The sequence below is a fragment of the Notechis scutatus genome, chromosome 3, assembly GCF_049901735.1.
Source record: "Notechis scutatus isolate UNSWTSFEM ecotype Mainland chromosome 3, rNotScu1.2, whole genome shotgun sequence".
Classification (NCBI taxonomy): Eukaryota; Metazoa; Chordata; class Lepidosauria; order Squamata; family Elapidae; genus Notechis; species Notechis scutatus.
This window is the reverse complement of record NC_142011.1, coordinates 24,950,496-25,172,615: the sequence shown is the minus strand read 5'-3', so window position 1 is coordinate 25,172,615 and position 222,120 is coordinate 24,950,496. Positions and strand designations below refer to the sequence as shown.

Genomic DNA, 222,120 nt, shown 5'->3' with positions numbered 1-222,120 from the left:
AGGTAATGTATAATTACATCTAATGCTCCAGTTGTACTAGAATTCCTCAGAATGGGTCAATTCGCCACAGCCAACTTGCCATGGGACAAGTTGCTGCAGGACAATTCAAGAAATTGAAAGGTTTAATTAATTTCAATTGAGCTGTGGACAATAATAATAAAAAAATCAATCCAGAAATACAAGAGTTGCAATATTTTTGATGAAAACATGGTCACCAATAATAAAAATAATTGAAGGAAATGATTAATACAATGTTGAATTGTCCCGTGGTAAGTTGGCTGTGATGAGTTGGCTGCAGTGACTTGTCGTAGACCAGGGGTGTCAAACTGGATTTCTTTGAGGGCTGGATCAGCATTGTAGTTCTCCTACATAATTTTTCAATTAACTATAATGTATGCTGTCTTGGGCCTCATGTCTTATATCTTGGTATCTAGTTGACTTGATTAGAGGAAAGATGGGGAAAAATCGGGCAGTGGTGGGATTGAATTTTTTTTACTACTGGTTCTGTGGGTGTGGCTTGGTGGGCGTGGCAGGGGAAGGATACTGTAAAATCTCCAGCCAGAGGAGGTATTTGCCAGTTCTCCGAACTCAAAATTTCTGTTACTGATTCTCCAGAACTGGTCAGAACCTGCTGAATACCACCTCTGCTCTGCGGGCTGCAGGAGGAGACAGGACAGACACCTGCTGCAGCACCCTACTGGCCAAAACGGGGTATGCTGGCCAAAATGGGGTACCCCATTTTCAGCCTGGACTGTGTCCTGCAGCACTTTGCCGGGCTGTGTGGAAGCCGCAGGAGCCATGCCCCATTTTGCCTGTCAGATGCACTGTGGGCCATTTGCTATTTCTAGGCCAGCCCCATGGGCCAGATTTAAGATCTGGCCTGTGGGCCTTGAGTTTGATACCCCTGTCCTAGACCCACCATTCCTTCTGCTGATTGCTGGCAGTTTGGCAGTTCAAGGTTGACTTAGTCTTCTGTCCTTCTGAGGTCGGTAAAATGAGGACCCAGATTGTTGGGGACAATATGCTGACTCTGTAAACCGCTTAAAAAGGGCTGTAAAGTACTGTGATGGTATATAAGTCTAAGTGCTATTGCTATTGCTATTCCTAAGTCAGAAATAAACACGTTGCTGAGGGTCCTCTTCTTGAAGAAATACTACCTCCAGAGGTTTGAGAGTGAGCCTTTTGTTGGGTAACGGCTATAGAAACACTTACTCCCAGATATCCAGGCCCTTTCCTTTTCAGAGATTGTGGTAGTTCAGTTTACATCTAGCAATGATGTAGTCATTAGATGTTCATTAGTGATTCAAAATATTTAACTTTATGTTCTGCATTCTGTAAGCCACCATAAGCCAATCATAATTAATGACATGGAAGTAGGGGTCAGATCCGACCGGTATAACTACTGGTTTGGTGATTTATGTTTTGCAATATTGTTTCCAAAGGTTCTGGGAAGTTCTCTCTCTTTCAGCTAGAAAGAGAAATAATAAATGCTTACCTATTCATATTTTCTCTCTCTCATTGCCTTTCATCCTATTTTGTCAGCTAACTGTTTCGATATTAAACATTAGAGCTGACAGGAAGTGTGCTCCGTGCAAACTAAACTCGAAATTACCCACAGGAATTTTCCAACCTCTCTGATTCTCATAACTTATGCTTACTGCAGTTTTAGTAGCTAAATCGGAGGATGTTTATTATAGAAATTAAGGAATCATGTTCAACCTTCATGGGTTTAATTAACAATTTCATTTTTTTCTATGAAGCCTGAAATAATTGAGCACCTGCTCAACTAAACCAGAATTTTTCAATTAACTATAATGTATGCTGTCTTGGACCTCATGTCTTATATCTTGGTACCTAGTTGACTTGATTAGAGGAAAGATGGGGAAAAATCGGGCATGAATAAAACATATGCAAGTAGTGGAGAGAGAGAGAAAGACAGGGAGAGAGCCCTGCAATAACAGAGAAATATTGCTTTGGTGTGGAAATATAACAAGAACAACCGTCTAGTGGCTTCCAGTGGTATTTATTTATTTAATTTTTTTATTTGATTTGTCAATTGCTTACAAGATAATAGGTATAAGTATAAACATATCTATGAATACATGAAATGGATATGAATAAGAAAAAAAGAAACAATAGGATAGGGTAAGCACGTTGGTGTGCTTATGCACGCCCCCTACAGACCTCTTAGGAAAGGGGTGAGGTCAATAGTAGTCTAAGGTTAAAGTTTTTGGGGTTTAGGGAAGAAACCACAGAGTCAGGTAGAGTATTCCAGACATTGACCACTCTGTAACTGAAGTCGTATTTTCTGCAGGCAAGTTTGGTGCAGTTAACCTTGAGTTTGTATCTATTGTGTGCTCTTGTATTGTTATTTATTTTATTTATTTATTTATTTATTTGATTTGCCAATTGTTTACAAGATAATAAGTATAAGTGTATACATAGTTGTGAATACATGAAATGGGTACATATAAGAAAAATAAAAGAATAATAATAAGAGAAACAATAGGACAGGGACGGTAGGCACGTTGGTGCGCTTATGCACGCCTCCTACAGACCTCTTAGGAAAGGGGTGAGGTCAATAGTAGACAGTCTAAGGTTAAAGTTTTTGGGGTTTGGGGAAGAAACTACAGAATCGGGTAGAATATTCCAGACATTGACCACTCTATTGCTGAAGTCGTATTTCCTGCAATCAAGTTTGGTGCGGTTAACTTTGAATTTGTATCTATTGTGTGCTCTTGTGTTGTTATGGTTGAAGCTGAAGTATTCATTGACAGGTAGGACATTGCAATGTATGATTTTATATACCATGCTTAAATCAGACCGAAGACGGCGTAATTCAAGGTTTTCTAGTTCTAGAATTTCAAGTCTGGTGCCATAAGGTATTCTACAACGAGTGGAGGAGTGGAGAACTCTTCTTGTGAAATATTTCTGGACTTTCTCAATTGTGCTAATATCAGATACGTAATGTGGGTTCCAGACTGATGAACTGTATTCGAGTATTGGTCTAGCAAATGTTTTGTATGCTCTGGATAGTAGTGTGATATTACCAGAGAAAAAGCTACGTAGGATTAGGTTAACAACTCTTAATGCCTTTTTGGCTATGTAGTTACAGTGGGCTCTAGCACTTAGATCATTAGAGGTGAGTATTCCAAGGTCCTTTACAGAGCTTGGGTCATCAACAAGATCTTGACTATTCAGCTTGTATTTTATTTTCTGATTTTTTTTTGCCAATATGTAAGACAGAGCATTTATTTGTTGAGATTTGAAGTTGCCATTTGTTTGACCATTCTGATACATAGTCAAGATCTTTTTGTAGGGTAGCAGTATTGTCTGTGGTATTGAATAGCTTTACATCATCAGCGAAAAGAACGCAATTGCTCTTAATATGATCACAGAGGTCATTTATGTAGAGTATGAAGAGAGTTGGTCCTAGAACACTGCCTTGGGGGACACCACTATTGACAGGTACAGAATTTGATAGGACGCTCCCAATTTTGACCATTTGTTGTTTGTTTGCCAGGAATGCTTCTATCCAGTTGTGCAGTTGTCCAGAGATACCATTGGATTTTATTTTTAGGAGTAGTTTGTCGTGTACCACTGAATCAAAGGCTTTACAGAAGTCTATGTAGATTGCGTCTATTGCTTTGCCCTGGTCGAGTTGTGTCGTCTATATGTTTTTGCAGTGTAAGAGTTGCAGATTACAGGATAGTTTTTTTCTGAAACCAAATTGTTTATTGGAGAGTAGGTTGTTTGTCTCTAAGTGGAGGATGATGGATTGGTTAATAATTGATTCCATGACTTTACAGGTGACGCAGCATAAGGAGATTGGTCTGTAATTTTCAACTAGGCTTGGGTCTCCCTTTTTGAAGATGGGGATGACTGTGGCTTGTGACCATAGGTTAGGCAAGGAACAGGTCCTGAAATATTTTTCAAAGATTATGCTTAGAGGTTTGGCTATGGCAGTGGATAGCTTTTTTAAGAAGTAGGCACATATTCCATCCGGTCCAATAGATAGAGATGGTTTTAGATTGCGTAGTGCTTTTTCAACATTGTCTTCTGTAAAATCGATATGTATTAGATCATTGTTGTTATCTGTGGTACGGCTAGGAAATACTGGGCATGATCCATTGCTGTTTACAAATACTGAGCCAAAGAATGTGTTAAAGATGTTGGCTTTAATGGTGTCGTCGTTGCAGTCTTTACCATCAGGTCCTATCAGGGGTGGGATGGACCTTGAGTCTTTTAGTTTGTTGTTTACAAAATTGTAAAAAGCACGGGTGGAATTGGTGCTTACAAGGTTTTCCTCTTGTTTAATGTGATAATTGGTGCATTCGGTCTTTATCTGGTGGCATAAATTTTTGTATCGGCTTTTGAAATTGGCAACGTGACCAGATTTGTTTTTCCGCCAGAGTGATCTCTTTTTGGATTGAAGTTTCCTTATTGTTATGGGTAATCTGCTTTTTTGTTTTGTTTTGGGAGTTGTTGTTGGTACATATAGTTTGATGACTCTTTTGACTTCAAGTAAAAATATGTTGTAATGGTCTTCAACAGTATTGCATCCAGTGAATAGAGATTGCCAATCAAGGGATGAGAGATCGTTGTCTATAAGATCATAGTTGCCTTTTTTGAAGTTACAATTGGGGATTACATCATTGTGGTGATTTTTGTGTGGGCGTATGTTGAGACAAAAGTCAATCATATTGTGGTCACTGCTGGAAAAGGGTTCTTTAGTTTGTATTCCGTAAATTAAATTCAAACTATTGCAGAAGATGAGATTGAGGCAGTTGTTTAGTCTAGTGTTGTTGGTTACTAGTTGTTCCAGTCCCAGATTTGTAATAGCATTGTAGAAGGTTGTGTGTATGATTTCAGTTGTACATGATTATTTTATGTTATGATTGAAGCTGAAGTATTCATTTGCAGGTAGGACATTGCAATATATGATTTTATATACTATATTTAGATCGGACCGGAGACGGCGTAGTTCTAGATTTTCTAGGTCTAGAATTTTGAGTCTGGTGGCATAAGGTATTCTGCAATGAGTAGAGGAGCGGAGAACTCTTCTTGTGAAATATTTCTGGACTTTTTCAATTGTGTTAATATCAGATACATGATATGGGTTCCAGACTGATGAGCTGTATTCAAGTATAGGTCTAGCAAATGTTTTGTATGCTCTAGTTAGTAGTGTGCTATTACCAGGGAAGAAGCTACGTAGGATTAGATTAACACCCCTTAATGCCTTTTTGGCTGTGTAGTTACAGTGGGCTCTAGCACTTAGATCATTTGAGATGAGTACTCCAAGGTCCTTGACAAAGTTTGGATCCTCAACAAGATCTTGACTATTTAGCTTGTATTTTATTTTCTTATTTTTTTTCTGCCAATATGTAAGACAGAGCATTTATTTGTTGAGATTTGAAGTTGCCATTTGATTGACCATTCTGATACATAGTCAAGGTTTACATTTAATCTGCACAATTGAGTTATTAGTACTGTTTAAATATACCTCTTTTATATTATGATATTCAGAGAGAAGCAAGTCTGATTTGATCTGATTTCACTTTAAGCAATGGCTTTAACTTTCACTAGCTGTAGTATATCTCAATAAAAATATATCAGTTTATATTTTGTTTTATTGGTGTATTGGTTTCAGCCTCCTTGAAGGACAGGGAGCTACTTCCTGCCTAAAAAGTGGTAGTGGTGTGTCTCTTCTTCAATAGGCCCTCCTTGGCTTGAACAATTTTCAATAGCTATTGACCAGTCTACAGTTTTCTGTTTCTGGGAAAGGTTGTTGAGAAGTCCACAATACATGAGAATCCTGAAGGATTATCTAGCGCCATTTCAGTTAGGTTGCAGGCCAGGACATAGCGCTGAGGCAGTTTTGGTTGTGCTGTCCTTGGTTGTAGATGACCTTTATCAGAACTGGGACAGAGGTGATAATCTATCCTTGTCATCCTTGATCTCTCAGTGCCTTTTGATATCATTGTCCATAGCTTCTGAACCAGCTCTGTAGGATGGAGTTTAGAGGCACTGTTCTATAGTGGTTCTCTTCCTTTCTCTGTAACTCATTCCAATCAAGTTTGGGGGGATATGTCATTGCACAGACTCTCCTTTCTGGGTTGCTTTAGAGTTCTACTCTCTCTCTCCCCTCCTTTTCAGCATCTACATCAAACCACTGGGTGAGGATATCTGCCAGTTTGGTGTTCAGTATCATCAGTAAGCTAATGATATCCAAGTATATATTTTTATTCTGAGCCAGACAAGAGAGCCCATTGAAGTTCTGTCCCAATGCCTGGGAGTTTTGCAAGTTTGGATGGGAGTAAACATATCTTACTCAATCCTACCAAAACCAAATGATTGTAAGTATTTAGGATATATATATATATATGGCATTCAGCTTAGTTCGGGTATTTTCCCACGTCATTGTAGTTGTGCTTTTAAAGTTGTAGCAACGTTTCGGCAGAATCTCATCTCATCAGATGAGATTCTGCCAAACGCTCTACAACTTTAAAAGCACAACTACAATGACGTGGAAACCCTAACAAAGCTGAATGCCATACATGTAAGTACCAGCGAAAACTTAAGAATATATATATATATATATATATATATATATATATATATATATATATATATATATATATATATATATGTGTGGATCTTTGGTTATTCGGGTTTTCTCCCGCGTAAGATTCAAAGTATCTAGGCAACGTTTCGGCGAGGTCCCACTCGCCATCTTCAGGCTGGTGCTTTCGGCTTAGTGCCAGTGCAAGCAGTGTGTGACCGGAGCTGCCATCTCTCTATATATACAAGTGGTGGGGGATGGTGTGCTGGGCTGGTTGGCTGTGCTGCAGCCTCTTGATTGGTTGATGGAGTTGATGTTGGTATAATGGGCTGTGTAATGGCCTTTTGTTGTAGAGATATCCTGGATCTTGTGCTGTCATCTCCTGGGTCGTTAGCCTCTTGTGTTTTAACGGCTTGGGTAATGGGTTGTGTGATGGGCTTGTGAGTTCTTTTGTTGTGGTATCCTGGGTCTTGCGTTGTAATCTCCTGGGTTGTTTGTGTTTTGATCTCTTTTCGATTAGCCTCCTGTGTAGTAACAGCTTGGGTAATATAATTCTAAATATATATATTTAGAATTGCAATTTGTTAAATTTCATTAGGGTCTTTAGAAGTTTTTGTAGGAATCTTTTTTTTTTTCATTGTTTGGTTCAGTTTTTAGTTTGTTGCTGTTTAGCAACTGTTTTTAGTTACCACTGGAAAGACCAGTGCTTTTACTATTCTGATTTTTGCAATCATTGAGATGTTCTTCTCTTTTATGTTCTTGTTTAAACTGGTCATTCCTTCCCTATATTCCCTTATATTCCCTTGAGAGGAGCCTAAGAAAAATAATATAATTCCACCATCATTGCTTTGCCAGAAATGCTAAGTTCACTAACCACGGAGGCTATCCTTATCATTGCCTTTTTTCATGTATTGCATTTGCTGGCCATGTGCAGTATATACCTGACCTAGTGATTTAACCCAGGTTTTTCTTTACTTTCATTCTGAGCATTTCTACTTTTTCTTTATTTTAGTCCAACAAGTGATGTTACTAGCTCAATACTCATGCTTCGCTACAAAACTATGTGGTCGGGCTTAGTGGGGAGGAAAATAAGTGGGAAAATTGTACCTCTGCCTACTAGCATTCATCGGTATTCATCTGGCTAGCATTCTGTCAGTTTGTGAGAGAATTCAGGGCTGTTTGGAAACTGAAATATGGAAACTGAAACAGTATTTGCTGTGAGCAAGAAGGAGACAGCAAGGAGCCTGGGTGTGGCTTAGCTCAACTGTTCTGTACTAAAGCTGGTTGCTGCTGTGAAACTGAAACTCCTCTCTTCTGCTTGTGTTTTGCATTTGGAACAGATTTCTTTTCAGGTGGGGAGGGGAGTAGAACTCCTTAGCATCAGAGCGTGTTAATAATATACAAAATACTAATGCTCTGATGGTTATTTTGAAAAATCCTTTCTTAGTGAGCACCTAGAAGTCAAGAGGAACATACACGCCAAATTTCAAGTTTCTAGGCTTTATGGTTGTGGAGATTTTGTGATGATGTGTGAGTGGTATTTTGCTTTTATATCTATAGAAGATAAAGATTGGCTTGTGTAGGTAAACAAAGTTATAAGTTTGAGGTTGAGGTTGATCAAGATGATTTCACATAATTGGTTTGACTTAGCCTATTTTTATGCTGTTTTTCAGGGGTGAGATTAACAGCAGAGACTCTTCAATAGATGGCAAAGGAGCATTGATGGCCATTGATTTTGAAAGTGTGCTTTCAATAGGAGTTGGGAGGCCTGGTGATGAGCAGAGCAAGTGACTCATCTTTGTTTTCCTACTAATCAAGGGGAGGAGATGGATGAGAGACAGGTGTGCAGCAAAAAGGCAGTCTGTGTCAAAACTCAATATAAATGGAGGTATAGAGAAGGATTTGCTCTCTGTAGTATATCCATTGAGACTTTAGATTCCATTTCAGATCTGATGGAATCTCTTAGAAAGTGCTTAACCTGCATATATGTGCTCAGCCTGTCATGTGCATGCTTATTTAAAGACCTTCTGAGGTAGCAGCTGAACATTCAAAGAACACACTTGAAACCTACTGCTTGGATGTGAGATGCCCGGGCCTAGCAATCTAATTTACAATATTAAGTGTTTGTTCATAGTGCCTTCTATATATTTTGGAAGGAAGGATGCCTGTAACGGAGCAGTCCATCTTTACATCTAATACAGCCCCTATCTGTATTTTTGCTGAATGAGCATACTGAAATGTGTAGAAAGCTGTATCAGCAGCTCTACAAAATAGAGGAATGTTCCTATGGCGAAGCCCCTGATGGATGCTGAATCTAAGAGCCAGCCTTGTACTTGATATAAACCTTGATATATATTGTCCTTGGTAGTGCCAAGAATAAATTGCTCTATGAGCTATAAGATAAGTGACATTTGTTGTGGGGTACTTTGTTCATTTGGAGAAGGGGGGATGCACATTCAAAGGAGTGTATAAGTGAGGTTCTCACAAGAGTTATAGCAGAAGAGATTCACTTGTTATTTTGAAATAGATACTCCATGAAGCATACAAGAGAAACTGCAAATATGTAGTAAGGAGATTCATGAATGGCAATTCAGTGGCTGGGTTCATATAGTATCTCATATCAAACAATGGTTGGTTTTAATCAATAAACTATGTTAATCATTGTGGACCAGTTTGCACATAATGCTAATATATAAACCATGGTTTATAAGCCCGAAAAGATTACTGCATACAAAACTGAAATCAAATACATATTTAGTGCCTTGTGCAGTCCTGACATGCAATAATGCAATGAGATCAAGAGTTGGGAGGATTTAATGCTTAGACAGTTCTTAGACAATGAAATTGCTTTCATTGAGTTGTGCATCGTAGGACTTCCAGCAGAATTTTACAAAACATTACAAGAATCATTGAACTTTCCTTTGCTAGAAGTTATGAATGAAGTTATGTTAAAGAAGAGGATACCTAAATCATGGTCAGAAGCTTATATCACACTTGTTCCAAAAGAGGAGACCGATCCATTACAAATCAAGAACTATAGACCTATTTCCCTACTAAACACAGATTATAAAATCTTTGCTTCAATATTGGCAGAAAGACTTAAAAAATACTTAAATAATTTTATCCATCCTGATCAAAATGGATTTCTGCCAAAGAGACAAATTAAAGACAATATGAGAGTAATCTTGGACACTTCGGAATACTACGAGGCACATCCTGAAAAACAAATGGTTCTGATATTTCTAGATGCACAGAAGGCATTTGATAATGTGAATTGGAGATTCATGTTATTACTGCTGGAACAGATGGGCTTTGCTAGAAAATTTATTCAAGCAATAGAAGCTATATATAACAAGCAGACGGCAAAGGTAATGATAGAGGGAGAACTGACAGACTCTATCAATATAAGAAAAGGAACAAGATAAGGGTGCCCACTATCACCTCTGTTGTTTGTGTTAACTTTGGAAGTGCTAAATAGAAATATTAGAGATGAAAAGAATATAAAAGGGATGAAAATTAAAAAGGAAGAATTTAAGTTGCAAGCATTTGCAGATGATCTGGTTTTTATCTTAGAAGACCCACTAGAAACAGCATCAAAACTGATAGAAAAGATAGAGACATATGGAAAGGTGGCTGGTTTGAAAATAAATAAAGATAAGACAAAGATCTTGACAAAGAATATGCTATCAAGACAAAAGGAAGAACTGGCAGACCTATTGAAAATTCAGGTCACGAATAAGATCAAGTACTTGGGGATATACTTGACAGCAAGATGCAGTACACTAAAAGAGAATAATTATATCAAACTTAAGCAGCAGATAGTGCTAGATTTGGCGAAATGGGAAAATTTACAACTGTCATTAATAGAGAGAATATCAACAATCAAGAAGAATATATAACCCATAATTTTATATTTGTTTCAAACAATTCCAATTAGGCTTGGAAAAGACTACTTTGAAGATTTAAATAAAATTGTGTTGAAATATATATGGCAAGGTAAGAAAGCAAGAATAAAGTTAAAACTTTTGTAAGATGCTAGAATAAGAGGAGGATTTGGTTTGCCTAATTGGGAGTTGTATTACCAAGCTACAAATTTGATGTGGGTTAAGGAATGGATAACATTAAGAAATACTAGATTGTTGACATTAGAAGCACATGATCTGTTGTTGGGGTGGCATGCTTTTTTATGGTATAAAGGAACTAAAACACAGGGGTATTTTAGAAGACATTATATACGGGAGTCTCTGTGGTTAAACTGGGAGAAGATTAAAAGACAATGTTATTTGAAAATTCCAGTCTGGCTATCGACTATTGAAGCATTTTCTTATCCTATAATATACAAAAAGGAACAAACAGTTAGATATGGTGAAATATTGAATGAAAAGGGTGAACTTAAATCTATACCAAAACTAGAGGAACAAGGTATAAAGATGAATTGGTTTTCATATGCGCAAATACATTCAAGGTATGATAAAGATTTTAAAACAGAAGGTTTCTATGATAAACTGACTGATTTAGATAAGATTTTGACAGGTACTGATGAAAAGGTGATTAAAAAATTGTATGGATATTTATTAGAAATTAAACTAGAAGAAGAACAGGTTAAAGAAACTATGATTGCTTGGGGGAAGAATTTTGGATATGGGATTGATCTAGAGAAATGGCAAAAATTGTGGTCTCAAAATTATAAAATGACAATGTCAACAGCATATAAAGAAAATTTGTATAAGATGTTTTACAGGTGGCATTTCCCCCCCGACAAGAATAGCAAGAATGTTCAAGAATAAATCCGAAAAATGTTGGAAATGTCATCAGACACCTGGCTCATATTACCATATGTGGTGGACTTGTGCGGATGCTAAAAAATACTGGACTAAAATCCACATGTGGTTGGAAAAAATGACAAAAAAACATATAGATTTGAAACCAGAGATATTTTTATTGGGAATTTTACCTGAAACATATAATAAAGACTTGAAATACCTGATTGTAAATGTATTAACAGCGGCTAGGATTGTATTTGCTAAAAACTGGAAAAATGAGAAAATACCATCACAGGAGGAAATCATTAATGTGGAATGTGCTGAAATTAGCAGATTGACATTTGAGATTAGAGAACAGGATGATAAACAATTTTATAAAGTTTGGGATCTATTCTATCAATGGTAAGACAATAAAATATAGTAATGAAATATGTAGACTTTTAGAAAATAATAAATATATAAAGATGTATTCTTTTCTTATTATATCTACAAAATGATTCTAGGATAGATCTGGGATGATAATATGAATTGTCATAAAACAAATTAAGTAAAATATGATCATTTTGTAAAACATGAATGAATAAAAGTATAGTCCAATGATTGATTAATAATGATTTTAATGTATTTAATATTTGATTGAAAATACGAGATTATGTACAATGTAATTATAATTGAAGACTATGAAATGGAAGCACAAAACAATTTGTAAACCAACCGGCACACTGTATGTACATATATGGAAGATGACTTGATGTTTTTATGTTTTGTTTGTTTATGTTTGTTTTAAAAACCAATAAAAATTAAAAAGAAAAAAGAAATCCCTGCAAATTACCAGAGAGCCATTAAAAGTTTTTAATGGATGCCCATCTACCAGAGCAGGGGTGTCAAACTCAAGGCCTGTGGCCCACAGGGCTGGCCTGGAAATAGCAAGGGACTGGCCCGCAGTGCTTTTGGCAGCTAAAATGGGGTGCGGAGGGGATGGCCTGGATGGCCTCCTGCAGCCAGCCAAAATGGCTGCAGCCCCCCCTTGCCCAGGATGCTGCAGGAAACCGTCCAGGTTGAAAATGGGTTATGGGGAGGGGGGCTCGCGTGCCCCCCCATGCCCTGTTTTGGCCGGCAGGGTGCTGCAGGAGGCATCCGTCTGTCTCCCCCCACCAGCCTGCAGAGGAGAACTACAATGCTGATCTCGCCCTCAAAGAAATCCAGTTTGATACCCCTGTATTAGAGGACCTCTGAACAAGGATATAAAAATACTACAATTATCAAATAAAACCAATGTAAAGGGAGAAAATAATAACACAAGAAAAAGATGAGGCTCCAGATTTTTTAAAAGAAAACACCCTCTTCAATCATAAGGTCACACAGAAGGCTGATCCCAAGGTAAATTTAACATCCTAGTCCCAGTGGCATAAAAGACCATCACTTTCCTGAAGGCCAGTATTGTTGGACCATCCACATCTTTGGGGGAAGCTGCTCTATAAGACAAATACAAAACCTCAGCTCTCGGAGACAGTGGTTGAAAATAGACCAGAGGCAGCTATATGTTATATCAGCCAGCCATAAGGAGGTGGCCTGTGGTCCATGAGGTGGCTTCAGCTACTTTTAAGGAGCTCCGGTGTTCTCCTCTCCTGTAGGCAGAGTTAGCCTGCAATACTGCATTCTAAACAATTTGCCACAGGGGCTCATATGATTATTTGGATGATTTTTAATTTTGTACTATAAACATTTTATTGAATTGTTTACCATAAGGTTGTATTGTTAATCATTTCAAATTTTTGGGCAGGTTGTGGCAGGTATGAATCAAATGTATAATTAATGTGACACTATCATACCTCTCCTATCAATGAATGAAACATTAGATAACAGCAGAGAATTAGACTTCTATGATGCCACTTATTTTCCTTAATATTTTTAAGATTTAAAAAAAATAAACATTAACTTTCAAACAGCTTTTTAAAATATTACAGTGACTGTTGTAGTCCTCTGGGCAATAATGAATAATAACAGACATAATTAATTAATTATCAAGAGTTCTAGCTTTTTGTTTAATTCATTTCATTATATTTTATGCATTCATTTAAAAGAAGGTTGCTCTGAAAAGCTCATTAAAAGCAAATACTGGAAACTCTCCTATGCTTATATTAACCACGTTAATTCCTTTTTTTAATTCTGAAAGCACCCAGTATCTCAAATAGACCACTGTCCAAATATTTAAAACTTTGTAACCACAGATGGTCACTAGCTTCCAGCATCAGAGTACGAATCTCCAAAATGAAAAATTGTATTAGCCCCAAGCTTTTAGTACCCTTTGCCTATTTACATTTAAATAGCTATTTTTCCTTAGCTTTTCTCGAAAAAGTAATGTTGTGTATTTATCATCCTTAGATCTGTTTGGCAGACTTCCGGCATGACTATTGCAAACCTACTATAAATTTGATGTTCAAAGTGGATTTAGCATCCCATCAGGTGGATGTCCAGTTCACATTAACAGAGCTATGCATAAATAATGTTTGAGTATAACCAGTCTATTCCAGCTTCTCTAAGGAAATAAAGCTATTCCAGAAATTAGCTTTCCCATGGCTTTACATTAAAACAGTAAGGAATGCAGTAAAGTTAATATGAGCTTTTTCCTTGCAATCAGTAAAGTCAGAGACATCTGCAGCGAGGGAGATGGGGAGTTTTAAAAAGCCCTCCCTCCTTCCTTCTCTTTCTTTCTTTCTTTCTTTCTTTCTTTCTTTCTTTCTTTCTTTCTTTCTTTCTTTCTTTCTTTCTTTCTTTCTCTTTCTTTCTTTCTTTCTTTCTTTCTTTCTTTCTTTTCTTCTCTCTCTATTTCTTCTCTTTCTCTCTCTCTCCTTTCTTTTTCTCTTTTGGTGCATCTCAGCAGTAGCATGAGCAAGAACATAGGGAGGGTCACAGGGTGGCAAGAGCCATAAAAGCATAGATGGGGGGGGAGATGGATGAGGGCAGTTGCCAAGGGCCCAAACTTTTATCACATGACCACAAGGGTGCTGCAATGGCCATAAGTCTGGGTACATTCTTGAACACCATCATGACTTCAAATGGTCACTGAACAAATCATCATAAATTGATGGGGGTTTTGTATTATTTTTCCTCTTGTGAATTTATTCACTGGTTAGTACTTCTTCGTAAAGTGTTCCCAGCCAATCAAGAGTCAGATGTGGAATTGTCTTTGTTTTCAGTAAGTATAATATTTCTCAACAGGCAACCACAAGCATGACTTTCACATAAATCTCCCCATAGTTGTGGAAATGATGCAAATGTTCACAATACTTCTCTCTTTTACCCAAAATGTATAGTATTTCTGTTACAATTACGCAACTGTGTCTTTAGATGGACAAAGCTGCAAACAAAATGTTCTTATACATGAAGCTACCTGTCTAGTAGATTCAGTATTTTAGCCTGTCGCCTCCATCAATTTTAAAAGTTGAGGAAATGTTTTTTAATAAATGTGTTTTGCAAGAAAACACATTAGTCCAGCATAGCTATTTTCACTCTGAAATTGGTAAAATTAAGCAATATACCTGTTAAGGCAGGGTTCCCCAACCACCGGTCCACGGACCGGTACCGGTCCGTGGAACAAGTCCTACCGGGCCGCTGATTTGCTGGGCGCCGCCATCTTTTTTGATGAAAAAGTGCTTCCGGTGAGCTTTTCCGGGTAGAAAGCTCACCGGAAGCACTTTTTCATCAAAAAAAGATGGTGGCGCCCAGCTAATGCCGGTACCGGGCCGCGCCATAAAAAAGGTTGGGGATACCGGGCCGTGGCATAAGAAAGGTTGGGGATCACTGTGTTAAGGCATACAGTATCTGCACAATTGTCTCTGATTGCTAAGCAAGGCAGTTCTTAAGTAAATTGTGCCCAATTCTATGACCTTTTTCAACCATGGAGATTACATGGCCCCAGGACACTGCAACTGCCTTAAATTCATGCCGGTTGTCAAGCAGATGTATTTTGTTTACATGACTGTGGGGATGCGGTGACAGTGGTAATCAAAGGATTGATTGTAAATCATTGTGATCAAGAGCCATTGTAACTTCAAAGTCACTAAACAAATCACTATAAGTCAAATACTACCTATATTTGGTTTTTTAGAGGAATAAAATGGAGTAGCAGTTGAACGGCAAGCTGCAGAAATGGCTTTTCTGCTTTTGGAAGACAGCTATTTTATAGACATATCATTTTAATGTGCCCAGCAGTTCTCAGGCATTCTAGTCATCTCAGTTAATTCCATTGTACTTGAACATGTTTTGCACTGGCTGTTGAATTGTACTATTTTGCCTATTCATAAATTCCAAATCAGAGATAACATGGATGGGGCCAAAATCAATCCAGCACTTGGCCCGGTGCTACTGGTCCTGGTCATAACCCCTGCGGCTTCAGCAAGTGTTGAACAACATTAAACAACATTATTTCCCTCCCATATTCAATAACTGGTGACAGTATTCAATTAAAAGATAACTTCAAATCAATGAACATAAATTTCATAATAACATGAAGTGACATGCCCAAGTTGTTACTGTGGTTATTTAAAAATTTATTTTGCTTTAGTGGCTACCAAGAACTATTAAGAAAAAATAGTTTGTGAGTAGAAAATTAATTGATAACCCATTTAGCCAGAATTCAACCTATTTTACATTATATCTCCTGTAACAACAAAGTCCCAACCCAGCCTAGAAATCAGGTTTGGCTCCTCTCTAGATAATATTTTCCTCTTATTTATACCTTCATGTTAACACTGACAATCAGAATAGTTTAATAATGGTTTAAATCCTGGAAAAACTTCTAGAACAAGAAAGAAGAATCAGCATGAGCAAAATCAATCCAGCACTTTGCCCGGTGCTACTGGTCCTGGTCATAACCCCTGTGGCTTCAACAAGTGTTTTAGCCATGCATTTCCCTCCCATATTCAATAACTGGTGACAGTATCCAATTAAAAGATAACTTCAAATCAATGAACATAAATTTCATAATAACACGAAGTGACATGCCCAAGTTGTTACTGTGGTTATTTAAAAATTTATTTTGCTTTAGTGGCTACCAAGAACTATTAAGAAAAATTACACAATCTATAATTTTGTTTGCCTTAGTGATATAAATTACATAGGTGCTGGGTCAAAAAAAATTAATACAGCTATAAACAGAACATCACATTTCAATCATGCACAATGGTTAGGTAAGAATTGCCAGATGCACGTCATATTTATACTACTCAATGTGAAAGTGTGAGAATGCCTCAAAACAGGAAAAGGGTATCTAGTTGCCTTCAGCTAAATCAGCATGTCTCGGATTGATACTGTTAACCCAAAAGTTTGGAAGTCTTCATTAGTCTCCTTTTTGAAGAGGCTTATTTATTTATATTCCATCTTTATTTTTCTAAATAATTCAAAACAACAAACATTACAAATACTCCGTCCTCCTCCCATTTTTCACAAAACAACCTCACAACCTGTGAAGTAGCAAGACAATGATTTGCCCAAAGTCACCTAGTTGGCTTTCATGCCTAAAGCAGGACTAGAACTCAGTGTCTTGGTTTCTAGTCTAGTGCCTTAATTGTTGGACCAAATTAGTTCTCATAATAAGCAGATGCAGACAAACACAGTGTGATTTTTCTGTGAGTAGCCCAATTGAAATCTGTTTGATTTAGTCAGCTCTGATTTAATTCCCATTGGTTTTTAAAACAATCCATTATCAAATCTAATATTTTCAATGTGCTCTGTTACATAATGATTTTCTACTTTTGGGGGGGAGGGGGGATGAATGACTTATAATTTAGTGCAGCTTGGCTTAAAGACTTACTTCTTCTCCACGTGATTTCCTTCCTTTTCTTCAGCTGGTCAATAGAGTGCAAGAAATCTCCATAAATGGGCACAAATGTGCAAATCAGTTCAAAATCCCAGATGGCTGTACATATAAAAAGAATTGCAGGCAATTGCTTTTTTCTCCCCTTGCTTCTCAATACACACCATAGAACTCTAGACTACTTCAGAGCTAGTTTTAGGACTTGGATTCTCAAGATTGTGTCCAGGATGTCAATGTGCTTCCAGATAATTTTCTTACGTCTGTCTGGCTGTTTACATTAAGAAATGGGTAGCTGGCATATTGTAAAGCATCAAGCTAAAGTACCACCTTTATTTCCTGAATACTCTGGACTCCCAAACCATGAAATATGATGAACAGGTGAAGCCCATTTCACTGATCCAGAAGGCAGATCTGTAAAGGTTCACATCAGTTGCAGTCATTGAAGTAAGGAGTAAACACTGCTCAGCCTGTTCACCTCTTACCCCAGCATGCCAAGATTGTTACTCTATATGAGCTATTTACAGAATGAAGGTCAGGGCAATGCCCTTTATCCACTACTAGAAAATGCTAGTGGAGAAGAAGAAAGCAGCAGGAGCCACATCACAAGCAATGAGAAGGAAGCCAAATTATGCTCTTTCTTGGGGAAAATGGGAAAGGATTCCAGCTGCAAATCATAACAAAAGCAAAAAAGCACCTATTAGAAAGAATTGAGACCTCTCACTAGGTGACTTTCTCTAGGAGGAAGAATTGCCATCATCTTTCATGGTAGGGAATGACCCCTTGAAGAACAGAAGTAGGACTTGGGGGTGGAAGAAGATGGATTCTACTAACTGTAAAACACATTGTTATTGTAAATAAATTTTATAATACTCTGTTGTAAATAATAGACTATAGGTTAGTGTGAAAGCTTCAGGCCATTTTATTAAGAACAAACATGATATTAGAACTCTAAACCATCCAGCAGTTTTGGGAATCTCTGAATGAAATGTGTGCCTTGCAGTCTGACAAATAAAGATCTTCACTGGAAGCCTTTGGTTTTATTAGGTCTTCTGAATGTCCTGCTTGAAAGCAGAGGTTCTTCTGTTATCTTATTTTTAGACTAAAGGGAAATGATTTATTTATTTATTTATTTATTTATTTGATTTGCCAATTGTTTACAAGATAATAAGTATAAGTGTATACATAGTTGTGAATACATGAAATGGGTACATATAAGAAAAATAAAAGAAGAATGAGAGAAACAATAGGACAGGGACGGTAGGCACGTTGGTGCGCTTATGCACGCCCCCTACAGACCTCTTAGGAAAGGGGTGAGGTCAATAGTAGACAGTCTAAGGTTAAAGTTTTTGGGGTTTGGGGAAGAAACTACAGAATCGGGTAGAGTATTCCAGACATTGACCACTCTATTGCTGAAGTCGTATTTCCTGCAATCAAGTTTGGTGCGGTTAACTTTGAGTTTGTATCTATTGTGTGCTCTTGTGTTGTTATGGTTGAAGCTGAAGTATTCATTGAATGATGAATCTTTCCCAAAAAGTATGGAGATTTGGGTCAGTTAGATGGCTTATTTTCACCAAAGATCCTAGTAACATAGGAAATACGTTGAGATCTATATCATGTGCATCAGAAAAATGGTATCTGAGTTTTCAGAGAGCAGAAATAAATGTGTACAGGCAGGCACTTTGACAGAGCTCTATCTCAAAAACTACAGATTTAAACTTCTGTAATCTATAATCTTAGAAGATGTTGTAAAGATGATCAAGGACCAGATTGAGGAACCTAGCAGGGATGGGGGAAATTTATAAAAGCTCCAACCACCCAAATAACCCTTTAGAAGGAAAACGACCACAAAAGAAAGCCAATTACATAGTCCTACTTTTTTCCCTAATAGTTCCAAATGAAATTAACTGCTACAATATCTGCTGGGCTTTTCAACATTTATCAAGAAATTTTTTAGTTTACAGTCTTATTAAAGATATTGAAGACCAAAGACTGCCTATAGTCCTGCCTAAAGAAAATTGAATGCAGAAAACAATCATATGTATCAAACATCCCATCACATATAAATGGTATAAGTCCAAACACGAAAAAGTTGGAAGCTGATTTACTAATTAGCCTTCCTGAATACATAAATTCAGGGCTATGTTCCAATTATTTAAAAGATTTGCCACAGTGAGTAGAAGTCCTTTGTCTTTTAAATAAATCGTATAGAAGAGATTCCATTTGGCAATCATACAGTATCTGATGGAAGCTTTCAGGACATTTGCAAGATGAAGTTTTTAGGAAAAATCAGATGATTTTTAGCTTTAGCCCCAATGCTGCATTCTGTGATATCTACCATATTTGTGTTTTGTATCCAGCAGCATGCAGTATCCAGAACAGATAGTGCATTGCCTCAAGATTATGACTGAAAACAGAAGTCTATAGCTTATTCCTTCAGAAAGTCAGCCCAAGCTAAGAAACTTGGGTTTATACTTCATATAACAGTATAAACACATCTGTACTTTTCAAACTAGCTGTTTAATCTGAATCTTCCCGATTATAGACCTGAAGTAATTGCTTGCCCTTATATATTCCAAAGAATATAAATTTGAACTAAGTACCATTGAGATACTAGAGATCACAGATGTATTTTAGCTTTCAAGTGAATAATAAGATTATTATTATAATTGGTTGCACAGTTAGCAAGATGTTTAGACTATATTGGCCATTTTTATTATTTCTTCCTAAGGTTTTCCTGCAAATGCAGGTGTACTTTTTTCTCTAATAACCCAATGTTGATCCACTGGTTGTGACAGGAATTATTACTATTGTATTTTTATTGCACTTTTGTCATATATAACTCAAGGTACCAAACATGTCCAAATGCCCACCTCCTATTTTCTCTACAATAATAGACCTATATAATAACACAGAGACAGAGAGACAGAAAGAGAGACAGAGACAGGGACTAGCTCAAAGTCACCCAGTTTTTCATGTTTAAAGCAGAACTCACAATCTTCTGGTTTCTAAACCAGTACCTTAACCAAACTGCCATTGTTATTGTTGTTGCTAGACATATGCAAGTCTGTGGTCCCAGAAAGAAATTACTGTTAGTGCTCCTTTCCAGATTGCTGAAATGATAAGGTATTTCAATATCTTAATAAGTTTAACTGATAAAAACTTGCAGGTATTCAGCAGAAATCATTACTTTCAAGCAAATTTCAGACCCCATTTGTAATTGGTCTGTTTGACATACATAGCACATCACTATTTCTGGTTCAGAACTGTAGAGAATTTATGTAAAATAGTTGCCATCATATACATCCAGCTTGCAAAGAGAAGATGAATAATGTTACAACAATATGGTGCAATTAGTATTCAGCTGAGATACAATAAATACTTTGTTAAAAATCACGATAGCATCACTAAATGTAGAGGTCATGCAAAACTATATGTCCAATTACCACCACTAAGTCAAAATCTTAAAGCACTTTTAGCAACCAGGAATGTATTATTCTTATTGTTCTTCATATCACTATTAGACAAAAAGAAGTACTGGTAGTTATACCATTGGCAGATAAATCACTGAAGATCATTAGAGCTAGTAATGGTAAAATTACAGGTCACAGTAACTGAGTTGTTACAGACTGTTTTTTCAGATATCTTCAGTTTTCAAATACAGTAAAGTCTACTGCTACTAATTGCTTGGAAATATAGAAAATAGTTAGAGATGGATAGTGCGATGAACTTATTATAGCTAAGGATCTTCAAGTCACAAGAAAACCTTTAGTCATATTACAACCAGTCCTTCACCATCCACAAGGTAAAGTAGAGACATTGAAACTACATTTTGAAATTTACCACAGGAACATTATTGTTTATGTTTAAGTTCTAGAGTGACTCCCATCGATGCCAAATTGTAGCTTAGAACTAATGATAGGTTAACGGTCTTCGAAACAAACATGAACCTTCACTGGTCTGATTTCCAAGATACCTGTGCATCAGATGTAAAATAGGCCACAATTCCATTGATACACATCATACAATGCAGACTTTCCTAGAACTACATATTAAATTAGATATTCAGAAGGGATGTTCAGCCAAACAGGAACAGCATCTGATACTCCAAACCTATATTATTAAACTACTGGTATACAGCTATTTGGATCTGAAGTGAAAAAGGTGTCTATGATCCAGTATTCATTTGCTATTCTTTAGCTGAGTGAGGCCAGGAAAATAGATGTTTGAGTTGCAGTGACCTTGAGGGCCCTTTCAGCATCTCTTTTGCTGAAGTATACTTTGGATCCAAATAACTTCACATCACAAATTAATAGAAACACTGTGAAGAAGAATGGGCCATAGTTGGAATTCCAGAGATGTAGCAGTTCTTGCATTCTGGAAGAGAAAAAAAAATCACAAACAAGGTCAAGCAAAATCAATTTATCAAAATCTAAACTGGAACTGAGTTTGTGCCACCAAAGGAGTATGACATTTAATCACTATTGCTGAATGTTTATACTGTTAGAGGTGCATCATCTCAGAGTATGGAAATGAAAATATTAATCTCCTTTATTATGCTCTTCAGGATTTCTGTAGTTTATATGAAGGGGAAAATATAGTAGAATGTGATTATAGTTAATGATTAAGAAAAGGAATAGAACAGAAGCAAGAATTATTTTAGGAATTCTACTAAGAAAATCAAATTAAGGTTTCTGCTATAATTGAACAAAGTTAATGTTGTTCAACTAAACTTCTTAGGCTCTTTTGTAAAGAAAAACAGAGCTCTGGAATGTCTAAATAGTGCTGCTCATCCACTGAATATTTAAATATATGTTAGCTTGGGGGGAGGGGGAATAACACAGGTATAACCAGATCAACACATGGGACAATATTTCAGTTATTTCCAGCACCTTGTAATATGTTATTCGTGTTATATATGCAGTGGCTGGGCTTTTCTATCAGAGTATTTCCTAATCTGGATTCTCAGAGTTTTGGACATCAAGTTTTCAGATATCCCAACCTGCTTACACTTCACTTTTACCTATTAAAATTAATAATATACTTTCAAATGCCTCCTCACATTCATAATAAACTAGACAGTAAACAATTAGCTAAGTAGTAAAACACATATTGACATGCAAAATATTGTAGATTCAATTCTCAATATTTCCTGGGATAATCTCTATCCTGAAGAATTGGAGAACAAGTGTCAATGCAGAAGTATCAAATTAGATTACCTTAATTCCATTGAATGAAAAGGCAGCATCTTTCCACTGATTCTGTTTTAACAGCAAGGAAGCCTGTCTCCTATCTCTAGAGCATGTCCTGTAAAAGCAGCTGTAGTAGCCAACAGACATCATGGAAAGTCCTAGAAAGGCTCCATATGCCGAATTTCACTTGAGCCAGCAAGATACTGTACATAATTTAATGTTTAAACTAGTGCATGAAACTTAGAGAGTCATTTCAGAAGATTTAGACTTATTCATGGAAATTTTCTTTGTCTCCATTTCTTCTGCAAGAATATCTGTCACTTTCATTAGTGAGATATTTCCCTACTTCAACCAGATTTTAGAATAGACAAGGGACATTTGAAGCTCATAGATCCAATCTAGTCCAATTATTTCCATAAGGCCCCAAAGAAAGATAGAGAGGTTTCTTTGTCTAGCCTTTTATCCCATAAATGCCTCTCTTCCTGATCCAGGAGAAAAGTTTTAAATGAGGGAGCTTCTCATTCCAGATCCTCTTCTTCTAAAAGCATGGAGAACAGTAAGTTTGCGTTGGTGGGAATACAATGGACAGAGTGTATCCAGTGGATTGCACACATGACTATTCTGAGAAAGTATTGTTCAGACAAGGCTACTTGACACCAAGTGAGAGATTTCATTGTACCACAACAAATTTTAGCCACAACTAATATGTGACACAGGTGAGCTCAGGTTAGCATTAAAATACAGATAATGTAGATAACTTTATGAAAATATTACACCCAAAAGCAGAAAAAAAGAATATTAGATCTTTAGCATGCTGATCAGATAATTCCTAAAATGATCCACATTGACGGTTCCTGCAACCAAAGACAGTGATTATGTGCCGTGTTTACTTGGAAAGATTAACTTTTTCCTGACTATTGGAGGGCAGCCATTGAGATCTTCTTGTTCTGTTACATTGTGATCTGAACTGTCATGAGAACAGTCTTTCATTGTGCTGTAGAAGACAGGGGTGTTAAACTGTGTAGCAATTTCAGTTCTCTTCTGCTCGCATTTGCATAACTTTCGGAAGGCAGCTCTAAATTTTTGGGACATCAAGTTATAAATGACTGGATTGATAGCACTGTTCAGGTAAATACAGAGTCTACAGAAGAGAACAAACCAGCTGTTCAGGTAAGGAGGGTCCATGAAAGAGTTGACTACTACTAAGGTACGGTACGGCATCCACAGAACGGCAAAGAGAATCACCACCACAGCCAGCATCTTGGTCACCTTTGAGTTATAAAGAGACAAAGAAAGCGATTTTACATCTTTGCTAGCAGTTTCAGGATTCTAATTATAGTGGAGGGGAAAAACACACCCACAAAAATGCACACATGGATATAACATTAACAAAGTAGCTACAATATTTAAACAAGACTAGAAATTGTGACTGAATAAATATTTGACTACCATTCTGGAGATCAGAGCTCTATCATTTAAAAAAGAAAAAAAATTCTTTTCTTCCAAATTATCATAGCTGTTCTTTAGAAGGAGTAACATTAGATTTACCCACCAGACCTAATGAAAATGGCATGTACAGCAGCAGGTGTGAAGCCTTCTATTTCACCTGCTGAATAAGGGAATATATGTTCAATCAATCAATCAATCAATCAATTCTTTTGGGGCCAAGTGTGATTGGACAACAAAAAATTTGTCTTTGGTGCATATGCACTCAGTGTACATTAAAGAAAATATACATTTGTCAAGAATCATAAGGTACAACACTTAATGATATTCATAGGGTACAAATAAGCAATCAAATCATACTAGGAAACAATATAAATTGTAAAGATACAAGCAACAAAGTTACAGTCATACAGTCATAAGTAGGAAGAGATAGGTGATAGGAACAATGAGAAGATTAATAGTAATAGTAATGCAGACTTAGTAAATAGTTTGACAGTGTTGAGGAAATTATTTGTTTAGCAAAGTGATGGCGTTCGGAAAAAAAACTGCTCTTGTGTCTAGTTTTTCTAGTGTGCAGTGCTCTATAGCATCGTTTTGAGGGTAGGAATTGAAACAGTTTATGTCCAGGATGTGAGGGGTCTGTAAATATTTTCACAGCCCTCTTTTTGGCTCATGCAGTATACAGGTCCTCAATGGAAGGCAGATTGGTATTAATTGTCTTTTCTGCAGTTCTAATTATCCTTTGAAGTCTTGCATAGATGGGCACTAACATTTTCCTCCAATAATTTAGAGATTGGTGTACTGGGTATGGCAATGGGGAAAGCCGATCAATGGGATGGGCATTAAATCTTAGCAAAAACTGGCATTGGAGAATGGTTTTCCTGTCAAACTATTCCAAGCAATAAGGGATTTGTGCTCAAATTGCTCTTGAGATCATTATTAAACATCTGTTGCTTCAGTTCCAGTGAGGCCTTCTTGAAGATCAGTGTGGTTAAATATTGAACTGATTTTATATTTGAAACTATGCTATGCTAATATGTAATTATGCTGCAAGGTCAGGAAAGCTAGGAAGACTAATTTGTCCAAAATTGAGGTAGCTGAGTTACAAGACTCGATAGAACTTATTCCAGTTTCCAAGTACAATAAAGTATTGGAGATACTCACAACAAAATTCTTTAAAATGTAGAGTGTATTACTGCTAAAAAGATTGATTCATAGGGATTATGAATCTGCATTGTGTTTAGCAGATGGCTAATTACATTCCATCTAAAGATATTCGTTGCAGCCAGTGTATAATTGCTACCATTAAAATTTCAAAATGGAATTTGCAAATCTGTGGGCTCTGAGAGAAATTATTCTTAGTGTTTCTTTTCACATTGTCAGTCACTGAAATGAAATGCTCAGATATTTCAATATCTTAATATGTTTACTAGAAAACCCATTAATGGATAACTAGTTGAGTGATGGTAGGTGATTATTTTTTTGAGAAAACTGCTTCTTTCCTTTCCTCTTAATGAATTATTAATCATTTCTCTTTACAATAAAAGGAAAAGGCTTGGGGTTCGATCAGAGGGTTTTTTTTGTATTATAGGCAGGGTAACTGTATAAATAGGGGGGGGGGGAACCAAAACAAGTTGTTGAATAAATTGGGTTGGCACTAAAATCAGGGATAAAACTCAAGAAATTGTGCCTTCCCAACACTGTTTGCTACTTTATGGAAGATCTTAAGGAGAATTGGAGTAATTTCTACAGAGATTACTCCAGGCTTGTATGTGGCTCTGTAACCTCAATTTTTAACAAATATCAACAGCGGCCTTTGGATGGGAATTCAAACAGGAACAGATTAGCAGTGTCACAAACAAATCTGCACAAAACATTACTGAATAATATCATGAGCAAGGAAAGAAGGCAGTGATCAGTGGAGAAGGTAGTGAGACCCATTAACATTGTCTGATGACTAACATCAACATCTCATAGGCATTTGCGGGAGGGCAACAATCAAATTTGCTTAGTGACATTAATTCCAGACATTCATATATTTCTGTGTGATGATGTAATATAAGTATAAAATAAAATGATGCAATTAGAATTTGAATCATGATTCACAACACATCCACTTTGGTATCAGTTTGGTTAGAAATAGATGCATACATCCCTCCCTCGTGTGATTGGTCAGGACTCATTGGCAAAGAGAATAAGCACTTTCTGGAACTGCTTAATGATAAAAAGGATGTTAGATTGGACATTATTTCTGTGGTCTTGTGTTCACTACTTCCACATATATGAAGCAGTGATGAAGATTGCACACAAATATGTTTTAGAGTAGATAAAATGCTTCTTTATCTACTCTAAAACATACTTGGGTGCAATCTTCATCACTACTTCATATGAGGTAAAAGGTGGTGAACACAAGACTACAGTAATTTCCTCCCAGTCAGGGAAAAAGAACAATTGGCACATCAGAAGAAGCAGTACAAAGGCCTTTCTGATCACAACTTTCACCTGAGCATTGAATAGGAGTTGTGAGCCCTGGGGGAAAAAAACCAGATTGCACACCACTCTTAAAAGGAGAAATGCAAATTCAGAAATGGAACGTCCCTGAATCTAGATAGCCTAAATACTTACAATCATTTGGTTTTGGTTTGAGTAAGAGATGTTTACTCCCATCCAAACTTACACAACTCCCAGGCATTGGGACAGAACTTCAATGGGCTCTCTTGTCTGGCTCAGAATAAAAATATATACTTGGATATCATTAGCTTACTGATGATACTGAACACCAAACTGGCAGATATCCTCACCCAGTGGTTTGATGTAGATGCTGAAAAGGAGGGGAGAGAGAGAGTGGTACCCTAAAGCAACCCAGAAAGGAGAGTCTGTGCAATGACATATCCCCCCAACCTTGATTGGAAAGGAAGAGAACCACTATAGAACAGTGCCTCTAAACTCCATCCTATAGAGCTGGTTCAGAAGCTATGGACAATGATATCAAAAGGTACTGAGAGATCAAGGACGACAAGGATAGATTACCACCTCTGTCCCAGTTCTGATAAAGGTCATCTACAACCAAGGACATGACAACCAAAACTGCCTCAGTGCTATATCGTGGCCTGCAACCTAACTGAAATGGGGCTAGATAATCCTTCAGGATTCTCATGTATTGTGGACTTCTCAACAACCTTTCCCAGAAACAGAAAACTGTAGACTGGTCAATAGCTATTGAAAATTGTTCAAGCCAAGGAGGGCCTATTGAAGAAGAGACACACCACTACCACTTTTTAGGCAGGAAGTAGCTCCCTGCCCTTCAATGAGCCTGAAACCAATACACCAATAAAACAAAATATAAACTGATATATTTTTATTGAGATATACTACAGCTAGTGAAAGTTAAAGCCATTGCTTAAAGTGAAATCAGATCAAATCAGACTTGCTTCTCTCTGAATATCATAATATAAAAGAGGTATATTTAAACAGTACTAATAACTCAATTGTGCAGATTAAATGTAAACCTTGACTATGTAACAGAATGGTCAATCAAATGGCAACTTCAAATCTCAACAAATAAATGCTCTGTCTTACATATTGGCAGAAAAAAAATAAGAAAATAAAATACAAGCTAAATAGTCAAGATCTTGTTGAGGATCCAAACTTTGTCAAGGACCTTGGAGTACTCATCTCAAATGATCTAAGTGCTAGAGCCCACTGTAACTACATAGCCAAAAAGGCATTAAGGGGTGTTAATCTAATCCTACGTAGCTTCTTCCCTGGTAATAGCACACTACTAACTAGAGCATACAAAACATTTGCTAGACCTATACTTGAATACAGCTCATCAGTCTGGAACCCATATCATGTATCTGATATTAACACAATTGAAAAAGTCCAGAAATATTTCACAAGAAGAGTTCTCCGCTCCTCTACTCATTGCAGAATACCTTATGTCATCAGACTCGAAATTCTAGACCTAGATAATCTAGAACTACACCGCCTTCGGTCCGATCTAAATATAGTATATATAATATCATATATTGCAATGTCCTACCTGCAAATGAATACTTCAGCTTCAATCATAACAATACAAGAGTACACAATAGATACAAACTCAAGGTTAACTGCACCAAACTTGAGTGCAGAAAATACGACTTCAGGAACAGAGTGGTCAATGTTCGGAATACTCTCGCTGACTCTGTGGTTTCTTCCCCAAACCCCAAAAACTTTAACCTTAGGCTGTCTACTATTGACCTCGCCCCCTTCCTAAGTGCACCAATCGTTCCTACCGTCCCTGTCCTTTTGTTTTTTATTTTTCTTATAAGAATCTCATGTATTCAAAACTATATTTATTCTTATACCTGTACCTTGTAAGCGATTGACAAATTAAATAAATGTAAATGTAAGTCCTGATAATAGAATTTTTTATTATTTCTACTTATATAGTTTTATAGTTTCAAAATGTATCTAAGAAATTCTATACTTTTTCTTTATCAAATTGGGTTTGCTATAAACCAAGCTACGTTTCATGGTTTTAATTGGCCATCCTAATAAAGTGGAATTACAGTGTTTTATCATCACCTCTCAGACTTCAAAGTAGGTTTTCACTATGATTTATTGTCTATCAGACCTTTCAGTGAAATAAAGGTTCCCGCCAACTCCATGTTTCAGTTGATTAGAGAGGCCAATAAGTTTGTTTTATGCAACTCTTCCAAGCAACCCTCTCTAATCCAGAATTGGCTCAGATCCAGGTTGTAACAGGTCTTACCATCCAGTACTTTTGATCCCTTGTTCATGGAAACTTTAAAATGTCAAATTGAGTTCAAATGAAGTCTAAGCTATTCCAGTTGTCTTAGATTTCATTTCAACCACATCTTGCCCAGCCCTACTTGTGTCGCATATTTGACATTTACAAATGACTAGTGGTGCTTCAGTCATACAGCTGAGTGAAAGAATAGGCAACCAGTCCACTGGAATCAGCAAGGCCAACAATTTTTGAACCTTTGTCTTGGGATGATGAGTGGGGGGATTTTAAAAAACCACCCAGATGCCCTAAACCTTCAAGAGGCTTAAGGTTGTTATTCCACTCCTTAGCTCCTTCATCCCAATTGTTGCTATTTTCCAGAACTTCAACCTCAGAAGTCAGAAGTTTAGTCTGACCCCCTCTACTGATAATATTATATAATTAGACATCAATCTTGCAATCCTCAGACAGAATGTAAAGGCTACATTATAATAAAGTTAATTCTATATTAATAAATTATAACTGATATGTTTAATAGTTTTGATACATTTTCAACTACTGGGATATATTAAACATATTGCAAATTATGTTGCAACCCGCTCATTTCACTGAAGCCATTCAGAAGTATTTATAATAAATAAATGCATAAAATACGGGCTCACACTTCAGCTGGAAAGAATCCTGAGTAGTATATTATATAAACTATGATATTTCTGCTTCGTACATTTTGGCAGATAAAAGCAGGGGTGGGATTAAACATTTTTAACAACTGGTTCTGTGGGCATGGCTTAGGTGGTGGGCGTGGCTTGGTGGTCATGTGACTGAGGGGACGTGGCTTGGTGGTCATGTTATTGGCTGGGTATGGCCAACTCAATATCACTCACATCGAGGCACGCATCTCCTCGCCTGGCCTCTCATGACTGTGGGGATGCTGCAACAGTGTGAAAAATGGTCATAAGTCACTTTTTTCAGTGCCATTGTAACTTTGAATGGTCACTCCACACAAGCAAAGTACCAGCAAAGGAGAGGAAAAAAACTCCTGAGACAGGAAGTCTAGTCCTGCCAAGAATGCAATAAGGGTTAACGGAGAGGCAGTTTCTGTAAGCAACACCAGAATGTTTCCTTTCTGCCTTCCTTACAGGATTAGGCCAGTGATTTCTTCTAATAACCGGTTCTCTGAACTGCTTAGAATGTTAACAACCGGTTCTAGCGAATAGGTGCAAACTGGTAGAATCCCACCCCTAGATAAAAGCAAGAACAAAATCTTAATCAATTCTCCTTTTTATTTTCGGAATCTCCTTGAATGAAATCTAAAGGTGTTCTACCTGTAGGGCATTCCAAATAATGAGACCTGACTAGCCTAAGACTATAGACTGCCCTTATGAAGCCATGATTCAAATAGAGAATTTTGGTCTGTGTGGTATTAATTCCTCAATGCTGGAAGTTTGATATGCAGATTCCAAGACTTCGGCTTACTTTATTTTAGCAATGACTTTTTTTAGAATTCACAGTGAAAATGGAAATCTCCATGACAGAAATGAAATGGCCTAGTCTCTGCATTGAACTAGTGCTTTGATAATAATAGATTATCTTGCTCCAGATTTTCAAGAAAACTATCTGAATATCCTGAATAGGTATCAGTACTGTTTAGCTCCTTCCATCTGCCTTAAACCGCTTAAGAAAAGAAGCTGAACTTAAATTAAGAACAGCATCTTGATTGCTCTTTGTGTATTTAGCTGGAAATTGTTTTCACTGTGTTAATCAAATGTAATGCTTAATGTGTTTTCTTTTTAACTCCCAAAGTGATTTTTTTTCTGCCAAATATATTCAGAGAGAGAGAGAGAGAGAGAGATAGATAGAGAGATTTTGCACTTGATTTGTCTGTCTGATGCACTGCCAGTATTTTTTGAACAAACTGAGGGCATCATTTTGAATTAAACACATACAGTGGGATACCATCACTGATTCATCTACAAGATTTTGTAGAGATAGCAATGACTAGGAATTTTTACTACCATGAAATTCATATTTTTAAAGGTGGGGGGATCCGGTTACTCTGAATAATATTTTACTTCCCAGACATAATGCTCCATTGTTCTCAGAATACTAATGAAGTATTGATACGCATATTTTCAAATATTGCACTGTATATTTTTAAAATAATTGCAGTAGAAACTTATGTTAGCAAACCAGGTCTGAATTCAAGTCTGGAAAGGTTTGAATAACCATTAAAATATGTGTTTATTTCTGTAATTGCTGTCAAAATTTTCAACAAGATCGCAATAAATCACTCACTAGGCTGATTTTGTGGGAAGCCAAGAATGAGGTGTAGAATAGACTGATAATCACAGTTTGCAAATTGTTTACAAAATGATCCTGTCTGTTCTGGGTATCTGTCTTCCTGCCTTGCTAGTTTCCTCCTTGACATTATATAGAATGAAACAACCTGTAAAATCCATAAAGAAATAATTTTAGAAGTATACAAACTTCCGTACAATACTATAATAAAAAACCCTTTTTATGAGACAATGGAAAGGAGTATAAAAAACTGCATTTGCCAACAGTAAAAGTTGACACCTGTGTTCTTTTCATTTCCAACCATTGTTAGTAGGAAATAAATGTCAGGAAAACCTGTATCGCTGAGGATATATTGGATCCTCCCATCTTTTCATTTCGAGAAAAGGTCCCAGAATTTCATTTAGAATGACCCTCCAAATGACCTTGGATGAGGTTAATACTTGAAAATCCTGGAATTCCAACATTTTGGGGGCATCTAGCAGAGGAAGGCAATGTTAGGTTAGGGGAAGGGACAATAATTTTGAATCATTTTCTTAAGGAGGATATCATTTAAAAACAGAACTCTATTTCCATGGCATTCTTCGTATGTTACACAAGTACCGGTAATTCCATTTTTTTCTAAAGATAAAGTTAATCTATCATGCCTTCTTTCTGCTAGACCCATTCTAGATCTTGTCAATTGTTGAATTCCTATACAAATACAAATATACTCTTTAATAAACCGTTTGAGGAACTTGCCTAACAAAGCTAACAATTGTGTAATTTCCTAGCCCTTTTTTCTGTTTTTCCAAGAGAGAAAAAATATTTGCACTTTTCCATTTTGTTTGGACTTTGCCAATTTTCCTGGAATTCTCAAATATTATAGTTAGTGGTTTGCAATCAACTCTTCTAGTTTACTCAATGCCCTAGGATAGCATTTATCTGGCCCTGGAGATTTGAATTCACTTAAATTAATCTGAAAAAGTTTTTTTTTTATTGTTTGGGACATTTTTTTTTTGCAAGCCTTATCTTATTCTGAGCTCTAGTTTTCCTCACAAACACTCCTAAAAATTCTGGAAATTGATTCTTATTCATCTTTGATTATATACCTTTCTTTCCATTTCCTATATGGTCCCCTTTCAGGATTTTAAAGTGGTCTCTATGTATCCATACTTCAGATGTTTCCCATTCTTCCCCCTCCTAGGAATTGTTTGTGAGTAAGTCTTTGGTATTTCCTATTTGCAAAATTTGCCAACTTTTCTATTTCAGAATAGTGAGCTGTTGGATCTGAATTATCTTCTACTTCAGCTCACAAAACCCACTCTTTTGAAGTTCAGTACATTTCTGATTTTCTCTCTTTCCCCCTTTTTCATTAACATCAACAATTCAATGATAATGTAGTCAATTTCCCCCAAGATTCTGCTCATCTTCACTTCTTCAATCAATTCCTCTTGATCAATGAGGACTGGGTCCAGAATAGGAGATCCCCTTATTCCTTCTTCCACTTTCTAACAAATATAATTGCCTACCAGAGAGGACAACAATTTGTTGTACTTCCATTTGAATGCTCAAATGTTATTTGAAGAATAGGACTAGCAAAAGTTAGACCTTTATGCATAGTAGAATACTGTCAATACATATCTACGCACACTTAAAATATTCAGGTAATTCAACTGTTCTTACTGCCAGATAGAGAATAGCAGATTTAACTTTGAAAACAATATTTGTTTTAAATGGCAGGGGAACATTAAAAAAACTGACTTTCTTGCTTGCCAGAAGGGTGCTTGTTGAGCAAAATATAATGTTGCAAAGAACAGATATTAGACGAATGATGTTTTAAATGAAAATTGGAAGGGAATATTCTTTATCACTTCATATGTAACATTTTGGATACCTTTTTAAAAAAATCATTATAATAATTGCTTTTAATTATTCTATCTCTCCCACTGTAGATACAAAAGTAAGATATACATGTTGTTCAATCATTCAGTTATTTCCGGCTCTTCATACATTGTGGCTCCTCTTTGTTCCTCTGTTGTCTCTGGGTTATTTTTAATTTCTTCTTATTGTTGACTTTTTCTTATATCACGAGCAGCTAAGAATCTATCTATGATTGCAGTGGGATATAATTGTAATAAATACATCAATAACCCAATGGACATCATTTTTTACGTGTCAGTATTTGCTTCACTGACTTTTTGTAATGTCATACTTATGTCATCAATAATAGAATTTAGCCCCCTTGGCTTCTGCAGGTCACTTTTTCAACTACCTATGATTTTTCTAAGCTGGATAGTATTTCCAATGATCCCTGCTGCTGCATTTTGTAACAATATTACCTAAGCTTTAATTTCCTTATTAATGCTTACAATTAACAATTCTGCTTTTTAAGACATCAAGTATCCAGTTTTACTCTTCTTGCAATCCAATTTTTTTCCCAACCATTTGCTGCAATGGTAAGTTTTTTCTTCATCCAGCCTTATTCACTCTTCCTCTTTGTATAGAGAGAACAGCAAATCCACTTCCACTTTTGCCACCTACTTTAATACTTCATGTTTCCCCCTTCTTTTTCTGACCTTGCTGTCAAGGAGAGGTAATGTTTCAGCATCCAACTCAGGTAGGTCATGCAACAATATTAGAGAGTCAATTCTACTCAGCTTTCACTGCTGCTTGTCCTTCAGGGGTGTCTGTAGGGAGGGGGGGTTGTTAAAAGAGGGTTGCCGCCACTATCATCTCATCTTCTTTTAACGATCCCATAATCCCTTGCGGGGTGGAGTCTGGGCAACTAAATGGAGCTCGCAGAGTGTTTGATGGCCGGATGCCCTTCCCATCACCAAAGTAGTTCAGCAGGTATATTCTTAGTGTGCCTAGAGAGAGAAATATCTGCCTCTACCTAGGATCAAACTCACAGCCTCCTGATTGTGAGGTGAGAACTCCACCTCTAGGCCATTGTACCACTCCATGGTAGCCACCACTATGTAACCTAATATTTCCCCTTTCTTTTTAAAAAAGCACACATATATGTAAAAAGGGAAAAGATTCTGTCTGATATCCTAATTTTTTTACACCTCTGTTATCCCCACCACCCTCACCCCTCCAAAAGCACATCAAATGTATTTTCTAAAAAAAATCATGAATAATATCAAATGTAGCTTTGCCTTCAACCATACAAGATGACAAAGAATAACAGACTGCCCTGTATGGAGAAAGAAAAGTTGGGTATTGTGTTGTAATCATCAACCAGGAATCGATTTTGAAACCCTTTATTTGTTTGTAAAGATTGAAAGTATTCCAATGGTGACACTCTGAAATAGCTTCTTGAAAATTTCATCCTCCTCCAGATATTGAGTAATTTTCTTTTTGAGCATTTGGAAAGTATTAGACAACCTATGACATATTGGGTCGTCCTTTCAGAAATATTTCCTGATCAGATTTCTCAATGCTTTCAACAATGACTGAACTTCTAATGGATTGACTTCACTGGATGCATTGTTGGGATACTTTCAGAAATTTATTTGCCTTGAAAAAAAAGCTTATGTTGAATTAAATAGCATAGTCAAACATCAGTACAGGAAATGTTTTGTGACATTTTTTATTACGTTATAAACTGTTTTATAAAATTTGCCAAATTTTAATTCCATGGGCATCATGAGTGTCAGATTTTGGACATTTTCTGTACCTTAGCTCATTTGAGATACCTTGGTTCAAAAATTGCTGCCTTTTGACATCCCTTTTTGCCCAGTTACAGGTTAAGAAACAAGAATTTTAGTGGTATATTGATTCCTCTTTCTCTACTGAACTGATTGCAGGAATGGGTTTCATTTTTTGCTTATTGATAATTGACAACATTGCTTCTCATTTCTTTGACAATGCTAAGAAGTTGAATAGGGTTAGGGAAATGACACAGCAATCAAATGAAAACTGCAAGAGGAAGAAGCATCATATCATACTTTTAGAGTGAGATGTTTGAACTGATTCTCTGAACTTTCAGTATATTCAGAAGTAAAACAAAATAAAGCCAGTTCAGCTTTTGAGAGGAAGGTACACAATACTTTCTAATAAGAATGAAAGCAGTTTCAAAAAGGGAGAATTTCCTATGGGATACACCAACTAATGTCTGCCAGATACATATATTGGAACAATTAATCTCAGAGATTCTGTTGCTCAGCTTTGAGGTCTGGGAATTGCAGCCAAATATATATGCAGGATAGCAGGCTGCCAATAGCTGAAATATACAGTTTTGTCTGGTACCATCTCATCCAGGAGTGTTGGCAGAACATCATCAAAAATGTCATGTTGCAGTCAAAGCTCTTCCTCTTTTAACAATGGGAGAAGATTTGATCAAACCACAGTGGTCATTACCTTGCTTGTTTATTTTCCTGTCTTTTAAAAAATGTCCCAAACTTCATAGATGAAAGAATATCTAAGTAACGATGACATTGATTGCTCAAAAAAGGGGATCAGAAAATGGGGAGACAGAGTTTCTAAACTGAAATTGGCAATTTTCAAAAGAGGATTCAAATAATGCTTCAAGCAGTTAATCTTACATGAAATGACAGCAATGTCTGCCACAGGTTTTCTTGGATTCTCATTGAAAATTACAGTCGCCTTTTTAAATCACTGTAAAATGACAGATCTATATTTTAAGGCTTAGTAGAGGACAATCCCCTATTAGAACCATCTCCCTTTGCCTAATGGTTCCAAGTGTAGTCCAAAGCAGATAGCAAGTATAAGATATGTGGAGTTCAGCTTCCAAAATTCCCCAGCCATCATTGGATTGAGAAACACTGGTCTAAAATTCAAGAATTGTTCAAGGAAAGGAGAGATACCCATCTACAGACTTATGACCACAACTGAATCAAAATTTCTGTTGTTAAGCGAGATAAATGTTAAGTGAATTGTGCCTCATTTTACAACCTTTCTTGCCACAGTTGTTGAGTAATTCACTGCAGTTGTTCAGTTAGTAACACATTTATTAAGTGAATTTGTCTTCCACATGGACTTTGCTTGTCAGAAGTTTGCAAAAAGTGGTGACCTCAGGACACTGCACTGCCAAGCATCTGAATTTTGATCATGTGACCATGGGGATGCTGAAATGGCCATGTGAAAAGCAGTCATAAGTCACTTTTTTCAGTGGTGTTGTAACTTCAAACTGTCACTAATCAAATGGTTCTAAGTCCACGACTATCTGTACATTTGCTGGCCAGCAGATTGAGAAACTACTCAAGCCATTCGGTCCAATTCTTCTTCACTAAAAGGAAGGGTAGATCTTTTCTTGAAATAAAAAGAGTACCACCTATTTTTGATCATTTGTCCTTTAGCATAGATAGGATATTCTGGGCAAGAAATTTCTCACTCCTGTTAAGCATATTCCATACTAATTCCCCCCCCGCCCCCTGAGACCGAGATGTCTATTTAAATGTGGAAATGAAAAATTGGAAGGAGGTCTGAGTCCAAAACATGGATATCAGAATAAAGGATGAATTTTGGCAGTACTAGAAACAACATGCAAATCTTCATGCATTATATGAAAGGCTTGGAGTCACTAGCACAGGTAGCACAGCTTTCTGATATAGCCTTATGCTATCATCAGTCATTGCTAAGAACTGCTTCATTTTTTCATTATACCAGTTACTGAGCTGCAGAACAATCTTCTGCCCTCTTTGATGTGTCTTTTGGATGATATATTGTTAATTAAGCTCTGTCCTTTAATGAGAGAGAGATTGTTTTCTTCCATCTCGTCATTCACGTCTTCAGACTTTCCCCTCACAGTGAGCCTCAAAGCAGCATCCAGAAGCAGGAATAAGAAATCAGTTTCTAAAATGGAAGGAAATATTCTAAAGTCTGTTTGCACAGTATTCCAAGCAGGCTTTGTCTGGCTTTAGGAAAAATGAGAAAATATTTGTCTTCACTAACCTTCATGAACATTAATATAGTCATTCTGGTATATCCTTGAAATATAAGCAAATTTCTCATTGTTGGAATAAGAAGCCATTGTTTTGCTTTATAATGCAGAATAAAGAGTGTAGAGGATTGAAGGAAAGAGATTGAACAACTGGTTTGAGAAATGGAGGGAGACTGAGTCTCCACATATGAAGATTAGGCTCTGAAGGATGGATTGAGCTGAAACTTGTCTAAGCAACTACTATATGTCAACTTCCTACCCCCATACTAAGAATTTAAAAAGCTTAATTATATTCTCATCTTAAAAATGGAAGATTCCACAGAGAACAATAAACAATGTGAAATATTTAATGCAAATATTTCATATATTTTTAACTGTTGGGCTAAAAATATAAATCAAAGATAGTGATGGTTCACACAGTTAATAAATATTTTAGTCCTCTGACTCAGTCCTTGGTTTTAAAGAAGAAATCTTACTTGTGTACCTCAAAGATTACTATACTGCACACAGGAAGTTAGTTCATTGGATTTTGTTTTTTTGTTAGTTGTATGAAGCTGTAATTTTCCTTATATATTTCAAAGAAAAGTACACAATAGACCTTTATAAAATGATGCTTTTACTAGTAGAAGAAAAGATAGTTAATTAACAGGGCTAAAATTACTGGAACCCTTCTCTGTGTTTTTACCCAAACAGAACTTTGATTTGATTTGATTTCTGTAGCAATTCATCTCAACAAATGACTCTAGGCGGCATACATCATCAAACATAAAAACAATAAAAAATAAATTAAAAGAACATGATTTACTTTCTACAAGTTTACCTAAGCCATTAGTAATGCACGGGTGAGTTATGAGAGTGGAAAATTAAGATCCAATCAAGATATTAAGAAAAAGTGGGAGGCCTCCCTCTACTGGATAAAAATGCCACTGATTTCACTCTCATGCATAAGTTCTACTAAATAAAAATAGGATTTTTTTTCCATGAATAAAATTAGTCTCTACCAATTTTTCTTAGTATATTTTTATATAATACAATTATAACAGCATCACATTCCTTCTATATAGAAATTTCAATAATAATAATAATAATAATAATAAGTGTGGATCATCGACATTGCCATACTGGTGACAGCATAATCGACGAGAAACAACTTGAAAAAGTCACCAGATATCAAGACTTGAGAATCGAACTGCAGAGACTCTGGCATAAACCAGTGTAGGTGGTTCCAGTGGTACTCGGCACACTGGGTGCTGTGCCTAAAGACCTAGGCAAGCACTTAAAAACAATTGGTGCTGACAAGATCACCATTGATCAGCTGCAGAAGGCCACCTTACTGGGATCTGCTCGCATAATCTGCCGATACATCACGCAGTCCTAAACACTTGGGAAGTGTTCAACCAGTGATTTGTGATGCGAAACCCAGCATAGTTACCTTGTTTGCTGTGTATACTGTCATTTTTGTGTAGTATAATAATAATAATAATAATAATAATAATAATAATAATAATAATAATAATAATAATAATAATAATAATAATAATGATGATGATGTCTACATCAGGCATGTGTGATATAGTCAACAAAAGAATGTTGTAATGTTTTAATTCTTCTACTAAATTGTGTCTTTTGATTTCTCTGTCTTGCTTGTGCTGCTAGAAACATATCAACAACCACTGCAAGAGGCAAATATTTTTTGTAAGATATGCATTTACCTAGATAAAAAGGGGGCATGATTATTTTGGTCTTTCATATCTTGTTTTTATATATCTTCTACCCCTTCTGATTGTTTTTGGAGTTGAATTATTATGGTAACTTTAACTATATAAAAGTTTACTGATCTGATGTGTGTATGTTGTATATATAATTACACACACACACACACACACACACACAATACACATTGACATATTTTTTACTCTTGTCTCCTTTCTGCATTACTCATAGCAGTAATGCATTACTCATTGGTTTGATTAACAGATACTGTAGTTGGACAGATTAAACCTTATCAAGCAATTAACTCTAATCTATTTCCACAAATTAGATATCAACATTTGCCAATCTCAAATTTATGTGACACGGCTTCTCTGAAATCCAGAAACCTAATTCTAGAGGCTCCACAACCCAGAGAAGCCTATGGGTATGGTGATTTACATTGATATCATTTCTACCTGTAGATGTTGCATTTAATGCCCAGCCTAATTGCATACCTTTTAAGACAGGACCATCAACATAGCTTCACTAACCCCTAACTGAAAAAAACATGTAGAGAGAGAGAGCCACTATCAATTATAGTTTTGTTTATAGATCCTTTGGACTCATTGTAGAAAAATGGCATATAAAACATTGAATTTGGTGTTTTATTTTAAACTTTCTAAATCCTAAATGTTTTCCTTTTGGCTGATCAGGAAACATAACAATAAAACTATTTCTTTTGAGAAAGATTTGAGGACCTCCTACAAGGAATATATCTACTGTACAATGCATTCATAATCAGAAAGACGTTTGAAGAATACAACTGGTAACTGCATTCTATATTTCTTTGATTATGCTTCTGTGCAGGTATATATGAATCTTTACAATCATTCTGAATTAGAGGAATTAATAAAACTTCATGTAAAAGTAAGAGCTATTTTATAAGAGGTGGCAGTGTAACACTCTCCATACCTGGATATAATAGTTGGCAATTACAGAGTAACACCACTTATTTTTGATAACAACCTTCTTTTTCCTTTCTTGTTTTGTGGGGAAAGCAGTTTTCCTCTTTAATCTTGGACAGGGAGAAAATCAATTTACTCTCTAAACAAAGCTAGGTGTTTATAAGGCAGTCTGTTGGGGAAAATCTTTATTGGACAGGTGGGAGGTATACATAATGTACGTGACTGGGTTATCATTTCCTTCAATTGCTCTGGGTTTGTATAGGGGGAAAAGCACAATCCCAGTAGGAAAGCATTTTGTATAAGGTGCAAATGGGAAAGAAAGGGAGAAACAGTAGGGGAGAAGTCAGAAAGCTGGGGTGGCACACAAAGGAAGGATTGGGTGACACAGAAACGAGAAAGTCAGTAATGTGCATTGTTGTAAACCCACATCTAATTTCCCATTCTGGGATGCCAGCTTGGCATGACAGTAAATGATGATCACTGATTTGCCCTTTGCTGCTTCTGATCAGGAGTGCTAGGAGGGCTTGTAAAGCAGGTCATAGTCTCTTATAGTCATAGTATCCCTTCATCATTAGAACGCAACTCTTATAGTATCTCTTCATCATTGGAAGAATTCAGGAAAACCAAGATTCATGCTTACTAACATGCGTTCTACATTTATTAGAAAAATAGTAGAAGCAGTTTGGCATGGTAGTTACAGAGATAGGCAGATCACAGAAGAAAGTAATATCTGGAGTCTTACCACTCTGCAGTTTTTCTTAAGAAAAGCATATACTTAGATATTCCTGTTCATAATTTCTCAGTGACTTGATGAATAGTAAAAATCTGGTTGGTATGCTTCCTCCTGCACTGCACTTCATAAATCTATCTCATTATCACCTCTTGCATTGTTTCAGACAAAATTCTGCCTAATAAGTTCTCAAGAACACTAAACAAATTCCCTCTGTAATTGTTACAGTCATTCTTGTTACCTTTTCCTGAGATAAGGCAACAATGAGAGTATTTTTAATCATTAGGCAAGGATCCATTCCTCACACAAATTACATATCTACCCTACAACCAAACCACATTAGCAGTTGAACATGTATTCAATTACACCATCTATAACTATGGCCTCATCATCTACTGTATTCTCAGAACAATTCTATCCGTTTTTTCTTGGTCACTAATATTTATAGCATCAGGGGTGCAAGTTGTTCTGCAGCATGTATTCCATCTCCTAGATTCTGGAATGCAGGCAACAATACACTGGCTAGCAAGTAGTCTCTACATAACAAATCCTAACTTGAATAGCATTTAATAACTGGAACTTTGGGGATAAAACTGAACATTGGTTGTGTTTGTGGCATAGTATCAAAAATGTCCCCACACTGCCTAGTCCCATTAGTAGGAAAAGCTGTGTATGGCATGGATATGATTAAGGCTGGTAACTATGTCTATTCCTTCTCTATATTACTGTACACCTCCATACCATTGCTGAAAATTTCCAGAATATTTTCTTTTACAAAAGAGTTTGTTAGACTGCTTATAATTTCATTGGAAAATTGTTTATGTGGTGGGTTTTGAGCTCACATTTTACTGCAAGGTTGTAAAGCACATTGGAGCATTTTATACTTAGTTGTTTATCTTGCTACATCACTTCAGCATCCTGTAGCCTCTCTACTTATTCATCTTCATGCTCTACAAAATCCACAGTGGGGGAATTCTTTCCAACATTTGGATTTAATTGGAATATGTGGGAATCCAGGAGGGTTTCACAATATTGACAGGATGGCTCTCTGAAAGATGAAAGGCAAGACCAATCGCAATTCCCTACACTTTGTTAGCCTGCCTGATAAGATCATGCAAACAACCTATGTGCAATCTTATGGAAATTTCACTGTTTTTATTTCATTTTTGGAGTGTTTTTTCAATAAAATTAATGTAAATAATTTTTACTACAGGAAAATATCAGGAAACTTTCATCCATCGCATTTTCCATTTTGTATGTGATGCACAGTTTGCCATTAAATTGTTACAGGTGGTGATGAAGATTCAAATAGTAACAACTCTTGGAAGTTTTAAGAGCTGGACCCCTTCTCTGTTTATTGAACAAAAGTAGATTATCTGAAGACCTCAGCCTGGAATACCCTTAACATTCATCACTAATTGTAATTTTCCTACTCCAATCAACTCAAGGAGCCTGGTTCACAAGGAAGTGTATATAAAATTATCTCAGAAATTATTTATAATCGCATGAATCAGACATATATCACACCACATACAATGGACTTTGCACCCTTATTAAATAGGGTTAGAATCACAACCTTCAATGTACAATGATTAATAGAACATCAGAGTTCTGGATCACAGGAATTGTTGGTTCCTTTGGAACCTGGACAGGCAACATTTTAGAACTAGCAATAGATTTGTTTTACTATAATGTTTTCATAGCAGGAGGATACAGAGAACTGAATATAATTATAGTCATAACTGTAACTATAATGCATTCTATTTTTTGCTTATCTCCAGTAAGATGGGAGTCATATCTCAGATATTTGTTTATCACTTTGGCAATGTCATTAGAGCAGGGGACAGGCTCCCAGGGTTGCAAAAAAGAGAGTTGATACCTCCCATGGCTGAACATTCATTCTCCTTTGTTTGATTCTTACTCTCCTTCTGTGATGACCAAGATAGCGCTGACAACAGCTGCCTCAGTGAAATGCTCTCTAATGGTTTCTTTATTCCTTATTATTATCTGCAATTCACTATGGATTGCATACTCACAAGACCATCTGCTAAGAATTAGGCAATGTTTCCTTAACCCCCACCTGTCTTTGCAAATGCGGAGGAGATTCTAACCAATTCCCCGGTGCTATGGATTACAACAAAGAACGCAAAGAAGCGACCACGCCGGAAGAGAAGATGAGGTAAACGAGCGGGAATTTTAAACAGACTAAGGAATGGGGGGGGGGAACTCCTCTCCCTTCAATCTTTCTGACTAATTTACGCTCATTGGCTAACAAGATGGATGAAATTCATCTCTTAAATAGATGGAATTCTGATTTTCATAATTCAGCTGTTCTTTGTTTTATTGAAACCTGGCTTAATCCACAAATTCATGGGGATTCACTATACACATCCCAGGATTTAGATCAGACAGAATTGAAGAGACATTTAGATCAGATAGAATTGAAGAGACATCAGGTAAAACAAAGGGTGGAGGATTATGTTTATATATCAACAACAGCTGGTCTCAGGATATAACTCTAATATATAAGTTTTGTGATGAAAACTTAGTGTCATCACATATCAACTGCAAGCCATTTCCACGTGAGTTCTCCTTTCTCTCCTTTCCACGTGAGTTCTCCTCATTTCTCCTAATAGCTGTGTATGTTCCTCCACAACCCTGTGTAAACAAGGCATTACGAACTCTTGCTGATCAAATTATGGAGGCTGAAGCCAAACACCCAGCTTCCCTTCCCATCATTTTAGGAGATTTCAATCAAGCAAATTTAAGGAAAGAGCTCCCAAAAGAGCCACCAGAGGCAAAAATACTTTAGACCAGGGGTCCCCAACCACCGGGCCGTGGACCGGTACCGGTCCGTGGATCACTTTGCACTGGGCCGCAAAGAAAATAAAAATAAAATAAAAATGGCGGCTTTCTTCGCCTTCAGTGAATGCTGCTGGGATCAGGGATCAAGGACACAAATGAAAGAAGGGGAGGGAGGAAGCAACCAAAGCCTGTCCTACTCTCTGGCTCAGTGGCTTCGGTTTCCTCCCGCCTCGTTCCTCTCTCAGTCTCTCTCTCGCTCCTCCACCAGCCCAGGAAGAAACTGCTTCAAAGAAGCCGGCAGGGTGACTTTTCCTGTCGGCACAGCTCCCCCGAAGCGCCCGTTCACCCCCACCCCACCGCCAATCAATCCAGGTTCAATCCAGTGCTCCGTTCTGCCTGCCTGCCTTTGTTTCTGTTTTTTTCGGAGCAGCTTCGGCTGAGAATAATAACTATTCGCCTCTTTTACTCAGCCGAAGCTGCTCCGAAACCACCAGAAACGAAGGCAGGCAGGCAGCAACGGAGCACTGGATTGAACTGCGGGCGGCGGGTGGGGGTGAACGGGCGCTCGGAAGAGCTGCGCCGACAGGAAAAGCCACCCTGCTGGCTTCTTTGAAGCAGTTTCTTCCTGGGCTGGTGGAGGAGCGAGAGAGCGACTGAGAGAGGAACGAGGCAGACACCTGAAGGATGAGGCTGAGGGAGGGAGGGAGACACCTGAGGGATGGGGCTGAGGAAGGCAGGGCCGAGAGGTGGGGCTTCTCAGCCGTCCTGCAGGGACTTGTCCTGAGCCGCGGAGACAGCCGTGGGCCGCCACCGCCCAGCGCTCAGTTTTGAAGGTGCTCCTCAGCCCGGTGCAGTTCCTGAATCTGCAGCTGAAACCCTCCGTTTTAAATGTCCCAATAGAAGAGAATATCTGTCGCTCAGGGTTGCAATGAGGAGGCATTGGCGCTCCCTGAACTTGGTGGTTTGCTGGCAGACGTTTTATTACCCGACTAGGTAACAACATCAGATGTTACCTAGTCAGGTAATGAAACGTCTGCAAGCAAACCACCAAACTCGGACTCCCCGTCCTTGAAAAAGTGTTTCTGCGTGAAACTGGTCCCTGGTACAAAAAAGGTTGGGGACCACTGCTTTAGACCACTGCTACACAACAGTAAAAGATGCTTATAGGTCTTTACCATGAGCAGCTGTGGGACACTCTGACCACTGCATGATTCACCTTGTACCTGCCTACAGACAAAGACTTAAAACCATTAAACTAACAACTAAATCAGTGAAGACTTGGTCAGATGAGGCAAAGCTGAAACTCCAGGCCTACCTTGATTGCACTGATTGGAATGTTTTTGAAGATGCCTCTGCAGACCTAGATAAGCTCACAAATACTGTAACATCATATGTTAGCTTCTGCAAAGACTTATGTGTACCAACAAGGAACCTGCAAATATATAGTAACAATAAATCTTGGTTCACAGCTAAACTTAAGCAGCTACGTCGTTCCAAAGAGGAAGCCTACAGAAAAGGTGACAGAATGCTATACTACCAGGCCAGAAACATATTAACAAGAGAGATCAGAGCAGCAAAAAGAAGCTACTCTGAAACGTTAAAGAATCAATTCTTAACAAATGAACCAGCAAACATGTGGAAAACTCTTAAAAACATTACTGGCTTCAGCAAACCTCCTTCCCAGGCAGAAGGAAAACAACGACTAGCAGATGACCTGAATGTGTTTTACTGCAGGTTTGAAAAGAAACTACAGCCACCTATCTCCACAACCCCCATCTCAAACACACCAACAACAGCCAAGCCTCCTACAACTGGCCCCAATCCATTGGGCTCACAACCTCTGGTGATCACAGAAAAAGAAGTGCAAGATCTATCACACAGACAGAAGCCAGAAAAAGTACCAGGGCCAGACAAGATAACTCCTTCTTGCTTAAAAGTCTGCGCTGACCAATTGGCCCCATCCTCACCCCAATCTTCAATAGATCACTAGAGATGTGCTATGTTCCTTCCTGCTTCCTCCTTCAAACGTTCTACCATCATCCCAGTGCCAAAGAAGCCCTCCATCAAGGAACTGAATGACTACAGACCAGTTGTTCTAACATCTGTAGTTATGAAAATCTTTGAAAGGCTTGTGCTGTCCCACCTGAAAACCATCACGGATCCACTGTTAGATCCCATGCAGTTTGCATACCGAGAAAATAGATCGACAGATGATGCTGTTAACATGGCTCTGCATTACATCCTACAACACCTTGAATCTCCAAATACCTATGCAAGGGTTCTCTTTGTAGACTTCAGTTCAGCATTCAATACTATCATTCCAGACACTCTTCTAAGTAAATTAAATCAACTAGCAGTACCTGAACACATTTGTAAGTGGATCATAAGCTTTCTAACAGACAGGAAGCAGCAGGTTAAGCTAGGCGGAATCACATCCGATACCTGTACAATCAGCACAGGGCCCTCCCAAGGCTGTGTGCTATCTCCACTTCTCTTCTCCCTATATACCAATGACTGCATCTCAAACGATCCATCTGTTAAAATACTGAAGTTTGCTGATGACACAACAGTGATTGGTCTCATTTGAGACAACGATGCATACAGACAGGAGGTTATACAACTTGTCTCGTGTTGTAACTGGAACAATCTGGAACTGAACACACTCAAAACAGTAGAAATGGTGGTAGACTTTAGAAGAAACCCTCCTATACTACCACCTCTTACAATACTAGACAACACAGTATCAACAGTAGAGACCTTCAACTTTCTAGGTTCTACTATATCACATGACCTAAAATGGACACCTAACATAAAAAACATCATCAAAAAAGCACAACAAAGAATGTTCTTTCTGCACCAACTCAGAAAGCTCAAACTGCCCAAAGAGCTGCTGATACAGTTCTACAGAGGATTATTGAGACTGATGCGCTTCGTCTAAAGCTTTACGTGCAACCGGCCAATTAAGTTGAAGTTGAGATATCCAGTCGCTCAACGATTGAACACTGGGGTTTTCGCCAGGTAGTTCAGGTATGGGCACAAAATCTTGCCCTGTTGCTATTTTGAAAGGAGTAAACCCCGTACTGCTGTGAACAGAGTTATTGTATGCCACCTCCGCAAAAGGCAGTAACTCCACCCAGTTGTCTTGCTGATAATTTATGTAACATCTGAGGTATTGCTCTAGCACCCCGTTAGTTCTCTCGCAAGCCCCATTAGTTTGAGGATGGTGGGCGGAGCTTAAGCTCTGGGTGGAGCCTATTAACTTCAAAAATTCCCTCCAGAAGTTCGAGGTAAATTGGACTCCTCGGTCAGAAACTACACGCTCAGGTACATGCAACCTGTAGACATGAATAATGAACAGTCTGGCCAATGTCTTCGCCGAAGGGATTTTGGAGCAAGGGATGAAGTGGGCTTGTTTGGAGAACAAGTCAGTCACTACCCAAATGACTGTGTGTCCACTGCTTTCGGGTAGGTCTACTATAAAGTCCATGGAAATTTCCTTCCAAGGAGCAGTTGGCTGAGCCACATTTTGCAGCAAACCTGGTGGTTTACCAGGAGGTCTTTTTGCTGAAGCGCAAACTGGACAACTCGCCACATAAGTGTCGATGTCCTTTTTCAACGAAGGCCACCAGAACTGCCGTTTGACCAAATGTAGAGTCTTTACAAACCCAAAATGACCAGCCACTTTGGAATCATGAGTTTGTTGTAACACTTGGCTTCTCAGGTTTTGAGGTACATACAATTTCGCACCTATCCAGGCTAGACCATCTTGAACGATGCAGTTATTCGAATTTGCCAGGAACCACTCATCCATTTTCAAAGCCTCCTTAAATTGTTCCATCAGGTCAGTGGACAAATCTCTCTCCTGTTTTCTCTTTTGTGCGCGGGTAACTACGGGGGCAGCCAGCTGTGTAGTGGACACGATTGGCCTTATCACTTCTTTACGAATACTGTTGTATTGAGGCATTCTAGACAAAGCATCTGCCATAAAAATTTTTCCCCCTGGAATATATTTCAAGGAGAAATTGAATCGCTTGAAAAACTGAGCCCACCTAACTTGCTTAGGAGATAGCTTCCGAGGAGTTTTTAAAGCTTCCAGATTTTTATGGTCAGTCCATACCTCAAATGGGTGCTTCGCTCCTTCCAGAAAATGCCTCCACGCTAGTAAAGCCCAGCGGACTGCAAACGCTTCCTTCTCCCAAACGGCCCATCTCCTTTCAGTGTCAGTCAATTTACGAGAGGTGTAAGCGCACAGTTGTAGTGTCCCTTTCTCGTTTAACTGAAGTAAGACCGCCCCCACCGCCACATCGCTCGCATCAGCTTGGATCACGAACGGGGCATCCATGTCTGGGTGTTTCAGTACTAGTTCTGCAGCAAAAAGTCTTTTAAGCTTTTCAAATGCAGCTTGGCACTCCATGGTCCAATTCAACGGTTAACTGGGCTTTGGTTTTAATTCCCCCTTTGTTTTCAGGAGGTTGGTGATGGGCATGGCTATTTTAGCAAAAGACGGGATGAATTGCCAATAGAAGTTGGCAAAACCAAGAAAACTTTGAAGTTGTTTACGGGTTCTCGGTGGGGCCCAGTCCAATACAGCTCGCACTTTCTCTGGGTCCATCTCAATGCCCTCGAGGGAGATACGATATCCCAAATAGTCGATTTTTTCTTGATGGAACTCACATTTGGACAGTTTGGCGTACAATTTGGCTGCCCTCAGCTTGTGCAACACAGAGCGTACCAATTTCACATGTTCGTCTCTAGTCTCCGTGTAGATGAGAATATCATCAAGGTAGACTATAACCCCCTTGTATAAATGTTCGTGAAGCACTTGATTGATCATTTGCATGAAAACAGCAGGCGCCCCCGTAGGCCGAAAGGAAGAACATTGAACTGGAAACAACCCATTGGGCAGTTGAACGCAGTCTTCCACTCGTCCCCCTCTTTAATCCGGATTCGGTAGTACGCCTCCAACTTTGTGAAAATCTTCCCCTTTGCCAAGAGGGCTAACATGTCCTTCATCAGAGGGAGGGGGTACACGTTCTCCACAGACACTGCGTTCAGGTTTCTGTAATCAACCACCAGACGTTTGGAGCCATCTTTCTTCTCGCGGAACATCACAGGGGCCGCCACTCGAGGTCTGGCAGGTGTGATGAAACCACGTTTCAGGTTCTTGTCGATAAACGCTCTCAGTTCTTCCAGCTCCCCCGGTGTCATCGAATACAGCTTCGGTTTCGGGAGCGTCACCCCCGGTAGAAATTCAATACTGCAATCGGTTGACCGATGGGGAGGGAGCTCGTTGGAAGCCTCTTCACTAAACACCTCTCTTAAGTCCCAGTACTCCTTCGGGATTTTCTCCTCCCCCTCCATGCGTTCGACACCTGCGGAAGCTGCCTCGGCCGGAACTTGCGGCTTCGGATGGGATTTCTCCTCCCCTTCCGGATAGTGTTGCTCCTCCCCTTCCAGTGGCTGATTGGTGCGGATGCGTATCCACCCCTCTCTCCAGTTCACCTGGGGATTCCACTTCCAAAGCCAGGGTAATCCCAATATTAGAGGCTGTTCCATCCCAGGGGCTACAATAAAACATAGGATCTCGCGGTGAGTTCCCATGGTCATCTCTAAGGGTTCCGTTATAAAACGTGCTGGGCAACCTCCCGCCACAGATCCATCCAGTTGACAGAAAGCTATGGGCGTTCTTAAAGTTCTCAGTCCAATGCCCATACCCTTAACTACTTTCATGTTAATTACGCACCTCGTGCACCCCGAGTCCAATAAGGCCAACATCTCTCCCTCGGTCCCAGAGGTAGGCTCCCTTAACTTTATTGGGATGGTCATGGGCCCTTGGTTAGGACTTACCGGGACATCATCTTCCGAGTCGGTCTCGCTCTCGTCGAGTGGGGTTGGAGGTCCCAGCTCCTCTCCCGCCGAAAGGGCGACCTCTACAACCTCTCTCATCTTCAGCCCGGTTTCGCGAGGCTTGGTTGAGGGGTTTTCGGGCTTCCTCCCTGGGCCCCGCGCTTTTGGTAGGTCCGACTTGACCCGGCAATCCGCCATCCAGTGGCCCTCCTTCCCGCAACGGAAACAGGCTGTGGTCTTGGCTCTTGCCACCATTCCTCCCCTTTGGGGGGTGGAGGTCTCTCGGAAACGTGGGGGGAGTGGTTTTCTCCAGACTGGACCTCCTCTGTGTCTGCTTCGAGTTAGATCAATATCCACCTCTTCCGCCAGCAAGTACCACGACTGCAAATCACGTGGGTCCCTTCGGGAGATGCACGTGTGGTATACATCTTCATTTAAGCCATCTTTGTAGGCTTCTACCAGGGCTCCTTGGGACCAACCTTGGATGTGGTATGCCAGCTGCCTGAACTCTTGGCTGTAGTCTGCAACCGATCTTCCCCCTTGGGTTAGAGTCTTCATTCTGATCCTAGCCCTTCTCTCTGCCAAAGGGTCCTCAAACCTTCTCCTCAATGCAGTCATGAAAACATCGAGGCTCCGCAGTTGGGGGGAGTTATCATTGAACAAAGTCACCACCCAGTCTGCTGCCAACCCTTCCAGGGTTCTGGTAACACATCTCACTTTGGCTGCTTCAGAAATGAACTCCCTTTCAAATTCTGCCATATAACTTCCAACTTGTACCAGGAAAAACCCCAAGTCTCTGGGATTTCCTCCAAATTTCACATCTAAGGGAGGCAGGTGGCGTCTTCCAGGAACCACACCTATTGCTGGGGCTCCCCGGGCGGCGGCGGGTGGCTGCGCCGGCGTAGGCTGGGCTAGGGGGGTGGGGGTAGCTCGAATTCCCCGGGCTGACCTCGCTCCCTCTTCCCCCTCATACCTTGGAGCTGTGCCGAGCTTCTCAGAAACGTCCATAAGGAATTTCCCGGCTTGATCCAGCCTGTATTCCATCTCCTCCCCCTCTTGCCACAGCCGTTCCCTCGCACCTCTTCATCTTACAGTGATCCTGGGAGGAGGGGGGTCTTCAAGGTCTCTCCAACCAACCCCCAACGACCATCTGGGCATCTCAGCTGGGGTTTCTTCCAGAGTCAGGTCGGCCAGTAGGTCAGCAGCCGGCATCTCTGGTAGCAGCATCGGCTGCCCCCCCGCAGCTCCCTGGTCATCTTCATTGCTGGCTGGAGACGACATGAGATGAAACCCCTTCGGAAGAAAAGTTGCTGTTTTCTCCGGGTGGGTTGATGTGGGAGTTTCGGAATAATGTCAGTCTGTGCTCCCTCTAAATCCCAAGAAAGAAATACTCAGACTCCATGGTGTAGAGCAAAGTCATCCTTTTACTGGGAAATAAAGTGGAAACGACAGAGCCAATTCCGAAACTAAGAAATTGGCGGGTAGAACACATATACAAAGGAATAGAATTGCTCCCACCCCCCAAAGTTCAAATGATTCTTCCAATTAAAACTTCTGAATATGGTCATGTGGTCATCTCCAGGTGGTGATGAGGCTACTGTCAGTTGACCTTGACATATTTTGATAAAAGTTTGCAGTTGCGCAAAAAGGGACAGAGGCTAGCGAAGAAATGGAAAGTTAAAGAAAGGAATCCCCCCTCCCCTTGCTAACCCAGCAAAGGAATGCAAAACACCTCCTGCCTTCTTCCCCTCCAAGATTCCCCCTCCCACCGTTTCATGACAGCCGAAAGAAGTAAATTGGCATAGCAGCAGAGATGCAATAGTTAGAAGACAGAATATACTTCAGATGCAATAGTTAGAAGACAGAATATACTTATTAAGAAGATATCTTGAGGCTGACAGTAATACTCAGTTGTCCAAAGCCTCAGAACAGAGACTTAGCATCTCAAGGTCCAAAACAGGGGTCATCAAAACAAGAAACAGAGTGTAAACCCTTGCTCACTGATTGTTTTCAAACAGCCCAGGAAAAGAGACCTCCTGCCAGTTTATTAGGGGTTATAAACCTATTCTCAGATATCAGCAACAGCTAAGCAAAGCAAAGCAATATCCCTTTACTTACTAACTCTCAATACTACTTCATTATTTCATTATCTCAAAAAATCAATTTCTTTAATTTTTTTATTGATTAGTATGACTGAGTGTTTAGTGCATATAGTGTAATTACTGAATATCTGATTAGTAAAATCAGTGATTTAGTGAATTTAATTGACCAGTGTGTTTAGTAATTACTGTAATAAATTAGGCTGTTTGTTTCTTAGAAAAATTATTTAATTAGAGTGATTTGAATAACCAATTGATTGATTGATTGATTTTTAGTAATAAGTAACCTTACTTTTGATTTGTTCTGTAACATATCAATTAACATTTATTAATTACCAACATTCATTAAGTAACTGTCTACCTATCACATTCACTAGCTATTGTAATTGATTATTGTACTATTGCCATTGACCATGCCAGCCAAAAACTCCAAACCAAAACAAAAGAAAAATATCTCTACCAATGACCTCCCAGACTCCTGCACATGTTTCAGATGTCTTGAAACCATCAATGAAAGTGAAATTTACATCAAATGCCGCCTTTGCGATAATCTAGCCCACCCTGCCTGCTTAAACACAAACAAAAGCCTAGCTGATATGGTTAAAAATTCAGATACATTCTTTTATCCATCATGTTCTCCTAAGCTAAACAAACTGAGCACCCTACCTGACAGAGTTGAAAGCATAGAATCACTCATTCACTCAATAGAAGAACACTTAGCAACACATTTTGAAACAACTATACAAGCAAGCCTAATCTCTCTTGAAAAAAGAATACAGCACAGATAAGTGAGTACCTATCAGCTCAAAATCAAATCCCACAACAACCACAACCACTACCTCAACTACAATCACAACTACAAAAAAAAATAACCACCAAACCACAGCCACAAACAATTACTATCCCTTTAAATAATTCCACAAATAATATCTCTTTACTCATCAGAGACACTATGGAACATGAACAGAAACGTCCAAATGCCATCTTATTTGGTCTCAAAGACACCAACGAATCAGACAACATCACCAAAGTTCGTGGTAACATAAGCAACTCAAATACAACAAACATCTCTCCTGAAGATATCATTGAAATAACCAGAGATGGCCCTGAGTCCAAATACAATGATGGCTCTGTGGCACAAAGATTTTGTAGAGTTGTATGCAAAAATGAGTCCAGCAAACACATATTCATTCATACAATAAATGCCATTGCAAAAACCAATCCCAACCACAAAAAACTTCCCTCAAGACCAGACTTATCCATACTGCAAAGAATCCCCTCCCGTGGACTCTGCGCAGAACTCAAAAACCGTCTAGACAATGGAGAAAAGGACCTATACATTGACTACAGAGCTGATTGCATCAAAAGAAAGTCACACAACACACAACTTCGCATCCAACCCCAACCCATCCAATCCAACATCACTCAAAACTAGGCATGCACACCCCTAACTACCTCTATTCCAACCACAACTGGCCTTAAATGCAAACTACTCAATGTAAGAAGCCTTGTAAATAAAATACCTGAATTTTTCCTCCTACTAAATATGGCTAAATTCGACATTATATTTGTCTGTGAAACATGGCTCAATGCATCTCTCCCTGACTCCATTACCACAGTAAGAGACTACCATGTTTACCGATCAGATTGTGAAATCCGTAGAGGAGGTGGTGTTGCTATCTTCTATAAAAAGTCCCTAAAAAACATCCAAGTTACTCAGGAGCTTGCTATTCCTGAGGCCATCATCTGTGAACTGTCCTTAAATATCACATTTCGGTTCTTACTATGTTACAGAGCCCCTGATTATGACATCGAACATGCAAACAAGCTAAATTCACTACTAACATGGGCAGCATCCTGCCCACACGCTTTTATCTTTCTTGGTGACTTCAATCTACCTCATATTAACTGGAACCTTAACGAATGTACAACTGAACCCACACATGCAACCTTATACAATGCAGTAACAAATCTGGGACTAGAGCAACTAGTAACCAACAACACTAGACTTAACAACTGCCTCGATCTCATCTTCTGCAAGAGTTTGAATTCAATTTATGGAATACAAATTAAAGAACCCTTTTCCAACAGTGACCACAACATGATTAACTTTTGTCTCAACATACGTCCACACAAAAATCATCACAACAGAATCCCCAATTATAATTTCAAAAAAGGCAACTATGATCTTATAAACAACGATCTCTCATCCCTTGATTGGCAATTTCTATTCTCTGGATGCAATACTGTAGAAGACCATTACAACATATTTTTACTTGAAGTCAAAAGAGTCATCAAACTATATGTACCATTAACAACTCCCAAAACCAGAAAAAACAAATTACCCATAACAATAAGGAAGCTTCAATCCAAAAAGAGATCACTTTGGCGGAAAAACAAATCTGGTCACATTGCCAACTTCAAAAGCTGATTCAAAAATTTATGCCACCAGATAAAGACTGAATGCACCAATTATCACATTAAACAAGAAGAAAACCTTATATGCACCAATTCCACCTGCGCTTTCTACAATTTTGTAAACAAGAAACTAAAAAACTCAAGGTCCACCCCACCATGAAAGGACCTAAAGACTGCAACGACGACACTATTAAAGCGAACCTCTTTAACACATTCTTTGACTCAGTATTTGTAAACAGCAATGGATCATGCCCAGTATTTCCTAGTCGAACCACAACTACAATGATCTGATACATATCGATTTTACAGAAGACAATGTTGAAAAAGCACTACACAATCTAAAACCATCTCTATCTATTGGATTGGACGGAATATGTGCCTACTTCTTAAAAAAGCTATCCACTGCCATAGCCGAACCTCTAAGCATAAACTTTGAAAAATCTTTCAGGACCAGCTCCTTGCCAAAACTATGGTCACAAGCCACAGTCATCCCCATCTTCAAAAAGGGACACCCCAGCCTAGTTGAAAATTACAGACCAATCTCTTTATGCTGCGTCACCTGTAAAGTCATGGAATCAATTATTAACCAATCCATCATCCTCCACTTAGAAACAAACAACTTACTCTCTAATAAACAATTTGGTTTCAGGAAAAAACTATCATGTAATCTGCAACTCTTACACTGCAAAAAAATATGGACTACACAACTCAATCAGGGCAAAGCAATAGACGCAATCTACATAGACTTCTGTAAAGCCTTTGATTCAGTGGTACACGACACACTACTCCTAAAACTAAAATCTTATGGTATCTCTGGACACCTGCATAACTGGATAGAAGCATTCCTGTCAAACAGACAACAAATGGTCAAAATTGGGAGCGTCCTATCAACTTCTGTACCTGTCAACAGTGGTGTCCTCCAAGGCAGTGTTCTAGGACCAACTCTTTTCATACTCTACATAAATGACCTCTGTGATCATATTAAGAGCAACTGCGTTCTCTTCGCTGATGATGTAAAGCTATTCAACACCACAGACAATACTGCTACCCTTCAAAAAGACCTTGACTATGTATCAGAATGGTCAAACAAATGGTAACTTCAAATCTCAAGAAATAAATGCTTGGCAAAAAAAATCAGAAAATAAAATTCAGGCTGAATAGTCAAGACCTTGATGATCCAAACTCTGTCAAGGATCTTGGAGTACTCATCTCTAATGACCTAAGTGCTAGAGCCCACTGTAACTACATAGCCAAAAAAGCATTAAGAGTTGTTAACCTAATCTTACGTAGCTTTTTCTCTGGTAATATCACACTACTAACTAGAGCATACAAAACATTTGCTAGACCAATACTTGAATACAGCTCATCAGTCTGGAAGCCACATTATGTATCTGATATTAACACAGTTGAGAAAGTCCAGAAATATTTCACAAGAAGAGTTCTCCACTCTTCTACTCATTGCAGAATACCTTATGCCACCAGACTCGAAATTCTAGACTTAGAAAACCTAGAACTACACCGCCTTCAGTCCGATCTAAGTATAGTATATAAAATCATACATTGCAATGTCTTACCTGTCAATGAATACTTCAGCTTCAACCATAACAACACAAGAGCAAACAATAGATACAAACTCAAGGTTAACCGCACCAAACTTGATTGCAGGAAATACGACTTCAGCAACAGAGTGGTCAATGTCTGGAATACTCTACCTGACTCTGTGGTTTCTTCCCCAAACCCCAAAAACTTTAACCTTAGACTGTCTACTATTGACCTCACCCCTTTCCTAAGAGGTCTGTAGGAGGCGTGCATAAGTGCACCAACGTGCCTACCGTCCCTGTCCTATTGTTTCTTTTATTTTTATTTTTTATTTTTCTTATATGTAGCCATGTATTCATAACTATGTTTTTACTTATACCTATTATTTTGTAAGCAATTGACAAAAACAAACAAACAAACAAACAAATAAAATGTATCGGGACTTTTTTCCCCTTTGCTAAACCAGGCATGGGCATGGTCAGTGTATGATGCATCCAGCCATAGGCCAGGAGTTTGACAGCCCGGGTCCAGAATAACAACAGCCAATGAATAAATAGGAAAAAGGTAGCATTTAGCAGCTGCAACTGAAATTCAATTCTACACTTAGTAACTCATGCCTACAACTAACTTGGCACAGCTTAGGGACTGCCCTCTAGAGTATTTTCAAATAATTTTGCTTTGGCTCCACTCTTCCAAATGCCAAGATGTTCCTATTAATAGGCCTTTGGAACTCTACTTTTTCTTTCCCAATTTTTAGATATTACCCAAGAAAGAGAAAAATAAAACATCTGTTCTTGTTCACATTCGAAAACCTGTAATGCAAAGTACATCATCCAAGATGCTTTGAACAATTTCTCACCCCAGCTCCATCCAATATGACAAATGGTTAGGATTGATGGGAATACTAATCGAGCACATCTAAAAGAGTCCAGTCTGGAGAAGCTGCTGTCATGCAGATACCCATTTCAATTTAAAACCACTCTTTCCAATTTGCCATTCTGCCATCCCCAGAATTTCAAACTGATACTAGCTCTCTGATGTCAGAAACTTCTCTTAAATACACAGGCTTGATGAATATGTTAAGCCCATTTATCTGTAATGATCCATTCTTTTTAGTATGAGAGATATTAAATATCATATAGTATGTTACAGCAATACTCCTTGAATATGTTATGGAAAATACTAGTCCGTGTGTTCTACCAGTTAATGGCAGAGTAAAGCTGGGAAAATCCATCTACAAATCTCTTTTTACTGGGTGACTCTGAATCTGTTATTCTTACTTTCAACCTAGCCTACCATGCAGATAGATTGGGAGGATTAAACTGGGGAAAAGAAAAGAATTATCCTTGCCTGCTTGAGTTTCTTGTATGATATAAAATTATTTGAAAAGACTAGAAGGATGACATAAATTAGGTTACATCTGCAAGAGATTCTAGAATGAAATGAACGGTGTAACTTAAATTATATAGTTAAATAGCTGCATAATGCTCATTCTGCCTGACAATTTTTACCTTCACTACAAATATCTAGGACCCCTAAATACTCCGTATTTTTTCTTGTTTTTTCTTTCCCATCATGCCACCTCTTTCCTATTATTCCTCTTTCCTACTTATTTCTATAGCAGCACCCACAAATAATTTTTTTATATTCTGACTATATCTTAATTAAATACTCCATAATTTCCTACCTTTCACCAAAGGCAAGCTCAATAGCTGAGCCAATGAACAGTTCCAAATTTCATTGTTGGTGACCCTCAATTTAAAAATCCAGATGATGGGAAAGACTTTTTTGGCTCAGACACTCCAGAAAGATTGGGAGACCAAAGGAGATAAGCAAAGAGCTTTTTCTGATAGAATGGAGACTCTTGGTGTCAAACAAATACCTATTTGTTTAATGTTATACTCAGAACAAGTTCAGAAAACACTAGACACCAGTTGGGTCCTGAAATGGAAAGTGGCTTATAGATTACATGGGGTTTGCGCTACATTTCTATAGTGGAAGAAATGGATATGGATCAATACATTTGTAATGTTAACATTTCCTTTAATATTGCTATTGGTCAATATTCACAGCTATGGCACAGCACAACACATTTCATAGCAGCTTTCCTTCTTCTCCTTTTCACTAGGCAGCAACATACTTCATCAAGGTGAAGCTACATTTAAGGAAATACAGGTAGTCCTCGACTTATAATAGTTCATTTAGTGACCATTCGAAGTTACAATGGCATAAATGAAATAAGTGACTTATGACCATTTTTCATACTTAACAACTTGTTGCAGCATCCCTGTGGTCATGTAATCAAAATTCAGGCACGTGGCAACTGACTCATATTTATGATGGTTGCAGAGTCCCTGGGTCATGTGATCACCTTTTGCAACCTTCTGACAAGCAGAGTCAATGGGGAAGGCAGGTTCAGAACAACTGCGTGACTAACTTAAAAACTGCAGTGCTTCATTTAACAACTATGGCAAGGTCATAAAATAGCACTGGCAATAGCACTAGCACTTAGACTTATATACCACTTTACAGTGCTTTACAGCCCCCTCTAAGCAGTTTACAGAATCAGCATATTGCCCCCACAATTTGGGTCCTCATTTTACCCACCTTGGAAGGATGGAAGGCAGAGTCAAGCTTGAGCCTGGTGAGATTTGAACTGCTAAACTGCAGGCAGCTGGCAGTCAGCAGAAGTAGCCTGCAATACTGCATTCCAACCACTGCACCACCGAGGGTCTCATGGGGCAAAACTCACTTCACAAATGTCTCACTTAGCAACAGAAATTGTGGGCTCATTTGCGGTTGTAAGTCAAAGACTACCTGTATTAAACAGCACCAAATGATCAATTATTGGTACCTGGGGTGAATCACCTGAGCTTCCCAACCATTGAGAAAAATAGTGAGTGATACTAGACTTTTTTTTTTATCTGACACCAGAGTTCTTACTGTAAGACAGTTTAGGAATGACCATAGCTCAGTAGCAGTAGAGGCTCCTTTACCATCATCATTATCACCCCATGAAAGATTCATATGAATTGTGTTGATTGCTCTGCCTGAAATCCTAGAGAGTGGTGTTCATAAGAGGAGGGGAAGAAAACTGGACTAGTTGGGCAAAGGCTTCCTAATCTCCCTTGCATCTACACACCTAATTTGCATCCTGACCTAAAAATAGGCAAAAAGAAGAACCTGTTTCCTGGAGCTCAAAGCACCCTTGTTTCCCCGGCAAGAGAGCTTCATGGAGCTGGAGGTAGTGACAGAGCTGCTGCGTTTGCTCATCCGGCTTGCATGCTGAGGTGTTGCAGGCAGCGGGTTCATGAAGAGGATGCGGGCAATGAGACCGTACAGGATAGTGGCCAAGCCCAGGGGGATGACATAGAATATGGTGAAGTCTAAGAAGTAGATGGGCATATAGAGGTTCCTGGAGACACGGTAGCCACAGCTGACTTGAGTGCCATCAGCAAACATGGCTTTCGAGGTGTCCACCAAAAAGAACCACATGAGACAGTAGAGCGAAGTGCAGAGCCATAGGACAGCGATGATGCGTTTGGCCCGGGCTACGGTGCAAAGCAGCTGTGCCTTAATGGAGTGGCAGATGGCAATGTAGCGCTCCACCGTGAAGGCTGTGATGGAGCATGCTGAGATGTTGATGCCCAAGTACTGCAGGTAAGTAATGCAGAGACAGCCAGCGTAGCCATACACCCAGGAAGCCACCACCTCAGAAATGTTGGGCAGCCCTGCTGCCAGTAGCACAATCAAGTCAGCGATGGCCAGGCTCACCAGGTAGCAGTTGGTGGGAGTCACCATGTGCTTGGTGCGAAGAACCACCAGGACTACCATAATATTGCCTGCAATCCCTACCCCGCAGATCAGAAGGACCAGCAAGATAGTGACCACCTGCACCTCCAGCGGCAACTGAGGCATCTTGTTCAGAAGAGTCTGGTTGGTGCTGATATTGTCCATGAGGGCTTCAAAGAAGTCCCAAGATTGATTCTCCATTTGTGGCTCTCACGTGGATTGTTTCCAAGCCAAGAACTACTTCAACAGGCATTCTAAACCACAGGAAGAAAGAGAGTTCAGATTGTTAGATTACAGCCCACATAATCTGATTTTTAAGAATGTCACTGTTGAGCAGGGACTCAAACCCTGGATTCAACTCTTAGGCAAGTTATTATTTCACAATCCTACTACCTATCTTTCAGGATTGCTGAATGTATTATAAGATGCTTTAGATCAGGGGTCCCCCAAACTTGGCAACTTTAAGACTTTAAGCTATGCTGGCTGAAGAATTCTGGGAGTTGAAGTCCGCACGTCTTAAAGTTGCCAAGTTTGGAGACCTCTGCTTTAGATAAATATCTTTGATTCCATTTACATAATTTTTAATTTAACCTGGATACTGAATTAACCTTTTTTTTTTCATTTGAACAATATATTGAACTATAAGTGAATTAAATGGTGTAAATGCATATGACACATGAAGACTTGGGCCCTTTCTTCACTTCTAATTTACATTAGCCCCAGGACTGCTTGGTAATACCGATGTAGATCACACAGTGCTAGCCTTATCTTCTCCCATCTTCTACCAGGCTTCTGCTGTTTCTTCAAATTCTGGATTAAGTTTTCCTTCTTTAAATTGGCAACTATAGCCACAGTTATGGGCAAAAAAAACCCTAGCATTTCACCATACAGATAATAACAGATAATCAGAGTTGGAAGGGACCTTGTAGGTCATCTCGTCCAACCCCCCCCACCCTTCTTCAGATGATCTGTGGCGGAGTATGACTATTTGCTTTTGGCATGTAGAAAGAGGTGGTTATACCTCCCCATTTCCATAATTTAATAATAAGATATGCTAGTAGGACATACCAACCATACCCCCGAATACAATTTGATTTGATCACTGACCAGAAAATCTTGACATGCAATCCATAAGTCTATTGAAACATAGATAGAAAGTCACAATTCAATTTATGGTAGCAATTCTTTTAATGACACTGCATAGTGTGGATGGCACATTTAACCAGAAGCACACTTATTTATCATTCTCATTTCCAAAGCTCTAGAGGCAAGGACCTTTGCAGACACTGCAACTAGAGATTAGGCTCATCCAAGAGTTGGAATCAAGATATTGACTTAATATTTGCTACTGGATAAATGTAGCTTACCCATACACAAAATGACATATTCCATATGAAAGGGGTGACACTGAATTATCTCTTAATATCTACTGGTCATTAGGACTGTTCAAAACACCAATAATTTATTTAATCCAAGGGGAGTTTGATTGAATCAACCCACTGCAACAGGCATGCTTAGCATCGTGGTTCTCCCTTGTCTTAGATCAGAGCAATTGAACCAACTAAGCAATTACAATTTCTTGGGCCCTTCAGTGGTCTTCAGTGTGCATGTAAAGCAAGTGGTTGAGGCAGATCCTTGGTGTGGTGAAAAACGCAATCTCTGACACTTCATATTAACCACAGCACTGTTGCCTTCAAACCTTGATCGTGCCTGCTTTGTACAAGCCATCGGGGATACAGTTGCTTCTCCCAATCCAGGGTTCTCCAAATTGGTTGGGACTCTTGATAACGCCTTGACATTTCTCCCAAACAGGGTGATGATGGGTGGCTGGGGAATTCTAGGAACTGATGTCTAACCATCTCCCTGCGAGACTACAGCCTGCAGAAAAGGCTAACGAGGAAATGATAGCAGCCACATTACCAGCAGCCCCAGACTGCCCCAAACTATCCTTGCAACTGAACCCCGTCCTTCTGAGCCAGCCTTTTTGCTCTTCTGCAGGCAGCCTTGCCGAGCAGATTTAAAACAACTTGTCACACCTTCAAGAGGCGCGTTTGGCCAAAGCCCTAAAGCGGCCAAGGCATCGTTCGGGAGGTTTTCGGTCTCCTCGCCTCAGATGCTGAGGCACAAAATGCGGTCGAGAGCCTTCCTTAATACAGTTAAGTAAAAGGACCACTATTTGCACAACGCCGGCTTTAGCGGGCAGGTGGATAATCTCCGACCGGCACCTGTTGGAGTGGACTGGAACCAGATCAGGTCCCCTCGGCTTCGAAGAAACAACGGACTGACCTCACTCACCGGACCCTTAGAAGCTCAGGGCACCGGCTGTTCCTCAGCCCCCAATGGCTGCTGGTCTGGAATCAGGTCTTCGTCGCGGGGCTTTTCGCGCGCACCCCCCCTCCCCCGCCGTTACCATCCTCCCTGCTTCTTTGATCTCTACAGAAATTCCCTTGTGGAAGGCAATTGATGCCGGCTGGGGAAGGCAAAGAAGGGAAGACCCGGAGAAGGATGCAGAGCCTCTCTCCCTCCCAGGGTTCGCGAACGGTGGGACGGGGGGGGGAGATGAAACGGGACGGGGAGGAGAAGCGGAGAAAGACGCGGGATACTTTACCATCGCCAAGCCGAGCGGAACGCGGGAAGCGCCGAGCCGGCTCGTTCTCCACTCAGCCTCGTGGATCGCCTGCCAGCTGCCTTTCTCTCTCTCCGGGGATTTATTTCAGCGAGCCGGCGTTGCTGAGGTCTATCTGTCCCGCCTCCGCTTACCGTCCGCGAGTAGGTAAGCGGCAACAGCGGGGTCCTAGCGCTCCCCCACCGCCTTGCGAAAGGGAAGGGGGCTCCGGAAGGGGGAGGGGGGGGCAGCGATCACGCCAGCCGGAGATCCTCGGGACTCCCTGGGAGGCCTCCCCCTACCTTCACACACACCCCCACCCCACCTCCCGCTCCCTCGCCAGGACTTCGTGCTCCGGAGTACTCCGGAGTCCACGGCTCCTGAGTGGGGTGTGGTCCAATGCTCTAAGTTTACGCTCCAGCCAAATTAGCTTGTAAAATGCCGCCGTTAAATTCGTGATGGTTTTTTTTTTTTAAATTAATTCGCCTTAAAGAAGTCACATGTCTCCTCTCCTCCTACAGTAAAAAATCTGTTAAGCCTTCGAGGTGCGACAAGACTGGTGGGATGACAGCTGGATGACTCTAGAACGCAAAATAGCCTTTGGAACTAAACCATTTAATGTTTACATGATTCCCACCAGTCGACTAATCTGATTATTTTCGGGCCATCTCTTCTCTGGCAAGACTCTAACAACCACCTGCCAAGCAGACAGGCAAAACTGAGGTGCGAGGTACAGCTCCTTTCCCTTCCCCCTTGCTGTGGCTTCTTGCCAGCAAAAGGATCACCTGTTGAATGTATACCTGTCTCCCAGCACACAGAGATGTAGCTGTTCTAATGCCCGGAATGACGATGCTCAGTTTCAGGCTGCACAGGAAAGCATGTAGCATGGTGGACTGGGTGTGATGGAGACTGATCTGATGGGAAACAAACTCCAGTTTCATCTGGGGAGAGGAGAAACGTGATAATTATTTCAGTGTTAAATGATTGTGTTCCTTTTTTGTATTATTAAACTGTTTAGTACGACAGAGTGTTTGGAGCATCTTTATCAGAATATGTGTGTGTGTGTGTGTGTGTGTGTGTGTTATTCAGCTTTGTTCGGGTATTTTCCCAGTCATAGTTGTGCTTTTAAAGTTGTAGCAACGTTTCAGCAGAATCTCATCTGCCATCATCAGGCTTCTACAGAACATAAATGTAAGTACCCGCGAAAACTTAAGAAAACATTAGATAGATAGATAGATAGATAGATAGAGATAGAGATAGAGATAGAGATAGAGATAGAGATAGAGATAGAGATTAGATATAGATATAGATATAGTATTCAGCTTTGTTCGGGTATTTTCCCACGTCATTATAGTTGTGCTTTTAAAGTTGTAGCAACGCTTCGGCAGAATCTTATCTGCCATCATCAGGCTTCTGTATTGTGTTCCTCTGATGAACACTATACAGAGGCCGATAGTGTTCTGTATAGGAAAGCACTTTTGGGCATCCTGGTAGTGATGGGAGCCTCCTGTTAGCATCATTGATGCCTGTGAAATCAAAGGAGATGCAATGAAGTTAAGAGGAACCCACAAAGGAGATGCAAACAACTCTGGCTCTTCAGACATGAGAGAAGTCAGACCACCTAGTAGAAGAAATCAAAATCCAGAATCACATCCAGAAGAAAAAACAATGGAAACTCACTTTGATATTGTTGTGAAGAAAAATCTATTGATGTGCCTGAAACATTTAAAGCAAGTTTGGTTACCAAATGATGAGCTAGCCCACTCCCTCAGGTCAGAAGGCATCCTCTTGTTCTTGGAGAAGAACACTGAGAATAGAATAGAATAGAATAGAATAGAATAGAATAGAATAGAATAGAATAGAATAGAATAGAACAGAACAGAATTCTTTATTGGCCAAGTGTGATTGGATACACAAGGAATTTGTCTTGGTGCAAATGCTCTTGGTATACATAAAAAGAACAGATACATTCATCAAGAATCATAAGGTACAACACTTAATGATAGTCATAGGGTGCAATAAGCAATCAAGAGTCAAGAATCATCAAATACAACACTTAATAATAATCATAAGGTACAATAAGCAATCAAATCATACTACGAAACAGTCAATAAAAATCATAAGGATACAAGCAACAAAGTTACGCTCATGCAGTCATAAGTGGGAGGAGATGGGTGAAAGGAAGGATGGGAAGATTAATAGTGATAGTAATAATACTGCAGACTAAGTAAATAGATTGACAGTGTTGAGGGAATTATTTGTTTAGCAGAGTGACGGGGGTGGGTGGGTGGGACTGTCCTTGTGTCTAGTTGTTCTGGTGTGCAGTGCTCTATAGTGTTGTTTTGAGGGTAGGAGTTGAAACAATTTATGTCCAGGATGTGAGGGGTCTATAAATATTTTCACATCCCTCTTTTTGATGCATGCAGTATACAGGTCCTCAATGGAAGGCAGGTTGGTAGTAATTGTTTTTTCTGCAGTCCTAATTACTCTCTGGAGTCTGTGTCTGTCTTGTTGGGTTGCAGAACCAAACCAGACAGTCATAGAGGTGCAGATGAAAGACTCAATAATTCCTTTGTAGAACTGTATCAGCAGCTCCTTGGGCAGTTTGAGCTTTCTGAGTTGGTGCAGGTAGAACATTCTTTCTGTGCTAGGCTGCAAGAGACTCTGTTTATTGATAGAGTGAGGCACTTGTAACCAGAACAGAAATATGAGGTACATGAACCTGAAAATGTCAAAAATAATTGAAGTATTCTGCATTGGATGCTTCAGGAAAAAATTAACTTAAGTGGATCAGAATGGGCCACTAAATCAGATTGTTACTTAATACTTTGTTTGGGGCATAATAACATCATATAAAGGAATGGAGTGACAATGATATTCAGACATAGCAAAATATGTGTTCAGAAATAATGCCCAAATTAGTTCCACTCTTTTAGAATTAACAAGAACTGAAAGAAGCCATATAACATCAGAAAATGTGGTGAGAGCTAGTTAATAAAATTGCTGAAAATCAGATGGATATTCAACTGTCATTAGATTTAGTTGATTGTCACTAGATTTGATGGATATACAGTGATTTTAGACACATTTATGCAACTACCTCAGATGAAATAAGGGATGATATTGAGTTATTCTGTGGCAGTGCTAAATGATACATTGAGAATGGAACCATGACTATTAATGGATAATTGGGATGCAAAAAAATGGAGAAATTGAGGAGAATTTCAGGAAGATTTGTACTGGATAAATACAACAAAGTAAGTGGAAAATAGGGTAACAGAGTTTTACAAACAGAATTCTTTGATAATTGTCAACAACAATTTCAATATATAAATGCAAACTCCATACATGGATATCACTGGGTGGAAAAAATCAGAATCCAGTCAAATACTGTATAAAGGGAGCAGGGGAAATAGGAGATGGGGAATGCAGTCCAAGAAAATTTCAGGTGCAGAATTCATGCAAAATTTTAGTAACGTAAGAGTTGGTGTACAATACTAGCACGATTTGACTTGGCAACAATAGAAGGAATAAACTCAGTATCCTTCATTTATGTGAAACAGAACATTATCATTGTAGAAAGAGATAAGACACATTGTGATTACTGAATATTCAAAATTAGAAGAGAAAAAGATCTATTTGGTTTTGAGAACAGTCAAAGAAGATGAAAGGTCTTGGGCAATAAGAAGGAAACAAAATGATTGAACACACTTCCAGATGAACTTTTAAAAAGTACAAGGAAAGATCTCAGTCAAGAATGTTAAAAATAGAGAAAAATGAGACATGTTTCTGTTAAAGTAATCATATCTAGACTACAAAAATTACATGGAATCAATGACTAAGCTTTCAGTATCTCATTGCTGTCCCCCTAGTGGTGATTTGGACTTTTTCAACTCATTTGCAGAATGGCAGCCTTTTCTTTAAGATCTGAGAAATTACAGGAAAATGCACAGCTAAGGTAGGAATATAGTGAAAGATGAAGGAAGATGAAAATGTTATATTGAAGCATTTACAAATAGGATATCAAAATGACAGAAATAATTGCAGAATATGTTCAGAAATCACCTTTGCTAAAAAGTGAGGTTCAACAGGCAATAGAGGGAATGGTGATTTCTGAACATATTCTGTAATTATTTCTTTCATTTTGATATCCTATTTGTAAATGCCTCAATATAACATTTTCATCTTCCTTCATTTTTCACTGTATTCCAGTATATTGACAATTCCAGGTACAAATGAAATACTCTTTGAATTATTTAAAAGTATGAAATAAGAGAAATTAAAGGGGTAATAGCTCATTGTCAAAAAGTATATGGCACAAAATATGGAAAATATGGGCTGCTACCACCTGGAGACAGGAAAAGGCCAGCATATAAATCTGTACTGAAGTTGGGAAATGTAAGAGCAATGCCAAAGGAACAATAGATTTCAGAGATGGGAGAGAGATGCCAGCAGCTAAAATAAGATAAGTAATTGAAAGAGCAAGAGAAATATTTGAGAAATATTACATCAGTTTTTTTGAGGGCAATATAGTCTTTGACTACATAACTCAGGTTAAAATGTGGAATACATTAAGGCTATCAGAGATGTCAAAACACTTGATTTCCATCTAAGGAATGTTTACAATGAACAAACAGCTCAGAGAAAGTCTGGAGTTTAGAGAAAAAAGAAGGAAAAAGTATGTGACAAGAATATATGTTGTTCCCCTGCCCTTTTAACATACAGTACATGGAATGCATCACAGAAATAAATGAATTGGAAAAGATGACAGCTGAAATCAAAAGGAGAAATCAAAACACTAAGAATAGAATAGAATAGAATAGAATAGAATAGAATAGAATAGAATAGAATAGAATAGAATAGAATAGAATAGAATAGAATAGAATAGAATTCTTTATTGGCCAAGTGTGACTGGACACACAAGGAATTTGTCTAAGAATGTATGCAGTCTGTTCACTAAAAGCAAATAATATTTATTATGAAAAAATAGTAAGTAAAAAATCTGGGATAATCTTAGGAAGAAATACAAGGTCAGCAAACATTAGGAACTAATGGCAAAGAAGTGAAGGTGAGAGATAATTTTCTAGGGCTTAAAAAAGATCAGAATGGTACTGTTTTGGAGGAGATCTATGTTAGGAAAGGCTGCAGTGAAAAAGCCAGGCAACATCATGAGAAACAGATATTCAAATGTGTACTTTAAATTACAGTAACAAAAGCTGTGATCTTATAGACTGTAATATGTTGTTACAACAGTAAACAATTACAATTCTATATTTAATTATCTAATGCAAACATTCTGCAAGTGTGTATATATAACCCTAACATACATGCATGCATACATACATATAATTGCAATACTCTTTAAGAATCAATTAGCTTAAAAGGCAACATAATTATTATGTTTGGATATTAAATGAAGCTTTAAACCAAAAACTAAGGATTTATCTAAAAGAAGCTTATGCTGTTCATTGTTGTTGAAACAAAAAATAAGTGTAATTCAATTTAAACCCAACATTGCATAATCTGTATTAAAACAAATTAAAACTTAAAATGTCACAGATTGAGTAGTTTGCTGTTTTTTAACAAGGATGAAGCATATCGCGTTCTTTAAAGGGCTGTTTTCTTTCCATGATTTAAAGCATTAATAAACTATAATGGATTTCATTTCTCCCAAAAAGTTTACTTGAATGTATCTATGCTTTTTACCAGCAATGATTTTATATTCATAAAATTAGACTGGAAAAGAGATTAATCCTAGGAGTATATCTGTCCTCTATCTTTTCTGTGTTTCCTCTAGTACAGTTTTTCTCAATCTTAGCCACTTTAAGATGTGAAGATTTAAATTCCTTTGCTAGCTGGGGAATTGAAATCCACACATATTAATGTTGTCAATATTGAAACACAATAATACCTCAAATAAACATCTGCTTTAACTAAAACAGGAATATTTATAAAGGTGGTCTGCACAAACAGCAAACATTTGGATACAAGATAGGTAGCAAATGTTAGGACTAGGGTTGAAGTTAGTGTGAGGATGAGGATTAGGATCAGTGCGAGAGTTAGAGGTGAGGATTAGGGATAAGGTAAGGCTTAAAGTTAGTCTTAGTCTTAGGCTAGAGTTAGAGATAGGGTTAGGAATGAGGAAAATGAAACTAGGGTTAGGATTAGGTCTACTTGGAGTTCAGGTTGAAGTGTGATGTCACAGATAGATTGTTAGAAGTTCTCAAAAAGAAGGGAAGGTGAAAATTGTTTGTTCTGACTTCTTTGGGAAATCACAGTAAAATACATTGGAAAATCCCATTGCCAAAGAAAATGAAACTAGAACTAGGGTTTGAGTAAGGGTTAGGTCTACTTGGGGTCCTGGCCAAAATCTGATGTTTGGGATAGATTGTTAGAGATTCTCAAAGGAAAGGAAAGGTGATACTTGTTTGTTCAGTCTTCTTTGTGAACCACTGTAAAACACATGGGAAAATCCAGTTGCCAAAGAATATCAAACTAGACCTAGATTTGATTAGGTTTAGGCTTATGTCTACTTGATGTCAGATTTGAAATGTGAAGTCAGGAACAGATTCCTAGAAGTTGTTTTTTTAAAGTAGGTAAAAATTGTTTCTTCGGACTTCTTTGTGAGCCATAGTAAAATACACAGGAAATTCACATTGCCAAGGAAAATGAAATTAGGGTTAGGGTGAGAGTTTGGTTTGGGCTAGTGTTAGGGTTAGGTCCACTTGGAGTCCAGGTCAAAATGTGATGTCAGGGATAGATTGTTAGAGATTATATAAGGAAAGGAAAGGTGAAAAGTGTTTCTTCAGACTTCTTTGTAAACTACAGTAAAATACATGGGAAAATCCTATCGCCAATGAAAATGAAACTAGGATTAGAGTTAGGGTTAGGGTTAGGTCCACTTGGAGTGTGCACTGAATTGTGATGTCAGGGATGTATTCTTAGAGGTTCTCTATGGAAAGGGAGGGTGGAAATTGTTCAATTTTTTTTGTGTGAAATACAGTAAAATACATGGGAAAATCCCATTGCCAAAGAAAATGAAACTAGAGCTAGGGTTAGGTTTAGGATAGGGTTAGGTCTCCTTGGGGTCTGGGCCAAAATGTGATGTCCGGGATATATTTTTTTATGGGAAGGGAAGGTGACACTTATTTGTTCGGACCTCTTTGTAAATCATAGTAGAATATATAGGAAAATCGGATTGCTAATGAAAAGTAATCTAGGTTTAGAATTTTTATTTTCATTGGAGTCAGGGCTGAATACCTATATCAGGAAAAGATTTTTATAGGTTCTATACAGAAAATGATTGTGGCATCTTTTCTTTTGGACCTGTTGTGGACTAACCTGAAACTAATAGAAAATCCAATTTACAATGAAAAGGTTCTGGTTAATGTTATTTATTTCTCTTTGGATTCAGATCCAAAAACTGATGTCAGAGATGTGTTCTTAGAAGTTCTCAGGGGAAAGTGACAGTGACAGGTTTCCATTCGAATTTATTTGGGTATGTTTGTCTTCAAATCACTTTTGACTATTGGAGACTATTTGGACAAGTAGCTACAGTTTTCTTGGCAGCATATTTCAAAAGTGATTGCCATTGCCTACTTCTTGGGTTTGAGACAGAGTGACTGAGACAAGGACACCCAGTTGGCTGCATGTCTAATGCATAAGTATAATTCATGGTTTCCCAGTTTCTAGGCTGGTGCCTTAACTCCTAGACCAAATTGTCTGTAACTTTCAGAGAACCAGTAAAGCTGGACCTAAGAGGAAAAATAGATGTGTCTCTATAAACTTTCACCTAGATTTTTTTTATAGATTATATGTATCTATGTGTCCTTTTTGGGGGTGATGCATTAAATGAACATCTTCAAGAAATATCTAACTTTTAGCTTTTTTTACTCCCTCTTCTGGTGTTTGTGTATTCTCTCTCTCTCTCTCTCTCTCTCTCTCTCTCTCTCTCTCTCTCTCTCTCTCTCCCTCCCTCCCTCCCTCCCTCCCTCCCTCCCCCTCCCTCCATCCCTCTCTCTCTCTGTAGAGAGAGTCACTAAATATTAATTATGCCTTCTGAAATCAGGTCTTTAACACTTTGCTAGAAAGTGCAAAAGCCAGTCACTTCACTCACATGAAAATTTTTTTTGGAAAGAATTATCTTACCCACTGCTTTCCATGCTGTGGTTCCTTATGGAAACTTGCTGCTCACAGCAACTCTTTGAATTGAATGGGAGTGAAGAGATTAGGAATATCATAGAAGATAACTGTATTTTTACCTCAGAACCATTTTTGAAGGCACATATTGTGATTTTAAAAAAAGACTCCATTGAGATCCTATCAGAAATGAGAAAAGGAGTGAAGCTAGACTAGTTTCTATGATAGGATTTTTAGAAATGTATTACTAGAATGGTTATATAACTACTGAAATGTTAATTACGTTTGCTGTTTCAATACTGTGGCTTAGAAATGGCAAGATTACTTTATTAAGGCAAAGAAGGAAAGAGTTGCCAACATTAAATGACTGCAAATCTATGCATTAGGAATTAATCATACTGAATGGAGACAAATGTTAGAGCAAACATTCATAGGATTAATTGCATGTGAGTTTATTTAGCAGTTATTTCATTATTAAGTATTATCAAGATGTTTTCAAAATATAGATGGTAAATAGTTGTTTCAAAACCAGATGGTAGATAGCAGGAGTTGGCTGGATGTCTTTGTTACCATTTAGTGAATATCTGCCTTTTGCTGCCAAGATTTGATAGTTATATTTTAAAAGAAAAGAGACTTCAGATCTAATCAGAATTTTATTCATGATGAAAATGGTGATGATGGGCATCCAAGAAATAGCATGCATTTGGAATAAGAGCATGATGGAGTTAGAGGAGTTTTGTGGAGCATCTAATCCATCTTGTTCTTTCAGTTTTATTTATTTGTTTAAGAAATTTATATTGCAGCCTAATTGTACTATGGCTATTCAAGATGGCTTATAAGAATATAAAAACTTCATATAAAAAACAATAAAACTAAAGAGAGAACCATATAATAAATTAATAAAATAATAAAATAAAATAACCCCCCACCCCCTACCCCACCAACAACACATCACATGAGCCATTTAAAGGGCTCCATCCCACTCTGGGTTCCCCAGGCCCGCTGGCAGAACCAGGTCTTCAGCACCTTCCGCAAGAGTGTTAGAGTTGGAGGCCATTGTAATCTCTGGGGGAATGATATTCCAGAGAGAGGGAGCCACTATGAAGAAGGCTTCGGGGTCCCACCAGGTGTATCCCCCTAGGGCAGGGGTGGGCAAACTACAGCCCGCGGGCCACATCCGGCCCGTTGGTCTTTTTAATCCGGCCCGCCGAAGATTGGTACAGAATTAAGGTTTGATGTGAATGATTGAATGATTGCATTCATTTGATTTTGACTTGTAATGACAGGCATTTCGACACCAGGTGGTGCATTAGGCGCAGTGACTTGATTTTGTGGAGATTTTGCAGTTTTTTATATGTATCGTATCTTGTGCTGACCCGGCCCGTCTGTCAAATTTTAAAAGTCAATGAGGCCCCTGAGCCAAAAAGTTTGCCCACCCCTGCCCTAGGGGATGGGACCCACAACATTCCTTGCCTCCTCGCACTGGTGGGTCAGATAGATGTGACCGGCAAGGGACAGTCCCTCAGATAACCATGCCAAGAAGGGCTTTAAAGGTGACAACCAGCACCTTGAATTGCACCCAGAAGCAAACTGGCAACCAATGCATCTCTCGCAGGAGAGGTGCATACAGAGATCTACACAAAACATGTGGGCCACTGCATTTTGTACCAACTGGAGCTTCCCGATGCTCTTCAAGGGAAGCCTCATGTAGAGCATGTTGCAATTGTCAAGATGGGAAGTGACCAGGGCATGAGTGATCTTGAATAGGGATTGTCCATCCAGGAAAGGGCCAAAGTTTAAGCTCCCCAAACAGGGGTGGGCTGCTACAGGTTCTCCCTGGTTCAGGAGGACGTGTTGCTAACGTTATGGCTGGTTCGGTGAATTGCCAAATTCCACCATGACTGGCTCCACCCCTCCCATCCTGCCCCTCCCTCCCAGGAGTCTCCATGCAGCCAGTTTTGGATGCCAGGTAAGTGCAGGGCCCACACGGAGGCTCGGGGAGGGGCAAAATGATCCTCCCGGAAGTTCCAGAAGCCTGGAAATCGGCCCGTTTCCAACCTCTGGAGGTACTCTAGATCCCAGGGGAGACCATTTCACCATCCCAGAGGCTTGAGGAAAGCCTCCGGAGTCTGGAGAAGGTGAAAAACAGCCCCCCCCCCCGAAGTTCCATGGCCACACCCACCCAGCAACCGGCCGAGAACCCACTGCTGAAACTTTTGAAGCCCAGCCCTGCCCAACAACGTAAAAAGGTGCAGGATATGCAAACAACAAACAATGCAATTCAGTTATCAGTTTCATTCACTATAAACTGATGAGAAAAATGTGCCCAATAAACAGCGCATAGTTTAAGCTATACAGGGGAGTAACTTTCTGAAGTAGAGTATAATCTCAGCAATAAGCAACATTCAGTTCTCCAAGAATTCAGTAACAAATTGCAGGTTCAGGGCTCGAGGGATATAAGGAAAGCTTATTGCTACAATTGTTTAAGGGATTTACTCATTCATAAGCAAGGCTCTATCAAGAAAAAGCTTCATTGCTTCCAACCATTTCTAGTGCTAAATAGATCTTGAATCAACATGCAGAGTTACTTAGGACAAATTAACTGGTTCTTACTTTCACAGTTCATTCCTTGAAGTCTGGCAACCTACCAGTTCCTTGTTCTTAGACCCTCGACTCAATGCAGCTAACATTTTTATAGACTTGCCAGATGTGCAGACTTGTCAGGATTTGCAGTTGAAAGCCACTTCACAGGTGGCAGGAGTTGGTCCTGCCATGAGTTCTATGTAAGAGCCTGATATATATATGGTTGACTTTGGGTGGGGGGCGTGGCTGACTGGGTTGGCATGGCCAGTCTGACGCCACACCCTAAACTGCTGGCATGTTTCCTCTTCGCATTGGGTAGACCGGGCCAAAGCCAGTAACACCCCACATACACACATGTCAGTATGACAGTGCATCTGAAAAAATAAGAGTAAATATGAGGTGCAATATAAAACAGAGGAAGGCTCTCCAAAATAGCTCGCTCTTCAAAAGTTTTCCCCCCAAAAAATCAGTATGAAGGATCTAGCCTGTTTCAGTGTCAGAGAAAATCTGTGCCTCCTGCCTTCAATCTCCTAAACCTTCTGAAAAAACTGTATGGGATTCAGTGCAGTTTCTCCCTGTTAGATTTAATCAGTTGGGTGGATACTAACAAGAAGCGGCAATCCTATAAATATCAAGGCCATAATTGCCTGTTCAAATCTGTTTTCTCCTCTTCTGATTGGATGGGCCTCACTGGGACTGCCCCAATCCAGGATGGCAGGTAAAATTCTGACTGGAATTCTCTAAACCCTAGAAAGAGCATGAAATGCATCAAGAAAAGGTATATTGAGTCCTTCATTACAAACACTTGCATGGGGCAAATTCATGCAAGTTACTCTTACTTGGGACAATCAAGAGATGGTACCAAAGATGTTTTTCCAAAAGGCAACTGGACTTCCTTGGTTTTTTCCCTTTTGGAAATGTTTGATTTTTTTTAATCCTAATAGCTTCTTCAGTTCTTCAGTTTCTTCACTTCTTCACTGAAGAGGCAGCTTGGATGAGAAGTGAAATGTTTTCAAAGGGAAAAAAATCCAGTTGCCTTTTGGAAAAACACCTCTGGGACAGCCATGACCTGGATGATAATCAACATAAATCAAGAGATGGGTTAGAAATTCTCTTGGGAGAGATATTTTAGCCCCTAAGTGGCTCAAGACTATAACACCTGACTAAAGATGCACCACAAGAGATGAGTGGTCACATAATCTCTGGAAATCTCTTGTTTTAGAGGAGGGATCGCAAAATGTTCCCCCAATAATTTCCAAGTCAAAAGTCATTAACTACTACTGAGAGAAATAGATTGGAGAAGATTGAATGGAAATCTTGTGAATCTGCATTCAGCCTGTATTTATGTGCAAATAAACCATTATCACAATAATGCTAAAAAATCTGTGGTAATTCATTCCAAGGAAATGAAAACTTGAAATAACATCTGGATAAAAGTCAGAGTTTTCATGCTTGCAGAACTGAGAAAGGGCTGTGCATAATATTGCAAATCAGAGCTCAGTCAGTCAGATTAATAAAGAAAGAACATGCTTCCTTAACCAAAATAAACGATTTCAATCAATTTATCAAGCCTGAACACATTATCTCTTTTGAGTCTTGCAATTTCTAATTAATTCACTTGCTTTTGTGGATTTTCCTCTCATCCATAATTTGTTTTGGCCTTAATGGAGAATGTGAAATAGGGAACAGATAATGCATCTCACAATAAACACAGAAACACCCTACAACTCCAAAACAATATGCTCTATAAGATAGCACAGAAATCCATACAATAATGGGCCAGGTAATATTTAAGACAGAAATTTATTTTTATGCTTTTTCAGCAGCGGGCATGTAGACTAAAGTTTTGTTGCAGTTGGGCAATAAATATAATTAACCTGCCAGTGCCTGCTGCTATTAAAGACACAGGAGTGGGTCCAATAGAGATATTGGCAGCCCTAGAGGTTTCACTTTACTGTTCCATTAAAAGAGCAGCATCTGGTCAATTGTATATGGGGGGGGGGAATTACCACTGCAATGTCTCAGCAGCTAGCAACCCTTGGGTAGGCTTGGTTGAACTCACAAACTAAGCAGAGTGAGGTTTGGTTAGGATATGGATGGGAGACTAATGGGGAATCATCTGTGGGCTTGGAAATATATAGGAAAAATTGGGAAAAAGTATTTCAGAAGACAACGATAGACCATGTTGATGTTGCATCAATGCACCTGTATAGACATCAGGTGACTCAAGGGCATCCATTTCATTTAAATAGTACTGAGTTCCCAAAACATCACCCACTATGATAGGTCTACTAGCCAAACTATCTCTCCTACACCCCAATCCTTCATGAGTCAGGAGATGAAACTGATCTTCCTACTTTGGCTCAGGTGAGGATATAAGCCGTGATATATGAAGCAGCTGTATCTGCTTCCAAACTTTCTAAATGTCAAATATTGAGGATGTCAGTACTGGGAGCAGGGAGAGTCAATTTTTATTCTGTCACAACAGTGCCTGAAATGATGAATAATTAATTTTAAGAAGCATACTCAGAGTTAGTCATTGCTTCTTTCCTGAACTTACATCTGACACATCCTGCATTGTAAAAGAAGTACTTCCTCAAGTGTTTTGTGAAACTGGCTGAAAGAAATGTTAAAAGGCAATGTAGGAAAGAAAAAGAGCCAAGAAATTATTTCTCAGATATATGAGGTACAGACAACGGACATGGCAAGTTGCTTCTCCTCATACATCCCAGAGGTGCTTTTCCAAGAGGCAAGTGGACTTTCTGGTTTTTCTTTAAAGATGTTTCGCTTCTCATCCAAGAAGCTTCTTCAGCTCTGACTGGATGGTGTACAGGTAGTCCTCAAGTTACAACCTCAACTCAGCCCAAAATTTCTGTTGCTAAGTGAATCACTGTAATTGTTAAGTTAGTTAGTTAGGTGAATCTGGCTTCCCCATTGACTTTAGGATTTCCAAAAAAAAAAAAAAATACTACCAACCTGCCTTCAATTGAGGACCTGTATACTGCACGAGTCAAAAAGAGGGCTTTGAAAATATTTACAGACCCCTCACATCCCAGACATAAACTGTTTCAACTCCTTTCCTCAAAACAACGCTATAGAGCACTGCACACCAGAACAACTAGACACAAGGACAGTTTTTCCCTGAATGCCATCACTCTGCTAAACAAATAATTCCCTCAATAATTCCCTCCAACTATTACAAAGTCTGCACTGCTATTACTATTAATCTTCTCATCACTCCTTATCACCCATCCCCTCCCACTTGTGACTGTATGACTGTAACTTGTTGCTTGTATCCTTACAATTTATATTGACTTTTTCCTAGTATGATTTGATTGCTTATTGTACCTTATGACTATTATTAAGTGTTGTGTCTGATGATTCTTGACTCTTGACGAATGTATCTTTTCTTTTATGTACACTGAGAGCATTTGCACCAAGACAAATTCCTTGTGTGTCCAATCACACTTGGCAAATAATTCTATTCTATTCTATTCTATTCTATTCTATTCTATTCTATTCTATTCTATTCTATTCATTTTAATGCAGAATTTCAGAAGATAAGTTGTAAAATAGAAAGAAATCTGAATTATATCAATCAGACTGAATCAACTAAATAATTGTTCTGCACATGTTCCTATACTAAACAAGTTATACACAAAGCTGTGGTAATGAAATATGTGTAGTAAATTCAAGGTTTCTACTGAGCAAACCATTTGCTTGGCAGGCTGTACCCAGCTATACTGTATTGAGTTCCTGTCTTATAGTCATGGGGGAGTACCATGTTAAACAGAAATATTATGTCACAGAAAAATGTATAGTATTTTTTTACTTTGTTTATAGATAAGAGATGAGATGTGGGAAGAAGAGATCATTTGTATTTCAAGAGAAGGTGATAAATTACTAAAATTGTTCATACTTGTGATGATGAAGGGAAAAATCATTTATTTATATATATTTCTTTGTTTTTTCTTTACTATATTCTTGTTTTTTTCTGTTTTCTTTTTTAAATTTTCTATACTTTTTTCTTTTTTAGTTTGTATCTGTTTTTATCCTTTTAACTGTAACTTTTAATTAAAAAGAAGAATTCCTCCTATTTCCCCTGCAAGCTATCTTCTTATCATTTTTCAAACCAGTTGTTCATTGTTTATTTGCTCAATTAACTTTCTGTTGAATTATATTAGGAAAAAGCATTTATTCCACTGCTTTGAGCAGCGGAATGCATTTATACTTCTTTCTCTCTTTTTGCATCTCTCTCATCCCTGCACATGTTTCAAAAGCAGAGCCAGGTGTTTGAGCAGATTATGGCAGACAGCTCAATGCCGTGGATGAATGCTTCCTCGAGATATAAAAATCATGAATAAGGAGGGCAACCAAATATTTTGTGTTGCTCCAATCAAGCATTATGCAGACACAACCCAGTGCAATCTAAAGTGAGAATGATGGGGCTGGAGAGGAACTCTTATAAAGTGCCACAATTTCTGTAGAAAAAATGAGGCAGGTGTCTTCAGGAGTGCTACTTGGGTAGGAAAAAAGAACACACCAGAAGAAATGGAGAGGGCAATCTGTTCTCCTTAAAATAAAATTCATATATGTAACTTCAGTAAACAGCAAAGTTTCCAAGAAATGTTCTTTTGGAACTGATGGAAACTAGTTGGAAAACAAGACAAAACTTTGGATCAAATTGCATTCATTTTCTTTCCTTGGTCTGTTTCTATTTAGTGCAGTGGTTCCCAACCTTGGCAAGTTTGAAATATGTAGACTTAAGCTCTCAGAATTCCTCAGCCAGCATGGCAACTGGGGAATTCTGGGAGTTGAAAATCACATATTTAGTCTGTTAAGGCGAGGCAGTCCTAAATGGGCCTGTGGGATATATTCTCCCCATTTTGAAGCTAATTTTGGAATAATCTTGATAGGGCTGTCTGGCACCTTACAGTAAAAAGGTAAAAAGAGGGCTTGGACAAGCAGGAGGCATGCACACCACCTATCTCCAATTCTCAAAGATGCTTTTTCAAGAGGCAACTGGAAACTTCATGGATGAGAAGTGAAACATCTTCAAAGAAAAAGCAGAAAGTCCAGTTGCCTCTTGAAAAAGCACCTTTGGGACAACCATGACCTGGATGACTAAGAATCTCCATAGACATCTATTTCCAATTCCTTAAAGCATCTACTGATTGCTTTCAGAGGATCATGAAGCTGTTACATGTGATAATGATTCCGGGAAAATATGCCTTTGGTTGAAGAATCTGCAAACTAGTGCTATGTGTAAGTTCCCACGTGTTCTGAAGCTCCCTTTTGCCTTGAATCAAAAGCACTGAATGGTTCTCAACCTATGAGGTTGAAAGAATACTCTGCTTTGCAAAGTTCATCAAGAATACTCTAAACTTTGCAAGGTTAGATGGGCCTCAAAAAAGTGAAGCCCATGTGTTTGAAGCCCTGCCCCTCCAGTGCATAAAAAAAAACATTCGGCTTCAGTTGCACAGCTGCCAATCTTGACACTTTTTGCCCCATTCCTTATAATAACCACCCAGGACCATTCTGGAGAAACAGAGAGACAAGGTGTTTCTCACAAACAGGTCAAGCCTCTTTTAGTACTAATCATAAGGAGAATTCCGTGTTTCAAACTCTGTCTGCAGATTATTTATTTAATTATGCCGGCCTGCCAAAGTGAGATTGGCTCAACAAATCCGTTATACTTCCCCTGGTTACTCCCATCCAAGCTCAGTGACTTGCACTAGAAATTCAGAAGTCTCTGCCACTTACATCAGTGTTGGCAGTAGGTGTGAGCTAAATCAGTGCTTGTGTGATTGGGAAATCATAAGTATTTGGCTTTTTGTTGGAGTGTGTTGCATGAAATAATGTCTACAGCAGTATTTAAATCGCCATCTCTTCTTCTGTCCACACTATTCCCTCCGAGTGTCATAAAAAATAAAATAAAACCTGCTCTCCAATCCTAGATCACTCTTTCTGAAGCCTTCTTCTTCAGGGACAACCATGAGAAGCCCTGCCTCTATTTTCTCCTCAATGCTGCAACATCGCTATTATGTACTGTCACCATCTGCTGTGGCTCTATCCTCAAATGTCATTTGAGAATAATTTCTCTTCCTTTTCTGAGCTGAGCACAACTGTGGGAAAAAAAAACACTTGCAGAAATCCAGATGACAAGTCTAATGGAAGAATGCAACTCTCTACAGATATGGTCCAAATATGAAAGGCCCTCTTTTGGAAATTAAGTCTAGATGAAAAGAGAAACATGATTACGTAAAGCAATTTTTCCCTTCCACATATTTATGTAAACCTGAAAGCAGTTCTGGAGAATAAGTTATGGTTGGGTTTTTGATGTTGCCTGAGACAACCATCCACTGATCTGGTTTTATGGAAGAGTAGCTAGATGGAAGCCTCTCCTCAGTGCATAACACATGAAAGCCCATTTAGGGTTTGCAAAAAAGTCCCTGAAGGATTCTCAGACTGTGAGGAACAAACTCTAAGTGGGCTTTCATGTGTTTTGCACTAAGAAGAGGCTTCCATCTAGCCACGCTTCCATAAAGCCCAGATCAGTGAATGGTTGCAGTGATTGTTGTCTTTCTGGAACTCTGTCCCATCTCCACACAGTGACCATCAGCTTCTTGGTCACTTCTCTTACTAAGGCCCTTCTCCCCTGATTGCTCAGTTGACCAGGTGACCAGCTCTTGGAAAAGTACTAGTTGCGCCAAACTTCTTCCATCTGAGAATTATGGAGGTCACTGTGCCTCTTAGGAACCTTCAGTGCGGCAGAAATTTTATTGTAGAATATATTCTCCCCATCAGATCTGTTCCTTGCAATAATAAATATATTCTCCCCTCCAGATCTGTTCCTTGCAATAATCCTGCCTTTGAGCTCTGTGGCAGTTATTTTGACCTGATGGCTTTTGCTCTCCTACAATATGCATTCTATAGAGAGATGTGTGCCTTTCCAAATCATGTCCAATCAATTTAATTTACCACAGGTTGACTCCATTTAAGGTGTAGAAACATATCAGCAAGGATCAAGAGAAATGGGAGGCATTACAGCTAAATTTCATGTGTTCTTGCAAAGGGTCTGAATACTTATGCCAATGTGATATTTCAGTTTTTTTTCTTTTTAATAAATTTACACACATTTCTAAAATTATGTTTTCACTTTGTCATTATAGAGTACTGAATGTACATTAATGAGAGAGAAAAATAAATTTCAACAACTGTGGAACCAAACTGCAGCACAACAAAATTGACAAAAGTGAAGGGGGTCTGAATACTTTCTGAATGCCCTATATATTCTCCATTATTGCAATAAGATTTGAACAAAGAAATGAAGGACATATATCCTTCAGTATTACACAATATAAATACTGACACCTTTGACTTTGTAATGGTTACCTTTATTATTTCTGAGGTCTAAATTAGACAAAACATTACAGCTCTACTGTTATATCAATAAGCCTTCCTCATCAAGTTTTTTTTTTTAAAAAAAGAAGTTTTATTCAGTTTTCCACATGATTATAGGTTTCACATATACATACAAATATAACCATAATTACATATTCAATTTTTGTATTCAATTTCTTATCTTAACAATGCTTTTATACATTTTCTACTTTATTATATTATTCCAAATGCTTATCTCATTATTTAATTCACACATATTAACTTCATAATTATTATACTTTAGTACTTTTAACTGTCACATTTGTATATTCCTCTTAAATTCTGATTAGTAACACCCCTTCTATAAATTGGTTTCCCCCAAAAAATATCAGTTTAAGTGCGCCACCTCTAAGTAACATATTCATTAATTATCTCCCCTTTTAAATCCCATTAAATGTTTAACATTTTATTACCTAAAACATTAAAATTAATAATCCCATTTAAAACTAAATAACATATATAAATCAGATTCTGCATAGTTTCCCCTTTTTAATTTCATAAGGTTTATCTACAATTTCAGGAAAAAAGGACATATTAATCTACTCATTTAATCCTAAACCCTGATCTTAATTCCATTTCAGCTCTCCTATATCATTTCATTTATTTCAGTATATTTAAAATATTTCAATATATTTAATAAACATATTCCATTATTTGTTACAATTATCTCTATGCATAAAGGAAAAGAGCATTGAATTCCATTATCAAAAAATAGCAGTTCTATTTTCCATTTTATCAATCTATATGTCCCCATTTCACAACAACAAATTTATTTATGTTACCCCGCCCAGCACCTTGCAGAATCCCCTCTCCAAATATCAATCAGCCATCATCTCTATGTCTAATTAAACAATTTTTCTCATTTTTAAAGAATTCCCATATATCTTTGTTCCCAAGTCCTGTTTCTTATCCCTTCTTTCCCCTTGTATTTTCCCCTTTATTCTTTCACTCCAGTTTTTATCCCTCTCTCTATTTGTAACTTCCTTCCACCCTTCGAATTTCTGCTGATTCTTTTCCCCCTTTTTAATTTTCTGAATATTTCCCTCTTTATTCAATTTCCCAAATCTCCAATATTTATTTCCAACTCCTTTCCTCTTTCTTTCCAGAGTTCTTTGTTCTCAATGGTAATTAAAGATGACCCCTTCTATGATTTGCTCCACCTCCTCTTCTGTCCTTTGTTGTTCATACTCTGCAATCACATTTTCAATGAATTTTGAAGCAAAGCCCAGCATTTTACCTCATTCTTGTAATATTTCTTTCGTGTTTCTAAGTTCCATTTTTAATGTCAGAAGAGATATCGCCATTTTACAGCTTTCTAATTAGCAATTTAGTCCAAATAGTGTCTTTAAAGTTAATTTCCAACAGTCAACTTTTATTTTCTTCCTCTCAAGTTTTAATCCTCAGCTAATCCAATGCCAAATCCATATCAGAATCAACAATTAATCCAAGGGCAGAATCTTCCTGTTTCTTTCTTTGTTTCTTTGTTTCAATTTTTCAAAGTTCTTATTTTATTGTATCAAATTTTCCTTACAGTTTTAAGAAACAGAGTCTTTTGAAGGAAAAACAAGTTAGATTTAACTCAGATGGCACTCTTTGTTCTGACAAGTCCACACCCCCTCTTTTCTTTTTTTCTTCCCAATTATTCAGAGCTTTTTAAACTACAATCTTCCAAAAAGGTCAAATCTAATTGATATTAAATTTTCTCTTTAACAAACAAGTTCAGCTTTATTAGTGCCTATATAGAAACAAAATATACTTATCTAAATTGATTAGATGTTTCCTTCTCCAGCTTCTACCTTTCTTGGTTCAAAGCCCCGCCACTGTCAAAAGCAATTCACACCTTTTTTTCCTCTTTCTATTCACCACTTTAAGTCCTTTCATGAAAATTCTTTGAAATGTTAATCCTGGGGGTAACTTCCATTTAATTATATTGTCCTTCTTTCTTTCTCTCCTGCACAAACTTATTCCAGTCTAATCTTCCCCTTCAGGGTGGCCATTTTAGACCACCGCTTCAGGCGTCTTCAGGAGGGAGCAATCTGGTTATAACCAGATCATATATGTGCATATTCCTCTCTTTGCACCTCAAGCACTATTTTATGTCCCTTGCGGTTCTTCCCCTTATATATTTGGTCTGTGGCATGGATTTAGACTATGGGCTATGCTATAAGATGCATGACAATTCTGTACTTATTGTATACTTCCAAACTGTGATACTTTCCACTTTAGTTTACACACAACACAATTTCTATATTCCACTATTCTGTACCATAAAGAAACAGTTGGATGGACCTTAGTGATTATATACAACTCTTGCTAATATAAGAATTAAAGAAAATAAACCCACCACTGCATCCCCTTTCTGCATTGTGATTATTTTGCCCAAACAATAAAATGTTCATTATAAAAATGAAAGTTAATACTATGAGAATAAGTGTGGTTTGCTAACAGTGCTCAAAAGTAAAGAGGGGGGAGGGAGGGAGGGGGAGGGAGGGAGGGAGGGAGAGAGAGAGAAAGAGAGAGAGAGAGAGATTTCAAGCCAAAATATTCACTGTGGGAAACTTCACAATTTACATCATGCTGATATGAACTGGCAGTACATAAGAATCACACCATTTTTTTACATATAGAAAGTGTGAATAGCTAGAACGTAAAAAAAACAAAAGAGGAATCAAGGGGGAAAATAAATTTATGAAACAGATTAAGATAGATACAATAACAAACAGGAATCGTTAATGTCAGTCTTTGACTCTCTCGTACTTTAAACAATCAGTAGAAGGAATTCATTGGTAAAAATAAATAAGTATAATCCAACAGCAAATATTAACAACAGAACATTATGTTTGATAGAACATAAATAACAGAGAACCCATAGGAAGTAAGAAATAACTGCCACATAATATAATTTAGGAATATTTAACTCACTGTCAAATGTATTAAAGGAAAGTTTAATTAGTTTTAGCACAGAGATTATGGTAATGTTTGTCTGTATGAATCTTTGTTTTTTGAGTCTGTATATTTGTATATTTTAATTTTTTGTATTCAATAAAGTTGATTTAAAAAAAAAAGAATGCAACAGCCTAGGGCAGATAGAAGAACTTCCTGAAAATAGATATCTGCAAGGTGAATTATGGCAGCAAATGATTCTGAAGAGATAATGATAGAGATGAAGCAGATAGGAGACAAAAAGAACAGGTGCTTTCTTAGGAAAACAGAGATCCCTGGGAGAAAAAGGCAGTTGTAATTATAGTTAAGCTCAAAGCCTATATCTGCCAACTTTTTAGCACCACAATTACAAATGCTTCAGCTTTTATTATTGTGTAATTTTTGTAATTATGTAATTTTTGTACAAAGTCAGGACATAGTGCTGATTTATTACAACCCTCTGGGAATGTGGAAGTGTAGTCATTATTCTTCAGTTTGGGCTTATATTAAAATGTACAAAATTGTTTAAAGTCTCCTTGTCATACTGCTAATGAAAACTCACCATTGACTCTAAATGAAACTGCAAAGAATGGCTGTTATTTAGTGATCTATGCACAGAAAGGGACTGTCTCATTCTTCAACTTCTCTTGCTATTGAGATTCTTTTGTTCTGCTGCATAATAACAACTTGCTGGATCAGACAAAAGTTATATCTGGACTTCAAATATCTGGATGGACACTTAATGCCAGCAAACAGTCAATGTTTTCTTTATCTATCTAGGTACTCCTATGGTGAATTTAGTCCTCATCCTAATTTTTAGAGCCCAAGTTTATGATCTCCAATTCATCATCATTTTAGCCATTGTCTATGTACTGCAGGATGGAGGCTTCATCTACATGATTCCAACCTACACAGTCTTGAGCTTTAATATCTTCTGCCTTTGGGGACATCCCCCCACTGCCGAGAGCAGTTGCTCTAGGGCCTCCAGGGAATGAGGGCCATTTTTGAGGTTGTATTGGCATGTGGAAGGAATAGACCATAATCTGCCATGCTGGTCCAGTGCAGATTGGCAGGTGTAATTGGTGTTAGTTTGGGGTATCTATCATGGCCTGTTCACCTTGGGAGAACCTTCTGGACATATACATGTCTGACGACTTAGTCCACCATTTTATTTACCCATACAAGCCCCTTCACCTTGTCAAGGCCTCAGTCATAGAAGGAAGATCTCCAATTATAACAGGTAAGTTGGTTCTGTGTTTGAGAGGTGATTCCTGTACAACAGGCATATTTGCAGGATATAGTCAAAAAAGTCAAGACGACATGAGGTGTATTAAAAGAAAAAGCTATCACATTTGCCCACCAGTGAGTTTTGAACATCAAACAAATCTACAATGTTTTATGTGTTACACTGCAACATGACTTGAGAATATCGCCAGTGACTTTTGCCAGTTGCTTTGCCACATTAAAAGTTGCAAATAGCATCTTCTACTATTGCTGGAAATATGTCAGAAAGCCCAGCATTCAAATAGTTGGAGGTGTTCAGTTGTTATTCATTGTCAACATATAATTCACAGTAGAAGTGGTTGATACATTCTAATCCAGCGGTTGCCAACTGATGGGCTGCAAGAAAATTTTGGTGGGCTGCAGAGAAATCTCACCCCCAGAGCACCACCCCCCCAAAGCAATTAATCCAGGCTGTGCAGAAACACAGGAAATGGTTGGATTTCTTGCTTTCTAGCTAGTCTTTAGATCTTCAACTCTGCTTTTAAGCACAGCCAAACCTCCCTTAGGACTGAAGTTTTTGTTATTCAGTGCAGACTCATGGCAAGCAAATTTTATGTGACAGACTGAGCTAGCCAGTGGCAGATAGATAGATCACTGAATGATTCTGTGAGCAACTCAATCTGCCTGCCTGCTTTGCCTGATTTTGAATAAAAGTTGCTCTTTTTTAATAAAAAAAATTACATACATGGCGTGTTGTGAGTTAATTTTGTGAGTTTGCTTGCTAGCAGCTGCATGTAGGCCTTGTGGTGATGAAAAAAACCAGAAAAGGACCAGTAAACAGAAGTATTTCTTTTTTCTTATTGAATGAGTGAATATTGTTGAACTGAGAACAAGTATGTTCTGACCCAGCTCCCCAAACACGACCAACCCTCTGACATGAACTCAAAAGATTCCTTTTTTAGGAATGCCAGTAGCTCCGGCAAAAAGTTTCTCTCGCAGGCTAACAAGTCCGTCCAGCAGGGCAATGTATAGTTGTCTGGCACACCTATTCATCTCTGCCCCCTGCCTTTTATCCCAGAGCTACGGGGTGCTCATTAGCAGCGGTGGCTCTTCCTTCCCCAGGATCAGCCTATGGCTTTCCACTGCTCTTCTCTTCTCTGCCTTCTGCGAAATTGTGTGACAGGCACTGGACCCAGCTGTTCCTCTTCTTCTTCATCCATCACCTTCAGAACCGGAGGCTGTTGACTCTCCATCTGAGGGCTGGTGGATGGCCCAGGCTCCGCCTCTGTCTCTCTCTGCCAACTCCATTTCCTCTTCCCCCTCGGAGCTCTCAGGTTGCCCTGATGCTGACCTTGACTCCCATGCCGCCTCCTCCTCTGATTTAGCTGCTGGAGGGGCTGGCGGCCAACAGGCCACAACAAAGTACAATTCTAAAAAAATTTGGAGAAAGACGGAGGGACTACTCAGAGAGTGATGGCATGCAGTTTATTTAGGATGTGATGCAACTGATTTAAAATATGGAGCCAATTTAAAGTCATGGGCCAATGTAGTAATGTAGAGTTATTATGTATATTATATTGTAGCTATTAGAGGACCAAATTCTATTTGACCTTTAATTTTAATACTTTAAATTATTAAATTTAAATAATCTAAGAATAGAATGCTAACCTTATCTCTCCTGGTGGCAAAGGACTTGGAAAAGTGTTGTTGAAGGAACCTGAAAAAATTATTAGATCAATAAGATCTTTTATTACCATTAAAAAAACCCAGATTTTGTTTTGAGAAAACAAAAGATTAGTACTGTAGACCTACTTATAGTTTGAGCCCTGAATGGTTGCCGATAGCACAGTGGTTAGAATGCAGCATTGCAGGCTGGTTCAATATCCTGATGGACTTGAGATTGACTCAGTCTTCCATCCTTCTGAGATCAGTAAAATGAGGACTCAGATTGTTGAGGGCAATATGCTGACATTGTAAACTGCTCAGAGGGTGCTGTAAAGCACCATGAAGTGGTATCTATGTCTAAGTTCCAATATCTAAGAGACTGCCATGAAGAAGAGGGGGTCAGCCTATTCTTCAAAGCACCTGAAGGCAGGACAAGAAGCAATGGATGAAAATTAATCAAAAAGAGAAGCAACCTAAAACTAAGGAAAAATTTCCTGACAGTTAAAACAAAACCAATGGAACTACTTTCCTTCAGATGTTGTGGGTGCTCCAACACTGGAGATTTTAAAGAAGAGACTGGACAACCATTTGTCTGAAATAGTATAGGGTTAAGCAGAGAGTTGCACTAACTAAGAGACTTCAAGGTCCCTTCCAACTCTGTTATTTTGTTATTCTAATAGTCAAATGGCTATTTCTGACTCTTTGCTGATGGATCTCTAGTGGGATATGATGGCTATTAGACATCAAAGAATATTGTGTTTCAATAATCTCACAATAGCCCTTTCCCTTTCTTATTCCCTAAATTTCAACTATAATCCCAAAAGTCCTAGTCAGATTGGAACTGAGTACAACTAAATTAGTAGAGATGGCCATTTGCCCAAACCTACTCATTTTTCCTATTTTTCAGTTTATTTTTTTTGTTTTACCCGGTAGTTGTATATTCAACTTACAGATTGGCTTATTGACTGAAATATCAATTCACCTTGCATACAACTATGACACTGAAGAACCTAGAGTAGTCTTTTTTAGAAGAAGAAAATTAATTGTTCAGTTTTGTAGGTGACTAAGCACCCAAGATTATAAATATCTTGGAAGGTAAAAACTCACACTTTCCTTGGAAATATTATATGCTCACTCTCTCTTATCCAAATCTATCTCTGACAAATTATCAAATATGGAAAGTAGTAAAGCTTAGTTTTGCATTTACAAAGTGACATTAATACAAAAAGGATAATAAAGCAGTTACACCTGGTCTTTGTTTCCAAATGAACACTGTTTATCAATTAGGTTCTGAAAGCAATAAAAGTTGGATGTGACTCATGGAATAACAATAGATTTATGTTCTGTTAAAATAGCATTAAAGTATCTTTTTCTCATAATATGTATGTTCACTGAAATCCCCAAAGACATGAAATCTTAATCCAATATGTCAAATGTAGAATCTTTTATGAACAATAACTGAATTCAGTGCAAAGAAGAGTGACAGACTTTGAAGTACACAAGAAGAGTCTTTCAATACCTTAAAAAGGTTGTCAAATATATTGCAGCACAAGTTTTTGTGAGGCACAAAAATGATCCACTCTGTTAGGCATCCAGAAATTATCCATAGTAATCAATCACTCCTTTTTTAAAAAAAAAAACAAGTTTTATTAATTTTTAAAACACACAAATTATCATTATTCATTACATGTTTAAACCTTTTTTCATTGTCAATTTAACCAGTCAGATAAATTATAATTCTATTTTAAACCATTTCCATACAACATACCAAAACCTCTTATTCAATTTCTCTTTACTTCTCTTTACTCTTATTCAATATCATTATTATTATTTCATCTGTTTCTTTCTGACTTAGTTACCATTATTCTCATTCTATATTTCTACAAGTTTTAACTAATTCTCCCCCCCAAAAAGACATATACACACAACACACAAAACATAAAAAAAAATCTTTTTGGGAAAGTAACTTGGACCCAGGTGTCTCTCTCTTCATGGACTTCAATTATATTCATGCTCATCTTACATATCATTACTTATTTTATTTACCATTCTAAGCCTTCTATATTAACTTCCCCACATATTTCACACTTCTTACTTCTATCTTAATTAATCATCTTAGCTTGAATCATTATATTTATATCTTTTGTCCATTTTTTATCATCCCTTTGTCTCATTCCTTATAAAAAAAAAAGAAAATAAGTTTCTCCTGAAATCATTAATCAGAGTATGATGCCTTTCTATCTCCCCCCTAAGTTAATCAAATTAATCTTTAAAATAATATCTAATACCCAATCCGACTTTGCTTGGTACATTCTATCTAACTAATACATCCAACATAATTAAGTACATAATTAGACAATAAATCCAAATATTAAAAAAGATACTATAATAAAAATTTTATAATAACATCAATACCATAGTCTTATTAAACTCTTTAATTAAAACAATATTCTAAACCTCCCCTATTATTAAGTTTTAAAGGCAATCGTTTTTAAACATTTTAACATTTTAATCTCTTATCAACTCTTAAGTCATTACAATACTACCATCTCATCTTATGTACCTTGCAAAATCTTTTTTTTTTTTAAAAAAAAATTATACTTTATCCATTATCCATAAAAAATTTCTTTTTTTCATTTAATTTCAAAACATTGTAGCTTTTCTCCACCTTTTCCCTTTCTTTCTTCTCCCAACAAACCTTTCTACCCCCCCTTCTTCTAGCCTCTGCCTTACCAGCTTCCCTTCTCTGTCGTATTCCTTTTCCCTTTTGTTTACTATCATCATATTGGTTTTGCACCTTATTTTTCCCTTTCTTAAATGTTTTTTTAGATCTTAAGTCCTTAAGTCCTTTAGTTTTCTTCTTTTCTCTTCTTTTCTTTTCTTTCTCCCTTCTTTCTGGATCAAATTCTGAGATTCATTAAAAATGGCTCCTTCCTTTCTTTCTTGTTCCTCTGCTGTCTTCATCTGTTGTAATGTTTGTTGATAATTAGTAAGCGCCATTTCTAAGAAAAGGAAAGCTTCTTCCACACCATCTTTACCATTTTTTTTTTGCTTGTTCATATTCTTTTCTTAGTTCCTCAACAGAAAGAGCCATTATAAATCTTTTCTTTTCTTTTCCCCTTCTTTCTTCTTACAACAACCAGAATATTCAAAAGAAAATAAAAAAAATAAAACAGTCCCAAAGTTATCAGTCAGTCCAAACCAAGGCAGAGTTCTCACTTTCTCCTTCTGGGGTAATATCAATCCAAGAGAAAGAAAGTCCAAATCTGTTTAAAATCTTATTGCAATATATTCTTGTCTTCAAATCCTTAAGGCATCTGCTCCAACAAAGTCTTAGCATACAAATATTTTCTTTTTAATCCTCTCTCTTCCCACTCATCGCTTAAAACCAATTTTCACCTAAAAGAAATAGGTTTCTTAATATCCAGTTATTTATTCCGTAGGAAAAGAGGGAAAGCTATCCTTTCAGCACCTTCAAACAGCCGCTTTTTTCCTCTTCTGGCAGGTATTATTCAGAAAGTCATACTTTTCAGGAATTTTATTAAATATGTCTTAGAGTCCTAGGAGCCAAGAAAAACTTTCTCCTCTCAATCACTTTCTCCACTTCCTCCTGCGCATTCTTACCCGGCTGCCAGCTTCTTTGTGGCGGCCATTACAGACCGCCGCTGCACCGTCCTGGGAAAAGGGAGTTCTGCCGGCCAGGGAGGGAGTCTGCAACACCCCCAAACCCTTCTCCGGATCCCCCCCTACCTTCAGCTGCCCCTGCAGGGCAGCCTAGCTCCGTACCCGTCTGGGTCGGAGCCCCAAAAACGGCTAGCGGCAGGGATCGCGCAGCTTCGCAAATCCCTGCCGCTCGCGAAGCCGACAAACCGGAAGTTCAAAAAAAAAAAAAAAGTAATCAATCACTCCGAGACAAGCATAATATCCAATTGATTTGTTAGGAACAGCTCTGGTATGTCTATGGAAATTTCCAAAACTGAAGCTCATTCCCAGCGCGACAAACTCCCTCACCCCCACTTCATTGTTCACTTATATTATTGTGGCAGCTGAATCTCAGAGCTGACCCACTCATTGGGAAGACAATTTATCAGAAGTATCGATATTGTGACAAAGCTTATATGAAATACCAACAGAGATGGAACAGCTTGCCTTCAGAAGTAGTGGGTACTCCTTCACCACTGGAGGTTTTTAAGAAGAGATTGGACAACCATTTGTCGGAATTTGTATAGGGTCTCCTGATTGAGCAGGGGGTTGGACAAGAAGACCTCCAAGATTCCTTCCAACTCTGTTGTTCTGTTATTCTGTTTTGTTATACTGCAAACATTCTAGGCACATATGTTTAACTTCCCCCCCAAAAAAAATTAGATAAGCAAAGTGGAGCTACTATAGGAGTTGCTAAAAAGATTTATGACTCCATCCATTTTCCATTTCCTGCACATTTCCCAGGAGTAGCAGTAGCAGCACTAATGACAAATAAATTACTCTGAAGGGGATTATCAAATCTGCACTGTGAAAAAGCCATGTTGCAGGCAGAGGCCACAGCTAGCTCTGTAGGCATCACTCTGATGAACTCATAGCACACAGAAGGTGAGTAACTAGCAAATTCTGACCTCTGGCTGTGCTTCCTAAAGCATGTTGGCATGAATAAAACACTTCTCCTTCAAATGTTGAAACAATTGCTTCTTTATTTATTTATTTTTATTTATTTATTTTTTCAAGTTATTATAAGATTACAGGTATAAGTGTAGACATAGTTATGAGTACATGAAATGGATGCATATAAGAAAAATAAAAAGAAACAATAGGACAGGGATGGTAGGCACGTTGGTGCGCTTATGCACGCCCCCTAGAGACCTCTTAGGAAAGGGGTGAGGTCAATAGTAGACAGTCTAAGGTTAAAGTTTTTGGGGTTTGGGGAAGGAACCACAGAGTCAGGTAGAGTATTCCAGACATTGACTACTCTGTTGTTGAAATCATATTTCCTGCAATCAAGTTTGGTGTGGTTTACCTTGAGTTTGTATCTATTGTGTGCTCTTGTATTGTTATGGTTGAAATTGAAGTATTCATTGACAGGTAGGACATTGCAATGTATAATTTTATGTACTATACTTAGATCGGACCAAAGGCAGCATAGTTCTAAGTTTTCTAGGTCTAGAGTTTCAAGTCTGGTGGCATAAGGTATTCTGCAATGAGTAGAGGAGTAGAGAACTCTTTTTGTGAAATATTTCTGGACTTTTCAATTGTGTTAATATCAGATACATAATGTGGGTTCCAGACTGATGAGCTGTATTCAAGTATAGGTCTAACAAATGTTTTGTATGCTATAGTTAGTAGTGTGATATTACCGGAGAAAAAGCAACGCAGGATTAGGTTAACAACTCTTAAAGCCTTTTTGGCTATGTAGTTACAGTGGGCTCTAGCACTTAGGTCATTAGAGATGAGTACTCCAAGGTCCTTGTCAGAGTTTGGATCATCAACAAGGTCTTGACTATTCAGCTTGTATTTTATTTTCTGATTTTTTTGCCAATATGTAAGACGGAGCATTTATTTGTTGAGATTTGAAGTTGCCATTTGTTTGTCCATTCTGATACATAGTCAAGGTCTTTTTGAAGGGTAGCAATATTGTCGGTGGTGTTGAATAGCTTTACATCATCAGCGAAGAGAACGCGGTTGTGCTCTTAATATGATCACAGAAGTCATTTATCTAGAGAATGAAGAGAGTTGGTCCTAGAACACTGCCTTGGGGGACACCACTGTTGACAGGTACAGAATTTGATAGGACATTCCCAATTTTGACCATTTGTTGTCTGTTTGACAGGAATGCTTCTATCCAGTAGTGCAGGTGTCCAGAGATACTGTAAGATTTTAGTTTTAGGAGTAGTTTGTCATGTACCACTGAATCAAAGGCTTTACAGAAGTCTATGTAGATTGCATCTATTGCTTTGCCCTGATCGAGTTGTGTAGTCCATATGTTTTTGCAGTGTAAGAGTTGCAGATTACAGGATAGTTTTTTCCTGAAACCAAATTGTTTATTAGAGAGTAGGTTGTTTGTCTCTAAGTGGAGGATAATGGATTGGTTAATAATTGATTCCATGACTTTAGAGGTGACGCAGCATAAGCAGATTGGTCTGTAATTTTCAACTAGGCTGAGGTCTCCCTTTTTGAAGATGGGAATGACCGTGGCTTGTGACCATAGTTTTGGCAAGGAGCTGATCCTGAAAGATTTTTCAAAGATTATGCTTAGAGGTTCAGCTATGGCAGTGGATAGCTTTTTAAGAAGTAGGCACATATTTCGTCCGGTCCAATAGATAGAGATGGTTTTAGATTGTGTAGTGCTTTTTCAACATTGTCTTCTGTAAAATCAATATGTATTAGATCATTGTAGTTGTCTTTGGTTCGGCTAGGAAATACTGGGCATGATCCATTGCTGTTTACAAATACTGAGCCAAAGAATGTGTTAAAGATGTTGGCTTTGATGGTGTCGTCATTGCAGTCGGTGTTTGTTTAACTTCCCAGTCCAGTCTACAGTCATGAGATTTTTGATTGTCTCCCATTCAAGTACCAATTAGCTCCTACACTCATGATCATATTTTTATTAGTCCAGATCAAAAGGCCTGAGTGAGGAGTAAAATCTTAATTCTTATCCTAAAAGGAAAAGAAGAGCCTCAGGACACAACCGCAGGTGTGAATTCCATAGTTTGGAAGGAATTCTTTTTTGCATAATAAATACATGAGTTTTTGACAGCAGGAATCCCTTTAAAAACAGCTTGCAAAGGAGTGCAGGTGTTGGAGAGAGGAAGAATCAGCAAATTAGGGAATAATTCAACACTCCTTCCCATGTACAATTTTTCTTCGTAAATGACCTATTGTAACAGTACAACATGGCAACGAATGTGTAGTTTGGTGCCCCAAAATGATATGATTAAAACCATGCTTGCTTGAATTTGGTGCTGTAGCCAGGGGTGTCCATGGGGATAATGAAATAGTGGGCACACCAGGGCAATCATACACTATTGAGTGTACAATACATGCAATGTAAATTTAAAAAAATGATTGATGATTTGATCTCCCAATTTCACTCAGCATTTACATCATCCTCCCCTGCTACCCAAGATATCCTTGCTTACAAGTATGCTGAAATTTGCTTCAGAGAGACAACTTGCATGTAAATGTATGATATGATATACACTGAATCTGGTTTATATATGCAAAATATACAACATAAAGAAAACATTAAAAATCTTGCCAAAAATGAATTTTAAAGGCTTTTGCTTCTCTTTTGGAACAGGATTCAGTTTTAATGATAGGAATCTGTTTCCATTCAAATTGCTCTTTGATAACATGAACATTTCCTTTCTCATAGTACTTTTGCTTGGAACTCTCCTGGACAACTTCATCATCAGACAGGATTGTTGGCCCACACATTGTGTATTTATATTTTATATTTTAAAACCCCAAATAATTAATAGTTATTTAGAATCATAAATAGATAGTGCTGCTGGCAGGGATGATCCAGGAACTCTGCCAAGAACCCAGTTTGCCATATTGAGAATACAGATGAAAATGTAGATATAATAATATCTTATCAAACTGTTTCAATGTTGGTTAAAACATTGCAAGCATTAAATGACACAGAACCTTTAATTAAGCAGAACAGAAAGAAATTATATTTTATGGATCTAAACAGAGAAGACTATTTCAAGAGGATTATTGTGCTAGGCATAATCTACAAATGTAACCAAGTGAGGAAGAAATTGTAAGAAATTGTTATAGAGGAGTATACAGAGAAGTTGAGAGAACTCAAATAGGAATGTTCACAAAGGATTTTGCTTCTAAGTATATCTTCTCCGTTCCTTTTCTGGGGCAGTATCAACTCCATTAATTTAGTATTAATCTGGTTTCTGGGTGAGCAAATATGATCTGAGATCCTTATCAGTGGTGGGATTCAATTTTTATTATGACCTGTTCTGTGGGTGTGGCTTGGTGGACGTGGCAGGGGTGACCATACTGTAAAATCTCCAGTCGGAGGTGGTATTTGCCGGTTCTCCAAACTCCTCAAAATTTCTCTACCAGTTCTCCAGAACTGCTCAGGACCTGCTGAATACCACCTCTGATCAGGGGTGGGATTCTACAGATTCGCACCTATTCGCTAGAACCAGTTGTTAACATTCTAAGCAGTTTGGAGAACTGGTTGTTAGAAGAAATTACTGGCCTAATCCTGTAAGGAAGGCAGGAAGGAAACATTCTGGTGTTGCTTACAGAAACTGCCTCTCCATTAACTCTTATTACATTCTTGGCAGGACCAGACTTCCTGTCTCTGGAACTTCTCTGGAGTTTTTTTTCCTCCTTTGCTGGTACTTTGCTTGTGTGGAGTGACCATTCAAAGTTACAATGGCACTAAAAAAAGTGACTTTGATCGTTTTTCACACTTACAACTGTTGCAGCATCCCCACAGTCATGAGAGGCCAGGCGAGGAGATGCATGCCTCGATGTGAGTGATGTTGAGTTGACCATGCCCAGCCAGTCACATGACCACCAAGCCATGCCCACCAACTAAGCCATGCCCACAGAATCGGTTGTTAAAAAAATTGAATCCCACCCGTGCCTCTGATCCTTATGATTATGCCTCATCAAATGTTCTGCAATGTAATAAATATAAATACTTCGTTAAATGCAAAAGATGAACACATTTTGGGCAGAAAAGATCTATGCAACTGATATTTTTAACTTGTAGAAAATCCTTATCTCCTTTGTAGACCATTGGATATATTTCTCAACAAAGACTGAGCTACAGACATTGAGCATTTTTATTTTTCAAGCACAGCATGTGTAAATTCCAACTGCATTCTCAGAAGTAAAGATTATTCTAGGACATTGGTTGCTTTGTTTGCATTTTACATCATTTCATATTCAAATACTATTACTTTTTTTTTAAAAAAAAAGAATGAGTAAGAGAGCAGAAATATTTTTTTATGTATTCCATATTGCCAGCCATGCATTCATACATCCCAGATGTAGAAGGTGGGATCAGCTGTGCTCAGACTTTCTTTCCTACTCACTTTAGCCAGAATGTGTGGAAAGTGTTACTGATTCAGACTGAATCTATAGCAACAGTAAGAAAAATTGGAATAACATGCCTGGAAAGTCAATGAGTTCAACCTTCCCTTCTAAAATTGTATTGACTCCATCATATATTTTCCTGAACTATTCATTGTACTATATGTGGCACTCTGAATTAGTATCACCCTCCTAATTAATCACTCTAGCTGTTCTTTGGAAGGGAATGTATTCTTCTTACCAAAGGAACGTTTTGAAATCTTAGAAAGGATCACAAAATATTGTTCAGCCATAGGAACAACATGTATAGAAACCCTATATATAAATAAGAGTTATAGATTATTCTCCACATCAGGGGTCTCCTACTTTAGCAACTTTAAGACTTGTGGACTTCAACAACACAAGTTGAAGTCCACAAGTCTTAAAGTTGCCAAGGTTGGAGATGCCTGCTCCACATTAGAAGGCAATTAGTCATATCTATTATTTACTTTTACTCATATGATTATTTTTTTATTTATTTATTTTATTTATTTATTTGATTTGTCAATTGTTTACAAGCTAATAAGTATAAGTGTATACATAGTTATGAATACATGAAATGGGTACATATAAGAAAAATAAAAGAAAAATAAAAGAAACAATAGGACAGGGATGGTAGGCACGTTGGTGCGCTTATGCACGCCCCCTACAAACCTCTTAGGAAAGGGGTGAGGTCAATAGTAGACAGTCTAAGGTTAAAGTTTTTGGGGTTTGGGGAAGAAACTACAGAGTCAGGTAGAGTATTCCAGACATTGACCACTCTGTTGCTGAAATCGTATTTCCTGCAATCAAGTTTGGTGCGGTTAACCTTGAATTTGTATCTATTGTGTGCTCTTGTGTTGTTATGGTTGAAGCTGAAGTATTCATTGACAGGTAGGACATTGCAATGTATGATTTTATATACCATGCTTAAATCAGACCGAAGACGGCGTAATTCAAGGTTTTCTAGTTCTAGAATTTCAAGTCTGGTGGCATAAGGTATTCTACAACGAGTAGAGGAGTGGAGAACTCTTCTTGTGAAATATTTCTGGACTTTCTCAATTGTGCTAATATCAGATACGTAATGTGGGTTCCAGACTGATGAGCTGTATTCGAGTATTGGTCTAGCAAATGTTTTGTATGCTCTAGTTAGTAGTGTGATATTACCAGAGAAAAAGCTACGTAGGATTAGGTTAATAACTCTTAATGCCTTTTTGGCTATGTAGTTGCAGTGGGCTCTAGCACATAGATAATTAGAGGTGAGTATTCCAAGGTCCTTTACAGAGCTTGGATCATCAACAAGATCTTGACTATTCAGCTTGTATTTTATTTTCTGATTTTTTTTGCCAATATGTAAGACAGAGCATTTATTTGTTGAGATTTGAAGTTGCCATTTGTTTGACCATTCTGATACATAGTCAAGATCTTTTTGAAGGGTAGCAGTATTGTCTATGGTATTGAACAGCTTTACATCATCAGCGAAAAGAACGCAGTTGCTTTTAATATGATCGCAGAGGTCATTTATGTAGAGTATGAAGAGAGTTGGTCCTAGAACACTGCCTTGGGGGACACCACTATTGACAGGTACAGAATTTGATAGGAAACTTCCAATTTTGACCATTTGTTGTCTGTTTGACAGGAATGCTTCTATCCAGTTATGCAGGTGTCCAGAGATACCATAGGATTTTAGTTTTAGGAGTAGTTTGTCGTGTACCACTGAATCAAAGGCTTTACAGAAGTCTATGTAGATTGCGTCTATTGCTTTGCCCTGATCGAGTTGTGTCGTCCATATGTTTTTGCAGTGTAAGAGTTGCAGATTACAGGATAGTTTTTTTCTGAAACCAAATTGTTTATTGGAGAGTAGGTTGTTTGTCTCTAAGTGGAGGATGATGGATTGGTTAATAATTGATTCCATGACTTTACAGGTGACGCAGCATAAGGAGATTGGTCTGTAATTTTCAACTAGGCTGGGGTCTCCCTTTTTGAAGATGGGGATGGCCGTGGCTTATGACCATAGGTTAGGCAAGGAGCTGGTCCTGAAAGATTTTTCAAAGATTATGCTTAGAGGTTTGGCTATGGCAGTGGGTAGCTTTTTTAAGAAGTAGGCACATATTCCATCCGGTCCAATAGATAGAGATGGTTTTAGATTGCGAAGTGCTTTTTCAACATTGTCTTCTGTAAAATCGATATGTATTAGATCATTGTAGTTATCTGTGGTTTGGCTAGGAAATACTGGGCATGATCCATTGCTGTTTACAAATACTGAGCCAAAGAATGTGTTAAAGATGTTGGCTTTAATGGTGTCGTCGTTGCAGGCTTTAGCATTAGGTCCTATCAGGGGTGGGATGGACCTTGAGTCTTTTAGTTTGTTGTTTACAAAATTGTAAAAAGCACGGGTGGAATTGGTGCTTAGTTGGTGATTAATTAATGGTGATTAATTGGTGATTAATGATTAATTGGTGATTAGTTTGATATAGTTTAATATAATTCAAACTGTTAGCAATGTATTTATTTAATTTAATTAATTCCCTTTAAGATATTCCTGGGCTGCCATTCAAGACAATACAGCCAGAATATCCAGCTTTATTAATTACAGTAATTGTCTTTTCTCATGGGGACTTTTCTCTATCCTAACCACTCACAAAAAAAACTTTAAAGGTTTATCATGACTTTGTTCAATTACATGAACAAAAGGTCTGGCAGTTGCCCTGGCAACATGGAGATGTCAACTCCACATTAGTTCTGAAAAAACTTCTAGAATTAGATTGCCCTCAATTATTGCAATTTGCCCCCAAACATTCCCCAACTTCAGTGCTGTCTGAAGGGAGAAGGGTGAAAAAAATCAAAACAGTGGCCACAACTATGCAATCATCCCATCCTGTTTTACATGCATTGCAACACACATTAAAAAAAAATGAGGCTTTGAGCAAAGGTTTATGGATACCATGTTTTGAAAGACAAACAGAGTGAGAGAGAAAATGAAATAGAGTCACATCTGCCCAATATTCAGCAGGGCAGCTTTCTGATATAAAATACATAAATATGTAAAAGTTTACTTTATTTATGTATTTCATTTTTATCCCATTTTATTACTTTATAAGTAACTGAAGGCAGCGAACATATATAATACTCCTTCCATGACAGATGATTTTCTTTTTTACATTAATTTTATTTAATATGTTGAAAGATTATAAGTAAAAGGAATATAAGTAGGGGAAAATAAACAATGGAATTATTAGGATTTAAGATACAGATAATTATCCCTGACTTTATAGAATGAAAGATGGAAGGAATTGGAAACCATACAAGCCAGTATTTCTCAGCCTTGGGATCTGAGTGGACTTCAGCTCCCAGAATGTTCCAGCCAGCTATGCTGGGAGTTGAAATCCACATATCTTAACCAGTGGTGGGAGTTGCAGATTACAGGACAAATTTCCCTTTTTTACTATTATAACAAACCATGTTGAAGGAGATTGTACTCTTAATGTTTGCTTATAAATGCTTCAAATAAGTATTTTCTGGAACTGATCCTTACTACCGGAAAGAATGTGTTGAATCACATTCAACTCAGCAGATGTTTAGTGCCCAATGTAACTCCCCTTTGACTTCAGAGATATGAAACTGTGTGGAGATATAGATCGTAGATTATAGAGTGCCTTTGAGTTTGTATCTGTAAGTTTCATGCGTATATATAATTACCATCATCATTTTTATCTCTAGAAGATTAGTGTGAAATTTTTAAGCAAGCCAAAAATATAATTAACACTGGTGCCATTTTGGAGGCGGAATTTAACATAAAAGAAAATAAATAAAGCTCTGAAGAGAATGAAGTTTAATCACATATTTTCAAACAAACAAAAACTGTGGGCTGCATTTGAGGTAAATCCCTTCTTAATTTAGCAAGCAGTTTGTTTTGTATCTCTGGGTCAGGGAGGGAAATTCTTCCAGTACTGTAGTTTCTGTGAACTTTGCTGTGGATGTTATACACAGAGTTGGGTTTTGTTTGTTTGTTTGTTTGTTTGTTTGTTTTAACGTGGGTAGTATTAGTCAGCTTCAAGAGGCAAGACTAAAAACATACACACAGTTCTCCCCTCTTGCAAATGGGCTTAAGAAAAGAATGGCAGGCAGTGACATGTCCATAGAAATGTCAAGGAAAATATTTAAATAAGAACATTTCATCAATTCCTGAGGACTAAGGCCTCTATGCCAATTCTCCACTACTCCAAACCCATCCCTGAGACTGGATGTGTAGGAAATTGAACAATTTAAGTTGCAAGCATTTGCAGATGATCTGGTTTTTATTCTAGAAGACCCACTAGAAACAGCATCAAAATTGATAGAAAAGATAGAGACATATGGAAAGGTGGCTGGTTTGAAAATAAATAAAGATAAGAAAAAGATCTTGATAAAGAATATGCTATCAAGACAAAAGGAAGAACTGGCAGACTTACTGAAAATTCAGGTTACGAATAAGATCAAGTACTTGGGGATATACTTGACAGCAAGATGCAGTACACTAAAAGAAAATAATTATATCAAACTTAAACAGCAGATAGCACTAGATTTGGTGAAATGGGAAAATTTACAACTGTCATTAATAGGGAGAATATCAACAATCAAGATGAATATATTACCCAGAATTTTATATTTGTTTCAAACAATTCCAATTAGGCTTGGAAAAGACTATTTTGAAGATTTAAATAAAATTGTGTTGAAATTTATATGGCAAGGTAAGAAAGCAAGAATAAAGTTAAAACTTTTGCAAGATGCTAGAATAAGAGGAGGATTTGGTTTGCCTAATTGGGAGTTGTATTACCAAGCTACAAATTTGATGTGGGTTAAGGAATGGATAACATTAAGAAATACTAGATTGTTGACATTAGAAGCACATGATCTGTTGTTGGGGTGGCATGCTTTTTTATGGTATAAAGCAGGGGTCCCCAACCACTGGTCCGCGGACCGAGACCGGTCCGCGGAACAAGTCTTACCGGGCCGCTGATTGCTGGGCGCCGCCATCTTTTTTTGATAAAAAAGTGCTTCCGGTGAGCTTTTCCGGGTAGAAAGCCATTTCTACCGGAAAAGCTCACGAGCGCAACCCGCCATCTTTTTGATGAAAAAGTGCTTCCAGTGAGGTCACCGGAAGCACTTTTTCATCAAAAAAAGATGGCGGCGCCCAGTTGATGCCGGTACCGGGCCGCGGCGCCCAGCTGATGCCGGTACCGGTCTGCGGCATAAAAAAGGTTGGGGATCACTGGTATAAAGGAACTAAAACACAGGGGTACTTTAGAAGACATTATCAGCAGCAGGATTGCAGGATTGTCTTGTCCTATTAGCTTCTGAATGTCTTAGCTTATAAATGTATTCCAGTGTGGCCAGTTGGTTGTGTGATTGTTTGTTCCTTTGGAGCTATATTTACATTTTATTTATTTTTATTTATTTGATTTGTCAATTGTTTACAAGATAATAAGTACAAGTGTATACATGGTTGTGAATATATTATATACGGGAGTCTCTGTGGTTAAACTGGGAGAAGATTAAAAGACAATGCTATTTGAAAATTCCAGTCTGGTTATCGACTATTGAAGCATTTTCTTATCCTATAATATACAAAAAGGAACAAATAGTTAGATATGGTGAAATATTGAATGAAAAGGGTGAACTTAAATCTATGCAAAAACTAGAGGAACAGGGTATAAAGATAAATTGGTTCTCATATGCGCAAATACAGATTCTAAAACAGAAGGTTTCTATGATAAACTGACTGACTTAGATAAGATTTTGACAGGTACTGATGAAAAGGTGATTAAAAAATTGTATGGATATTTATTAGAAATTAAACTAGAAGAAGAACAAGTTAAAGAAACTATGATTGCTTGGGGGAAGAATTTTGGATATGGGATTGATCTAGAGCAGGGCCCGCGGGCCACATCCGGCCCGTTAGTCTTTTTAATCCGGCCCGCCGAAGATTGGTACAGAATTAAGGTTTGATGTGAATGATTGAATGATTGCATTCATTTGATTTTGACTTGTAATGACAGGCATTTCGACACCAGGTGGCGGTCCGTCTGTCAAATTTTAAAAGTCAATGAGGCCCCCGAGCCAAAAAGTTTGCCCACCCCTGATCTAGAGAAATGGCAAAAATTGTGGTCTCAAAATTATAAAATGACAATGTCAACAGCATATAAAGAAAATTTGTATAAGATGTTTTACAGGTGGCATTTCCCCCCGACAAGAATAGCAAGAATGTTCAAGAATAAATCCGAAAAATATTGGAAATGTCATCAGACACCTGGCTCATATTACCATATGTGGTGGACTTGTGCGGATGCTAAAAAATATTGGACTAAAATCCACACGTGGTTTGAAAAAATGACAAAAAAGCATATAGACTTGAAACCAGAGATATTTTTATTGGGAATTTTACCTGAAACATATAGTAAAGATTTGAAATACCTGATTGTAAATGTATTAACAGCGGCTAGGATTGTATTTGCTAAAAACTGGAAAAATGAGAAAATACCATCACAGGAGGAAATTATTAAGAAAATATTGGAATGTGCTGAAATGAGCAGATTGACATTTGAAATTAGAGAACAGGATGATAAACAATTTTATAAAGTTTGGGATCTATTCTATCAATGGTTAGACAATAAAATATAGTAACGAAATATGTAGACTTTTAGAAAATACTAAATATATAAAGATGTATTCTTTTCTTATTATATCTACAAAATGTTTTTAGGATAGATTTGGGATGATAATATGAATTGTCACAAAACAAGTTAAGTAAAATATGATTATTTTCCAAAGCATGAATGAATAAAAGTATAGTCAAATGATTGATTAATAATGATACCAATGTATTTAATATTGGATTAAAAATATGAGATCATATACAATGTAATTGTAATTGAAGACTACGAAATGGAAGCACAAAACAATTTGTAAACCAACCGGCACACTCTATGTTACATATATGGAAGATGGCCTGATGTTTTTATGTTTTGTTTGTTTATGTTTGTTTTAAAAACCAATAAAAATTTTAAAAAAAATTATTTCCGGTTCTGTGAGCATGGCTTGGTGGGCATGGCAGGGGAAGGATATTGCAAAATCTCCATAGCCTCCCCACCCCATTAACCTACTTTCCACTTCCGATCTCCTGTACAGGGCAACAAAAGAAGACCCAGCCAATCAGCGGGGACTCAGGAGGCAGAGAATAGATGGGGGTGGGGCTAGTCAGAGGTGGCATTTGCTGGTTCTCCAAACTACTCAAAATTTCCGCTACTGGTTCTCCAGAACAGGTCAGAACCTGCTGAATACCACTTCTGGGTGAGAGGCTATGTTGGATTTTGGTTTCTCACAAATGTGGCTGTTTTCTGGATACATGTGTGTTTTTATTGTTTGGCTTCTTGCTATGTATTTTAAGACACTAGAGTCTTTTGGGAGTGAGGCAGTATCCATATCTCATACTAATTAACCAATAAAGCCTAAGGGTTGAAAATAACCACGAATCTCTTTTTTTGCATATTTGTAACGCTTGCTACCACAATTGCCGAAGGTTTTAGGTATTTACAGTTTTCTAATGTTCTGAGGCAGGAAATAATGCAGAAATTATATTGTAAATCAGAAATATCCAGGAAAGGGTATAAAGAAAATCAAGAGGGCAGTAAACCACACAATCAAGGCCCTGCTCCTTTTTAATGTGCATTTGGAATTGCCTTCCCCAGATTTTTAAATAGCCTTTCCCTCCTGCTCTTTACATGGGCCTTGAAAACCTGTTTTTCCCCCTCAGGCTGTGACTTACCTGGAGTTTGTGTTCTGAAAAGCAATTGTGCAATTTATGTTGGTAGCTGTGCAGGTTATGTTGGTTCTCTGGTTACTGGCATCTTTCATCTTTTATATTAGGCTTTTTTTTAATGTGTATGCCTGAAATTTTTGCAAGTTAGGCAGCTCTAAAGATATGATAAACAAATAAATAAATGCACATGTCTATGTAATCATCAGGAGTTGTGCTTGGTTCAAGTGAGATGTTTTTATTTTATGGCAAATCTGTGTATTCAAACTCTTTTGGGTTGTGCATCATCCAGTATCTATATTGTCCTCTGTTGCTTTTTGTCCCCTTGAGAATTGTATTATATAATATTAGCTTTCCACCAATGGTGCAAATTGCTCTTGTAAAATAGCATTCAACAAAGTACCGATGCCTCCTGTTGCTCTTTTTTCTTGTGCTTTCTAATAAGCTTCTTGTAGAGGTACTGGATTCTCTGGTTTTCTTGGTTCTCAAAAAACGAGGCTGAAATTTTTCGGCACAGACGGTGTGAGTATGCTTCCAAAAATACCGTAGCATAAATGATGCCAAAGAGAAGCACAACGGCCAGAACCAAAGCTGTGTGGGGAGGATTTGGCATTTGCATGAAGCATTTAGAAGAAACGAAAGTCAAGTTTTGATGGTAATTTCTCTCAAATAAAACCATTAGGAAAGGTTGGATCTGAAACAAGAAATGAATTATTAATTAAAAATGTAGAGGCTACCTCCAAGGGGGGGGATCAGACACCTTAAAATCTTCCCAGAACATTACACCCTCTTTTCCATTTTCTTATTTTAACCAAGTAGTATTTACCAATTTTAGAACTGAATATTTGTACTCTACATATTTAACATTTTCACCATTTATCTTTTTCTAATCACATTTGATTTTGTTTATCTCTCATGAGATTGGTTTGTCTTTGGAGGGGAAACTAGGAGGTTGAAATTATTACTTGATTTGTTGATTGGTTTATTTGATATAATGTTTTTATTTTTGTTTTTACATTATAATTGCCAGAAATGCAGCACAGGTTGTGAAAACATTGCCTGTATCTTACACAGGAATTATGAAAGGAAGCCAAATGAAGTTCTCTCTGAAAATAGGTAGTGTTTGGTATTTCAGACATTAAGCCTTCTGTCCTGTGGGCTCAGCTATGCCATTTTGTTGCCTACATTATTAAAATTCCATAGTGAATCCAGTAACATTCATTTGATATGTATTGACAAATGGCATTTCATGGCTTTATTTGAAATCCTGGAGGTTGCAGCCCTAACATATCTGAAAAGTTCCAAGCTAAAAGAGACCAATTTAAGCCCAAACTAGAGACTTCAGTACTCACTTCATATTTTACCCAGAACGTAACTGGGACAACAGGGATCCGAGTGACTTCAGTTACAGCTGTTTGTGCCAAATGAAATGCAATGTAGTCAGCTGCTATGACAAGCAGCATCACCACTAGAACTAATGTGAGAAGAAAAACATGTCTGAGGGAAGCCTTGAGTTCTTTTGGGGACAATTTGAAGCTGGTTGGTTTAATTAACTTCCTGGATGTGCAGATCAGTACATCAGCTGTTTTGTTTTCCCGAGCCAAATCTTCCAGCTTTGGGGTAATGTAAATATTATCAAAACGAACATCTGTAAGATAGTTCTTCAGGTACCATGTCGCTTGAAAAAGGAGATAGAAGAGAAAGAACCCAGCCATCACCCGGTTGGTCAAAAGTATGACCTTCTGGACCAATTTATCAGCATATAAAAAATCTTCCTTGATACTTTGGCTAATGTTATCCATTTTCTCATTTAGTTGGAAGATATTACTGTCATTTCTAAACTGAACATGGCTATCCCTTGAACTAAAAAAATTATCCGGCATATGGTCAATGATGCTTTTGAGAGAGTGGCTGAAATCCCAGGAAGCATTACCCAACAAGAGCATTGAGGCCACAAGGCTTTCCATGGAATTCTTGCAGGTGCATTTAATGATTTTCAGGATTGCTTGGATATTGTTCATAATATTTGGGATAATGTTGACAGCTACAATCATAAAGCAGGCAGACAGCAGCAGCCTTCGTCCTTGTCTAGTCCCTAATGTAGGCACAATTATAGTAAACAGGCACCGAACTGGATGCACCAAAAAGAGGATTAAGAACACCAGGAAACTAAGGACAGAGGATGCCAAGGCAGAAAACTGAAAGGAATATTGCAGAGAGGAAAACATCCAGCAGTAGAAGAGGCCTCCAACAGATGCTGCAACACAGGAGCAGATCACACATAAGGATAACAGTTGGCTGTGGCTGGATGGTAATGGTATGGAGTAAGCAAGCCAGATATCCAGCATGAATTCTTGTATCTTTAGGAACTTAATGTCCCAAATGTAGGTCCAGATTCCCAACCTGTATCAGTAATGGATAAAGTAGTTTCAATTGCTAGAAACTATTTTACACACATATGTACACATATTTCATTTACACATGCACACATATCTCTCTCTCTATAGAAACATATACACATTCAAGTTTGAAGGAGAATTCTATATTTCCCACCTTTTATTCTGGAGCTCTAAGCAATATACATTGTGTTTCCTTACAATAACTTGTAGGTCAGGAAAAAAAATAATGATGATGAGCCCAAAGTCTCCCAGTAAGCTTCCATGGGTGAATTGGATTAGAACTTGGGTCTACTTGCTTCTAGCCCAATATTTTACCCAATTAAAAATAATACTATTCTGTGCATTGGGCACCATAAGCTCTTAGCAAATACCAAAACAAAATTGTTTGTAATCAGTTGATCAAACAGAAATACAAGGTAACCATTCAGTTACAATCATGTACTATTAAATCTATGCTTATTTTTGGACTGATTTGAAAAGAAATCTTCGTGCAATTACTCTGCATTCCTCTGTACAAAATATACAATTGCAACTTAATCTTTTCAAACAATAAACTGAAACTCATTTGCATTGATTTCAGAATAATATAGGTTATGTTAATATAATCATTCAATTCTTCGCTATATTACCCAAATGTTTTTAATGAAAGCATTCTCAAAATAAGGTGTAACAGACCTATATTTTCTTCAGTGGAACAGTTCATACTAGCAATATACTCATTGTTTTTGTTTCTTTTGTTAACACAAGAGAGGATATTATACAATATCAATTAAAATATTTTTTAAAAATTACACATACCCAATTTTATGAAGAAGTTTCCAGATCCTTTGGAAACAGTCAGCAATCCTGAAAAAATTCATCTTATTTTAAGATTAAAAAATAAAATAAATTAATTGAAACCCAACAACAAAATGGGATAGAAAAACCCAGAAAATCTGGGATTAGATAATAAGAGTTATTAAATTAAATTAAAAATTAAAAATATTAATTTAAAAAAAATAACCTTAACTGTTCATTTAAATTGTTAGTTTAATCTGCAGTGTATCCTAAAGATGAATACATTTCCTCCATTTGTGCCTGTTGCTGATTGAATATCATACCAAGAATATTAAACATAAGATTAATAATTGTAGCTGTAGAGGATCTCTGCCAGTCCTTTTTTTGGTGCTAGTAGTATATTGTTCAAACTACACTTAGTATTGCAAAAGTAGAGTCAGAAAAAGAAGAAGCTAGGGAGCATTTATTTTTATACTATACTGAGATTGGTCACTCGGAATTACCACTGAATCATGGTGGTTAACTTAATCAGCTGATTGCAACCTACTTTAATATGTTTCCGTAATGTGTTGTTTTATTATTGATGTTGTTTTCATTGCTGATTGGGAGCTGCTCAGAATTTGATATAAAATGGGCTGAAATATAAATGCTTCACATAAATAAATAATTTAATATTAGTAAGCATATTTTGATGGCACTGTACTCATTTAGAAATCATGTTCCCAAACTTAAAATATCTGTTCATGCAGCGCATTATACCAATTATACCATTATAGCAAAAATTCAATCAGGATTTTTTTGGACATTAGCAAGAGATCAATAATAAACATAAGTACCACAATTATTATGTAATTTTCCAGTTGCCCAAATCTCAAAAACAGTATCAGAGAAGTTTTACAGCAAAGGGAGATGAAACAGTAAGGTGCGTCTGATTTCTTGTGACTAGCCATGCCTACCAAGACAACCATTTTGTTAGAATGCCATGACATATTCTCAAATTCCAAAACTGCTTACAGTCTCCAAATATTTGCACCATCCAAAGAACCAGTCATTTCTTAATTTTGAGTCAAACTAGACTTGATGGTGTTCTCATTGAAATCAATGTTCTGTTTAAGTCAATGGCAGTTGAATTAAAACTGGAGAGTGAATATTGAACTCTTTCTGCTTCGTTTATAATAGACTTTCCTTCTTGAAAATAAAACAATATAAATACCAGCTTGAAGAGATATCTTTTGACTAGACCCATGACATGAACTAAAGGGCAATCTTCATCTTTATGAATAGCAATTCTTATCCACCATTCATAGTATTAATCCTACATAAAGAGACTAAGGAAGAAAATACAAATATTTTACAAGATGATGATGCAGCTCGACTGTTCTTTACTCCTTCCAGCTCAGATTGAACTGTATTTATCCCTAAGCCTTTTCTCCACATTTAGGTGAAATGTTATTCCATGATTGAACTAAGAGCATGCTCTTCAGATGAATGATTCAGAGAAACATGGGAAGAAATAAATACATATATAGTGCCTGAGTGGGCAGCATAATACAATTGTGTAGCTTAGTAGAGTAATAACATCCCATGAAACCTTTTTCCTTGTGAAAATGTTGAAATCACTTACCTCAAAAACCGAAAGATGAACAAGTGTAATATCACTCACTTCCCCTTCCTCTTTCACAGAGAAGAAAAATTTTCTTTATTGGTTATTAATGGAATTTTCTTCTCTGTTTGTTTTAAAATCTTACTACAGCAGGAATGTTCACAACTTTAGGATCAAAGGAGATTTTTGCAGACACTCACTTAGAGGTATAAAGGCATAAAATGGGTGCTTTAAAGTAAGGCCCTCAAAAATTGCTTTAAAAAAACTAAATTGATTGGCCTCATTCACTCTGAGATTTTGTAGATCACATTATTTGCACTCCTTCCTTCAGTGGTTACATTGAAAGGAAGTTATACCCACTTAGGTTTTGGTAGTGGGAATATTTCTTTGGTAGTGGGAGTGGGAATATTTCTCATAAGACAGACCATTCTTTTTAAAAGCCTCCACTTTTCCCATTGATTGAGCTCTGTGTCCCTTCATACTGTCTAAAAAAATCATAGCTGATCTCATCAAAAAGCCATTTCCGTTTATCGAATATATGTGGATGTGATGGGTTCTGAAAGCCTGCAAAGAGCAAGAAAAAGGTTTGCTTTTTTACAGATGGAGAGAATTATATTTCAGTTTGTTTTGCTAATAGTTCCAAAAAATTTCTTGCTGAATGCAGGGTTTTGGTGATTTAAGGACTTCTTTGAGCAATCCAAGAGCTAGAGGGCTTAGCACTCGGAAGCACTCCCCTTTTACATGTTCCCAAAGCATCACATTCATGTCCTATCTGTTGTGAATCAATAAAAAGTAACTAAGCCCAAATGCAAAGCGGGTTTTGAAAGCCTGCACACCGGATTGGTCCTTAAACAACGAACAAGGATTGGTCCATAACAAGTCCCTGATTGGCCAATATTAGGACACTTCTTATTGGGTATTAGTTGAACTTGTTGCACATATTATTGGTTAATAGGGTAGCAGCCAACCCTATAAAAGGGTTACTGCTGCCCATAGCCTTGCTCTGTTCTGTTCTATCTACTGTTATTAAAGAGTTGAAGTCACTGGTCAGATGTCTGGTCTCCATTATTCTCCAAACTTAACACTATCCTTATGTATTGCTTCTGCCCACAGTTCTCCCTCTCCATTCCTGGAGCAGCCATTCCAGGCTATTTATGGTCTTCCTCCAACACGAAGGTACTTCTGCTCCTGTTTTTCTTTTTCCCCTAGGTACTTTTAATCTCATTTTCTTCTCTTCCAGAGCCCTTTGTGATGCACAGTTTAATAGGTTATCCTCATCCACAGGACATTGGTGAAAATAATAGGAACCCTTTGCAGATGAAACCAGAACTGTACTTATTAGGATTTATGGAAGAAAAACTGAGTAAAAAGTACAGAGTCTTATTGTTCTATAATATGATCGTTGCCGCAAGATTATATGTGCAGAAATGGAAAACTAAAGTAGCTCCACGTGATAATTGGCTATTTAAACATTTTAACACAGATGGCAAAAATGACATGCCTGATCAGAAAAATTTACAGAGGTTTTTAATAAAGACTGGAGTCTGTTTATGGATTATACTACAAAAACAGAGAAATTAGCTTGATGATAAAGGACTTTATAAAGTAAATAAGGGGAGATAATAAAAAGTTTAAATAGTAATTATAATGGTTAATGGATCCACGAGGAAAGTATAAAGAGACATATAAACCTGCAAATACAAAACTAAACATATATCTTAAAAAATAGTTATATATTTTAAAGTTAGATGTTTAGCTTTCAATTTGCAGGTTTATGTTTGTTTTTATGTTTATATGTTTTAAAAATTGTTATTGTCCAAACCTGGAGTTTTCAGAAAACATATGCTGGCATCTATTGTGCTGCCCCAGTGGCCAGACGCTCTCATTAATAAAATCAATGACTGTTACAGACCTTTCCATTTTTAAGGTGATACATTTTTTTTCTTTATGTCTCTTGGTAATGCATCAGAGACAAGTAATGCTGTTCACAGACAAAAGAAGGAAAGAGGAAAGAGACATAAATTCTTCAGCTCCGTTTCCATCCTTGATGGCACTATGACTCAAAACTGCCCTCTTCATAATGAAAACTATTTCATTAAAATTTCAGTAATCTTCCTTGACATTAGAACAGGATTTTATTTTGTTTTGTTTTATTTATTTTATTTTCACTTTGTTTCCTGCCTCAGAAAAAGCCATGGATATCATGACATCATTGGTTTTAATGATGAGTGGGACTGAAATTTTCAGATAAATAATTTTCTTGTCATAAAAAAACCTTTTTCAGGTATCAAGGAACACCTGCACAAAAATAGCCAAAAATCAAAAACTTCACAATAGAATTCACATCTAACAAATATAATCTATAAATGGCAGGCCAGCAGCTGAGTCATGGCACATAAAAATTCCAATCACTGCAAGCACTAGCATTGCATAGTGCAAAACGTTTTTTAAATGTTTTTTTTAATCAAGAACTCTCACAGAACCCCTAGCAATGTCTTGCGGTTCTGCAGAGCCTCAGTTGAGAAAAGCTGCTCTAAAAGACTCACCCCCAATTCTCCAAAGTTTTTGAAGACAGAGGGAGCTGCAGAGAAGAGAGTTTGCATAGGGTTCCTGTCTCTGCACCCCTAATCCTGTGGTAAATGCAAACCCATCATTTGCAAGCTTGTCATAGATTTCTCCAAACTTGAGTTCTACTAATAATAGCAAAACATTTTGTTTCTAATCATCCTTGATCTTGTATTAACATTCTCATATCCGTGTATCAGAGACATGACTTAATAATCTCTGCATTCAATGCACATATCTCCATGAACTCATTTATTTGCTCTCTGATTGATAACTAGTGCAAACGTTTGCACAGAAAACTTTTTTAGAAAATGTTAATCAAAGCATCTTGTGGTGGTTTTTGTTCAGGAAAAAAAGAGACAGAAAGAGCACAAGCTTTTAAGCAACAGCTGTCCTTTGAGTAATTTGTCAGTGATTTTGATGGTCTGGAGTGAAAAAAGCATGTGAAAAAAGTGTATACTGTATAAGGTAGCAATAGCAAGTCTATTTTCCTCCTATATAACACAATACTGACTCCTTGTGGCCAAATGATGTTATTTTATTACAATGCTGCCTGAAAATGCACAATTAAAACAGCAGAGATATAAGTTCTGCATTGCAAACAGAGGCCATTGTATTATGAGTATAAATGCAAAGCAAGTGTGTATCACAAAACCAACTAGCAATTATTTCCATTGTTTAGATAGGAACATCTCAGATTATCAACTAATAGTCGTATCTCTAATTTGGGTGGTTATGTCATAACAATAGGATGAGTTAGTGTTAAACCACCAGTCAATTGTTTTAAAGCTAATGATTGAATAGGTATGCTAGGAGATAAAAGGCCCAATCACCCAGAAATGTATCTACCCAGTCATGTAAAACAACCAGGGATCTTGAGATTTACAGGCTTATTCTGATATGTGATGGTTTTAATTCTGTAGGGTTTTTTTTTTAATGAGGGATTACAGAGTCATAAAAAGGGAGTTTATATGTTTATAGTAGTTGCTCCCTACTTTTTGCAAGCCCTACTGTGAACCACGCACTTTAGCTCATTGGAAGGTTCTGAGGCTCAGCCCACATGTAACACACTTGCACTTTGCCAAACTATCAATATTTACTGCAGACTCAGTTCCAAAATGTACATGATGCCTTGCATGGCAGTTCTAAGAAAAGGAGCAGAGCATCATATAAACTCGGCAACAGAGCCCATCAAATATGTGAAACATAATCACTGGGTCTTCTTCTGGCTGACACTATGTACAATATTTTCATTGAAGGTTTGCCTCTGTGATCTACAGATGGATGTGGATGGGGCTGTTGACTAGGTTGGTTTTGACCAATCTCTGTGGCCATAGCTTTATCATTGGACTTCTGAACTCATAATGTTATGTTGTTTTGAATTATATACCACAGAGGGCAATGAGAGCCTCCCTCCTGAATCAAGCAACACTGAGTAAGTGATAGTGATAGAATGTGTTCATGTGTGTGGGGAATTGACATTTAGAAATGTGACATTGGAAGAAAGAATCCCCTTCTTGTGAACTATAATCCTTATGCTAATTGGAAGGCCCAGTGGTTAGTATTTAAAATTGAAAGTTTCATGCAAGGTTAATTTTGGCCCTCTTTGCTGAAAAGTAAGTAAAATACAATTTTGGTTTTCTATTTTTCTTCTGTTGTAACAGATGTAGAAAGCTTACCAGGAAACAGCTCTTAGACCAGTTTGATGACTTCCAGTATATTGGATTGGCTAGCCAGTGGGCATACTGGCTGCAAATTGATGTCCAATTTATTTTGTGGGCTCCAGAGCAGGGAAAATTATACTATTGCTTTTGGGAATTTTGTTTTGTTTGCTTTGGTGCCAACATCAGTTAATCCATGAGTTAAACATGCTGCATGGTAATGGTAGCCTGTCTCTATTTTAGAAGGACTACTTTTGCTTACAATCTTCAGACAAATCAGAAGCAGAGGTGGTATTCAGCAGGTTCTGACCAGTTCTGGAGAACTGGCAGCAGAAATTTTGAGTAGTTCGGAGAACCAGCAAATACCACCTCTGAATGGACATTTTACAGTATCCTTTGCCTGCCACGTCCACCAAGCCATGCCCACAGGTAGTAAAAAAATTTGAATTCCACCAATGAGTTAATTGCTTTTAGCTGTAGAGGAATATATTTTGTAAGATGAGTGGCTTTTTTTTGTCTTTTAATGACCCTGTAATCCCTTGCATCCAGGTGGAGTCAGGGCAAGTGAATGGAGTTGAGTGTTACTGGCTGGATGCCCTTCCTGTCTCCAATGAAGAGTTCACAGCTGATATTTACTCAATGTGCCCAGAGAGAGAAATACCTGCCACTACCTAGGATCAAACTCACAGCTTCCTGATTGTGAGGCAAGAGGTCTTCTAGGCCACTTCCATCACCCATGAGTGGCAATATAAATCATTTTTAAAAATAAATATTCACTATAGAAAATGACAGCAGCCAGGAATTCAAAGAAAGTTAAGGAAGGTCCAATCAGGTTAGTACTCAGATAGAAGAAGACCACCAGAAATCCTACAATTATGCTAAATTGGGAAGTCAGAAAGGCATCCCCAAGGAGGCAGCCATAGCAAAGCATTTCCATGCTGTTGCCAAGATAATTTCACAGTACATATACAGGCAATCCTCAACTTACGACCACAACTGAGCCTAACATTTCTATTGCTAAGTGAAACATTTGTTAAGTGAGTTTTGCCCCATTTTATTACTTTTTCTTGCCACAGTTGTTAAGTGAATCACAGCAGTTGGTAAATTAGTAACATAGTTGTTAAGTGAAACTGGTTTCCCCATTGACTTCGCTTCTCAAACCCCCTGGACACAACTGCCATCATAAATATGAGTCAGTTGCCAAGCATCTGAATTTTGATCATGTGACTATGGGGATGCTGCAATGATTGTTAAGTGTGAAAAACGGTCATAAGTCACTTTTTTCATTAAATGAACTGTTGTAAGTTGAGGACTACCTGTTGATCCCAGAGGTTTAATCCAGCTTCAAAAAACATCTTTATCATCTATCCAAGAGATTAAAATATCCTCAGTCAGGAGTTGAAGTTTCTAATAGTTAGAATTATGGTTATGTTTCAAGGAAGTGCAATTTCTGTCTGTTGTTTTGATAATATTTGTTTGGAAAAGGACCCATTCCTGAATGCTTGCTGCTATAGTATGTGTCTCTAAAAGTTACTATACCCTGCATTATAGAGCATTTAATAGTCATCATAAATCATGTGAGTAGAGAAACTTTGGCAGTACTTAACCAACCTAGGCTGATGTTGAAAATTTAAGCAAATGATAATTTGATTGGGGGATCTGAGTGTGATTGAATGGGAGACCACCAAGATAGCAAAGGATTGTTGGCTAGGCAGGGAAATGTTATATTAAATGTTATAATATGAATGACCAATAGGAGGCACTACACAATCAGTTACAACCCTACTGACTTTTTCTGTAAACTACTGACTACCAGGCCAAGATAACTCTAAAGTTAAATGCACCACATAGCTAAGCTTGTGGATTCAAGGATTAAACACTGGGTTGAACATAGAACATCTAGAACTCAGAATAACCTACAGCAGATAGCATGAACTATATCTATGTCTAAGAGTCACAACATGGATGAAAGTATGTGCATAGTGCCTCCTATGTTCAGTAGCTAATATAATATTTAAAGTAAGATAAGGCCCACCCTTAAAGGGAGACAATCTTGATGCCTCTACATAAGGCTCAAACCAATACAAATCTCAAAATTCCCCAGCAGGAAAGCATGCTTAAAAAAGAGAAAGATGTACTTGCATAGCGTCTTTAAGTCAAGGAAAACAAAACACATCTTAGAAGAAAGGAATGTCAAACATATATTATTACCAAATAAATTAAACTGCCGAGAATCAAGCTTGATCACAGGAGCCTTTTTCTTTTTTTGTAGGGTCTGGGCAAACACAACATGCCAGTAGTAGTTGCACTCATAACTAAAAATAGGTGGGCCCACTCTCTTCAAAGTAAAAGCTATACAGTATGATAGATGCAAGATTCCTGGAAAAACAGATACCAAGTTTATAGAGACCAAATTAAGGTGTTTTTTTTTAATGGCTGTGTTTGTTATCACGTCCAATATTTAAACATTCAACAGCTGGTTTATTTTCCATACATGCTTTTATAGAAGTAAAAATTGCAATGCTTCAGTTCCCCAGTGAGAGGTGCATGGTAGCCATAATATAAGCTAACAAAGAAGGGTGTTGGATAAGTTCTTCTATCATTCAAAATGCTGACATTACTGATGCCTTAGTATTTTTTAAAGCAATCATTGTATAGTTTTTATTTGTGATTTATAAGCATAATGATTTATCAGTGATATTTCTTCTATGTAATTTTAAGAAGCTTCATAATACTTGTGTCAAAAAAATCAGTACAGTGTTGCAATTTTAGCAAAAATATTTCATTCCCTTAAGCCTGCAGGGGTGTCAAAGTGGTGGCCCATGGGCCAGATGCATCACATGCAGGCCACACCCAACTCTGCAAATGGGGGGAAACGGCACAAAACGTCACGTGATGGCTACATGACACAGCGAATTGGACACCCATGTCTTAAGGCTTGAGATCCAACCTGCAAAAATTCAGACAACCACTGCTTCTAATGGTTTCCTGGATTTTTTTCATCCCAGATCTTCTACAATTATATAACCAGCCTAGTCAACATAATTATCTTGTTTTATAGTGTGGAAATTAATTTTAAAAATGTTCATTTGGACAATACATCATGTTTATGAAAAAAAAGGCTAAACATCATCTCTTCCTTGTGACTCACAAACATAGAACACAACAATACAATAGACTAATTAGTGCATTTTATTCTCAGTCATCACAGTAATGCACCTCAGCTATCTGGAGTTATATCATCTGATGCTTGGGTGGTTATATGTCAATGATTTAGTTTGACCTTTTCCTATTTTCACATCAGTGATGTTGATTTAATATAATTTTTAAAGTAACATGAACCTTTAACAAGAGAGAGTAAGAAAGGCAACCCAGCATTCCGTTTGCCACATATGCTCCAGAAACAAATCCTGAATTAAGTTTGGGCAAGGAATAACAAAATTCATCATAGCAAAATTCATGGCTGAACTTCCATATACCCTCAGTAGAATTCTTTACAGTATATTCAATTTTCCAAAGTATGCATTGATCTTATACTTGCTTAAAGTCCATTTCCTATACACACATATTTAATAATATAACACAGAATCAGGTTTACAGTGTTGATTGGAATCAATGTTCATACATAAACACTTTCACTGAAAGTACACAGATCATCAATCAATAAAAAATGATCAGATTTTAACATCCATTTCTCAAATCCAAGCAACAAATAATTCTCCACAAAAGACTAATGGACATGAGAAGATCAACAATCAAAACTTTTACCATTTTCATGATTTGGATACAGAGAGAGATCTAGATGGTGACTATGACCAGCAATAAAGCACTCTCAGGTATGATGCTGCCAATAACTAATGCCATCTCCATGTGAGCTTTGTCATTTTACTTTATTCCAGATAAATTTCTCCAATGAGCAATGTAAAAAGAAGCCACACTGGAACCACATATTCCAGTTTTTCTCAACCTAAGTCACTTGAAGATGTATAGATTTCAACTCCCAGATTTCCCTAGCTACCATGGGGAATTGAATTCTGGGAGCTAAAGTCCATCTTTTCAAGTGGCCAAGGTTGAGAAACACTGCTCTATCCTATGCCCAGCACACTATTTTATATGAAGTCAGATCATGCACTTGGTGGAATCTAACATACTCTAGAGAATAACAATATAAGACAAACCTTAATACCAGTTCAGATCTCCTTCATACATTGCTATGTACTGTAAAAAAAAACTAGAATAATGCTAAGGGTAACTGGTCACTTAAGCTTAACGGTATTTTTGAATGAAAACAGACCAGTATTCAATTCATTTTCCGCTTTATTTTGGATTACCTCAAATCCCTGACATTAATGGGATCAAGAATGCACTGAAAGAATCTAGCAAGCCTGCAATAAGACATGGTAGAATCTAGAACTGACTAGGTTCTCATTTCAAAATCTTACTGTTGACAATTTTTCATAGTAATTGCTTTTTGTTAAAGGATCATTTTAATTCAGAAAACCTACATTCCTCCCTTTTTTCTTCAATAAATTGTTTATCATTTACTGGACTAATAAGCTTGTGTATGGCAGTTCTGGGCAGCCAACATTTTATGTGATACAAACTCATTTGAACTTGAACATTGAGTACCAAAATTCATGGACATATTCATGGTAAAAACCATACTGTATATAATTTCATTTTACTCATATTTACATGTGATTAACATTAATTTCACTTATAATTACTACTCTCTAGCCATATATTTAGCAATTGTCCCTTTTTTATCACATAAACTACAATCTGAGAGCAACTTTTGGGTATGTGCAAGTGCCATATCCAATTCTTCCATACAGCTTAATTTCAGGTTTTATATCACTAGAGAAATTGTTTAGAGATCACCGTGCACATATATAATTTATCAAGAATATAATTAAAATCCTAAGTGTGTAATTCTGGTAGGAGAGAGTATACATGTTCAAACAATTTTTTTTTTTAAATACACACAATGAGTACTGTTCTTTGGCCTCAAGAAACAGACACAAAAGGCAACGTCAAGGGTGTTGATCTACTGACATGCTCTTTAATACATATCAGTGTTTTCAACAATTTTGTGAAATGAAACTCTGGCTTAAGAGGTGATCACAGCATTTAAGTTACTACAGATTCCTATCAATGTTCAACAGAATTGGGTGTCCTATTATTTGACCTTATTATGGCTATTTTATTTATAGATGGTAAATAAATATCACACATAAAATAAGGATGATAAATACTTTTCTTTCTTATTATATGCAGTACTTTCCCACCCATATTTCATATATATGCGAAATCATTCCTTTTCCATTTTATCTCTCCTATCTTTCAGAACAACTCAGATTTATAATTTTGTCAATATTATCTTTTCTCCTGATTTTTCTAAATACCAAGTTGTCACCACCATGATCAAACAAGGTCAGATGTTTTTTTAAAACATTTCTGCTTTGATAACCTGCTATCTGGCAGAAAATATATATTGTACTTTGCAATAAGCTTTATGATTCAAGGGGAAATACATTGTTTTAATTGCTCGTGTGCTTCTGTATTCAGATGGCAGTATGCTCCTACATTAAATACCCAAATAGTAAAGCAAAATAATCCCCTTTATTTGAACAAAGAAAGATAGGAAAAGATCTTCCAGGGCTCAAACAGTGAAAAACTAGACTTATCTAAAACTATTTGGTAATTCTTTGAATGAAAAATGAAAAAGTCTTTTATGTCTTTCAAATAGTCAATGAATATTTACAAAGATTTGTAAAAACAAATGAAAATACTTGATGGTCCTATGGTGGAGGCACATCCACAGTATGTCCTTCCATGTGTACCAGTATTCAATATCAATTTAATTTAGTGCTCAGATTTGAGAACAGACGTTTTCTCACTCAATCTCATCAATAAGGTTGCTTTACTTATAGTTAAGTAATAGTTATATAAGTTTATTTATAGTTAAGTTCAAAGTAATGTTCTGAGCATCTCCCAGTAGGGTGGTTACGTTTTCCATATGGATGTTGGCCCAGGAAGGAAAGCTGCCTAGCTGAAAAATGCTCATAGCCCAAGTATTGATGGCCAAGCTCAGAAGACAGATTCCCATCAAATTCATCAGTAGGCCAGTTCTCGCCTGCAAGGAAAGAAAGCAAAGAGAGTAAATATTTTTTATTTAGAATGCAGGCTGTGGCTCATTACAGCCTTATAAAACTGAAGCAGGCTTTAGAAGTCATCAATTCCAACTCATTGCTCAATTTAAGACATTTAAAGCTCCATGATCTACAACTGATGGCTGCTCAACCTTGGTCTGGAGAGAGACCCAATGGCATACCAGATATTTCCTTCTTTTGCCATTAGGATGTTTCTTCTAATGTTCAGTTGAAATACATCCTTCTTAATTTAGAACTCTTAGAGCTAATTCAAAATAGTCTGTGCTATTTGTTTTCATGAATAGATTCCCATATTTCCTACATCTCATCTTCTAGAAAATCATCTGTGCAACAGCCTTAAGCATGGGGTTTCAGACAGGTTCTGGATCAAGAAAGCCAGGAATATTTCAGAGAAGGAACTTCATGGTGAGTTAAACTCCAGTAATAATACAGAAATGTATCCAATGAGTTAATGTGGAAAATGTGCATTTTAGGCAATGATCGGAGAGAGAAGGTCTCTTTTGCTAAACATTTGATAATGAGCTGATAAAGGATTAAAGTTCAAATAATTGCTATACTCCTATTTTCTATTTCAAAGCAAGACAGTGATAAATTAATATCCTCAGGTCCTGCAAACCTGATCATTAACAAAATGGGGCAATTTTGAGTAAGGAAACTGCAGTTACTTACTCAAAGATCAAACTAGATATTCACCAATACTAGGAATAACTTTCCCAGGACTACAGGTGAAACTCAAAAAATTAGAATATCATGCAAAAGTTCATTTATTTCAGTAATGCAACTTAAAAGGTGAAACTAATATATGAGATAGACTCATTACATGAAAAGCAAGATCGTTCAAGCCATGATATGTCATAATTGTGATGATTATAGCTTACAGCTCATGAAAACCCCAAATCCACAATCTCAGAAAATTAGAATATTACATGCAATCAATAAAACAAGGATTGTACATAGAAAAATATTGGACCTCTGAAACGTATAAGGATGCATATGTACTCAGTACTTGGTTTGGGCCCCTTTTGCAGCAATTACTGCCTCAATGCGGCATGGCATGGAAGCTATCAGCCTGTGGCACTGCTGAGGTGTTATGGAAGACCAGGATGCTTCAATAGTGGCCTTCAGCTCTTCTGCATTGTTTGGTCTCATGTCTCTCATCTTTCTCTTGGCAATGCCCTATAGATTCTCTATGGGGTTCAGGTCAGGTGAGTTTGCTGGCCAATCAAGCACAGTAATCCCACAGTCATTGAACCAGGTTTTGGTGCTTTTGGCAGTGTGGGCAGGTGCCAAGTCCTGCTGGAAAATGAAGTCAGCATCCCCATAAAGCTCATCTGTGGAAGGAAGCATGAAGTGCTCCAAAATCTCCTGGTAGACGGCTGCGTTGACCCTGGACTTAATGAAGCACAGTGAACCAACACCAGCAGATGACATGGCTCTCCAAATCAACACAGACTGTGGAAAACTTCACACTGGACTTCAAGCATCTTGCAGTGTGTGCCTCTCCATTCTTCCTCCAGACTCTGGGTCCTTGGTTTCCAAATGAGATGCAAAAGTTGCTCTCATCAGAAAAGAGGACTTTGGAAAACTTCCGGTTTGTCGGCTTCGCTAGTGGCAGGGATTTGCGATACTGCGCGATCCCTGCGGCGCTAGCCGTTTTGGTGCCTCCGATCTGGACGGGTTTGGAGGCTAAGGCTGCCCTGCAGGGGCGGCTGAAGATAGGGGGAATCCGGAGAGGGGTTTGGGGGTGTTGCAGACCCCCTCCCTGGCTGGCAAAACCCCCTTTTCTCAAGACGGTGCAGCGGCGGTCCGTAATGGCCGCCACAAAGAAGCCGGCAGCTGGGTAAGAATGTGCAGGAGGAAGAGGAGAAAGTTTTTTAAAGTGAAAGTTTTTCTTGGCTGACCCAGGACTTTAAGACATATTTAACATCCTGAAAATTATGGCTTTCTGAATGATACTTTCCAGAAGAGAACTATAAGCGGCAATTTTGAGGTGCTGAAAAGGAAAGTTTACTCTCCTTCCCTATGGAATCAACAAATGGATATTGAGAAACCTGTCTTTTTATAGAAAGTAAAAACTTGCTTTCTGTGATAAGTGGGAAGGGAGAGGACAATATATATATATATATATATATTAAGATCTTGTTGGAGGAGATGCCTTAAGGATTTGAAGACTGAAATTTATTGCAATAAGGCTTTAAAATACAGATTTGGTTTTTCTTTTTTTGATTGATATTACCCCAGGAAGAGAAAGTGAGAACTTTGTTTTGGCTTGGACTGATTGATGACTTTGGGATTTTGGGACTGTTCTAACTTTTGAAACATCTTGGTTGTTGTAAGAAGAAAGAGGAAAAAAAGAAAAGAAAAGATTTATAATGGCTTTTTCTGTTGAGGAACTGAGAAAAGAATATGAACAAACAAAAAAAGATGGCAAGGACGCTGTAAAAGAAGCTTTTCTCTTTTTAGAAATGGTGCTTGCTATTTATCAACAAACACAACAACAGATGGAGGCAGAAGAAGAAGAAGAAGAAGAAGAAGAAGAAGAAGAAGAAGAAGAAGAAGAAGAAGAAGAAGAAGAAGAAGAAGAAGAAGAAGAAGAAGAAGAAGAAGAAGAAGAAGAAGAAGAAGAAGAAGAAGAAGAAGCCATCTTTAATGAATCTCAAAATTTAATTAAGAAAGGAGAAAGAGAGGAAGGAAAATGAAGGACTTAAGATTTAAAAAAACACCCAAGAAAGAGAAAAATAAGATGCAAAATCAATATAATGTTAGAAAACAAAAGAAAAAAGGAACACAACAGAGAAGGGAAGCTAACAAGGCAGAGGCTAAGAGAAGGTGGGGTAGAAAGGCCTGGTGGGAGAAGAAAGAAAGGGAAAAGGTGGAGAAAAGCCACAAAGCTTTGAAACCAGATGGGAAAAGAGGAATCTTTTTTAGGGACAAAGGGTAATGTATAATTTGTTTAAAAAAGATTCTGCAAGGTACATAAGATGGTACTGTAGCATTTGTATTAGAAATAGAAAATTAGAATGGTTTAAGAGTTAATAAGAAATTAAAATATTGAAATGTTTAGTAATGTATTTAATCATTTTGGATTTATTATTTTTCTTTTTAAAAATTAGTAGATAGAATGTACCAAGCAGAATCAGATTGGGTATTAGGTGTTATTTTAAATGTTAATTTAGGGGGATGATAGAAAGGCATCATACTCTGATTAGTGATTTCAGGAGAAATTCTTTTTCCTTTTTACTATAGGGAATGAGACAAATGGATAATAAAGAATGGACAAAAGATACAAATATAATGACTTAAATTAAAATGAATTAAATAAGATAGAATTAAGAAGAGTGAAATGTGTGGAGAAGCTAATATAGAAGATATAGAATGGTAAATAAAATAGGTAATGGCATGTAAGATGAGCATGAATATAATTGAAGTCCATGTAGAGAGAGGTTTCTGGGGCCAAGTTACTTTCCTAAAAGATCTCTTATATTTTTGTGTTTTGTGTGTTTATGTATGTGGGAGAATTAATAAAACCTTGCAGGAATATAGAATGAGAATAATGGTAACCAAGTCAGAGAGAAATAGATGATAATTATAAATTGGATAAATATAGAGAAAAATAATAATAGTGAAATTGAATAAGAGTAAAGAGAAATAAAGAGAAATTGGATAAGAGATATTTGTATGCTCATATGGAAATGATCTAAAATAGAATTATATTGTATAAAATAATGTTTTATTTGACTTGTAAAATTTATAATGGAAAGAGGTTCATGTATTTAATGGTTAATGATGGTTTGTTTGTCTTTAAAATTAATAAAATTTGTTTTAAAAAAAAGAAAAAAGAAAAGAGGACTTTGGACCACTGAGCAACAAACCAGTTCTGTTGTTCTTTAGCCCAGGTAAGACGCTTCTGACGTTGTTTGTTGTTCAGGAGCGGCTTGACAAGAGGAATACGACATTTGAAGCCCATGTCCAGGATCCGTCTGTGCGTGGTGGCTCTTGATGCACTGACTCCAGCCTCAGTCCACTCCTTGTGAAAGTCCCCAACACTTTTGAATGGCCTTTTCCTGACAATCCTCTCCAGGCTGTGGTCATCCCTGCTGCTTGTGCACCTTTTTCTTCCACACTTTTCCCTTCCACATAACTTTCTATTAATGTGCTTTGATACAGCACTTCGGGGAACATCCAACTTCTTTTGCAATTACCTTTTGAGGCTTTCCCTCCTTATAGAGGGTGTCAATGATGGTTTTCTGCACAACTGTCAGGTCAGCAGTCTTTCCCATGATTGTGCTTCCTACTGAACCTGACTAAGAGACCATTTAAAGGCTCAGGAACCCTTTGCAGGTGTTATGGCTTAATTAGCTGATAAGAGTGGGATGCTTTGAGCCTAGAATATTGAACCTTTTCACAATATTCTAATTTTCTGAGATTGTGGATTTGGGGTTTTCATGAGCTGTAAGCCATAATCATCTCAATTATGACACATCATGGCTTGAACTATCTTGCTTTGCATGTAATGAGTCTATCCTATATATTAATTTCACCTTTTAAGTTGCATTACTGAAACAAATGAATTTTTGCACGATATTCTAATTTTTCAAGTTTCACCTGTAGCTGTTTAGACCTCACTTGCTAATATCTCACTTGGTCTGGCTGGGATACAGCCATACTATATTACTAGATATGTTCCTAATGCTGAACGTATAAAGCAAGGTTTTTATTATTATTTATTAGTCGCACAGTGAACCAGTTGTCCAATCTGGGTTTGGCATTTTTCTCTACCTATTGGGTCCTTTCCAAGGACCTGGGATAGGCAGATCTGGATGCTTGATAGTGTTACAGATTTTGTCGCAGGATGGAAGCTGTTCCGAGTACAGCTGCCTTTTGCAATTGACCGATGGTGAATTTGTATTATTATTACTATTACTATTAGTGTACGGTGTTGTTACTTTAGCCAGGAAATCATATTGCTATTGCAGAATAATACTTTGCATTTTACCAGCCAATTTACCAGCTCTGTTGTAGGACACACTCACGTGCTTCCCAAGGTGTGGCATAGGAGGGTGAGATGGCTTTGCAGCAGAACGAAAGATGAGTGGTTCTTCCTTGCAGCAGCATACCCCTCCCCCTTCCCTGGAGCCACATAATAAATGGGCACCCCAACCAGGAAGATTCAGAGCCGATACAAATCTGAGTGCTTTCACATAGCACCAGCTCATCTTCCCACCAAAGTGGTACCTACCTATTTATCTACTTTCATAGAACATGTTTTTGAACAGTTAAGTAGACATAAATTGAGACAAGTGAGGGGAGTTCACCCCGTCACACAGTGCTAGGATTTGAAACATTAGAGCAGAGATCATCTCCAGCATCATTAAGCCACTGAATCCCTATGCCTCTATAAAGCAAGATGTATAGTAGCTACAAAAGGTATGGAGATGTCCCATATTCTTCCCCAAGAGTTCCTGCTGGTGCCCACTTACAGCTGGTAATATACTTATAACATTTTGATGAATATGAATATAGCAATGAACAAAAAGGAAATCTCTGCATAGTCATAGAACACAGGAACCATCTTGCAATTTGGGCAGAAGTAAGCAATAGGTTTTGGCCATAGTTTTTTTTCTTACTATTTATGGCATCCAATGGTCATAGAAATAATAACAGGATGTACTTCCTAAATTGTGAGCTGCTTCATAGGTCATCAGTTGGTTTTTGATTGCTTTGGAATACCATTTTTTTCATTTTCTTCCCAAAATTGTTGCCTCATCTGCAATTGTGCCAATGAATTACTCCACCCTAACCTCAGATCAACTAGGAGGAAATTCATAAGAATTGTTTCATAAGAATTTGTGTAAGAATGTTCATTCCTTTATATTATTTAACCAGTCCAAAAGAGAAGTAATACTTTTATCCAAATGTGCATATTTATTCGGAATCCTTTGATGAACACATGGTCTTTGACAGTCCAAAGACTCCATGTCAATAGTTATGACAGGCTGGTAGCTAAACTGGGAAGCTGGCAATGAGGGAAAGAGATTTGTTTAATTATTTTTCCCTATGCTCTTTTCCCTATCTATAATCCACTGCTATGAAGTTATGCTGTCTCCCATTAGCTAAAATATTCAGTCACATGTCATGTCATATCATATCATACTGTAGGAGCTTCCTTTGTGGTGTAAATCAAAGCTACGCATGTACAGGACAGATCGGGGAAATGGCAGTAAAGTACATCATTGCTTAATCATTGCTAATTCACTTTTTCCTTAAATGTGTATTATAATGCAAACAAAAGAAAACAAATGAATTCTAGTGCCAGGTATATAGACTTATCAATTTGATGGGGAAATTGCTTTAGAATTTTTTGTTTTTTAGCAGATGAGAGAACAATAAATTGAAATTCTCATGGAAGAAGTGTGGCAATTGGTTTGAATACAAAACATCTGTTTTACAAAACGAGCTTTGCCAGTCATTATGGAAGTATTAAAACTCAGAGAACAGTATTTCAAAATTCATTCTTAGAATTCAAAATAATTAAAATTGAATATGTTTCCAACACCCTGATGAATGTCTTGTCTTTCATTCGAAAATCGTTTCTCCAGCTGTCTGTAGCCTCCCTAGCTTCCCATGTTTCAGACAAATTTTAAATGAAAAGTCTGGAAAGGAACTTTTCATTGTTTTTCCCCCCCCTCCGTTGTGGTATTATCTACCCTGAGAAAGTGGGGTGGGTTTTTTTTCTTTTCAAGAACAACAAAACCATCCACCCAAATTTTCTGTCCACAAATTTGGTAGAAAATTCAAAACACTAACTCTATGCAGGTCTACATATCCCCTATCACCTTCAGACTAGCTTTACATCTCAATTTGGCACACCTACCTGTACCCATTTTCCACAGTTTTTTTTTTAATTTCTCACTGTAAACTAATTTTGAGCTTCATATGATAAACGATCTATAAGTGAAATGGTAACTATGGTGACATGTGGTTCTGCAAATTAACTGAGCCTATGAAGCCAAAATAGCTACCTTTCCCTGTTGTTGGTAATTTTGCTATAGTAATAATTACCTTATAAAGCAACTTACCATATCTTTGACCATCAAATGCCCAGAAGCAAAAGCAATGGAATTTGGGGGTGTAGAGACTGGAAGCATGAAGGCAAAAGAGCATCCTACAGTTCCTGGTATCATCAAGTAGAGTGGATTCACCTTCAAACGAATGGCCTTTGAAAAGCAGAAATTAAAAAAAATGAGACTTTAAATGATCGTTTATTAGTGAATTACATATCTCTGAGGACGGTCTGAAGATACATCTCTCCACCTCTGTTATATGAGCTGCACTGGTTGCCAGTTTACTTCCAGGTCCAATTCAAGATATTATTATCTATAATGCCCTTTGTGGCATGGGTCCAGATAACCTGAGGAACCGTCTCACCCCAATGGAATTAGCCCACCTCACTTGCACCAGTAATAAGGGCATGCTGTAGACCCCATTGGCCAAGGAATTTTGGTGTGTGTGTGTGTGTGTGTGTGTGTGTGTCCCCAAGAGAAGACCCTCCTCTGCCACATCAATAACCCTGTAGAATATCATATTTCTCTGCTATGAGATCTGCTCCATTTGATCTTCCATAAAGGCCTGAAAATCTGGCTAAGTCAACTGGCCTGAGGCTTGGATGGGGACATGTGTAGATGGTTTCTGGATTAGAAGATCCTATTTTCATTCTGTAGTATATCCCCTACCACCTTGGTTATTTCTTTGCTAATTTTAACATATTTATTATCTTATTGTCTTAATCATTTATAATATTGTTTTACTGTAAGCCACCCAGATTTGCAGGAGCAAGATAAGCAGCAAATAAACTTAATAAATAAATAATATCTAGTGTTTTGTACATGCTTTCACTAGATGATCCCATAGAAACCTACTTGACAGAATGATTCAAGGAAAGCATCATGTTCACGGGATCGCTAAATAAGATCCTGTAATTGAGATTGCATCAAGTAAAGGAATTCCCTTCCTTGAAGTCTCTTCAAATTCAATCCCAATGTGAGATCTACACAAATTCAAAGATTTGTTCCAAGTCCTATGAAAAGGCTCCTGCAGATGTGCTTATCAGAAAAGGGTTGCCACATGAAAGGATATAACACAACCTGGAAGGGAAAATGAAAGTAAGGGCAGCCGTGGTGGTCCAGTGGTTAAAATGCAGTACTGCAGGATACTTCTGTTGACTGCTGGCTGCCTGCAATTTGGCAGATCAAATCCCAGCAAGCTCAAGGTTGACTCAGCCTTCCATTCTTCTGAGGTGGGTAAAATGAGGACCCAGATTGTTGGGAGCAATATTCTGACTCTGTAAACCACTTAGAGAGAGCTATAAAGCACTGTAAAGTGATATATAAGTCTTATTGCTATTGCTAGCTACTGCCTGCGCCAAGGTCTCCTCATTGATAAGAGAAAAGAGAGCTTATGCTGCAAGCTATTCAAAATATATATATGAGTCTTTTACCAGTTCTGCCAAGACAGGCAAGAAGATGATGATTGTAGCTGTGTTGCTGGCAAATTCTGTGAACATTGCTATAACTGCTGTGATGAGAATTACAGCCACAGGGGGAGGTAAATTCTCTAGAGGGTCAAGACGACCGCCAATCCAGATAGACAAACCTGATTCCTGTAGCAAGAAAAGAAATTTTCCACAGTTATGTAAGAGAATAATATTTAAACCCCTAAAAATCTCTTTCAATTCTTATCATGCAATGACAGTATTTGGGGAAGATCATTTAACTGACAGTAGACTTGCATCTCTGGAGGACTCCAACCAGGGAGGACCAGGGAGATGAATGAAGGTGGCCACTTTACCTGTCATTTACTGTCTCACATGTTGCTGGTGTGGCAAAATATCTCTTTATACTATTAGAATAATAAAGACATCCAAGCTTGCTTGGGATCAGATAATTAATTGTAAAAGATAAAGCACATTTGTGTTTTTAAACAATAAACCTGTTTTGAATTATTACCAATGTCTGTGATTATTTTCAATTGAGCAGTCCCTATGGTACTTTTTCCCCTTCAGAAAAATTCACATGATGATATTTTTCTATCATCTATTTATTTTACATTTCAACCAAATGTGACTCTTAGTAATTATAAGAGTAAGTCCCTGTCTAGTTGTTTGCTACTGATTTCTTCATAGGGCTAACAAAACATGAGTGGCTCAGCTGGTTTCTGGATCCAAGGAAGGACTAGAACTCAAATTTCTCCAGTTCTAGCCAAGTATCTTAACCATTGGAGCAAATTGGTTTTTAGTTCAATTATACCACATATATCAGGACTTTTTGAATTATAGGTAGTTAAACAAATTATATTAAGCTTCCCAGATGACTTTTGAGTTAACGGTTGGGATGAACAGATCACACTAAGCCAACATTGACCAAATTGAATTGAATTTAGTGTGTGCTACATGCCACTGTACATGTATAATATGTACTTCATATAATATGAAGTCATATATGACAACAATGCCTATAGAAAATCAGACTCACAGACAAAAATGTTTCACAGGATGCACTTTAACAGACATACCTCACATCCTTTTGCCATTGCAAACCCTCCTCCAAGCAACAGGATTATATTCCAAGGCACACTTTCTTGGGCTTTGCTCCAAGTTAGCAAAGGTTCATTCTCAACATTTGATGCTAGATGAAAAGGTTTGTAACAAAGAAAGACAGAAATTAGTAATACAGTCTATAGTAGCCTTCCCAACCTAGAACCTCCAGATATGTTGGGATTATCCAGATGTGTTGGGAGTACAAATCCCAGCATTCTTAACCAGTCAGCCTACGGATAATGGTGGGCACCAGGGACCAGTTCTGTGGAGAGAGGTTTTTCTGTGGACCATATGGGGCGTGGTTTTGCATGCTGCTTGCATCCTGTGGATGGAGCTTTGCTTGTTTGTGCAGCCTGGTTTCTGGCATGCTGTGGCCCAGTACTGGTCCACAGACCCAGGATTGGGGACCCCTGCTCTAAATAATAGCTTAGCATGATGTGAATGAGCCTAGATAAAACTGAGCTGACAGTCTTTTGCCCTTCTCCAAATCCATAATACATGCAGATGTTTTTGTGTCTTTTGCGAAGCCTCAAGCTGGCTACTTTCAAATAAACTAGTTAATATTAACTATGATTTTCTAGTTTAGGCAACATGATAAACAGTATCTAAGCAAATATAAGAGCAAATCCTCTGGAATTCTCATGGCTATGCCAGGGGAGGAGGGGAAGGGTCATAGGAGCTGAGTTCGTGATGCTAAACTATGAATTACTATCCTATTATAATGGGTGTCTCTTGTGTCCTGAACCATCTTCCATTAAAGAAATCCATTTATGATATTCTATGTATAAGATATAGGCACGTAAATCAAAATTTCACAGACCGATGAACCAGGAATTGATTTGATACAAATGCTTGGGAGGACAGGGCTTTTCAGCATAATATAAATGGTAATGTTAACACCAGCATTTCTGATTTACAAAAACACTGAAAAGAAGTACATGGATTGGGCCTAAAAAGCCCCAGATGTGAAAGAAAATAGAAATATATCATTTAATCCATTTCTTAAACCGCCATACTGTTGCATTCGAAATATGATGGGCAATGATTTCCATAATCAACACCATTCAATCAGCTTAGTCAATCATTGGCTATTTTGACTAGAAACTATGAGCAATAATGCAAGGAGGATACCAGGTAGATAAACCTGTCTTATATCACTATGATATCCAAGAGCATATTTTACTGAAACAACTTCAGCTTATGCAAAACATGGATCAGAAAATCTACCATATTGCAATTTCTGGTCAAACAAAGCATGAATAATACATAAATAAATACACTTCTTCCAGTAAATGTAATTCATCACTTGTTGCAAAAAATATATATGGAGAAATCAAACTAATTCAATCTGTAATCTTATCCTTTTAGTCAAGTACTGTATATTTTAGGGTGTAGTGTGCAGATATACTGTATTTATCTGGTGACCTTTGTCTATACAAATATCAGAGTAGAAATATTGAATATATATGAGCAACATTTTTACATTTGAGTTTGAAATCACTTTTTTGGCTTTTGCTTTTATCATTTGCTTTCTACTTATTTGCTATTTGAGGTTTTGAACTTGATGCTTCAAATAAAAAGTATTTTAAAAAATCCAATGCACACTCAGTGGGCATTTTAAAAAATAATTCGCACTTTGGAACAAGAGGGTTAATTTTCTACTCACAGTTCAAACATTACACTTATGGAAACAAATAATCCAAACCTTATCAGTAAAGGTTTATAAATGGATTTTTGCCTGGGAAGACATCCTGTTACCTAAGTCAATTCTTATTACTAAAGTAAGCACGTTTATGTATTTGTGTATTTATTTGTTCAATTTATATCCATCTCATAAAACAACTGAAATGGCTGTTTTGTGTCATTAATACTGTTGGGAGAAATATCCATCTGATTCAGTTCCAGGCCGGGAGAGACATTGGAAATATGGAGGCTGATTGGAAAGATGGTTTAATGATGAAGCAGAACCACCAAGTCCATAGTTGAGAGTGAGGGGTTTTTATACCTTCTCTTGGGCTTTTTCTCTTGAACTTCCTGTGCAAGATTATGTATTCTATTGGCTGTTGTAGGGGTCATAGCTGGCTCTGTAAGTTGTCTGAACTCCCAGGTTGGTTGAAGTTTGCTGCTGAGATGATTCAATGAAGAAACTTGTGTTCTGAAAGGGTGTTGGGCAATTCCTATTATGGCTTAATGGCTTTGTCCTGGTTTGGATCTTGAGTGTGGGCTATTTGCTTATGAATAGAGCTATTTAGCTATTTATCTTTTAAGTGCTGACATCTGCTGGGGGCTATTATGGAAGGTGGGAGCTGCTTTCCAAGAGCATGTTTTTCCATTTCGTATCCAGTGAAATATAATATTTTGCCTTTTTAATATTTCTCAAAATATTTCACTCTTCTAGGAGAGGGGTGGGTGCTAACTTTCCACACTACAATTCTCCCTTATACTGAGGACAAAGTTAGCCAAGTCACATAATTTTCTGCAACACTGTCTCTATATTAATTATCCAAATGTCTGTAAATTAATCAGTCTACCTACTTCATTAGAACAGGTGCTATTGGAAAGAAAAGCATAGGAAAGCAAACAATTATATTTGGGGAATTAAAGCGAGGATCTTCAAAAGCCATTGCTTCTATTGTTTTCCACAGTCAGTGCTGAAGAGAGCAGAGAACTTGGTGCTTTATGTTGTACAGGGATGTTGGCACCTGATAGAACACATTATTAATGAGCCCACTGACAATTGATAGTCACCCTTTCTGGATCTTCATTGTTTTTCCTTCGTTAAGCTTATTTAGAGCAAGCAAGCTTAGCCTAACATCTGCCTGTATCTCTAAGCCAAATGGGTTTTTTTTCCCGGGCTCCCATTATAAAGGCAACCATGTGGTCCTGGGGAAAGATAGTTGTTTGCTGAAAGGTACTACATGAAAGCCCCTGTGCACTCCAAGGCACCCTTTTCCTTTCCAATCCAAAGTGAGGCACAGTCCTAATATCAATAAGTGTTTTCCCTTGTCCCTCTTTGCCTAAATGAATGTTTTTAATCCTACATAGGATAAATGAGTTAAAAGGGAGAAACCTATTGATCAACTTTTTCTATAGGGCTGTGGAAACCAGTGTTACAATACACTCTAGAGAGAATTCAAAAATATAAGACCTGAGAACAAACTTCGATAAACCAGCAATTTACCTTTTAGATCAAACCACCATTTAAGAGATGGCTTTTTCGCTGGGAAGAAGAACAGTATTGTCACTATTGTGATTCCAGTAACTGCATCTGAGACAAACCTAATAGAAATGGAAAGAGGATTCTACATAAGGTTTTTTTATCAAAGAATAAGTTTTTATATCAGGTTTCATGAATATTTACAGTTTATAATTTTTTTAAAACCCTGGAAATTACTGCCCTCAGTTAGAAAATTAACTGTAACCTAAAATTACAAATTGGAGAAAGCATGAGAAGTAGCCTTTATTTTTTTAAATCAAGACTTGTGTTTAATCATTGACTGATTATTGATAACTGACAAATTATAGGGTACAATAACTGAAATAATTATATTCTAAAATTAAGAGACTTTCACCAGCTACAGGCCAAAGAATTTCAGAGTCAGATATTGTATATCCAGGAGGGGACCTGATGAAGATAACTTTTTGAAGACCTGGAAGAGTAGGATGGACTGTAGTGATAGGTGATCCTGAAAGTAATGTGGATGTAGGACATTTAAACTCCCCACTGGATTTTGATCTGGATTTAAAAAGTGGCTGCAACAATGCAGCTGTTTCAACACAGGGGTGAAGTGGGACCTCTGACTTAGGCTTAGCACATCTTTTAAAAGAGCAAGATTAAAAAATAATTAACAGCTTCTGCAAAAGTGAACATCCAAATCTTGGCCCTGTCCAAGTGCATGATGAAAATTCAAACATCCTCCCTACAAATATAACTGTGGTCCTTAGAAGTTTGTCAGTGTTTGCTCTGAGACATTAAGTAAAAGTTCTTCAAACTTCTAGACAGTTAAATACTCTAGATATTTAATTGGATATATTAGATATTTAATTTCCATGTAAAGTATGTGTCCTGCAATAGAACTATTATCTAAGAGGAAATAAAAAAGAAAAACTTATGATCTTTTCTTCTGATACATGAAATATGAGTTTTCATTAACATGATGCCCTATGAGATACAATTTCTATCTTTCTGCAACAGACACAGCTAAGAAGGCAGATCTGGGAATTTCAACTAAAACATTATCAAAATTTGGCATCACATAATCTCTTAAATATAGGAAAAAAAGATTTAAAATGCAATACATGCTGACTTTGAAGCAAATTGAGAAATCAGTGGATTATACAATATAGCCCCAATAAAGTTTATAAACAGTGTTATCAGAAGAAAAGGGCATGAGTTTTCTATGTATTCTTGAAAATTGGAAGCATGTTCTCACTTTTTAAACACAGCTACATTAATCTGATAGATATTTTACAACAAAATTGTTGTTATTGTTGTTGTTTTTAAAGACAAGTTAGGGTGACTTTTTCAAGAAATATATGAACATTGGATTAAATTTTCCATTCAATATTGGATAGAATTCCTAAATCTCCTATTTGCCTGAATGAGTTTTAATAAACTAAAAGCAAAAACTTACCCTGGTTTGAATAAGCTTGCCCAACCTGTGATGAATTTTGGATCTCTGGAGAATAGCAATATGGCAAATAAACAGAAGAGAACAAATACTGCCTGCTCTGCAAACCTGTATTGGAATAAAGTTAAGTTAAGCACTCAACTTAAATATTTGCCTAAAGTTAAAAATAGCAGATAGTAGGAAATATGAAGAAGAACAAATTATTTAAGGTGTTTTTTATGTGAAAGGCAACAAAATGCAGGAGAAACCTATAAAAAGAATATAACTCCGAAAGTTATTCATATGTTATGTAGCACATGTCATATAACAAGAGTCAGTTTTGTTTCTTGGACTAGACATGGGTCTATCTGAGCTCTTATCTTGCTTAAAGCATGAAGCCAACTGTGTGATTTTGGCCAGTCACTTTCTCCTAGTTATAAGGAGAAGGCAGTGGAAAAATCACTTCCACAAATGCTGCCAAGAAACCTGCAGCAATTTCTCTATTTAATTGCCAAGAGCCACTACACCTTCTTATTTGAATCTTGATTGTACATAAGCATGGATATAAGCTATATCCAGACATTCAAATAAATGAATATTGATACAAATGAACATGAATTTTCCTCTTACATACTTTCATTCTATTTGAGGAACTAATGTCTGAAATGGCTAATGTATATCTGGAAGGTCTTGAGTAGACAGCAGCAGCAGCTGGTCAGGACTGATTGTGAAAACATCAGCAGAGCCAGGCTTGGGTAGCATTTAAATGAGTGATCTCTGAGAAATACTGTATATGACTGTCTAGACAAGATTAGGAAGTCAAAAACATTCCAGAAGAAGGCATCACCAATCTACGTCTATACTATTGGCAAGACACATTAATGGATATGTCTAGGAAGCTTAACTGAGTCTTGCCTATATTTATATCTGAAATATGTTTGTCATGATGTCCCATACCTTGGTTATATTCACATTAAATGATAGTCATGTGTTATGCATGAGAGTGCTCCTGAAGATAGTTCAAAGATTACAGTAGATATGGAATATAGTACAAATATGGTTGTGGTGACAAAGATAATCTTGTATTGATTACATTGGTTGCTTATTGCTTCCATTCACAATTCAAAGTGATGTTTTTGAGCTTTAAAAATGTCAGTCAGTCTGCCCATATTTTAAGAATGGGTTGGAAGACTTATTCTCTGGCTAGACAGTGAGAACTGATAAATTGGCAGGTAGAGGTAAGTTAGGTGCATTAAATCATCAGTGCATTTTTGTGTGTACATTTTTACCTATATTTTCAAATGCTTTGTGATTTATACATCAATGGCTGATGATAGTACTCCAAAAGGTGAACTTTGTTTTTCAATAAATAGATTTTATACGTGGAGATTATGTTTCACAACTCACATAAGAGTATAGCATTTAATAGTCAGAATCAGAAGTAGGCATTGTTTGTTCCATATGTGCATTGTTTTCCAGGAATGTGAAAACAATTTATATTTAATTTGGTTACATTAGATACAACACTATGTACTAAAAGTCTAATTTAATAATTTAATCAGTTAAAATCTCAGCCTTTGGATGTTGAGAAGGGGACAGAATGGAAAGCTATTTCATAACGAGTATTTAAAAGGAGATTCATTGCTAAACAACCATAGCATCAAAAAGCACTTTAAAGGCAACCAAAGCATCAAAAGCAAATAAATAAATAAAAGCAGAAAACCATCAATAGATTTAAGGAAAGAACAAGAAACAGAAGCCATTTCAAAGAAATCTGGAATTGCTAATCAAATTGGCAGGGGCTGGTTTAATGGAGTTTTTATATTCTTAAACAGTAAAAAGCCTTTGATTTTTACAGTGACACTTTGCAGGTTCCTGATGTATAATCACTTGAATGGTAGAGTGGGAGACTAATTTCTTGCATAACCATCCCTTAATGATGAAATCTTATAAGCATCTTTTCAGGCAATCTGTCCTACCTTATTTTGTAGTATCTATGCAATGTCTGTACGTAGATTTTTAAAAGTCAGGTTTAAAAAGGTAAAAGTATAACACAAAAATAACAAAAATCTGAGGAAAGTGAACAAATTAAAAATGTTGTCTAGCTTTTTCTGAAAATGTCCCTTTTATTGTTCTATTTGAGAATATAAAAATATAGGTACAATATACAACAACTGAAACTGAGCTAACTACCTTATTAAGAAGAAAAGTGAAAGCAATGGTCTCCATAAATAATTTATAGAACAGCCCTCTAATTATGTGGGCTGAAATTTTCTAGCTTTTGTGATAATTCATGAAGGACATCATTTAGTGCTCTGTAGGATCATTCTTGAGTGCCTGAACTACAAATTTTCAAAACTCAGAAGAGTAGCTAATTAAAGAATTAGCTCATTCCTTATCTAAATAATTTAGCAGAGATAATTAAACACAACAACAGCGACAATATTTCAAACTTATTTTGTCATTTGAAATCTGCTCTTGAAGCATGGCTCCAACTAAGCATTTTTGATCAATGAAAAGAAGACATTAAAATAGAAACAAAAAAAGCCATAGGAGAATGTGTATTTTATGAACATTCTTATTGCTACAGTGATTTTTCTTAAGCTGTTGACATACATTGAAATCTGAAATTTATGAAAAATCCCCATTATTAGATGACAATACTGACATTAGAATTAAATTAATTCTAGAGTCCTTAGTTCTGACCTAGATGTACAATCATAAACAAAGACCATAAACACATATTGCACATAAAAAATAGACAGGGCTTCCACTGCATCATCTCAACCACTACCATAATTTTTTGACTAAAATCTGCAGATACCTCAGATGTTAAATGTGACTGAATAGAAATGTTACCATTATAATGCATATATTTGATATCTCGTGTCCTTTCCTAATAATTTCATCTTCTTCTTTGTGATGTTTGTTATTCTCATTGTGACTTACTTTATTGGTCCCAGTTTCTCATAGTCTTCCCTTATAATTGCCCGAACTCTGCCTTCTGCTTCAGCTCTTATCTTTGATTTCTTCTTTTTGCAATCTCTGATCATTGGAAAAGGGGAAAACGTTGTTCAGTTTAAGTTGTGTAGCCAATATTTCTCCCAGATCTTCCACAATATTTATTTTAAGATCCTGGCTTTCAGAAAAGAATTCACACTGCTGTTGATTAATATGATTCTATTTTTGGATTTTTGTGATTTTAAAATTTTGGTTAATTATTTGTTAACATTTTTAAAATTGTTTTAACTTTAGAGAAAATAGGTTATATGTCTAAGAGATACTTTTGAATGAATTTTGAATTTTGTCATGCCATGAAAATAAACTATTTACATATAATGTACTGACTATATTCAGCATAGTGAATATATATATATATATATATATATATTCACTATTTTAGCAGCCAAATGACTTTTTAAAAGGTTCGGTTTAATACTTATGAAGTCCTGTTTCTGAGAAAGAATTATAAAGAAAGTGCCACTATAAAGAAGATGCAACATCTAGATTTGTCTGCCTAGACATACTGTAGGTACACGTGAGAATGTTCATTTTGGCATTTTTGACAAATGCCAATTATAAAACTGGAAAGAGTTAAAAATAATGTTTATAATATGGGTGGAAATTGTTGAGATCCACAAAATGTCGTAAACAAAATGTTCTTTAAAACAATATGAGAATGAAATTTAAGTAGCTATCATGTTGAGAACTATTCCAGGTGCATTGTAAGAAACTCATGGTTTTTGTATTTTTAGTTAGTAAAATAACTAAACATCTTTCTTTTCTCCTATCAGTAAGCAGCAAAAATACTTGTATATGCAAAAAACAATAAAGAATCAGCCTTCCAGTTGTAAAAAGAATGTCCTTGTAACTATAAAAAGTACATTCACAAATCTTCTGCAGCTACTGTATGTATTATCTCTGTGCATTGAAGGACTTCTGATTTCAGATTAGATTTCTCACTTTATCACAAAGTTGCTCTATTTCAAAGGGATTTCTCATAGTTTCCAGCTAGTCTAGTTACAGAAAGTATTCAAACCCCTGGCTTCACCTTTGTCAATTTTGTTTTGCTACAGCCTCATTCTACAGTTGTTGAAATTCATTTTTTTCTCATTAATCTACACTCAGAACTCCATAATGTCAAAGTGAAAACAGAATGTTAGAAATGTCTGTAAATGTATTAAAAAGAGAAAAAAAAACTCTGGGGAAAGAATATGTGAATGTCAAATTACATTATTTTATGACACAGATTATTTTACATACAGTATTAATTAAAATACAGATATTGCATTATCATAATCTTCATCACCTCATCTTGGCACTGAAAGCAGTTAACATAAGAAAAATAAACTGTCAAGAAAACCAAATTAAAAACTACCTGTGAACTAGCTCAGTCATCTTATCCTGTGCTATGGACAGATTACTATTATAATCAGTGGTGGGATTCATTTTTTTTTACTACCGGCTCTGTGGGTGTGGCTTGGTGGGCGTGGCAGGGGAAGGATATTATAAAATCTCCAGTCAGAGGTGGTATTTGGTGGTTCTCTGAACTACTCAAAATTTCTGCTACCGGTTCTCCAGAACTGGTCAGAACCTGCTTGAAAACCACCTCTGATTATAATGATTATCTTTAAAGTTTAGAAAATATTCCTTTGAAATGACCCTGAATTCCTTAGAAATGTTTTTAATTTGAAAGCAAATGAAGAAGGCTTCAGTGGAGATGAGACGAGGATGTTGTAAGTACCCAGATTACAAAAGGTTTACAATAAAACAGTTACCAATTAACACATTGTGTAATGAAATCACTGAAGTTTAATCCTTGTGAAATGTAACATGCCCTGGTCCAGATAATATACTTTAACTCTAATTCTGCAAAACCACTGAAGCTTGAAAGAAGAAAAAACCCACAAGCTTTTTACTTTCATAAGATGTGAATATCTACTGTGATCACAATACATTTTAAAAAAACCAATAACTACAAGAACAGAACATTTCTTCTAGTTACTGAATATTCAAGTTTTTAAAAAATACTAGTCTTTGAACCCTATACATTATAGCGAATTAGTGAAGCTCCCTGCAGCTCACAACAAAACTGTCAATATCAGTTTCAGAATTTTTATCATGATGGAAGAATAAGTGTAGAAAGAACTGAGAATTCATCCAGGATTAGAAACATCTCTACAACTTCCATTTCCCAGTTGCAATATCTTGCTAAGTATCTTTTGTGTCTAATGGAAATTTCCAGTTTTAAAAGTAAGCATGTTTAGGAACAAAGGAAACAAACCCCATCATTTAAACAAAAATGATTTTAAAACATGAAGGGCCTCACAGAAAATTATATCAATGAAAAGAGGTTAAAAATACATTCAACTTAAAGGTGTTCCTCATTCCAGCTTTTGGATGAACACCCAGTTAAATTAATTATTTGAATAGCAAATAAAAACAAATTCAAGTTATGCATATAATTCTGATATAACAATACCTTAAGCTAATGCATCCATAAAGGAAGCATATCCAGAGCCATCCAAGAAAAAGGAAAAGCAACATTAAGGGAAAGGCAAACACAAACCAAGAGCCAAAGTTCACAACATCACATCCTGGAAAATAACTAAGAGAAAGAAAAAGACCAATTAATACAAAATGGAGAAAATGTTTTTGAATACATTTGAAATAAGAAATAAATAACCAACACAATATGTCTTGCAACCTTCCAAAACCAATTTATAAAATGCAGTTAATACAAGATTAGCGAAGATTATCTGAATTTTTTTTTCACATTCTCTAGGAAAATCCTACTCAATAGTCCTAACCCTGTAATTCCTGATACTGATTTCATAGATTGCATTAACCACTTTATTGCAATAAACACTTTAAAACAGGTCACAATAAGTTGGTTCACCCATTTGGGGTCACAAAATATAGTGACTGGATTCACATCATATATAACAAGCCAATATCAAAAAGTCACATTGTGCATTGTGTGAACCTGGCCAGTATCTGAAGGTTTCCTGTTATTGTTGTGAGTATTGTTAGTTTTCTACAAATATCAGATGCCAAGCTCTAACAAAAACTGTACCTCTTTAACTGTCCTGAAAGAATGAGATTTGGGGCTGTCCCAGTCAGTGTTGCTGTTCCACCAATACTAGCAGCATAAGGGATGGAAATCAGAAATCCTTTCCATACATTTGTCTTGTCTTGTTCTTCCTTCATTACATCCAAGGAAATGTCAACTGTGACTTCCTTCTCTTCAATCGTATCTTTCCTTCAAAACATTCCAAATAAAAATATAGCATTTGAAATACATTTTTGCTTGTAAGTCAACTGTTATCTTCAGAGAGGGATATTTGGAGCAATTTGTACATTCTGTACAGAATATATAATATTCTATACATAATAAGGATAATAATCTTTAAAATAGATGAAAAGTAAAAAAATAGAACCATTCTAAATTTAATACAGAGATGGGAATGTGATTGCTGACTATGGGGCATGCTCAATATTTTTGGAAGAGTGACATTATAATGTAAAGTGGTTGTAACTATTATATATGAACAAGAAAACTTAGACTAGGGTTTTTTCCCCCATTTTGCCCATCCCTGCTTTTAAAAAAAATGTAGAAGATGAAAATTCAGCAGACACAACTTTTCTTTCTCCTGCATGACAAGCCCTTTGTTTTTTATCTTTAATGCAAGTATGAAAAATACTTAAATTCTGGATGTTTGTTTCCTTTAAAGACAAAGGGAGAAAAGTTAACTTGATGGACCATAAACCTGGTGTTAGAACATGCACTTAACTTGCAGAGGGCTCAAGGTTCAATCTTTAACATTTACTGTAAAAAGAAATGAATGACTCCTTGTGAGCAAGGAATGTTTGCCAGAAGGAACAGAAGTCCATAGACTAGGCATAGGCATAGTTGAATTGTAGGTGAACTATAAACTAGGTCCATTTGTCCAACACAATCAGCACTGATTTGCAGAAACTTCTCAGGTTTTTAGGAAGGGATCTTTCCCAACTCAGTCTGGAGATGTCCAATATCCTTATTACATGTAGCCTTATTGAATAATGCCTTGTTGGATTTTGTGTAAAACTACTATTTAACAGATTTATTTAACCATACATGTGTGAAACTGCTTTCCTTTCCATTTTCTTATACTGGCATAGCAAAAAAGTAGGTTTTGCTTCCATTTCCAATTAATTACACTCTTGTTCTTAATGATTGTAGTTGATCAACTGTAGTTGATTTGAACTAAAATTTAATCAAGGTGACACAATCTTTTCAGCTCTGGAGACCACTATAGTGGCCACAGTTACCAACATTGCATTGCAGTATCTTCACTTTCCCAACAAAATGTTTTCTCCCCAATGTAGAAGCATTTTATTCTAATCAGACAAACAAGAATAACTGTGGCATGATGCTATTCCACCATTATAATTACACTTGGTATCATGATATATAGGCAGTCCCCTTCTGACAGGTAATTGACAGGAAAAAAACAGTACTATTACAGCAGTCTCCCTTCCTACTGATTGAATTCCATATGAAGAAAAGAAAAAGCACTTTAGCAGGATTCAGACTAGTGGGATGATGGGAATTATGGAGACACTAAACTGCATCTATTTTTTTTAGAAAACTAAAAGATTCCCCAGGCATTGCTTAAGCAAGCCAACAGTACAAACATATTTTAATCTTTACTTGTAAGGCTAAACCAGTACTAAAACTAACCATAATTAATCTTGGTTAGGAGGACATCCTGATAAACAGCAGCTCCTTGAGAATGGAAGCAGATGGTTTTCTCCTTGCAACCCTATCAAAGGAAAATGGAAAAAAACAGACACCCTCCCCCCCAAAATTCTCTTTCCAATTTCTCAAAATGGATCATCCAGTTATATGGAACAATGCCCAGAATCCTGGTGCTATTGAGAATTGTCGGAACTGCTATCTGCAAGCAGTAACTAGAAATGCTACTAATGAGGATGAGTGTGCTATAAGGTTAGATCAGTAGATTTATTGCACATAATTACAAAAACATATATTATAGAAAGATCTTCATATAGCAGCATGGAGTCCTACCTCTCTATAAATTCATCCCCAGATCCAAATCCTAGGTGTCTTCTTACCATCTTTTTGCATCAAAATCTGTGCTTGTTTCTCAACTGTGAAGGTTCATAGAACATAGAATAACAGAGTTGGAAGGGACCTTGGAGGTCATCTGCTCGAGCAGGAGAGTCTATTCCAAATATTAGCCTCTACCTAGGGTCGAACTCCACCTCTGGGCCACCATCTGTCCCTTGTTTACAAAATGTCTTTCCCTAGTAAGAAAATTAGAAATTCCCATCTCACCAGTTGCCCAAATCTTACAAAATATAGCAAGACATGGAAGATTATTTTCTATAAAAACAGGAATATATTCCTTGGAGATGACTGCCAAGTAAGCAATTTGATATTTCATACGGACAGTGCCTTCCTTTTCAATAGCAACTTACTCATTAGCATTTGTCAGAAACTGCATCTCAGTTGGCACCATGTGAAGTTTGTTCTGATGTACTGAACCTAAAAAAATAAATATTTCAGAAGATTTTTTACACAGAACCGAAAAATGATTCTTGAAGTGTATTTATATTGTTATCATATTTATTAAATTTGCATACAGTGTATGTGACTTGCATTGATTCCTACCATTATCAAAAGTGGTTTTCTTTGATATCTGCTTTTCAAAAAATGGAAAAAATGTATATTGGCTTCTGGACATTCATAAAATTCATCTCAATCTATACTGAAATAAATATTAATATTCACTGCAATTGTTGTATTTAAAAAAAAGAGGGAACCTGAAATATATTGACCTGGTTCTAAGAGAATGTGCTGTTCTGATCTCAGTAGAATTGTTGCAGACACACACACACATTTTACTACTAAACTATATTGCTTATACTAGAAATAAAATACAGCCATCCTGAATTAGTAGTTTCATACTTTAGTGCTCCATGAATTTATGTAATTACCTCTTAAAGCCATATACATTTTAACTGATCTCTGCCATTTGTAGAAGCAGAGTTGCTAGTCTCACTATGCTGCATGGAATATTACTTTTTGATAACAAAAAAATTTAGGCTCTAAGGTGAATTTAAAAGTTTGCTGAGCACTACATGGCAATCATGGCATGATAAGAGGGTTCAAAATAATACTGGCTCAGAATAAGATTTGATTGCTTTTTGCTTTGAGGTATCATACCACTAAGCTCAGAGAGCACCAAGGATACTACAAATATTACATTACTGTTTGTTTTGGCTTTTTTTTAAAGGAACAATAAATCTACTTGCGGTTGCATATCTACTATAGCAGATGTAGCAGATATGTAGCAGATATAGCAACTGCATATTCTATATCTATTTCCAAGCTCCCTGGAAACTTTTACCTCTGATGGCACCATATTTATTTTATTCATCTTATTGGGATTTTTCAAGATTCATAATTAACAAAAATCATATTTAACTTTGTTGCCTTTTTTTTGAAAAATGTACTTATTGATATAGTACCTCAGTGAAATGCTTGTCTTCGTATTTATTAGAATCTTATTAATACATTTTTTTGCAGAGGGCCAGGATTAGGATCACTAGGGATTAAAATACCCTGTTGAGTCTTGATTATAAGAGAACCTGTGCTCTTTTGACCCTAAATTTTGTATAAACTTTTCCACTTGGAACTGTCGTTGTCTTTTCTTTCTTTCTTCATGTTGGGACAGACAGGATATTACAGAAAAGCACAAGGTGGACAAAGTCTATGAACCTGCTCACTCTGCTGTTGAAAGTATGTGTCTTTACTGCTCAGTGAACCTGTGACTTTTGCACTTCACTATTCTTTGGCATTCTTTCTTATTTAAGCAATAAAATGGTGTCTCAGCTCTTGACTAGAACAACAGAGAAGGAATTAAAATAATAATATACCGTGGATGCATTTTCCATTCCACAGTACAAAAATGTATGTCTCAGACTGGGCAAATGTTGATACAATCTAGCTTTTGAGTTTGTTCAAACTATTAGGAAAATGATTATGTTCTCTGGGACAGCAGGTCTGTAATCAAGAACTTCTTGTCCTTGGCTATTTTAGATCTACTGAGGGTGGTGATGCCAGGAAGGATTGTCTTAGATACAAGTGAACCTGAGGTGGTTGGATCTGGCCACAGTTATCCATGCCTTGGTAGCACAGAACTCTGTTTGAGACTATACTTGAAGAATAACAAAAAGCTTTAGTTAGCAAGCAGTGAGCTAGCTAATTTGCTACCATGTAGAAAATACCATAAACCCACCATACCCATTTGAAAAATCTCGGTGGATTACCAGGCATTATCCAAACTCAGTTTAAGGTGTTTAAGACTGAGAGCTACAAATGTAGAAGGACAAAGCAACCTGAAATAGGGCATTCACAGGGAGGGATGAGGGGTTGTGAATAGTGTAAAAACAATGTGTGGTAGGCATGACTCGGCAATGACTTCCGGAAGAAGAGAGAGGAACCTGCCCCATTTTACATCAAGGGGGCTGTGTGGAGAGAGTTTCCTCCTTTAAATTCCTGGGAGTCTACTTCAATGAAGATCTTACCTGGAAAATCAACACAACCCAAGAGGCCAGAAAGGCCCAAACAGAGACTCCATTTCCTCAGGGTCTTGCAAAAGAACAAAGTGGAACAACAACCAGTTCTTTTACCAGTCCACTATAGAAAGCATCCTCTCATATTGCATTACGGCGTGGTACGCTGGCTTGACAGCCGCAGATAGAAAGACATCACAGAGGATGGTGAGCTCAGCACAAAACATTGTGGGCTGTTCCCTGATGCCACTAGATGACATTGCTAGGGCTCGCTGCCTTAGAAGAGTGAGGAAAATTCTCAGGAACAACTCACACCCCGGTCAGCACTTCTTCACTCTCCTACCATCGGGTAGGAGATATAGAAGCATAGCTAGCCACACCAACAGGCTGAAGAACAGTTTCCACCCGTGGGCTGTCAGACTTCTGAACAGAAAATAACTTCATATCTACATGGTATGACAGACTTGCAGGGCCGGCACATTGTTCAACAAGGTCATATGGTGCAATAAGATTGGGACTGGGTTAGGGACTTCTGTCTTCACTGTGAGTTGTGCTGGAGGGGGAGCATGAAGGGAGGCTCAGCTAATCTCATTGTACACATGTACTCAGCTAATCTCATTGTACACATGTTGTACTCTGACAATAAAAGAAATTAAATTGAAACCCCCCACCCCTTTTAACATTCTCTATTGTTCCCCCCAAACTGTGCAGCTCATAACCTCTAAAACCTTGATCCTTCTCACTGCTTTTAAGCAGTATATGAAGATTAAACTCTTAAACTTACATTATTAAATATTAAAAAATATATTCATTCATTATAATTGTTATTTTATGGGGGTTTTTTGAGTCATTGGTTTTTACATTGCTGGTATTGTAGCCATCTTGAGTACTGTTTTTCAGATAGTAACTAGAACATTACTATTGTAATTCATACAATAGTAATTTATAATCATTCTTTATAATCATTTTATCATCATCATTATTATTCCAATAATTCTTTAAAAAATAACTTGAATTGTAAGTCATAAAATATTTATATTGATATTTCTGAAGTCTGGCAGTCTCTGTCCACTCTACCACTCATGTCTGTAGACATACTTTTTTATATACTTTTCAAAAAGTATAAAATATACTGTCCATCCAAGCAATTTGAGTAGCATTGAACTGCTTGTGCTCAGGTAGTTTAAATCAGGTCATTTCTTTAATTGGTATTCTTGTACTCAGAAGAAACATTTTCCCATATGAAGTTACCCTTGCTAGGGTATAGGAAAATGCAGCTTTGAATACTGTGTATATCTGCAGACCTACTGTCCTTCTTATTCCTTGTTGCAGCACCATGGGAACTAATATGCATATACATATAAAGATAAAGGTTAACTTGTCAGTCATGTCCTACTCTCAGGCACGGTGCTCATCTCCATTTCTTGACTGAGGGAGCCAGAGTTGTCCGAAGACAAGATGCATGGAATGCTGTTAATTTTCCATTGAAGTGATACCTATTAATCTACCTGCAATTGCATGCTTTCGAACTGCTAGGTGGGCAGGAGCTGGGGCAGGTAACAGAAGTTCACCTTGTTGCATAGCTCTTGGCAGGGGTGGGATCCGACTGGTGTAACTACCGGTTCAGTGATTTTACATTTTGTGCAAGTGCATGTATATCATTGTCATCTAGCTACCTGGACAGCTGAGCAGCGCTGCTTGCGGGTGTGCAGAGGTTGAAAAAGCACTTTTTTCCTGCTTTTTCAACCGCAGCTGTGTCGCGCAAAGCAGCTGTGGTTGAAAACGCAGGGAATAAAGGTCAGGTAAAAACCCAGGCAGGCGGGTGGGCCAAAACAGCAGCAGATATAGAACCGGTTCTATGTATGCTCTCTGTTTTCTGCTTTTCAGAGCAACCGGTTCTACAGAAGTGGACAGAACCGGTAGAATCCCACCCCTGGCTCTTGAGCCAAACCTGGGCTGCTAGCTCTCCAGCTGACAAGTTCAGCGCCTTTAACCTCTGAGCCACTACCCCCCCTTGCATATGTACATATACATATCATACACACACACATACACATACATATCATACACACACATATACACACATCATATACGCATACATACCAAAAATGAAGTGGGTTGGGTCAATCAGACTTACCTTTATTTTCTTCTTTTACACTATTGCAATCATTAGATGTTTCCTTATCTCCGAAAAGGCTTTTTAAAACAGCCAATGCAATTGGTAGCATCATAGCAGTAGAGGCTGTGTTACTCAGCCACATGGACAAGAAGGAAGTTGTTAGCATCATGCCTAAAATGAGTCTGAAAAAAGAGAAGGGGAGGGGAAGGGAGGGGAGAAGAGAAGAGAAGAGAAGAGAAGAGAAGAGAAGAGAAGAGAAGAGAAGAGAAGAGAAGAGAAGATAAGAGAAGAGAAGAGTAACATTCAGGATCTTATAGAATCTTTTTTTTTTTCATTTCAGTTGAGAAAATTCCATGGTGACATCATTCTAGATTAATCAGTACAGTGCAATATCACCTACCAGCACATACCAATTTGGTGCCTTACTGTCAGTCTTACCAGATAGGCAGACGCAGAAACAGATGCCAGGTGTGCCTAAAACTTACTTTTGTTAAGAATGGCTATACATGGCTACGTTTGTTACGAATGGCTTGCAACAGAGCCTTGCAAGTCTGAATGTGCTTCTCCTCCTATCTTTTTTATGTTCGTGTGAATGCACACGAAAGATTGTTTGTCTGAGACATTTTCAGATCTCCTCTGCCACATTTGGGCTTCCACAATGTTTATCTGCTTGCTGCCTTCATTCGCTCCATCAAGATCACCTTCTCTCTGTTCTGACTGTGGGTAAGCAAAACTGAGCCAAAGCACAACACAAATTATAAGGGATTAACAGGAAAAGGATTTTAAAACCAGCCACAAAGATTAAAAACCCACCAAATGTTAACATTAGCCCACATTGGCTGATCTCAAAAAACCTGAGCTGGGACAGACCCACTTTATATTAGGATAATAATACCAAAAACCACAGGATGATTGAATAGGTTGAAAAATTGGAGGGGGGGGGATCCTAAAAGAGGGCAATGACAAAGCACTTTTGTATTGGCAGCAATTTATGTAGTCACCAGGAGCTAAGATTGACTCAAAAATGCCTTTATTTTACTTTCTGACTCTTGGCAATTGCCTACACTAGTCTCTGCAAGTTTTTTGGCAATAATTTTTGGAGTGGTTTGCCATTGTCTCATTCCCATGGCTGAGAGAGAATGACTGGTCCAAGCTCACCCACCTGGCTTTTTGCCAGATAGGACTAGAACTCACAATTTGCTGATGTTTTAACCACCTGAACAGACTGGCGCTCTGACTTTATTTACAAGAATTAAAATGCAGCACAAAATGAAACCTACAAGAATGGAAACACCTTGTCCTGTTGTCAAGGTGACAGCTACATCCATAAAATATGTTAAACAGGTTTAATGACATAATAACAATTGAAACCAGCTAAACTGTACAAAATAAATACATATGGCACCAAATAAAGTAGTTACTATGGGTTTTATTACAACCAGGAAATGGGGACCTTAACAGACTTGAGGATCCAGGCCTGGGCATACAACCAAGACTTTGCAGCCCTTGTGAAAGGCCAACAGGGCCAGAGTCATCCTGAAATCTGAAGGGAGAATATTCCAGAGGCAGGGGACAGTTGAATGCAGGGGTGGGCTGCCGGGGGATTCCAGGGGTTCGGGAGACCCTCTAGCTAAGATTCTGCACAGTTTCCGCCCCACCCCTCCCAGGAGTCCCCACCATTTTGGATGCAGGTAAGTGCAGGGTGCGCGTGAAGGCTTGGGGAAGGCGAAAAACGAGCCTCCCAGAAATTCAGGAAGGCTGGAAATGGGCCCATTTCCAGCTTCCAGAGAGCCTCTGGAGCCCAGGAAGGCCAAAAATGTTCCACTCCACCATGGTGCAGGAGGCCGGCTAGGCCACGCCCACCATGGCTACATCCACCCAGAAATCAGGCAGAGAACCTGTTGCTAAAATTTTTGAAGCCCTCTCCTGGTTGAATGATATAATTTTAGGGATGTTTACTTAGAAGTTCTTTCTACCAGGAAACTCCAAAGTAAGTGTAAGTGGGGTACAATCATAGATACTTCTAAATGAAATCACAAAGAAGTAAATCTGAGTCTCAAAATGTAAGGGAACATATGGGTGATCTTGGGGAAGAGGGCAAGAGATGCTGCCTAGGAAATAATCAGATAAGAGAGGCAGGAGTTCCCAATGACTTAGCGATCAGAGAAAGAAACCTAAGAAGGACCCACCCTATGGCCCAAACAGTTAAAAGAGATGGTGGGAATTCTGTACTTTCAGATTTGCGAGACTGATGCCAGCTCTCCCAGGTAAACCAGACAGGGGACACAATCAGATGAAGTAATTCTACTTTATTGTAAGGCTACATTATCATAGTCTTTCAAGTTGTTCTGTTTATTTTTATTGTATTTTCCTATGTGGGAAGCCACCTACAGCTGTCAGGGCATACCATACCATACCATACCATACCATACCATACCATACCATACCATACCATACCATACCATACCATAACATTACCCCATACCATTATACCATATCATACCACATCACATACCACACCACACCACATACCACACACCATACTACACCATACCATAACATACCAGCTTATTTGCAAATACTATAGAAGTCTTTTTAAACAAATTTACAGGAGCCATGGTGGCACAGTGGTTAGAATGCAGTATTGCAGGCTAACTCAGCCCATAGCCTGGAGTCTGATCCTGGTCGGCTCAAGGTTGACTCAGCCTTCCATCCTTCCAAGGTCGGTAAAATGAGGACCTAAGTTATTGGAGGCAACATGTTAACTCTATAAACTGCTTAGAGAGGTCTGTAAAGCACAACCAAGCAGTATGTAAGACTTATTGCTATTGCTGTTCATCATCCAAACTCAACAAGTACAAAAGAGCCTGACTAAATCCAAACTTGATATGTTTACAAAAAGTGGTATAATGGTGTTAGGCTAGAACTAAGAAAACTTGGGTTAAAGGCCAGGCAAAGTTACTGCATGATTGTGTGCAACCTATATCATAGCACTGTTGTTGGAGGGAGGGAGGCAGTGGAAACAGAGACAACCTTATGTTGTCTTTTGTTCCTGGAGAAAAGATAGGAAATAAATATAACAAATAATATGTATCTGGGATCCACACATTTCTGCTATATGATAGATCACCATGATAAGTGTAATGTTAGCCCACTCCTTTTTTTCTTATTTTGGTCACAGCTAAACTCTAGTTTTAGTTGTTTCTGTAGTTACTTACCTGGCTGGTTGGACTCCCACTAACATAAGAATTCTTAATGCAATTCTACGATGCAGATTCCACTCTTCAATGGCGGCCGCCATGGTCAAGCCACTCAAAAAGAGGAAGTTGGTGTCTAAAAAGTATTGGGGACATACTTTGTTGGCTGGGAGAATTCCAAGGAAAGGAAACAGAATTATAGGGAGAAGAGCAGTCACTGATAAAGGCAGAGCTTCGGTGCACCAATATATAGCCATCACCAAAATGACATAGAGACATTTTCCTTCCTGCAATGAAAAAATGGGGGGGAGGGGAAGCATTATAAAGGATTTCTAAATCATTTGGAAAACTGCAAAGACTTTTGTAATTCTTATTTCATTTTCATTGATTACAACAGCAATGCTACGAATTAGGTTTCTGTTAACCTTAGTGCAGACCAACACATGTGGGAATACTAACTCTAACTTTTTTGCAAGTTTTATTTATTTGTTTGTTTGTTTATTTGTTTATTTATTTATCAAATGTATAGAGTTGCTCATTTCACTGAAGTGACTCTGAGTGGCTCAAAACAAATAGGTAAAATTACATATTAAAAAACTCAGGTATAAAAAATATATAAAAATCCCATTAGCGGTGTATTAGTATTGGTTATTTTAACAGAATTATGCAAGTCTGATGGTACCCTGCCTTTCTCTTTAAAAACTATGGAGGTTGCTTTCTGTCATGTTTCCATCAACCCTCTCTTTCAGGCTCCATTTTCCTTTATTAGCTCTTCCTTCTTGTCATCAACATTTGTCATCAGTGAATGTTAATAGCTGCCTTCAAGGAAGCATATCTGTGATGATATCTGAGCCAGGCATATCAGGTTCCCCTGGGAAAAGAGGGGAGGCTGAAAGTTTGCACTCAGATGAATCCTAGATAGAAACAAAGTTTAAGTATTTCTGTATCTCTTTAACGCAATGGGTGGATTAAATACTCATTGTGCCAGCCCAAGCAAATGGATATATGCCAGTTCTGCAGCTCAGAAGAACCAGATACAATTTTCTTTTGAAGACTAAAGCCACTGCATACCTTCATAGTTATTAAAATAGTGATCTATTATATTAAAGTTTGACTACAAACATGAAGTATCTGAATTATCCAAAAAGTGCTTCAGAAGTATGGTTTATTATAAGTGTATGATAAGTTATTTATGGTCTACATGATGGATGCACTAAATGGATTTCTTAAGGCTGCAAGAAGAATTTTAGGTTATAGGTATACCTCAGATGGATTAATTTCATTAATGGAAGGGGATCAGATAGGAGGGATCAGATAAGAAAATAAAACAAAACAGTCATTCAGGTGAAAAAAAAAACAAAGTATGAAAAGAGTCAAAGAAAGAAAAACATTATCATTAGCTCATCATTCAATATTTCAGAAGTGCTGGGGATATATACACTGGAATGGAAACTACACAAGCTGAACTAAGAAATCTATTTAATCACTCACTTAAGTGCAGCATGCAGAAACTGAGTTGGAAATACGAGTTGGTAACAAGACTTACTAGCCAAAAAAATTATTTCAGTCATAAAAGTGCTAGTAAATAAGTATTATTCCAAGTCATATTACCTATATTTCTACAAGCCATATGAAGTGATTAATCTTTATTCAAATACAGAAGTCACAACCACAGGATCACCTACTTTAACCAATGTAATTTTAAAGTTTTGACTATGGCTGCAAAGAAGTATCATACGTAATTTGAAAAAATGGGAACTTCCAGTCCTGACAAATGGGCTATTTGTGTTGTCCACCTGTTCTTCAGGTTTCCAAACAAATTTCCAAACAAATCTATCAAAGCAATCAAATTTCCCATTTCTCAATTTTAACATAAAACTCTTGGGAACCAGCGCACAAAGCATCCATGAAGTGAATTTAGTCAAAGGGCATCAGTTCCCATTGAAAGAGAAAAAAGATGTAAATAGCATCTTTCTTGATTCTACCAGCTTTGACATCTGCTTTACTGTGCTCTAGGGCAATGACCAATTAGTTTTGATCCAGTCTCTGAATTAGTCCAAATGTTCTTTTAAAAAAATAATTATTTGACTTGCTTAACATTCAGAATGACCTTTTTTTGTTACAAATGCAAACTTTCCTACAAGTCTTGTGACTGAGTTAATTTTCCAACCATGTAATAATTGCCAGCAGAGTTGTGTTTTCCTCAGTTATGCAAGACATGTTTTACATAATCTGTTACCACAGAGGAAAAAGAAGAATATTCGAGTCTCATCGGCTCAAGGTTGACTCAGCCTTCCATCCTTCCAAGGCCAGTAAAATGAGAACCCAGATTGTTGGGGGCAATATACTGACACTGTAAATCACTTAGAGCAGGGGTGGGCAAACTTTTTGGCTCGGGGGGCCGCATTCACTTTTAAAATTTGACAGACGGGCCGGGTCAGCACAAGATTTTTTGGGAATCGCCCCCTTCCCCCCTTCTTCTCCTCCTTCCCCTCCCCTCGGAGGCCCCCTGAGTCAGGAGTTGCTACTGCCGGCACGGCTCCACGCGGCTCCAGTCCCACGTTGCCTCGGGAAGGGAAAGGCAAAAAGGAAGAGCCGCGGCGGTGCTTTGCAACGGCAGCAGCGGCACCGGAGGTTCAGGCTCAGCGGCTCCTGGTTTTGCCTTTCCCTTCCCAAGGCAACGCAGGACTGGAGCCGCGCGGAGCTGCGCCGGCGGTAGCAACTCCTGACAGCCCCAGCCGGACACCTGAGCAGAGCCCGGGCAGAACTGCCTGTTGCTGCTGCGGGCGCTGCTGCGGGTGTCTGGCTGCCCAAGTAAAGAACCGCACCAGCTCAGGGCAACTGTGAGGAGCAAGAAGGGAGAGACAGAGAAGGAGGCAGAGAAGGAGGAGAGCACCTGGCCAGTTGGGGGAGGCTTCTTGTGCTGCGAAAGAGGCGGCTAATGATCTCCAGCTTCACTCTGCTTCTCCAATACCTTATGCCACCAGACTTGAAATTCTAGAACTAGAAAACCTTGAATTACGCCGTCTTCGGTCTGACTTAAGCATGGTATATAAAATCATACATTGCAATGTCCTACCTGTCAATGAATACTTCAGCTTCAACCATAACAACACAAGAGCACACAATAGATACAAACTCAAAGTAAACCGCACCAAACTTGATTGCAGGAAATACGACTTCAGCAATAGAGTGGTCAATGTCTGGAATACTCTACCCGACTCTGTAGTTTCTTGCCCAAACCCCAAAAACTTTAACCTTAGACTGTCTACTATTGACCTCACCCCTTTCCTAAGAGGTCTGTAGGGGGCGTGCATAAGCGCACCAACGTGCCTACCGTCCCTGTCCTATTGTTTCTCTTATTCTTTTATTTTTCTTATATGTACCCATTTCATGTATTCACAACTATGTATACATTTATACTTATTATCTTGTAAACAATTGGCAAATCAAATAAATAAATAAATAAATAAATAAAATAAAACATCCGGCGCCGCCCTGTTGTGTGCGCCGGCTGCTCGGACTTGCTGGGCCTGACACAGAACAGGGCAGCGCCGGATGTTGGAGAAGCAGAGCGGAGCCGGAGATCATTAGCCGCCTCTTTCGCAGCACAAGAAGAACAGGGTGGTGCCGGACCATTGGAGAAGCGGAGCAAAGCCGGAGATTAGTAGCTGCCTCTTTCGGCGCAGAAAGCTTCCCCCAACCAGCCGGCTGGTCTCCTCCTTCTCTGCCTGTTTGTTCTGTATGCCCGAGGAGGAGGAGACCAGCTGAGAAGCACGCTGCCAGGCGGGGGCCAAGCGGCGCAGGGCAACACGCCACCGCCCAGCCCTGGCGAGGGAAAGCAGTGGGCGTTCCCGGGCGGTGGCCTTGGCCCCGCTACCAGGGAAGCAGCTGCCCAGCTCTGTGTTGTGTGTGCAATTTTTGGCGCGTGGCGCGGGGTCTCTTTTGGCCGGCCCCAATTTTTTTTTCAGAGGGGAATATTTTTTTTTCAGAGGCGGGCCGTATTAAAATGACCAACGGGCCGGATGTGTCCCGCGGGCCGTAGTTTGCCCACCCCTGACTTAGAGAGAGCTATAAAGCACTATGAAGTGGTGTATAAGTCTATTTTTCTGTCTTATTTATTTATTTTGGATTTCTATTCCCATCAGGTCAGACAGAATGCCAATATTCAGAGATTGTGGGAATAATTGCTCAAAATATCTTTTAACGTCTACCTTTGCTATAACTTTCTACTTAAACAACAGCAAGAGTTTTCAATTACAAAGAAGGCTGAGTTCCATCTCAACAACTCAGAGCTAAGTAAGATCTCAGAATAGGGACAATGGTCTATGTTCTAAAAGATACCATGATATTTCTGTGCCTTCCTCTCTCTTCTCTCTCCTCCCACCCACTCACTGGGGTTGTTGTTTTTTGTTTTGCCTTTTCTTCTTCTATATGGCATTCTTTTTTCCCCAGAATTACAGTATATAGGTGGCAAAAAAAAAGCTGTGACAAGAACTTTTTCAATATCAGAACAAATTGTGGGTCTCCTTGGAGAGTCTTGGGAAGCTCAAGTGTAGGCCTCAACACCAATAATAATGAACTCCCTACCTCTTCTCAGGAGATATTTAGTAGCAGTGTACAGATGGTTCTTGACTTATGGCCACAATTGAGCCCATGTTGGTAAGTGAAACATTTTTTCAGTTAATTTTGCTCCATTTTACAATTTTTCTTGCCACAGTTGTTAGACGAATCACTGCAGTTGTTAAGTTAGTAACACGGTTGTTAAGTGTACCTTGCTTACCCATTGACTTTGCTTGTCAGAAGGTCGCAAAAGAGGATTATGTGACCTTAGGACACTGCAGCCGTCATAAATATGAGTCTATTGCCAATCATCTGAATTTTGATCACGTGACCATGGAGATGCTGCAATAGTCATAAATGTAAAAACTGGTCATAAATCAGTTTTTCAGTGCCACTGTAACTTTGAACGGTCGCTAAATGAACTGTTGTACATCGAGGCCTACCTGTAGTCAATTTCAAATCTCTCTCTCCCCCCAAAAAGTATACAGTATACTTTTTTGGGGGGGAGAGAGATAAATTATATGAATAATATATACGAAGACATATATTAACTGTGAGAAAATTTCTGGAGTTTACTTGTCTCTGACTACTAACACTTAGAATATTTAGCAAAAGATTTACTCTGAATTACCTTGTCTTGACTCTTCATTTAATGACATTGAAGCCTACATTAAAAATACATTAAAATATCTTTCGATGCCCCCTTTTGACCTTGTTCCCCACTAATTGCTCAAGTGTGCTTTTATGGAGACTCTGCCAAAATCTGAGTGTGGTGCCCTTTTATTGTGGCACAAAGGCTTCCAAAGCTAGCTATTCTGTCTTTGTGTCCAATTCATTCATGGGCATAACTTCACCTTGGATTGGATCCCATGAGATGAGTGACTGAGAAACTGAGCTTCCCAGCCCAATAGGCTAGACTCCATAATGATTTCACCCTTGCAGCGTTCTCTCTTTTTTATATTTTTATTATAGATTATCTCATTTTTATACTGTAAATGAAAATAAAGATCAGAAAGAAAGGGAAGGTACAAGGTAAAAAGGAAAAGGAAAAAACCAGCGACTTCCAACTATTTTCAGTGCAACAGAAAAAAATTTCTCAACCTATTCTCAAGATGATAATATTAGAATTCCCTTCTCCATCTCTGTCTCCATGCTAAGCCCTTTTCATGGATTCCATTGCAACATTTGTGCATTTGCCATCTCCAAATAGCTGGAAACCTACAACTGATGTTCAGGAAAAGTGATCAGTGAAACTTCTAAAATACACTGCGGGTGTGGGTGTGTATGTGTCTGTGCCTTTGTCTGTGTTTGTGTTTGTGTCTGTGTCTGTGAGTGCAATTCTAGGGTATAGGTTGCTCATCTCTGTGTTATACTCACAGCAGAGCAAACACTAGAAACAGGGGGTTGCCAATAAAGCTGTTTGGCAAAAGAGTCAGGACAAAGAGGGGGGGGAAAGCGTTTTTCTGCAGAATTAATACTGAGAAGTCGCTATAGCAATAGGAGACATGCGGATGGTCACTAGGGGTAAAAGACTTTAAAACAGAATCAACAGATTAATGGAGAATTATTGGGTATTGCTTATTACCATAGATATATGCTGCCTCTACTTTCAGGAACTGCCTCTGAATTACCTGTTACTGGAAGGAACAGTAGGAGGAAGCTGGTACTTAAGGCTTTGCTTCCATATCACCCAAAGTAAGTAAACAAAATTGTATGTAAGTGGATGCTAGACTAGGCAAGACTTTGATCTGATTCAGCAAAGCTGTTTTGTTTGTTTTTCAATCAAGGTGTAATCCAAGTGCCAGCAGTATTATAATGGAAAGTTTCAATACACTTTCATCTGATACAAGCATACTTAATATGCTCACGAATATTTGGGTTCCCGACGGGTTCCAAATTCTGCCAAATTCAACCTGACATTTTATACTTAAATAAATAGAAATATTTTTGTTTTATGAAATGTACATGCCATTGCAACTCTGAGCAACCAAATTAAGATTAAATATTTGCATAAAAAATCAAAAAGTAACTTTGCACTCCTGTGTCAGGGGCAGGTATATGAACTCAATTCAAACAAAAGTATCATATTCCAAGGGGAAAGAATTTACAATACATCTGTTTCCAAAAGCCTTCTGGAAAAACCAAATTTAATTGCCTTTGTAAAATTGCAGAGAAGGCCAGATTATTTTTAAGTGTTCCCTGCTGTCCAGAAAATAAAGGACAAAGATAAATAGAGGTCATTCAATTGAAGTCAGAAGTTCTCCTTAGAGGATTAATGGATAAATGGTTAGAAAAAAGCAATAGAATATTTTGGTATATGATTATTGAAGCAAGATAACTATATTCACAGAGATGCAAAGGTTTGACACAATCCACTATGGAAGATTGGTGAAACTGATATATTTTTCTGAAATGGGTAAATTGGTTTTTTCTTGATTAGAGAAAAGACATTATCTACATGCAATAGTGACTGGAAGCATCTTATGGTCTTTTTTCCTACAATAAATAAAAATTAACTTCTGATTTATGGTTTTGAGGATTAGAATAGGATAGGTTATAGAAAGAAGAGTAATATGATGTAATTTGAGAGAGAGAGGTGGTGAAATGGTATTTGTTCTTAAAACTGCTGTGAAGAATGTCAGATGCTACTACTTTATATCTTTTTTATATTTTGAACTTTTTTTCTTTTCACATACTTTTTTCTTTTTCCTTTGATTTGTTTTCTTCCTTATTTTATGTTAGTGTGTATTAGTTTTTATCTGTAAAAAATTTAAAAACAACTATGAAAGAAAGAGAGAGAGAGAGAGAAGTCATAAACAGGACCAGCACCCAAAATCCCTATTATCTATCAGATCAAAAAACTTGGAAATCTCTGGCCTGTTGAAGTTGCTTCATGTTCCCTAGCAAGTGAAAATTCTAGAGTTCAAATCCTACCAGGTTTCATTTCAGTTTAGAAAAGTATGTCTAACAGACCTGTTTCTTTCCTGTTGCATTGAATAGATCCAACAACCATATGAATTTCCTTGGCCCACTGTATTTTCTTGGTCTACCTCTTTCAACCTTTGGCATTTCAAGACATCATTATAAAATATACAGCCTGGCCTTCTCCTTTTTCAATAGTAGCCTTCTCAGTGTATCCATACAAAGCTATTCTGATTCTCAAAATCAGAAATTGGTCTCACAGAAGCAGAACAAAGAATATCTGGCTGCTAAAAAAAATTAGGCATTTGCCATTTTTCCCAAACTAAGGAAATCTGTTTATTTAAAGAATACAGGAAATATTGCCTTGAGATAGCATAAATCTTTGCATGGTACCTCTCTATGCAAACATGGACAGATTTCAGGCCTGCAGGATGTTCCATCCCATCTATCAGAACCAGGCACAAAATAGGGACACAGGAGAGGAAGCCTGGAGTTCAATAGAAATTATATTTCAAGAAAATGGTGCAAATTTCTTGCATTCTTCTATGAATTGTATGTTGGAAAAAGAGTGGATATGTACATTCAATATTTAAACTAGACTTTAAAGGTTCCCCTTGCACATACATGCTAGTTGTTTCCAGTTCTAGGGGGCAGTGCTCATCTCCATTACTAAGCCGAAGAGCCAGCGCTGTCCGAAGATGTATCCTTAGTCATGTGGCCGGCATGATTAAATGCCAAAGGTGCACAGAACACTGTTGCCTTCCCGACAAAATGGTCCCTATTTTTCTACTTGCATTTTTACATGCTTTCGAGCTGCTAATTGGCAGAAGCTGGGACAAGGGAGCTCACTCCGTTATGTGGTGCTAGGGATTCGAACCACCAAACTGCCAACCTTTCTGATCAACAAGCTCAGCATCTTAGCCACAGAGCCACTGCTTCCCAGACTTTACTAGACTTTCCCTTAAAGCAGTGTTTTTCAACCTTCGCACTGTAATTTTATGTGGACTTCAACTCTCAGAATTCCTCAGTGACTCCAAGGAATTACACAGTTGCCAAGGTTGAAAAATACTACCTTAAAATCTATTACTTACTTCTTTTTCTTTTTTTCCTACTCAGGAAAGAATGGTTTGGGGGAGGAAGTTACCTGTCTCCTTGATATTAAATGTTTAATTTCTTATCATGTTTATTTGTAATTCTATATAAACAGTAGTTAGATACTGTTTAATATTTTTCTTAATTTTTTTTATTACACATCACTAATGCAATAGGAAACGTCTCAGGTAAAGAATATATTTCTTGGGAGTCAAGGACCTGTTTTCTTAGGATTTTTGATTGGCAAGGAGTTTCTAGTCCCGTACAAGAAAAATAAAGCAGAAACCTCTTTAGACTTTATTGTTGAGAGCTGTAAAATTATAAGAGGCATATTGATCACTGGTATTGGAGAAAAGACCAAGATTTCTAGTTTTTCCTTACATAAATTTCTTCATAATCCCTTTTCCCACAAATGTTGCATATGTGATATATAAAAAAAGGACCCATCACACAAGAACAATAAAGGCAACTCTGAGACAAAAATCAACTTGCCCCTTTTCATCAGCAGAAATTCTTTATAAAGGACTGAATTATAAATGAATAGCAAAATGGGGCCTTTTATATTCACTAGGAATTTAGGACAGCATATTTATGAAGTCAAATGTGAGGTCATAAAAATTATGAAAGTTTAAGTCCATCATATTCTAAGGCTGAAACTAGTGATTTGGGAAGACTTAATTCTTAGACCAGACAGATTTTTGTTGTTGTTAAGAAACCAATGCTCCCAGTACTCAAGGTTGGGAAATAAATAGTCAGGAGTCTTTGGCCTCAAACAGATAGAAGGAAAAGCCAAAGATTTAAACCCCAGGAGGTGTCCTACAGACATCTTTAGAGAACACCTTTCGGGGAAAAGCTGTAACTAAGCTGTCTGGTATATCTCATTCAAAAGTAGAGACATTAAGATTATTCATACTAAAGATTTTCATTGTCATCCAGTCACTGCTGAGGTGATATATTAAATATGGATGGTGCTATTGGTCTAGAGAATAGATAGCCTTATTGCTGGGACAGATAACATATGAACTGTGTCATCTAACCAGTTGCAGAACATGCTTACAATTGGATTATAGGCTCAATGGGAAAGGACTTTTGCTAATATTGTTTGGTACATTGATGATATTATTGTTGCCTTTTAAGAGTAGCCATGAATTGTGAGATAAGGGTCATATGAATTTGATAAATAACATTGCGCATAATGTAGCTTGGAAGAACTCTGCCAATCCCTACAGTTTATTTTAGCAAAAAGTATGTGTGGCAAGAATCTGAGTAGAAAACTGAAGCAGTTTGATGATTAAAATATCAGGCTAGATGGGGGATTTTGGACTAGTCTTCTCAGTCCAATTTACCTCATAGGGATGTTATTGCTGAGTAAATAGGAGCAAGAGGTTAAGTTTATCACTTTGAGTTATTTATTAAAAAAAGAACAATAAAGGCCAGGTTTTAAAAAACTAAAAATTAAAATGTTGCTGTTTTTCCTAGCATGTCTCAATTGAATGCTTGGTTTCCACTACAATTGTTTCACTTCATATAGCAAAGCTTTCAGTATCTGATGTAACAAGGAGTTCTAACTCTTCCATAGGTTGTTGTAGAACCTGATGTTAATTTGGACTGAGAGAGCATGACTGACGCAAGATTAGCCAGCTGGCTTCTATGCCTCTCCAAGGGATTGATTCTGGGTTTCTCTTATTTTGCTACATCATCTTTAACCACTATACCAGGGCTGTCAAACTCGTATCACATGCTAGCCATGCTCATGACCAGTTTAGCAAAGGGGGAAAAAGTCACAATACATCATGTGACAACACAAGCTTGACACCCCTGCACTATACAGTACTAGCATTCTTCAGTAAGAAATAAACTCAAATTTCTAACGTGTATCAGAAAAGGACCCATTATGACTTCCGGTTTCGCCAGGCTTCGGAGGCGGCGGGGTTTCGCGATCTCTGCGATCCCCGCCGCGCTAGCCGTTCTTGGTTCCTCCGACCCAGACGGGTCTGGAGGATAAGGTTGCCCCGTAGAGGCAACCGAAGACAGGGAGGATCCGGACAGGGGGTTGGGGTGTTCGCAGACCCCTTCCCCACCCGGTACAACCTCCTTTTCTCAAGTCGGTCCAGCGGCGGTCAGCAATGGCCGCCACAAAGAAGCCAGCAGCTGGACAAGATCGTGCTGGAGGAAGAAGGAGAAAGTTTTGAAGCGAAATTTTTTTTGGCTGAACTGGGACTAGAAGATACATTTAATACCCTGAAATCTAAGATTTGGTTTGTTTTTTTTTAAAGAAAAGGACCCATTATTTTTATAACACTAACAAGTTGATAATCCATAACAGAAGCTGAACAAAATTCAGCACTCAAAGTTTAAATAACCCTCCTCAAATTTCTTTACAATCAGATTCTCCTTCAAACATACAGGTTTTAAAAACACTGGTCAAATTGAAAGAATGAATGCAGGTAGAGGTTAACTTTTTCCTTCTCTCGTTGCAAATGCTGAAACTTGACTTGTTGCAGTAGAAACCCCATTCACTTATGCCAATGGTCTTATTCTTCTAAACACAAGTATCAGCTTTAGAGTAGGGATTCATTTCAGCATTATTGCAGGAAAGAATTATATCTGTCTCCTCATCTGCTATGATCTCATTTATTATCAGTTCTTCAAACTATCCTAATAATATTGGCATTATTTTAAACACATGCAGGTTTAAACTCATTTCGGATTATATCTACTTCAGTCCTAAGAATAACATAAGAATACAATATAATTGCTTCACTTTAGGGCTAAGATATAAGAAACAAAAGTTTCCCTAGATGTATAGGCAAAAACTGCTGCATTATTGGATCCAACAACTGAACTTCCAAGTAAATAGCCAGATAGATATCCCAGTCATCTTAAAACACTATCTTCAATGATAGAAACAAAGAGCATTAGCATTCTTCTATTCATTCTGGTTTATATGAACATGTATTTGAATGTACTTAGAAAAGTTTAATTAGTAAACAAAGCTTCTAAAGAGATCCATTTTGGTATAATGATTACAGATACCTGGCTAGAAACCAGGATATCGAGAATTCTAGCCCTGCTTTCAGCAAAGCTGACTTAGTTAGTTAGGGTTAGTCACTTTCTTCTAGCCCTAGGAAGGCAGCAATGGCAAACCACTTCTGAAAATGTCCCAAGAAAGCCACATGGACTTCTTCAGGCAATTGACAAGAGTGCAGACTGACTTGAAGGCACTAAAAAAGAAAAAAAATATTCATTCTCTGAGTTTTATAGCTCTGCCAAGCAAGCAGATGAATGGATGAGGAAATTTAACAGGGAGTCCAATGATATTAAGAGTTATATTACTATAGGTAGTCCTCACTTAGCAGCTCTCTCAGTGACTGTTTGCAATTACAATGATGGAAAAATAATTTTGCAACCAATGTTCACATTTACCATTTTCACAGCATCTCTTTTTCTCAGTCAGGTATTCACATTATGGTCAATTAGTATACCTCGTTCTGTATAAAATCATAAGCATTTGCAATCACGTGTTTTTTCTCTTAGCAACCACTTTGCTCAATGACTGAGCTATTAGACCTAATTGCAGGCACTAAGTGAGGACAACTGTAGAAACAATTTGATTTTCATGGTATAAGGAAAAATACCATCAGATTTCTATCTGATTGATGGCAATGCAGTTTAGAACAAAGGCAATGTAGCTGAATGAACATTAAATTGTGTAAGCAACGCCACACCATTCTGAACATATTCAGGAATGGTCAAAATGCAATACACAGTAAGAGACACAGTTCTTGAAAGCACTAGTGCTGGATTTTATTGCACATGATTGCAGATCTTTTAACCTGAAAGACATTTAAAGACTGAAGCTGCAGATGAGACAGGGACATTTTCTTAGAGAATTGGAACTGGGTGCCCTAGTTGTTGGTCTCCCTTGTGCCAATTAAGCTCTGAATATCTCAATTAGAATTTGGCAAGAGGAAAAAGAAAAAAATGACAATCCTAGGATTTGTAAGAAATGCTATGTGCCATTTTTCTATGTTTGATTCTACTTTTAAAAAATCCTATTCCACCTTTTAATATTATTGTACAGAAGTATGTATTATCTATAAATGTACTGAAATAGCTAAAAATAATTACATAGCAAACAATGCATGGAGGGACAAATTTAGAAAGTGGGCCAAATAATTGCTTAGAAAACTCTTGATCAAATTGTTTTGTACTGTTTTTCTTAAAAATAAATTGCATTGGATTACAATCTTAAACTACCAGCTTGTATATTAAAATGTACAGAACTTATTCTATTCTGAGCATTCTCTCTGGAACATCTTTTGTGATAAAAATATAAAATGTAAACGAAGTATCTTGGAAGCAATGACCAAGAAAGAAGAGACAAAAATTGGAATGAAGCGATGTTATTTTATTAATCAGGTTCACTTGGAGCACAGGAAACAAAAATGTTTGTTTTTGTCACAAGCACCACGTACGGGTAATAAAACCTCTGCAAGAAAACAATCAAACTTAGAGAGCATCAAGGACGCCTCATTTCAACTCTGAGCTACAAATATTCTTCGTTATTGGTACAAAAATGTTTGTCTGGACTTGGCATCTGAAAAAAAAATGACCAAGCTCTGTGTATTTCTCCAATAAAAATATTCATATCCTTGGGATATGAATGAGAAACAGTTCTTGAACCAAACTAACTACATTAATTTTGTAATGAAGCAATCAGGAACTGTGATTTTCCATTATTTTACAGAATGGAATGAAGGTTTCTCCAATAACTAGTCTTCTTCAATTAAAATATTCAGATTTAGGATGCTGCATTAAGAGACAATCTTGTACCAGGGAATCACACTAGAAAAGGCCAGAGCTACCATGTTTAGCTGGAGAGAATTAAATTTGGAGAGAACAGTACATGGCTCACAGTATTCTTGACTGGGTGGTAAAGAAAAGTTATTCTCCTACAGCTGCAAGTCTTTTAACATAGCAGAGGGGAAACAGGAATTTTAAAGACACCTAAATATTATTTTTCTATAAGAAAAATTAATGATTTAGATTTGAAGAAAAAAAATACTCCTTTCAGGAAAATATTTCTTAGAGATAAAAATGCTGAGGGAAAAAGGAAGAAACCTGGAAAAGAAGAAAGGAAATACATTTGGTGTATATGATACAGAACAACTATCAGTGAAAATCATCTTGTATTTTGAAAGATTCTTAGTTGGAAATGGGAATTGTCTCCAAGTTGCTGCCCTACAAACACATTGGATTAGAACTGTTTTGAGTCATTATGATCTTCAGTCATCAGAAATCATATTGGCTGGGGTGTACAATCAATAAATTGTAGGAGACCAAGATGAAGCACCAAAAACTTTAAGCTCCTCTGAATAGTTACGGGAAAAGGCAGCATAAAAATATTTGAAATTAAAAAAATAAGTTTGCAGGAATCAAAGCCAGTAATTATTACCACAGAAATATGATAGTAATATTTTAGAATCCTGAGAGAGCACAGAATAAGTGGCATGGATTGGGACATTAAGCAGGACAGTTGATAAAGAGGAAAAGGGAGAAGAAGAAAAATCAAGTTAACCAGAAGAGATGGGGAAGAGGAACAGAGACCAATGTCAAAGAGTTGCTTCTCAAGAATTTCTTATGAAAGGGAGGTCTGGTCCTTAATTAAAGCTCATGTTGCTTTACTTTTGCCTAACAATAGCTGAAGAAATAATTAAGGCAGAGATTTTAGTTCAGCAGAGGACATGCTACCCTTTCCCCTGCTACTTTAATTATGTGCCAATGGTGACAGTCAGAAAGTTATCTGAACCGAGCTTCCCACCCCACACTAAGGGGTGGGGGGGGGGAGATCACCTGCTCAGATGTTGCCTATCTTAGTTAACAGATAACAGATAATCAGAGTTGGAAGGGATCTTGTAGGTCATCTAGTCCAACCCCCCGCCCAAGCGGGAGACCCTACACCATTTCTGACAAATGGCAGTCCAATCTCTTCTTGAAAGTCTCAAGGGATGGCGCTCCCACAACTTCCGAGGGCAAGCTGTTCCATTGGTTGATTGTCCTCACTGTCAGAAAGTTTCTCCTTATTTCCAGGTTGAATCTCTCCTTGTTCAGTTTCCATCCATTATTCCTTGCCTGACCTACAGGAGCTTTAGAAAATAGCTTGACCCCTTCCTCCCTGTGGCAGCCCCTCAAACATTGGAAGACCTCTATCATGTCTCCCCTGGTCCTTCTCTTTACTAGATTACTACCGTACTAGTTAAAAGACAAAGTTGGAAAGACCGGGGCCCCAGCTTGGTCGGTGGAGCAGCTCCGTGGTTACTATGCAGGGGAGAGACACGGAGTCCGGGATCGGACCACGGAAGGCACGAAGGGAAAGAAGCTTCTCCGGGGAGGGGGTCTATCAGAAGTGCGAGTCATAGCCTAGAAAGGATGGCGGGCAAGGCGTTACCTTGGGGGGCAGGCTGAAGAGGATGGGCAGCAGCAGCAGCGGAGCGCACAGAAGCACCAAATAGCGGCGGATACACCACACTTTCTTCACTACGGCTCCCAGCGCTGCCATACCCTGACAAAGACCCCACGGGACCGGCTTAAAGGAGACCGGCCGCAGAGCCGGGACAGAGGTTTTATCTCAAGGGAGGGGGAGGAGGGAGAGGCAGGGTTTTTCCGGGGGAGGGGGGATTAGCGGGCCGGACCGGAGCAGGGAGGTGTTCCAACCGATTCCTGCTCCGTCCCAGCCCTCGAGCCCCACAAGACGAGCCTCCAAAATGTCGTTGGCTCCGCCTGAGGGCCAGCCCTCTCACGCCGTCTCTTACTCGCCCGAGAAGAGGAATCGAGAGGGCGGATCGGCGCCGCAACAGTCCCTGCTGAGGCGGCGCCCGGCTCTTTTTTAAAAGGGTGCTGGTTGGTTCGTGGGAAGGCGGCGAGAAAAGTGGCAGCGTGGTTCGGAAGTGCAGCGGGGTGATGAACCTCAGCCCTGCTCCACCCAACCCTGGCAGATCTCGTCTTCTGACATCAGTCTGCCCAACGGTGGCTGTCGTTTTCGAGCAGGGATTAAATATAAGTGGTCCTCTACTTCATACAGTTCGTTTAGTGACTGTTCAAAGTTACAACGGCACTGAAAAATGTGGTTTATGACCATTTTTCACACTTAGGATCTTGGTGACATCCCCATGATCATGTGATCAAACTTCAGATGCTTGGCAACTGGTTCATACTTATGACCGTTGCTGTGTCATGTGATCACATTTTGCGATCTTCTGACAAGCAAAATCAATGGGGAAGCCAGATTCACTTAATAACCAAGTTACTAACTTATCAACTGCAGTCATTCACTTAACAAGAAGAGTCATAAAACGGGGCAAAACTCAGTTAAATGTCTCACTTAACAAGTTTTGGGCTCAAATGGTCATAAGTCAAAGACTACCTGTACTTGAGTCCGTCTTTGCCCTTCTTCCATATTTCTCTAGTTCTGTTCATTCCATTTTTGTGGAATTCACTACTGGGTACTTTATCAAATTTATAGGCTGCCCATCTTACCTGAAGGTAACTCTGGCTGGCTTACAATCATGAGAAATAACTATATAAACTACAAACATAAATAAATTAGTTTAAAATGCAGAACTTCATGGCTCAATTAAAAAGGGGGGAGCAGGATGGGGAGAGGTGGGAGCTATTGTTGATTGATCAGAGGGACACTACAGTTTCCTGGGTCTGTTAGGTGACACTTTCATAGAGGAGACTTGAAGCATGTCCACCCTGGCCCAGATCTCACGGGACAGGCAAAAAATTAAAAAAAAAAGCAGTCTGTCAAATAATTGAGCCCTATTCCATGAATAGTTTTAAAAGCAGTAACTTAAGTCTTTGAATTGCACCTGGAATTTTGTAGGAAGCTAACACAATTTGTGGAGCAGCAGCATTATATAGATGTGCTATTGTGAAGCCATATTTTCTGCACTGCCATATTATGGACCAGTTGCAAATGTCTACATGTTCTTTTAGGGCAATCCCATGGACAGTGCACTTCAATAATTCAAACAGGAGATGAATGGATGATAGCAGGGTTTCCTAACCTAGGAACAAGAATAATTCTTACACAAGATAGATTTGCATCTTGACATGGTACTGTTTGCTCTTCCAACAAGAGCCAGGAGTCCCAAAGGGACCCCCAAATTGCACAATAATTCTGAATTCAAAACTAAAGATTAAATGTCCCCAGAATCAGGACACCCCAAGCCAATGCCAGTCAATCTAGAAATTATGGGGCCTGATGTCCAACATAACTGGAAGAGTGAGGCAAGCCCATGCAGAATCATCAAATTCCAAAGTGACAATATAGATTGTTATCTTTTGTCTGTGTTTTGTCTCTGTTTGATAAAAATAAACCTAATCATTTATGTATTGATTTTTGTCAGATTTCTAGACCAAAGCAACTCTGATCAGCTTCATGAGATTTAAAGAAACAGTAATATCTGAAAGGATAAAAAAACAAAACATGTTTCAGAGTTTCGGTCATTGTTTTTTTTGCCTACCATTTAAAATATGCTATATATCATCTAGAGTCATTGCATTGATTGAGGCAGCTCATAAATTGAACAAATAAATAAGTAAATGCTTACAGTACATTCAGAACCAAATATATATACGGGAAAGGTTGAATTTGTAATCATATAACAAAATTTAAATTGCAGCATTATAATTTAAATCAAGCATCACAATCATCAATGCAAATGGAAAGGAAGATACAAAATCCTACATGTGATGGAGTAGTTAGAATACACATTCTCTTCTGTCCCAAAAATACCAATAAGAATAGCACTTAGACTTACATACAGCTTCATAATGCTTTATAGCCCTCTAAGCGGTTTACAGAGTTAGAATATTGCCCCCAACAATTTGGTGCCTCATTTTACTGATGTCAGAAGGATGGAAGACTGAGCCAACCTTGAGCTGTTCAAGATCAAACTCCTGACAGCGAGCAGTGAGTTGACCTGCAATACTTCATTTTAACCATTGTGCCACCATGACGCATCTTAAGGGATAGAATGAGAGATTTATTGAGATGTTTTGTACTGTATTGGTATTAACTAAAAACTTTCATTTTGCACACAACTGGCAAGAAGCGAATCAAGATGAGTTTAAGATGAACCACCAAAACCCAAAAGCTACTGAGAACAATGGGAGACTATTGAATGAAATGAAGGGTTAAAGGACAGCATAACACATATATGTCAAAGGTTATATATAAACAGTTGATAAGGCATTCTGTAAACAAACAGTTGTTTGCAAAAGACTAGATGTGTATACTTAAGTTACTTTGTTAAATGAATATTTGTGTTACAGTGCTTCTATTTATTAATCTATTTAGGATATGATCGTATGGTCTCTGGCCATTCACTTATTCTGGTGGCAGCCAGACAGTGTTTCATCCTCTTCTACAGAATAAGGAAGCACTGATTCTACACTGAGACTATTTGGCAACAATTGACCATGCTGGTCTTGTGTAACAAAGTTCCTTCTATTTGAAAAGATCTTAGCCAGAATCTGTGCAAATGTCAAAGCTGTATTACTAGGGCTAAGACAGCAGGTACATTTTCCATGTCAAAGGCTAACTTACATATTTAAAAAAAGCATTTCAAGAGTTTTCTCAGGGGAAAAAAGAAGGAAAAATGTTTACATTTATTGCATCTACTAAGCCAGGATGTAATCATAGCTTGTGTTAGGGAAATTCCAGAATTCATAGGGGCATTTGAAACTATATGGGCATGCCTTGAAAAAAACTCATTCTATAGGGTCATCCATTCTTCAGACAATTATCAAATATTAATCCTTTTTTACATGCACAACATGAGCTGTCTGAATTAAAGTAAATCACACAAAACAATGGAGTTATTTCTGCTTAATATGAGCTGGACATTTAGACTCATACAACATTTTTAAATAACCCAGTTGGACATTATGAATATGTCTAAATGTTGGGTTTATAAATGTGTCTAAATGTGCAGATAAATTTATTTTATTTATTTATTTGATTTGTCACTCACTTACAAGATAATAGGTATAAGTATAAACATGAGTAAGAATACAGGAAATAGATATGAATAAATGGGGACAATATGACAGGGATGGTAGGCACGACGGTGCACTTATGCACGCCCCTTGCATCTTAGATCCAAGGATTTATTTACACATGTTCACTTATTTTATGCATGTAAGGTGATGTGTGCAGCAAAAAGGTATAATTTAAGAGATTTGTTTTGTTCCCAAAGCTTGCCTAATAAAATAACAATTTATACATAAGCAAACCTTATCATAACTGGAATGTTACAAAAAATCAGCCATCACAGCTTTCCAGTACCATAAACAGAGAGAAAATTGACAATAGGGAGGCAAAACAAAACCAGTCATTTCAACAAGGGAGTTCGTTAGAGAATCTCAGCTACAGGCAAAAAGAAAAAAATATCACACAGGCAAAAAGAAAAAAATATCATGCCATGTTTTATCATGAAATAGAAGAAGAGATCAAAGCATAGAAAGATAAGAGGGCGAGGGACAATTATCAGCTGGATTTGCCTTCTGTCTCACTGATGTTTACAGTCAGAAAAAAAAACTTTCCACAGTAAGAAAACAAAATAACTTCTCTCTTTTCCCATTTTTATATTACACATAATAGATCTTAGCACTTGTTCTAGACTTTAATAAATAAACCTTGTAACTGTGACAGACAAAAGTAAGATTAGACAGAAATCAAGCTTTGTTCTTCCTATATAACTATCCAGCAAGAGAGATGGAAGTACTTGAGGGAAGGAATAGAATTATATAGTAGCTGTAAAGCAATTCCATCACAGTGAATTGAAACTGCAACTTACATTGGAGGTGCACAGGAAAGGCTCAATTGGATAATTATTGGATTAATTTGGAAAGAAGGAAATCCTCAATTCACAATACAATCACAAATGAAACTTCTTCTGGGCGGCATCTCAGAATGCCCTGTTGATTTTGGAAAATTGTAGTGCCAGGTAAGCTATGCTCACCTTTTTGGAATAGGATCTTTTCCAACTGCTGATCTACAGCATTACCTGCAGAAAAAACACTATTAGTCCTACTATACTACTGCCTCCAATGTTGATCCCTATTCAGTTTCTATTGTATTTGTTCCCAGTCATGCCAGTATTAAGAGCCTCCGTGACGCAGTGGTTAGAATGCAGTACTGCAAACTACTTCTGCTGACAGCCAGCTGCCTGCAATTTGGCAGGTCGAATCCCACCAGGCTCAAGGTTGACTCAGACTTCCATCCTTCTGAGGTGGGTAAAATGAGGAGCCAGATTGTTGGGGAAAATATGCTGACTCTGTAAACTGCTTAGAGAGGGCTGTAAAGCACTATAAAGTGGTATATAAGTCTAAGCGCTATTGCTATAATGCTGTCCCGATTTTTCATATGCAGCACATGATAAGCACGGTGCTTGGCTGACTCTTCTAGCTTTGTAGTTTACTCTTTTCTCCAAATCACCAGTCAGTAGGAAATACCCCTGCCAATCACCAGAAAAGGAGAGGGCCCAGTTGTAGGATTCTACTATCTGTAGCAGCAGTTTTGATTGTACATCTTGATCAGTCAAAACATTGATTCTGAATCCCCAATATAAGATATTTATTTAAAAATTATATGGCAACAATATAGCACTTAAAAAGCAATATATTAAGTACATCATAAAACACATCAATATTTAAAAGGATGATCTAATGATGAAATAAACAATATTCTAATATTTTCTTCCTAGATTCCAATGGATCATCTGGGTCTATGCATCCCACTGATCTGTAGATTCTTTCCTGTGTTGTGGAATACATTTTGAAGGCTTTAGATTGGCTATAATATTACTGTTGGCATGGTTATAAAATAATACACAACATCAAAATCATATAATTCTTACTCTTTGATGCTCACTGTCTTCCCATTTATTTTTACACTTACTTCAAGATGTTGGTGCTGATATATCATTTAACAATTAGGATACCTCTGGCAGTATATGCAAAAGAGGCTTTGTCATATTGACATTGCCCAGATGTTGCACAAATGAATGACTTTTCAATTGCATTGCCTTTAGTTCTTTGGGTTTTGTATTTGATGTTTTATCATTAAAAGTCATTATTTTAATTTAATTTTTATTTATTAAATTTATATGCTATCAAGTTGATGTCAATTCTTAGTGATCACATATAGATGTACCTTCTAAAGAATCAGAGCTATAATTTGTGATTTTTAATAGGAGAGTAGAGTATGAGGGTTATTTGATCTTAAGAAATGCATCCTCTAATTTGTATAGACCATTGTTGCCGAATCAATTGTGGTTTATTTCATTAGGAACCCCATACATGCCCAAGTGACTGTATCTGTATATACAGATATATAGAGGTATTATACAGATATATACAGGAAAATATGTTGCAAGGTATTTTCTTTGTCACTGAAGATACCTTTTAAACTACATGTTAAAGGTGAAATACAAATCAGGGTTTATAATATATAATTTACTGTAATAGTTCTGTTCTATTGTTTTTCCCCCTTTGTTCTCTTTTCATTAAATAAAGAATATATTAAATTCTTAGCTGGGGAAGGAACAATGATCAGAGCTTAGTTGGAAAGGGAGAGCGACATCTGTTGGCTGTAGACAATATTTTACTTTTCACCAAGTCTTGACGCTCAAATTAAGCTACTTTTGGTTTGCTTCTACAAAATACTGTATTCATTTCCATTTCAAAATACTGTTCAATTTTCCTTCAATATAGAAAAGATTTTTAAAATATACTAAGGTTTTCAGGTTGCTGACTTTTCACTGCAATCATTGTAACTGTATCTTTAATAGCAACTTGTTTTGTAGTTATTAACTATTTTACACATGTGTGAAAATAATCACTTGCTGAGTTTAGTTGTCCAATCTTTTATTAAAGGTACAAATACAAATGAGGGCAATTTTCATTTGGTGACTAAACAAGTATATGCTTCACAGCAGGTGTGCCTGTATGGTATGGTCAAAGGTCAAGAGATTTGTGGCAATGCAGTTAAAGCTCCACTCAATTTTAATGTGCAGACACCCCTGGTTTTTAAAGTAAATTAATTGCTTATAGTAAACAGCTTCCTTAAATAAAAAGCTTCCTTTTAGGCAAGGAAGCTGGGCTGAGGCACACTCATCCTATGCAGGTCATAGGGATCCTTGCATTAATTTGAGAGTAATGGAAAATAAGCAGATTTAGGCAAGGAAATCAGCATACAGCAATAATGTCTGGGAACATCATCCCCTCCTACCAACTGTTTTTTAAAACAAAATCCCCAGAAATCATTTTGTTAGGAAAAAAATCGCAAGCACTCATTTTAAATGGATATCACAGTTTTTATCCATTTACAATTTTGCACTTGCAAAAATACGTTCAATTATTATTCCAGACTGAATGGTTAAGCCAATCATTGGCTCTTAGTTGTGGCATTTTTTTTTTACTGCTGAGAAAATCCACAGGTATTTATCAATATTCATTCTCCCTCGTTTCTCAAAATAGTCTTTTTTCCACCTGGGAAGTCATACCAGTAGACAGGCCATTATCATTTCCAATCTTGTTGCCAGCTGCAAATTACTTCCAGGTGTATTCTTATTTGTCCCAGGAAATAATCAAGAGTTCCTAATTTGAAAAAAAAACAAAACCATTAACTTGTTTAATTGGGAATCTGTCATTTTGCAGTACTCTCAGAAGATAAATACCATAGTATTTTATATTATTTTGGATACCAGGTTAAAGAAAATTTTATCTGGTTGTATTCAAAGTTAGCACTATCAGAGGCTGTATCAGATGGGCCTTATCACACCAACATCTTCAGTTCTATTTTATCCATCCCCAATGTAGCCCCAGGAAATAAAGGATAAACAGGGGATGGAAGCCTCATGACTGGTAAACTCCCATTCAAGAGCTGTGGTGGCACAGTGGTTAGAGTGTAGTACTTGCAGGCTACTTCTGCTGATTGCTGGCTGCCTGCAATTTGGCAGTTCAATTCTCATCGGCTCAAGGTTGACTCAGCCTTCCATCCTTCCATGGTCAGTAGAATGAAGACCCAGATTTTGGGGGCAATATGCTGACTCTGTAAACTACTTAGAGAGGTCTGTAAAGCACTGTGAAGCGGTATATAAGTCTAAGTGCTATTGCCATTGCTTTTTTCATGGGCCATTCTAGAGCTTCAGTTTTGCCTCAGAAATGGGAATGGACAATTATTTCCCCAGTTAACAGTTTGCCTGACACTACTGACCAGGGCAAGTGAGTTAGTGTAGTCCTGGGGTAGCTTAGCATTGAAGCTAACCCCCTATGAGTTAGTTGCTGAGGTTAATTAACTGGGTTAGAGTGTTTGCATGGAGCAGTATTTTTGCTCCCAGAGCAAGTTAACAATGTTGTGCAAACAGGGCCAGAAGTACTTTGCCTCTCAAAGGTCCCACCAGCTGTAAAATCTGGGGCCATTCTCTCCATGTTCACATTACTTGCATTCATAGGGAGCAGTCATGGCCTTGATTGTAATAACTACACCATAACATTAATAATTAGAAATGAACGTCTTCAAAGCTCTCTGTAGGCAAAATTTAATCTCCTTGCCACAGTATGTGGTATTTTCACAGATGACCATTTCAGACCGAAAGCCAAAATGTGCTGCTGTGCATCCTGCAGTGAAAGAGTATCAGAATGCAGGTCAGGTCACATTTAAGCTATTGCCTCACTGCTTTTCTATTCATGTGGCTTTATCTAGAGTGCATTTTTGCCCCCCTTTCAGCCCACATGTTGTTTGGTCAAGGATTTTATCAATTCAGCTGTCTAAACGGACAGTATATTTACAATTTCTACACCCTATTTTAATACTCTGTGTTCTACTCTACAAATAAGCCTCATATTTCTCAATTTCCATCACTGATGTGACTCTCAGAAGGCTTTTCCTGGGGTACAAAACATTGGTGCCAACTACAAAGTCTGAGTGAGAGATCCCAACATTTAACGGATCCTTATCTTGGAACCAGTTCACATGGATCACACTAGGAGAAAAATGTCTTGTTCAGCAGTTTTTAATGCAACCTGCAGTAGGAATTCAGAATATTCTGGTGTGAGCTCTGTTGGATGAAAACAGGCAACTGTCTTCAAGAGTGAAGACATACGCAAGACATGCTATGATAGAAAGGCCATTTGAGGAAACATAGCAAAATGCCTGTGGGGTTCTCTCTTCTGCCTGACTTTCATAATTCTGGGATTTGCATGGCACGATGGTAGCAATTTCATGAATATATCAATCTACTTATGGTGGCCTAACATGCTTTCAAAATTTCAAATGTGTCCACTAGCCAAAATATTTAGGGAACATTTTGTGTGACTCTCTCTCTCTCTCTCTCTCTCTCTCTCTCTCTCTCTCTCTCTCACACACACACACACACACACACACACACACACACACTCCAACGGCTGCTCTAAGTATTTTTCAAACTTTGCAATTTCCTTCAAGTGTTTTAAGTTTTTGTATAAGGAAGAATTACTGGATCCAGCTAAAGAAAATCAACATATTATAATCAGCTTTCCATCTCTTTATTAGATGATCCTCACATTACAAACTGAAACTATTTGGAAACACCAAGATGAAGCATTCTATTGTAAATGCTATCTATGATTACTAGATGTTAATTAATCCTGAAAACAAAATTGTGGAGTTTTTTCCCCCCCTGATGCTAAGGAACATAATTAGGAAAGGGAACATAGGCTCAAAGGGAGCCAGGATATTTTGGCATCTTGTAAAAATCTAAAGCACCTGATTAAGCTGTAATGAATTTTTTTTTAAAAAATGATTAGTTTGCTGAAATTATAAATGCTTGTGGAAAACAGGAGTAAATCTGTGAGTCCAGCAGGGCAGTCCATAAAAGAGGGGTGGATCAAGATGGTGGCTATAATTGGCTTAGAGCCACCATGCATATAACACAGGGTAGAACTTCAGTTGCAGAAGTTAGAGCCACCATTTTGATATCCCTCTCTCCCTCCCCCCCCCCTCTCTCTCACACACACAGACAGCTTTCAACTTCCAGAATTCCCCAGCCAGCATGCTTGAAAAACTCTTCTAAGTTCCAGTGTTGATACTGAAAACGAACTACTGGATTGTGGTGTTTGTTCTCCAAAGTTCTCCAAAGCCCCCATGACCTAGCCTAGAGCACTGTGTCTCAACCTCAGTAAACTTAAGACATGTGGACTTCAACTAGCATTCTCCTGAGAAATTCTGAGAATTGAGGTCCACAGGGGCACAGGGAGAGAACTGCACTCCAAAAGACCTATTTCCAGCACTTTTCTCCCCCCACTCCTGTTCCTGTAATCAGAGAGCATAGGATATTTCAGCAATTTTCCCTCCTGCTCTTTCTTTCCCACTGTCAGCTTTCTTGTGGACAGAATTCCTTACAATAGGGATCACAAATGCAACTGGTAAAAAAACCCCTCAGTATTGGTTGGAAACATGCAGATATTATTATTATTATTATTATTATTATTATTATTATTATTATTATTATTATTATTATTATTATTATTATTATTATTATTATTATTGTTGTTGTTGTTGTTATCATTATCATTATCATTATCATCATTATTATTTCTATATGGTTCAGAGACTGCACAAAAGCGCTGTAGACCAGTCTTGCCAGCTTTCAGATGAATGGATTTCAACTCCCAGAATTCATGGCTGGCTGGGGAATTTTGGGAAAGTTTGAAAAACACTGGTTTAGACATGCCAATGACCCCCCGCCCCAAAAAAATATATGCTGGAAGAGACCTATGGCTATTCAGAAAGAAAGACACGGGGCTGGCACTGGGGTTGAAAAAGTTCCCCTCCTCTCATGCAAGGAACGCGAAACAATTGGGAACCGGAGAAGAAGGGAGCGTCGCGGACTAAAATTATACCCTGGCCGGTGGAACCCTGAATCCACGAGGAAATGGGCACATGGCCTGGAGCAACTTTTCTAGCAAGTAAGTGAATACGCCTCTGACACGAGCAGTCTCAGGCGCTAGGACGCTTGCAGGGAGACGAGGTCTCGAACTCATATCTGCCGAGCATTCATAAGATACTGCAGTTGCTCTTTGCCGCTGCGCTACGGTAGTTTTGGAAACGCCCAGAGTGTTTTTAAGTGAACAAGATGGGAGCGGATTCTGCTAAACTGTTCTGTGTAGATTATGTGCATTTTTTGTGGTGTCGTAACCGTCGTTCTCGGTGTCTCTTTTGATTTTTCGGCATTTCTGGTGTGACGATCAGCTTCATCCCCCGGAGTGCGTGGCCTTTCATGGAGTTTATACGATCTTTAGACGTTTGCAACCCACCGGGAAAGTAAATCCGGTCCAGTCCATCGCTCCCACCAGGTCTCTTGGAAGAGTTGTCAAATATTTTAAATACCGGATGCCTAAGAGGGCAGTTCTTAAACCAGGACGCGGCTGCATGCGCTTACTCCGGTGTCGCGCTTCTAAGGAACCCAGCAGACAACCTGCCGCCTGTAACGCCACGCCTTGAATAGGAGAGCGGAGGCGATACAAAATCCACGTACTGTACTACATATGCAAGGAGGAAAGCTAATCCTTTCCCACTCACTAGTTTTCCTAACTAAAACACCTCGCTTGTATCTGCCTTATTAATATATATTATTTTTCTCCCTCTTCTGGTGCTTTGGCAACTATTTGAAAGAAACTTTGCATCCATGCACCTTTCTATGGCTGAAGTTTACCTCAGGTCCTAAATCCACACAGAAATAAGCTAGTTTTTTCTTTAAAAAAAACAACAGCTACTGCATTATCCGTTCTGTTCATTGTATTGTTTGCCAAATGGAAAAAGACGTTTCAAAAAAGCTTTTATGGAAGACAGGATATTTATTGGCATTGCCCCTTTTTTCCTTTGCTATAAGTATTGTATACTGTAACAACTTCATAACAGGCAGGTAATGCCCAGGTAAATATTTTGTATTTTGTGCTCATTTGCCACTTCTAATTCTGGGAAATACTGCATGCTGGGAAACGAATATTTACCTGCCACATAATTATTTACAAAAAACTTGCAGAAGAAAAACTGTCAAGTTCCATTAATTTAATAAATTTTAATCAGATTTAATTACTTAATTACTATAATTAATTCTATGGAAAGCCACATGGGTGACTTTGGGCCAGTCACACTCTTTCAGCCCAACACATCTCACTGTTGTTGTAGGGAAAATAGGAGAAAGTATTAGGTTTAATATAAAATATATTTATAGAAATAATAAAAGCTGTATCTTTATTATCTATTTAGCAAGAGTTGCTACAGGAAAAAAGGGAAACTTAGCTTAAATGTTCTGTAAATGAATTTCCATAATTTATTTCATTTTACCAACCTAGTAAGCAACTGCTAAACATTATTAGTAATTTCTAATAATTTATACAAATATATGCTTTACTAGGTTGCACTTCTGTGCTTTCTGAGAAGGTAACATAGCCTGTATGATTTTTTTAATTTTTCTGTTCTGAAAGCTCAAATAAGCTCCAACTTTGAAGGAAATCTGACATTAGTACCTTTTTCTATTTTTTGGAAAAACTCTTAAGTGATTCTGCTATCATTGATAATATGTGTCTAGACTAGCATCTAATCTGTTGTAACCTTCAGGTGATACATGATCTCCTTCCTATAGGTTCAACAGGATATTCATTTAAATTAAAATCCAAAGGACAAAAATAACCAAGAGGCGCAAACATTACTTCATTTCTTCCAGTACTCAGAACTGCAGTCAGATAGTCCATCTTCCATGGATATATTTAGAAGAAAACTCTACTGGATTCAAAGTGGGCTTATGTGAAAGACTTATGACCCTCAACCTCTTTGGAATAATATATGCATTTGAAATGTCAAAAACCCCAGGGGCATTTTCACAATAGAGGTACTATGAATGAAATTCACACTTACTCATATATCAGAATGATATCTGCCACATTCCCTACTAAGTACACTTAGTTATGTTTTAATTCTAGACAGATGAAAATGCATCAAAACGAAGTACTGGATTGCAGAAATCAACGATTATGAAAATCAGATGCTTTCTTAGAAATAAACATGAAGATGGGCTGACCTTTTGTTTTGCATTATGCAACTTACTATTAAAAATACTAATCAAAGGAGTAACTGGTCAAGGGGACAAGTCTGGCAGGAAACAAGAGGAATATTCACAGGCATATTCCTATTCAATTGCCATGTGCCCCCAAGGAGATGAGTAGCAAACAAATCTAATAAATGAATGTTGAGAATACATAGTACATAATACAACTGGTCTAACACCACAGATTGTAACAGATTTAGGGATATTCAACCCTGTAGTTATTAACAATATTTATTGAGGCCATAAATGTACTCTTGGCATAAAAGGGAGTGATGCAAATAAAATCTTAAGAGATTAATAGGAACTTGCAAGTCTTGAAATGGCCCAAATTATTTGAATCATGACTGGGTTGCATAAGATATTACATCAAGGATTTTCATCTTCACAATAGGATTGTGGGTCAAATTCCAACCGATTCAGGAAATAAACAATTACAAAGAAGCAAATACCAACTTCTGTTCTTGAATTTTTCACTATTATTATATAAATCTAGTAATAAAGTTCCAGTACATATGAAATAAACAGCCAAATTCAATTTTATTATTAGACATAACTGAAAATATTTAAAGCACATATAAAATTTACGTTCCTCTTCTTTTTCTCCGTGTTGTCTGCATTCTTTATCCAACCATAGATCTTTTTCTTCCTCTTAATCGTACTTCATCCAGCTTTTTTATCACTGGAATTGATTTTTTAGATGCAGCTGAATATTTCTTCAACAGTGCTTCAAACAGAGCTGCTGTATTTGGATGGGTACTCAAAAAGGCTTTCTCTAAGACATATAAATCAACACCCTTATCCTCAGGAAGGCCAGAAATAAAACTTAGTCCGAAATCTATTAATGTCAATTCCAGATTCTGCGCTGGTGGTCGCAAAAGCATGTTAGAAGTTGTGAGATCCCCATGAATGAGATCTTCATCATGCATTCGTGCCAATATCTCCCCTATCTTTTCAGCTAATTGAATAAGATTGCTGATACCTTCACCAGATTGCTGCTGGGAGATTATATAGTCCCGAACAGTAGTTGATCCTACAATGTCTTCAAGATATATACAGTTGACAATATAATCCACAAAGTACACAACAGGTGCAGAAATCCCTAAAAAGAAGACAAAAAACATTAGTTGGTGGTGATTATATCATCTTAGGAGATAGACTAATGTTCTGAAGAAAGTATTTTTCGATGCTTATTTTCCTTCAGAAAAACCTGTTACCATTCTACCTTTTCCTTATCATAGGCATGTGCTAGTGTATGCCATCTTTCTTGCTTTTGAGCTATAAAACAATTAACATATTGCCATGCTATTTGTAGCTGGCTATTATGAAAAGCTACAGAATCTAGAAAATATAAGGGAGAAGCTGGGAATGCTCATGTAGTGACAAGATATGACTAAGAAGTGCATTTAAAAGTCTGGGTCAGAAAAAATACTGATTTTAAAGCTGGCATGTTTTATTCAATAAAACTTGCACCCTATCTTTCCTCCTTCAAGACACTCACATAGCACTCTGCCCTCTATTTTTCTCTAACACCCTTAAAGAGGATATCAGCTGAGATGAAAAGCTGGCTCGAAATCACCCAGTGAGCTTCCATGGCCGAGTATGAAGCTCACAAGGTCATGGCCACTACCCAAAGCAGTCTGATATCCAATTTAATTTAGTAAGTTTAATTGAAAAGATGTAAAACACAAGCTGTACTTGATCAGGAACATACTCTGGCTTTTACCATTAATATTTCCTATGGCAATGTCTATGAAAAATTAAACTGATGACAGCAAATGGAATTAATACATTAAAATTGAAAGATTATAGAAAAAGGATTTTTGTAATATTGAAAAAAAAGGTGGTGGTATATATTTTCCAAATAGGACACACTGAAATATGTTTAACCTATCCATTACTTTTTAAAAAATTAGATCTGACTCCTTAGCCATTTCAGACAGTCCCTCCAATTAAGGGAAATAAAAAAAAACTTTGAATCACGCTCTAATAAAAACTGATCAATATTCGAATTTCCTCATATATATTTTCCTTTGTCAAACGGGCGCTATTTTGGACTCCCTCTTTTAGCCTATTTAGAATAGGGTGGAAGCGGATCTAACTCTTCTTTGATTGGCCGCCCTGTGAAGCCCACCCACTTCCTGCCTCATCCAATCCCTGGCTAAGCCCCACCCCACCTGCCCGTCGACAGCGTAGCAACGAACGGGCCTCCTGTGCCGTTCGCTTGTGGCTGAGCCTCTCATCCATCGTTGGGTGCCGGTAACGTTTCGGGAACCGGAGTTTCATCACCGTCGGTCTCCCTAAGAATTGGCCCCGATAGAGGCGGGCTTCGGCTCCCTGCTGGATCAACTGTAGGCCCTCCATGGGAGGAAGGAATCCTGGTGGATCGGCTTCGGCCGACCCGTCCTTGGAGTTCGATCCTGCCATGATGGCAAAATGGCCCGGCCACCTTCCTCTTTTAGTACGCATGCGCAGCCATCCTAACCTAAGTGGTGTGCGTGCGGTGCGGAAATTTCGCAGTTGAATGAGCAACGTTATTGGAGTTGTAAGCCTCAGACCATTAAATGTCAGTAAGGAAACTGAGGAAAATCTGCCATCTTGTGGTCGGCTGTGTGTTTGCAATCTACATTTTGTAAACCGTAATAAAAGTAAATTTTCCTACATTCTTTCTGGAATGATAGGGCTAGAATACCATGAAAAAAATCTGAAGAATCTGAATTTGGGGCTGCGCTGCATAAGCTGCGCTGCATAAGCTGCACTGCATAAGCTCCCTGTATGTTCCATATCGCTCCTTCCTACAGACATTCAGATTTCCTTATTAGAAAATTCAGTGGGAGTTCCGTCCCAAGTAATCTGTGCTTTCCTGATTGTTGCATTACTGCTCCTCTAATCCCCTAATTTGTTTTTATTTGATTTCTAACTTAAAATATATTTGGAGATTAACCTATTTTTCTTAAAAAGGCAATTTGGTGTAGTGGCTAAAAGATACCAGATTAGAAACGAAGACTATGAATTATAGTTCTGCCATACTCATGAAGCCAATAGGTATTTGGACCAATCCCACACTGTCAGCCTTAAGAAGAGGGCAAAAGCAAACTGCTTTTGAAAATGTTGCCAAGAAAACTACTGGGACTTGTCCAGGCAATTAATTACCTGGAATCAAGATTGAGTTGAAGACATTCATACGTACACGTAAAATTGTGTTTATTTATTGCTTTCAATCAACTCTTATGCATAAGTATTTTAAGAAGTGGGTCCCCCAAAAAGGCTTATTCTAGCAAATACTCTTACATGCATTTAAGAATGCTTAGCAACAGAAATTTTGGGCTCAGTTGTGGTTGTAAGTCAAGGACTGCTGTGTGATACAAAATATGTGGCCCAAGACAATTCCTCTTCCCTCAGTGTGGCCCAGGCAAGCCAAAAGGTTGGACATGCCTGCTGTTAATTAATGAAAATTGCTACTCTGAAAATACTTACTAGATCACGGGTATCAAACTCACGGTGTCATGTTGCCATCACGTGAGATATCATGATGTTTTTCCCCTTCATGGAGCTATTGTGGCCGTGGGCTGCATGTGACATCCAGCCTGCGGGCCTCCAGTTTGACACCCCTGATCATCCACACTTAGAATATATTGCATAGGATTTAACTGAATGCCAGAATTCAAGCTGAAATGGGAAGTGAGAAAGGGAAAACTCAGTGAAAATAGTCTTTTTAAAGCAACAGCTTAAAGTTCTAGGCCTCTCTTAGGCATGAAAACTGTCTGGATGACTTTGGACTAGTCACCCTCTCAGCCCAACTACCTGAGTTGTTGTTATGGAGAAAATAGGAGGTGGATTAAGTGTGTTTGTTGCCTTGAATTATATATAAACAGCCAGGGTATGAAATAAGAAGAACAGAGTTAGGACACCATGTAAAATCACAAGACCTAAGACTGGCTTGTAAGATATTGTGTATGAGTATGGAGTCAATTACTGTCAAGTTTCAAAATTTATGTGCAGAGCTCTTCCTAAGATCTCTAAAATAACTTAGAGAAAGTTCATGTCATTTTCAGGTTGATGCTGTACCTAAATCTTCTGAAAACCTTAGTCCTATAATAGTAAGAAGTGATATAGTAACATACAAACGTAATAGGATAGTGACTGACATGTCTGTATGTATGGAGCCCCCAAATCTGGTCTGGGAAAGTCCAGATGCCTTCAACCCAAAGAATTAGTTTTCCGTATGTCTTTGGCGCCATTTAATGGTCATTCAGTTGTGCCCTAGATATGGTAAAACTACAACATATCCATGGAGTTTTGAGGCACCAAGAGATGCTCATCTTGATGTTACTAGCTCAAGAATCAAGTACTGTGTGTCTTGATTATTAGCTGTCAGAGATTAACAGTGAAGATAAGCTACCATCTTCCTGTCCTAGTTTTTAAGCTCCCCCCCAAAAAAAAAAATTGGTCAAGCATTATATGACACAAAGTGCTGGATTAAATGGGCTGTTGAACTACTGCAGTAGGACTCTTCTCAAATTTTATTTCAAAATAAATTATTCTTTGATAGAATGAAATGGACATGAAAAGCAGTGCCATACTTCATTTTTAGAAATGCCTTTCTCCTCATTTTGCTACCAATATGAAACCTGGCATGATGCATCTGAAAAGCACGTAGTCATACTCTGTACAGTAAATTCTGGAAATTGCTTGATATAATTTGCATATTATTAAAATGGAAAGTTTATCTTTTTTCCTATTTACCCATTATATTGAAATTATTGTTTCCCTTTTCCTGTCTTCCCTAAATATGAAATTAATCTGTCAAAAGTATAGGCAGTGGATTATTGTAGTTGTTTTGCCTGCTCTCTAAAGTTACACATATTTATTTCTTCTTCCCATGTCCCATTTCTTATCTGTAGAAAAATTCATAAAACCATCTTTTCAGTCCTGGTGTCAGCAGAAAGTCTAGAAAAGATAATTAGAAGTACCAACATCTAATCTTGATTTAATAAACCAACTTTGTATTCCTTCCTTTTACTCCCAACAGACTTAATCTTTAGTTCATTCAAAAATTGTTGTAGAATTTGATTTTTCTTTGTTTCTTCTTTGCTTCACAGCACATAGTTCTTCAATGTTTTAACAAGCTTCTTTTGTAAATCCAATAGGAAAAAAATATCTAAATCACCCTCTTGGTTTCTCATTTGTACCTCACTTTCACTACCTCAGTAGTTTCTTTTGTAGATTCAGTGAAACAACCATTTCCAAATCATTGTTTCAGCCTATCAGTTATAAATACCCTTTCAATATGAACTCTATTTTGTCAGATAAAATTTGTTTTCCGTCTGAAATTTATTTAGTAATATCTTTTGGACATAAGTCTATCTACAGAAGCAGACATTATTACTGATATTGTTGATATTGAGACTACTGTTTTCTGATTCCAGTCTTCAAAAGTTTCCTTCGGTATTTATATCATCATAATGTTTTCCATCATCTTATAGGCCCATATGTCTTTCTTCAACCTAAAAACCATAGTCCCCTCTAGTGTCCAGTTTTTGAAATAATGAAATATATGAAATATATTGTCTTGTAAAAACCAAAATGGATCTATTTAACATAAGAAACAGTGCTTTATAATAATTGTATTTGTAAAAGTTTCAGTATTCCAATTTTATCTGGATTTTTAGTCTGTTTATAGCATTCTGAAATCTTATTTAGCTCTTTGCTATTTATTTCAGATTCTTTAAATTCTTAAACTTATGATCAAAATATTCTTTCATCCAAGCTTGAAAATAGACTCACCCAGCATTTTCAAATCTGTAATTCGAAAGTTCTCTCATAGCTTAGAAGCAGTCTTTTAAAAGTCTTTGTCACAGTTGCAAACAAGATGGCAATCCTGTAATGTCCAAATGCTGAAACTTGCAGAAAATAGCTGTCTTGCAGTTTCCTCACAAGGAGCAACTATCTGAAACAAATAAGTGATTTTCCATTCTCTCATTAAGAGATTCTGAGGGACTGGTCTACTCAATGTTTTCACAGAACTGTCTTCAGTTTTCCATACTTCCCACCTGAGGTGTGAGCCCAGTTGTTGAATGCAGGATATGGACCAAATCCTAATAAACTAAAATATCAGCCTGGGAAGAAATGAAGGATTGTCACTGTCATATTAAATACTAGACCAAGCATGGTGATCAGCAATTGTTCTAGTTAGCAAATCCTTCCAACATCATTTCTGAATCCATCTTTCAAAACCCCACTTCCTTCAACATTACTGATTTTATGGCTTTTCTTCAGTATCTTATCTGAAGTCCTTTTGAACCATTTATAAAATGTAACCATTCGGGATAAACATTTTTTAATGTTTCCTCTGAAACTGAAATTTGAAAAAGGAAACAGTAAGCCAATCTATAAAATGTCTAGAGAGCTGGCTTATTTAAATATGAATTAGAAACATGAAAAAAACCAAGTTTGGATATACACCCCTCTGACTAGAACAGATTATCTTCAGTTATATTCCCAAACACAGAGGAAATAGGAACCAACTTAATGTGTTTAAAAAACAAGAGTGAAAATCCAAAGAGAGACATTGTTGCAACAGTTTGTAATAAAAGAAGGTTTTTGAAAACAAAGTGTCTTCATTTAAGGCACAAAGCAACAATTTCAAGGACAGCAAATTGATTGGTGTTAGTTACTCCTAGGAATCCTTTGATCATAAACCACACTTGAAAAGGTGTTACAGAACTTTATCTTGTGTGCAGTTAAATACACTGCTCAAAAAAATAAAGGGAACACTTAAACAACACAATGTAACTCCAAGTCAATCACACTTCTGTGAAATCAAACTGTCCACTTAGGTAGCAACACTGATTGACAATCAGTTTCACATGCTGTTGTGCAAATGGAATAGACAACAGGTGGAAAGCATAGGCAGTTAGCAAGACATCCCCAATAAAGGAGTGGTTCTGCAGGTGGTGACCACAGACCACATCTCAGTTCCTATGCTTTCTGGCTGATGGTTTGGTCACTTTTGAATGCTGGCGGTGCTTTCACTCTAGTGGTAGCATGAGACGGAGTCTACAACCCACACAAGTGGCTCAGGTAGTGCAGCTCATCCAGGATGGCACATCAATGCGAGCTGTGGCAAGAAGGTTTGCTGTGTCTGTCAGCGTAGTGTCCAGAGCATGGAGGCGCTACCAGGAGACAGGCCAGTACATCAGGAGATGGAGGAAGCCAACAACCCAGCATCAGAACCACTACCTCCGCCTTTGTGCAAGGAGGGACAGGAAGCACACTGCCAGAGCCCTGAAAAATGACCTCCAGTGGGCCACAAATGTGCATGTGGCTTCTCAAATGGTCAGAAACAGACTCCATGAGGGTGGTATGAGGGCCCAATGTTCACAGGTGGGGGTTGTGCTGACAGCACAACACTGTGCAGGGCGTTTGGCATTTGCCAGAGAACACCAAGTCTGGCAAATTCGCCACTGGCGCCCTGTGCTCTTCACAGATGAAAGCAGGTTCACACTGAGCACATGTGACAGACATGACAGGGTCTGGAGACGACGTTCTTCTGCCTGCAATATCCTCCACATGACCGGTTTGGTAGTGGGTCAGTAATGGTGTGGGGTGGCATTTCTTTAGGGGGCCGCACAGCCCTCCATGTGCTCGCCAGAGGTAGCCTGACTGCCATTAGGTACCAAGATGAGATCCTCAGACCCCTTGTGAGACCATATGCTGGTACGGTTGGCCCTGGGTTCCTCCTAATGCAAGATAATGCTAGACCTCATGTGGCTGGAGTATGTCCGCAGTTCCTGCAAGATGAAGGCATTGATGCTATGGACTGGCCTGCCCGTTCCCCAGACCTGAATCCAATTGAACACATCTGGGACATCATGTCTCGCCCTGTACACCAACGCCACATTGCACCACAGACTGTCCAGGAGTTGGTGGATGCTTTAGTCCAGATGTGGGAGGAGATCCCTCAGGAGACCATCCGCCACCTCATCAGGAGCATGCCCAGGCATTGTAGGGAGGTCATACAGACATGTGGAGCCCCCACACATTACTGAGCCTCATTTTGACTTGTTTTAAGGACATCAAAGTTGGATCAGCCTGTAGTGTTTTTAATTTTGAGTGTAACTCCAAATCCAGACCTCCATGGGTTGCTAAATTGGATTTCCATTGATAATTTTTGTGTGATTTTGTTGTCAGCACATTCAACTATGTAATGAACAAAGTATGTAATAAGAATATTTCATTCATTCAGATCTAGGATGTCTTATTTTTGTGTTCCCTTTATTTTCTTGAGCAGTGTATATACAGTTCTGCTTTTTTAACAAGTTTGCTAAATGGCTAAGAAGAAAAACAATAATAAAACAAAAGGCAATCCTAGTCTAGTCCAGACTGGGTCTGTAATGTTGCAAAAGAAACCTGATATTAACAGAAAGTAAACAGTTTTATTATGACACAGAGATAGAAAATGAGCTCTTAGATTTTTTTTCTTGCAAGGAAGGAAGGAAGAGAAATAAAGCTTCTTAAAGAAAACCACTATAGAGAGAGAGAGAGCGCAAAATAAGCAAGGAATCAATCAGTTATTCCTGACCTGTGACATACATTCTTTGTGAGCTGTTTTTATGGTTTTCAATAATTTTTAAAATCAATAAGGATTGGAACTTTTCAACTCCTGAAAAATAATGGACAGAATAAAACACAAACCCTATCCCCTTTGCTTACTTGTTAGTATCACACACACACATATTCAAAAGGATAGGATTTGTGTTGTCATTTACTAATTTGATCTATATCCCAAGATTCCATGATGTTAGAGTAAAATTACTTAGGATACTTACAAGAATGTGAGAATTGCTTTGCTAGATGAGGTCAAGGCTCATCTTAATCAAGAATCTGGTTTCCCACCATAGCCAACTAGATCAGGGGTCCCCAACCACCGGTCCACGGACCGGTACCGGTCCGTGGAACAACTACCGGGCCACTGGCTTGCTGGCCGCCGCCATCTTTTTTGATGAAAAAGTGCTTCCAGTGAGCTTTTCCGGTAGAAAGCTCACCGGAAGCACGTTTTCATCAAAAAGATGGCGCTAGCGCTCGGTGAGCTTTTCGGGTAGAAAGCCATTTCTACCGGAAAGCTCACCGAGCTCTAACATCGCCATCTTTTTGATGAAAACGTGCTTCCGGTGAGGTCACCGGAAGCACTTTTTCATCAAAAGATGGCGGCGCCCAGCTGTTGCCGGTACCGGGCCGCGGCGCCCAGCTGATGCCGGTACCGGGCCGCGGCGTAAAAAAGGTTGGGGATCACTGAACTAGATGACCTCTGCTATTGTTATTCCCCTCTGCAAGTGGTGTTTAGAGGCATGATAGTCTCAACCTGGAATTACCACAGAGTCTTTAAGACAGATCTGTTCTTGATGGATGTGTCTAGTCTCCTTTTACAGCTGTCTGTTACTTTCCCTCACATGTCATAATGAATCCCATAGGTTAATGGAAGAAATGCTTTCTTTTAAGGTTGTTCAAGACCTCAGATTTGAAGGGGAAAGGTGCTTCAGTGTGCAAAACAATCCATATATGGCCCTTATCTGCAACCCCTACATGTAAACACAACTTTTTCTAGGGATCTTCCTAGAGTTGCAGTGGGCAGCCATGGATCCTAGAAGATCCAGTAGCTTAAAGCAATTGCCAACAGATCTTTTCTTTTAAATTCTTTATGGAAATTCAAGATATTAAAAAATGTACAAAATACAAAATATTAAAAAGATTTGCAAGTTTCTGTAGAAGAAATTATGTCAATATCTTTCAACATCACTTTCTTGACAGTACCATAAATGCCGTAGATACACATATTTTACAGTTATTTATCATATTAGTGATATTAATTCACAATGCTTTGCTACTATTAATAAACAAAAATATTTCATCTTTATAGGTCAATAGTTCAAATATGAAAAGAAGCATCATGTTAATAGTGTGTGTGTGTGTGTGTGTGTGTGTGTGTGTGTGTGTAGTCAGGAGTAATTATAATCTATGTATTACGTTTTAACATTCCATAAGCATGGGGGGAAATGGAGTACACATTTTTAATAGTTCGATATATGTATTTCTACATTGGTATTTATGAATCCGAATATAGATATTTAATTAAGTTTCCATTTTTCTAACAGTTCCTCCTTTTCTACAGCTTCTCCTTTTTCCTGTCTATATACTAGTGTTTGAATTTTATTTCCTTTTTTGACCTTTCTTTATCCTGTTTTACTGTCTAACCATTTATACCATATATTCCAGATTAAGTAATACTCTGAGTCCTCTTTGTCCTTTAATTTCAGTGTGAGTCTGTCCATCTCTGCACAATCCAAAATTTTGCAAATTATGTCATTTGATGGAATGGTAGACATCTTCCAGGTCTGAGCTAGCGCAATTCATGACACCATTAATATATGTATAATCAAATATCGAATCTTTTGGGGATTTCTCTTTAATGATTCCCAGGAGGCAATTGCCAACAGATCTTAATGAGCACTCCTGTGGACACTGAAGCACCTTTTTCTGTATACATCCAGAGTGCCTTTCTTTGTCTATTTTAAATATGTTTTAATGCTTCACTGGCTATTTTAAGAGAGAGAATAAATTCTCTATCCACTTCATATTATTCCACACATAATTGTATCTTAAATCTTAATGCTGTCCCCTTTAACAGCCATTCTTAGAAATTAAAGTTTCAAATGTTCTAGCCTTGTATATATTTATTTCTTTTTAATAATTGTCTCATGCATTTATTAAGTTTAGGCAAGGAAGGCTGAAATTACTCATTACTATAAATCTTACTTTTAAATGCCTCTCCAGTTCTTTCTTGTCTTAATGGCTGATTCACAAAGGGGTTGCTGACTTTAATGTGATTCCTTGGAGAAAAAATACATCTTCAGTATATCTTCTTAGTCCCCAATCTCTAGCCAATGTAGCTATAGTGTAGTGTAGCCGTGGTTTATATAGCAAACCACAATGAAACAAATCATGACTTGGCACTTTGAATCAAGCAACTACAGTTCAAATTAAGGAAACATAGTTTCTCTCCAGTAGTATATATATTGGGGATCTACTATCTAATTGCCATGCAGAGTCAAGACATATGCATCCATCCTGATTAAATCACACACATTATTTACACACAATATTGTATACTGTGGCCACTACTGGTAAAGAGTTTGGAAAGTGACATGCTTTGCATGTTTGTTTGATTTCTATAGCTGCCCATCTCAGCAAACTCTGGACAGCTCACAATTTAAAGTTGAAATTCTGTTCAGGCCAATAGCAGCAATGTGAAGGTTTAGATCAGAGGTAGGGAACCATGGCCCCTTTTATGACTTGTGGACTTCAACTTCTTGAATTCCTGTACATTATGACTATGAAAATAAACACAAACACACATCCTTCACATTCTATACACTGAATTGAAAACCCCTGATATTGCATTAATATTGCACTATACAGAAGAATTCAATAGATATTGAATGATAGGTAAGAGTGTAGGTAGAGAGAGAGAGAGAGAGAGAGAGAGATGGAGCCTGTACGTGTGTTATGTACACTTTTGAGAGCAGGCAACATAATTTTATTTTTAATGAGCACATTTTTAGTGTGCTCACAGCAAAAAAAATGACAAAGTTTATCTTATCTTAAACCAGGTGCCGATAAAAGGCAGCTCCCCCGGTGCCAAAGACGCTTTTCACGATGCTTGGCTCTAACCAACATTCCATAAGCATGGGGAGAAATGGAGTACACATTTTTAATAGTACACATTTCTTTTATTTATTTATTTATTTATTTGATTTGCCAATTGTTTACAAGATAATAAGTATAAGTGTATACATAGTTGTGAATACATGAAATGGGTACATATAAGAAAAATAAAAGAAGAATAAGAGAAACAATAGGACAGGGACGGTAGGCACGTTGGTGCGCTTATGCACGCCTTTTAAGATTTTAAAATGTGCTTATGCACATTTTAAGAGTACACATTTTTAATAGGCAGTTGACTTCGCAGACCAGAGATCGTCTACGCAATCTCTCCGGAATGGATGGGATCTATTCTAGCGAGCCTGAGCAAGGGGGCCCTTTTGCTCGTTTCCCTGCGCTCCCGGTTCCCACCCAGCCATGCCCTGGAACAGGGGTCTCCAACCTTGGCAACTTTAAGACCTGTGGACTTCAACTCCTAGAATTTCTCAGCCAGCAAAGCTGGCTGAGAAATTCTGGGAGTTGAAGTCCACAGGTCTTAAAGTTGCCAAGGTTGGGGACCCCTTCCCTGGAAGAACGAGCGAGGTCGCGCGCCTCCTTTTCCCCAGCGCCGCTGACTATTGCCCCCGTTTCTGCGAGGGGGTTCCCCTCCCCGCCGGACCATGTAGGCAGATCCGGAGCAACGTGGCGCTCTTCGGTCCCGTCTGCCGACGACGAAAAGAAAGGAAAAACAACAACAACCCGAGACCCAAAACTTCTGTGCGGTGCAGGGCAAAGTTAAGCTTTCGCGGGCCTCCAGCTTCCCGGGGCTTCCGAAGGGGGGACGTTTCTGCTCCTGCCTTTGTCCTTCTGCGGCGGCGCGGGCATCCAGGATGCGATCCTAGCAAACCGAGAACTTTGTCCCGCGGGGGGCGTCCCAGCGGCATGCCCCCTAGCGTCGGAATGCGGCACGTCCCTTCGTTCTCTGCGCTTATAAAGTCCAGGGCTGGGAAGCGCTGGAATCCGCTAGTTGAGGTTTCCAGCCCTTGGGGCTTCCGGGCCGGGGGAAGAGGGGGGTGTTTTTCTATTTTCGCCCGTTCTCGAGTTGGAAAACAAACTTTTTTGGAGGGGATCTGTGCGCGCCGCTTCCATCACAACATGGGTGAGTTCCTTGTCCGGCGAGGAGAACAGCAGGGGACGGGGAAGGGAGGACTTCTCTGTTCTCTGATGGAAGGGAACTTTTTCGACTTGCTTTCCTTTAAAACAATTCGCCTTTGCGCTTCGCTTCTCTGCTCCCAAATCCCGGTCCTGGCGTTCTCAGTTGTCGCTTTCCTCTGCCAGGGTAATGAGTTAATACCGTATCTATCTATCTATCTATCTATCTATCTATCTATCTATCTATCTATCTATCTATCTATCTATCTATCTATCTATCTATCTATCTATCTATCTATCTATCTATCTATAGCGTGATTTGCCAAACCCTTTTAAAATGATCTCAAGAAAAAGTGGTTCTTCTTTATCTTGGATTACAGGGTTAGGTCTAGGAGCGGAAGCATTAACATCTCCTGTCTGATTGATGGCCCTTGGAAGTATTGGTTTATTGCTGACCAGGGATTATAGGAGTTGAGATCAAGTCTTGCCAGATTGGAAGAGGCTGAGTCTAGTGAAAGCCAGGAATTCCACTGCTAAGAGTAGCTGATGGCCCTCGCTTTCCTAATCAAGCTGCATTCTTTTACACCAGGGGTTTCCAAACTTGGCCACTTTAAGACTTGTGGACTTTAAGTGCCAGAATTCTCCAGCCAGCATAGCTGGAGAGTTCAAGTCCACAAGCTAGGAGCCCAAGTCCACAAGTCTTAAAGTGGCCAAGTTTGGTGACCCCTGTTTTACACTGTTACAGTGCAGAGTTGGTAGTGTTAGGTCGCAATGTCACAGTTCATGGTGAACCTAAGCAAGTAGCTTGTGAGACTACTGTCTAAGACCTGTTTATAGTTCTTTTGGCTAATCGGCAAACTAAACTTGCCAATTACATTTTAGCCCAGTGTATTCTGTGAATGAGGGATGCGCTAGCTTAATGGCTAAGATGCTGAGCTTGTCGATCAGAAATGTTGGCAGTTCGGCGGTTTGAATCCCTAGCGCCGCATAAATGAGTGAGCTCCCGTTACTTGTTCCAGCTTTTGCCAACCTAGCAGTCCAAAAGCATGTAAAAAATGCAAGTCAAAAAATAGGGACCACTTTGATGGGAAGGTAACAGCCTTCCATGCACCTTCGGTGTTTAGTCATAGTCATGCCAGCCACATGAACATGGAGATGTCTTCAGACAGCGCTGGCTCTTCAGCTTTGTAATGGAGATGAGCACCGCCCCCTAGAGCCGCAAACGACTAGCATGTATGTGTCAGGAGAACCTTTACCTTTACCTCATTCTGTGAACGGATCCCATGGAATTAAGTTTATATTTCAGCATCTCATGCAATCCCAGAAAATTGGTTTCATGGAGTAATTTATAAGAAGATAGGGCATGAGGATATTGTCTGCCTCTGATATTCAGGTGGCCTTTTAATAAATGTTACATGCTTGCTCAAGAATAAGACCTGCTCTATTAAATGAGTTTTGTTTAGATTGGGGTGTCAAACTCAATTTCATTGAGGGACACATCAGGATTGTGTTTGACCTGGGGGGGGCAGGATGAGTATGGCAGTTTCATGTCACTCTCATGTTGGGGGAACCTGTGGCGGCCCAAGCACTCTACCAGCGAAAACGGGCTCCCAAGCTCCATTTTCAACCACGATAGCCTCATGTAACCCTCTGCCAGCAAAAACAGCCCTCTCGAGCTCTGTTTTCGCTGGCAGAGGCACCATGGGCCAGTCCTTCGCTGTTTCCAGGGCAGCCCCGTGGACCAGATCTGAGCACCCCATTGGCCAGATCCAGCCTGCAGGCCTTGAGTTTGACAACCCTGGTTTAGATGGAAGGCCAGACCTTCCTTAATCATCATTTACAGAATAAAACACCTTGCCGGTTATTTCTCCAGTTAAATGCGGCCACTAGTTTAATCTATCTAAGTAAAAATGTACATGCTAATCTCAGAAAAAGTTTTAGTACAACCATTAATGATAGTTCAGTTTGAAATCAATTTGCTCCTCGGTATCAGTTTTCAAAGGCAGCACACTATTTCAGCTAAAAATTAACTTGGCTTCCTACCCTTTTTTATAATAGGATGGTGGGGTGCCAGGGAATGGGGGAGAAATTGAAAGAATACAGGATTGTATTTTCAAGTGGGTTGAAAATTTTAAGGGTTGATGTTTGAAGATTAAAGTTTACAATTACACCAAGCCATGGTGCAGGAAATACGACTTCAGCAATAGAGTGGTCAATGTCTGGAATACTCTACCCGACTCTGTAGTTTCTTCCCCAAACCCCAAAAACTTTAACCTTAGACTGTCTACTATTGACCTCACCCCTTTCCTAAGAGGTCTGTAGGGGGCGTGCATAAGCGCACCAACGTGCCTACCGTCCCTGTCCTATTGTTTCTCTTATTCTTTTATTTTTCTTATATGTACCCATTTCATGTATTCACAACTATGTATACATTTATACTTATTATCTTGTAAACAATTGGCAAATCAAATAAATAAATAAATAAATAAATAAAATGGTTAGTTGAACAAGACAAAGTAGCTCCGTTCACACGCAAAGCAGCAAAATCATAGTTTCCAAATTTCATTGTGCTAACTTTAACCCAAGCAAATCACATTGTGGTTTATGATACATGATCCTTGGGTAAAGGAGAAAAAAGTACTTCTTTTTATCCAGTTATCCTCAACTCTTGTAACAGGTTGGGCTACAGACTCAACTATAAAATATGTAAAACCTGAAAGTTTTTCAATAGGCATAGAGAACGGAAAGAAGCTGCTTTAATGAATAGTAGAAAGGCATGGGTGCATCCGGTCTGAACCATTTCTTCCCTTCCAAATCATTTTTGAAGTATGCCTTAAATCTATTCTGTTTGTTCCTTTATTTCTGCTTTGAGCAATCTCTGGGTTAAAATATTAATTTTCATCTATGTATACCAAAACTTTATTATTTATGCCATGACTGATCTGTCCAATCTGTATCTCCAAACTTTGTGTTTGAGTATTAAAAGTTGCAGTATTCAGTCTCTGAGCTGTTGTTCCTAAGGAATACACACTCCATGAGTGTGTATTCATTCATTCCTGTATTCAGACATTTATCTTACAGGTCTTGTATACAGCACCAACTTCAACTCTAGGTAGGTAATAATGAAATAACACAATAAACTAGATAATCAATAAACTGAGTCAGTTTGGTATAACATTTAAGGTTCTGGATTAGAAGCCATAAGATTGTGATTTCTAATCTTTCCTTATGCATAAAAGCTATATAGGTGACTTTGAGCCAGTCACACATTCTCTGTCTCCCTCCCTCCCTCTCTCCCTCCCTCTCCCTCTCACCATTAAAGATTCTTGTGGGGGGGGGGGGTGAAAGGAAGAGGGAGAATTATGTATGCCACATTGCATAAAATAAATGTGGATAAAAATCAAAGACCAATAATAAATATTCAGTCATAAAGATAAAGCAACTAAAAATTTAAAAAGTAATCAGATTTAGCCATTAACAAAAGTGAAGCAAACATAGCCAAGAGTTAGTTTGTTTTTTCAGTCTACTTGTTGCATACTAAGTTTAGAACTTAATGTATTTAAATATAGGCCTAGTTCTTCACAAGTTACAATCTAATTGTCTCATTCCAAAGCTGGAAGCAATTTCTGTAGAAGTAAATGCTCCAACAGACCAAGAAATCTTTCATATGGAAAAAATGATTCAACAATGAAAGTTGTGCTCATTTGTTTTCTCTGACCTATGTGTTGTCTATTTGAGAATAGGAGAGATAAAGTTAGATACTGAAATTGTCTGAAATATGAAGCTAGACCCCCCCAAAAAAGTATCATTTCATTGCTGCAAATTGGGTGTAGCTTTATATATCTAGTGTATAATGTTTTAAAAAATTCAAGCAGCATATGCAAAATATAGTATGATAAGTTAATTGATGGTGCCAAATGTGTAAAAGACTGGTATAATCATAACCATTGGGTGTGCTAGCTGAATTGTACGGTATAGGAAATTTAGATCAACAAGTTGGCAGTCTGGAAAGCATCTGGTTGCAATTCTTTGGTGTGATTTCCAGCTAGAGAAATACATTCATGCTGTGGTGCATGTTTATAGGATATTTACCCTTCTGAAAATACATATGTTTTTTTAAAAAAAACTATCATATTGAATTGAAATAAACAAGATTGCTATCCAGCTTCCTGGTTTTCTATTACTAAGAGATCCAATTCGGTCTAATGGTTAAAGGCCCCAGGAAAGAAAGTGGGAGAGCCTGAGTTCCAATCCTGCCTTAACCATGAAAGCCAGCTGGTTGACCTTGGGCCAGATTTAACCCAACCCACCTCACAGGTTTGTTATTGTGGAAAAAATAGGAGGAGGAAGGTGTGATGGATACCTTGATTTGTTTGAAAAAATAAATCAAGGATAAGGGATATGCTTGAAAATAAATATACATAAAGTTGGATTGTAAAGATGGGGTCTAGATTAAGCCAATTGGTCTAGTTCCAATATATTGAATGTTAAAAGTTAGTAATTATGGTGTTTCTGCTTATTGCATGCAGGACAATCAACATAGAGTTTGGATCCAGACTTAAATATTTTCTGAATGAAAAATAATGTTTTATAAATCTTCTCTCTAAAAGTTTAAGAACAGAAACCTTGATTCACTAATGGAGTTCTCTGGTACTGTGACATCCATTAGTATGACACTAACATGTCAGTGGCTATTAGCATGCTAATAGGAACTGATGTGTTACATTATACTGTTCATAATAATGTGCAGTAAACATTGCCCTGTTGGATTGGATCTAGTTTTGCATTTAGTTTAGCAATCTGTTCTCATAATGACCAACCAGCTGCCCAAGGAAGCCCCCTAATTTCCAGCAGATGGCTTTCATGGGCAATAACATTGTTTTACAATCTGCTGCTAGGGAATTTGAAATTCAACTTCCCCATAACACTAAGCATACATCAGTCACAGAGACTAGAAGCTTACAAATACTCCCACTCAGCCTTGAAGTTTGCCAGTAGACAGTGCTTGTCTCTCTGCCCAGCCTAATATACAAGATGGTTGTGAAATAAAATGAATTGTTACAGTGAACATATGTCCTTTACTATAAAGGACAGCCTTTTATGGTATTTGAGAAAGCTGTTCTTCAGATTATAATTATTCAAAAGTTCACATTTGTCCTTTATTTTGGTCATTTAACTTGTGTCATACAAATGATACCTCTTAATGCCTGAGCTTTCGCATTCATGTGAAAAAATAGGGAAACTGAATTCTTTAAAAAAAATAAATTTACATATACTCTTTGATTTTAAATATTTTAATATGCGTTTTTGTAGTTTTTCTTCATTTGCTCTTGAATTTGCCCTTATGTGAGCAGTTAAGCATTTTTATCTGCATGAACTTCTTTCAGATTTGCCCCTTTTTCAGGTTTGTCCTTTGTTTTTTTCCAAGAAAATATGTTCACTGTAATTATGGTGAGATAATTGCTAGCTTCCACTTTTACAAGAAGGCCAAAGTATAAATAGATGGTAAATACAGATTTGTAGTTATACAGAAGGAATCCCTTCAGAGCAAAATATGCACCCAAGTAATATATCCTTGTTTTTCCTTAATATGTTGCTATGCTTACTTTGATATAAGGTGTGTTTGCATACTACCATAATCTAGGTACAATTTTGTGTTCAGATTTAGGCCTATAAAACCTTTGAAACACAGCTTTATTTATTTTTAATAATTTGAAAATAATGGACACTTTCCCAGGAACCAATGAGATGTTCAAAATATGTTGCAGTGGGAACTGTACCAAATCTGTTTACAGTACTCTATTTTCTGCCCTAGCAGTTTTTCCATGTTTTCTAACATTGAGTCATACTTCTATGACTCTTTACTGGGGCTGTAACATAGGTTCTCCTAACTCCTCTTTTCCCCAAAAAGATTATTTTGCATTTCAGAAAATCCTGCCATTTCTGACCTCAGAAATGTTGACATTCAGATTAGTTTTAGTACATAGGACAGATAGCTAAGGTCTTAAAAACCACAATATCATTAAAGTGAACATGCTGATGTACAGATAGTCCTCAATTTATGACCACAATTGAGCCCAAAATTTATTTTGCTAAGTGAAACATTTGTTAAGTGAGTTTTGCCCTATTTTACGACTTTGTTAAGTAAATCACTGCAGTTGGCAAATTAGTAACACGATTGTTAAGTGAAACTGGTTTCCCCATTGACTTTGCTTCTTGGAAAGCTGCAAAATGTGATCATATCACACACCCTGGACACAGCTACCATCATAAACATGAGTCAGTTGCCAAGCATCTGAATTTTGATTAGGTGATCATGGGAGATGCTGCAATGGTTGTAAGTGTGAAAAACAGTCATGTCACTTTTTTCAGTGATGTAACTTTGAACAGTCACTAGATGAACTGTTGTAAGTTGAGGACCTGTATTGCTACCTGTATTGGAAACTATTAATTCTGGATTGACTTTATTATATATATAAAACAGTAATAAGAAATTTTGCTTTCAAATGTGGTGAAGTGTACAACACTGAAGTTATTCCTTGTAAGCTCTACCAACTTAAAGAAGAAGCCCTCTCAGATCTTACTCTTGTTCTTCTTCTCAATCTCCAGGACAAGCGTTGTTCATCCTCCTGTTAACATCAGCAATCTCACTCCTTGGAGGACTGATCTTTGGATATGAACTTGGAATCATCTCAGGAGCCCTGTTGCAGCTGCAGGAGGTTTTCCATCTTCGTTGTATTGAGCAGGAGGTTCTTGTGAGTGCCTTACTCATTGGAGCTCTCATAGCTTCTTTGGTTGGAGGAATCTTTATTGATCGGCAGGGAAGACGGAAAGCAATATTGCTCAGCAATGCAGTTTTGCTGTGTGGCAGTCTCATCCTGACACTTTCTAGGTCACTTATTTGGCTGGTGGGTGGGCGCCTGACTGTAGGTTTTGCCATTTCTTTATCATCTATGGCGTGCTGTATATATGTCTCTGAAATGGTGGCTGCCCATCAGCGAGGCCTTTTGGTATCCCTTTATGAAGCTGGCATCACTATGGGCATCTTACTTTCGTATGCACTGAATTATATCTTTACTGACACACCTGAGGGATGGCGATACATGTTTGGCTTGGCTATTGGCCTGGCCATCATCCAGTTTGTCAACATCCTGTTCCTCCCCAACAACTCCAGGACTTTCAAGGCACGCCACAGTGTGACTCATAGTAACCTCATTCAACCTCATGAGAATGAAGATGGTGAAGACATAGCATTGCCATGCCCCATGGAGAAGGATTATTCTCTTATAGATCTCTTCAGATCAAAGGACAATATGAGAAACAGGACTTTGGTTGGTCTAGGATTGGTTCTCTTTCAACAGTTCACTGGACAGCCCAATGCCCTCTATTATGCATCGACTATCTTCCGTTCTGTGGGATTTCAGACAGATTCCTCTGCTATCCTAGCCTCTGTTGGTCTAGGGGTGATGAAGGTTATCGCAACTCTGTTTGCCATGTTTTTTGCAGATAAGATTGGCCGAAGGGTGTTGTTGATGGCTGGATGTTTGGTGATGGCTTTTTCAGTTATGATTATTGGCCTGACCAGCTGCTCTGTTCCATTAGATATGGTTAAAGACTGTGAAACACTCATAGATTCAAACAATACTTCCTTCAGTTCACCTCCTCTTCACATAAATTCAGTTTCTCCCCAACCAGCTGCTTCCTATTTTTTATTGACAAAAGATACTAGTGAAATAAAAGTTGAATCAACTTTTGCTATCATGAGACCAGCAATCAATGCTAAAATGCTTACCAATAATAAAAGTGGAGAAAAAAGGGCAACCATTACATTAGAAACTGAGCAAACTCCATTTCTCAACCAATCACTGAAAGAAAAAGAACAGGATGCCAATTCTTCAATCAGCAGGGCTTCTTCCAAGAGGCACATGCTTCTAAACTGGATTACACTCCTGAGCTTGATGGCTTTTGTAAGTGCATTCTCAATTGGATTTGGACCAAGTAAGTATCTTCCTGATTTCACATTTCTTGTCCTAGGGCCCTTTTACATAGATGGACATGTCTATACATGAATGTGTTTTGAGTTTTAATAAATAGTTTATTATGTTTGTTTGTTGGGCTTCTGTGCTGCCCAATCAGTTTGGCTCTGAAATGGCCTGCAATTACTCCTTACAGTATTAAAATTAAAATCTATATATATAAAAGCAAAATACCACTCATGCATCATCACAAAATCTCCAGAACCGTAAAGCCTACAAACTTGAAATTTGGCACATATGTTCCTCTTGGCTTCTAGGTGCTCACTAAGAAAGGATTTTTTAAAATGACCATCAGAGCCTTAGTATTTTGTATATTATTATTATTAACACGCTCTGATGCTAAGTAGTTCTATTCCCCCTCCCTACCTGAAAAGAAATGTTTTCAAAATGTAAAACACAAGCAGAGGAGAGAAGTTTCAGTTTCAGTTTTAGTTTCACAGCAGCAACCAGCTTTAGTACAGAACAGTTGTGCTAAGCCACACCCAGGCTCCTTGCTGTCTCCTTGTTCACACAACAAATACTATTTCACTTTCCAAACAGCCCTAAACTCTCTCACACACTGACAGGATGCTAGCCAGATGAATACTGATGGATGATGATAGGCAGAGGCAGAATTTCCCCCCTTATTTTCCTCCCCAAAAAGTAAGCCCGACCACATAGTTTCGTAGCAAAGCACGGGTATCAAGCTAGTTAGAATATAGTTGTGTGTGCCATAATGGAACAAGTGAAGTAAATCCTTTGATTCATGAATCTATACATGCAAACCATAAATGTATTTGCAGTTTCAGCAGGAGTTCCTATTCTCCATTAGAGTACTCCATTATAAAGAGGGTCAGGAGTGGGGGGGAAAGAGTGTTCATTAAAAAAAATAACCCAGGAAAAGAACTCTTAATTTTCAGTCATTAGCCTCTTAATTAAATCTTATAGGGCTTATTCTGGCTAAACATGAATAAGCTTTTGGGTGGATAATTTTCTGATCTTCCAACACCCCTCTGTGTTCACTTCAGAGATGATTTTAGACCAGGGTAGCAATCTTATGCCCAGGAGCTTCATTTAGAAACAAAACAAAAATGAAACCGCTTGGCTTCCAAAGGCCACAAGGTTTAGGGCAAATAACATGAGAAGTTTGGGGGGCGGGGATTATATTAAAATTCCATTACTCTGCAGAAAGACAAGCAGCAAGTTTGTCCAATTCCCATTCTGGATATATTTTGGGACAGATCACATAGGAATCCATGGTTTATGCACCTACCATATGTCTTAGACCCATGATGGCGAACCTATGATGCGTGCCGGCAGTGGCACGTAGAGCCATCTCTCCAGGCACACCAGCTGTCGCCCGTTGCTCTTCCAAGTTGCAATACTCCCACACACACACGTGCACTCACTCCCATTTCGGCACTCGATGCCGAAAAGGTTGGCCAACACTGTCTTAGACTATTGCTCTGTCTCACTTTAAATGCTAAAGACAAGCTTTTTCCTATGCTTTGGCACTAAGCTAAGCACCTTGTCTTGTTCCATTCAATAATTGGAATCACTGGCGTTTTTTCTCTCTGACACACACACTTTCTGAAAGAGTTCCTTTTACTTATCTATTCCAGGAAGTAAGCACTGTGTTCAAATGTTATTTATTTAGTTAAGCAAACAGCTATGGATAATATACATTTGTCAATTTATAATTCCACAGTTTGCAATTTATAATTCCACAGTTTGCAATTTATAATTCCACAGTTTGCAAATCAGTTGAGGCGTTAGTACTATGAACAGTGACCCCAACATATTTTGTTTGCCTCCTTCAAATATTTGGAAGTTACTTGAATGAAAGAGGAAACTGTGTTGGCCAGTTAGAAGCCTTAGAAAAGATGATTTAATCAGGCGAGGTTTGCATTTGGTTAAAAGAAAAGTATTATTTCAAGAAAAGTTGAAGTTCAAACTAGCTGGTTTTTATTAACTGACAGTTTAATTGATTTATGTGATTTCTGCACATTGCTACTTTTCTTTTTAGATGCAGAGTGGTTTACAAAAGAAAAATTTTAAAACAGTCTTAAAGCGGTCACAATAAAACCAGAAATGTTTAAAACCTAATAAATACAAACATTCAAACACATTTACTTTTTTAAAAAAAGGAATAAAAACACTGGTCATCTTAAAGTGAATCTATTCCTAGAGTAATTGTTATCTCATAAATTGTTGGGTGAATAGACATGTCTACAGTTATTTTCAGAAAGATAGCATAGGTGCTAGCTAAACACCTTTCTGCAGTTCCATAATTGGAATGCTATAACCAAGTAATACAAGTGCTGCTCCAAGACATTGCCTGTGAACTGATCTCATTGGTGGAACCACAAGTAGGGCTTTTATCTTCATTATTTGGGCCAAGCAATCCCACAAAGAAATTGATAAGACCTTTAATGAATGAATCTGATATTGACTTCTACATTATTTTATATTATTCATGATCCAGCCATTTACCATGGTCAATTTCTTGGTCTTTTTCTTGGTAATTTCTTTTGAAAGGAAGAATGATATTCATATACTTGAAAAAGCAGTCCACAACTGCCCTCTGGTGCAATGCATTCATTGGTCCAGCCTTTTTATTGATATTCTCTAGATGGATTAGAACTGTAACTAGAACTCTGTAATTTCTAGCCATCAGAGTCCCTCTTGGTTATTAAAATGACATGGGATACTTCTATATTTACTAAGAATGCACCTATTAATACAGTTCTCCAGAATGAAGAGAAAAGGTAAAATCCTCCCTAACTTGAGTTGACATCTGGAGACTACATATTCCATGTCCATATTGTTTTCTTACCAGTGAGGTGAAAGTTATTTTCCACTGCCTTTTGGTATTTTTTATTAGTTCCCATTCTAGAATAGAATAGAATAGAATAGAATAGAACAGAACAGCACAGAACAGCACAGCACAGCACAGCACAGCACAGAATTCTTTATTGGTCAAGTGTGATTAGACACACAAGGAATTTGTCTTGGTGCAAATGCTCTCAGTGTACATAAAAGAAAAGATACATTCGTAAAGAGTCAAGAATCATAAGGTCAACACTTAATAATAGTCTTAGGGTACAATAAGCAGTCAAATCATACTAGGAAACACTCAGTATAAATCATAAGGATACAAGCGACAAAGTTACAGTCATACAGTCACAAGTGGGAGGGGATGGGTGATAAGGAGTGATGAGAAGATTAATAGTAATAGTAATGCAGACTTTGTAAATAGTTGGACAGTCAGTTTATCTTCCCAGAGATAAACTGACATTGACTGACATAACCAGAAGGTTGTTAGAAGAAGCAAGAAGACGGCTGGATAGGGACCAACTGAGGAAGGAACAACCACAAGAAGAGGATTTGTGTTCAACTGCCTATACTGTTAGGAAATGTTTTTCTTGTGGGGCTAGGGGACATATAGCTAGATTCTGTAAGAAGGGAAAACGACAGAATATTGGTAATCACCAGAAGGCTAACAAGAATGTTAGTTTAGCTATGTCTAGCAATTCAACTGTAAACCATGATTTGTGGGTTGTTGATAGTGGAGCATCGCAATGCATTACTAAAGATAGAAAAAGGTTTATGAAGATGTCTATGAGTAAACAACATGTATCATTGGCAAATGGATGGAAGATGAAGGCTTCAGGTGAAGGTACTGCATATTGTTCTTGTATAAATGAACATTTAACTATGTTATATGTACCTAAACTGAAATTTAATTTGCTATCAGTAAGGGCTTTAGTTAAACTTAGTTATGTAGTAACCTTTAGGGGAGATAACTGTATAATAGAGAAAGAAGGTAAAAGTGTTACTGCTACTTTAGAGAATGATTTATATGTGATACATGATGATCAGTTGAAGATGGCTAACTCAGTTTATAACAATGTTAAGCCACATGATGAATGTATACATTTACTGCATAGACGTCTGGGACACATAAATTTCAAATGCTCAAACAAACTGTTGAATTGTCAGAGGGAGTAAAATTGAAACCCTGTAGCAAGTATTTAAACTGTAATGCTTGTAGCCAAGAGAAAAGTAAGGTTACTCCTGCAAACAGACTAAATGGGTTTAAGTCCAAAGAACCTTTAGAGGTTGTTTTTGCTGACATAATTGGTCCTAAGAAACCTAGTTTAGGAGGTGCCTGCTATATTTTGAGTATTATGGACCATTACTCACAATACGTTTCTGCTATGTTATGAAAAACAAAACAGAAACATTCCAACATTTCTTTAACTGACTAAGGTTTGCTGAGAGAAAAATGAGGAGTAAAGTAATTACTTTAGTTACTGATAATGGGACTGAATTTATTAACAAAAGATTCCAAACTATGTTGAAATTGGCTGGTGTCGAGCATAAATGTTCTGCACCTTACAGACCACAACATAACTTGTTTGTAGAATGAAGAGGGCAAACGTTACAAGCCATGGCCTGCACTATGTTATTTGATTCAGGTTTGCCTGAAACACTGTGGGGTGAAGCCATAATGTGTAGTAACCATGTTTTAAACAATGCAGTTAACACAACAACTGGTGAATTGCCATTCACTCGTTGGCCTTGCCGAAAACCAAATTTAAGTTATTTACACACATTTGGGGTTCCAGCATGGGTGCATATTCCCTCACAAGTAAGACTGAAAGGGCATCATAGAGCTAAGAAGTTATTTTTTGTAGGTTATGAGGCCAACCATAGATCATTTAGATTTTGGGAACAAGGCACAGCTCATGTTTATTGTAGTGCTAGTGCAAAATTTCTTGAGCACGTTGGGTGGAATAAACTGGAACAGGAATCCAGCAATGATATTATTATTGACACCCAAATAGTCCCTAAAGATTAAATAAGTAAACCACGAATAGCCATTAAAGAGGAAAAACAGGTACAGGAGGAAGTAGGAGAACAGGCACAGGAGGAGGTAAAAGAACAGGAGCAGGTGGCACAGGTGAGTCCACCAGTAAGCCCTGTATTACCAAAACATTCAACCGGAGTAACACGACCACCTGATAGATATCAGGCTAGTGTTGTATTCCAAGTGAATACAGTTCCAAGTAATTATAATGAACTAAAACTGTATCCTGCTAAGGACCAGGCTGCTTGGCAGGAAGCAATGGATAAGGAACTGGAATCATTAAAAAAGTTGGAAGTATATGAAAACGTTAAGTTACCACCAGGTAAACATGCCATAGGATGTAAATGGGTTTATAAACTAATGACAGGTTTAGATGGGACTGTTACCCATAAAGCCAGGTTAGTAGCACAAGGGTTCAATCAGACAGCAAATGACTATGATGAGGTGTTTGCACCTAGTCTAAAGGCTACTACATTAAGGGCAGCATTAGTGTGGGCAGCTAAGGAGAAATACATGATAAATCATTTGGATGTAGAGACAGCATATCTGCATGCACCGTTGCAACACACTATATATTTAAAGAAACCTTTAGGTATTAAAAATGATAATACAACTGATTGCTGGAGACTGAAAAAGAGTCTTTATGGCTTGAAGCAATCAGGATATGAGTGGAACCAGTGTATAGTTAAAGAATTAACTAAGATAGGTTTTGTAGCTGGCATGGCTGATCCATGTTTGTTCAAAAGAGAAAATAATGGTGTAATTTCATTGTTGCTGTTGTTCACTGATGACATAGCATTAACCACCAAAACTGAACAAGAAGCTACTAAAATAATCTCACTGTTAGAGAAGAAATTTAAGATAAAACAGTTAGGAGAAATCAAACAATATCTTGGTTTAAAGATAGATAGAACTAGAGGAGGATACAAGATCTCACAAGCAGATAAAATTAACCAATTACTAAAAAGTTTTAAAATGGAACTTTGTAAGCCAGCTAAAACACCAATGAGCCAGGAGTTTAGCAATAGTGATGTTCAAATTCCTATTTTTTATAAGAACATTTATCAGTCTTTGATTGGTAGTTTATCTTATCTCAGTAATTGGTCAAGGCCAGATATTGCATACAGTGTTAATCAATTAGTGAGATTTAATGCTGAGCTGACTGAAAGGCACTGGCAAGCTGCTAAGCGTGTGTTAAGATATCTGAAACAAACAATGCATTATGCATTGTATTTGGAGCCTAAAGATGAACTGAGTTTAACTACATATGCTGATGCAAGTTTTGCTACAGACATAAATACACGAAAATCTACATCGGGTACTGTAGTATTATTGGGAAAGGTGTTGATTGGATGGAGGTCTATTAGACAGAAACATCTAAGTTTGTCAACAATGGAGGCTGAATTCTCATGTTTATCTTTATTATGTACAGATTTAGTTTGTTATAAGCAACTACTAATTGACATGGGAATTGATATAACAGATTCTATTGTTATTTACAAAGATAACCAATCAGCAATACAGATGGCTTCAAATATTGCTGTTAAAACAAGAACAAAACACACAGATTTAAGATATTTAAATGTGAGACAATGTATGCAAAGTAAGGCGATTAAGCTAGAATATTGTATGTCAGAAAACAATATAGCAGATCATTTTACAAAGGCCCAAGGCTCTATAAAGCATAAGGCTTGCTGCGAGGATTATGGACTTAGAATGTAAGGTTGTATATATTGTCCTACCCAAAAGGGGAGAATGTTAGGAATGTAAGTCACCTAACAGTTATTTGGGTTGGAAATATATAAACTAGGATAGACATTTTAATACTATGTCTTTAAGAACATGCTAAAAATGTAATTGGGTGTGGTTCCACAAATGGCCATAAGATGGAGCCAGAAACCTGGGTTGTTTAGTCTCAGTGAGTCTCTGTTTCTTCTGTTGGAGAGTTGCTGTTTCCTCCTAATGACTGTTACTGATCGTTGATGTAAGTCTGTTACTGAACTGTTTTTTGATACCGGACTTTGATATTTGGATTATCCTTGAACTGAACACTGACTGCTTTACCTGTGAATGACTTGGACTGCTTATTTTGGACTGGGCTTAAACATTTATTGGAAGTAAAAACCTACATTTACTGTACAGTGTATCTGTGTGCTGTGTGTGTGTGTTATTCTTCACTTCTCTCATTACATGTCCCTGTATGCGCTCATTCTCCTAACGGGGAATTACCTCAACAGTGTCGTTTTGAGGGAAGGAATTGAAACAGTTTTTTCCGGGATGTGAGGGGTCTGTAAATATTTTCACAGCCTTCTTTTTGACTTGTGCAGTATACAGATCCTCGATGGAAGGGAGGTTGGTAGTAATTGTTTTTTCTGCAATCCTAATTACTCTCTGGAGTCTGTGTCTGTCTTGTTGGGTTGCAGAACCAAACCAGACAGTTATAGAGGTGCAGATGACAGACTCAGTAATGTCTCTGTAGAACTGTATCAGCAGCTCCTTGGGCAGTTTGAGCACAAATCGAATTTACCTATGGTCTCACAGTAAACTACTTACCAGATCCCGCTCTGCTCAGCTTCTTCAAGATTAGCCAAATTCATCTAGATCAGGGCTATCAAACTCATAGTCTATTTGCCGGATGCATCACACACTGACCACACCCACGCCCGGTTTAGCAAAGGGGGAAAATGTCACGATACATCACACCACACTGCCGTGATGACACGAGTTTGACACCCCTGATCTAGGTACTGCATCTGTTGTAACAAGTAATGTTTTTTAATTGTTCCAGTTACTTCACAATTCAGTGAAAATGTTTGTCTTGCCCACTCAATCAGTATTTTCTGGAACAGTATATATCTTTTCAATGTTTCTTGTAAAAAAGTAACATGCATGTGCAGATTTGTGTTTTACATTTAAAAATATGTGAGTTTAAAGGTCTGTTTAGGAGCAAGAGTATTAGTGGTAGTAATCATCATCATAATAATCCTGAGTGTCTCTCTTCATATCTTCATTGTGTTTAACTTGAAGCTTCTGAATAATTGCATCTTCCAATTCAACAGTTCAAACGTTCTTTCTATAATATTTTTCCCATTCCAGTTTCTTCTTATGGTTATACAAAATGTTATTTATGATTTGTTTCTTCCCCATGCCTAATTCCACTCCTTGACTTTCTTTTCTCATCCTTCAGTGACATGGCTTGTCCTCAGTGAGATATATCCAGCTAGCATACGAGGGAGAGCTTTTGCGTTCTGCAATAGTTTCAACTGGGCTGCCAATTTACTGATCAGTCTTACATTCCTTGACGTCATTGGTATGTATAGCATTGTTTTGACATTCTTTGCGGCTGATAACCATAGCAGAACTGATAATAGGGTACACTTAGATCAGTGTTTCTCAATATCAACAGGTGTAAAATGTATGTACTTCACCTCCTAGAATTCTCAATTCTGGGAGTTGAAGTTCGTATGTCTTAAAGTTGCTGAGGTTGAGAAGTCCTGATCTAGACCAAACAAAGGGTCACTGCCTTTGTTTGAGGATCTTGTCTCCTGTTTATTATATCACTTCTGGAGTCATGATCAGATATATAATCACTAGAACGTTCAGTTTAGACTCAAGCTAGCCAAACTCAAATCCCTGCCAAACCAAAAAACTCAGTTAAAGGCAATCTTAGTTTGTTCTAAGCCAGAAGCTATGCTGTTTCTCATTATTTTCTTGGATGGGCAAAAGTAACATTTAAAAGAAGGTATCATAATGGTGTTATTAGAAGAAGAAGAAATCCAAAGTCCACAGTTGGATAGTGTAATTCTTAGGCAATACAGTGTTTTCCTAACAAAACAGCAGACAAATATTTACATGCTTCAGAACTTTGCATCAGAGGAGATAATACTAAGGCTTCAGAAGAAGGTAAACAATCCAAAATTACACCAGATGTTGTGGTTTGCCATTTAGTGTCATTCTCTAGAATGGGATTGCAGATTGAATGTGTTAAGTTGCTAGTAGATATTAAATTAAAAATTACAACTAGTAGTCTGAAATAGTTGTTGATCCAGACATGTACAACCCCAGGTCTGAAATTTAAAAAGCCACTTGTTTTCTATTACAATAATAAAGACAATTCTGAAGCTAATATGAAGCTACTGTACTTCTGAAGCTCATGTGAAAAAGTAAGTTTATAATCTATCTGATTTTATGAGGTCTATAGAGATTCTTAACCACACAGGTCATGGTTGAAGAAGAAACCATAGAAGCTTCTTGGATGAGAAGCAAAACATTTTCAAAAAAGAAGAAGAAAAGCTAGAAAGTCTAGTTATCTTTTGGAAAAGCATCTTTGGAACTTCTGTGAGAAGGGTTGCATTTCTTCAGTTAATTTAGCGGGTTTAGACATTGTTACCTTCAGAAGTTTTTAGAATTATTTTTGTGTTTGGGATAATATTTTAAAATATTGTCAAAATATTTCAAGTATTGCCAGATATTTTAATTCCAGAAATATTATATCAGCACTCATTTGTAGTTCAGATATACACTGCTCAAGAAAATAAAGGGAACACAAAAATAAGACATCATAGATTGGAATGAATGAAATATTCTTATTAAATACTTTGTTCATTACATAGTTGAATGTGCTGACAACAAAATCACACAAAAATTATCAATGGAAATCAAATTTAGCAACCCATGGAGGTCTGGATTTGGAGTTACACTCAAAATTAAAAACACTACATCAACAAAGTTGATCCAACTTTGATGTAATATCCTTAAAACAAGTCAAAATGAGGCTCAGTAGAGTGTGTGTGGCCTCCACGTGCCTGTATGACCTCCCTACAATGCCTAGGCATGCTCCTGATGGGGTGGCGGATGGTCCCCTCAGGGATCTCCTCCCATACCTGGACTAGAGTATCCCCCAACTCCTGGACAGCCTGTGGTGCAACGTGGTGTTGGTGGATGGAGTGAGACATGATGTCCCAGATGTGCTCAATTGGATTCAGGTCTGGGGAACGGGCAGGCCAGTCCATAGCATCAATGCCTTCGCCTTGCAGGAACTGCTGACACACTCCAGCCACATGAGGTCTAGCATTGTCGTGCATTAGGAGGAACCCAGGGCCAACTGCACCAGCATATGGTCTCACAAGGGGTCTGAGGATCTCATCTTGGTACCTAATGGCAGTCAGGCTCCCTCTGGCGAGCACATGGAGGGCTGTGCGGCCCCCTAAAGAAATGCCACCCCACACTATTACTGACCCACTACCAAACCGGTCACGTGGAGGATGTTGCAGGCAGAAGAACGTCGTCTCCAGACCCTGTCACGTCTGTCACATGTGCTCAGTGTGAACCCGCTTTCATCTGTGAAGAGCACAGGGCGCCAGTGGCGAATTTGCCAATCTTGGTGTTCTCTGGCAAATGCCAAATGTCCTGCACTGTGTTGGGCTGTAAGCACAACCCCCACCTGTGGACATTGGGCCCTCTTACCACCCTCATGGAATCTGTTTCTGACTGTTTGAGCAGCCACGTGCACATTTGTGGCCTGCTGGAGGTCATTTTGCAGGGTTCTGGCAGTGCTCCTCCTGTCCCTCCTTGCACAAAGGCGGAGGTAGCGGTCCTGATGCTGGGTTGTTGCCCTCCTATGGCCTCCTCCATGTCTCCTGATGTACTGGCCTGTCTCCTGGTAGAGCCTCCATGCTCTGGACACTACGCTGACAGACACAGCAAACCTTCTTGCCACAGCTCGCATTGATGTGCCATCCTGGATGAGCTGCACTACCTGAGTCACTTGTGTGGGTTATAGAGTCCGTCTCATGCTACCACTAGAGTGAAAGCACCGCCAGCATTCAAAAGTGACCAAACCATCAGCCAGAAAGCATAGGAACTGAGAAGTGGTCTGTGGTCACCACCTGCAGAACCACTCTTTTATTGGGGATGTCTTGCTAACTGCCTATGCTTTCCACCTGTTGTCTATTCCATTTGCACAAGAGCATGTGAAATTGATTGTCAATCAGTGTTGCTACCTAAGTGGACAGTTTGATTTCACAGAAGTGTGATTGACTTGGAGTTACATTGTGTTGTTTAAGTGTTCCCTTTACTTTTTTGAGCAGTGTATATTAGTCTGTATGTGGAAGAGGAAAGCCATCTGGTCCTGCTATTAATAGTAAAACTCATCTGAAAAGTATTTATGGCAATTGTCCATCCCCAAGGTACTAAAGTTGGAGAAACATTGCAAAACCATGCTGTTAATGTTTTTAAAACCTTTTATTATTGTTATTACCTCACCCCTGAGAGGTTTTGCTATCAAAATGCTATAAAATGATAATTTAAACTCAATTTAATTAAAATGACTGACAACTTTTTTAAAATGCATCTATTGTTGTAATAATGCCCAGATGAAACTTCTGATTTTGCTGAATGCATGAGTCTAATAAAGTGTAAATTTACTGTTGAAAGGAAATTTTGCAAGAAAATTTTGCAGCTCCTTTTAAATAATAGCCTTTGGTAAGCTCCTGATTTCATGACAGCCTTTATCCTATCCCAGCAAATGTGGCTTTATTTCATACATTGATTTTGTTATATTTCTCCATGCAGATGTCATTGGCTTGTCGTGGACTTTCCTTTTCTATGGACTGGTGGGATTGGCAGCTGTATTATTTATTTATTTATTTGTACCTGAAACCAAAGGACAGTCTCTGGAAGAGATAGACCATCAGTTCTCAAAGAAGCGGTATGTCGTAGTGGGTTTTGGCCACAATATTTGTCACTGCTAACACTGACCAATGTAGAAGTATTTTTCCCATATCATAGAGAATTTGAAATAAGGCACGGTCAATCCATATTGATCTGTTCCTTGTTTTGGCAGGTTGCTGCAAAGGAATACATGCTGGCACAAACTATGGAAAAGAAGAGAAATCTACACACGTGCTCAATATCAAAGAGTAGACCATTCTAATACTTCCTGAAAAAGGAGCCATCTTGTGACGTGACACATGGTTATCTATATCATGCTGGAAGTTTTATGGTGACTTTCCCAAAGAAACAAATTCTGGACCATTTCATGAAAACCTTGTATTTATGTGGGTGACAGTATAATTCTTTTTTTTAATAAATATGCATATTTAGTTATGTGTAGAATCTAGCACTCCAGCCCCTGGAGGAAGAATATCTGATATATTCATATATTTTATAAATATTTTATAAATAAAGTATATTTGAGCCTCTTGGTTGGATAGTTTGATATAAAATACTGGGTTGTTTTTTTCAACTTAATGGCTTTTGTTTATGCTAAAGGAGATGCATTTGTATCTCCAAAACCATTTGTTGGAGAAAACCTCCTCCTTCATCTATTTTCCAATACCTCTTTCAGTTTCTGGGTAAGTAGCATCCTCCCTCTCCAGACAAGCCATTGGGACCTGATTACGCTAAACAGTAAGGAAATGCTGACTTTTTTGGAAATCAGACAGCAGAATGTCAGAAAAAAAAAAACCAAAAAATTTATAGAATCATCTCATTGCTTGCATAGGCTACATCTGATCAACACTGTGATTATATTTTGAATTTCCATAGAATCAAAAATAAGCACTAACTTCATTTTGCTCTGTACTCCATCTCAAAATGAATGATTATTACCACCTAAATATAGAAAAAAGAGTTCCTGTACTTTTTAAATTCATTTCTGATTTGTGTAAAACATTAATCAGCCTGCCAAATGTATTTCACTGTTCTATTTTGTGAGTGAAGGAGTGGCTTAGATTGTTATGCAATCAGGATGAAATGGTACAGAAAGCTATCCACTGCCATAGCCAAACCTCTAAGCATAATCTTTGAAAAATCTTTCAGGACCAGCTCCTTGCCTAACCTATGGTCACAAGCCACAGTCATCCCCATCTTCAAAAAGGGAGACCCAAGCCTAGTTGAAAATTACAGGCCAATCTCCTTATGCTGCGTCACCTGTAAAGTCATGGAATCAATTATTAACCAATCCATCATCCTCCACTTAGAGACAAATAACCTACTCTCCAATAAACAATTTGGTTTCAGAAAAAAACTATCCTGTAATCTACAACTCTTACACTGCAAAAACATATGGACGACACAACTCGACCAGGGCAAAGCAATAGACGCAATCTACATAGACTTCTGTAAAGCCTTTGATTCAGTGGTACCCGACAAACTACTCCTAAAAATAAAATCCTATGGTATCTCTGGACAACTGAATAACTGGATAGAAGCATTCCTGTCAAACAGACAACAAATGGTCAAAATCGGAAGCGTCCTATCAAATCCAGTACCTGTCAATAATGGTGTCCCCCAAGGCAGTGTTCTAGGACCAACTCTCTTCATACTCTACATAAACGACCTCTGTGATCATATTAAGAGCAATTGCGTTCTCTTCGCTGATGATGTAAAGCTGTTCAATACCACAGACAATACTGCTACCCTACAAAAAGATCTTGACTATGTATCAGAATGGTCAAACAAATGGCAACTTCAAATCTCAACAAATAAATGCTCTGTCTTACATATTGGCAAAAAAAATCAGAAAATAAAATACAAGCTGAATAGTCAAGAACTTGTTGATGACCCAAGCTCTGTAAAGGACCTTGGAATACTCACCTCTAATGATCTAAGTGCTAGAGCCCACTGCAACTACATAGCCAAAAAGGCATTAAGAGTTGTTAACCTAATCCTACGTAGCTTTTTCTCTGGTAATATCACACTACTAACTAGAGCATACAAAACATTTGCTAGACCAATACTCGAATACAGTTCATCAGTCTGGAACCCACATTACGTATCTGATATTAGCACAATTGAGAAAGTCCAGAAATATTTCACAAGAAGAGTTCTCCACTCCTCTTCTCGTTGTAGAATACCTTATGCCACCAGACTTGAAATTCTAGAACTAGAAAACCTTGAATTACGCCGTCTTCGGTCTAACTTAAGCATGGTATATAAAATCATACATTGCAATGTCCTACCTGTCAGTGAATACTTCAGCTTCAACCATAACAACACAAGAGCACACAATAGATACAAACTCAAAGTAAACCGCACCAAACTTGATTGCAGGAAATACGACTTCAGCAATAGAGTGGTCAATGTCTGGAATACTCTACCCGACTCTGTAGTTTCTTCCCCAAACCCCAAAAACTTTAACCTTAGACTGTCTACTATTGACCTCACCCCTTTCCTAAGAGGTCTGTAGGGGGCGTGCATAAGCGCACCAACGTGCCTACCGTGCCTGTCCTATTGTTTCTCTTATTCTTTTATTTTTCTTATATGTACCCATTTCATGTATTCACAACTATGTATACACTTATACTTATTATCTTGTAAACAATTGGCAAATCAAATAAATAAATAAATAAATTATGGTTTATAACAACCAACATGCAGCATGGAACTTAGCAAAGTCATCTTCTTGTCTCTTGCTGTCTTATCTATTCTTGGAATCACTATTCAATTCATTGGACCAGGTAACTCCAATGTGTGAGATGCTACTGATTCAGGAACCCACTATATCTGTTGAAGTAGAATAATTTATTTTAATATAGAAATCTGGCAGTCCTTGTATAGGATTTTAATATTTTATGCTTTCTATTTCCAGTAAACTTTTATTTGTAATTCAACTGAAGAGGGTTGATTAGGATTTCTTTGCATCTTTAAGGGATTGCTTCTCCTACATGACTAAAATGTACAGAAACACCGTGGCTACATTTATTGTGTTTATGGGATAATAGTAAAAGTACATTGTATTGCCTCTGATTCTCAAGCAGTAAAGTAGCCTGCACTTCTACAAACTCTATGAATAAAGAAAAGGAGAGGTGAAAGCCTATTTCGGTGTTTAAATTCTATGCTTCTTGGCATATCTTGCAGAGAAATTGAGATATTTTTTTTAAAAAAACCTCATTCTTCTGTTATCTATTGACTAGCAATGAGATGCAAATTAAAGGTGAAAAACTAGCCCAAAATTACTTTGGGAAATAGTGAATGAACAGATTTTCTTTGCTTCAGAAGAGGACAGAAAAGTAATACCTTCATTAAAAATGGATTATCCAGCTAGAACAGAAGCTAAAGAAGACATGATGACCTGGATGATATAGCCCTAGAGAAGGAACAGCAATCAATGGAGAAGTTGAAGTTGTTGCCATTTCATCCATCCCTCAGAATGACCAATTTAAGCCACTTTTAACAAGATAATTTGGTTCAAATACATTCTCCGTTAAAACTGCAATCAACTAAGTAGCCTTTATCATACAGGCAACATAACTGATGATAATATCAGAAAGAAGCGTTTGGCGTGCAGCTAGAATTTAAACTTTAAGAAAGCAGGACATTCTTTTGTCATTTAAGCATATATGGGAGGGGAAGTACCCTTTTTGTTACTGATGTTTAGTGAAGCACTTTTGTCACGAACTTCAAAAAATAACTATGAATACACACACACACACACACACACACACACACACACTCAAGGGATCTCAGAGGAAATGGCAGCCATCTTGTATCCAGTACTTGAATGAAAAAGCAAAAGCAACTGGAAGATTTCCCTGGGGATTAATATCAGCCTTGGTTGGGAATTGTGTTAAAGAATTTATTTTTCAGACTTGCTGTGTGCAGATTTCTCGGATAAGGTTCAGGTGCCTCTTTTCATTCTACTTCCTATTTTATAATCTCTGCCACAAAGCTTAACTTTGGTTGCTAAGGGAAATATGATGTAATGCAAACTCCTTGTTCAAAGTTTTACTATATTTCTGAGTAAAAGTGACAGAAGGAATAATTTGAGAAAAAAATGCTCCTTTCTATATTCAAAGCCTCTTTTATGTGATTCTGCAGAAATTGAAAAGTGATAGTGACTTTACAAGACAACTCTTCGCTTTTTTGGCTTGTGACACATGGAATACTAATCTTCCATCCTTTCATATCCCATGTTTAAAACATAGGACATACTTACCTGTATGCTTGTATAATTTATTATGCAACTTTTTTATTTCATGCAGGGCAGGAAACCTAAGCCTTCTAGATGTCCTGAGCAGTTCTGAGCATCTCCCATTACTGACCATGCTGGCTGGGCTTCTGGGAATATCTGAAAGACCATGTTTCTCATCTCTACTTTAAATATATCAGATGCAGTGGGAAACCAGAATGTTATGCAGTTCTTATTTCCCAATTAGTGAAAAGTTGTAAGAGAAATATTATTTGAATTTGGATTCCTTTTAAATGAGTGATCTCTGAAATATATGGTCTTTCTGCAATACTTTATTCACAAGAACAGAAGTAGAATTAAGATAAAGAGGAGCAATATTTAGTATGCTTCTTTAGGTATTGATAAATATTTATTTATGTAAGTTAATTTATATGACTCCTCACATCATACTAATGATTTAAGGCAGGGTTGTCAAACACGCGGCTTGCAGGCTGGATGCGTCACGCCCTGTCCATGCCCACGCCCGGTTTAACAAAGGGGGGGGGGGGAAGTACAATACATCATGTGACACTGCCATGACAACATGAGTTTGACACCCCTGATTTAAGGTGCCCTCTATCCCATCCTCTGTGAACTGGAAGCAAATGTGAAGCTCTGTAGCTACCAATCATGTGCAAGATCCCAATGTAATTAAGGAGCCAAGAAAATTTGGAAAATCTCTTTAGCAGATCTTGCACATGATTATTGGATACAACACCAGTCTCCAAGAGAGAGAGAGACAGCTGAACATGCCTCCTTTGTTACTGCTGAAATGCTTTTTATTAGCGGAGTATTATGTCATCCAAAGGCATCTACATTCCAAACAGATTGCTATACATCTCAACCATTACTTTCAAGGAAGAATATATCTACTACTCTTCCAAACTCATTAATTTGAAATTGCCTTAATTAAAAACATACAGCTTTTACTGATTTGTTGCATTTAGCACTCTATCTAACATTGCTCAGGCAAAATATCGGCAAAATAGCCTAATGCATAGTGAGTTAATTCAAGACAAAGATTTCAACTCCATTCTTCAGATCACTGGTTTGCTTCTAGTAAACAACTAGAAAGTATAACAAACTTTTCTCTCTCAAGGACTAAAGAGCTGATAGCAGCAACAGCATGCTTTAACCAAACCATACCTCTTGACTCTATGCGAGGACATCACTTAAGCAGGCTGTTTATTGAAACAAGCAAGGTGCATTATTTAAAGGCTTCCACTAGGTGGCTCTTGGAGATTAAACAATCACATCCTTTTCAATCCTCTTTAAAAGGCTGGTTTCCTTTTGTCTGTTCAAAAGAAGCCAACACAAATATCTTCTAGTAGGAAGTGAGTTTTTGCCCTGGCACAATTTGCTGTGTTTATAATAACAAGGCTTAAAACAGCATTTCATTAAGTGTTGATTTTCCCAAAAAGGTCTTTCTAAATTAAGACCAAGAATCATGAAGCTATAACAGATGTTTTTCTTGTTGCCTTATTTTGAAGGGACGACAATCAGCAGGCACAGACCCTTGTGTCCATCCCCTTTTCACCCAGTCCAGAATTTGCCTTAAGAGTCTGTCTTTAGCTGAATGAGCAGCAATGTCTGCAGCGGTCAGTAGGAAGTCCTGTTGATGGTCAATGAGGAGGATGGATTCCTCAGCCTCCTGGTCCTCTGCTGCAGCTGGAATCGGGCACCTGCTGAGGGCATCAGCATGGCTGAGATGTTTGCCTGGCGGATATGTATGAGTATGCTGCCAAAAAAAACCCCACCTTGTTATTCAAGGGGAGAGTATTTGAGGAGTCTGTTTATCCCCAGAGAATAAGCCTAGTAAGGGCTTATGATCCGTGATAAGTTCAAACTTATGTCCAAAAAAATACTTGTGGAAACGTTTAATGCCAGTAATGGCAGCAAGGGCCTCACTATCTATTTGGCTGTAATTGCGTTCCACCAGCGATAGGGTCCTAGAGAAAAATGCTATAGGGGCCTCAAAGCCATTAGGCAGTCTGTGACTCAAAACCACCCCTACTCCATATGAAGAAGCATCACATGCTAACACTAATGATAAGCATTCGTTGAACTGTATGAGAACAGAGTCTGAAGTTAACAAGCCCTTCACAGCCTTAAAAGAGCTAGCCTCTTTCTTGCCCCAAACCCAAGGAGATTTTTTATCTAAAAGTCTGTGTAGGGGTTCAGCTACTTGTGAGGAATGAAAATGGCGTAGAAATTCAGGAGGCCAAGGAAAGCCTGCAGTTCAGTTTTGTTGTTTGGAGTGGGAGCATTTTTTATGGCTTGGACCTTAGCTGTCATGGGATAATTTCCAGCAGCATCAATCAGGAACCCCAGGAACTCCACCTTAGGTATGCCCAAATGGCACTTACTCTTTTTTAGTTTTAAACGTGTTGCCTGGAATCTCTTAAAAACTTCCCTTAGGCTGTCTAAAAGTGCCTTTTCATCTTTAGCTGACACAATAAAGTCATCAAAGTATGGAACGACTCCAGGGATGCCTTGTAAGAGTCGTTCCATTAGGGACTGGAATATCCCAGGGGCAGCACTAATGCCAAATTGTAGCCTATTGCATCTAAATGCTCCTCTATGTGTTACTATGGTTTGGGCTTCTGCGGTGGCTGAGTCCACTGGCAGCTGTTGATACGCTTGAGCCATGTCAAGCTTTGCAAAAAAAAAAATCCGTTACCCATGAATGCAACAGGCACTGGGTACGTGCTTTGCTGTAATGCCAAATTAAGGGTTGCCTTATAGTCAGCGCACACCCTGACCGATCCATCAGCCTTGACTGGCGTGACAATTGGGGTCTCCCAGGGAGCGTGATCTATTGGCTCTAATACCCCTTGTGATATAAGCTTATCGAGTTCAACATCGATTTTTGGGCGGAGTGCGAAGGGCACTCGCCTGGCTTTCAATCTCCTAGGCATAACTGTAGGGTCTAAATTCAGCGAAATAGGTTTCCCTGTATATTTACCTAGGTCATTGTCAAAAACACTAGCAAATTCCTTTGCCAGTGCATCTATGGTGTCAGTGCTTTGTCCATTTGTGGCATGCACTCCACTTATGGCCAGACCTAAGGATTCGAACCAGTCAAGGCCAGTAAACTTGGCAATGCCTTTTCCACAACTATTAGTGGGAGACGGCCTTTGAATTGTTTGAAAACTACTGTCACTTTAGTGAGACCAAAATGGGAATTGTATTCCCTTGATAGTCTCTTAATGTGAGGGAACAGGGTCTTAATCTTTTCTTTGCCATTTTGGGCACCAACCTTTTGATTGTGCTCCAACTAACCAATGACAAAGAAGATCCTGTGACAACCTCCATTTGACAATCCTGTCCCTCAATTTTCACTGAAAGAAAAAAAATTCTTTAGTGATAAGTTTGTTTGCCCTACCCTGGGGTTGATGTGGCAATTATCCCTTTGGATGGTGAAACACTCTTCCCCCAACCTAGGAACTTTTCTAGGGGTCATTTGCCCTTGTTTTGCCCTTGCTTTGCCTGGACTCTGTCATCAGGCAGGATAGCTCTGCACTTCCTAGCTAAATGGCCTCTCTTTCCGCAGCGCTGACAGTTTGCAGTTCGAAATCTGCAGGCTGCACACTATGCAGGATTGTGCCTGGGCTGTTTTTGTGGATTGCCAATTATTACCTGATGCAGTCTTCAGCCGGTGGGTGTCGTCATCCCCTGGTACATCGAGGTCTTCCTCTGTAGCCTCTTCTTGGTGGACAGCTAAGGTTTTTCTCCCCGAAGCTGGGCTGCTCGCGCCATGAATCTCTACCGTCGACTTGTTGGATAGCTCCGCAGCGCAGGCTTCATCCAATGCTAATTGTAGTGTCAGGTCAGGCTTTGCTAGTAGTCTGCGCTGGATTCTGAGGTCTTTTAACCCACAGACTAATCGATCCAGCAAGGCATCATCCACCTCTTTAAACTCGCAATGGAAAGCAGCTGTTTGGAGACCTGCCATAAATTGATTTACAGTTTCCCCCTCAGCTTGCTCGCGCCGGTGAAATGCGTGCCTTCAGGCAATTCATGAGGGAGTGGGAGTGTAATGGTTCTTAAGCTTTGCCATTAACGCCTCCCAGGTGACAGAAATCAGAGGCTGAGGTGCTAACAGAGCTCTGGCTGTGTCAAACATTTGTTTGCCACAGAAATTTAGAAACAGCACCCTTCACCGGCTGCCTGTCAAATCCACCAGATCATTTGCCTCTAGGAAACAGTCAAAACGCTCAATATATGACTCCCAAGTCTCTGTGGATGCGTCAAATGGCACGAATGAATTTAACGCTGCCATTCTGAACAGCTTCACAGAACCCTTGATACTTAGACAGGTGGCTGGTGGGTTTTATTGAGTTCCCTCAGTGTGACTTTGCTCTTTTTGTATGCCCTTCTGGCTTGTTTGGCTCTCTCTGCCACAGTGATCAGCTCTTTTGGTTGCCCCACAGGAGGACTTCAAGCTCACCTAATGTCTCGAGGGTGGAAATCTCATCCCACCTTCATCGCCAGTACTTCGTACTGGGAACGAATGCACCACAGAATGAGGCAAGGCGGCTAAATTGGTTGCTCAGGCTTTATTGAATTCGCGCACTAACAGCGAATGAACCACTCAGCCATGAGGCAACAGCTGTTGGCCTGTTTGACAGCTCCTTATATGGTCAGCTGTCAAACTACCGGCTAATCAGGTTGCAGCTGGGCACCCCCTTCTGGAAACCGGACCAGAGGGGGAACTTCAGAACATAGCAGTTATTGCTCTACTTTTTCAACAGCAAGTCTCAAAGTTGCAAATGAAAAAAGTAGAAGACAGGAACAAGTGTAAGAAATTGGTGAATAGATTTGAATTTTGGAAACCAGAAGCAAGAAGTATCTAATCAGGGCTGTCTTAACGCATAAGCCTGATGGGCACTTGTCCTTGGGCCCCACGAGCATAGGGGCCCCATACTAATCTGTGTATGTTAACCCTTCAATGCACCTTGTATCATATAAATACAGCAACATATTTAGTACATGTTACTGCATTTTTTATTCATACAAACATGCAAATGTATGTTTAATTTTATCAATTATATTTTTATTCTGTGAGTAGTTGTCATAGGGGCCCCAATACACTGCTTTGCCCAGGGCCCATAATGCTGTTAAGACAGCCCTGCATCTAATCCAGTTTTTTCAACTCAGCATGCTGGCTGGGGAATTCTGGGAATTGCACAGATTTTTAAGTTGCCAGGTTGAGAAAGCTTGGAAGGATGTCAATTTTGAAGCAGGGGAGTGAAGCCCTGCCCTAGACTTTCCTTCCCATGATGTTGCCTGAAATAACGTAGGCATTTTCCAGTCTGGCACTCCTGGAGTTGCAATCTCAACCCTCCGATGCAAAGTTTTCCTTTGCAGGTCAATCTTATAATAGAAACATTTAACGATTAAAGGTAGTTCTTAACTTATGACCAGTATCTTAGTAACTGTTCAGTCAGTCAATCCAATAAAAGGGACTCACGACCCAGATTTGAAGTTCTAAAATGGCCACCCTGGGCTCCAGAGGCGCTCTGGAAGCCAGAAACAGGCCCATTTCCGGCCTTCCCGAACTTCTGGGAGGCCCTTTTTTTGCCCTCCCTGAGCCTCTGCGTGTACCCTGCACTTACCTGCATCCAAATGGGGCGCGTGGGGACTTCTGGGAGGGGAGGGGAGGGTGGGGCCAGCCAGGAGTGGGATTTGGGGGTTCTCTGAACTGCACAGAATCTTAGCTAGGGGCTCTCCTGAACCCCTGCAAACCCCCAGCAACCCACCCCTGCTTGTTACCATAAGTAAGCCACCATATGTGGGAACATAGTCACGGTGATCTCTTAACCTTATATCTTACAAAAGATATTAATAGCTATTTTTTTCTGCTTACCTAGATTCTATATTGTATTTGAACTTTCTCAGTTGTCAGCCAGTCAGCTAATGAGACAACTGAACAACAATACAAAACAGAGGAGAGGATAAAAAGGAACAAGTTGAACTAATTAAAAGTTTATCAAAGGTTGGACAGAAATCAGTCAGAATTTTTTATATTTTCTAAAGGCTAATTTTTTTAGCATATGACAAACTCATTTCCCCCCCCTGCCAGATATATCTTGGGGAGGGAAAGACCCTTAGACTCATTACACAGTTGTTTGGGTTTCAGCCAACAATTTTGTAACAGACAGTAGTAATCAAAATGGTAATTTAATAATAGGCAGAGGTAAGTAATAATTTTAGTTTGGTTTCCGCTCCAAAAGTAGTTTTCAAAATGGGGTCCAGAGAGAGCCCTTTGGGGCAGAAAAGCCGGAAACTGTTATGCGAGAAAAGATCAATTCTCACCAGACATCTGTTTGCTTAAGAAAGGGAACCAAGCAACATTCCTTCTGATATATCCAAATCCTGAACTGGTTGCTTAGTGAAGAGCTGTCTTTTGTAGTCTGGGGTCCTTCAGATATATTGAGATTGCAACTCCAAAGTTGGCTGTTTGTGAATTTGGGGAGTTGTAATCCCCACACATCTGGAGGGCATTAAATTAGAGAAGACAGAGGTTGAGCAAATCTGTTGGGTTATTTTAAAAACGTGATGTAGATCTCATTTTGAAGAATATTTGATGAAAAATGTGCTTGCTTTCCTTTATACAACAGGAACTGTAGCAGAATAAGTGACATATAATCCCATTTAAGCTTAAAGGCAAGTACATAGGAGTATCTGAGGGGGATCGGAAAAGTAAAGATGTTGGCTTCAGTTGCATGTTCAAAACCCTGCCTCTTTTGTATAGTCACAACTCTCTCTCTCTCTCTCTCTCTCTCACACACACACACACATATATGTATGGTATTCAGCTTTGTTCAGGTATTTTCCCACGTCAGCAGAACAGACCCCCCCCCAATATCTCCAGCCCAAACACACCCCAGCCAGCCATCCAGATGAAACCTAGCTTCCTAATAAACGATAGCTGGCCATTCACCCGAAGCCAAGCCGCGCTAAAAGTCCCCAATACACGAAATACAATGTTGCCAGCTAATCAAGACAAAAAAATGCTACAACACAGAAGATATTAGAAATACCAATCAAGCAGAACACAGCAAACTCCAAGACCAATAAACATAGACCAAGACTCCCAACCAATCAGGATGAAGAAAAAACCATTCTAACAAAGCATGAGGCTAGCACCAAATTTAAAAAAGAAACGGCTGTGAAAGCCTGACACAGACGAACCCAATACACAAGCCTGATGATGGCAGATGAGATTCTGCTGAAACGTCGCTACAACTTCAAAAGCACAACTATAATGACGTGGGAAAATACCCAAACAAAGCTGAATATCATACATGTAAGTACCCGCGAAAACTTAAGATGGTTGGGAGTCTTGGTCTGTGTTTATTGATCTTGGAGTTTGTTGTGTTCTGCTTGATTGGTGTTTCTAATATCTTCTGTTTTATAGCTTTTTTGTCTTGATTGGCTGGCAACATTGTGTTCCTGTATTGGAGGCTTTTAGTGCAGCTTGGCTCCGAGTAAATGGATGGCTATCATTTATTAGGAAGCTAGGTTTCATCTGGGTGCCTGGTTGTGGTGTGTTTGAGCTGGAGGTATCAGGGGGAGTCTGTTTGTGCCCAGGTGTTTGGCTGGCTTGTGGTGTGGAGATTTTTTTGTTTGTGAGTGCAGGCTTCCAGATAATTGACAGTCTGGTGGAGTCATCTCTTCTATTCAGTTGTCAGCCAATCAAGACAAAAAAAGCTACAAAACAGACAGAAGATATTAGAAACACCAATCAAGCAGAACACAGCAAACTCCAAGACCAATAAACACAGACCAAGACTCCCAACCAATCAGAATGAAGAAAAAACCATTCTGGCACAGTGTAGGCTAGCACCAAATTTAAAACAGAAATGGCTGTGAAAGTCTGACTCACAGACGAACACAATACAGAAGCCTGATGATGGCAGATGAGATTCTGCCGAAACGTTGCTACAACTTTAAAAGCACAACTATAATGACATGGGAAAATACCTGAACAGAGCTGAATACCATACATATAAATACCCGCGAAAACTTAAGAAAACAAATAGATGATAGATAGATAGATAGATATAGATATAGATATAGATAGATATAGATATAGATATAGATATAGATATAGATATATGTTATGTCTCACCTTTCTTCTTTCCAAAAAAGATGAGAGAGAACAAACTCACACAAACATAGGCAGGCAAGCTGACTCGGACTTTACAGAGTTAATCCTTTATACTGATAATGTCCTTGGCATTCCAACACACTCTGCCTGCCAAGTCCGAAAAGATAACAAGAAAAACTACTCACTGAAGATTCCAAAGCAGACCACAAAAAACAGTCACAACAAAACCTGGAAGAGAAGTAAACTTTGTCCCGTACAAAGTTTCCGGAGAAAACACACCCACTTTTGTCCCCTGTGGGGTGTGTCTCAATGACTCAGCTCACTCTCTGACCCTCCCACGCCTCCTACGTTGCAGCTCACATTTCTTCCTACGATGCTGCCTAGGATCAAGCCAACATTCGTCCACTTGACTCCCTGTCAGGGGCTGCTCCGATATGCCCTCCTCCTCCTGATTAATCTCAGGCTGTTCCTCTCAGTTGTCTGATGAAACCTGAGGTATTATCAGGGAGGAAGGCATTGCCAGAGAGGAAGGTCCTGGGGAGGAAGGCATTCCCAGTTCCTCCTCCTCATCTTCCAAGTCCTCTTCCTCTAACAGCACAGGCTCGGCAATCGGAGCCACAACAGATAGATATAGATATAGATATAGATATAGATATAGATATAGATATAGATATAGATATAGATATAGATATAGATATAGATATAGATATAGATATAGATATAGATATAGATATAGATATAGATATAGATATAGATGGGCAGGGCTTCCATTTTGTAGCAGATAACTACCATCTTGATGTTTGTATCTACCCTCTGCAAGATGACTCTTCTCTATCCTCAAATTATACCCAAGGGCCACAAGAGAGAAGAAGGCAAGCCAGGGCCAAGCTGAGTTTAATAAAATTATGATTTTTATGTGTGGCAGCTGGACCAGCTAGCAAATCTCACTCCCTGGTGTCAAAGTGCTGATTGTGATATCTAGTTTGATAATCAAACATTTGCAAGAAGAGAAACCAAGCTCAGTGAATGCTAAGATCTTCTTACCATCTTAACTGTGAGTTACAGATGCTGTTGTGGTAAGCTGTGGTGCTGTGGTGGCGCAGTGGTAGAGTGCAGTACTGCAGGTTACTTCTCTTTTTAAATAAACTTTATTGAATTTTTACTACATTAAAAACACAAAAAATATATCACTCAATAAAAAGCTATTTGTGGTCCTTATCATATAACAATCATTTGTGCAATATTTACAGATATTAATTTGTGCATAATTATATTCTTATTCTATCTATATTCTATATTTAATAATTACCTATCCTTAATCTGCCTCCGATCTATCCAGCTATGCCATTGTTCCCATACCTTATAAAATATTGAAGCTTCCTTATCTTTTAAACTCAGCATTAATTTATCCATTTCAGCACAATTCATAACTTTTTGTATAACCAGTTCCTCTACAGGTGTATATGGCTGTTTCCAGCATTGGGGCTGCAGGTTACTTCTGCTGACTGCTGGCTGCCTACAATTTGGCAGTTCGAATCTCACCAGGCTCAAGGTTGACTCAGCCTTCCATCCTTCCAAGGTGGGTAAAATGAGGATCCAGATTGTTGGGGGGCAATAGGCTGACTCTGTAAATCGCTTAGAGAGGGCTGTAAAGCAGTATCTAAGTCTTAGCGCTATTGCTAGTGCTATTGCTGTCCACTTATGCCGCACAGCAAAGGAAGTACAGGCCTTGTTTAACATCTGTTCATGGCTATGACAGTGACGAAAAAGTAACCAATCCTCATATTTATGATCTTTGCAGGTCTGTAAAGCAAAGGAACAAAGAAGTAAGATCATAAACACAGACATAGTTTCATTTGGTGACTGATGACTGAGTTGCAGATCCCAATTGTGGTCATTAAATTGGGACCAACTTTATCTCATTTAAGAAGCTTACTATAGGGTCCAATGAGTTTTGTTGCTCCTTGTTGCACTATTTAAAATAATTCATGTGTATATTGAGGAAAAATCATGAAACAAAAGTCCATTTGAGAGGAGAAAGAACGTTTTCTTTAGTGAACTCTTAGGAAAAAGGAAATAAAAAATTGAAATGATACACAAAATAGTGCTTAGTAAGCTTTGATACTGCATACTAATTTAAAATTCTAAATCATTAAATTTCAATCAAATCCCTCACTGCTGTATGAGTGAGTCATACTTAGAGGAACCTAGTTACACCAAGAAGGAAGATATTGCACTTGGTGTATGCTTCTCTCCTGTGTAG

General features: G+C 38.0%; 5 protein-coding genes and 1 long non-coding RNA gene across 8 annotated transcripts; 2 read left to right on the top strand and 4 right to left on the bottom strand.

Annotated features, from left to right (window-relative positions):
• Positions 1-18,693: 18,693 nt before the first annotated feature.
• LOC113410502 (thyrotropin-releasing hormone receptor-like) lies at positions 18,694-61,447 on the bottom strand. The gene is made up of 4 exons (XM_026665098.2): positions 61,188-61,447; positions 57,971-58,833; positions 22,360-23,601; positions 18,694-21,517 (listed from the first exon to the last, which is right to left on the bottom strand). Exons 2-3 carry the CDS (start codon positions 58,778-58,780, stop codon positions 23,206-23,208), a joined length of 1,206 nt encoding a protein of 401 aa, XP_026520883.1. The 5' UTR covers positions 58,781-58,833; positions 61,188-61,447; the 3' UTR covers positions 18,694-21,517; positions 22,360-23,205.
• Positions 61,448-101,211: 39,764 nt separating this feature from the next.
• Positions 101,212-105,631, bottom strand: OCSTAMP (osteoclast stimulatory transmembrane protein). Its single transcript, XM_087958959.1, has 3 exons — positions 105,228-105,631; positions 103,383-104,433; positions 101,212-102,724 (listed from the first exon to the last, which is right to left on the bottom strand). Exons 1-3 carry the CDS (start codon positions 105,287-105,289, stop codon positions 102,422-102,424), a joined length of 1,416 nt encoding a protein of 471 aa, XP_087815085.1. The 5' UTR covers positions 105,290-105,631; the 3' UTR covers positions 101,212-102,421.
• An 8,578-nt stretch (positions 105,632-114,209) lies between these two features.
• On the bottom strand, positions 114,210-162,489 carry SLC13A3 (solute carrier family 13 member 3). 3 transcript variants are annotated; one of them, XM_087959332.1, is made up of 14 exons: positions 162,342-162,489; positions 152,097-152,218; positions 147,335-147,600; positions 144,135-144,298; positions 139,898-139,964; positions 137,490-137,675; positions 136,896-137,021; positions 134,363-134,458; positions 131,438-131,542; positions 129,985-130,082; positions 126,779-126,891; positions 125,706-125,867; positions 124,288-124,425; positions 114,210-117,171 (listed from the first exon to the last, which is right to left on the bottom strand). In XM_087959332.1, exons 3-14 carry the CDS (start codon positions 147,568-147,570, stop codon positions 116,980-116,982), a joined length of 1,683 nt encoding a protein of 560 aa, XP_087815458.1. In that variant the 5' UTR covers positions 147,571-147,600; positions 152,097-152,218; positions 162,342-162,489; the 3' UTR covers positions 114,210-116,979. The 3 variants fall into 3 exon arrangements, with proteins under 3 accessions (XP_087815458.1, XP_087815459.1, XP_026520797.1); XM_087959333.1 differs by lacking the exon at positions 162,342-162,489 and adding an exon at positions 155,192-155,285; XM_026665012.2 differs by lacking the exon at positions 152,097-152,218.
• On the top strand, positions 151,863-154,911 carry LOC148131107 (uncharacterized). The gene is made up of 3 exons (XR_015748452.1): positions 151,863-151,975; positions 153,490-153,571; positions 154,877-154,911. It is a non-coding gene; the product is annotated as an uncharacterized LOC148131107 (long non-coding RNA).
• A 13,077-nt stretch (positions 162,490-175,566) lies between the features above and the next one.
• On the bottom strand, positions 175,567-177,519 carry TP53RK (TP53 regulating kinase). Its single transcript, XM_026665011.2, has 2 exons — positions 177,228-177,519; positions 175,567-176,152 (listed from the first exon to the last, which is right to left on the bottom strand). Exons 1-2 carry the CDS (start codon positions 177,517-177,519, stop codon positions 175,674-175,676), a joined length of 771 nt encoding a protein of 256 aa, XP_026520796.1. The 3' UTR covers positions 175,567-175,673.
• Positions 177,520-187,519: 10,000 nt separating this feature from the next.
• On the top strand, positions 187,520-207,995 carry SLC2A10 (solute carrier family 2 member 10). Its single transcript, XM_026665010.2, has 5 exons — positions 187,520-187,909; positions 194,512-195,900; positions 203,978-204,100; positions 207,364-207,499; positions 207,635-207,995. Exons 1-5 carry the CDS (start codon positions 187,693-187,695, stop codon positions 207,732-207,734), a joined length of 1,965 nt encoding a protein of 654 aa, XP_026520795.1. The 5' UTR covers positions 187,520-187,692; the 3' UTR covers positions 207,735-207,995.
• Positions 207,996-222,120: the final 14,125 nt, after the last annotated feature.

Excerpts from the sequence above, each read along its gene's own strand:
- LOC113410502 (XM_026665098.2), bottom strand. The coding sequence starts at position 58,780 with ATGGAGAATCAATCTTGGGACTTCTTTGAAGCCCTCATGGACAATATC. Across the intron at positions 23,602-57,970 it reads CTTTGAGCTCCAGGAAACAG|GTGACCAAGATGCTGGCTGT; the intron begins GTTCTTCTTTTT and ends TATAACTCAAAG.
- OCSTAMP (XM_087958959.1), bottom strand. The coding sequence starts at position 105,289 with ATGAATTTTTTCAGGATTGCTGACTGTTTCCAAAGGATCTGGAAACTT. Across the intron at positions 104,434-105,227 it reads AAACTTCTTCATAAAATTGG|GTTGGGAATCTGGACCTACA; the intron begins GTATGTGTAATT and ends TTACTGATACAG. Across the intron at positions 102,725-103,382 it reads CGTTCTGGGTAAAATATGAA|ATCCAACCTTTCCTAATGGT; the intron begins GTGAGTACTGAA and ends TTCTTGTTTCAG.
- SLC13A3 (XM_026665012.2), bottom strand. The coding sequence starts at position 162,452 with ATGGCAGCGCTGGGAGCCGTAGTGAAGAAAGTGTGGTGTATCCGCCGC. Across the intron at positions 137,022-137,489 it reads CTTTCAGGACAGTTAAAGAG|TTATTTTCCAGGATGTGATG; the intron begins GTACAGTTTTTG and ends TCTTTCTCTTAG. Across the intron at positions 117,172-124,287 it reads ATTTGATGGTCAAAGATATG|GCGAGAACTGGCCTACTGAT; the intron begins GTAAGTTGCTTT and ends CTTTCCTTGCAG.
- TP53RK (XM_026665011.2), bottom strand. The coding sequence starts at position 177,519 with ATGCGTACTAAAAGAGGAAGGTGGCCGGGCCATTTTGCCATCATGGCA. Across the intron at positions 176,153-177,227 it reads GCTACGCTGTCGACGGGCAG|GGATTTCTGCACCTGTTGTG; the intron begins GTGGGGTGGGGC and ends TCTTCTTTTTAG.
- SLC2A10 (XM_026665010.2), top strand. The coding sequence starts at position 187,693 with ATGCCCCCTAGCGTCGGAATGCGGCACGTCCCTTCGTTCTCTGCGCTT. Across the intron at positions 195,901-203,977 it reads CTCAATTGGATTTGGACCAA|TGACATGGCTTGTCCTCAGT; the intron begins GTAAGTATCTTC and ends CTCATCCTTCAG. Across the intron at positions 207,500-207,634 it reads CATCAGTTCTCAAAGAAGCG|GTTGCTGCAAAGGAATACAT; the intron begins GTATGTCGTAGT and ends TTGTTTTGGCAG.